Source organism: Onychostoma macrolepis, chromosome 23, assembly GCF_012432095.1.
Source record: "Onychostoma macrolepis isolate SWU-2019 chromosome 23, ASM1243209v1, whole genome shotgun sequence".
In the NCBI taxonomy this organism is placed as follows: domain Eukaryota; kingdom Metazoa; phylum Chordata; class Actinopteri; order Cypriniformes; family Cyprinidae; genus Onychostoma; species Onychostoma macrolepis.
Window position 1 is genome coordinate 21596977 of NC_081177.1, and position 279806 is coordinate 21876782.

Sequence of the window (279806 nt, forward strand, 5' to 3'; positions counted from 1 at the left end):
AAATTATAGATTTTTCTTTTATGCCAAAAATCATTAGGATATTAAGTAAAGATCATGTTCCATGAAGATATTTTGTAAATTTCTTACCGTAAACGTATCAAAATCTTATTTTTGATTAGTAATATGCATTGCTAAGAACTTCATTTGGAAGACTTTTAAGGCGATTTTCTTAATATTTTGATTTTTTTGCACCCTCAGATTCCATATTTTCAAATAGTTGTATCTATCGATATAAATGTATATATATATATTAGAGATGTTCCGATACCCTTTTTCCCTTCCCGATACCGACTCCGATACCTAGGCTCAGGGTATCGGCCGATACTGAGTACTGATCCGATACCTGGGTGTGTATCTGGTTATACAGCTGTATGTACTACTAGATCTGTATAGATACAATTATTTTATGGTGTGCTTCACCATAGATAGATAGATAGATAGATAGTCTGGCGAGTAAACAAAAAAATATAATATATAATGTTTGGAAAATGGCATTCCATTTTTAAAATCTATTTAAATATCTAAAAGTACACTCTTAACATCAGTCAGTGAAGCATTATAAATGTATTATGATAATCGAGTATTATTTAATGATATAACTTTAGCAATTAGAATTAAAACTTGGTAACCATGAATACAGTCATTTTAACTGAACTGGTGGTGGTGCTTTTTTGGTCATTCAGTGTTTCTCTAAAAAATGGGGGGGGAACTATCAATAATACTGATAAGATAATAATCATACTATGAATTCTACTAAGAACAATATAAAACGCACTAAGGATTAACGAGCTGCTGGATTCATGAATATTAATCACGTTGTCTGCGTTCGCTTGAACTGATTTGCTGAAATCAAAACAGGGACGATTATAGGTGAGCGCCAGCCAATGAGATTGTCGTTTGCGCATTAGCTCCGCCTACTACCGGAGAACCCGGCAGTTCTTAAAAGATGAAGAATTCCAAAGGAACTCCGTTATTCTGACAGGAAAATACAACAAAGAATATCGTTTACATACCAAGCAGAATTGACGCGCTACATAAGACTCTCTCTCTCTCTCTCTCTCTTTGCATGTGAGGAAAAAAAGCAAAGCGACGGCGAAAAGCAAAGCTCACACTAGAGCTTACGGTACGTCAAATACAGGTGCGCTGCGCATTCATTCAGATGAACTGAAAAATAGCCCAGATCGCTTGATGGAGAGTGAAACTCTGAAGCGCTTGGTCAGAGTGTTCAGCGGTGACAATATATCTGTGCTAAACTTATACATAGCCTCCAACTCACACACTGGCGAGTATAATCTGAGCATTTATTAGCCAGTGGCTAATATTATACACTATTTAGTCGCCCAGGGTGAAGATTTAGTCGCATATGCGAGTGATTTACTGGCAATGTGCTACCACGTTTGTATTTATTCTTTGCTGCTCTAAATAGTGGTTGCTTGTGCACAACTTCCTGTGTTTGCATTCTGAGCAGCGAAGAAGAATTGATTTCGATTTGCAGCGTTAAGCAAAGCTAGCGGGCATAACTATAGATCTTGTTTAAGAATGGTATCGGATCGGTACATGGATTCAATTACTCGCCGATACCGATGCCAGATTTTTTGTGGTATCGGTGGAATTTCCGATACTAGTATCGAATCGAACAACCCTAATATATATATATATATATATATATATATATATATATATATACAGATATACTATATATATAATAGATTTAACTTTATTTATTATTTACATAATTTATTTTTACTGGAAAAAAGATAAAAATGCTGATGAAGAAAATTAATTTTAATAATTAATAATGTAGGGTTGAAAAAAACCCTACAGCATTCCAACCCACCACCACACACCCATATGATTTAAGATTAAGTTAACAGATTTACTCAGTCAACTGATTTATAATATTTGCTAATATATTGCTGAGATGAGCACAGACATGCTGCCTGTAAAAGTTGAAGCCTTTATCACTTTGCATGGCCAAACGCGAGCGAGTGTGGTTTTGCAGCCATGTTTTACTTACATATTCACTCTGTAATATGATCTAGTTATAGTGGGCGGAGAGTGTTTGTCGGTGTATGTGTGTGCCAGGCAGCTCTGAAAGCACACATCCGTATCAGTGTGAGGTCTGTATACACAACTCACAAGACAAAAGTCATGTGTATCTGACTGAGCGCTCAACTGTCTGCCTGCGTGTTGGCACAGTTTTAATGCACTAGTGTTGAGTGAGTTGTAGCAGAACGGTTTGTCTGGTTGGATGTCGACTGATATGCATTGAAAAGCAGTTTGGCTTAGTGTTTTATCCCTCCTAAAAACTATTAGTGAAACATCTGAAGAATTTAAAGCTCACCTGTAAAGAAAAATACAAACACTTGCTGTTTCCTCTCATTGTCTTTGCAGCTCCAGGGTCGTCTAACATGATTAACGGCCACAACATTTCCTAAGGCTATGTATAGTCATTTAGTATAACTGTGCAGATGACAAAAACAAAAGGAACGCTTGGGGTCATTTCTCACACATTCTAATGCATCACTAATGTAGTAATTGTCAGATAGCGAACACCTCAGAGAGACTCTGTAGCTGGAGGATTTTATGACATTTCTGGTGTAGATTAGTAGCTTGTGGTTGGGAGTGAGTCAGTCTGTACTGAAGTGCACACGCATGTGGTTTCCGCACAGCCTATCACATTTGCATCTGCTGATCTTGCTTCAATTAAATGTTCTCTTTGGGGAATGTAATCCTCATAGCGAATGCAGAACATAGTTGCTTTCCTCTTTATAAACAGGAGGGATTGAGGTCAAGAGGTTAGTCAACAAAATCAGTTAAGCAACGCATCCTTTAGCATTGTTAAAATCTGAATGTCTCAATCCTGCAAAGAACCCATCCTGCAGTGTTCGTGCTGTGAACATGAATGAAACCTCAAATCAGGTTGTGTATGTAGAGAAGCATCACTTTTAAATAAACCAGTAAACTGTGAAGCACTGAGAAACTGCATAACAATATGTGAAAAAAAACAAAAACACTCAGGATACCTTAATAGCAACATACAGAAAAAACTTCTGATTATCTTAGCAACTGCATAGCAACATGAAAAATGTTTCAGAATATACCTTAGCAACTGCATAGTAATATGACAAACTGTTCGGAACACCTTAGCAACTACACAGCAACATGAAACAACATCTCCGAATACATTAGCAACTGCATAGCAACATGCAGAAAAACACTCTGAATATCTTGGCAACTGCATAGCAACATGAAAAACTACTCAGAACACCATAGCAACTGCATACTGTAGCAACATACAGAAAAAACACTCTGAATATCTTAGCAACTGCATAGCAACATGAAGAACTACTCAGAACACCTTAGCAACTGCATAGCAACAGAGAAATAAACACTCTAAATACCTCAGCAACTGCATAGAAAAATACAGAAAAAAACACTAAATATCTTAGCAACTGCATAGCAACATGAAAAACTGCCATGAACATCTAGCAACTGCATAACAATATGAGAAACGAAACACTCAGAAAGCCTAGCAACTGCATAGCAACGTGAAAATTACTCTGAACACCTAGCAACTGCATAACAATGCCAAAAACACCCTAAACACCTTAACAACTACATAGAAATACATCTCAGAATACCTTAGTAACTGCATAGCAACGTGCAGAAAAACACTCTGAATACCTCAGCAACTGCATAGCAAAGTGAAAAAACTACTTAGAACACCTAGCAACTGCATAGCAACATGGAAAAAAAAACACTCAGAACACATAGCAACTGCATAACAATGCCAAAACACCTAAACACCTTAACAACTACATGAAATACATCTCAGAATACCTTAGTAACTGCATAGCAACATGCAGAAAAACACTCTGAATATCTTAGCAACTGCATAGCAACATGAAGAACTACTCAGAACACCTTAGCAACTGCATAGCAACAGAGAAATAAACACTCTAAATACCTCAGCAACTGCATAGAAAAATACAGAAAAAAACACTAAATATCTTAGCAACTGCATAGCAACATGAAAAACTGCCATGAACATCTAGCAACTGCATAACAATATGAGAAACGAAACACTCAGAAAGCCTAGCAACTGCATAGCAACGTGAAAATTACTCTGAACACCTAGCAACTGCATAACAATGCCAAAAACACCCTAAACACCTTAACAACTACATAGAAATACATCTCAGAATACCTTAGTAACTGCATAGCAACGTGCAGAAAAACACTCTGAATACCTCAGCAACTGCATAGCAAAGTGAAAAAACTACTTAGAACACCTAGCAACTGCATAGCAACATGGAAAAAAAACACTCAGAACACATAGCAACTGCATAACAATGCCAAAAACACCCTAAACACCTTAACAACTACATAGAAATACATCTCAGAATACCTTAGTAACTGCATAGCAACATGCAGAAAAACACTCTGAATACCTCAGCAACTGCATAGCAACGTGAAAAAACTACTTAGAACACCTAGCAACTGCATAGCAACATGGAAAAAAAACACTCAGAACACCTAGCAACTGCATAACAATGCTACAAACACCCTGAAAACCTCAGCAACTGCATAGAAACATGAAATACATCTCAGAATACCTTAGAAACTGCATAGCAATGTGAAGAAAAACACTCCTAACCACCTAGCAACTGCTTAGCAACGTGAAAAACTACTCTGAACACCTAGCAACTGCATAACAATGGTAAAAACACCCTGAATGCCTCAGCAACTGCATAGCAACATAAAAATACACCCTGAACACCATAGCAACTATATAGCAATGTTCAGAAAAACCCTCTGAATATCTTAGCTTACACAGAACCCCTAATGTGCTTAGTTAGCAACACCTAGCAACTGCATAGCAACATGCAGAAAGAACACTCTGAACACCAATGGCATAGCAATGCCCTGGTAACCACAGACAGCACTCTACATGGGTAAACAGCACTCACTTTTTCTTCATCAAAAGTACAACTCCAGTATAAAATGTGAACTGCAGTAGCATCAAAATCAACCAAACATTTTAGTGGTCTGCGTGAGTCACCAGATCCGATTATAGTGAACAAAAACAAGCCTTTTGTCTCAGACTCAGAAGGAAATGACAGATTTGGAGACGGCATATGCATGATTGGTAACCAGCAGATGTTGGACTGACTTCCCCTTTTTTTTGGTGTTTCCTTAATTTTGGTAACCATGGTGTCCATTTCGCGGTTCCTCTGGCACGAGTCATCTATCTTATCATGAGGGGAATTGAGCAGGGTGTGGGCTCATTGTGAAAGTTGCACGTTTTTTGGCCACAGACTCTTACACAAGTGGAAAGATTGGTCCAGAGCCAACTTTACGAAAAACCGGGATGGTCCAAAGGAAAACTTTGCCCCTTTTCCCCTGTTTTCTTGTGTTAATATTTTCCTCCTGTTTTGGACGTTGCCAACGACTTGTTTTTTCATCCCCCCTCTGCAGTAGAGCTGTCCGGTAACAGCGAAGGTCTTTGTGAGCAAGTCTGCGCATGATTGGTCATTTGTGGAAGTGTGTGAAACGGCAGCAGGTATGATGGCAGAGGATTGGAATGCTCTGGACAGGGCAAAAGAGTGGAGGAGTGGAGACGGAAAGAGGGAGGAGGGAGGAGGAAAGAGGGAGGGTTTGGGTGGGAAGCAATTGGGTAAATCTAGAAGAAAATGAAGGGATTTGATAGGAATCATGGGTGCTGGAAAATATACGGCACACCTCGAAATGAGTTTTAAACTGCTTTTTTTTTTTTTTGAGAGAGAGAAAGAGAAGCTTTTGGCTTTATTTCACCACAGGAACTGAGGTCTGAAAATGAATATGCTTGATATGTGGTTTTGTCAGTTCTGCTTTAGGACCTAGATTTTACACCAGGCATCCAGTGGGGACCATATTTAAAGAGATTGTTCACCCAAAAATGAAAATTCTGTCATTTACTCACCTTCATGTTGTTACAAACCTGTATGACTTTCTTTCTTCTGTGAAACATGAAAGAAGATATTTTGAAGAATGTTGGTAACCAAACAGGGTAACATTGTAGTGTAGGGACCAATTCTCTCGATTAACTAGTTGCTTATTAGCATACATTTTCCATAAATATTGGCTGTTTGGTTAGCACTTATAAAACACATATTAATGTATTATTATGCATGACCATACTCAACAAATACTTACTAACTATTAATAAGCAACAAATTACGAGTTTATTAAGGCAAAAGTCATAGTTAATGGTTAGTTAAAAGTGAGAATTTAAGGTGGCCCAGTAGTGCACAACACAACGAAATCTCCACAACACAACGGAAACAAGCCACAACACAACAAAATTAGCACAACACAACAGAAACAAGCCACAACACAACGGAAACAAGTCACAGCACAACGAAATTAGCACAACACAATGAAATTAGTACAACACAACGGAAACAAGTCGCAACACAACGGAAACAAGCACAACACAATGAAATTAGTACAACACAACGGAAACAAGTCGTAACACAATGGAAACAAGCCACAACACAACGAAATTAGCACAACACAACGGAAACAAGTCGCAACACAACAGAAACAAGTCGCAACACAACGGAAACAAGTCACAACACAATGGAAATAAGGTCACAACACAACGGAAACAAGCCACAAATCATGAAATTAGCTCAACACAATGGAAACAAGCTGCAACTCAACGAAATTAGCACAACACAATGAAATTAGTCCTATGTATTGCGTGGTGGTGATTTTGTTGTGTTTTTGAGATTTCATTGTGTTGTGGAGATTTCGTTGTGTTTTGGAGATTTTGTTGTGTTGTGGAGATTTCGTCGTATTGGGCCACCGTAGAATTGTTCCCCAAATTAAAGTGTGACTCCAAACTGTTTTGGGGCCTATTGACTTCCATTATATTTTTTGTCCATTCAATTCTTCAAAATATCTTCTTATATGTTTTGCATATCTAAGGTTTTGTAACGAAATTAGAGTAATATATGACAGAATTGTCATTTTTGGTTGAACTATATCTGTAATGTAGTCTCCTACATTCCTTTTCAAGGATGACAGCATTTCACGCAATGTCCTTGTTGGCATCTGCTTAATTTGACTAGCTTTTACTGAGTGACCAATTGAGTTTGTGCCAAATACCAGTTGGCCACAGGGCCTTTGACGTCAAAAACAAAAGATATGTTAAGCATCTTCTCCACCCTTTTAAAAAGTTCATGATCTTATTTTTGTTATCCGAACTATGCATGATTAAATAATTATCTGCAGTTGATCAGAACAAATCTACGATCCATTTTTGGGTTGTGGTCCATCAGTGTAAACCACTGTGCTTGATTATACAGTAATGTCATCTGTGTTTGGAAAAGAGAGGAGATGGAAACCCTCAACTTATATACATTCTAACATATGGAAATGGTTAAAATTAGTGCGCTTTGGATGGTAAGTATTAGTCATAGTCAAGGGGTGTCGAGCAGATAATCATTGGGTTGCCAAATCCAGATGGTATATTCCACCTTTTTTTTTTTTTTTGCTTCTTAATCTCTATTTATACCTCTTTTTTAGGGATTGCATAACAAGCATTTTCTTTTCTGATTCGTCACCTAAAATCTTGCCAACCCCCTGATGAAATATCATCATGAAAACATAATATAATATAATAATTCAGCAAGGATGCTTTAAATTGATCATTAGGGATAGTACAATACATTGTGACAAATTATTTCTATTTCAAATAAATGCTTTCCTTTTGAACCCTCTATTCATTAAAAAAAGTAACACAATTTCCATGAAAATATCAAGCAACACAACTGTTTTCAATACTGATAATAAGCATATTAGAATTTTTTTACAAATTAAAAAAAAACAAAAAAACAAAACAGCTACAAATACACTGATGATACTACCCCCACTTCAAATGTCTGAGACATTGTTTACCCTTATACATCTGTCATTATTAATGTACCTGCATTATTAATAAAGCTGAATGCGCTTGGATCCGTGCTGTTGCACCACACCTTTTAATGACACCTATGAACTTCATCCAGTGATAACAGCTCAATTCAAGCCTCATTTCTATTCATACCATGCCAAAACCACAATTCAGACAGCTGCGCCTCTGCTCTAATGACGACCGGACAGACAGTGTTAATGAAACACTATTCCTGGCCCAGGTCTCTAATGCTGATAGTATTTACTCTAGTTTTACTCCCGAGGGATCCGCCCAAGCAGAGGACACATGACGGAGCGTTTGATTATGTCGCGTGACTTGGGAACCATTTGCGAATTAGCTTTGTTTTGTTTACGTGAGGCATCTGTGAGTCAGAGAAGATAATATTGTCGGGCCAAAGAGGGGAAGTGACAGGTCGAGGGGGAGATTTTACTAAATATGTTGGCGTCCTTGAATCCCCCACAGGAGACTGGGTAAGAAATGGGAAGGGGAGAGACTGGATTACACAAGACAGAATGAAAAAGTGCAACAATGTGTGAAAGACCTCGAGTGCATGAGAGCAAAAATCCGATAAGCAGGAAGAGACATTTCAATCGCAATTTGTTTGTTTGTTTTAAGGCCAGGATGGAAAAAAAAGACAGTGAAAAGGAGGGAGAGAAAGAGGAATGCAGATGGAAGTGGGTTGAGGCTGCAGAACTGTTATTTCCTCCGCAGTGAGTGTGCATTGTTCCGATAACAGCTGTCTGGAGCGTTTGGGCCAGCATGGAGGATTGCCTTTCCTGCTGTCCCCTCCCTAACTTTCCCCGGTTGTTTTGGAAACCACACATGGTTTGTTAGGTATGCAGGGGGGATGTGATATGGGAGGCTTGATTTCACTCATCTTTGGTCTGTACTGATGTCACAACAATGAGGCGTCACCATGATGAAAATTATCTCACTGTGATATTGTGGACAAAAGAAGGGCAGAGGTGAAAGAGAAGTGAAGAGTATGAAAAAAGTACAAGAAGACGCCAAACCTGTTGCAATTACCTGTAGCTCACCTGCAAACTGTACTTCTGCCCTCTACTGTACTAAATGGGAAGTGTAATTAATTGCCACCAGAGGGCAATCACATGATTATTTACAGTGATAATGCATGTGTACATGAATGCACAAGCATAATAACTTGATAAAGGATTGCAGCCAATCAAAACATCAGCAAAACACATTTAAAATACTCATGATTTGGTTTGAGTATTGGTTTATGTTCTAATATATCAATACATGCTGATTAGAGGTCTACCAATATTGGATTTTGCTGATATAATGTGTTTAAAACAAGGCAAGAGATAGATTATTGCTGATATTAGTAAAATCGATATATTGAATTGGGTTAAATTATGTTCATCGTCTTTCCTTCCTGTGACAGGGCGGCCCATAGAGAAGCTACAAGCGTTTACATTTACAAGGGAGATAAAATATGCACACTTCCAACCATCTACAGCATATTACAATAAAAACACTATAAAGTGAACACTGTCAAACTGTAATTCATTTCAAGTAGATCATTAACAACCGCTTGGCATAAATGCACAGTAATCATTGATTGCAAACTGCTCTGAAACCGAAAGCCTGTAGAACGTGCCACGGGGTCGCGTTTCGACTTAATTCAAGCACTTCCTTTTATTTGTAATAATAATAGGCTGTATTGTGATTTTTGTCCCCAAAATTTAAGACCTCAAAATATTAAGACTTTTGTTATGCCATTAAAGATATTTAAAGGGATAGTTCACCTAAAAATGAAAATTATGCAATTAATTACTCACCCTCATGTCGTTCCAAACTTCTAAGACCTTCAGAACACAAATGAAGATATTTTTGATGAGCTTTCTGACCTTGCATAGACAGCAATGCAACTACCACGTTTAAGGCCCAGAAAGGTAGTAAGGAGATCGTTTAAATAGTCCATATGAGATCAGTGGTTCGACCGTAATTTTATGAAGCTATGAGAAAAACAAAAATAACGATTTTATTCAACGATCGTGGTACTCTCATGAATGGCAGTGGACTGACCCAGAAGAGAAGAAATTGGTGAATAAAGTTGTTATTTTTGTTTTCTTTTTACACAAAAAGTATTTTGTAGCTTCATAACATTAAGATAGAACCACTGATGTCACATGAACTATTTTAATGATATCCTTACGTGGTAGTTGTGTTGCTGTCTATGCAGCGTCAGAAAGCTCATCAAAAATATCTGCATTTGTGTTCCGAAGATGAACGAAGGTCTTACGGATTTGGAACGACATGAGAGTAAGTAATTTTCATTTTTGGGTGAACTGTACCTTTAAGACTTTTTGTGACCCCCCAAAATTAGAAAAAAAACAGAAAATCCCCACATAACACTAACACCTCTCAAAGTTCTTGTTCTTCTGTTAACGCATAAAATAACACAAAAATGATTAATTCCCAAGATAAATGTATTAAGTTAACTTCCACTTGACAAACAATGAAATTAAGTAAATTAAGTGATAAAAAGCAGTAAAAAGAATTTGAGTTTGAATACTGCAGTTTCTGTAGATCTAGAGCATGGCATCAGGTTGCAGTACTTCTTTTTGCTCCTAACTGAAATGTATATTTAACAATATAGGGTTAAAAGTCTACAAAATACTACTGTGTAATCAATGACGGGAAGATATTAGTCATACAGTGGAGTGACTGAGGATCACAGTCCAAAATAGAGTGAAAGATGGAGCAACTAATGACCCTGTTTTGTTTTATCCACCAATCATCACCTGTTCATAATGTCTGCTGACCAATCGAGTATTGGGTAACCAGGGTTGTTTTAGAGGTCACTGTGAAAAATTTGAAGTAGTGACTCATTTTGTTTGCAAATGAAGCAGTTCAACTGAAATAGTTTTTCACTGTGAGCACTTTAGTCTGCCATTCCCAGAACGCTCTTGTGATCTCTGGGTCACTGACTGATTGAGCATTGCCAAAAGCGCACTCTGGATTTTGTTTTACTTGGATGAAGCATGACAAGGATCCTTTGGCCCTTGTCATAAAATGTTCATTCACTGGTTTATTTCCAGTCCTTGGAATGGGGAGAGACAATAATTAAACTGTCGTTTTGAGACATAAAACAAGAATAAACGAAGCAATTCCAAGAGGGTCCTCGCACCTCGGTGCTCGGGCCCTAATTAGGGCTCTCAAGCACCAACTGGGCATAGACACGAAGAACAGCTTGATTAAATTACAGTCAGTAATGACTTTCACTGTTTGGAGAAAATATACTGCATGCAAAACAGTGGCAACATCGGTCAACAAAAAAATGGATCAGCAAAACTTCTGCCAAGAGTGTGTGTGTCAATTCAGGGAAATTCCTCTGAACTATCAATCAAAAGAGGAAAGGGAGGAGATTAAACAGGTTCATAAATATATACAATATAGAGTATATATAAATTCTTACAAAAAAGTACTGTGGAGGTTCATGGTAAAGTCATGGTATCAGATGGTAATACTATGGAAGGAAAGGAAGAAATGTTATTGTTATATTATATTATATGATTAATTATATAAAGCACATTCAGTTATATAATTAACATAATTTAGTATTTATTCTAACTTTTACATGCATTCTTAAAAAAAAAAAAATTATATAACTAGATAAAAAAGTGTGTTGAGAGAAAGTTAGAAAAAGTTAGAAAAGTTTAAAAAAGTTTAATGGTTTGCAGTCTGAAATAGTTTGAATTTTAAAGTAGTTTTAAAAGCTTAAAGGCAATACAGTCTGTCAGAGATGATGATTAGCAAGTTACTAGCATGTCACTAGCATGTTTCTAGCATGATTAGCATGTTATTAGCAAGACTAGCAAATGATTAGCATGTTGCTAGCATTGACTAGTAAGTGACTAGCATATCGTTAGCATGATTAGCAAGTTACTGGCATATCGCTAGCATGTTTCTAGCATGATTACCAAGTGACTAGCATGTTGCTAGCATGTTTCTAGCATTGATTAACATGTGACTAGCATGGCGCTAGCATGATTAGCATGTTACTAGCATGTTGCTAACATGATTAGCAAGTTACTAGCATTTCGCTAGCATGATTAGCAAGTGACTAACATGTTGCTAGCATGTTTCTAGCATGATTAGTATGTTGCTAGCATGACAAACAGGTTGCTAGCATGATTAGCCTAGTGACTAGCATGTTTATAGCATGATTAGCATGCTAGTAGCATGACAAGCATGTTTCTAGCATGATTAGCCTAGTGACTAGCATGTTTATAGCATGATTAGCATGCTAGTAGCATGTTGATAGCATGATTAGCAAGTTAATAGCATGTTTATAGCATGATTAGCAAGTTACTAGCATGTTTCTAAGATGGATTAGCATGTTTCTAGCATGATTAGCATTTCAGAAGAAGAAAAAGTTTAAATAGCATTTCAGTAAGATGGCTTTCTCAAGCCAACTTAATGCAATAATCATTTTTATATGAATTTTATAAAATGATAATAGACTATTTTAATATTTTGTCTATTTTTAGGTTTTTATTATTTCTTACTTTTACATGCACTCTTAAAAATAAAGAACCTTTCATTGAACAGTTCTAAAAGAACATTCTCTTTTTCCACTGTAAAAAATACTGTATGTGATGAAACGATTGCACTGATGTTAAAAAGTTCTTCATGGAACCAAAAATGGCAATAAATAACGTTTATTTTTAGGAGTATAGTGTTATGGCTGCCAAATTTACAGTAAATTTTCCTAAAACATATTTTGCTTAGCCATGGTTTATTTGAATGTTTGATTGTTTGGGCCTGTATTGGGAAGAACATTAGAGACTGGACCCTCTAGGAGCTTTAATTGAATACTCCTGTTTTATATTTTCTCTCAGGCCACTGCCAAGTCATGTAAGAAGAACCTCATGTTCCAACATCCTTCTGTCAACAGAAAAATGAAATACTCAAATAAACACACACAGTGGGACCGACCAAATGTGAACAAGATAGGGAAATAGACCCAGAAGGGGTGTACAGGCAGGAGTGCGGTTTAAAGCCTGTTAGTTTTAGCATAAGCTTGGATAAGAATCCCTACCCATGATTCTCTGCTGTTATCTATTCTCTCATATTAGCTTGCGCACATTCAGGCGCATTCCAGGGGCGAGCAAAGTGGCATAAAGACAGCGGGAGGGATTTGAGAGAATGAGTGGGAGGCTTTGGGTTCTCTATCCTAACACAATCCAGCCCTGTTGCTTGTCAGGAACTGCCTCTCCCAGGTCAGAGGTCACCGCTGCTGAGAGAGCAAGTCTGGAAGTCTTGGTTGTGTCTTTGATCACTACTGATGCAGATTGAACACCCACCTCCTCAAAAAACCTAACAAAACACTGATAACAAAACCTGAACAAACATGTTTGAAATAACGGCTGGATTTACACAAAACATTCTCATGTTTTAATTTTGTTGATGCAAAAGTGGACAATCAAGCTTGAAAATCCCGTGAATCAGCAGGGTTTCACACACAGATGATGTTAAGCAGCCTGTGAAATCACATTTGGAGCTTTGTGGCTTTTGGCCAATGTCTGTTAGCTCATCTAAACAGCTTAATCAGGTGTAGGACAGTAGAGATTTCTGTTAACCTTGCAGTTTCACCCCAATGTAGTGATCACGGCTCACACGTCAGGGTGTTGGCTCACACGGCATAGCGGTCTTTGTGGTGTCACAAGGTCAAATTCCTGAGGATCTCCTCTGTGAAACCACTTGGACGAATGGCAAAACGTGTATTAAATGGAAAATACGCCCATGTGCTCCAAAACAAATGCTAAAGAGACAGAGGTGTGCTTTTCAGAAGTGTATTCATGCATTGTAATGTATTACGATATTAAGCTGCACAGACCACAAAGTGCTCATTCACTTTGGGTGGACGAATTCATCCTCATATACAAATACTGATCCTAAGTGTTTTAATACTAGTAAATTTATTATTTTATTTTATTACTTTACTATTTTCTTATTTATTTTAAAGTCCATCCATTAACATTTATTTTTAATTATTGAACATAAAAATAAATCAGCTTCCAAGTAAGCAAAAAAGTACTTTAAACAAACCATGTAACACAGGGACAGAATTACATATTTCATATGAGTTGGAAAGCTCTCGAATTTCATCAAAAATATCTTAATTTGTGTTCCAAAGATAAACGAAGGTCTTACGAGTTTGGAACCACATGAGGGTGAGTAATTAATGACAGAATTTTCATTTTTGGGTAAACTATATAAAGTTCAGTTGTCAATAAATATTAATTAAATATATAATATCAACTTTTAAATGCTATAATTACTCATTTTATCTAATATGCTTTCCTTGTAAGCATTATTATATGCAGTACTGGCATTGATGGATTTTTGTATACGATCAAAAAGAAAAGAAATGGCATCGCCCCTCCCTATCACTGACCCCAAAGCCTTCAAGCCTTCAAGGCTCAGTCTGGATTGTCTTTTGCTGAGGTGGAACTTCCTGTAGAGCAGGACAAAAACATTAACAGGAACCCAATTTCAGAGGTTACCCCCTATCTTCCTGTATTTATGAAAAAGTCAACAAGCACACACACATGGAGAACCAGAGGCAGAATGAAACCTTGGCCTTCTGGCTTGAATAATAAAACGGTGATTGAGAGTGAATGAAGAAATACAATACAACTACTACAGCCTGGAACCTAATACTACATCCACAGCCAAACACACATTGATCTAAAGTGCTGTACCATGAGTCATGTGCAATTTTCAGCTCATTCCTGACAACTAATACCTGAGACGTACACTGCTGATACATGGTCTTCACACTGTCTGCCCACTTTCATACTACTGTGCCACTCTCCACAAACATATGAGGTATTTCTCTGACCAGAGAAAGAGCCATGAGCAATGGAGGCAGAGGAGAGAGGTCATGGGGGTTGCCAGATCAAAGCCAAGTCCTCCATAATGGCTGGTTTCAAATGGTCTCCTCCATGTTGCATCTCTATTTGTGTTTGAGAGAGAATTTGAGGCTGGGCGTTGTTTTGATGTGTTTCACAAGGACACAGTCTAAAAGCATTACCGTGAGACAATTACTTTGCTATTTAAAATAGCTTGTAGCAATAAGTTCTTCGTTAGTAATTGCATAACCTAGCATGAATTAATAAAAATTGTTGTTAATGTTTGTTTATGAAAAATACACTTGTTAATTGTTTGTTCATGCTAGTTTGTCATTGACTAATATTACCAGATATAACTTTTGATTTTAAAAATGTTTTATTATATGCTGAAATGAACAGATATTGATAAATACTGCAGAAATATTGCTAATTTTGAGTTGTTTTTAACTAATGTAGTTAACTAATATTAACAAATAAAACCTTATTAATATCTCAAGTCATGCAACTTTAATATTTTTATATGCAATTCATGATTTTCACCTGATGTGAAAAACAAACAAACAAACAAAAACATTTACTAATAACTAAGTATATTGTAGACACTTGTGCGTGGGCTCGTTTGCTAGTAAACTACACCATAGTAACTGCAATGTGCTTAAAACCCATTAGAACATATTTGCAACCATACTGCAATACCCTGGCAACCAACCAGAACACTGTAGCATTGTGGCAGTGTAAAAATCTCGTGTGCTACATAAAATGTAGCAGGAATATTTCAGAAGTGGCGAAAGCAGCACAATGCGTGTCTGTTATCACTGTCTGGAACCAAACGATGAATCATTCCAGTAAAATAAAAAAGGAGTCTCCCATGCCCTGCTGCTGTGAAACATCATTATTCAGTGGTCTCTCCAAGAATGCTGGCTAATAAGTCTGTGGGGTCCCGGCCAGATAAATGCAACATTGAATCATCTGACAGGATTTTTATGACCTTATAAAAAGGGAAGAATCCAGACATGGTGAAGATGCCACTGTTCACCTAAATGTCACAGCCGTGCACGAAAAGTCTTTTCTAGTGTGCTTCTAATTCATCATTCAACACAAAGGCTGAAAATATTCTCTCACTCATAAGTCAACACATCTTTCCATGCCTCCACACACACATAGTCTTCCCGTCTTCCCTAATTTAAGAGCTACTGAGTGTGAGTGAACTGGGCCTTTGAGAAGAACACAGTGGTTCTTTTCATTCAGTGAGTGTTTAGCACCTCCCTTCATCCGTTCGGTCTATTGTAAAAGCTCGGTCTCAGTACGCTGGACATTGTAAATGAGCCGGCGCCTCTGCGCTGCTGTTCCAGAAGACGTGCAGCTGTAGGGCCAACAACGTTGTGAAATATGGTGTGTAAAATTCACAAGAACTCGGCAAGAGCTGCTGGGGTGGCGTGGTAAAAAAAAAAAAAGAAAAAAAAAAGCAGTATGAAGGGGAAAGTTGTTTCCTGCTGCCTTGGGAATGTATTCTTGGAGCTTGTTTTACGTAAGAGGGGGAATTCTTCACACTAATTTCTGTGTGATTTTCCATGCCTGAATTTGCACTTTGAACAAATTGCCTTATTAAACTTCTGTATGTAAAGCGCTGCATACAGTCAATGGATGTATGATTTCCACTTGGTGGGTGATAAAAGTGGTGAAAAAAAACCCTACAGGCGAAGGGGAAATCTGATGCATATCTATGGACGGGAATATCATAAACACTTTGAATTGGGATCTTTGGACTTTGAACGTGTTTGCCTGACGAAGGTTATTTTTTTATAATTATTAAATAAAGGGAATAACAGTGTGCAGATCTTTTTTCCACTTTTTTGATCTTTGGACTTTAGCCAGTAAACAACAACCTAGAACACCCTAGCAACTGTATATCAATAAACACTGAGAGGAAATGCAAAGCAACAGCCGTAGAAAAGCCACAGCAACAGCATTAATGTTGACACCACGTGTCAACATTAATGCTGATAACGATAACCATAAAGAAAACTACTAGCGCACAATACTATTCTATTTATTATAAGCTCATGCCACAGTTTTTTTTGTCTGCCAATTTACAGTAAATGCTTGAGGTCTTTAAAGTCAGATGGATTCTGATTGGCTGTTAATATTTTAATCCTAAATTGAAATTGATCATTCAAATATTATAGTTCAGGTTTTTGTTATAGTTATCGTTCTTGGTTTTGCATTCCATCTATTATAATCAAATTTTTTTAAAAAAAAAAAAAAGAAGTTCAGTGTTTAAAAACTCATCTCTAGATCTTGTTTTTAAATTTTTATTTCAATAACACTGCCCAAAAACACATTCTATGTGAATGAACCTTTAAGGTGCCGTTACATTTACCATTTTTCAGAGAATTTTCATAGAAAAATTCTGTCATTTCAGCAGGAATCCACGCAACCTGTAAAGTGGGCAAAATATTTCCTCATGCTGGATTTCACAGAAAGTTCAAGTTTCACCAACAGAAAGGTGCTTGCTTCAAAAACATGACTTATGTTTCATCTACACTATTGACAAATGATGACCTTTTTTGTTTATGAAATTTCCCTGAAACTTTACTAATGTGGCTGCACCTTAGGGTTTGTATACACAGAACTAAACTATTTATTGTACATACAAACAGATCATCAAATTTTTATGTGTGCAAATGGGGACGTGCATGCATTTTTGCACGTTATCTAACATGCTCCAAGTGCAAAAGGATTTTCTGTGAGACACAGGAGGATGACTGAGCCACACACAAAGCATTTCCCCTCACTCTCCTCCCAAATCTGATCCTACTGAGAAGCAGAACAAAGAGTTGGAGGAATGTACTGTGCAGGAATCAATGCATCTTAGTCACACTGTCAGACATCCAGTAAGTGCCCCCACCCTTCTTACTCCACCTTTCCCACCACCTCCCCTTCTTTTGATCAGTCTGCATCCCCCATGTCTGACTGACTGCTGTCTGTTCTGCTGTGCTGTTTCACATCTGAGGAATGCGTCAGACACCTGCCATGTGTTTTATCAGGTGCCGTCACATCTGGAACATTCCGTGTATCTTGTGGTTTTTTGTCCACGCCTGAATGTGTATAAAATAAAGCTCTGGTGACGGCAAACTGCATCTCGTACTTTGTGGCATTTGTAGTTTAAGGAAAGAAACACAAGGAAAAGCACAAGGAAAGATTTCAGGCTTCAGGTTGCAAGATTGTTGCAGAACAAAACAAAACATAATGGTACTTGCCGCCATTAGAATCATAGAGGAAAGCTGGTTCAAATAAAATTAAATATAAAAAATAAAATAAGATAAAAATATTTATACTGATAAGCAGACAAAATTGTTTTAAAAATAAGATATGCCACACCTACCGGATTCAGCCTGACTCACTGTGTGACACTTCATGACTATGTCAATGTTACAGGCAAACTATTTTTTGAGTATGCTGATAAGGTACTGGAAAAAACTATTTGGTTAGCGCCACACCCTCTGTGTGCACTGCGCAAATCATCTGCCTAGACAGGAAAAAATTATCTGATTTCATGTTAAAATTATCATGTTTTTTCAAACAACCAGCCTGGATGATGGTACATATTGCTCATAAATGGTTATGACTGTGGTTGGAGTTTTTTTTATGCACTGCTGGCATCAGAAATGCATGAAAACCGGCACTGAGCCCAGTATATTTCACATGCAGATGCTTTGAGGACTGAACTGTCTTCTGACCATCGTATGACTTATGAACCTAGTCTAAACCTCCACCATGATGCCATCCAACCAAACACTATCTGCTGAACATGCAACTCCTTTGCTCTGGATGACAACAGGCTTTCTTTAATCTAACCACTGCAAGGTCTTTCACATAATTTTGGAGCTTGGGGCTGAGAAAACATCTCACAAATTTGATAAACAACTACAAAAGTCTTTATTTAAGCAACTAATTTTGATGATAAACTTCTGGACCAAAATGACTGATTCATTAGTTCACAGGCATGTTTATACAATCCATGCATGACACTCAGTCCCACCAACCTGCCATTTGTTCCTGTGATGACATAGCTGAATTTTCAGCATCATTACTCCCGTCATCAGTGTCACATGATCCTTCAGAAATCATTCTGATATACTGATTTACTGCTCAAGAAGCAGTTTTGGTAACACTTTCTATGAAGCCCGCATTTATAATACATTATAAGGGTATTCTTAAGGCATTATAATGAATGCATAATGCATTATAAAAAAAACTTATGTTATATCAACTCATGAATAATCATAACAACAATTATAATACTTACTTATGTGGTTATAAGTTTAAGAGTATGATTATTTATAACACACAATGAATACCATATTAAATCTACTTCATTTACAGTATAATGGACTGTATCATATCTTGACATTGTTTATTTAAGATCTGCACAGTATCTTACTACAGCTTGTGAGTGGTTAGATGTTGAGTGTTATTTGAGTGTTTCATGTGGAGCTAATGTTAATTAATTGATGTGAGCTTAATACTCCAACTGAAAAAATGCAATGTTTTATATTACATTTGATTTTGATGGTCCCCTTAATCAATCGACTATAAGCAACTTTGCAACTACATGTCAACTAACTCTTATTAGAGCACTGTAAAACCGAACAGTGAAATGAATGAAATGAAATGAGTTACTTTCACTCAAATAATAATGAAAGTTCATAAGACTTAATTGAAATAAGTTCTGTAAACTCAAAATGTTGTTGTAGTAAGGTGAACTTAAAATAATTGCATTTTCTAGTTCCCAGCATGCTTTGCATCAGATAACAAGGAAAATAAATGCAGAAATTAAGTGTTATTTTGTGTGTTCTTGCACAAGATTAACATAGAGAGACACAAGTTAGTACTTAAATGTTGTGTTATGTTAAGATAACAGATTTCTGTTATGTTGGTAGTGTTACCATTGTGGTGAAGAGTAGAGCCTGTGGTTAGGTTGAGGATGGATAGCAAAATTGAAAGAATATATATAATGCATGTTGTTTGACTATTTGCATGCAAGTGTGTCGTGAGTCTTTTAGATAACTACATTAGCATGTGCCAGTGTGCTGTTGCAAACTAGCACTTAACTATAAAGATCTGAATGAACGTGCTGTTTATGGAAGCAAGTTTTATATAATTATCATTGTGATGAGTGGGTGGGATCACGGAAGTGAGGCAGTTTATCTGTTGGTTGACCATCAAAATAAAGTGTTAGCATATTATTTACAGTAGCAGACTAATACTCTAATGACCGCTAGTTGATATGTAGTTGCAGAGTTACTTATCAACAGCTGTCTAAAGGGTACCAAACTAAAATAAATAATCAAACTGATATCATAATAAAAATAGTTCAAAGCAAATGTGTCATATTACACATTCATCTGATCTGATATATGATCTTATGGCTGTTTGAGAAAAAAAAAAAGTAAAGTAAAGTAGCATAAGAAAAATGGCAAGATATGAGACTTATAATACATTACAACTATGAGAAATATAATCCATTGTAAAAGTGGATGCAACGTGTTCATTGTGATATAAATCATCATACTCTTAAAAGCTATAACCACAAATAAGTAAATATTATAATATATTAAAACTGTTCTTGTGAATATTCATGAGATGATACAACATATTATAAGGTTTTTTATAATGCATTATGCATTCATTATAATGCCTTAATAATACCCTTATAATGTATTATAAATACGGGCTTCATAGAAAGCGTTACCTCATTTTTTATTATTATAGATGAAAACAGTTGTGCTGCTTAATATTTTTGTGGAAACTGTGATACATTTTTCAGGAAGCTTTGATGAATAGAGTTGAATGTTCAACAGCATTGACTTGAAACAGAAATCTTTTGTAACATTATAAATATATTTACTGTCACTTTTGATCAATTGAATGCATCCTTGCTGAATAAAAGTGTTATTTTCTCTCTCTTTTGTAACAGTAGTGTATTACAAAGTTGTATTGGTTTTGTGAATCTGGATGAGTTCTCAAGGGATTGGAGAAGCAGCAGTTACTAGATGTCCTTTGTGTTGTGATTGAAAGGATTAGATAAACAAGTTTTTTCATTCAAAACGCCATTATGAATACAAGACAGTTCATTCAAACAAACTCCAGGCAAGATATTTCAGATGATGATAACTCAACAGATTATATCTGACAGCATCCAAGTCAACCAATAAACCAATAAATAGGCCAGATCCGCCTGCTCAGTGTTTAAAAGGCACTTTCTTGACCTATACTTAGTACGACATACAATGCAGCACATAACGAAATGACATCAGTAGCATCAGTTTTTATTTGAATTGAGTTTGCTTTGTTGAGTTATGTAAATGAATAGTAATCCCTGTATTTACCCATGGGTGCTATGTCAACGAATGTACATACACACAATGAGCACATTTCAAACATGCCCATATACGGCATTCATGCTTTCACCTGATAGTAAAATGACTCAGTTTTATCAGTTTTATCCCGCTATGACCCAACCCCTCCCCCTCCCCGCCCATATTAGATTATGCAATGTGACCGGCATTTAAAATTGATTTCCTTATGATTACCTTGACAACTGTAATGAGCAAACAGATCACTTATATTATCTTTTTAAGAATTATGAAGTCTTTCAAAATTTTGTATAGCATGAACTGAGAGAGAATGTGCATGCATGTTTGTTTTTGAAAATGTTCTTTTTTTTGGGAGGACACACCTTAAATCCAAGATGAGTTATGACTGGACCACCCGCTTGTTTTGTCATGCCTCCATCATAATTTAAAAGCAATAATCTCACAATCTCCAATGGGTGGAGTGTGGAGGATCTGGCAACCCACAGCACTGATTACATTATGTTTTGGAAAAATTATTAAAAGCTTTTAGAATGATCACACACACCTGAATAGGAAAGAGAGCAACAATGCCTTTACATTTATTTAATGGTTGTACGTTGTTAAATATTGGTAACATTTTACAATAAGGTTCCATTTGTTCAGATTAGTCAACTATATTAGTTAACATGAAATAACAATGAAATATGCTTCTAAAGCATTTATTATTCTTAGAAGATGTTAATTTCTACATTCACCAATACATTGTTGAAATCAAAAGTTGTATATATGTTAATATTATTTATTGGACCAGAGCTATCATGAACTAACAATGAACAGTTGTAATTTAAAAACTAAAGATTAATAAATACTTTAACAAATTTATAGTATTTAATGTTAGTTAATGCATGAATTACCATTAACTAATGGGATCTTACTGTAAAATGTTACCTAAATATTTTAAAAAGTCACTACATTATGTTTAAAATTATAAATAATTCCATTAGAGTAACATACAAGAATAATCTGAATGCAAGTACTCAGAAAAAATAAATAAATAAATAAACTAAACTTCATAAAATAGCACTACTTCATTCATTATTGAGGTTATAGCTTTTTTAAAAACTGATACAGCAAAAATAATAATTTTCTGTATAAATAAATAGACAACGGCAAACTGAGAGCCTGTGATTGTGAAATGGGCTCAACAACATTGATCTGCATTCTTTCACATCAAATTCCTCCTGTGCCCTTCCAGCCTCAAACAAACACATTCCGACACAATGGATAAGGGAGGATCGCCACAGAACACATACACAGCCAAAGACTCTCACAATCTAGCTTTGCTTTATTCAGACGGGCCTGGGACAGTTTTAGGACTGTTTGAGGCAGTTTTAGGGCTGTTTATGAGATCCTAAAATTTCCACAGAATGAATTTATCGGAAAATGCTTTTCAAAAAACAAAAGGTCTGTTTGTCCTGTGTTTGAAAACACACATAAAAGCCTTTATACCACTGACATATTTTCGAGCAGTTTAAATCTCTTGTGTATTTCCAAAGTTAGCAATTTCTTTCTGTCTAAATAAACTAAAATGCAACCTACAAACCCAAAGGAAATCTTTTGGGAATGTGGGCACAGTATCAGCTTTCTCTTCTGAAGTTCATCTTTGTGAAGCTTATTTCAAACAGGTATGGATCTAATCCAATGTGTGAATGGTTTTAAAACTACAGGGGGGTCCAGATAGGTTTCAGTGATTAGCTCATTTCTTTGTCCGTACATGTGTGTGTACTCAGGAGCCAGACTAATTGTTCCTTTGTTCACACATCCTTTTGTAGGCGTGGCAGTCAGGAAAATCCTTTCGGTGATCGGATATCACAACTAGAAAATCGTGATAGGCTAATCTTTTCTCTGTTCATTTTTTCCAGTTTTTCCAGTGCACTGGTTAAGTGAAAAAGATGAGAAAGATAGCCAGCTGCAACATGAAACTCTTTCCTCATTTACAGTAAAAAGAAATTTAAAAAAATGAATCGACAAATTGCATAATGTAATGATTTCTCAATATGAGTGTCTAACAAGTTTGGGTTCTCTGGAGGAGTTACTCAATAGCACCAGCAAATTATCTACTACATATATATATATATATATATATATATATTCTAATAGGAAAATAAAATTTACTTCTAAACAGAAGTTGTGTGACTAAGCGGTAACACTGTCAACATTAGTTAATGTATTAGGTATCACAAACTAACAATTTGCACATTTTTGCAGCATTTATTAATCTAGGTTAATGTTAATTTAGAAATAAAATTGTTCGTTGTTAATTTAGGTTCTTTCATAATACATTAAGTAATATTCATGTATACAACTTAAAGCAAAAAATGTAGTATATTTATAAATTAACATTGACCTAAAATCATAAAAGCTTTAAAGTATTGTGCGTTGTTATTTTATGTTAACTATAGGATTTCTTAATGCTGATGTATAAAACCTTATTGTAATGTTAAAAGTTGTAATATTGTAATGCTAAGTTGTTCTTTTTAGTTTAACAGATCTTTATCATATGTGTTTCATGCTCATATTACATCTTAAAATGTTAATAATAAGGAATAATAAGAAATCCAGATGTCAAGAACATTTTTGTCTAATTTCAGAGAGGAAAAACGGAGCCACTTGTAATAACAAACTTCTTAAAGGAATTCAGTCACAAAACCCACAGAACCACACTCTAGACATGGAGGAATGTGATTGGCTGAAGGGAGGGGCTTGGGGGCGGGAGTTCTAGGAACAGTTTGTTCATAAAGCCTGAGAGTGTCCCTCATGCCCTGTGCACTCTTCTGGCTGTGTTACTGAGCTCTACCTCTCTCCAGGCCTTCAATCACTCATCTGTTCATTCACTTCAGCGACCATGAGTTTGAGAACAAGCTACAGCGTGCGTTCCTCCACCTCCCAGGTGCCGATGTCCCAGATGTCCATCAAGCGTACCACCAACGTGCCGACTTACCGGGCTGCGAGCATCTATGGTGGAGCCGGAGGTCAAGGAACCCGAATCTCTTCTGCCTCCTACTCAGGTGTCCGCAGTGGAATTGGACTTCCCTCTATGTCCAGCTCCATCCATGTGAGTGCCACTGGATCCACAGGTGAGATCATGGGCAATGAGAAGATGGCCATGCAGAACTTGAATGACCGTCTGGCCTCCTACCTGGAGAAAGTGAGGACCCTGGAGCAGGCCAACAGCAAGCTGGAGCTGAAGATCCGCGAGGCCCTGGAGAAGAAAGGTCCTGATATGCACGACTTCAGCCGCTTCCAGCCCATCATTGACGATCTGCGCAAGAAGGTGAGTTTGAATGGCTTTGAATGGGAGAAGGCTAGAGAAAATTTACAGCATCTATAAAGAACTTAATGTGACAGTCTAATTGTGCTGCTTTGTGTTTATTAACAGTCTACTGGACATTTATTGGGTTTCAGGACAGAAACTTTGTAATTTAAAGCTTAAAGAACTGAATGCGAGTTTACTGATGGCCAGCACTGATAGGCAGAGAACCAAAAAGTAAACTATGGGTGAAACTAAATTCAGAGGGAAGGCATGGGGGAGGGAGGCTCAGTCTCTGCGGGACGGCAGGCGTAACTTCTGCCTACAGCCGGTTTTCCGGTGAATAAGCATTTCCGTCCTGTATTTATTCTTGACCTGTTACACATCCAGATGCTTGTTTATTCCCTGTGTATGGAAACTCTGGGATCTGAGATGTTTTAGCGTCTGTCTGTGTCATAAGGGAAATGGAAAAGTGGAGAGAGTTCAGACAGTGCAAAATGCGACCAGCTGTGAGACTTTGGCAGAGATATTCCTAGCTTCATTCATAGCTACTTGTATAGTGCTATTCTACATTTTCTTGAAAAGAAGTTCATAAAGCAGATAAAATACTGATTAGCGTCAGTTTCACACCAACTGTATCTTGAAGCTGAACTATAAAGCTAATATGTCACTGATAACTAGGCAGTGTTATCAAAATGATTGATTTATCATTCATCAGTGACTATGCAGTAAAGTGACAGGTAGATTCAATTAAAAGAATGGTGTGAATGAAAAGAAATTTACAGTTTAAAAGTTCAGTAAATTATAAAATATATATATATATATATAATAAACTATAACTTGTTTATTTTACAATTGTTAGTACAGATACATAGCCAACAACCATTAGCATATGGAAAATATGTTACTATTTGTCCCAGCCCTTTTCAATGATGCCAGGATATGCTGGCTTGCAAACATGGAAAGCATTTACAAAACAAAGCACATTGGGATAAAAAAACAGGAAATCCAGCTCAAACCCTGTTCTTCCCGCTATACAGCTTAATTTACAACCATCAAACAGACACCAGCTGCTTTTCCAACATGGCTGTTGGTTAATGATTATCTAACAGACTGTGAAATGAACTTTGTCCTCCAGTAGGTCTTATCTAAGCAAACTAAGACATTAGAGCAGAAGATGCTACTGCAGTTTGGTACACAGTGGCCATGTGACTTACACATTATATATCACACTAGAACAATTGTAAAACAGTTAGGTGAGGTTTTGTGTGTCATAATTGCACATTATATTGTTCAATGGTGAATTCTTGATTTCTGTTTTTGTTGTAGATCTTTGATGCCACCGCAAATAATGCCCGTCTAGTGCTCCAGATTGATAATGCCCGTCTGGCAGCTGATGACTTCAGAGTCAAGTAAGTAACAAAACTGTGAACTATAACAAATATTTTGACCTCATGGGAAATTTCCTGGTTTCCTAGAAGAGCGACCCATTGATCTTTGTTGTGTCTGCAGGTATGAATCTGAGCTGTCCATCCGCCAAGGTGTGGAGGCTGACATTGCCGGCCTGAGAAAGGTCATTGATGACACCAACCTGAACCGCATGAACCTTGAAAGCGAGATTGAGGCCCTCAAGGAAGAGCTCATCTTCCTTAAGAAGAACCATGACAATGTGAGTACACATCTTGCACATTTGGACATTAGCACATCTGGAAATATTTGTCTACCTCATAACCCATTATGGGTGTTGCTTTAAGGCTTATTTTATGGTCTCTCCACCCAACAGGAGGTAATTGAGCTTCGTAACCAGATTTCCCAGTCAGGAGTGCAGGTGGATGTTGATGCTCCTAAAGGACATGATCTGGCCCAGATCATGGAGGAGATTAGAGCCAAGTACGAGAAGATGGCCCTGAAGAACCAGGAGGAGCTGAAGGCCTGGCACGAATCTCAGGTATATTCCAAAAGACAATCATTTTCTTGAAATCGAGTCTTGTTAATGTCACATGTCAATACCACTGTTTTGGGGCTAATGTGAAATTTTATGCTCTCTCCAGATCACAGAGATTCAGGTACAAGTCACACAGAACACAGAGGCCCTCCAGGGTGCACGTACAGAAGTCAACGAACTTCGCAGACAAATTCAGACACTGGAGATCGAGCTGGAGTCACAGAAGAACCTGGTGAGTTAGTTTTCTTGTAGCCATTGCTATTTCCCATCATGTCTTTCTAATCCTTTTATTAAATTAGCTGTATTATTTCAAGTATCACATCTTGATTTTGTCTCAGTGAAGTTTGCTCAAACGTTTGGGTTCTCTTTGTTTCATTTTTCAGAAAGGATCACTGGAGGCCACTCTGCGGGACACAGAAATGCGCTACAACATGGAGATCGAGAGCCTTAACGCCGCCCTCCTGCAACTGGAGGCTGAGCTCACACAATTGCGCAACAACATCCAGCACCAGACGCAGGAGTACGAGGCTCTGCTGAACATCAAGATGAAGCTGGAGGCAGAAATTGCCACCTACAGGAGACTTCTGGACGGCGGAGACTTCAAGTAAGTTTTTTTCTAAAGCATATCAAGATTTTTCACAGCAGTCCACCATTTGTTTAGACATGTAATGTGGTTTTAAAACTTTGTGGCTAGGTTTGCTAGGAGTATTTGTTTTGTATGGTGGGTAATAGGTATGTTTTCTCATGCAGGCTCCAGGATGCTCTTGAAGAGCAAAAGAAGGTAAAAGTGATGACTGTCACACAGACGCTGGTGGATGGGAAGGTGGTGTCTTCAAGCACAGAAACCAAGGAGAGGAAACTTTGAACATCAAATTTCAAATCAACCTCCACAACACACCAGAAAAACCCCATGGGCCAATGATAAAATGATCTAAAGACATGTTGGACTTAACACATTAGATATTTATTTAGTCCAAAGTGCCTTATTGTAAGTGTCTCAGAGCATATATGCAATGAGATTTAACTAGTACATTTCAACACTAACTTAAAAATTGTAACAAAATTTAACATTTTAATGACTAAAGCCACAAAAACGGAAGGTCAAAGAACACTATTGAAGCTTTATTACATATTTTTGTAATGACAATGATTGTTTATGATCATTAATTGTCCCATTTTGTTTTTATGTTGTGTTGTTGTCATCATGTCTTGTCTTTTCAAATAAAAGACACTTATCAAATCTTTGCATTCTTTCCTTTGTTATGACAATTCCATGTCATGGGATTTAAGAATATCTATCTATCTATCTATCTATGGGTAGTTGACAAATAGCCAGTAAAAAATGCTTTTTTTGTAAAAGACCATTTTTGAAGAAGAAATGCATATATTTATGTAGTGTGAAGTCTGGTCTTTGAGAAAATATAAAGGGTCCTTAACTACATTTTTACTGAACTGTACCATAAATTTGTCCAATGGTGTGACTGTCATGGTGCGCACACACACAAGGGAAGCGAGGAGAAGAGGATAAACTCAAATACAGTCTTTAATAAACTCAAACAGGGCAAGACAAGGCAGGGCTTACACACAGGAACACCGGGAGTAACGAGTAGACCAAAACTAATTGAACAGACAGGAACTAATATACACAAGATAATTAATACACAGCTGAACAGAATCTAAACAATCAAACTAAATTAGGACAGGAACAGGAAGGACCAAATAAGGGCATAGAGGGGGAAACACACAAGACACGACTGACATAACTACCCCCTCCCGGAAGGCGGGGTGGGCGCTCTGGAGGATGGGACGGGGGCCTCCAGGACGGAACAGACAGTTCGGGGCACCACGGCGGATCAGTGTACTAAGGTGACCATGGCAGGTGGTCTTTGTGGCCGTGGCCTCGGATTTTTTTGGGGGGGTGGTTGGGTAATAGGTCCTACTACATCACAGGGTGTGCTCAGGAACCGCTTCCATTTCCGCAACAGGAGAGGCAGACGAGTCTCCATGGACAAGACAAGACAAGACTGGATAAAAACTGTTCCTGTGGACACAACAAGACTTTAAAACGACTTGACTCTGGTCAGGGGCTGGAGCTGGATGACGGATGAGTGGCCGGCAGGCTTGGGTTAGCCATACCCAGCGGGCTTGAGCGATTGGCGGCCCGTGAACTTGACTTTGGAGCAGCCGGCGGGCTTGGATTAGCCGCAGCTGGAGGGCTGGACAGATGAGCGGCTGGTAAACTTGACTGACGAGCAGCCGGTGGACTCGCAACACTCACGGCAATCCCACCAAACTCCCACGCATCATCTGTGGGCTATGGCAGAAGGACGAGCGGCAACTTCCATGCCACAGGGGAAAACAAACAGGACTAAAAAAAAAATTTTGGTCTGGTCTTCCACGGTACACACACACGAGGGAAGCAAGGAGACGAGGATGAACTCAAAATACAGTCTTTAATCCAAATTAAACAGGGCAAGACTGACAGTGACAAAAAAAAAAAAAAACTCTTAATAAAATATAAATTGCATGAGAGAGATCTTCATTGTTAGACACTTATTTTCATATAGTGTTATTTATTTAATATGAAATTATAATTTGCATAATTTTTTCCCATGACTTGGACAATTTCAAGACAAACTTTGACAACAAGACAACTTTGCTGTCAACTGTTCAAAACATAGGACATTATGTCACACTAAAGGACAGAAATGGTAGTTATTAAAGTATTTCTATTTAATTTTGAATATGTCAAATGAGAAAGAAAGTTTAATTTGGATACAAACAATATCAACATTTTTTTTTAAACAAAGCAAAATAATTTTCATCAACAAAATTCAGTCTCGTAGTCTATCAGTATGTTACTGAAATTCTTCTAGCCCCCATGCTGCATGTGCGGCACAGCTAAATATGATTGATATTTATGATACAGATAAATATTATTGATATATGATTGAAACTATATTCATTAAGATGTGAATGTTTTTTTAAAAACTATATAGCTACTCTTTTTAAGGCATCATTTTATTGTATTGACTTTCTGCATCGTTTTCTTAGGATCTCCTCCCTTCTGGTGGATCCCTGAGTTTAACATGCAGTTTTTAATTAAAAAATATATAATTTAGGGGTGTCACACCAAAGGACAACAAAACGTAACACTTTTGTAGTGGTTCCAAAAAAGTTCAATATTCGAACAATTCTGAGACAAAAATTGACCATCTGCTCATGTCATGGGCTTCACAGGAGGCTTCAGTAACACAACCATGAATGGGGTCCTTCAACTAATTAAATGTTTTCTCTGGAATTGGCTGATTTAAAATCAGTATGGTTTCAAATCAGAGGACATGGTTTTCAGAGACAAAATGTATCAAGTTCCTACACTCTCAGAAATATATGGATGAAAAAAAAAATGGTTGCCATTTTAAAATAAAATAGAATAGTCTACTAAAATAGACACATGTCCAATTATGCCGGAGGTATTTATTAACATTTTTATGCTTTTCTTTTTAATTTATAAAAGTTGTAATTTATTGAAACATGCTTGAGACAGTCACACCATAGGACAATTTTGACATTTGGCTCAAAAAACAAAAAACAAAAAATTCAAATAACACTGCAACTTTAATAATAACAGTTCAATGTACGACAAAGAAATGTTTAATGATTTATAGCATTTTAAATAACGAAAATAATTATATAAACTTTTTTTCTTGTGGGACAGTGAAATATATATATATATATATATGCGTGTATGTGTGTGTCACAGATCTAGCCAGAGACAACAGGTAAGTAATAATCAAATTTATTAACAGGATCAGTGAAGCAGATCGTGAGGAGCAATGGCAGGTGAGAAGGTAGACCAGACAATAAGTGACAGAGGAGCGTGACTGAGAACAGGTGTGAGCCGGGGAGGATTATGGGACATGGAGTCCAGAGCTGGTGACTGGTGACAGAGACTCCCTGACATTACCTCCCCCTCCTGGAAGGCGCGTGCCGCACCCTAACATATCCACCGGGGAGGGGAGGGGGGGGGGCGTCCTGGAGGCGGCTGGTCCAAGACAGAAACACGGGAAGCCTCCAGGGAGGATCAGGGAGCTCAGGGAACCATGGAGGGACAGGCAGTCCAAGGAGCCATGGTGGATCTGGGGATTTGGGAGGCCATGGCGGAATCAGCAGTCCAGGGGACCATGGCTGAATAGGGAGCTTGGGGCGGCATGGCGGGACAGGCAGTTCAGAGGGCCAGGGTGGCACAGGGAGCTCGGGAGGCCATGGTGGAGCAGGGAGCTCAGGAGGCCATGGCAGGAGAGACTCCGTGGCCTTGAACTCGACCCATGGCTCGGCCACTATGACTGGAGTCCTACTACCCCCCCCCAAAAAAAAAAGTTTGGGGGTTGGACGCGGGAACCGGATGGCACTCTGGAGGAGCGGGCTGCTAACAGTCTGTGAATTGGACTGCCGGCGGGCATGATGTTGTGGCGGCCAGCGGGCTTGAGTCAACGCCTGCTTGACTGGGGAATGGCTGGACGGTGGGCTTGAGTCAGCAGCGGCTGGCGATTCAGGGCTTACGGTCCGATCCACATGGCAGTCAGTAGCCTCACCTAAAGTATAGGATGAAGTACTTAGCCACAGTGCATATTCAATATAGCTCTCCAAGGAACAGATGGTATCGGACGCTGGCATCTGTTGATAGATAAGATCATCCAACCCACCCCAGAAGATTGTCTTCAAAGTTCTTTCATTCAATGATACCCTATAGTAAAGGTCAATAAATTCCTAGACAATCCTCAATTGGACAGCCATCTTGGAAAACTGTGAGGTAATGACCACGGACTCTTAACCCCCGAATCTGTGGTGGTATCACGGAATCGCCGAAAATTCCGTGATGGGCTCACAGAAGTGATATCAATGTAAGTCAGTGACAGGCATCAGCCGTGAACCACGCACGGATTCACTGGTTACACCAGCGCTGCATCGGACCACGTAAAAAGAGTGACTCCGATGCAGTTATATTTGTATATAAATTTATACTTTCACTGGAGCACCTAACCCACCCCTACCCACTTCTGAACAATATAAAACACACACAGGCAAATATAAGTGCAGTCACGGGTATTTATTGCAAAAACTGTCCATAAACAAGCAGTATAAAAGCATTACAAACAAGTCGTGTTGCATTCCAAGTATTCTGAAGCCATACGAAGTCTTTATGCGAAGAAGAGAGTAAAAACACAAGGTTTTAATCGCTGAAAATGATCCCGCTCCGTTAACGCGCTCACATCTCATCCAAAAAGATACTCCCGGGCCGTAGCATGACGCAATCAGTCACGAGACATACAAGAGCCAATAGCCTGTCACAACAGCATGACGCAATCGATCACGAGACACGCAAGAGCCAATGGTATTTCACAACTAAAGCTGACGTAAAGCTTCTTCTGGCGGCATTTTTTGAATTTACGCACAGAGACTGCAGCACATAGCGGACGGAGACGGCGATCGCGTCTATTCCTCTCACAAATCAATCGTTTCGCCTCGGAAGACTTGGAATATTAATACTTTTTGAATAAATTATGACGGTAGTTGTGTCTGTCTGTTATATCTTGTGTTTTATTTACAAATGGTAGGTTTATGGGCAGGGGTTGGGTTACGTGCTCATAAATGTGTAAATAATGTAATATAAATAAAACTGTTTTGACTGTTTACATTGAAAAATCAAACCCCAACACATATATGCAATAATGGCAATGTTATTACCCAATATATAATTTGCAACCTGGTCTCACAGAATTCCGTGTAATGGATCCGTGCGTGGTTCATGGCTGATGCCTGTCACTGACTTACATTGATATCACTTCCGTGAGCCCATCACGGAATTTTCGGCGATTCTGTGATACCACCACAGATTCGGAGTTAAGGGTCCGTGGTCATTACACGGAATTCTGTGAGATCAGGTTGGTTAGAAGATAGGAAGTCCATGGTATAGTTGTGATCGGCCGGTCTTCTTTCACAGATCTAGCAAGAGACAACAGGTAAGTAATAATCAGATAGGTTTATTAACAGCATCAGCGATGCAGATCGTGAGGAGCAATGGCAGGTGAGAATCAAGCACAATGAACAGTCCAATGGGTCTTAGCTGTCTACTGAGATGTGGTGTCTTTGCACGTTCGTCAAAGATCGGGGACCAGGAACTGAGGAGAGTATTGTCGGAGAATCTACGCACGCAGAGTGCAAAGAGTCTGGTAAGTTCATGGATGTGAACAGTAGACCAGATAATGAGTGACTGAGAGGAGCATGCTCAAATAGGTGACTTGATTGAAGACAGCAGGTGCGGGTGATTAGAACTCCAGGTGATGGTGATCTTGACTGAGAACAGGTGGATTCTGGGACATGAAGTCAAGAGCTGGTGACTGAGACTCCCTGACAATGTGTGTGTGCATGTTAATAAAATATGTAATTGGTGGTTATGTGAACATTAGATAAGAAATACTACAGAACTAAATGTGGCTTGAGTCTTCACAAAAAACAAGAAAGGAAGACAACCACATTTGTAACTGACAATGAAACATTGTAATTAAAAGGAAGGTTGATGTGACACAGTGCTAAACATGCCTCTTTCCCAACTTTTTTGGAGTGTGTTGCAGCCGTCACAAACAACATTTGTTCATATTTACAAAATACATTTATGTCGGTCAGTGAAAACTTTGGAAATCTTTTCTTTGTATTTTTGTCAATTAAATAAAAGTAAAAGAGAATTAACAAATCACAGATTCTTGATTTTATTGCATTTTACAAAACATCCCAACTTCTCTGGAATTGGGGTTGTAAATAATATCAGTTGTGATAAGACCTTTTGCTGTGGAAGTCGGCATCTTTGATATTTATTTCAGCCACTGTGATTTGTGAGAGTCATTCAAAGCTATCGTGAGAACAGAAAAAGAGGCTAGACTTTGGTAAATTATTCTTGCAGACAGCATTCAAGGAGAACCTGTACGATGTTGTATGAACATAAGAATTTTATACAGGTTCTCCATGTTAGGACTTATCTGAAATAAGATCTTTCCCAATTTAAATGGATTCTAAAAGACATATTGCTCAAAAAGTACCAAGTGAGGTCAGGTGAGTAGGACATTTTCTTCTGTCTGCAGAAGACAAAAGAAGATACTTTAAAGAATGTTTCAAATGTGTTTTGTCCACACATTGAATGTCCAAAATAGTCCAAAATAGGACAGTTTAGTCCAAAGTTCCTTATAGCTCACAAATATTACAGGGCCCAAAATATAACCCTGTGGACCCTCAGATTGAACTGACTTTCATTCTACGGACAAAATAAACAAACAAACACTCTAGCATTTTTCTAAATATCTTATTTTGTGTCCTACATAAAGAAATCCATACAAGTTTCATAACCCAGTTAATACTACCATAACACTAAGCAGTGGGTGGGGTGGAAGTCCAGAGTCTAAATATAATAGAAATGTGTCTACTACTTGTGAACTGCAAAACCATAAAAAAATCTCATACCTCTCAGAACCAGCAGTTGCATCTGGTCTCATTTTCATTTAAGATCTCTTCTCTGCAGAAAATTGAGCAAAATGCAAAACTTCAGTGTTCAGAACAAAAGAATATATAGAATGTCCTCAGAGGATCTCAGCATGTTAAGACCCACATTTTACTCTTGGAGAAGTACTGGGAATAATGGTTCTTATTCTAAGGACATCTTTGGATCTACTACTGTACAAATGGGGACTGTTGGAAATGCTGGAAATGAAAAGGTTACCATGCAAATCCTGAATGAACGTCTCGCTTCCTACCTGGAGAAAGTTAGGAGCTTGGAGAAGGCCAACAGTGAGCTGGAGGTGAAAATCCGCCAGGTTCTGGAGAAAAAAGGTCCAGACACTAAGGACTACAGTCACTACCAAGCCACCCTTGATAAATTACGCAAAGAGGTATTTTCTGTCCATTGGAATACTAGTTTCTAACAATTTTATCCTGTGTACTAAATTATTGTCCAATGACATCCACAACATTTTTTCATAGATGTGTAGCACCTGCTACCCTTAAATTATGTTTTTGCTTTCATTTTAATTAGACATTAATGCTTGCACATTACGATAGTGTGAATTGGGTGTAATGCACAGGTTGCAAGTTCAGTTCAAAGTAAGGATGACTCAAAAACTGGACTTTGAACATGCCCTTGAGTAAGGCATGTAATCAATCCTTGAGAAGCGGCTTCTTTATAGTGCACTTAGATAAAGAACTAACAATAGACTTTATTGTATCTTTTTTGGTTATGTCCATTTAGATCCTGGAGATGGTAATGCGCAATGCAAATATGAGTCTTCAAATTGACAATGCCAAGTTGGCTGTCGATGACTACAGGGTAAAGTAAGTTGGTTTTAAAGACTCAATGAAATCAATGTATGTTTTGTGGGATTTATTCCATGTCTATTACCTTTGAGCCAATCTATATGTAAAGAACAATAATTCCAATTAATGTAATGTGTCTATAGATATGAAAATGAGCTACAGCTAAGACAGTATGTTGAAGCAGACATAAATGCATTGAGAAAGATGCTGGATGACACCAATGTGGCACGACTGCATCTGGAAAATGATGTTGAAGGATTGAAAGTGGAGCTTATCGAGTTAAAGAAACAACATCAACTGGTAAATCTATTTGATAATACTACACATAAATAAAAATGTACATTAAATTACAATAGATCAGAGTGCAGTAGTTCACAAACAGGAGAGTACCCAAGATATAACCCTGTGGAACCTCAAATCTCACAATTTTTAGGAAGTGTCAGAACTACATAGTCAAATCAACCAGTCAGGAGTGCAGGTGGATGTTGATGCTCCCAAGGGACAGGACCTGGCAAAGATCATGGAGGAGATGAGAGCCAATTATGAAAAGATCGTCCTAAAGAACCAGGAGGAACTGAAAACTTGGCATGAATCAAAAGTGGGGCATAATTTCTCTTTGCAAATTTTACACATTATTTATATTCTAAAGAGAGTATTACATTTCTTTCTTTTTTTGCACAGATCACCGTTGTACAGGTTCAAGTGACCGAGAACGCGGAAGCATTGAAAGAAGCCAAAACACAAGTCAGCATGAGCCGCAGGCAGATGCAGCTTTTGGAAACAGAGCTGCAGTCTCTGATTGGAAATGTAAGAGATTCTGCCCAGACACCTTGATGCAGCGCTCCACTTTTGAACATTTCTCAAGAGCATTTATTTATTTATTCTTGACATTTCTTACAGAGAGCATCTATGGAAGAAGCCCTTAATGAAACAAATTTGCGATATGGGATGCAGGTGGAGCAATACAATGGCATAATTTTGCTGAGAGAATCTGATCTTAAACAGCTGCGTGCCGACATTCAAAGTCAGACACTGGAGTATCAGGCCCTGTTCAACATCAAGATGGAGCTTGAAGCTGAGATAGCCACCTACAGGAGACTACTGGATGGAGAAGAATGAAAGTGAGCTTTATACTTTTTGTATCATACATTTTGAACATGCCTGTTTGTTCTTTAGAAAACTTGATGTTGATGTTAATAAAATATTTTACAGATTAGAGAAAGAACCCATCAGGACAACATTACAGACTGTCACCCAGACACTAGTGGATGGAAAAATTGTGTCCTCCAGCTCAAGTACTATCAAAAAGTGATATAAACAAACATGAGATCATTACTGTTCATGAAAGACAACAGCACAAGCCAATATCTCAAAAACCACTATGAATATTTAGATACTTAGTAGTATTTTCTTTGAATCAGAATATGAACACGTTGTTGGAAAGCACCGCTCTCTTAATTCAACCCATACAGTGTATCTGTACTCAAACTTTGTTTTTTCAGCAGTGTCAAAGTTTCGTTTTCATGTTATGACAAACTGGACCCTTAGGATCTAATAAGCATTTTCAACATGTCATCACAGTAAAAGAAAACAGTAAGTAGTGTCTGATTTCACAAAAACATTCCAACAGTCATTCATAATGGAAGAGCAAAATGAAAACAAATTTAAGGTCTTATTTTGTACTTCAAATTAACAACAAACAATCATCCTACCAACAATAAATATATAAACTTAGCTCCCTTGTCCTGACAGGTCTACTTTTTGTGGTTGATTACACTAATCTTTTTTCCTAGTAAAGTGTTAAAAGAAATGAGTGATTACCCTTATCTTTTTGGAGTGAACACCTGACAAGTTATCTTTCCTGGAAATCTGTGTAAGTGAGAAATTGAAAGCTGTCAAACTAAACAATGTTCATCCTTGGAACCTATCAGCATTTTGCCTCCAAAGCATGATGGGTCAGATTTCTCAGGGAGGGATTTAGAAGAAACACAGAAAACAATTGTGATGTGTTTAGCATTTAGGCCTGAAGGCTCATCCATTGGCATCTTAATCTCCCAGTCTCACAGACCATCTATAGTTTTTTAAAAAGTATTTTTTAGTTAGCAGGGTATTACCAATATGTGTGGTACTAGTAACCAAGACTTCATGCCGTGTTTTCTTATTTTTAAGTTAAATATCCACTTATCTACAACTTTTTTGGACATTTTAGTATCAGTTTTATACGGATATATGGAGGCGAACCCCATGAACTGATTTGAAAATGAAAAGACCTAGTGGCACTGAACAGGGACTAAGTATAGAATGTTCCACTGTGGGCCTGTAAAAGCGGGAATTTGCGGCTAACTGTGAAGCACTGTTTCCACTCAAATCCGCCTTCGTCACGGCTGGAGAAGCCTATTCAGAGGAAAAGGCGGTTGGTTTGCAGATGACGATGTCAATGCAGACATTTGTGGATGGAAAAGTGTAGCTGGACTGCAAAATTAGGCCTAAAGGGCCTAGATGAAGTTTCTGTGGAGTTATAAAGTATACAAGAGTTTCTTCAAATTTGCATCAGTAGAGCATTAAAAAAGCTGTCTAAGCCTTTGAATCAAAGGCTTGAGTTCTAAAAATATTCAGCTTATTTACATGCACAGTCTGAAGTAATTCTTTGTACATCAATGCACTTCTTTTGAATGCCTTATTAAGTAGATGAAAGAAAAAGACTTTGCTAAGGTCACATGCTATGACAAGAATCCCACTTTGTGCTGCCCACTCAAACTCATTTTTATTCTGTCCAGACAGTTACACAAAACGCTTTTGTTGCCACTGTATTTCAGCAAAACAGCAATTGAACAATACAGAATGTAATCTAAGCCAGTACAGTCACTGTATAGACGTATACTTGAGTGTGTTAAAATCTTGGTACCAACTCCGTACAGTCTCATGACTTTGCATTTTTTTCCTTTTGCATTAGTCATTTTAATTGGACATCCTCCGTTTTCCCATAATTCTGGGAAGGTCCTGCATTCTTTCTGAACAGTGACTCACTACTGCACATCAATATTTGTTTTTTATGCTTCCCAGGGCGCTTGGAATGCACGTAAATGCCCTTGAATGGGTATTTTCTATTTCCTTTACGCCCCCTTAGATTTTCAAAGTGGTCACTGCATAAATTAGCTATTGGAGATTTGTGCTACAAATTAACTGGATAGTTTACATTTTTATAGAAACAGTGGGGCTTGGCCATGTAAAACTAGGCAATGTCCTTACTTTCTGGTTGCTTACTGGTAATGTTGTTCAAACATTTTGCTGTATTGTTGCTAATACATTCAGTTGGTTGCTTTTTACATTCAGTTGGTTGTTTTGGGTGGTTGCAAGCTGGTTTCTTACTATCCCAAGTTAAAAGTACCCACATTCGTGTCTCTATGTTATTTAGTCCCTAAAAATGGTTCTGGTGCTTCATTAAGTATAATTCAATGAGATTGTTTTTCACTTGTTTTATTACCCTTCCAAGCATCACTAATTAAAGATTTGATTTCACAAGACCAGTTATGAGATATAACTCAGCTCACACAGCCTGTCGCTTAAGTTTCGACAGTCTCCCAAATTTGACTTTCCTTCAAATGTACTTGTACCTAGAAGAGGCTCCTGTCAAAAGAAGGAAACAACAGCAGGATAGGGAAAGAGTTCAGAGAGCAGAAACAATAAAGAGAGAGAGAGAGAGTGATATGATCCTTTGAATCCCACATAACTCCCATTCCTCATGTCTGCTCTCCTCGGACAGGAGATTACCTCCAGATATCCCTCACAGGTGCGGCTTTCATAAAACCTGAGCCACACTCCCCCTTCCTGAACATGCGCTTACTTTTGTGTAATCGAGTGGGCATTACCCCATTCTTCCTCTAAAGCAGATTTTGTTGATATAGCAATGTTTAAACTATTCTTAAAGATGCTAAGTACAGCTATACAATGATACCCAATGGCACATTTGCTTATACTTTATCTGTTTAATTGTCAAAATGGTTTGAAACTTAATTTGTTAGTGTCTCAGAACAAAAATGCCAAATTATAAATAGTTATAAAGTGCAGTTATTCAGAAATTTTCTTGACCATTCTTGCATTTAATGTGAGTTTGGTCTAAAAGCAGCACTAATCTATTGCATCCCAAACACAGTATTCACATAGTAGTTTTGGTACATCAGTGTTTATGTAACTGAGCAAGACCTTCAATCTTCCAGAAATTTCTCTCAGCCAGTCGTATGATAAGTATCAGGTCTGGGTAGCTCGAAATCTCCAAAAAGTATTTAAGAAAAAAAGAAGTAAGGTAAGAAAAAAAACAAAAAACTGTTGATGAAAGACCACAAGATGGCCGTTAGACTTTCCCATGTGCGTTTAAGATTCAGAGTATAATGTGGCAAACAGCATGCAGCCAACCATCTTGGCAACCTCCGTTTTTAATTTAGGGGGAAAACCCAACGGAATTTTAACCAGCATAACCATGGCAACCAAAAACAAATCAAAACCAGACTGTGGTGACATGGAAACAAAATTCTGGCCAACGTATATAGGGGAATACGAGTCAGCTAGTTTAGAAAGATTGAGCTCATTCAGAGAGCTATATATAAAACGGCAGTGGGAGGAGCCCTTCAGCCAAAATTACACATCATTCGAATTACACTTCATTTTCTTGAGATTATTATACAGCATTTCAGTAACCACACACGAGGGAGTTTACAACTTGCAGTAACTATAAAATCAAATTTCCTAGTTGACAGCTGTAAAACAAAATCACTGGGATAAACAGATGTCGGCTCTTGAATTGTATTCTTGGTTATAAGCTGAATTATCAAAAGAACACAAAATACTTTGGCTTACGAAGAAATGGAAATAGAAATAAATACACTGAAAAAACCTCTCTCTCTCAAAAAAAAAAGGAAATATCACAGAATATTACAAAGAAGTGAAAAGTAACAATTTAAATTTAAAAATATATATTTTAATGATTCTTGATGAGTCTTTTCAATTATAAATGTTATAACTAAACATATTACTATTTTTATTTCTACTTTTATTAATACTAAATACTTGCACATACATGCACACAGACAACAAGGGTTACTTCAAACTTTCCTGCCCCCTATTAAGAGCCTCTGTGGTGGAATGCACTGTTACCTCTGATAAATCGATGTTGTAACTTTATAGTTTGTTTTACCATTGCTTCTAACAATGGAAAAAAGGGCCGAGATGGGTTTTTTTCCACAGAAGACTTACTTTGAATGGGTGTGGGGAAGTCCCAGGTGCATTAATAAAAGGGCTTCAGAAAAACAGGGTTAATGAGAGGTCACTGTGAAATCAGTGTCTCAAGTGACCAGTTTGACCAGCTTCCTGTTGTTGTCATATACAGCTGCATCGCTTTAAAATAATTTAGAAAAGCGCTGAACAAATAATGCTCATTTGAAGAGAACTGAATGGACCATCCACATGTCTAAAGTACCCCAATTTAAGCTGCACAGTCTACCAACACGCCCTAAACAAAAACAGATCTTTCTTAATGTTTTGTACAGCCCAGGAAATCTCAAAATAACTAGTGGTGTTTCCTAAGGCATGCAACACTGTTTATTATAGCTCGTACTTAGGGGTTAGGAGATTTAACACTTAATTTATTTCAGAAGACATCTGACAAGCTGTCATACATTAGTCAAATGTCAAAATTTTCCTTCTTCCTGATCTTTGTGACTTACATAAAATACCACCATGTAATATGACTCATCTTTCAATCTAAAGTTTTAAAAAGCATTAAGATTATAGCATTGCAGTACACTACAAATATGATGGTGGATGATCATATTTTAGCTGCCCATATTGATGGCGTGGTGACAGAGTTGAACTACTGACTCTGTTTAACTTACGTCATTCAAATCCATCACCCATCAAAATAAAAGCTGCTTTCTTTGAATGGTTACAGAAATTTACCTTGTGAACTTCAACTCACCTTTATATATCGGCACTCTATGACATAACTAAGCATGCAAGATTAGATCAGTGGTTGATCATATTTTAATGACCGATTCTTAACCTTGCTGTGCTGAAAATAGTTTTGGCAGTGTACATAATGTTTATGAGGTTAGATCAAATGAGGTCTATGATCAATGAGTTCCAAGAAGAAATACAAAACTTGTGCTAACTGAAAGAAAACAAGTTAAGATTTAATACAATATAATTATATAGCAAGAAATGTATTATATTTTTTGTAGTCTGGTAACAAACACTCTTAAAAATAAAGCTTCCAAAAGGGTGTTTTTGCAGTGATGCAATAGAAGAATCATTTTTGGTTCCCCAAAGAACCTTTCAGTGAACAGTTCCTAAAAGAACCATTTTGAATAACATTTTAGAAATCTAAATAACCTTTTTTTTTACTATAAAGAACCTTAACTGCATTTGAAAGGTTCCATAGATGTTTAAGGTTGTTTATAGAAACATTGGAGAATAAATAACCTTTATTTTCAAGAGTGAAGTTGGGAAAAATCCCCCAAGTTTTATAGCCTGTGTGAGCAACGTCAGAACGTTTTAGTCCAGTATGATATATGATTTTCGGTAAAAAGAAAATCCTGTCTGGGTGAAAATGACGGGAACACAACCAGGATAATTTTCCCAAAACAGATTCTCCAGAACTTTCTCCATTTGTATTCCACAGACTGAAATATCAGCCTGGTTTTGGAACGAGAACGACATGAGCAAACAACGACTGGGTTAATTATTCCAATAACATTTACATTTGGCCCCCTTCCAGTCTTAAATATTTGGTGATGTCCTTGGTGTTAATGATAAGTAGCTGTCATTGGGAGTTCCTCATATTTCTTCAAGTGTGTTTGTGTCTCACAAGTGTCCATTACCCCACAGTGACCTCTTTTACAAATACTTGACCCATGATAGCGGTGTTGAAACTGGGTGTTGATAAGCTGTCAGCACATCCTCACTTCCATTCCAGGCCATTATCATTTACTATTGTAAATATTTATATCTATTTATCTATCTTTTTTTTATGCATATGTATCTCTCTCTTTCTCATTGGCTGCCTATTATGGAAAACTTCAATGTTTATCTTCATTAAAAAAGAGATTGTGTTATCTTTGTAGACTTGACCAGGGTCATCAAGATAAACTAGAGTTACATTATGAAACCAAAAAAGCAGTGTTGTAGTTTAATTAAAATCAGCTCTGTCAGAGGGGTTATAAAAAGATGTTCAGACTACACTTTAATTAGAAAATAACCTCTGGAAAGCTTTACAGCAGCCTTGTGACACAAATAACAAGAGGATGTAACAAGCAGAAGCTGTGTTGGAGGTTTATTTCAGAAGTTTTCTGCTTGGCCCAGATCTAAAATTCCAGCCGAATGGAGGCGCTAGCCAAACAGCACAAGGTTGAGGGTCAAACAGTTATGATGATTCGATGTGAACAACTTCATAGTCTTCACTGGCCTCTGATCTTGTCTAGCACAGATATGACCAAAAAAGGGATTTTGGTGCTACTGCAAATCTCTCTGCTCCGCCTACAGCACTCTGAGGCAAAATGAAATAACTTACTCCTTATGGGGCACAGGGGAAGAATGCTGCAAATACAGATTGGTATTATTACAAATACTGAGGAGAGCACAAATTCCCAGAGAGAGACCATCTAAGTCCTGAAGAAAAGACAGGAGGGTCTCTCCCTGTTTGGCCTGGCATGATTATGTACAAGACTCCCTCAGTCTTATCTGCACAGGCATTCTGGGATGTGCAGTATGATAGGAGGAATCATTATTAAAGCAAAGATATTGGCAAGTCTCATAGGTTTTATTACCAAAGGCTACATTTAAACAGTGGGGATATATATATACATACAGTGCCTTGTGAAAAGTATTCATACCCCTTGATTTTTTTTTTTTTTCACGTTTTGTTATGTTGCTACCTTTTGTTAAATTGCTTTAAATAACTTTTTTCCTTTGCAAATTTAGTTAAAATAAAAATTAAAAATTAAATGATTCTGTTGCATAAGTATTCAAACCCTTATCTGGGACAGTTGAACTTTAGCTCAGTAGCATTCATATTGCTTGTAGTGGTTAACCTGTGGCAAATTCAATTGAATGGGTGTGATTTGGAAAGGCGTACGTCTTAATTAAATGTCTAACAGCTGAAAATGCATATCAGAGCAAAAACCAAACCTTGAGGTCAAATGAACTGCCTGTAGAGCTCAGAAACAGGTTTGTGTCAAGCCACACATCTGGGAAAGAGTTCTGAAAAAAAATTCTGCTTCATTGAAGGTTCACAGAAGCATGTAGCCTTTATGTATCCATAATGGAAGCTTCCTAGAGCTGGCCTCCTGGCCAAACTGAGCAACTGATGGAGAAGGGCCTTGTCTAGACTGGTGATCAAGAAGCTGATGGTCACTCTAGTTGAGATCCATGATCATATATGCAGATGAGAGAAACCTACAGAAGGACAAACAACACTGTGACACTCCACCGATCTGTGCTTTATATAGGTGTGGCCAGACTTCTCCTCAGTGAAGAGGACACACAAAAACCCACTTGGAATTTGCAAAAAAGCACCTAAAGGACTCTCAGACTGTGAGAAACAAGATTCTCTGGTCTGATGAACCTTAAATCCAAGCATCATGTTTGAAGGAATCCAGCTCTGCTCATGACCTGCAGAGTACCATACGAAAAGTAAAGTGTGGAGGTAGCAGCCTCCTGTTGTGAGCTGTTTTTCAGCAGCAGGGACTGAGGGACTCGTCAGAGTAAGAAAAGCTCAATGCACCAAAATATTGAGATAGCCTTAATAAAACCTAGTCCAGAGCATTCAGAACCTCAGATTGGGCAGCTGCAACATAACAAAACGTGAACTAAACGAAGAGGTATGAATACTTTCGCAAGGCACTGTATATGTTTTACATAATATAATATATGTATATAATAATTTTATTTATCTATATTTCCTTATATATGTATACCTATATATATATATATATATATATATATATATATATATATATTTACTTACAGTATATACAGTATTTATATATTCTATATATACTATATTAAAAATATAATGTAGAAATATAGAAAATAATATAATAAAGTTTTTATAAATTTGGGGTCAGAATAATGATTTAAAAGAAATTTATATATTTAAGGATGCATTAATATTATCAAAAGTAATCGTAAAGACTAAAAAAAAATCTATTTATTTATTTAAAATAATGTATTCCATTTAAAATAAATGCTGAGGAATTTTCTATTGATCATTGAATCCTGCAAAATATATCATGATTTTCACAAAATATTAAGCAGATTTTTTTTTTACATTGATAATAATAAGAAATGTTTCTTGAGCAGTAAATCAGCATACTTGAATGATTTCTGAAGGATCATGTGACACTGAAGACTGGAGTAATGATGCTGAAAATTCAGCTTTGCATCACAGGAAAAATATTTATTTAATGTATTTATTGTATTCTTCTTCTTCTTTAATAATGAAATAATATTTCACAGTATGTTTGTTTTACTGAATTTTTGGATCAAATAAATAGCGCATTTATCTTCTTTCAAAAACATAAAAAAATAACCAAAACATTTTGAATGGTCAATATAAATATATTACACAAACATATTTTTGTCTCTTCAAGAAGTGAACTGCCATTATTGTGCAAAACATCAAACCCAGGTTGCTTAAAATGATTGTCCCTATAATAAGCGTATTGCATGTTGTTTTGGGCAATGTGTTGCTAAATATTTACTTACTGAATATTATGATCATGATGACACTCTTCTGTAAGTACAGTGTGTCTGCTTACAAGCCGTCTAGCCGAATGACATAGCTGGGCTGGTATGTCTCAGGTGAAATACTATAAACCCTAAGATATACTCATTACATTCATTCACACTGAGCTACATTCAGCTGGGAGGGCTTTTTTGTTGGCGGGTGGAGGCCTTGATGTGTCTGTCACCATCAAGGACATATAAATCTCAGTGCGATTGCGTGTATGATTGCATCAAACTCAGCTTTCAAAATCAGATACAGAAGGAAGAAACTCACAGCCAGGTGGCTTTGCCTTCAGTTAATGTGTGTCGTGGTCAATGGGAATGTGCAAATGTGTAACTTTTTAGGAGACAGAGGCATCTGTGCTAATGTTTACATATCAGCACTTTGGTTGTGTAAAAGTCCATCGAACCATCAGGAGTAATTTGGTAAACATCTGAGTTTTGATAATATCAAGTCGGCAAATACATGTCTCATTAACCAAATAATGCTCGACATTTCTCTTTCATCTGTTGCATAACAGGACTAAGGTAAGAGAGCCTTTCCCATGAAGAAATAATGCAGGCTGAAGATAATGAGAGAATTTATGTGAAAAATAAATCTGACCGCAAAAATGTGACAGAGAACACTGATAAAGATAAGAAAACCTATCTCATTAAAAAGTTAAGATTACTGTAACCTAAAAGCATTTTTCTCTTTTCAGAAGATACGCATTCGTGCTTTCTCTCAGTTTTGTCAGTCTTTTGGCCTGTTGTCAAAGAGTTAGGGTGAAGGTTGGGAAAGAAAAAATGGTGTGCCAATTTCGGTGCTCTGCGAAGTAGCGGTTCGCATGAAAGAATTAGAAAGCAGGTTGTGACGTGTTATCTTAAACATCTGTTAATGTTAAACAAACCATCTCGGGGCACTGTCTTGGTTAATAAATCATTGCAAGTCTAGTGCTAAACTACACTTTTCCATCAGGGAGCTCTCCATGCAAGGTCAGATTTAAAAAATGACACTAAACAGTTTGATTACAGCTTGTATTTATCAAATAAAGGAGGCAGAAGCCACTTTCAAGATCAGGGTGTATGCGCATAAAGCAGTTTAACCCTTGTGCTGTGATGAAAAACTAATTTAGTCAGTTTGGGTCACTCAAAAACTGAGGTGCATATAAGCTCAGATCATGAGGCCTATGATCAATCAGTTCCACAAAAAACAAACAAAAAAACCCCCACAAATACCTATTCTAATTTAAAGAAATCAACATGATAAAAAAGATTAATCCAAAATTTGGTAATAATATAGCATAATGAGAGATGTATAAGCAGTTTTTCAAACTTTAATCATTTTTGACCAACACCAAGTCTAACAAAGTGGGGGACAAAAATCCTTAAAAGTACAAAAATTATACTTTTTTTTTTTTTTTTTTCATATAATTTGTGAGAAAAGTACGTTTTAGTACAATTCGATAACATTAAATAGCATTTTCGGAATAAAGAGCGGGACAAAATTACCACAACAAAACATGAGGGTTAAAGTTAATTCAAGTCATTCAAAAAACAAATTGTGGCATAATGTTGATTCTCACAAAACAAAACAAAACAAAATAAAATAAAATAAAAATTGCAGAAACTTGTGGTTGACTTGTCCTTCCTTTTCGGGGGAAAGTAAATAAATTAAATGAATGAATTCATTATTAAAATACGACAATGAAAGTGAATGGGGCCAATTTTTTATATTTTAAACACAAATTCTTCTTTTACATAATGTGTATTATTTGAGCTGTAATTTTTATGTCTGTTTTAGGTTTTTAGCAAAAAAAACAAACAAAAATTTTGTCATAGCAAAAATGTTGAATTATATATAAATTGAATAATAACTTTTCAAACTACCATCCTATCAACATGCATATTGTTTATGTCTTGTGGCTATACTTTTGAATATAATATATTTTAACGTTTTACAGTACAACCATTTTGGCTGTTATAAAAGGAAGAATAAATTGGATTTTTGTGGTTATCAACATTATGCTGCAAATGCTGTCGATTGATCTTAACATGAATATTCCTTTAAGCGTATTCTCCGTGTGGTTTTCAGCTGTCAGATGAGGTGCCAAGTCAATTATACGTGCATATAACTGATTCCGTTTGTATTCAGTAAACACCCATTAACCAAACATAAATCATTCAAATTGATAGCCTGAGCTGGATTTACAATAATGGGACTTTTGAGGTTGACGTCTTTCTTGTGAACAAAAGATTTTTTATGTGTTTCAATGAGATCATGCAAGTAGTATTTTGAAGTATGCTATGTCAACATCCGATATCATGACATCATTGGTTTGTTCAAATCTGTCGGGCGGTAGACATGATTCACTGACTATTGAGACACGATTACGTAAATTGTTGCATTGGGAAGATCTTCAGTTTAACGTTATTTGGAGAGCTACAGTCGTCCTACTTTTGTGAATAAGGGTGTGAAGTGTGATCTCACCAAATACATCCATGCTTGTGTCATGACAGCGGTGTCGGTGGCGTGTCGAAATTTGTCCCGCCATCATTACTGCAGAAACGTTCACTTATGATAAGGATTCAATGGGTAGCTGATGCATAGTGATAATATATTTATATATATATATATATATATATTTAAATCAACATCATTATTTTAAGTTAAACTTTATAAAAAGAGCAAACAACAGCACGCACATCTATCTCAAATGGGTGCTCGACTAAAAAACAAGTAGAAGCATATTGAAAATGCAAAGTCGGCAACACCTAAGCTCCAAAAATATCAAAGAAAAATTTATTAATTAAAAAAATTCACATAAGGTGTAACGTTTCGAGCACACAGGCTCTTCATCAGACAAGTTAAACTTTATAGAAATGTATAAACGAAAGTTTGTGTTTTAGATCCTAACTGGTGACCATGACCTTTGAGTTTTTGACCACTTTAAGGATCTCCTTGTCTTCACTAGTCAAGTGGTGCTATACTGAGAATTTCTAGTTTTAAGTATAAATATTACACATACTCTCATTTAATATAAACCTTATGCATAATAAATATGAAAAAAAAAAAAAAATCACAGAATAAATTAAATGTTGCATAACTACCCCAATATATTCTCACAGGGCATTTCTGTGAAATAAAAATACAAATAAATAAATTAAGCTCAACACATAACCTTGAAAGCAAAAGTAAATTTCATACCTCTCCTAAAACTTTGTTCCAGAAAGCAAAGCTTAGAAATACACCCCTCCTAAGAGTGAAAGCGGAATGGGAAAGACCCTCTTTAAACTTGACAATAAACAGTCAGAAATCATACTGTATATACTGACAGCGAGGCCGGACACTGCGCATTATGTTTGCAGAGTTAGACAGGAGCTGTTAGGCCGTATGTGTGTGAGAGATGTATGAGATAGAGACGTATGTCTAACTGAGTTGACTTTCAACTTTTATAATGTTGACACAACATCACAAAGGCAAATAGCAGAGCATGGGAAAAGGCCTTGATGGAAAATAAAGCATTATCTGGAGGTGAAAGACATTTCTTCAGCTTGCCAGTGTAGGAAGTTTTTACAGAACAAAAAACTATCACACTACTGTTTAATTTGAGGTTTTTGAAATAAGTCTCTTATGCTCACCAAAGCTTCATCGGCTTTATATTAAAAAAAAAAAAACAGTACAATATTGTTACTCACATAGTATTACAATTTGAAAAAACTGTTTTCTATTTGAATATATTATAAAATGTAATTTATTTAGCATCTTTACTCCAGTCTTCAGTGTCACATGAGCCTTCAGAAGTCATCCTTCAAAACATTTCTTATTATTATCAGTTAAAAACAGTTGTGCTGCTTAATATTTTATGGACAGCATGATATATTTTTGTCAGGATTCTTTGATGAATAGAATGCTCAGAAGAACAGCATTTATTTGAAATAGAAATCTTCTGTAAAATTATAAATGTTTCTACTGTCACTTCTGACGAATTAAATACACCCTTGTTGAATAAAATATGAATTTATTTCAAAATACAGTAATAAATGTTACTGATCTCAAACTTTTGAATGGTTGTGTTTATCAAGAACAGATGGAGAAGTGAATAACGCCACTCGAGGCAAACTCATAAATCACTTATGCCATTAAAAAGAAAGTTTGGATCATTTATAATGTAACTACATTTATCAACTGGTAAGGCAGAGTAATGGTGAATCACGATTTATGTGAAGAGGGGGCATATGAAATTGCAGATTTACGTGCTGACAGATGAGCTCATTTTACAATTTTAGGGGGTCAAAGATAAAAGACGGGGTCTGATTTATGTCATATCTTTGTCTTTCCATCTAAATCATCACTGTGTGAATATATCACTTCACTCATTGCTTCATAAATGAAAATCTGGCATTGAAAGCACATATGTGTGTATACATACATATATGTGTAGGTGAGTTGTAAACTGTTATGTAACTGACAGCTAAGGAGATCTTATTTCACTTTCAAGATTTAAACTTTGTCAAACAATTTTGGTAAAGTCACTTGCACATGTGAATGATCAATAAAGATAACAAACACTCATACCAGGGTTATAACAGTTAACTAAAACCATTAGAAAACAGTGACAAATATCACAAATCATTACCATCATCACTTACAGACATGCATGAATCTGGCTGTGTTGGAGTCATTTACGTTTATCATCCTCCAATACTAGAGGTTTTGTGTCGTTCTGCTACTGTAAAAAAAAAATAGCATGCAAGTAAAAGGACCCTAAAGAGGGAGTAATATACTGATGCTGAAGCATGCTTTTCCTTATGGAAGCCAAACAGACTCGCAGCTGTTTATACACACCGAAGTCACCAACCAGGTGAGACACACCTCACTTTTGTCAGACTGCTCAAAGGCTTCTGTTTATTCATCCGCCACAGCAAAACATGAGCATTAATGACGAGGCTGTGATAGACAGGACTTTTATGCTCTGATCTGTAGAAAGCTTGTCATCTGTTCTAAAGGATCCGGTCTATAGTTCCCATCATCAGTGCTGATAAAGCACTCAGGTGGGCAAACAAACCCCAGAGAGTCAACAGTCGACTGACTCACCAGAACACAACCTGACAACCAAACATCCAACACAGCAGGTTGTGTTTTAATAGGAACAAGTTTGCACTTTTTTTTCCAGATTTTCCATGCCTCAGCAACTCAAGGATCACTAGGCTTGTTCTTTTGAATTATATTATGCATTTAGCACAACAAAAAAATATACAACTAATAATAATATTACAACTAATAATTTCTACATTGTGATGCACCGAAATTTTGGCAAACAAAAATACTCAGGTGAAGTGTGCGTATATATATATATATAAATATATAAGCGAACAAGCTCCAGCTGAAATACATTAGGAGGGCCAAAATTATTGACTGAAATAATGAAGTTTAAGGCAAGACACTAAGGGCAAAAACATTGGTTTTCATTCCCTCGTCAATTTTTGACCAGATTCTGGGTTATTTGGCTTTTTATAGGTATTGTATCAGACTAGTGGAAAGAAAACATCTAAGATACACACTTTAAAGTGTTTATTTTATTACGCTTTATCTGTAGATTTCAACTGCAATACTGTAAATGAAGTTTTCTCAAAATGAGTCAGAAATTTTTTTTCTGTTTTTTTTTTTGCAGAGGGGTTTGTGCATATATAATTTTATTTTCTGATTTATGAAGTAATAAAAACAGATGTCCAAAATATCAAAAAAAAAACCCTCTGATATGTCAACAAAATAAACAAGACTTTTGAACATGGCTTTAATATTGAGATTTCTGTTCTGGAAACATTTATGCATATATAAATGATATATGTGTGTAATATATATACAGTGGGTACGGAAAGTATTCAGACCCCCTTAAATTTTTCACTCTTTGTTATATTGCAGCCATTTGCTAAAATCATTTAAGTTCATTTTTTCCTCATTAATGTACACACAGCACCCCATATTGACAGAAAAACACAGAATTGTTGACATTTTTGCAGATTTATTAAAAAAGAAAAACTGAAATATCACATGGTCCTAAGTATTCAGACCCTTTGCTGTGACACTCATATATTTAACTCAGGTGCTGTCCATTTCTTCTGATCATCCTTGAGATGGTTCTACACCTTCATTTGAGTCCAGCTGTGTTTGATTATACTGAATGGACTTGATTAGGAAAGCCACACACCTGTCTATATAAGACCTTACAGCTCACAGTGCATGTCAGAGCAAATGAGAATCATGAGGTCAAAGGAACTGCCTGAAGAGCTCAGAGACAGAATTGTGGCAAGGCACAGATCTGGCCAAGGTTACAAAAAAATGTACCTTAAATGGAAGACGCTTGGGACGACCAGAACCCTTCCTAGAGCTGGCCGTCCGGCCAAACTGAGCTATCGGGGGAGAAGAGCCTTGGTGAGAGAGGTAAAGAAGAACCCAAAGATCACTGTGGCTGAGCTCCAGAGATGCAGTCGGGAGATGGGAGAAAGTTGTAGAAAGTCAACCATCACTGCAGCCCTCCACCAGTCGGGGCTTTATGGCAGAGTGGCCCGACGGAAGAAAGCCCGCATAGAGTTTGCTAAAAAACACCTGAAGGACTCCAAGATGGTGAGAAATAAGATTCTCTGGTCTGATGAGACCAAGATAGAACTTTTTGGCCTTAATTCTAAGCGGTATGTGTGGAGAAAACCAGGCACTGCTCATCACCTGTCCAATACAGTCCCAACAGTGAAGCATGGTGGTGGCAGCATCATGCTGTGGGGGTGTTTTTCAGCTGCAGGGACAGGACGACTGGTTGCAATCGAGGGAAAGATGAATGCGGCCAAGTACAGGGATATCCTGGACGAAAACCTTCTCCAGAGTGCTCAGGACCTCGGACTGGGCCGAAGGTTTACCTTCCAACAAGACAATGACCCTAAGCACACAGCTAAAATAACGAAGGAGTGGCTTCACAACAACTCTGTGACTGTTCTTGAATGGCCCAGCCAGAGCCCTGACTTAAACCCAATTGAGCATCTCTGGAGAGACCTAAAAATGGTTGTCCACCAACGTTTACCATCCAACCTGACAGAATTGGAGAGGATCTGCAAGGAGGAATGGCAGAGGATCCCCAAATCCAGGTGTGAAAACTTGTTGCATCTTTCCCAAAAAGACTCATGGCTGTATTAGATCAAAAGAGTGCTTCTACTAAATACTGAGCAAAGGGTCTGAATACTTAGGACCATGTGATATTTCATTTTTTTTTTTTTTATAAATCTGCAAAAATGTCAACAATTCTGTGTTTTGTCAATATGGGGTGCTGTGTGTACATTAATGAGGAAAATTTTTTTACTTAAATGATTTTAGCAAATGGCTGCAATATAACAAAGAGTGAAAAATTTAAGAGGGTCTGAATACTTTCCGTACCCACTGTATGTGTATATATATACACACACGCCTGTATATCTGGACCCTGGACCACAAAACCAGTCTTAAGTCGCTGGGGTATATTTGTAGCAATAGCCAAAAATACATTGTATGGGTCAAAATGATAAATTTTTCTTTTATGCCAAAAATCATTAGGATATTAAGTAAAGATCATGTTCCCTGAAGATATTTTGTACATTTCCTACCGTAAATATATAAAAACTTAATTTTTGATTAGTCACATGCATTGCTAAGGACTTCATTTGGACAACTTTAAAGGCAATTTTCTCAGTATTTAGATTTTTTTGCACCCTCAGATTCCAGATTTTCAAATAGTTGTATCTCAGCCAAATATTATCCTATGCTAACAAACCATACATCAGGCATCATCAAATCTGGCCCACTCCTGCAGAGTTTAGCTCTAACCCTAATCAAACACACCTGAGCATGCTAATCAGAGTCTTCAAGATCATTAGAAAATCACAGGTAGGTGAGTTTGATCAGGGTTGGAGCTAAACTCTGCAGCAGATTGGCCCTCCAGGGAAAGATTTGAGGAACCATGCCATACATCAATAAAAAGCTTATTTATTCAGCTTGTGATGCATAAATCTCAGTTTCAAAAAATTGACCCTTATGACTGGTTTTGTGGTCCAGGGTCACATATATGGTGAAATCCATTAGTTAATTTTGTTACCCAGTTCACAACACAAATAAAATACAACAAGTAAGCATGACTGAAAATGCTAGAGTAGCAATATGTATAAAATTTGTTTGGCTGGAATATTGAGAAGCGGTTTATTGGCAAAGAACTGCTTTGTTACCCACTGAAAAAAAAAAAGTGGTGTAGAAACAATTTTTAGTCAGAAATTACTAGTAAATTCCATAAACAATTACCAAGAAATGGCAAGTAACATTGAATTAAATGTGAAATTTTGAAGTAGAAAAAACTGATATAGATTTTTCTAGTAAAACGTCCTTTAATAATCTTTGTTTTATTTACAGCTTCAAAAAATCATTTTATACAGCGCAGCATAAAGAGTTCAACAACACTCATAACTTTATTTTTGGTTTCAGTTTTCATCTAAGTGAAAGTTAATTCCAGTTTAGAGTTTTGGTAAGAAATTCTTTTGTGTGCTCCACTAATGATGTGAGAGGAACCAAATGAGATGAGGCAGCCGCAGCACTGCGGTCGATATGGAAATGACCACTGAATTTGCATAGCTGCAGCTCTCCAAACGGCATATAATCACGCAGAGAGAGTGATCACATCGATGCCTCTCTTATCCGAAAAAACCCCTCTTCCTGGCAACGCAGTGACATCAGAACAAACATCAAATCAAAACAAAAACCTGAAACTCTTATCGCCCAGAACTAAACCAAAAGTTGTAAGAATGGAAGCGAAACCACCCAGCAGCCAATCATAGTACACTATCACTTCTGAAATCAATGATTCTGCAAGCACATGTGACGCAGCTGGTGTGTAGTGTGAGGGGAGAATTCCTGTTGCCAAAACAAAGACTGAGCTGTTTGGTCACTATCTTAGACACGGCCACTGAGGTTATGCACTGAAAAAAGATGCATGCATAAGATGTGGGCGTCACCTTTGCCTCCCACCGTCTCATCTCTGTTGAACTGTGGGATGTTCTCTGAAACTTGGCACGCTCCCAATCCTCCCACGTGCTCTGGCCTTGCCCTTCAGTGACCTATCTGACAAACAGAAGTTGTATCTATGGTTACCGCACTGAAGTTTGGGTCAAAACAAACCGATAAAAAAGGAAAAAGCCTTACAGTCATGCCTGATGTTCCCTCGCTTATTTCTACTCTCGAATGAGGCATGGTGTCATGTGGCATCAGCTTCCTGTTGCAATAATTATGAAATATGAGTTGAATTGATTATTTTTTCCATGATCTTAAAGATTTTTGAGTTGGTGAAAGGATGAGAGAAGATGTTTGGTGTCATGATATAAAACCGTGTTGATTTAACACTACCACAGGCACTTATTTGTTTTTTTCACTCACTTGAGCATCTGGTTTACACTTCAACCATGAAACTATGTGCGTCACATGTGCTTTATAGCATCAGATTTCTGCAAAGCACAAATGAGTTTTGGTGTGGGTTTATACTTTTTCTTTTCTGTCAGTGCCAACACTGCCACCCTGTGTTTTAAGCAGACATAAAATGCAGTTTTATGTGACATGCCACTAAAATCATTTAAAATGAACTTTTCTTAAAGGGAGAGTTCACCCAAAAATGAAAATTCTGTCATTTACTCAACCTTATATCATCCAAACCTGTAGGAGTTTCTTTCTTCTGTTGAACATAAAAGATGATATTTTGAGGAATGCCGGTAATCAAACAGTTGTTGGTCCCCATTGACGTCCATAGTTTTTCTTTCCCTGCTATGAAAGTCAATGGGGACCAACAACTGTTTGGTTTTTCAAAATTCCTCCAAATATCTTCAACATAAGAAAGAAACTTATACAGGTTTGGAACGGCATGATTCTTTCAATAATTATTACGCCATATATCCTAATATTAATTGAGAGACTACATGGATTGTGTATTTGAACTGCCAAAAAGCTAAAGAGAAAGATAAGAAACTTGACAAAAAACATTAGACACCTTCACTGTTGTATACAATATGAACAGCAGCCTTCACCCTATAAACAAAATAACTTGCATCGGTCATTAACAAAAGTAAACACAGTTTAACACAGCAATTGCCAAACTTTTTGTCAGCTGTAAAATATTTTAAATGTTTACTTGAAATACCCCCTGAGGTTTTAAGTTCATATTTCAATAACTGAACAAGTCTCAGATTTCTGATGTTGGTTAATGGTCACATAACATAGAGGTAAACAAATATAATATTTCATCCTTTTAGCAAGTGTTTTATTTATTTATTTTAATCATTTAATCAAACCCCACTATGGGAAACCCTGCCCACTTGCTGGTTTAACAGCTTAGTAGTTTATTAACCTTCAAATATGAATATGTATGAACCAGACGTTTATAAATATTTAAATGCACTTGAATTAATGATCTAAAATTATATGGTATTAAAGTAATTTAAGTTATCATAAACATAACTTCCATAAATAGGAAATAAAACTTACATTTATACAGGCCGCATGGTGTATTTTTAAGTCTTACTTCAGGTAAAGACCTTGCTCAAAAAATATTATTATTTTTTTTACACAGCTAGCCGTTGATTATCCCTTACTTAATAAATGAACATTTATTAAGTTACTTTCAGTAAGGTTATCAAGTCAGATTTGGTTGTAAAAACAATTGAAAAGTAGCCAAGTTGCAGTTGTTCTCTCCAGTTTAAAGAAAAAAAGCTTGAGCAAGTAGGCTAAATATTAGAGGATGACAGAATGCTAACATGATTTGAAGCTGCCCTCTGCTGGTCAAAACACAACAAAATACCAGTATGCTGTTGATACGACAAGACTAAACTGAACCCTAACCATAAAGACTACATTACCCAAACCGCCGCGAGCGCAGCGCTGGGTGCGTGAGGACGTCACGCAGCAAGCCACGCCCCCATCCGGGGATATGACACGCACTCCTTCTCCAGCATGGCGGCTGCAGGTGAGGGTTTTATAGATTTGTGCCTGGGCCGGTTGGGAAATTTCTGGTGCGACATGTCGTTTGCGTCAGGGGAATTTCATTCAGTGGCAGATAAAGTGTGTCGCACCCGTGATGGGCTTGATTTAGCGGCGAGGGCTGAATATGAAACCTTGATCTTGAGTTGTTGAGGGACGCTGCGTAGAAACTGCACCAGCAGCTGTGTGCAATGCACAAGAACATACTGATCAGCTTATTTACTTTCTATTCCGACAATACGGAATCGCTGTTTACATGTTACAAGCGCGATTTTACTCTGCGCGTTCCTCTGACAGAAAATGAAGCACAATGCAGCCAAGCCCGTGTCGGTATGCTTGCTGTTTTGTGTTGTTGTCATTGCATTGTAACTGTTTAGTTTTCCACATATAAATGCAGTATTGCTTTGCTTTGTTTACAAAACACGACCGAAATAAACTGGCTCGAGCGCATATATGCGTGAATACTTGTGTAAGCGCAGGCGCAGAGTTGAGGGAGGGGCTGCTGTAACTTCACACGTTCCCCTTGCACTTTCCCGCGTTTATCTTACAAAATACATCACCTTGTATGAGCATAAATAGATAACATATTTTGGTGCTAAGTGCATGTCCCTTGTTTAATTGCAAACTTAACCAAGGCGTTGATAAAGCAACAATTATGTTAGGGCGGCTCTCATTGGCCTTCTGCACTGTCCCGGGACAAACGCTCAGTACAACTCCATTAGAGATATTCTGCACTGTCCCGGGACAAGCAGTTGTCCTTACCGTTTCGTAATGGACGTTCTGTGTTGATTTATTAGAGGGGTAAATATACTAAATGGTACTAATTCCAACTTTATGTAAAAAGAAAATGTTATTTTTTACATTGTTTTAATTTGTTCTTTTATTTTTTACTTTAATGCTATTATTTGCTTGTTTATTTTACTTTATTATTATTATTATTTACTTATTAATATGTTATTAGTAGTAGTAGTAGAAGTATTTTATTTTCTATTTTTTCAGATCTTTACTTTATATTATTATCGTTTGTTTATTTACTTTTTTGCTCTTTATTACTATTAGTATTATTATTATTAGTAGTAGTATATTTTCTTTTTTTAATTAATTAATAATCATTAATTTAACTAATAATAATATTTTTTTAAATATTAATTTTTTCACACATTTCTTATTTTTGTTTGTGACCGTTACCATGATTTTGTATGGTACACAGTTGAGCAGATATTTGTAGAAATTCTTTTTGCATTATGTCGTTTCATGACCTCAAGCACAAGGCTTGCATTGTCAAATGAAGCCCTTAACTGTCAGCCATGTTACCGTATTGATGGCATATATTTAAAAAAAAAAAATTGACATTTAGGATAAGGAACAATGACATTATTTTTTTCTGATAGTATTTTAAAATCGTACAGAACGAAGAACTCTCATATGCATTCATATGTGAATCTAAGGACCCTATCTGGTGCAGAAAAATGGTAGCTCTAATAGAGCAAATTCCCATGCAGCAGTCCTAAGAGAAAATGGCACAAAACCACATTTATACACATCTTGTCAAGCCTTAAACCTCTTTTAGGATTCAGTTGTTTTGACTATATAGTGTAATATAGTATAATCATCATTCAGGAGGGAGTTTGACTCTTCCTTCTACTTTCACAGGTCACTGCCACTCTAAAGCCAGTGTGCCTGAGTCATTGCACATACATTGAACTTTAGGATAATGTTGTCAGAACTAGGGGACTTTGTTTTGGTTTTGCAGCGGGGTGTCGTAGCCCTACAGTAAACACAGATTCATTTGCACATAGCTGGAATGTCCTGACAGTGCAGTTTGTCACAAAGAGCTCAGAAGTGTGTAGTAGCTCACAACAATACCTCTCTCCACGTGTTAACCGCAGCGGTCCACAACAGATGAGAGTCAGTCTGGCATGGAAATAGATATTCTTGTTTTCCAAATGCAGCAGTTTGTCTATGCAAATGATGTAGGACCGGTTAGTCTACATTTACTGAATTATATTAAATGCAAAGCAAGTACACTAACTTGCGTATTGTTGGAACTTCTGCTTTGTCATCCAGTTGCATAGCAGACTTTTATATTTACAATCCATTTGTTCTCATCGATGATGCTTCATTGTGGTGTTTGAGCTTAATGGTTAAGCACTGGAGACTTTTCATGGTGTTTTCAATGTGCACTTATTGTTTATTTTTTTAATTATAAATTTTTTTTTGACAGGTAAAAAGAATAAGAAAAAGGGTAAGACCCTTACCCTGACTGACTTTTTAGCGGAGGACAGCGGGGGAAATGCTCCGCCGAGTTATGCGCCCACAAAGCCCACAAGCTGGGCCGACGAAACCGATGACCTGGAGGGAGATGGTGAGATTCAGATATGGGACATCTAACACATTTGAATTGTAGATGTTTTGCTTTCAAAATGCTTTTACAATCTTTTTCATATTTCGGTAACTTCTGTTTGATTTCAGAATTGCACAGATAACGTATAAAGCACAATTTATTTCCCACATGTATTCAGAGGCTGTTTAAAATTATATACATATACACTGAACAAAATTATAAACGCAACACTTTTGTTTTTGCCCCCATTTTTCATGAGCTGAACTCAAAAGATCTAAGACTTTTTCTATGTACACAAAAGGCCTATTTCTCTCAAATATTGTTCACAAATCTGTCTAAATCTGTGTTAGTGAGCACTTCTCCTTTGCTGAGATACTCCATCCACCTCACAGGTGTGGCATATCAAGATGCTGATTAAACAGCATGATTATTGCACAGGTGTGCCTTAGGCTGGCCACAATAAGAGGCCACTCTAAAACGTGCAGTTTTATCACACAGTACAGTCACAAGTTTTGAGGGAGCGTGCAAAGAGCTTTTGCCCGTGAATTGAATGTTCATTTCTCTACCATAAACAGTCTGCAAAGGCGTTTCAGAGAATTTGGCAGTACATCCAACTGGCCTTACAACCGCAGACCACGTGTAACCACACCAGCCCAGGACCTCCACATCCAGCATCTTCACCAAGATCGTCTGAGACCAGCCACCCGGACAGCTGCTGCAACAATCGGTTTGCATAACCAAAGAATTTCTGCACAAACTGTCAGAAACCGTCTCGGGGAAGCTCATCGTCCTCATCGGGGTCTTGACCTGACTGCAGTTCGTCGTCGTAACCAACTTGAGTTGGCAAATGCTCACATTCGATGGCGTCTGGCACTTTGGAGAGGTGTTCTCTTCACGGCTGAATCCCGGTTTTCGCTGTACAGGGCAGATGGCAGACAGCGTGTATGGCGTCGTGTGGGTGAGCGGTTTGCTGATGTCAATGTTGTGGATTGAGTTGCCCATGGTGGCGGTGGGGTTATGGTATGGGCAGGCGTATGTTATGGACAACGAACACAGGTGCATTTTATTGATGGCATTTTGAATGCACAGAGAGACCGTGACGAGATCCTGAGGCCCATTGTTGTGCCATTCATCCACGACCATCACCTCATGTTGCAGCATGATAATGCACGGCCCCATGTTGCAAGGATCTGTACACAATTCCTGCAAGCTGAAAACATCCCAGTTCTTGCATGGCCAGCATACTCACTGGACATGTCACCCATTGAGCATGTTTTGGATGCTCTGGATCCGCGTATACGACAGTGTGTTCCAGTTCCTGCCAATATACAGCAACTTTGCGGAGTGGACCAACATTCCACAGGCCACAATCAACAACCTGATCAACTCTATGCGAAGGAGATGTGTTGCATTGCGTGAGGCAAATAGTGGTCACACCAGATACTGACTGGGTTTCGGACCCCCCTGGACCTCCCCAATACAGTAAAACTGCACATTTTAGAGTGGCCTCTTATTGTGGCCAGCCTAAGGTAGAGGTCTGCGCGGGACTAAAAACTGTTTTTTTTGTCCCGCTCCCGCCAGGTTTTATTCCGCATCCACCCGATCCTGCTATATTTTCGCTCTTTGTTCACCCGCTGTCCGCTTAGAATAATTTTCTTCCCGACCTGACCGTTCCCGCTAAATTTAAATTTCGTTTCTAGAATCTCACATTTAAATGTCCACTACTGAAAGAGAGAGAGATAACAAATAAAATTGTAGGTTTTTACAAAATTTTTATTTATTTGTATTCGTATTGTCAAGATGCTTTTAACATTTAGCTGTCAACACAATAGAACAATATGTTGCAGGAAAAAAAAATGTAGGTACAAAAATTGTAGCCTATTTGTTATTTTTATTCAAAATACAAATGTAACATTTTTCTGTAAACACAGTTTTATTCAAAATACAAATGTAACATTTTTCTGTAAACAGTTTTATTCAAAATACAAATGTAACATTTTTCTGTAAACACAGTAGGAAAAGTGTTGCTGAGAGAGAGAAAAAAAGACATTCATTTAAAATTATAAGCAAAAGAACAAAACCGTTGGCTTGTAGCCATTGCGAAATTAAATAACTTTTTTACCTAACAATTAAACAAAAAATGTCCCGACTTCGATTTCAACGTCTCTCCTACAAAAGAAAATATAGGCCTATAAATACATATACATACAATAATATCTAATAATAAATTGAATGACATTAATGAAATGAACGAAAACCGTTTACTTACTTGCAAAATCACCCTTTTCCAAATTATTTTAAATATCCATGCAGGAAAAGAATGTCACTGACTGACGACGGTTTCAGTACCGAAAGTCTCTCCTCCAGAATCCGACCACAAAGGCTGAATGCTCTCGGAAGGTGCACTCGTGGCTGGGATGCAGAGGATATATCTTGCAAGGTTGCTCAGTGCAGGGAACTGGGAAATATGTGAATTCCACCATTGCAAAACACTTTGTTGACTTGATAGTTCAAGTTTCATGGTCCTGTACTCCTGAATCTGAACATCTAGTGAATTTGATCCACATGATTCCACATCATCCTCCCAATCTGAAAATTTATGGAGAACAGTAGGCCTTTTGGCAGGTGTTGGCTCAACATCCTCATAATGTGTATCAAACTTTAAATCTTCGATCATCTCCTTGACTCCCTGTATCACCTCCTGTCGCCCTCTTTCATCCAACATTTTCAAACCTCGCAGATTTGGTGTCAGAAAGGTTGCTATTTTATAAAGCATGTGAACCGAATGTGGGGAAGTGCTGTCTGTTGACAGTAATTCTTTCAGCCGTGTCACACAGACGGTTGCAATTTCAGAGAGCAGAGGGTCTTTTGTGGCTGATGTACAGTGCTCAATTAATCGCACAGACCACGGAAGAACCAGTGAGGCACTTGGAGCTGTGTTGTCGGTTTCCCAATGATACTAGTAACTTAAGCGTGCTGGCGCTGATGCGTCCGATCTTGTCATAATTATTGCTCTCAGTCAGCACAGATGCGATGTCTTCGTACTGTTCCAAAACAGAATTCAGCATGTCAAAATTAGAGTTCCACCGGGTCTCTAAGGATTGTTTCAGTGACTTTTTTAGCTTGCCCTGCTGTCCTGAGTGTTTGAAATATGTGACCAACTTTTTAACATCAGTTAGAAGCCCAGCGTTCTCTGGAGACATTTCCATTACGGCAGGACCAAACGCACTGGACAGAGTCACGTTTAGTATGTGCGCCGTGCAGTTTAGCCTCGTGTATCCTCGTAAGGCACTGATCATGTTGGCTCCACGATCTGTGACAAAAACTATCTTTCTGCCCATTTCTGTCGCATCAATGCCAAACACTCTGAGATTCTGCAGCAGGTGCCTTCGAATGTTTTCACCCGTCTTTGAGGTGTTTGGGCCAAAAGGGGCAGCAAAAAGGACTCTTGAATGTAGCTCAGATTGCTCATTAACGTAATGGATGGTTGCCGACAAAAAGGACGTTTTACGATATGTTTCTGTCCATATGTCTGCTGTAACTGCGCATCCGAACTTCGATATTGTTGCAGTGATTTCGTCCACAACATGTCTACGCAGACTCTGAGCCCTCATTTCAACATTTCTTGACACCGTTGTTGGATGTGGTAGTATCTCACTGACATCGAATTTTCCTATTTTTGCTGCTGTGTCAACCAAATGTTGGGCCAGCTGTGTGAAGCCTTTTCCGGAGACAGTATCATACGGTCGAATGTCTTGGCAAACAAATTCAACACATTTTTCTGTGGTCTCTTTTTTAAACTGCTCTGGCACCGGCCTAGCCTTAGTAAATGTCAGTTTGGTTTGCCCCTTTGTGATGAGGCATGAGTGCCGCCTTAAACCCGAGGTTCCAGTCTTGTGACTGCTGAACGGTAAAACTTTTAGGCATTTATCACATCGCGCAAAGGGTAATTTTTTTCCATCTGCGTCTATGACACACGAAAAAGACTCCCATACATCAGACTTGCCTGACGTGGGTTTCTTAACAGTAAACTGACCATTTTCCAGTCCATGCTGAACATCCTTTAAGGACAGCGCATCCACACTTTGCTCTGCCATCCTTATTCGGTACAGCCCGCTCCGAGGACCGTTATGCAAATGCTGCGCGCACAGACCTTGTAAATAAAATGCATGATGCAGAAAGCTGGTCCATGCGTGCAGCGTGTGCATAATAGTCCTGAGAGTTGTCAATGAGTAAAGGCAGAGATGCTGTTCTGAAATGAGTCGGGAAGGGGATATTTTTAGACCGCCCGCTCCCGTTCATATTATACTGGAGTTACCGACCGCTACCGAGCTTTATTTGGAATGCAGACCTCTAGCCTAAGGCTCACCTGTGCAATAATCATGCTGTTTAATCAGCATCTTGATATGCCACACCTGTGAGGTGGATGGAGTATCTCGGCAAAGGAGAAGTGCTCACTAACACAGATTTAGACAGATTTGTTAACAATATTTGAGAGAAATAGGCCTTTTGTGTACATAGAAAAAGTCTTAGAGATTTGAGTTCAGCTCATGAAAAATGGGGGCAAAAACAAAAGTATTGCGTTTATAATTTTGTTCAGTGTATATATTATATATATATAAAAAATTGTGCTTTCAAAACTCCACTTCACTTCAGCGCCAGGCGCTAGTCAAACGAGTGTGGAAATGGTACAGGTGACGAGGAGCTTCAGTAGAACATCAGTGAACTGTGGTCAGATGAGTAGTTGTCAGGCCCTATGTCAATAAAAACGAAATCTTACTGTCCTGTCTGCCGTTATACTGTGCTCGTAGTGCATGCTCTTTAATTGCACGTACAAATGCAGCGGTGCACGCTTTAGCCTGTATCATTTCATATTAAAGCGCGACTGAAACTACCAGCATGCATGTCAAATCCGTGTCACGTTCAGCAGCTGCTGTGATGTCTTTTCATCAAAGAACAAAAGAAAAAGAGGAAATCAATAACTTTTGTAGATTTAAGGATTCATCTATATTTAATTTAGAATTAAATAGATAACATAACAAATGTTTAAACTGAGAAATTTTACAAATCTCATCATCTACAGTACATAACATCATCAAAAGATTCAGAGAAACTGGAGAAATCTCTGTGCGTAAGGGACAAGGCCGAAGACCTTTGTTGGATGCCTGTGGTCTTCGGCCCTCAGACGACACTGCATCACTCATCGGCATGATTCTGTCATTGACATTACTAAATGGGCCCAGGAATACTTCCAGAAACCACTGTCGGTAAACACAATCCGCCGTGCCATCTGCAGATGCCAATTAAAGCTCTATCATGCAAAAAGGAAGCCATATGTGAACATGGTCCAGAAGTGCTGTCGTGTCCTGTGGGCCAAGGCTCATTTAAAATGGACTGTTTCAAAGTGGAAAAGTGTTCTATGGTCAGATGAGTCCAAATTTGATATTCTTGTTGGAAATCACAGATGCCATCCTCCGGGCTAAAGAGGAGGGAGACCTTCCAGCGTGTTATCAGTGTTCAGTTCAAAAGCCAGCATCTCTGATGGTATGGTGGTATGGTGCATAAGTGCATACGTACGGGCAGCTTGCATGTTTTGGAAGGCACTATAAATGCTGAAAGGTAAATAAAGGTTTTATAGCAACATATGCTCCCCTCCCTTTCAGGGAAGGCCTTGTGTATTTCAGCAGGACAATGCAAAACCACATACTGCAGCTGTTACAACAGCATGGCAGATCTTTCACCTATAGAGAACATTTGGTGCATTATTAAACGAAAAATACGTCAAAGACGACCACAAACTCTTCAGCAGCTGGAAACCTATATCAGGCAAGAATGGGACCAAATTCCAACACCAAAACTCCAGAAACTCATAACCTCGATGCCCAGATGTCTTCAAACTGTTTTGAAAATAAGAGGAGATGCAACACCATGGTAAACATGCCCCATCCCAACTATTTTGAGACCTGTAGCAGGCATCAAATTTGAAATGAGCTCGTTTTGTGCATAAAATTGTACAATTTCTCAGTTTAAACATTTGTTATGTTATCTATGTTCTATTGTGAATAAAATATTGGCTCATGTGATTTGAAATTCTTTTAGTTTTCATTTTATGTGATGCTGACATGGTTATGGTCAGTGATGTTGGCACAGATTTTGTGTAATAAACAATTCTTTGTGACTGTATAGTTCTCAAGTTGGAAAAGACGTTTAGTTCCCACTTTAAGTGAACCTTAGTTCCTAGGACATCTACAAGATGGATTAAAATGCTGATAATGACAAGATGACAGTATGACTGAAATGTTAAAGTGTAAAAAAAATAAAAACACGTCTATTCTGTAGCACCTAAATAAATATTTGGAACAATGGTTCCTTTTTTTGTCTGGAGCTCTGTATATGCATTCCTGGTTTTGATTCTCCTTTTTGAATGACAAATAAAGACTATTGTTATCTGCTGATATAGATAGTTTCACCACTATTTCTTTGATGTTGGTTTGGTGTTTCACAAACTTTAGGGAAATGCACATGCTTAAAAAAAGGAATAAAAATAGATGTATATCTGTTATTGGGGTGAAAAGTTTTCATTTTCAGTTAAGTGTAAAAGTCTTAGTTATTTAAGACAAAACTTTAAGTTTTGTTATTGTATCTTTTTGTATAGGTTAAATTTAGTATTGACATTTATGAAAAAATCGTAGGTAAAATAAGGAAGGAACAGTTCACAAGAAAATTCTGTTATTACAACACACATGACGTTCCAGACTTTCTAAGTTTTTCTTCTGTGAACAACTAAATGATTTGTTTTGCCCAATTTTCATGCTGCATTTTTCCATTCAATAAAGGCATCAAGTGACTACTGGCTGTGACGGTCAAATAAAGCCCCTGGACCTTATGACTTATTCCAATTGTTAGTAATGATATTTATAATTTGATAAGATTCCTGTCCACTGTAGCTGTCAAATGTCATTTCCATTTCTGCTCATTCAATACAAGAAGCAGCAGTGGCAAACCTGGCACTATGCCTCTTAATATTTCATATTTTGTAGGATTATTTGAATGAATTCCAGTCTGTTCCTCAGACAAAGCTATCGTATGTGTTCAGAAGACTTGGCATATAATGCATGTGTCATTTGGATTATTATTATGGTGCTTTTTTTGGAACTTGACATCCGTGGTCAGTGTTACTTGTATTGTACGGGAAAGAGCAGCTTTTTTCACCGAAGAAAGAAAGTCATTTGGTTTTAGATTGACATGAGGGAAAATTATAAGAGAGTTTACATTTTGGAATGAACTGTCCCTAATCAAGCTTCTCTTCTTTTATAGTTACTACATCCTGGCACACAGAAGATGACGTGTATCGTGCACCGCCCATAGATCGGTCCATTCTACCGACGGCTCCACGTGCCGCCCGTGAGCCCAACATCGACCGCTCCCGTCTTCCCCGCAGCCCCCCCTACACCGCCTTCCTGGGCAACCTCCCCTACGACGTCACTGAGGACTCCATCAAAAACTTCTTCCGTGGACTCAGTGTGAGTTTCTTCTCTTCCTGTGAGCCTGCAGAAGGAATGTTCACGTGAATTCTCACATGCATTGTATTTTGTAAACATGGATTCTGCCAAACAGCATCTGCTGGGGTTTTCAGACTTGTGCTGTTATGCATGTCTCACAACACCTTGTGGTAAATAGTGCATGAAGAAGAAAATTATTTTTCAAGATGTTTTCAGAGCACAGCTGAGTTTCATCGGAAGGGGGAAAAACCCTGAAACTTCATTTTTAGGTCTTAATTTTGGTGGTGATGTTTCACATGCCATTACAAGTTCAGCAGTACAAAATACAAATGAGAGTATTGTATAATCATTTCTAGTGCTGGGCAACGATTAATCTAGATTAATCTCATCCAAAATAAAAGTTTTTGTGTACATAATATATGTGTGTGTGTTGTGTGTGTTGTGTATGTTTATTATGTATATATAAATACACACCCATGTATGTATATATTTAAGAAAAATGTGTTATGTTTATATATTAAATATATTTATATATCATATAAATTATATTAATATAAATATATACATGTAAATACATGTAAATATTTTCAAAATATATACTGTATGTGTGTGTCTTTATATACACATAATAAATATTCACAGTACACACAGATATGTTATATAAACAAAAACTTTTATTTTGGATGAGATTAATCTAGATTAATCGTTGCCCGGCACTAATCATTTCATATGAAAACACTCTAGAATTCATTTTTAAACAACTTTAATTTTTATTGACTTTTTTTTTTTTTTTTTTACCACATTAGTTAAGTGTCAGTTCTATAGTGGTTAAAGTTTCTATTTTTATTTTTATTTTTTATTCAATATTGGATTGTGTATCATTTCTTTTGTTACTTACACTACCATTGGAAATATTTTTTGTAAGAAATTAATACTTTAATATTTGATATTAATATATTCAGCTGAGGTGCATTAAATTGATTAAAAGTAATAAGAGTAAAAACGTTCATGATGGCATTAAAGGCTAGAGTAGTGACTGCTAAATATTCAGCTTTGCTATTACAGGAATAAATTACATTTTAAGGAATATTAAAATAAAAATAGTTGGCAACACTTTATTTTAAGATGTCCTTGTTACGCACTTTATATATACTTTCTATTATAACAACAATGAATTATGCATAATTACATGCAAGTAACCTTAAGCCAAACCCTAATCCTAACCATATGGTAAGTACATTAGGTACATTAATTCATATTATTTAGTACTTAAATGTATAATTACACTGTTGCAAGGACACCTTAAAATAAAGTGTAACCAAGTAGTTATTTAAAGTTGTAATAATATTGCACAGTATTACTCTTTTATCTGTTTTTGATCAAATAAATGCAGCCTTGGTTATCTATCTATCTATCTATCTAATGTTCTGCCAATCAATTAAAGAAAATGCAGACTGTTTAAATCGGCATAAACCCTAAAAACCAGATTTCTCTGCAAATTTGTATTCTGTTCCAAAACAGCTAGATGGTGCAGAACTGATGTAATGCAATTGATCAAAATGCAGGGGCCTTGAGACGCAACTTTATTTTATTCATTTACCATTTTTAAATTAGTTTCAAATTTCCATTTTAAAAAATGCAAGGTGTACCGCAAGATGCTTGAAAAACAGACAGACACAATGCCACATTAAATAACACTGCCAACGGAACAGGAAGAATTGCAGCACCGTTTTCTAGCCCATAGCGTCAAGCATGAGAAATATGAACAACTGTAATTATATCTCTTTTATTCATACAGATCAGTGCAGTTCGCCTCCCAAGGGAGCCCAGTAACCCAGAACGGCTGAAAGGCTTCGGCTACGCAGAGTTTGATGACGTGGACTCTCTGTTGCGTGCACTCAGTCTCAATGAAGAGGTGAGATCCCATTGTCAGTCATGTTAGAATTTATTTTTTATTGTTGTCTGTATGTCTGTCAATAACACATACAGACCTGTGTGCTTCTGAATTATAGAACTCATTGTTGGTGTTGTTGTAGTTTCATTTTGGCCACATGGTGGCGCAAGTTATCTGTTACACTTGTCCAAAATGAAGATACAAGCTCTCAGCTCTGTAATTAACCCTTCCTCTTACTCTCTTTCTAGAACCTTGGAAACCGTAGGATCCGTGTAGACATCGCTGACCAGTCCAATGAGAAAGGTGCGGTTCTGAGAAACCGATCTGTTCATATGCAGCATAATGCATTTGTAAATCTGTATTATTGGAGGAAAGAAAATGTATTTCCATATTCACTATCATTTTTGATTTTTCCTGATTAGAGAGAGATGACCGCTCTGTATCCGGGCGGGATCGCAACCGTAGTGAGCGAGACATGGGCCCAGACAAGACTGATTCTGACTGGCGTGCAAGGCCTAAATCTGACTCTGATGACGGTCCACGCAAGGACGAAGCCTTTGGAGAGCGTAAGCAATTATTTCATTTGACAAATATTTGTTGGAGGAAACTACTTTGAAGCTCTAGTTTGACAAAGTTTGACTTGTTAAAGTAGTTGAGCTACTGTAAAGCTTTGGAAAAGTAGTAAGCCACATAACAAGCTACTGAACGTATCTATTATAAGATTATTATGTTGTATTGTTGTGCATGCTATTACATAATTGGTTATTGGTCAGCATTGAAGAGGGAGTAAATTCAAAAAATTTTAATATTTTTGAAATACAATATTTTATATTCCAGATGTTGCAACAGAAAATTGTGTGATTTAAGGTTTGTTTTTTACCATCCTTCTTAGGATCCCGAGATCGTTATGAATCAGACCGTTACCGTGATGGCCAGCGGTGGGACAATGACCGCTACGATGGAGGAAGAGACAGATACCGGGAACGTTATGATGACAGAGAGCGCAGAGACTATGACAGAGGTATATAACACCTTCATACATTATTATTCTGCACAAATCTGACAAATCACTTTGACTTGCAGAAATATGGCAGCAGAAAATTTGTCAGGTTGAGAGTGTTTGGGTATTTTATTTTATTTTTTTACTGTCAGTTGCAAATTCAACCAGCAATCTTGCGAATGGAAATTGAATGTTTTATTTTCAGATATGCACTTTTGTTCAAAAACAGTGTTCTGTTCAGTCCAGTAAGGTTTTTTTTTTATGTTTTTAAATGAATCTCATGTTCACAAAGACTTCGTTTATTTGATTAAATATGCAGCAAAAACAGTAATATTGTGAAGAATTATTACAAGTTAAAATAACTGGGTTCTGTTTGGCTATATTTTAAAATGTAGTTTATTCTTGTGATGTAAAGCTGAATTTTCAGCATTAATACTCCAGTCGTCAGTGTCACATGGTCCTTCAGAAATCAATTTAATATGCTGATTTGCTGCTTAAGAAACATTTTATCATTTATGTAAACAGTTGTGCTGTTGACTAATGTTTTCGTGGAAACTGATTTTTTATAATTCTTTGATGAATAGAAAGAAAACAAAATCCTACTGAGCTCAAACTTCTAAATAGTTTATTTGAATAAGTTCTGAGTAAATATTATGTAAAATTTGCATTTATTTTTTTATATGATTAAATATATCAATTATTTACTTATGTCAGGGATTCTCTGAGAGAAGACTCAAATGCAGAATGAGTGTTAACAGGTTCTTTCTTAACCTAGTGTTACCTAACCTTATTTCAGGTTATGATTCTCGCAGTGGGGGTCGTCGACCATTTGGAAGTGGCTTTCGGCGTGACTATGATGACCGACGGGACGACGGACGGGGCAGCGGGGACCGCTATGGGGACCGCTATGGTGATCGTGAAGAGAGATACGAGAGACGGGATGAGAGGCGCGAGGACAGAGGTGGGACAGTGCATTTAATTTATCTGGGTCACTCCAGGAACCAAACCTAAGGAAGTCTTGAATCAGATCATCTGAGCAGACTGGACTGTGTCTGTGTTTAGGTCCCATTCAGAGGCCTAAACTGAACCTGAAGCCCCGCAGTGTTCCCAAAGAGGAAGACCAGAGCAGTGGCCCTTCAGCCTCATCGGGACGAGCTGCTTCCATCTTCGGAGGAGCCAAACCGGTGGACACGGCAGCTAAAGAGAGAGAGGTGGAGGAGAGGCTAAAGAAAGAGCAGGAGAGACTGCAGAGGCAGCTGGAGGAGGACAAGAACAGAGGACCTGAACGCAAACCCAGAGAGAGGTATAGTACATTTTTACTAAATGTTGAATATTGTAGTTAAAGGGATAGTTCACCAAAAAATGAAAATTCTATCATCATTTACTCACCTTCGTGTTGTTTTTGAACGTTAAAGAAGATATTTTGAAGAATGTAGGTAACAAGTTTTGGTTTCCATTGACTTCCATTTTAAGGAATAAAACAAAATAAAAAATACAATGGAAGTCAACAGGGACTAAAACTGTTTTCCTACCAGGATTATTCAAAATACTCTTTCACAGAAGAAGGAAAATCATACAGGTTTGGATTGACATGAGGCTGAATAAATGATGACAGAATTTCCATTTTTGGGTGAACTATCACTTAAAGCACAAAGATATAAAAATTATTATTATATATACAGTATATATATTTTTTTAATGTATCACTTTTGTTCATAGCTAGAAGGTGAACTATTCATAACCTTTGTTAAACTGGAACTACACTTATATAAATATGAACAAATTTAAATAAAAATGAATTAATATAAATTGCATCAATGAACTGTAGCTCGAAGTACTTTTCTCATGAATATTAATGACTGCAATGTTTATTCAAATTAATTAACTCAGAATACATAATTTGCTTGCATGTTAGTATGTGACCCTGGACGACAAAACCAGTCTTAAGTGTCAATTTTTCAAAATTGAGATGTATACATCATCTGAAAGCTGAATAAATAAGCATTCCATTGATGTTTGGTTTGTTAGGATCGGACAATATTTTTCTGAGATACAACTATTTGAAAATCTGGAATCTGAGGGTGCAAAAAAATCAAAATATTGAGAAAATCGCCTTTAAAGTTGTCCAAATGAAGTTCTTAGCAATGCATATTACTAATCAAAAATTACGTTTTGATACATTAACGGTAAGAAATTTACAAAATATCTTCATGGAACATGATCTTTACTTAGTATCCTAATGACTATTGCTACAAATATACCCCAGCGATTTAAGACTGGTTTTGTGGTCCAGGGTCGCATATGGTTTTGTCAGTGGATGATTCATAATTCCATCACCCACTAAAAAAATTGTCATGATGATATAAACTATTTTCATTTGTCTAAATGCCTAGTTCTGTTATGAAAATCTAGGTGGCGCAGACTGATGGTTCTTAACGTAACTGATTATATTCACAGCATTAAATGACTTGGCACACTGATTGGTTCATGTTGCATACGCAGCCAATTAGCTTGCGGCTTTACATTTAAGTAGCTGGTTAACATTCACATGAGCATTTCAGAGTTCCTCTGAAACCCTCCACCTCCCCAGCTCCACCTGTATAAATCTGCTATGGGTTATTTTATATGCTATTTGTGCAGCAGCATTATGTCTTAAATACTCAGCACCATATCGCCGTATGCATTGGCAGTAGCAAGTTCCTGTACTTGCTTGCAGCAGTAATAATCTACAACTACAGCAGTAAGCAGAAGCAGTTCAGCAGCAGCGTAGCAGATCTATCCAGCCAAGACCAAATACATCAGCATTGCTAAAATCTTCAAAGGGTTGTCATGATAGAATTATAATTAGTTAATATTTTCACTCTCATTTTCTAAAACACTCAGGCATCCCAGCTGGCGCAGTGAGGACCAAGCAACCGAACGCTCACGAACAGGAAGTGAGTCATCACAAACTGGAAGCACATCAAGCAGGGGTAAGTGATGACTAATAGGGATGTGACGAGATCTCGTGGAGTGTGAGATGTTGATGAATCAGAGGATCGACCATCATCACGCTTCTGATGTGAACGCTGTCAGACTAAACACGCGCTGCTCACACTCCACTGACGCTTACGATGTGAAACAGGTGTTAAAGATGTTCAAATCTGCATTCATGCTGCTGCTGATCCAGAAAGAGCTACACAAACAGCCACACATCATTATTTCTGTGTTACAGACATTTAAATAACAGAAGTACTGGGATAAAAGTTTATAGTTTGGGTATAAACACTTATTGTCTACAGTAGCGATCAAAACGAAAGTATCTTAACACTTGTATTGTAACGCTTATCTTCTGCCAGGAGGTGGCGACAACCCGTTTAAAAAATGTATTTGACATGGAATCATTCATTCAGGAGATTCCAGTAGTGAAACAAGTCTTTATGAAGCGAGACACTGACTCCTTCATTGAATTTTTAAAAACAATTTTGTTCAAATGAATATATATATATTTTTAGTCTAAAAATCTCGTCTCGTTCTCGTGAACCCAGTCTCGTGTCTCGTCTCGTCTCGTGGGATAAGTGTCTCATCACACCCCTACTGACCAGTTCTTATTATGCACAGGTCTGACATAAACAAAACATTAACAGAGACTGTTTTATAGGTACTGATCATAAGACATGTAAATAATCTGTCATCAAACTAACTGTCGCTATATGCAATGATTTATTAAAAAGAAACCCTCAGATTCCAATCCTTCTCTCTTAACAGCGCCGAGGCGTCGGGAGAGTGAGCGCTCTGTAGAAAATGAGGTTTTCAGCAGCCGTGACGAGGATTCATCCTTGCATGGAAACCAGACTACTACTTCCAAGCAGGAGGGGCTGTCGCTGAAAGTTGTCCCAGCACCGCCACCTAAGGAGAACGCTTGGGCGAAGAGGAGCGCCATGAGTACAGGATCCAGCGAGAGTGATAGTAAACCTGCCGTCTCTCCCAGCAGCAGCGCTCCACCCAAAAGGTTTCTATCTGGATTGATATGTTATTTATAGATAGCAAAAATGTTTAGAATTATTTCAGTATAATATGTAAAATATCATATAATTAGTACGTATATACTCTACGTAAAAAGTTTGGGGACTGTAAGGTTTTTTTTTGTGTTTGACTTGGTGTTAAAAAGCTAAAGTAAAAACAGCTACACTTAACGGTACTTTAAGTACTGAGTAATATTTATTAACTACATGCACTTACTATATGATTAAGGTTAGGATGCGGATTTGGTTTAGGGTTAGTTGCATTATGCATCATTTATTGCTATTACTGTAGTAAGTACATGTAACATTGTAACAAGGAAACCGTAAAATAAAGTGTTACCATAAAAGCATTAACATTGTGAAATATTATTGCAATTAAAAATAAATGTTTCCTCTTTAATTATACTTTAAAATGTCATTCCATATTCCTGTGATGCAAAATATTTTCAGCATCATTACTCCAGGCTTCAGTGTCACATGATCCTTCAGAAATCATTATAATCTGCTGATTTGCTGCTCAAGAAATATTTCTTAATATTATCAATAATGAAAACCGTTGAGCTGCTTAATATTTGTGTTGAAACTGATACTTTTAGGATTCTTTGAACAAAGTTTGAAGAACAGCATTTATTTTAAAGAAGTTTTTTGTTTTTCCTAACAATTATAATTGTCTTTACTGTCACTTTTGATTCATTTAATACATAATATTAATAATAAAATACAAATTTCTTAAGAAAAAAAAACTTTCTGACCCCAAACTTTTGAAAGTTTGTGTGTGTGTATATATATATATATATATATATATATATAGAGAGAGAGAGAGAGAGAGAGAGAGAGTGCGCTCTTTAGAATTATTCTGACTTCAGTATTTTTGATGTACTTTATTTTTCAGTGCAACAAGCACAGCTGATGCTCCTCAAAGAAATAAAGGTAAGATTATAGGTGTTCAAATCCAGTGAGACATGAAAAGCAATAATGGTGGAAGATGTAAAAGAAGAAGACTGTGCATATACTCTTTTTTTCACACACAAGTCACAACTGGAAACCCCTTAAAATGTCATAGTGGATTGACAACAAGGGATCATTGTCTTTTGCAGTTGTCAGGCAAGAGAAAATGTCCAGTAGCCTCTCTTCCTAAAAAAAACCTCTTCCAAATGTTTAGTTAAGAAGCTGTAAACTGCTCAAAGATTTTACAGAAGCACACAGCCTAATGCAGCTCCTTTATTAGTAGAGCTGTCCATAGTGTCCTCTGCTGAACAGTGGGCTCTCCTTACAGATGAAAACAAAGCAGATGGGGTGCGCCGGGACCGGGGCCCCTCTCGGGGGCGTGGTGGGGCCTCGGCCTCTGGAGCAGGCAGGGGGCGTGGAGAAGCAGCCAGCCGAGACCGAAGGAAGGAGACAGGAGACAGGTTAGCTGTTCTCTGGCACCCCTACTGCTCAAAAGCGTAGAGATCTTTCTTCCTTCTGGAAGGAAATATTTAGATGCTCTTTAGGTTCTTATTAGATTTTGTAGTATTTTTGAATTATGAAGGTGGTGGTTGGACAAATGTGTTACTTTTCTAGTTTGGCCTGTAGAACACTGTGTCCATTCGCATCTTTCCAGTTTCTTTCCAAAAAATGTTGTTTTACTCTTTTTTTTTTTTCAGTCAGTTGAATTATAATTCAGTGACTCGCTCATAAAATCAATTACTTTTGATGAGAAAGAGTCACTTTAGAAATCCACTAACACACAGATTGACAATCTGCCTGGATCAAGAAAAGTGGAGTGATACAAACAGTGAAAAGTCAGTTTGACCAATTATACAGTGTTTAATGACTGAAACTAATTGTTGTGTAAAACAACAGTTTAAACATGGTTCAGCTCAACAGTAATAGCAAATATCTCTGGGCAAGATGCATTTGGCCTCAGGAACAAGTGTATGGCTCCGGAGCAGGGACTTCATCTCATTTCAACATCAAATAGAAGGAGTTTTTACAAACTGGATTTTACAATATCAATTTAGGGCTGTGCGATTTAATCAAATTTTATTTTAGATTTCAATTTTGGCTTCCAACAACTATTAAAACAGGATAAAAACCATTATTGTGCCATGTTCCATTTTGCAATGATGCTCTGGCTTTGTCTTCAGAGCTCATTTCTTTCCTTTACAATGTTTTTTTCCCCCTGCTTCTTAAAATCCCAAACTAATTGTCCATGTCAGCCAAATCTTGTAACTTGACTGCTGTAAAATGCAGTCTAGTGCGAGTCGTCCTTGATATTAGAGTTATTAAAAATTCATTAAGAGATTTCTCAATGTTTTCTAGGTGACTGTGTACGCTCTGAGTCGAATAGCAAAGTATACACTATACCAGTCAAAAGTTTTTGAACAGTAAGATTTCTTCTTCTGCTCACCAAGCCTGCATTTATTTGATCCAAAATACAGCAAAAGCAGTAATATTGTGAACTATTTTTACTATTTAAAATATCTGCTTTCTATTAAAATATATTTTAAAATGTAATTTATTCCTGTGATCAAAGCTAAATTTTCAGCATCATTACTCCAGTCCCCAGTGTCACATGATCCTTCAGAAATCATTCTGATATGCTGATTTGCAGTTCAAGAAACATTTTTAATTTTTTTTAATTATTATCAATATTTAAAACAGTTGAGAACATTTTTCAGGATTCTTTGATGAATAGAAAGATCCAAAGATCAGCATTTATCTGAAATAAAAAGCATTTGTATCATTATACACTGGACCATTCAAAAGCTTGGTGCAAGGATGCTTTAATTTGATCAAAAGTGTTGATAAAGATATTTATAATCTTACAAAATAATTGTATTTCAGATAAATGCTTTTCGTCTGAACTTTCTATTCATCAAAGAAACCTAGAACAATTATACCCAGCTGTTTTCGACATTATAATAAAAATAAATGTTTTTGGAGCAGCAAATCAGCATATTAGAATGATTTCTGAAGGATCGTGTGACTGGAGTAATTATGCTAAAAATTTAGCTTTGAAATCATAGGAATAAATTACATGTTAAAATATATTAAAATAGAAAAGTTATTTTAAATAGTAAACAATATTTCAAAATGTTATTGTTTTTGCTGTACTTTAAGATCAAATAAATGCAGGCTTGGTGAGCAGAAGAGACTTCTTTAAAAAACATAAAAAATCTTACGGTTCAAAAAATTTTTTACTGGTAGTGTATATTGACCAAAATAGTTGTGCTTATGATTTTGCCATAATCAAGCAGCCCTATATTGATTGTAATATTGCCAATAGGATGTTTTCCCCTTGGGGTCTACGTCCCTGCTCCTGAGTGTTTTTCTGAATGAGTGTAGACGTTCTTGTGAGACTCTGTCTCACTGTGTTGTGCGTTACTTGTAGAAAGGACGCGAGAAGAGAGCGAGATCTCAGACCAGCACCAGAGCCAAAGACATTTGAGGAGCCTCCCAGCCCTGTGAGTGACAGAGCTAACACTCTCTCTGGGTGTGATCCCCATGATCCCCGCTCCCTCTACTTTTACTTCTGGCTTTCTTTGCTCTCCAATCCTTTAATGAAAGTTTTCTCTAGTGCCTTTTTTAGATGCTTCATTCGCTGTAATTGAAATTACAATGTTGGTCACAGACTGTAATTGTGGGCCTCTTTTGGATGATATGTGACTTGAAAAATGTAAATATTTATTTGAGTCTAGACACATAATTTGGATCCTAGCATTGAATTATAGCTATAGTGTACAACGGAAAAGAGAATACCGACACAAACCTCCCCAGTACATGCTTGTATGTGAAAACCTTACATTTGACACCCTCTTCCAAGCTTGTTAGTGCAATGGCACATCAACCAGCCATCTCATAAAGATGATTAAATTATAGATGCAAATCATTTTCCATGCTTAATTAGAATTTTCTGAATGTGTGTCGCATCTGTAAATCCTCAATATCAGTTACACAGGAATTTCCTGTGGTCTGTTGCATCATTTGCAGCAGCTTCTGGAAAAAAAAAAAATGTAATTGAGATCCACTCGGGTTCGTTTGCACACTGGAGTCCATCTGGATTTTCACCGTGTCAGAACTTTTCAAACAAACACATGGAGTTGGAACTCCATTTGGAAGGGGTTTTCATGGTAAGCGAAATGAACCAAATTAATGGACCTGATGGAGCAGATCTTAAAATACACCAGGTGTTAAAGGGCCAGTGTTTCAGCCCAGTTAACTGGTGAACAGTGTCTTGAGGACGTTTACACTGTCTAGCCTCCTGGCAGTCCTGGATTTATCAAGTATAACATGGAATAACAAGTTAGAGGTTAAAATTTGGACTAGCCCCATATAGATAAGAGGTGCTGTTTACCCCTGGTATTAAAGGGTTACTCCACCCCAAAATGAAAATTTTGTCATTAATCACTTACCCCCATCTTGTTCCAAACCCGTAAAAGCTTGTTCGTCTTCGGAACACAATTTAAGATATTTTGGATGAAAACCGGGAGGCTTGTGACTGTCCCATTGACTGTCAAACAATTAACACTGTCAAGGCCCAGAAAAGTATGAAAAACATCGTCAGAATAGTCCATCTGCCATCAGTGGTTCAAGCGTAACGTTATGAAGCTACGAGAATACTTTTTGTATGCAAAGAAAACAAAAATAATGACTTTATTCAACAATTCGTCTCCTCCGTGTCACCGTAGCGCCACTTTGGAGAATATCTGCTGAACGCAAACTGTGCACATACGTCTTCTATGTTCTTTACACTTTGATTTGAACGAAAACAGCGTATCCTTGTGGCGCGGTTCAATTCGATATCACCATGCATCACATCCTCATTTTTCAATTTTACATGGCATTGCACATGGCTACATTTTCATATAAATTTTATATCAAATTTATTTTGTGCAATATTTATATAATTTTTTTAAATTAATTTACATAAGCAGGCTACTTTTTAATATAATTACCTATTTAAAATAAGTGTTCTTTAAGTATCCGAAAGTTTACCGACAGTCATAGTTGTGGGTTTTTCTTTTTTCCTCAGCATTATTGCCCTTTGATTATTACTGATACTGGCAGCTTTAACAGGCTGCATTCACACTAATGCACAGATCTAATTCGACATATCAAATGTTTTGTCCTGCTCTGAAAACATAACTGACTGTGTTTACATCAATTTCGTATAAAAGTATTCGGAGATGCAAGTGCATTTTGAAGTGCTTCAGGACAATACATAAAGTGCACCTGAAAGTCTGTCAGTACACATCTAATATGTACTGCATTCCAAACGGCATAAATTAAAGCATATCTAAAGTGAAAAAAAAATAACAGCGGCTGGAAGCACACACTGTCCAGCAATACGTACGTGTCTCACAGCGCATATCCTATGCAGTGAAGCTGCCGCGATTGTCTCATAGGCGGGGAAAAAAACAAGCTCAGAATCTATTCTGAAAAGTTTAGAATCGTTGAAGAGAGAATCGCGATGCATTGGAGAATCGATTTTTTTTTTTCCACCCCTACTGTGTATATTTATTATGTACTGTATATATAAATACACACACATACATGTATATATTAAGGAAAACATTTTATATTTATATATAAAATATTTATATATAATATGAATTATATACAAGTATAAATATATATACATACAATTTTTTTTTTTTTTTTTAAATATATACATGTGTATATATACATAACAAATATACAGTACACACACATAGTATGTAAACAAACTTTTATTTTGAATGCGATTAATCGTTTTGCAGCCCTAAACTACATTTAAATTAATTATTTGATACAATACACTTACTGTGTACATATGTTTTTACATTGGGTTACACTTTATATTAGGTGGCCTTAACTGCTATGTACTTACATCAAAAAATAAGTACAATGTATACTTATTGTGTTCATATTGTACTGCAAAACACTTCCGCTGCTATTGAGGTGGGATACGGGTAAGGTTAGGGACAGGTTTGGTGTTATGGGTAGGTTTAAGGGTGTAATTCTAAATGTAATTACAGAAATTAATTACAAATGTAATTACATAGGTGTTTTTAAAAATATAAGTACAATGTAAAAACATGTATGTTCACAATAAGTGCATTGTACCAAATGATTAATTTAAATTTAAGTACACAGTAGCTAAGACTAATATAAAGTGGGACCTTACATTGTACTGATATTTAAAAATAGCTTCCTGTAATTACATCTGTATTTAATTTCTGTAGTTGTATCTATAATTACAGTGTTGACCCTACACCTTAATCCACCCTTAAGCCTAACTATACCACCAAATCTGTCCCTAACCTTACCCGTATCCCATCTCAATAGCAGCAGAAGTGATTTGCACTACAACATGAACACAAGAACTATTATTGATGTAAGTACATAATAGTTAAAGACACCTAATATAAAGTTGGACCCATTTTTTTTTTTTCAAAAGGAATTGCTCTGAAAGGCACTAAAACACAAATTCGTATTGTAGAAAAGAAAAATTCCATATGGCTTGCATATCCTTTTAAATGCTGATTACTTCCAATTACACTTGTTGCACCAATTATAGGCACAAACCATAACTAACATAAGTTTGATTCCTTAAAGCTCAATTTCTCACATCCGCTAACCAAAGTAAGAGCAGTCAAAACCACAGTTCAAATGAAAATCACCTGATTTTGAGACCGTAAAGCACATATGAACCTCAAATACCAGCAGTGTTTTGGTTACGTCTCACTATCCCCTTTTTGTTTCAACAGAAATTCAGTTCAGCCAGTAAATACGCGGCCTTGCTGATGGACGGGGAGCAGGGAGATGAAGAGGAGGGCGGAGATTAGGAGGTGGACAGACTGCACGGACGACGGTCTAAATTGAATTACAAATTAAACCTACAGCTTTTGTTTCATGCAGCACTGAAGGACCCAGATATGAGCCCTTTGAGAGCAAAAACCCATTTTTAGAGCAACCCCTTCCTCTTCAGGACTGAACCGAAAACCTAGTGGGAAAACACAGGACTCGTTTTAAAGTGATGAATGCTTATGACTAATACATTTTTGGGGGGGATTACAATACTCATGAAAGGGATCCTGCTCTTGTATACATTATAAGTTGAGTGCATTTTTCGTTAGCTTGATTGCACAATGAGTGGTGGGAGAGTGTAGAATCGGGGGAAAAGTGCCACAAGATGAATGTTTTCCCGGAACGTTAGGGCTTTCTGAAAGAACGAAAGATCTCTGGTCAAGTAAAGGGGTCCGTGACCTGCATTGTTCACCCATTGGTTATAAATCTCACAACCTTGGTTTTATGTCTTAAACTGGCATTGGCCGACAGGTCTGATGATTTGTATTCAGGGATAACAGGTGCTGAATAACGGCCAGCAACGGATCAGAATCTGTTAGTTTTGGGTTGATATTTCTCTGCGCTGCTTTAAGCAGGAGTCTCCCATTTTCTCACTTATCCTTTTGAGGACTTTTTTAAGCCACTCCTTTGGACTGATGTGCAATAGGAATTGACGTATTCCTCTGAATCTCAATGTTTCTACAAAAGAGACTGCTGCAGCTTTGGGTTGAGCCTATATCTTAAAGGTAGTGACATGAATTGCTTATTGATTTAAACTGTGTACCATCTAAAAAAAAAAAAATCAATAAAAGACTACATTGAGTCAGTAATGCTTTGGAGGATATTGTGAATTAAATTGTATCTCAGAATATTTTTATAAATAACTGTTTGTGCGTGTATATATATGGCCGATATTAAGAATATATAGTATATTAAATAAAAATAAAATGGATATTAATGGATATTTGCTAAATACTATATTTAAAGTGTTTAAGATCAACTTAAAGTGTGCATTACATACACTACTGTTTGTAATGTTTTTAAAAAAGCCTCTTATGCTCACCACGACTACATTTATTTGATCAAAAATGCAGTAAAAACAGTAATGTTGTGAAATATTCTTGCAATTTAAAGTCACCGTTTTCTATTTGAATGTATTTTAAAATGTAATTTATTCCTGTGATGGTAAAGCTGAATTTTCAGCATCATTAGTCTAGTCTTCAGTGTCTCATGATTCTTTAGAAATAATTATAATATGCCGATTTGCTGCTCAGAAAATGTTTATTATTAGTAGAATCTCTAGGGTCCAAAAATTTAGCTCTGGGTTAAATATTTGTGACAAATATTGATGGCATTTGAAGAATATTCCTTGTGTATCACCCAGACTTAAAAATGAAGTGTATTTCTACTAATTTGGCACTTAGGGAGTATCCATTTTTGACCCTTAATGCAAGCTCTCCCCCTCAAGCTCTATGTCTCCTGGACCATTGGTATTCTTTGAGGTCAAAGGTCAGCAGTCATTCAGTCTGACTTTGGCCTGCCACTATGTTCAAAGGATCCAGAGCCTTGATACTGCAAGGCATGACGGCTGCAACAAAACTAGCACTTGGTGTTTGTGTGCATATCCTGGATATAAGCTTGGAGGGCTGGAGTTTCTGACAATTCTCATTTCCCACGAAAATTCCAGTGGAACAAGGTTTCATTAATCCTGGCATTATGGGGATGTTATTAAAGAGGGAAAAGGATGTAAAAATGAACAGTTCGCCCTGAAGCATAACTGAGTACTTCTTTCAGAATAGCTTGGTAGGTTGGTGCATTTTTACACTGGCTAATTACTTAAAGTCAAATTACTAACTGAAGGGAGTTAAAACAGGAAGCAAGTTATGCTAAAAGAATGTTTTTGGACAGATTGCTTCTCGGAACCGTTCGACGTCACGCATCAAACTATGATAAATACTACTCCACTCATGCTGTGCGTCCCTTTAACACCCCCTTCATCCTGTGACCTTCTGCTGGACGGAGGCCAAAGAATGTGCCCTTCACCCCGGCCTTTCAGGCCTCATTAACTGAGCCCAGGCCCCAAAGGGTCGTCTCTGTTCCTAGTACAGGAAGCAGACAGGGCCGTGGGATGCGGACGGGAGAACAGGAACCCCATGTTCTCAGAACATCTGCGCATGTGGTGTATCTCTGACATTTTCTCAGCATCTTTGGGTTTCTGCCTTTCATATCATTCTATTCTGATCTGTGAAGTTCTCATGTGGTGAACATCCGCCTGGTTCTCTTTCAGTAGCTGTGTTTATTGGGCCGCATTGAAGTCAGCATGAAATTACAATTAAACCTAATGCATGTTTCTGGTCTTATTGCGATTGTTCTTCTGTGTACATTTATTCCAGAGATAAAAACTTTTTAAAATACTTTTTTAATATTCATCGACTCGTACTTCTGATTCTAGACATGTGCAGATACTGCCACAGGATGTTTGTAGTGGCATCTCAACATCTGCGCATTTCTTGTAAACCACTATTTATAGCTAAATGCCGCACATTTTCCTTTTGTACCCTTGAGTCGGAGCACAACGCAGCTTTTGTATTCTGCTTTAGTGACACGGTATTGACGACTTATTTTTTTCCCTTTCCTTTCTGGCACTCAGGTCTGTTTTCCAGCCATTTTAAATTCAGTCAAGTTCCCTCGAACCACAAGACCATATCTTTAAATGCTAAAAGAAGATTGCTCTTTCAGTCTGTTTGTAGCCTAGCATTTGTTTATTCACTGATCTTACACTAGAGTACTGGAAGCACTAGGGAGCATTATTGCAATTTGTATATTTGTTATAATGACCAGAACTGCAAAGTTTTAGTCTGATTGCTCTTGTCACCCCAGGTTAATCAGGTGAAGTTGGTCACCATACATATGGAAACTATTTTTGTGGCCACAAAATTGGCAACAGCGCATAGCCTAATGCAGAAACCAAGTAGTTGCAAACACTTCTGTAGCCAAGATATATCTTTAAAATATATTGTCCTTGGCAGAGCTACTTCAAACTGAAGGTAAACAAACAACTGGTGAAGTAACATAAAATAAAATGTACTTCTGTTGCATTTGAGACCGTGTTATTGTTGTGTGGTCAAATGCCTGACGAGTTTTGCTTTATTTGGCATTGGTGTGTGGTGCAACATTTCTTAGAACTTGGCAAGATTTCCCAGTCTTCCCTGTTTATGAAAAAGTGACTATAAATTATGGTCCTCGAGATCTCGCACCCACCCCGCTTTGAGCACAATTGGTTTCATTCTCAGTCAGCATGCTCAAGAGTGTCGAGGTCTAAAAATAAAGAAGTAACCCAAGCCCTGGAAGATTGCAGGACAGTATGTGAAAACTGACCACTTGTTTAGGAGGAGACTGTGAAATACGCTGTGGTAAACTTGGAAATTTTCTTGTAAACTCCGAGGGTGTTGAGGTCATGGCTTTGTATAAACAATAGGTGGCCTTTTCAGTCTCTCACACACCCTCTGTAGGTGGGATGTGTTGTGAGATCATCCACATCTAGTGGATCAGTTCAAGTATTGCAGCACATGCTGAGGGTTAAATGACGGCTTTAGAAGTTAAAAAACTATTGCAAGCACCTTGGGGTTTTACTTCCTCTAAAGAGTTCTAAGGATATGATTGAGGACCACTGTCCCACAGAGTTTAGCCACAATTCAAATTAAACACACTTGAACCAGCTAATCAAGGTCTTCGGAATTCCTAGAAACTTCCTAGCAAGTGTATTGTTGCTGGTTGAAGTTAAAGGATTAGTTCACTTCCAGAATTAAAATTTCCTGATACTTTTCTCTCCCTGGTTTTCAACAATGTTCGCCAGCACTGCACCTGTTGCATGTTAATCACTTAATCAAACACTCCTGATTTAGCTCATGAGACTCCAATACCTGGAGTGTCAGGCAAAGGAGTGCAGTGTTGGGGGGGCTCCAGGAACTTGGTTGAGAACCACTGCCCTAGAACACCTAGAATCGTCTAAAACATCCTAGCAACTGCATACAGTAGAAATGCATTGAACAACTATTTTCAAGACTTCAGGTATCGTAGGGAGTTTTGAACAGGCAAGGACCAGTTGTGCTTTCTTGGGATATGTACCAATATTTAATACATAGATTGCATGTTGTAAGCTCTTTGACAGGAGGACTATGGGCTGTGCTGTTTGTTTGCTTTAACCATTTCAGTTCATTAGTTTTTGTATGCAATTGCTTGTAGTATCTTTGCTTAGGCCAATGCAGAATAAAAATGCTGTCTCGAGTGTTCACTTAGATTCTCATCTTCCCCTGTCTGTCTATTTATCTTTCCTTTTCTGGACCGTGCAGTCTTTGTTTTCTTGTTCTATTTTAAGCAGTCTCTTCAGCTTTTCTCATACAACTCCTTATACTTCTTCCTTTTTTTTTTTTTTTTGCAGCAATCAGAATAATAAAAAAGGTTCGAAAGTCCAGTCAGACATTTGTAGACTCCTATTTAAATCCTTTCTTTTCCACTCAGTTCATAATTAATCTGGTCAGTGTGTTGTCTCTCTGTTCTCTGTTTCCTTGCTTGAAAAGCCCCACACCATTAACAGATAGTGAGAATTATGTCTGCCGAGGCCTCTGCCAGGAGGATGTTCCCTGCCAAAAAGTGCTCGGCAGCTGTTGGCAGCTGGCTGTTTTTTAGATTATAGCATTTTGGAGCATTTTCCTGCTGCGATCACTTCAGGTGTTGAAAGATGCGTCTCACTGAGAGCTGTATGTTAGGCTCATCGACTTCATGAGGTGCCAGAATCTGTTTATCAGACAAACACATTTCATTAGGATCAGTCCATAGATCATTCAGTTCTCTATTTGCGTATGGTGATGTATTACTCTTAAAAATGCCTGGCTTTGCTTTTTTTCTTTTATATATCCGTTAGTTTTCCTTGCACTTAGTTTAATGGAAAAAGTGCTTGCATGGCCATAGTTTTGTCTGAGCTTATCTTGATGAAATGAGAGTGTGCGAATTTAAAGGTGAAATGTGCAATTTTAATCTGTTTCAGTTGTTTGTATGAGCTGGCACATATAGCAACATTGGTACAATATTTCAGTTAAAGTCATACAGGTTTGGAACGACGAGGTAATAAATCATAGAATTTTAAATTTATTTCTTTAAGATTACATCTTTCAGTCAGGTTAAAATTTCATTTGGATCAAGTCCTAACAGATTTCTAGGCTGCATGTAAACATGCTACATGACTGATCTGTTAATGTTATTTTCCAGAATTTTCAATTGATGATATTTCCAGGCAGGTCTCTTGGGGACCTGTAAAGTCACAACAACATGGTTGTACCTGATAAAGTGGTTAAAGGGACATTGGTGTTCAGAGAGTTGGTCTAAGTGTGCATTCGGAGAAATAGAGAGAACAGGAAAAGAGGAGGGAGGGAAACAAAAGGGGCCGAGGAGGCATGAGTGGAATTTGCCTTAAAAGGGGTACGATTTAATAGTCCCACAGGCCACCATGTCACCCCAACCCCCTCCTCTCCTCTCCATCTTCATCTCTTATCGTACTTCAAGAAAAGAAAAAATGTCCTCTGGAAAACTGAAAACACGCAGCTAAAAAATTGTCTTAGAGAGGCAGAGATAGAGAGTTTGACTCTGGGAGGCCTTGTCAGGGTAAATCGGCTCCGAAGGGCTGATTCTGTTCACACGGGTTCTCAGTTACACAGCCTAAGCCCAGCAGCTACACATCAACACTGCCAACTCGCATACCAGCTCAGCCTGAAACCCTGCAGAGCTGCGGCCTCCCTCGCTTCCCAGCAATGGTTGTTGTGGTCTGATACGCCATTTCATTTCCTGGTGGATAGTGGTGGTTTCAGCTGGCCTGCTTCACGAGAATGCTGGGAAAATATGCGAGGAAAAATGAGTAAATGGATGAGTGGAATCCAGAGATATTTAGCATGATATTAGCATGAGAAACTCCTTTGAGGTCTGAAGATCGGTAAGAGTTGCATGTTCCTCATTGTTGCCCCTGGAGATTATTTGTCTATTTATTTATCTTCATTTTAAAGCCATACTTTGGTCCTGATTTTATCAAGAAATCACATTTACATGATGTGGAGAAAACTGGTGGAGAAAACATTTTCAGATTCAAGTGTTTTTTAGCACTCATATGTAGTTAATTGGGTGTTATCAGCTGATAACTAGAGCATTTTGGGAGGTTACTAGGGTGTTGCTAAGTGATCATTTGGGTGTTTTGGGTGAATGATAATGTGTTGCTAAGTGATTACTCGGGTATCATGGGTAGATGATTAGGTGTTGCTAAGCGATTACTCGGGTATCATGGGTAGATGATAAGGTGTTGCTAAGGATTACTTGGGTGTTTTGGGTGGATTGTATGGGGTGTTGCTAAGTGATCATTTGGGTGTTTTGGGTGAATGATAATGTGTTGCTAAGTGATTACTCGGGTATCATGGGTAGATGATTAGGTGTTGCTAGCGATTACTCGGGTATCATGGGTAGATGATAAGATGTTGCTAAGTGATTACTTGGGTGTTTTGGGTGGATTGTATGGGGTGTTGCTAAGTGATCATTTGGGTGTTTTGGGTGAATGATAATGTGTTGCTAAGTGATTACTCGGGTATCATGGGTAGATGATTAGGTGTTGCTAAGCGATTACTCGGGTATCATGGGTAGATGATAAGGTGTTGCTAAGTGATTACTTGGGTGTTTTGGGTGGATTGTATGGGGTGTTGCTAAGTGATCATTTGGGTGTTTTGGGTGAATGATAATGTGTTGCTAAGTGATTACTCGGGTATCATGGGTAGATGATTAGGTGTTGCTAGCGATTACTCGGGTATCATGGGTAGATGATAAGGTGTTGCTAAGTGATTACTTGGGTGTTTTGGGTGGATTGTATGGGGTGTTGCAAAGTGATTACCTGGATGTTTTGGGTGGATGATAAGGTGTTGCTAAGGGATTACCTGGGTGTCATGTGTGGATGATAGGGTGTTGTTAAGTGATTACCTGGGTGTTTTGAGTGGATTGTATGGGTGTTGCTAAGTGATTACTCGGGTATCATGGGTAGATGATAAGGTGTTGCTAAGTGATTACTTGGGTGTCGTGTGGATGATAGGGTGTTGTTAAGTGATTACCTGGGTGTTTTGGGTGGATTGTATGGATGTTGCTAAGTGATTACTCGGGTATCAAGGATAGATGATAAGGTGTTGCTAAGGGATTACTTGGGTGTTTTGGGTGGATGATAGGGTGCTGCTAAGTGATTACCTGGATGTCATGGGTAGATGATAAGGTGTTGCTAAGGGATTACCTGGGTGTCATGTCTGGATGATAGGGTGTTGCTAAGTGATTACCTGGGTGTCCTGGGAGGATGATAGGATGGTTGCAAGTTGTTAGGTGATTGCTAGGGTTTTCAAAGTCTCTATAACATTATGCTATCTATATATGGCTTTAATGTACATCTATGGGACTTTTTCCCCATCTTATTGTCCACCTGATGAAATTCATAAATCTTTTTCTTTAGAAAAGTACTAGCACACCTTTTTCCCACAACCTGCATGATTTAAGGCATCATTTGATGTTCTCCTAACACTAAAAATAAGCAATTAAGTAAAAAATGCATAGCATAATCTCAGTTAAGAAGGTAAAAAAGAAGTCAGCATATGTCTGTTTACAGTCTGAAAGACAGAGAACTTGAGCACAATGGTGTGTGTGTTTCTGGGAAAAGTAGGGGGTGGGGGCTGATATACTCTGGATGTTGGCTTGTGAGTTGTGTACATTTGGCTGACCGTGCGCGTGCTGCTTTCAGAGTGCTAATAGACTTTTGATTTAATGGGCATATTCTCACCTTTGTTTACATATGTGTGCTCACGAGAGACAGATGAGTGTGAACTGGCGAACATGTGTGTGTGTTTGAATGAAAGCCAGGAAAAGGGGAAGGGCCTCGAGTGAGCGGACAAAAACAGCTGCTCTTGTGTGCTCGGGAAACCTCATCCAGTGAGAGCGAGTGTGGAGAGACGGACCAGCAGGGTCCAGATCTCTATATGGGTTGTGCCCTGAGTGCGGATAGCTGTGGGGACGAGCCAGATCCGGTACCAGTGAGAGGGTCTTTAAGGAGGGAGAGAGCAAAATCCAGGGGAAACATGAGGCTGACCAAGGTGGGTACTTCCAGAATTCACTTACAGGTGAAGAGTTCCGAGAACATGTTTACTTGTGTGCCTCAGTGTCGAAAGATTAAGACTCTGTTTGTGGTGAAACCCATGTGAGGAGCTGGGGTCAGTTAGAAGTTACGCAAGTTGTTGTTATGAGTGAAGTTATTCTTTTGTAGTGCAGGACAGCACCAGATAGGATGCATTTGCAATTAGCCTACGTATATGTTGTGCACTTACATGCTTGGTACATATAGAGGGTCTAGAACTGTTTTATTCTTGGTTTGTTTTTTCATGTGTTTATCATGTTATTGAAAAAAAGATTTGTACACATTTTGGAACTTGCTTAGGTATTATTGGGGGTCGCTAGGGTATTTTGCGTGGTTGCTAGGGTATTCTCAGTGGCTAATAAGATGATCTGAGTGGTTGTTAATGTATTCTGTGTGGTTGCTATGCTATTTGTAATTGTTCTTTGAAAGACAGTGTCTGTTCCCTATTATTTATTTCTAATTTTAGCAAAATATATTTTTTGCAAATTTTGTGATATGTCTCTTGGTCAAGTTCTCCGAAAACTGGTGAGTCTTCAGCTGACCATATGTTTTTATTAATCATTTTTTGATTGCTATGGTACTTTTGATGGTTCCTCTTGTACATACTTGCTAGGGTGTTCTAGAGTTTTACTTGGGTATTCTGGTGGTTGCTACGGTGTTCTGCATGGTTGTTAAGGTATTCTATGTAACCCCAAGGCAAAATAGCCCACCTCTAAATGTCTGAATTTTTCTATGCTGGATATGACTTAGATCCCTCCTTTGGTTTATAATAAGTCTATGGGATGTTTTTCACCCATTTTATTGTACACAATGTGAAAATCGGTAAAACTTTATTTTAAGAACCAATTCTCACTATTAGCATGCATATTATAACATGCAATACTAGCATATTGGCTGTTTATTAGTATTTACAAAGCACATATTAATGCCTTATTCTGCATGACCATCCCTTTATCTTACCCCATACCTAAACTTAACAACTACCTTATTAATAAGCAGCAAACTAGGAGTTTATTGAGACAAAAGTTGTAGTTAATAGTGAGAACTAGACCTTAAAATAAAAAAAATTCAAAATCTGGTCCCTTAGAAAAGAAATATCTCACCTTTCCTCAAAAAGCAGCATGATTTGATGTATCATTCATATCCGTAACACAAACAGAATGTGGGATGAGTTACATGCTAGAGCTAAATACTTCGGATTAGGGGTTTGTTCAGATCTTTTGTGAGGATGAGCGTGTGTGTTCTGGAGTAACAATGTCTCCCTGATTGTTGACACTGACAAAGAAGGGATGGAAAACTTGAGGAGGGCTTGATTGTGTGTTTACATGCCTGAGAGTGAAAGTCTATAATGGTCTGGTCCCCGAGGCTCGTTCACGTGTAGTGCAGCGTGGGAACTTCGAGCCCTCTGTATGACGTCACAAAGTTGTAGCTGATCATGTGAAGCAGGCCTGGGAATCATTATATGTCTCTCTCAGCAGTTATTCAGCCATGCCACTTTAATATTTCGCCGCAGGTCCGTCATCTGTGGCCAAACACACACACATTTTAGTCTTGTCAGTATGGGACTGTAAAAGAGTCCATCCACTGTCCCGTTGATATTTTAATAGCAAACTTGCATAAGGCTGTGGTTTATTTTGAATGCTTCCTCCTACTATTGTAACCATAATGTTTGTTTTTACAGACATTTTTCATTTTAATACCAGGCTAGTTACTTTTCTTTTGCTGTGGTTGCAGAGTTTAATGGTAATACTCCTAAATCAGTGTATGATCATGTCACGTATAGGAGGATTTTGGTCTGCTGATGAGACTATAATGAAACACTGTGTTATGCAAGCATATAACTCTTTTATGATGCTATCTAACTAAGCAATCTGACATTTAGCTGATGCTTTCTAAGCCCCAGTGGAGCAACCAAAGTTTTGGTGTCTTAGTCAAGGGCTTCATAGATCAACCCTCGCAGGATCTGAACCTACGACCCTTCACATCCTTAACCACTAAGCTGCACCGATGCATTACTTACTCTTCACACCAAATCAATCATTGTGTCCTTTCATTACAGATTGCATTATTCATTGCTCTTGGCTATTTATTGTTTTTTGTAATTTAACAAAGAGAGGCTTTAGCCTGTCAGAATCTTGTCCTCTCTGAGCTGCTATTGTCTTAGTGTGACGAATACCAAGGCTTCATTCCAGTCTCTGTCTTATCAGTCTGTGAGGTCTCCAGGCTGTCTTACGTTCTGTGTCATTCTTCTTGGTCTCTGAGGGAGAGCTATACTTCTGGATGCTCACTTTGACCTGGAACAGAACTTGGGTTTGGTGAATATGAACTTTGGTCTAGGACTTGCACCTAAAGCCATATTTTATTTTATTTTATTTTATTTTATTTTATTTTATTTTATTTTATTTTATTTTATTTTATTTTATTTTATTTTATTTTATTTTATTTTATTTTATTTTATTTTATTTTATTTTATTTTATTTTATTTTATTTTATTTTATTTTATTTATTTTTTATTTATTTTTATTTTATTTTATTTTATTTTATTTTATTTTATTTTATTTTATTTTATTTTATTTTATTTTATTTTATTTTATTTTATTTTATTTTATTTATTTTTATTTATTTTTTATTTATTTTAATTTTGTTTTGTTTTGTTTTTCGTCTTTTGTTTTATTATTCTTAATTTTGTTTTGTTTTATTTTGTTTCTTTGAATTTTTTTATTGTCTGTTGTTTTTTCTTGTTTTTTGTTTGTTTTATTTATTGTCGTGTTTTATTTATAGTTATTTTAATTTTGTTTTTGTTTAATTTTATCTTGTTTTGTTTCATTTTATTTGTTTTATTTTGTCTTTTTGTTTTGTTTTCAAAATGTTTTTTGTTTGTTGTTCAAAAGTTGTGACAGGCTCCTTTGAGCAAAATTTACCAAACCCTTGATTAATCAAATATTTTTTAGTGATGAATTTCTATTAAGAGCATTATTTCAGTCCATTGCTAGTTCTAATTAATATCCAGCAAACTGCTGTGCATTATGTGCATTTGAGTTTCCATTTTTCTCTGCAATCTAAAATCACAGTTGTTCACAAACTACGCACTTTGTTTATCTTCGCTCTTTGGGAATTATGGTATATTCCTAGAATATCCATGGAATGACAGAAACTTTAACAAGTGCTAGTTTACTGCAGCCATAATCCACAGGCATCCACTATAAACACCGCACAGGAAAATGCCTGGTCAATGTATAAATAGGCTCTGTTTTTCCCAGGAACACACACTCATGCATGCTGCTGGTATAAAGCACATACAGGGACATAAACATGTTTTCATTTCTTCCACCGATCCCAACATGCACATAAATATTAAAACATCAACACAAACATACCAAAACTTTTACATTTCTGAGCAATCTTAATTACAATTTAGGCAACTGAAACCACCCAGAACACCGGGGTGTAGTAACTGCATAACAAGTTTTGCTCACATTGGATACATTGGAATTCTGGATCACATTCCCTTATTCTCATTTGAAATCAAGCTCTGTAAAGCTGTATTACACATACCTACAGCATGTAACTATCTGAGTATTCTCAGGAGGACATGGTCAGACATCAGGGTGTTACTCTGACAGAATGAGGATGTGTGTGTAGTGAGAGAACATGAGAAAAATCTTGTGTGCAATGAGGAATGTGAACTGGAAACACTTGAAAGGAAAAGGAAAGCCATCCCTGTCCTTTTAGTGCCACTTCATCAAAGCCCCAGTGTTCTGGGGTCATAAAAACAAATTTTGTCTGAAATCTCTTTGCTCTCTGTTTGCTTTCCTTCACCATTCGGAATACCGCCCTGACATCTGCCCGCTGCAGTTTGTGCAGTGCTGTAAATGTTTTGGGAGCGAGTTGGGAAATGGGCAGAGAATGAGAAGAGGGATATGATTCAGCGTTTCATAAAACACATAACAATCACTTTAAATATTCTGTGTTTCTTCTGCCTTACAGTCATTTTTGTATAAAAATTTCAGCTTTTTTTATGGTAAAAAAAAATGTAAATTATTTTTTAATAGTTTTAAAATGCCTTCATGCATAAATGTTGTTTTATATTTGTCTCATACCCAGACTTCTTAAAATGTTTAAAATATTAATATTGTAAAAATTGTAATATGAAATATTAAAATCCATTCTAAAATATTACATTTTAACACCATTTTTTAAATAATGAAAACAGAGTGAACTAATACTTATATTTAGAATTTATTTTGTTATTATTTATTCCCTCTGTTCACTTTTCATCATAATTTTGACAATTACTGTTTTATCAAAGGTTAATATACTCATTTATAGACAAAAGTGCCAGTGAAGAACTTGAGATGAAATATTAGACATGATGATGTTAAAGAAAAAGAAAATCAGGATAAACATTTTATTGTGTGTCATTGCCAGTCAAGCACTGTTGTCAAATAAAAAAAAGTGTATTTTATGTTTTGGTTTTTTTCACAAGAATTGCTATCTGTTAGCAAGACACAGGAGTCTGTATTTTATTTGAAAGATGTAAAAAATGTCATTTCCACGACATAAGTCTATTAATCACAAGACATGATTTGAGATGTGATGGAAATGACACTGTGGTGAAAATGATTATGGCTTTCATAAAAATAACAAAAATGACAGCATTTATGTTCATTTTATTAAACAATTAAGTGTTTTAGCAAGTTTGTTTTCTAAAAGTCCACAAAAGTGGACCCATTCCTGTGTCTTCAGATTTTGTCTTTCTCTGTCTTTTCCTCATCTCTAGCACGCCCCTTTCTTTGAATCCCCCCCCCCTCCATCCCCTCCTCACCATCCTGCCTCAGTCTCCTCCCTTTCTCTACTCTATCTCCATCATCTATTTCTCTCCCTCCACAGCTGTATTTAATCAGCGCTTGGCTCTTTTGTACGCAATCATTCCTGCGCTCACCCCTCCCTCCATTTCCTCTTTCTGCATGTTCTCATCTCTCTCTTTCTTTCTCTCTCAGCATCCTCTTTTTCAAATAATGTTTGTGTTCTCCCTCAAACATTCCACCCAAAACTGTTGGTCAACATTACATCAGCACACGGCAAATTTGTGTTTCCAAAGCATGCATTCATTTGAAAAGGGCCTAAGATGTAAAAGTGTATGTGTTGACTTGGCCACAGGTGTTTCTAAATATCCGGGACTTCCTGTTTTGTTATTCTGAGTGATTTTAGGTGTTGCGGTAACACAGGTCTCCTCTGTGCGGCAGAAACGTGGCTCCATTGACACACGGTTCCACCTCCACAGCTGGGGGGGCTGTCTGTGAGTAATGATCCTGCTCCATTTCTCCACAGCCAACTCTCTTCCAGTTGCACCTTTTTTCACTCTTCCTTCTCACTTTTTGTCCACAAAAGTTTGGGGTCTTTCGTGCTTACTAAGGCTTCATTTATTTGATAAAAAATACAGTAAAACAGGAATACTGTGAAATAATATTACAATTTAAAATAGCTGTTTTCTATTTGAATATATCCTGTGATGCAAAGCTGAATTGTAGGCTTCATTACTCTAGTTTTTAGTGTCACATGATCCTTCAGAAATCATTCTAATATGCTGTATGATGATTTCATGTTCAAAAAACACTTATTATTACAATTAGTGTTGAAAACAGTTGTGCTGCTTAATATTTTGTGGAAACTGAGACTTTTTTCATGATGAATAAAAAGAACAGCATTTATTCAAAAACATTTTTTGGGTTTTTTTTTTTAATAATATAAATGTCTTTATTGTCACCTTTGATCAATTTAATATTTGTATTTATGTATAGATTTTATTGTTTTACCCCTGACAAATATTTCAGTATTTTAAAATCGTAATTTAAATTATTTAAAATGACATTTTGACATTAAAACTTATTATTAAAGCTGAGTGAAATGACTGCAAAAATAATTTGTATGATCATATAATTTGTTTTAACTATTTAGAATTAATTAATCTCTTGTTGACATTTTCATTTTAACATCATAACATCAAAGTTAGTTACTTCTTTACTAAGGAGAAAACCGTGCCAATGAAGAGCTTGATGATAAATATGAGAAAAATAAGTTAATATCACCTGAAAACTGAATTTCCTCTGCGTCAGTTTCATGTAAGCTCTATAATGATTCAGCGTTTCATTAAAAAACACATACAAATCAGAGTAAATATTGGATGTTTCTTCTATTACAGGCATTTTTATAAAACCAGTTGATTTTAAGTGAAAGATTTCAGCTTTTTTTGTAAGGAAATGACAGTTACAATTCCTTGAATTTAATATGAGTTGTACATTTTTACATTTATTTATTACTACTTTTCAAATGTGCATAGATTTTATTGTTTTACCTTTGTTACAAACGTCTTCCAGTATTTTTTAAATTGTTAAATCATTCAAACCATTTGGAAATAATATACTGATAATATATAATAGATGTCAATATATTTCCCCTAATTATCATCTGTCATGTGAAAAGCATACGTCTGATTAAAGTAATATCACCTCTCCTCCACATGCCGCATGATTTGAGGCATCTCTCATGTCCATAGCACCAACATATGGGATGAGTTACTTGCCAAAAAGTAATGTGCTGTGGGTTTGTTTAAATCCCAAACCTTGGAACAGGGAGAGATGGAAAAGAGAGAGCAGGTATATAGGAAATGCAGAAAAATGCAGTTCTATTTTTAATTATTAAACATGAGTTCTAGACAAAGAAGTCTCTCTCCGCTGGTTCTGTAAACAGTATAAATTTGTATGCACATGGTTTGGTGAGTGGGACGGGACGTGCTTCTCTAATGTTCACAGTCGGCCTGCTGGAGGGCCCCTCTCTCCCCAACCATGTGCCTTCCACATCCTGTCTGCACACACTCTCCCATGGCCTGTGTGTCCTACACACGTCTCTCTTTACCCTTTCTCAACAAGCCTTACTCTCTCACTCTCCTTAATTGGATTGTATAATTTCCCCTCCCCACCTGATACTCATGCTTTCTCTGTCCTTTTCTCTTTCTTTCCCTCTCCCTTCCCTCTCCTTCCCATATTGTTCCCCATGTAGGCTACTTTGTTTTCTTGCATTTCATCTCTACATTGATTAACTTCAAACACCTCTTATCTTCTTGTTTTATGTTTTGTGATATGGCAGTATATCTAGAAGTAGTCTAATAAAAAGTCAAAACATATTTATAACCACATAATCATTCTTCTATAAGTACCCTGGTTTTGTCTTCCAACGTCTGTTTTTAAACAGCACAGTACATCTCAGTATAATCAACAAAAATAGTTTAAAAATTGTTTTTCTCTAAAACACATTGGCCACAATTAACGGCACCCTTTTATTCAATATTTTTTGTATTTTCTCCTATAATGCCTGAGGAGGTTAGAGAACACCTGACAAGAGATCAGAGACCATTCCTTCATCCAGAATCACTCCAGACCCTTTAGATTCCCAGCTCCATGTTGGTGCTTCTTCTCTTCAGTTCACCACTCATTTTCTACAGGGTTCAGGTCAGAGGACTGGAATGGCCAGCAGAAGCTTGGTTTTGTGTCAGGTCTGTGTTTGGATTATTGTACGGTTGGAAGATCCAAACATGGCCCATTATAAGATTTCTATACAGAGTCGGTCACTTATTGATTTTTTTATCTGTTGTTATTCCAGTCCATGATGCCATGCGTCTAAACAAGATGTCCAGGACCTCCAGCAGAAATATAGACCCACAACATCAAAAATACAGCAGTATATTTCATTGTACACATGGGGTACTTTTTATCCCCGTGTTCACCAAACCCATCTTGAGTGTTTGCTGCTAAAAAGCTCATTTTTTAGTTTCATCGGACCATAGAAGCCAGTCCCATTTGAAGTTCCAGTCGTGTCTGATAACTGAATATGCTGGAGTTTGTTTTTTGATGAGCGAGGAGAATTTTTCTTGAAACCATCCCAAACAACATGTGCTGATGTAGGTGCTGTTTGACAATTTGTTTTAAGGTTTTCTGACCCCGAGACTCAACTATTTTCTGCAATTCTCCAGCTGTGGTTCATGGAGAGTCTTTGGCCACTCAAACTCTCCTTCTCACCGTGCATTAGGATGATATAGACACACGTCCTCTTCCAGACAGTTTCGTAACATTTTATGTTGATTGGAAATTCTTAATTGTTGCCCTGATGGTGGAAATGGAAATTTTCACTGCTCTAGCTCTTTTCTTAAAGCCACTTCACTAATTTGTGAAGCTCAATTATCTTTTGCTGCACATCAGAAATCTATTCTTTTGGTTTTTCTCATTGTGAGGGATGATTAAGGGAATTTGGGCTTTGTTTTCCCTCCTATTTATATTTCTGTGAAACAGGAAGCCATGGCTGGATAATTTCATGTTCATAATCACCCTGGAGTGCTCAAAATTGTGAATATGAATGGGAATATACTTCAGAGATATTTTACTCATAAGAATTTCTAGGGGTGCCAGTAATTGTGTCCAACGTGTATTTGAGAAAAACATTTATTTCATAATATTTCCCCCCATTTTAAATTCTTATTATCCAATGAAAGGTTAGATTTTTGTGAATTTTTTTTTAATAAAAGATCAAAAGGATTAACAATGCAGATTAATTTTCACAGCCTTCTTTGATCATACCGATTTTTTTAATATTTTTTTTATTATATATATATATATATATATATATATATAATTCCACATTTTATTCCGTTTCCAATTCAGACATTTCACAAACATTCACTTACATTCAATAATACATTGCTTTGATTTATATGCATTTGGATGTTTAACATATCAGTCGTAATGTTTTCTGTGTTTCTTGTGTTTATACGGAACTTATTTCATGAAAGCATTAATCACTGCCACATATCACAAGGTGTTTGTATGGGGCTTCATTGCTTGAAGCCACATTTACTTGGCTGTGCAATTCCACAGAGCACATTTCTGTTTATTCTGCTCGTGGACAGATGGACTGCATTCATCACTAAGATTTGTGGCCATTCATTTTAATCATGTAGTGTTTGAAAATGTTTCTTAATTGGCGAAAACAAAACCCAATGAGGAACAAATTTGTCCGTTTCAACATTAAGTCTGGGGTGTTTGATATAAGGCCTAGCTGAAGGTGCTTTATCATTTTTTTTATTGTGTTTGGAACTTGCATCTTTTCAAAAATGTATCAAAAGCGACATTTAGGACGTTTAAATAATACTTAGTGAGCTTTGCTTGTGAAATGTCTTGTGAACGCGCCTGCAGATGTAACTCCACATATGACCAGTTGATGTCACTATTGTGCTTTCAATAGTTCTTTCAAAGTTCCACTTTTTGGCGGACAAATATGCATTACACTGATTTTCAAACTATTTTCTGGCTTATTATTTATTATTGTAGAGACAGTAAGAATAAATTGATCATTAAAAATAAATAAAATCTGTCTAATGCATATAAGAAACAAGATAATGTATTACTTAATTCCATAATTAACTAAACTTGTTTTGCGAAGTTTAATGCCCGTGTTAGTTTCCTGCTGAATAAGAGATAATAATAAATGTAACATAATATATGATATGGCAGGTAGATGATAAAATTAACTCTTAATTAAACATGTAAATATTCTAAGCAAAATGAGCTAAATATCTAAACGCATATGGTTTTGAAAGTGATGCTACAGTGAAAGATATGTTATAGACCAGCGCTACATTCATAAAGGCAGGCGCTTCTAATTTGCGTTCCATCCAATCAGCTATCGATTCTTCAGGATGCCGCCAATCAGAAAAGTTTGCTTCCAGTAACAACATTCCACAGTGTTCTTTTCCCTCTGTAGCTCCTCCCACTGCCAGACTATGAGTTTAGTGAGAGTAAAGAAAACAACTCCATCAGTAGTCGAGTGCCACTCCATTGACTCATTGGGAATGTAGCCCATGAAATCTTTAAGGAAACCTTTTTTAGCTGGAATATTCTCCAAAAACATGAGCAAGGTAAAGTATTTTCATTCAGTATGGATCTAAGATTACATGTCCTGAATGTAAAGAAATGGACATAAAAATGAGCTGTGATTAGATCTCTTTAGTGTTAATGTATTGAAATTATTTACATTAAATGCTATTGCATGTATGTTATGCAAATAATATGTTAGGCGCAACATTGATCTGATATGTTGTTTTCCTCTCTTATGTATTAGAGCATCCTATAGGTGAGTGCTTGTGAGAAAAAATATTCTAGTTTGTGTTTATAACTGTAAATATTACATGTTAACTGTAAATATGATACAGTAGTTTTGTATCTGATCTGAGCTTTACAGCACACTGTTGTCTTACATGGTAAATAAATACTCTTGTATAAGATGTATGTGCTTTTAAATGGAAATCGCTGGTATTGCTGCTGCTGTGTCAGTGTCCACGCTTTCCATGTTCATGAATAATGTCAGATGCATAACAGCAGCATGAGCGAAGTCTCGTTCTCTTTCTGTAGGGACAGTGATTACACGCCTTGCATAACCACAAATGAAAACCTCATAAACTCTTAAAAGTTTTATCACTCTGCTAATTAAGTCTGGCAAGAACTAATTTGAAACCAGCGTTTGAGTGTGTATGTTTGTTGCGTTATGTCGTCGATGAAAGTCTAAGGAAGTGCGTACCTTGGTTTTTCCCACTCTTTGCCAGGGGTGAAACTGCGCTGAAAACTGGAGCAGAAAGAAAGTCATCATATGACTTCACGAGCTGGTAACTAATAGTTACTGCGTCATCATGCATTAAACGCCTCACTAGAGACAACGGCTGTGTCTCAAAGCATAGTGAGCTTACTACCTAGACAGCGTTTTTTGGGGGAACGATTAAGAGAATCTATTACTATTACTATTACCTGTACTATTAATTTTTTTTAAGTCAATTATAGTAAGGTAAAGGAATGTTCGCCTCTCACATTCTTTCAACATGGCAGTGGCCAAAAAAAATATATATATATATATATATATATTTAAATATACACAATTATTAAAATTAAATACATTTTCAAATTAATTTGTTATTATTTTAACACTGTCATGAATGTGTTAAATTAAAAAAAATAATAATACCAAGCAAGTGTTATTGCTATTGAAAACATTATAATGGTTTATTGCCATGGTAATATCATGCATTTTGGATATGCATTACAGGTATGTTAGTATTATTGTGTGTTTTGAAGCAGCTACATGAAAATCAGTGTGCTGTCATTATTATTGTGAGAAGAAAGATAATGCAAAATGCAATGCAAAAGAAGAGTCTAATAAGAGGATATAATGCTGCAAGTCAGTAGATTTGGTGTGAGATCGTCAATGAAGGATGTTCTTCTGCTGTACAGCTCTGAATACAGCTAAACAGCCATTAAAAATGACCACAATTTGAAGAATGTAAAAGAAGCTTTAATTTTCAATAGGCTGGTTGCTTGTTGATATGATTTGCCACCTACATTATAATTACTTCACTCTCTGTTTCTCTCTCTCATGCACTTTCTATGAGCTGTCACCAGTGTTGGGTGTAACGCGTTACTGTAATTAAATTACTTATCCACTGAAAAAGTAAAGTAAGGGATTACTGTTAATTTTTAGGTAATTTAATTACAGTTACTTATAAAGTACTTGCGTTACATACACTAAATAATTTAAACAGTTCTAAAATCAATGTTGAATTTGAAATCTAAATTCACCATCTAAAGATAAAACTGAATGCAGCGGCGTTAACCCTCCGCGCGCCGGTTCATTTACTTTCAGATTTCCCTGATTCACAGAGAAACCTTAAATACTCAGATACATATAAGTAGGGTTGCCAACCGTCTCGTATTAGCCGAGACCGTGCTGCCGAGACTGAGAGCGGCTCGGTGTTTAGTGTCCCGCAGCAGCAGCGAGAGCAAGTGACTTCAGCGCAAATGCACGCAATAGGCTGAAGCTTGCCGCAAAGCCCCAGCAAACATGACCATGAATGTGTCCGCAGGAAATAGTAAGGACCTATTTAAATTATTTACTAATAAACTAATGTTTTCTGAGTCCGTGTCGCAAGGATGAAGTTGCTGATCCTGACTCGCAGTCTCCTTATTATATAGGCGCCTTTAGAGAGAAATGCATCTTTATTGATTATGATTAAGATTATAATAAGAGTTTTTGCTTTCGTTTTCATTTTTATTTCGTTACGTGATAATTTAAAGCTTTCTATAGATATATTTATCATGTCTGTGAGGTATTCGCTCAGCTTCGGTTCAAGATGAGACGGCAGAAAGCGCATCATGTATGTTTTCTTTGTTTAATAAAAGCACAACGTTTTGTTGATATTGTGAGTGCACACAAATAAAAGTAGACCCTTTACAGTTCCGAATGATGTATTACTCTTACGTTTATTGGAAAAAAATAAAATAAAATGACGGCGTAGGCTATTTTAAGTTGTTTCCACCGAAAAAAATAAAAATGCAAGTGATTTCCTTGGTGCCTCCATGTCCTGCAGAGCGCGCTTTAGCTTCCACTCTCCGCACAAATTTGGATATGTTAGCGCACATTAGCGCAGGTTTAACGTTTAAACATTGTTATATGCTTGAACTGTTTTAGTATATCTATAGATTTTATTTTAGGCAAGTCGTGATGATTTGAGAAGGCTAAATTGATCAAACATAGGCTATGATCAGCTCACTGTCTGCCGCTGGCCGCTTGGTCGTTATACATGATCTATATTTACGAACAAAAATACTCCAAACGTTTTTCTAAATTAAGTTAATAAAAAAAAAAAAAATAAATAAAAAGAAACGAAATATAATAATTTTGCCATTACATACAAAACTGAACTATTTTAATAGCTGAAACAGTAGTATAAGCTGTTTTGGGAGAAGGGGAGAAAAAAGACGGGCTCGGGTCGGTAATTCTGATAAGCTGTCGGACACGGGCCGGACCAGGGCCTAAATTTGAGGCCCATGCAGAGCTCTACTCGCACTATCGCCAATTCCGTCCGTGTTTTGACTTCAGTAAATCAGTTTTGGTGAATACAAACAAAGTGATTATTTTTCATGAGTCCAACATCTCGCCGTGCAAGAGACGTGGTCAGAAAGACGTCTTTCACTATTGTAATGCTGTTAAATAGAGAAAAACATTTTATATTTAAGTAGGCTAACTAATAGCATAATTCTTAACCTTATTCTTGAAACACAAAATGACCAATAAAAAGGTGTCAAGCACCAAAACCAGCCCATATAAATCCATATGCTGTCTTTAATTGAAAAATATGCATTGTGTGTGTGCGTGTGTGTATACACGGTCACTCACCCAACGCAAACGCCCACACCTAGATAGATAAAAAATAAAAAAAATCAAGATTCATCTAATTTTCATCATTTTTGAAAGAAGACCTGCTATGAGGAATTTACCTCATAAGAACAGCGCGATCTGACACGGCTTTATTCAGCAGAGAAGATCATTTCTGTCATTTATTCTTACCTACATTAGTTAACGTGTTATTTTTACATAAACCTGTATGGATTTTACTAGTTGGGCTTTTCCTGAACATCTTACCAAACTTAAATGTATTGTTTAACTTTTAAGCTTTTTTGTTATTCAGATATTTTCAGAGTATTTATATTTGTTAACCAAAGATGGTTAACATTTTTTATAAAAATGTTTTAGTATTAAAGTTGTGTTAAAGCTAAAAGGCTAAACTATTCTATGTTTGACTCAAATTGAAAGAATAAACAGTTTAATTTCTATTAAGGTTTATAGGGATTTTAAGATGTAGCCTAATTGGCGATTTGAATAATTAAGTTACTTATTGAGTAACTAAGTTACTTTTCAGACAGAGTAATCAGTAAAGTAATTTAAATACAATATTGATGATGTAATTAGTAACTGTAATTAATTACTTTTTGAAAGTAACTTACCCAACACTGCTGTCACTTAATATCAGACCTCACATGGACTATTTCAGCTTAGTGCATCCACCTGAATACACAAAACGGATGTAACGCAAACCTTATTATATCACACTGGTCTGCTTGAAGAGAATCATACCGTTTAACTTATAGAAAAGCCCACGGAAAGAGTTATAGATGTGTAAGAGAGCAGTACAATAGAAGTGCTACTTAGCAACACACTGTAATAATTCATGCTGTTGATTTTAGAGCAGTAAAAAAGTTGCAAGTAATTACTATGTGATATAAGCCATAATCAGGGGGATTTCTTTACAAGCATATTGAGCCATTTATGTATAGTCATAAAATGAGTGTGGTCACTGATTAGTGTGTTTTACTTGGTTCTTTCTGAAGTTTCAAGTTTCATATTGAAATGCTCAATCATAACAGTCTGAAACCAACCTCCACCGTTAGATTATTGTGTGCGAACGTTTACTGACATGAAGGTTCACGTAAAAGTCACACCACAGGAATTCCTGATGAGTAATCAGACATACATGTGCGTGATTTTATTTTATCTTTATATTTTGTATCGGACGGCCTTAAAGTCTCTTGACTTTCCCTTGGCTTTCTCTTGGGTTATATTTAGTAACAACAACATTGTGCGGTAGAGTAAGTTCTTGATAACAGTCTGACACTAATATACTGCTGTGTGATTTAGTGTGTGACGGGCTTACAGGAGGAAGTGCAAATAATAACTCACACAATAGGATGTGCAGATTAGTCCGTCATTTCCTGAGGATGCAGGGCTGTAACCATCATGGAACGGGACGCGTCCCGTATTCAATATATTTGATTTTTGATGACCAGTTCTAGTAGTTGAATAGTTTTCATGCTCATTATGAATACAAATAGTTTGTGAATGTTGCGTGTGTTGTGTTGATCATTGTGGGTTTGTTTGTCATGGAGACATATTTGATTAGCGCAGGAAGTATGTAATGGCGCTACGCTGACTTCATCACTGGAACAGGCAGTCTCTGTTCTTCCAGTGCCTGTCCCACCCTGCACACACACACTCACTTATAAACACACACTCGTATTCACACACACGACTCCCTTGCTCTCCCTTTACCACCCCTCAGTGAGGAAAAAGGCCTGTAACACTTTTTTATACTCCCCAGCTGAGATACTCATTCTTTATTAACCCTAAATGTTTGGTGCGTTCAGCAGGATGCTGTGCTGCAGATGTGAATGAGGCCTAAAACTATGAGGCTTGATGGAAAGAGATGTGCTTTTACTTTTCTAAGCGATCTGACTTTTTTCAGGTATTAAAACATGCATGGGACCCATTGAAAAAGAATATGAATTGACTAAGGACGATTATTTTATAGAGATTTGTTTTTTTGTGACTTGAGCTAGTAAGTTATCACTTAACAAACACCCATAACGCTTTATATTAATGCTCTAGCAACATTTTTATTTTTTTTAATCTGTAAAGTACATTAGGGTGTTTTGTTTTCTATTTTATGTATTTTTATGCATTTTAGTGTCGTGTGTTACCATGATGGTCTTTTGTCTTTGTATGACCCTGAAACGTCTATATATTAGTTTGTTTTCCATATTTTAATGGATATGCCTCTTGTGATAAACCTATTATTTGGCTTTCTGTTTTATCACCTGTATTATTTTTGTGGTTATCAATACATTTTGAGGCACAAAGTGGATTTTGATAATTCAAGCGGGTTGGTATACAGTTTTAAGTTGCAAAATATACAGGTACCAATGTGCCATTCTGTAATAGCTGAAACTTTGTTACATTGTCATTTCTGGCAGCCACAGCTGTGCTTTTTAGCATAAATTGAACAGGATATTTTTGACAGTGTAGTAATTGCATAGCAACTGTCCTCTAGTATTGCGGCTGTGCGTTTTGCACAGACAGAAAATGTAAAAATCTAGTGGCTTTCAATCTGCAATGAAAATAAAATGGCAGGTTTTTATGGCCATTGCATCGAACGCCACTATAAACACCTCTTCTGAATTCTTTGGGCAGGAAAGCTAATTCCTCTGGCATTAAAAGCACTTTTTCAGCAAGTGTAGGTTATCGCAGCAGTTAATCCGGTGCTCACATATTCCCTTATTGGCTCATCACATGAGGACAGTTCAGATCTCCGTTCCCTTCATCCAGCCCCACTGATGTTTATTCTTCTGAATAGTCTGTTAGATTTGTTTTTTCTTGAATTGTTGTTTGTGCCAGCTTGCCGAAGTTTCTTTGTCTCTATGATTTGAAATCGTAATTGGTAGCATCTGTTGGTGGACCACCATCGTTGCAGGCACGATTTTGTGATTGATAAGGTGGTTATTCGCAGATGCTTTTTGTTTATTGCGACTTACGGGAGACGGATGGCAGGGACTGTCTGCTTGGGGCACCCTGGACATTAATGCCATACTGATTTGGAGAACATTTGTGGCTAAGGCAGGATGGAGATTTGAGCAGTTCTCCAGTTTGTGGGCTGGATTTATACCTTTGAGGCCCAGATTCTAGAAGCTCCACCACCAAATCTGCAGTGGTTTCTCTTTCTAGAGTCTGATCTTCCAACTACAGGGACAAATGGATGTGAGTCTCAGTGGCACATTTTGATTAGTCTAATGGTCAGTGATGTGATTCTTATTTGTTATATGAATTAAAAAATGAAAAAAATCAGTTCCTACATACAGTGACTTGAATACCATCTCATATGATTGGCATATGTTTCTTTTTATTTATATTTTGGGGAGGAGCATACAACCCGAATTCCGGAAATGTTGGGACGTTTTTTAAATTTGAATAAAATGAAAACTAAAAGACTTTCAAATCACATGAGCCAATATTTTATTCACAATAGAACATAGAGAACATAACATATGTTTAAACGGAGAAACTTTACACTTTTATCCACTAAATGAGCTCATTTCAAATTTGATGCCTGCTACAGGTCTCAAAATAGTTGTCACGGGGGAAACAAAGGGCTGAAAAAGGAAGACATTTTGAAAAGATTCAGCTGGGAGAACATCTAGCAACTAATTAAGTTAATTGACATCATGTCTGTAACATGATTAGCTATAAAAGGGATGTCTTAGAGAGGCAGAGTCTCTCAGAAGTAAAGATGGGCAGAGGCTCTCCAATCTGTGAAAGAGTGTGTAAAAAGATTGTGGAATACTTTAAAAACAATGTTCCTCGACGTCAAATTGCAAAGGCTTTAAAAATCTTATCATCTACATAACATCATCAAAAGATTCAAAGAAACTGGAGAAATCTCTGTGCGTAAAGGACAAGGCCAAAGACCTTTGTTGGATGCCCGTGCTTTTCGGGTCCTCAGACGACACTGCATCACTCATCGGCATGATTCTGTCATTGACATTACTAAATGGGCCCAGGAATACTTCCAGAAACCACTGTCGGTAAACACAATCCGCCGTGCCATCTGCAGATGCCAACTAAAGCTCTATCATGCAAAAAGGAAGCCATATGTGAACATGGTCCAGAAGTGCTGTCATGTCCTGTGGGCCAAGGCTCATTTAAAATGGACTGTTTCAAAGTGAAAAAGTGTTCTATGGTCAGACGAGTCCAAATTTGACATTCTTGTTGGAAATCACAGACTCTGTGTCCTCCAGGCTAAAGAGGAGGGAGACTTTCCAGCGTGTTATCAGCGTTCAGTTCAAAAGCCAGCATCTCTGATGGTATGGGGGTGCATAAGTGCATACGTACGGGCAGCTTGCTTGTTTTGGAAGGCACTATGAATGCTGAAAGGTGAATAAAGGTTTTAGAGCAACATATGCTCATTAAACTAAAAATACGTCAAAGACGACCACGAACTCTTCAGCAGCTGGAAACCTATATCAGGCAAGAATGGGACCAAATTCCAACACCAAAACTCCAGAAACTCATAACCTCGATGCCCAGACAAACTGTTTTGAAAAGAAGAGGAGATGCTACACCATGGTAAATACGCCCCCGTCCCAACTATTTTGAGACCTGTAGCAGGCATCAAATTTTTAATGAGCTCATTTTGTGCATAAAATTGTAATTTCTCCGTTTAAACATTTGTTATGTTATCTATGTTCTATTGTGAATAAAATATTGGCTCATGTGATTTGAAATTCTTTTAGTTTTAATTTTGTTCAACGTCCCAACATTTCCGGAATTCGGGTTGTAAAATTATAAATGATATCAAATAATAATGGAGAGATTATACAATTAAGACAAGAAGAGATATCTTAAAGAGGACATTTATGCGTCAAGGTCAAAATGTCATGTCAGATATTTTTATATTTTTATGGCAAGGCAAAGTTTGCCAAATGTAATGTGGTGTGATTATGTAACCCAAAATATGACAAATTATGAATTTATATATTTAAATTATATATTTATTATACATTTAATTTAATTTATATAATTTAAGTTATCAGATATTTTTTACTTAAATATATGTTTTAAAAATATTAGAAGATTTAAGGTGTAAGAAGCAGTAAAAATAAACATTTAAATTCATAAAATAAAATAAAATATAAAAACCTATGTTATTTCATCTAGTTGTCAAGGCAACATTTCAAATTTTCATTTAGTTTAATTTGGTGTACTAAAATAACAAAACTGAAATAATAATTAATAAAAACTATGTAGACATAAAAAACTACTAAAACACACAAAACAAAATTAAACAAATTAAAACAAATTGAAAGTATAAAATAAACACTGATTCAAAATATTTATAAAACTATAACAATTGTTTAGAAGAATATATAATTGCATGTATAATTATATCACATGATATTTGTTACTTTAACTTTTTTTTTTTTTTTTTAATTGAAACCTTTCTTGAAAATGTTATAAATGTTTTTCAAAACCATATGAAACAAACATGAATACAAAGAGTATATTTCTATCAACTTGGCACGTGTTGTATTTTTCATTTTCCTGGACACTCTTATATGTCATTGACTCCTGAATGTCAATCGGTGTTTATGTTCTTGTTGGGCTTCCATTCATAGTTTGCATATACTGAGTTGGGCTGGAACACAAAGTTCAGTTCATTGCAGGATATTGCACACAATGTGAGGATCTGTTAAAGCTGGAGCTATTTATGGAAGAGAAGAAAGTGCAGAGGTGAAGAATCATGGGAAAATTGGTACGTGGGTGTGCGTTTCTCCCAAAATACGGACTTGCCTGTCGCTTTCTGTCATTTCTGTCTGTTTATATCCAGATTGTCTGTTCAATTCCTCTTCTGTTCTTTCATTTGAGTTTGAAAAGGAGGGTTTTCTCTCTCTCAAAGGCTGTCCTTTTTGCTGGAGAGCTTTGGCATGCTGTTCTGGATGGCTAAAATTAAGTGAACAGTCCCTCCTTGTCTCTGCTCCGTGCCCCGGGGGCTGTCCCTACCCTGACTAGCCACTCTTGGCACACTGTCGGCCGGGCAGTAGGTTAGTCTGTTGACGGGTGTTGCAGTCACACCTCAGAGAGCGCCAGACCTGTGAGACTTGATCTTGCACACTCGGTTAAAGGGGGTGGGGTTACTTAGTGCAGGTAATGGAGCGCTGATTATTTCTTCATTTGGGTCCTTGACCCTTGTGGACTTTAGCAGTGGAAAGGTAAGCTTTATAGTGTACGTTCTATGCTCACCTAATTAGGGTGCAGAGAAAGGTCACTTTTATGCTTAATAGGGCTAAATTACAAAAACACTGACTTGCAGGCCAGAATTAGAGGACAAGTACATTTGGGTTCTGTCAGGTGGCTTTAATGGTTTCTTTTTAAGCTTTTCAAGTGTAATTATGCGAGTTGAAGGACCTTAAACTTTTAGTTTAATATAACCGTAGTACAATTAATTAGACAAAATACTGTAGACCAGTGAATATGTTCAATGGTATACTAATAAATAAATCAAACAAATGGGACTTTTAAAGCAACTTTTGCCAGAGTAATGTGTTATATTTGTATTATCTGAATTTGGGGATTTAAAAAAAAATTATTTTAGCAAATATCAATATATGTGATTAATTGCTTTTTTCTATTGATTGTTTACCAGAATATGTAACTAAAAATTTTTGACGGCCCTAATTTGGGTCATGCCTTTTCATTATTATTTCTTAAAAAAAAAAAAAAAAAAAAAAAATATATATATATATACACATATATATACATATATGTAAATTATTACACATCAGTTATTACATCACTTAACAAAACTGCTTTACTGATTTATTAATATTTGAAAAATATCTGACATAAAAAAAGCCATTAAATGTAATAAAAATGTCACTAAAAGAACCATTAAATTGAAACTTTTCTTGAAAATAATATACTGTAAAAGTTTCTCAAAAACCATGTGAAACCAGCATGAATACAGAGTACATCTGGGAGCTTGGCACATGTGTGTTTATTTTCTTTATCGTGGACACTTTTATACGTCATTGACCCTTGGCTAAAGTTAAGGAAAATTAATAGAGTGAACATGGGAAAAACTTGAAGCTGAAATTAGAAGAAAGAAAGGAAATCCAAGCATTAAGGAGCTGTAAAAGAAAAGGGAAAAGCAGCTGATGATTTTCATTTGGGTGGGCAAACTGAACTCCTGGAGCAGCCAAGCAAATCAATGTGATCTGGCCGAGATCTCTGAGAGGGATAACATGAGACGATCTTGTTTGATTAATCCAGAAAGAGGGCTTTCTTAGTAACCGTGGATGTTTAAATGGGACGCTTTAATGCATAACACATAACGTTTGTCATGGGGCACTTTTACAGGGCATTTGCTAAAGTCTGAAGCAGCTGATCCTGATGTTTGTTCATAGTGAATGAAAGAGTTTCTCTTATTAAGAAATTATGGTCAGCTAAGATTTCTCAACCACCTTCGTCATACTGAAGAAGACTTGTGCCACAGTACAGCCAAAGAACAAATGGTTATGAATGATGAGAGCACAGGCTGTACTGACACCACTTACAAATGTTCCTTTGCTTCTCAGTTGCTTTTGCTTCAGGACCCAGATTTTACATTGGACATCAAGTGATGTTCCAAAGCAGCTACCTTTTAACCAATTATTTATTATAACATTTAAAAAAATGTCTTTAACATCAAACAGGATCATTATTAAGAACTATATAGGTGCAGTATGCTAATGAAATAAAGTGTTTTAGTGCATTTCTGTGTGGTTGCTAGGTTCTGAAAGTGTAGAATATGATAGTTGTTAGGGTGTTGCTATGTGGTTATGATGTGCTGGGTGGTTGCTAGGGTTATGTGGGTAGCGGAGTATTCTGGGTGGTTGCTAGGGTGTTGCTATGTGTTATGATGTTCTGGGTGGTTGCAAGGGTGTTACTATGTGTTATGATGTTCTGTGAGGTTGCTAGGGTGTTACTATGTGCTATGATGTTCTGGGTGGTTGCTAGGGTGTTACTATGTGTTATGATGTTCTGTGAGGTTGCTAGGGTGTTACTATGTGCTATGATGTTCTGGGTGGTTGCTAGGGTGTTACTATGTGTTATGATGTTCTGGAAGGTTGCTAGGGTGCTACTAGATGTTCTGGGTGGTTGCTAGGGTGTTACTATGTGTTATGATGTTCTGAGTGGTTGCTAGAATTCTTATTTGGGTAGTTGAGTATTTTGGATGGTTGCTAGCGCGTTATATGTTGTTATTAAATTTTGGGTTGTTGGTAGAGTGTTGCCATGGGGGTGGCAGCATGTTCTAGGTGGTTTCTTGCTTAGAGCTCACCTGTTTCATTTGTTTAATCATCCAGAGGCCAATTTAATTAGTAATTAGTACTTCTAACTGTTTTATATATTAAACATTAAAAAAAAAAAAAAGATTCTTCACCTTCACAAGTATTGTGTTCTGTAGGAATATATTCATTGGAGATGCCCATTGTAGCTGAAGACAATGGTTGTGGAGTGAGGGACTCCAGTGGCTGTATGTGATGGTGCCAGCTTATTGAAGCTGTGGCTATGGCACCTAACGGGCACACGCTGCATTTCTCACCAGCTGTCCAAACAGGGTCGATCGAGAGAGAGAGAGAGAGAGAGCGAGAGAGAGAGACAGTGGAAAAGAGTGCTAAAACCCACTACCTCTCTGCCAAATGGAAAAACGCATATCCAAACACAAAGCTGCATTATGCTGCTCTGCTGTGGGACGTCATACAGAGTTAAAACCAAACCAAACCAAACCCAGTGTACTAACATGCTGCATGATGAGTTGTCCTGTCTGTTAGTCTTGAACCTAATCAGAAGTGATAACATACAAATTAGTATTTGAGGAGGATATGTGGTTGTCAGGTATTTCGTAGTCAAGCACTACACAGTGGGCTTGCTATGTAGAGTTGTTTGTGTGAACCAAAGCGTCCTCATCAAGTTTCTGACCGCAAGATGTGCCACTTTCAGATAAAAGGATTTGTCGGGTTTTTGTTTTTGTTCTCAGCATTGAAAAATGAGCTGCTGTACATGGAAAGAGAGACAGAGGCCTGACATCCAGAGGAGAGTTCAGGTCAGTGAAGGGAATTGAGCAGAAGACCTGAACGCAAGAGAAGATTTAATTAGAGAAATGTTGAACTAATGGCAAAATGACAGGATTACAGACGGTGATTGAGAGAGAAGCATGAGTTTAGCGTCAAATACAAAGCCTTTTTTGAAATGTGTTTGTCTTTTCCAGGCAGGGAAGGGTGAGCCCCACGTCTTTAAAGAAAAGACCTTCAAAAAGAAGCGGCAGTGTGGGGTGTGCAGGCAGAGCGTGGAGAATTTGGGCTCTTTTTGTCGAGGTGAGTAACATCTGACCATTTCAGCCTTTATCTCAGGTTTTTTTTTACATTTGTGATGCCAAGGACCCACAAATATGATGTTCCCCTTTATGTATATGTTTATGTCTAAAAAAATATATGTCTCGCAATTTATACTGAGAAGAAGCATGCTTCTATAAAGAAAGCATGTTGATTATGAAATTAGATAATTTACTTTAATATTACTGTACTAAAGAAAAATCAATTCAAAGTATCTTTAAATTAAGTATAATACTGAAGAGAAATTACCAAATTTTAAAATTTACAATTTATTTGTATTTGTATTTTTTCATGCTGAATCCCAATCCAGTTATGCAGTTAACTTTGACAGCTCTAAAAAACGTCATATCTTTCCATGCCAATGATGTTATGGTAATTATTAAACTATAAGAAATAATTTTCAGTAATGGAAATAAAGCGGGAATACTGCTAATAAGTAAATTACATAAAAATTTAATAAATACGTTTGTTGAAGTACTAAAATTACTTGAGACAAAACTGAGATAAAAATATATCTATATAGAAATATTAAAATTAAATAAAAAATTTATAAACAAAAAAAGCACATGACAATTACTAAAAATAAAATGAAAATGGAAAATATAGAAATAAAAGCTTATTCAAAATATTAAGAACTACTAAATTTGTATTTAAATAATACTAACATAACATTATTCTATGGACTTCTAGACTTTTACCAATTGTATTTTTTTTCTGAAGTAGTTTTTCTAAACTTTGATTTATAATTTTTAATAATCATTATTAAAAGAAGAAACATTTTAGATGCTATCTTAATACTATTCATCCCTGATACAAACTCACATAAATTATTAAATGATGTCGCATCTTATTGTTCCCAAGGGGATTCCCTAAGATTACCTGTATGCCACTACAGCCTTATGAAACTATGTCAGACTTATTCAGTATTCCTCCCTGACCAACACATTTCCCTCTTTTTACCGCCCACAGTCTGCAAAACAGCCACTCATAAGAAATGCGAAGCCAAGGTAAGAACATTTCTCATCAGGTCATAATGTATTTATCAATGTCTCTTTCACTCCCTCTTCAGATTAACATGGGCGTATAAAATGGGAGTTTATGTATTTAAAGGCTAGCTCTCTCTCTGTGTTTCCTGCACTGAAGGCCTCCCTGTGTTGGGGCGGCAGTGTTGGCAGCCGCACCCCAGCACCACACAGCCGTAGTGAAAGACTCATTGATAAGACCAATGGATGCCAGTGCTGGCACACCCATATCAGGCATGGCTCCACAGGAGCACCCAGGGATCTAGAGTCCCAAGCCACGCTGTAAAGCTATTTGCTTTATTCATAGTTGCTGACCTTGTATAGAGTAACTACTGTGATACCAAGGTTTATATAACCTTATTCGTCACTCCTTGGCACTGGCGAAAGTTTGGTCAATGTGCAAAGAAACAGTGAGTGGTTTAACATGCCACATGGTTATTCAATCAGCAAATCGCAACCCACTGAAACGCTCTTTACAACACAGAGAGCTGGCAGTTTGTCTAGAGCTGTATCATGCTTGGAGTTGAGCTCACTTGCTGAATAGGATCATTTTCAGGCATGAGTTCCTATAATGACTAGGTTAAACGATTATGTGCATTTCATGAATGCATTTCAGTGACTGTGTGGAATCAGGGTTCAGAATGTACATTTTACCAGACAGAATTCACTTTCTGAAAAAAAAAAACTGGCTTGCCATAAATATTTATTTTTAATTTTAAAAAAAATCGAAATATCTGTTTTTTGTAGCTTTAAAAGTTGATTAGTTGATTTTCATTGCAGATTGCAAAGATCAATTCAACTCATTTTAATTGTGTGGTACAACTGTAATTCTGGGCTGGTAACTGAAAGGTTGTAAGTTTGAATCCCAAAACAGTAATCCGTTTGATGATTACTATTGTTTTTCATAATTTCAGCTAAGTCAAGTCATAAAATGATTTTCATGAATTATTGAATTTTAAGAATCAAGGCAGAAGCATCAAAGTGTAAATGGTGTAAACCGAAAGGTTGTAGGTTCGAATCCCACAACAGGCTATCACAGTTCTGGGTGAGATCTGTTACTGCATCACATCTTATTATGTATTTGTCCCACTGCTTAATCTGTGGATTGATGAATGGTTAACTGATCATTTGTCATGATTCATGCATAAACAGACTTTTCTTCAGATATCTACAGTTTGGATATACAGTAGCAACTTATTTTCCCAGAATCCTGCTTTCTGATTTTCCAGGGTACTACATGTGTTTTGTTACCCATCTAAAGCAATCTTTTGATTAGTCTGGTTTTATATGTTCAGTGAAAAGTTCCTGTACCAGTCATGACCATTCAAAACCCTCGATGTTGGCTGTGATAGTCATCAGCGTTGCCATATTGAAGAGTGGCCACCCTCTCTAGAGAACATGACATTTAAAAAAAAAAAAAAAAAAAAAACCTTATCGGCTCTCTAGAGCGTCAACCAGCCTTCCCGCTCTTAGCACCTCGCAAGACAGAACAAAGACAAATTTCAAGAACACTTAAGCCCTCTTAGGTCGGAGTGCCATGGCATCGGTCCAAGTCACGGGTTCAAGGAGGGTCCGGCAAACTCTTGCTCCATATTAAAGTGCTATCACAAAAATGTTACACAGCTTTGAGTTAAGAAAAAAAAAAAAGAAAAAAAACACTGAGCACTCCTGCAACACAAATCTCACATTTTAAATGATTACACACTGTATTTGACCCTAAACAGTACTTCATTTCAGAGTATAACCTGCAGATGTTTTATTCAGCGCAGCAGAAATCAGTATAAGCCCTTCTCCTCTGCTCTTTAATATAGAAAATCCACTCAAACACCATTCAGCTGTTTGACGTTGCTCTCTTAAGCTTTCGTCCCCTCCCTGGGCTCTGTTGCATTATTAGATGTGAATGGTTTTTTATTCACCTCCTCATAGCACTGGCTTTATTGGATTTTACACAGATTTAGAGCTGCACACTTAGATGGCTTCATCTGTGAATTGAATGGGAATATCCATATGGTGAAAACTAGCAGTTCTGTTAGAAATTCAGAAATGTGGACTATAGAAAATAGGAGAGGAGCCAAATACTTTATAGAGAAAGCACTCTCAGACATGAATGGCTAGTTGACTTCAGGAGCCATTAGGGAGTTATTAAACTCCTACTTTAATCGTAGAAGTCCTTATAGAGTTCCCTATGAAGAACAGTTTGAGATGTGATGCCATTTTTACCTGTTAATTGCAGTTTCTCAATAAACAGTGTTGTAGTTTGTTGCTTGGGTAAAATAGGGATTGGTCAGGGCGGTCATCCACCTACCAACTTGTTCATTATTCATTTTGTAATTTTTATTTTATCATAAATATTTCTTGAAAACCTCTGTCATGACTCAAGCATCTTCTAACAACACGTACATGGAAAATATACCATCATACATTTGCATTATATGCTTTTTTTTTTGGTTCAGAACTTCAAGAGATGACACTTATATGGAATATTACTCAAATAAAGCCACCAGCATGAACATACATTAGGAACAATATCACAACAAGTCAACAAATCTGTGAGAAATTAAGATTCACAATGATTGAGACTGGTGCTTATATGAATCTATGAGTGATACAATGACCTGCACTGATCCAACTAATATACAAGGAAAAAACAGTTAAATAATCCCAATAATTTTAATAAAATAAAATAAAATTAATAGAGATAAAAAAAAAAGATATATTTAACTATCTTATTTAAAGTTGTCTGTTTTATGTGAATTTTTTTTAAAAGTGGGCCCATTTTTTAAACCCACAAACAATTATCTACCAACTTATCTAAATATCCCAGCGCTCCCCAGTACAACAGCTGGCAGCAGATGGTGTTTATCTGGACTGACTCATTGCTCTTTTGATTTAAGACGTATTCTATTTATATCCGTCATTATTTGGGTGAACTATTCACTTGAGTCATACAGTAGAGATGAGCTGGCTCTGTCTGGCCTGTAACCAATAAAAACATAGTTTAACCACCTCTAGTCTAGCCTACAGTGACGGTGACCAAAAGTCTCAGTTCCTCACTGATCTGTTAATGTTTTGTTTTTTTACTTTTACCCACTTACATGGAAATACCCCAGTTCATTTTTCCCGAAATGCATTTCCTGAAAACAAAGATGACAGGGAATTATTGTCAGTACCGCTCTCTTTGTTTGGTTGTGTGTCTGTCTGGTGTGATGCAACCTCGTCTACAGCCTTAAACCACAGGAAATAACCTCCAGCCTACTAACAAGCGATTGACTCATCTTTAACTTGCTTTTAGCATTTAAGATGAACCTTAGCTGTCATTGAGTCAAGTTGACCATGCATGACAAATCACAGTTCACCAGTCACAATTTGCTGTTTCCTGTTCAGATCACAACTGTGGAGGATGCCATTAAGTTTTAGACTAAAAGTTTGAAATTTAAGTTGGAAAATGTATTTCAGCAGGCTCAAAATAATCCACAATGGGAAAAGGGACAACCTTCATTCAATACCGAAAAACACTGATAAAAATATTAGAAAAGATGGTTTTGTTCCTAATGGAGTTTGACGGCTTTAACTGACACTGTAAAAAGTGATAAGTTGACTTAACTTAAAAAAATTGACAATTCACTTAACTTACCATATTTTTTTAAATTATCATTTCCTCAATTATTTTAAGTTAAGTCAACTTATCACTTTTTACAGTGTAGTAACATGCTAACAAAAACAAATGATAGTCGAGTTTCCCAATGCAGAGCACCAGTAGTGTGGTAAGTGAAGCTGCTGTGTATGCAGAGCGTTCCAAATCCCTCACTTTTGAGTGTCCATGACAGTTAGTATGCTGTCTTAGCACATAAAGTCAAAACTTGACTGTATTTTTGTTTTTTTCCCATGCATCCTGTGAGTGGTAGGATCTTATCTATGTGCCAGAGTGGAAAATTCAGTCGATGGAGAAAAAGAGACGGTGGGGGAAAAAGATTTAAGGGGCCAGAGAGGGGAAAAAACGAGAGGAATAGATGGCAGAGTAGACCGTCAGATGGAGGAAGAATCATTTCCGCCACTTTTCCAGGCAAAAGGGATCCTGTTTCCCATGGTACCGGTGGCTGAAGTGGGATATGAACTGGTATAAATGAGGGAAGTGAATGGGTGGGCTCTTCCAGTAAACCTTTCATTTCATCACCCCTCTTTATGAGCTCATCAATGCCATGTGTTTCCCAAGCCTCCCTCAGGCCAGTGTGTGTGTGTGTGTGTGTGTGTGTATATATGAAACCAACTATGTGTGTCTCAGCTTTGTCCAAATCAGTGCTAGTTTCGTTTTGCATCATTTAGAGGTTGGCATTCTAACTCAGAAGTCTGGATTACATCCGACTCTTAATGTTGGGTAACAAGGAGAGATATATGCCGAAAAACCAGAGCTAAAAGGGTATAAAACATGAAGGAATCAACCACGGATGCAGTCTTGGGCACTGTGTCATGCCATTTAAGCAAAACATTAAATTATTCTGTCGTCCACTTGTGAGACTTCAGATCAGTTTTCTTTATTGAAGAACTGAAACATGACTCCAATAGCAACCTGAAGAGCAAAGGTTGACCTGAGGCTACAGCTGAGGTGTTGGCAGATGCTGTTTGAACAGATACACATAGAGGATGATACACACTGATGATTCATTATGCAAATATCAAGCTGACATTGTGCACAGTATGTTAAACACAATTTCAGTTTTTGTCACATTCATTACAATATTGCATTACATTGATACATTAGACCCATCTATAGATGTATCTATCTATATATAGATCTATCTATCTATCTATCTATCTATCTATCTATCTATCTATCTGTCTATCTGTCTATCTATCTATCCATCTATCCATCTATCTATATTGGTACAAGTGGCTAAGCAATGTAGACAGTGTCTTAAATTGAGAGGAGATCCCTGTTAACTGCATGCATTTCTACACTGCCTATAGATTAATTAATATAGCATAGAAGCTTATCTAAATATATTTCGAATGAATTATTATAGGACATGAAAATATTATAGGACATGAAAAGATAAGCTTATTGTCATTGACTTGTACTATTTCTGAGGGAACCAATTAAATTAGTGTTTCTTATTCTCCCCAAAAAAGAAGAAAACAAAACAAAGTCAAGCTGCCATGAGTTTCCCATTGCATTTTGTCATCAGTGTAATTGGCACCATGTGGAAACTATCTGTATGCATAACTTTCAAGTGAAGAAAGATGTCTATAACATCAGTACATTCTCCAATATGTCCACGTCTTTGTATTTATAGCGTCCATAAAGGATTGTATAAACACATGAGATCAGAACAACTGCGGCATGTCGTTGTCTAATTACAGAAGCCATGTTAGCAGAGGTGGGATTTTTCCATTGCTGATAGCTGCTGATTGTGTTCTGTTAATTGTTTAGATTTGTTTCCATTTTAGGGAATGTATTTACTTCTGTTTATTCATATCTTATCTTTTTGATTGGTTGCTTCACTCTAGAGATTTGTGACTCTTGCTTAGTTTGGCAATAAGACAATAGAAGGGGTGATATAATACTGAAACTCCTGTTAGAGAGACCAGGAGAAAGATAGTGAATTAATTAGAGGATGATTACAGCTCTGGTCTGTGTATACACATGTTGTCCGCTGGAGTTTGGAGAATATCTCAGTTATGGTTCTCCATGTAGGGAATCAATCCAAATAAAAAGATGTAATCACGTTGTGTGTGAAAGCAGACCTCTGTGTATTCCCAGCCTCTCCTGTGGGATCTGCTCAAAGCTGTGTGTGTGTGTTAACGTCCTCACAGCTGCTCGAGGCTTGAGATCATGTTAACACACACTAATTCACAGTGAATTAAGGAATAACGAATGGTTTGACATCTGTCTCATGCTAATGTCTAATAGTTAATAAACTGGTTTGGTTGCAACATACTTTTGTATTACCTTTTTTTTTTGCACAAATATGTATTGTATGACCCTTTTTTTATTTTCTGCAAGTTATTTAGATGCTTCTGTATTATAATCTACAAAAGAGCAATTATTCCTATATTTCTGCCCCCTGTTGGTATACATCCATACTGGCTACGTTTTGTTTGATTCTGATGCTCCATTAGGGTTAATTATGACTCACATATGTATAAAAATATTATTTTATATTATATTTTAATTATATTAATAGTAAATATTATTATTATTATTATTATTATTATATAAATTACCCTTTATCAAAAATGTAAAAATAATTAAGTACTATATTTTTTTGATTTTCTAGATATTTAATTTTCTATTATTATTATTATTATTATTATTATTATTATATTGTATAAATTACCCTGTTATTGTTATGAATTCATTAAATAAATAAATAAATTATTATTATTAATTATTTTTATTTTATAGATATTTTATTATTATTGTTATATTAGCATATATTATTATACAATTCATTTTATTATTATTGTAAATAAAATATCTGGAAAATAATTTATAATACTATTATTTAATAATAATGTTTTATTATTATTATTATTATTATTATTGTTATCAATTTATAACAATAAAATGGTGACTTCTAAAATAATAATAATAATAATAATTAGTATTGTTGTTTTTGACATTTGATCACTGTCAAGATTAATTAACTATAATATATCGATTAATTAATATATCATTATTATTTTCACATTACAGTAATTGTTTGCATTACAGTAATGGGAATAGTTCTTTCATAAAAGAAAAAAAAAAAAAGAAATATGAACTTCTTTTTTTAAATATGGCCTGGATGTTGACATGTTTTTTGAGATGTACACTCCCTACTGAAGAATTTATTAAAAGAATAGTTTACCCAAAAATTTTAAATTTGTCATCATTTGCTCACCCTCATCTCGTTCCAAACCTGTAGGAGTTTCTCTCTTATGTTGAACATAAAAGAGGATATTTTGAAGAATGCTGGTAATCAAACAGTTGATGGTTCCATTGACTTCCATAGTTTTTCTTTCCCTACTACTCAAAATTCTTCAAAATATCTTCTTTTGTGTTCAACATAAGATAGAAACTTATACAGGTTTGGAATGAAATGAGTAAATGATGACAAAACTTTCATTTTTGGGTGAACTGTTCATCTGTAGTGAAGAAAGTGTGTAAAGCCAGTATCTGCTTCTCCTGAGACCCCTGTATTCTTCTCGGACTAATTGCAGTAATTGCACTGTTTACAGCCGAGCCCACGGTCCAGCCTCACTCTCCTCCCACGCTTCCTCCACCGCTCTGACATCCCTCCATCTCTCTCCCCCTCCTTCCTCTATTTCCTCTGCTCTCATGTTCATCTCCACCCTTCTTGTATTCCTGCACTGGTTTCAGTATGACTGCTTGTTACATATCCTTCTCTAGCCATCCTCTGATCTGCACTTCCTCTCTCTAGCCTCGTTTTTATCTCTGCGTACATCTCCAGACCCCAACACACATGTACATGCACACAGAGCAGTAAGGAACATTTCCTCTCTGCCTCCGAGGAACTCTTAAAAAAGCCTCACACCTCTATGAACAGGAAATGAGTGCAGAGCGGATGAAGCAGCTGCTACTGAGATGACAGTATCAAAGTCAAGACGTCAGGAGAAATCAGTCCAGTAACTTCCTAGATCCTGAGCCTAAAAAATATAAAACCCTGTTAAAACTACTGCATATACACTACTGTTCAAAAGTTTGGAGTTGGTAAATGTTTTTGGTCAAATGGCTGATAAAATGTTTTTAAAAGATGCTTTTTTTATGCTCACCAAGGCTGCATTTATTTAAGAATAAATACAGTAAAAACAGTAATACTGTGTATTATTATTAAAATAAAATTATTATAAAAAATTATAAAATAATAATATTTAAAATAACTGTTTTCTATTTGAATATATTTTAAAATGTAATTTATTCCTGTGATCAAAGCTGAATTTTCAGCATCATTACTCCAGTCTTTAGTGTCACACGATCCTTCAGAAATCATTCTAATATGCTGATTTGCTGCTCTAGAAACATTTCTTATTAATATTAATGAAAACAGTTTTGTTGATTAATATTTTTGGAAAGTGTGATACAGGATCGTTTTTTTCAGGATTGTTTGATTAATAGAAAGTTCAAAACTGAATCATTTGTACCATTGTACACGTCTTTACTGTCACTTTTGATCAGTTTAATGTGTCATTGCTGAATAAAAGTAATATTTTCTTAAAAAAAAAAACTTTTGAATGGTAGTGTACGCACAAAAATGAAGTCCAATTTGTATAATATTTGGTCTAAATTAATTGAATTATAAAATGCTAAAAGCTTAAATAAAACATTTTAAATGCAAAGTGTATTTGTATATTACAATATTAAAATGTATCATGAAAAATGGATTTAAAGTTATATAACCACATCTTGAACATTGGGGGGGGGGGCACTTTTTAACAGTATAAAGGAATTAAGTGAAGGAAATGCTATAGGTCTAATTCTAGTATGGAAGTAATTGATATTTGCATATCATTTTTTTTTTAAATATGTGCATATTCACTCTTATTTGTTGGCCTAATATGCAGAAAATGCAAAATGTTTCTTGTCTTGTAACATTCAGTTAGGAAATGCAGGAATCACATATATTAAACAGTACCATATTTTCAATTTCTTTTTTTTTCTTTTAGGATATTAAATTTGGGCGGGGAGTATATATTAGTATATATATTAGTATGATTAACTTTAAGTGAGTGCTGAATGATGGCATTTTTACATCTAAATGTAAAAATAGCAGAAAGGAGCACAATTAAATACCGACCAATACCGATACATTAAAGAATCATCAGTATCAGCAAATTATTGATCTTGTACCGTTATATTTTGTGCATACCTTTTTAAACATATAGGTTGCTGTGTGACCATAAACAGCATCTCTTACTCCAAACGTGATGTCAGTAATGAGCTCAGCCATGTTTCATTTGGAGCTTTGATTCGGTGGACTCACTCTAGAGTCAAAACACATCCCTGTCGCATAAATAACCTTCCTTACTACGGCTGTGGTATTACATTTGGCACGTGTACTCGCTTGTGGACCGCTCCTCACCCTTAACGTCCCATTACACGTGGGAACATGTTCCTCTGGGCTCACAGCAGAACACAGGGGCACAGAACAGGGGGCTGCTGTTACTTCAGAGACAGATGGAGGGAGGGAAATAAGGACAGGGGTTGGGGAAGAAAGAATAGTGGATAAAAAAACGGGATGAAAGAGCTGCTGCAGGAGTCGTGCGTAAGATTTGGCCCTACAGATGGAATTCAGAGTTTGTTCTGGCTGCAGGCCGGCCGGTCTGAGGGAGGTGGAGCGGATTGGCATTTTGTTAAATGAGGAAAAAATGAAAAGCGGAAAGTGTGGATTGGATAAGGAGAAAGAAAGTCAGAGCGAGTGATAGAGGGAGAGAAAGAAGGTTACATACAGGAAGAAACAAAGGAGTGCTGGCGTGGAGGGGAGGAAAAAGATTAGCGAGAAGTATTTTGGATTCAGAAACGCTCAGGTTTGTGCGGCAACAAAAATTTACCATGGTAACCATAGTTTCCACCAAAATAGCATAGTCGCTACACTTATTAGTGGTTGTTGCTCATACTTCGGGATCTGAACAAACCCATAATCCTGTGTATTAAACTTTGGCGCGTAGCTCGTCCAGCACTTTTTGTGCTATGGACATGAGTATACCTCAAATATTGTTTGGAAGACATGTGATATTACTTTTCTCAGCAGATAGAGAGTTGGACAATGAAACGGCTGAAAAATATCCCATAAGCACACATGTCTATACTTGGGTGGAGGCCTCTTTTGATGGGAACTGTAATGAACCACCAAGAACATCCAAACCACCACCTACAGCAATATCATGCTAAAAAATAATCAGAACACCTTAGTGACCCACTGGCAGTTTTGTATAGGCAAATTACACATTTCCTTAAGAAAATTAAAGGGCACCTATTATGTTAAAGTCACTTTAACATGTTGTTTGAACATAAATGTTTGTTGGAAGTGTGTTATACAACCACCCTATAATGATAAAAATCCACCCGCTCCTTTTTTTTAATCCCCATAAATCATAAGCAATGTGTCAGAACAAGCCGATCACAGAGTCCATAAAGTATGACGTCACATTTTACAAGCCCCGCCCCCACAACTGTTGACGGACACTGCTGTATTAGCAGAGACCCCGCCCTGAGTGAGCCGCGCACAATCCGGCATGTTTATCTACACGCTGGAGAATTTAAAAGCAGCATTCAAGTAAGAAATGTCTTCTTATGACAGCTATATAAGTTGTTCAGTCCAGAGCAGTGAGTAATTTTTATTTTGTGCTTTCATTTTATCGTTGGGGTCATATTAACAGCGTAAACAGCAGTAGGTATCGATACTGTTTATTACTCTGCTGTCAATTAAATGGGTCATTGGATGCCCATTTTCCACAAGTTGATATGATTCTTTAGGGTCTTAATGAAAAGTCAATAACATACTTTGGTTAAATTTTATTACTGGTAGTGTAAAACAACACCCTTTTTACCCTGTCAAAAACGGCTCTTTTCAGATCAAGCCGTATTGTTGCATTCCGCTTTAAATGCAAATGAGCTCTGCTGACCCCGCCCCTCTCTTACGAGCAGCTCTCTGAGAGACGGTAAACTTTAGTCGCATTCATCGTGAAGCTTGCTAAATAGCACGTTATTAGGAAAGGCGACTTGCAAAGTTTCATTAAAAAAAACCTTATACTCACTTGTTCTGTAGGTGAAGCTGGATCACGAATGATTTGCGCGAACATAGATGCATTTAGGCAGATTGGGGGACGCATTCCTTTGAAAAACAAACGTAATCCACTGCGTCTTCAGCGGCTCAGATGTCGGGAGTAAATGACGAATGCTATGTTCATTATTACATCCAACAAAAAAACACCTCAATCGCTTAGGAGTCATTCTTGTCTACCCCTGCTCCAGCTTTGAAACAATGGCGGACTGAGGACAGCTCACTCAGGGCAGGTCTAAGGTAGGACGCTGGTGTCAATCAACAATCGTGGGAGCGGCATCATCCGTGTGACGTCACACAGACAAGAACCTGAGATCTGATTAATTTGAGAAAGGGGTAAAGATTTTAGTAGATTAAAAGAAAACCACTGGGTGGATTTTTATCATTATAGGGTGGTTGTGTACACACACTGTCAACACACATTTATGTTTAAACAATTAGTAAAAGTGCATGTCGCATCCGATGACCCCTTTAATACACAGATCTAATATAAACATGTGATTTCTTTCCCAGCTGTTTACCTTCACAGACATGCACAACTGTGTTTTTGTAACTTATGTGTGCTTTTCACATAAACTTGAGTGTATTAGACAGTTTAAGCGCAATAAGACATAAAAGAGAAGTTTGTTTAGTACGCACATGACGTGAGACAGCCGCTTTTCTGTGCATATGCTGGTAACATGGTATTAGCCACATATGTCAAATAATAATTAAGAATAATACAATTTGAAAAATAATGACATTGTATAAAGGAGATTAAAGGTGATTTAATGTATTATTATTTCTTAGTAGTAACTATAAACACTAATGGATGCTTCTTTCACAATATAGAATAAGTAAGTTTTTTAAAAAGAAATTAATACTTTTATTAAACAAGTGATATTTATAAAGACATTTATGACAAGTGACAAGACATTTGTAAATTCTGTTCCTTTAAACTTTCTATTCATTAAAAAACCTTGAAAAAATGTCAATTTCCACAAATTATTAAGCAGCATAACTGTTTTCTGCATTGATAATAATAATAATAATAATAATAATAATAATAAATGTTTCTTGAGCAGCAGATCTGCATATTAGACTGATTTGTAAAGGATCATGTGACACTGAAGACTGGAGTAATGGCTGTACATTACATATCAATAAATAAAATATATTAAACTCATATTTGACATTATAATCATATCTCAAAATAATACTGTTTTACTGTATTTGTAATTAAGTAAATGCAGCCTTGTTGAGCATAAGAGATTTCTTAAAAAACTTACCAAGCATAAACTTTTGAACAAAACTGTATTGTGGTGGAAACTGTGGAACATTTGAAGCAAGTGAAGACCAAACTACAGTTATAGAGGAAGAGAAAAGGTGAATGAGTGGTTCATGAAAACATGAACAGGATGAATGAGGAAATGTTTATGGAATGATTGACATGCAGAGGAAAAAAGGAATGAAAGCAGGGGGGAAATTTACCAGAGGAAGCAGGAAAATGTTCTCAGGGTATTAAAAAAAAGAAAGAGTGAGAGGGGCATTGAAGAAGAAACATCTGTTCATAGCGACAGAGCGTAAGAGTGTGTGAGGGTCAGTAATTGGCTCTCAGCGGCTGATGTCTTTCACACAGATGCAGTGATATCTTTTACACCTGGTAAAGATAGTTATACTGTGGTTCACTTAACACTTATCTTCCCTTACAGTGTTACAGGCAAGTTGTGCAGCCCTCTGTCTGCGGGAAGAAATAGAGAGATTTCTTGTCTTTGTATACCATGGGGAAGATGTTCTATTCCAGTGAAGTGAAATATTATCTTTGAGTTCTGTCCACTCTGCGTTTTGAGACATAATCATTCGCTTTCTTCAAATGTGACGGCAGCTTTTTAGCCAAGAAAAAAGGAAACTTGATATTATAATGGGATCCCACCTAGCAACACACAAAACATCCATGTGAACAAACACAACCTATTGGTGTAGTGTACTGTTTGCTGCGCAGTATGCACTGGATACTGCTTAAAAATGGTTGTTTTACATTTTGAATTAAATTCTGTGAAATCGTTTATAATGAGTCAAGGAAGAAATCAATATATCAGATGCATTTATCAAACTGATGCATCAGATGCATTCATCAAACTGGAAATAGAGGGTCAAGTTTAATGCAAAGTTTAACATTATGTTCAGAAGTTTGAGGTCAATAAGATTTTATTTTGAATAAATTAATACTTTTATTCAGCAAGGATGCATTGACCAAAAGTTACAAAAGATTTCTGTTTCAAATAAATGCTGTTCTTTTGAACTTTCCTCAGTCAATCGTAAAAAACTATATCATGGTGTAAAAATCTGGTAACATATATTATGTCATAATTTACCATTTTAAAATTACACTGTATAAAGGAGATAAAGGAAAATTAATTATAATTTCTTTGATGCCAGTAAGGTTTTATTTTAAATAAATTAATACTTTTATTCAGCAAGGATGCTTTTGTAATCCTGAAAAAATCAAATTTAAAAAAAAAAAAAAAAAATTAAGCAGCACAATTATTTTCAACATTGATAGTAATAAGTGTTTCTTGAGCAGCAAATCAACATATTAAAATGATTTCTGAAGGATCATGTGACACTGAAGACTAGAGTAATGATGCTGAAAATTCAGCTTTACCATCACAGGAATAATTTACATTTTTAAATATATAAAAAAAAAAAAAAAAAGTACTATTTTTACTGTATTTTTGAGCAAATAAGTGCAGCCTTGGTGAGCATAAGCAACTGTATAATAATAATGTAATGTAATATTTTATACAACCTTTTACAGTACATACAAATAATACTGTGATTACCATGTAATTATAATGCACTCTGAATATGTTGTATATTGTGTATTGCACGTTTTAGCGAATGTAGTTGGTCATCCAGGTGTTCCATTCATAAACTCACACGCTATAAAAAGTAGTGTGCTATTCTGAACTCACTCATAGACTCACTGAACTATGTATGTGAGCTACTAAAGCAAATTCTGAGAATTTGGTTGGACAAAATTGAGGACACGCCCATGAGTGCAGGACGAGTCATCAGTACTTTTAGACCATTTCTTGGTCAAATTTAAATCCCCATATTAGCTTAAAGTTAACTTTTGGGCCATGCTAGCATATAGCTATGTTAGCATATACTGTAGATAGCCTCAATGCTAACTGACATGCTAAAAGCCACAAAACTCCCAGTGTTGGCATATATTTGGAGGCACAAATACCAAACACCCAAGTCCCTCCATCCTCCAGAGCCTCATAAGTTATGTTTCATTGTCTTGTTGAACAAAAACATACAGTCTTTTAATAGCTCTCTATCTCACTCCCTAGACTCACACACACACACACACACACACACACACACACACACAGGCAGTCGTAGGTCAAGGCCTAGTGTAGCGTCTATGCGCTTCTCCCTGCCTCAGCCCTTTTCCTGTGGCCAAACAAACAGGGCAGGACTGGGCAGGGGATCGGATGTGTGGGGAGGGGAGGGGGCGCTTCATGTTACGTAAGCATGAATGTCATCGCACACACACACACACACACACATGTTTTCCTGCCTGTAAGCACGCTAATGACGCCTCCGCCCCCTTTAGCCTGTATGACAAAACATGTAGATATGTAAACATGTCTGTTTGAATGGGTGAGGGTTGTCCGTCATATACATACTGTCCCACAATTTATGTTGTTGTGTCTTGTTGTTTTGTACGAGATCATGCGAGAGGAATGTGCATACTAATGTGTTCGGTTACTGCCCTTCACCCACAATCCCTTGCATCTCACTTTTTCTCCAGTCTCAGTGTTATCAGCAGATAGTTTGCTTATCTGTTGCTTTGGGGAAGCATTTCCTTCTCCCCATCCCAACAGATCCCTCTTCACCACTCCCTTCCCCTCGTCCTGGGACGGAGCGGGGAGCGACGAAGGGGTTTTGAGCGAATGTGTCTGTGTTGGATGGTGGAGGTGATGCTGAACTTGAGTCATGGTTCTTTTCTCTGTTTCAGATCAACACAGCCTGCATCCCAGCGCAGCCCTCCGAACTGGTAAGACTTTGTTTATCTGTTTCTTTCCTTCCTTTTTTTCTGTTGTATTTTCACTCAGCGCATCTCAGCATTTATGATTTTTGTTCTTCTTACATTTATACCAGCGGGATCTCTTTGCCTCTCATTGGTTCACTCATTGATTACTTCCTTGTTCATTTACTTATTAATTTATTCACTTTTTCTCTTGCTTTTTCATTCACATTGCCATTCACTCACTAGCTAGTGGTAAAAAATGACATTATTGGCATATTTTATGTTTGAAAATCCTGTAAAGCTTTAATCAAAACATTTATTACACTGCTGTTCAAAAGTTTGGGGTCGGTATGATTTTTTTATGTTTAATATTTTAATATACTGATTTTCTGATCAAGAAACATTTATTGATTATTATCAATGTTGAGAACAGTTGTTCTGCTAAATATTTTTGTGAAACTGATACATTTTTAATAGATATCTTGTAACATCATATATGTCTTTACTGTTACTTTTGATCAAATGAATGCATCCTTTTTACTTTAAAGAATACATATCTTAAACTTTACCCCAAACTTTTGAACATTAGTATATTCATCATTAGCTGAATTAGAGAGTGTCTCAAAACCTACTGAAATTTTTTTGAACATAGTGATGGCCTATGATGGCCAAAAATGTTTAGATAGAGAACTTTAACATTCATGAGTGAATGTGTAATTCTTTAGGTTGTTAGTCAGTTTTATTCTTTCATTTAGTTTAGTTGTGTTTTTGTAATCAGGGGTGTCATGTATGTTTTTGAGGGCTCACCAGTGGCACTGCTGGTTCAGTTAAGACACACACTGTATGATGCTTCCGGAAGTAAAGATGATATAATAGGACACATTTTTTTATGCTGTTACTCTGTTTATGTTGCTTTATCTGTGTTCTCATCTGCTGCAGCGAAGGGGAACATCCTCCTCTAGACACATTCAGCATCTGGTAAGAACTTTGTCCTCTCTTTCATTATCTCTCTCACTAACTGGCACATGGATCTTCCTCAAGATCAGGAATTTCTGGTCAGCCCCTTTGACCTAAATATTTATTGAAATTGAAAGTACCCCCTAAGATTTTAATTTAACTTCTTCAGTTCAGGCCAGTAGGAACTTGCACCAAGTAATTGTAGTTGCAAGAGTTATCAATTAGGATGTAAATCAAGACAAAAACCAAAAGTGGCACTGCAATTTAATTTATTTTATTTTATTTTTTAATTAATTAATTTATTTTTTTTATTTTATTTTATTGAAGTTGAAAGCTGTGTCGTCAAAAGTCATCGAGTCAGTATTTCATTTTCTGTATCCAGGAATAGGCATGATCTTTCTGTGGTTCTGACATTTAATCAGAACCATTAGACATCACTCCGAAGAATAAGAAGGTCTATTCTTCATTTTCGGCCTCAGACAGTGCTTCAGTTTTTGCAGTGGCATTTATCTGTTTATATATTATCACACATATGTGTCTCCTTAAGAGTAGAACAGAAATTAAGAACAAACATTTCTGAAATAAACCAAAAAGACAATCTTTTGTACCAAGAGTTGGCACTGTCAGCTAGACAAAAGTTTAGAGTTTATTGTGTCCAAACACAATGGTATAATCTTATTTGGTCTTTTTCCAGGGCTCAACCAAGTCTCTGACCTACACCAAACAGAGAAACACTCTCCCGAGGTATGTTTGTCTGAAAAGAGTCTTCAAATCGTGAAGTTCAGCGATCGCTGCAGGAGTGGTTGAGCATGCTTGAGTTCTGAGACTTTATTTCCTCAGCTAATCTCTGCTTATCTCAGATAAATTACCTCATCTCAGCAGGGTTTTATTCCCTTTGGATTTGATGTGAAAAGTCAAAAATCCCTTTTGGCCGCAGTGTGGTGAGGAGCAGAGAGCTAATATGTGTGGTTAGTTCAGCTGTACACCACTGACAGCTCAGCTGTGTCCAATCAAACTCTAGCTATCCAATAAAATATAATTTACTGGACTTTCACATGATTTTCATGATGATTTTAGCAGTTTTGTTTTGGAGAAGCTTTGATTTTTTTTATTTTTTTTTTTTTTTATTAGGCATTCACCAACATTGAATTCTGGTCAATGTGATAATTATAAATGCTAAATGTTAAATGTCAGATGTTAAAATTCTCTATTATTTTACGTGGGACAAAAAATGAAAATAAAAAACTTAACAAAATTATATATTTTTAATGCTAATTTAAGTGAATTTGGGCATCCCAACATAATAATGTGCAGTATAAAAAAATATTAATATAATTGCTGAATATTACGTTCAACAATTTAAAATGATAAATGTTAAATGCCAAATATAAAAATTCTATATGATTTTATATGGGGATAAATGTAAATTAAAAATCGATCTATAAAATCTATTTTTGAAATGCTAATTTAAGTGAATTTAGGCATCACAACATTATAATTTGCAGTATACAAAATTAATATTTGTTTTGATATTTGCTAAAGATTACATTTAGTAGTGATAAGCCAATAATTAGTTTAATTTTAAATGATAAATGTTGAATATTAAAATTCTGTATTATTTTATGTGGGACAAAAAACATAAAAATAGATATCTATATTTTTAAAGCTAATTTAAATGAATTTAGGCATCCCAACATTGTAATGCACAGTATAACAAAATTATATTTGTTTTGATATTTATTTTTGATATTTTAAAGATAAACTTTCAGTGAGCATTAGATAATGGAAAATTTATTTAAAATATAAAAATGAAGGAAATAAGCACAGTAAGCCTTTTTCTCAGCAGTTTTCCAGCCGTCCCTTCTGGTAGCTGTTTTCTTTCTGGTCAGATCAATTCCAGATGATTAATTATCTGGGCTAAAAGCTGGTGGTCTTTGTAGACCATCTTGGTCAATCCAAGGGGTGTTGGTAGATCATCTTTGACTGGCAACAAACCAGCAGCTACTGTATATTCCAAAAATCAGCTTAACCACCTTAAAATTGAATTTCATTTTATGTCTGTTAGCTTTTCAAGTCATTTGACAGAATATTTAAGCTGGTTTCCCCCTCTCTCTCAGGAGCTTCAGTGTGGACCGGGTGATGGACAGAGTGATGGAGAGGAACTATGATTTCGACCTCACATACATCACGGAGAGGATCATCTCTGTCTTTTTCCCTCCTCTGCTGGAAGAACAGCGGTACCGCCTCAACCTCAGGGAGGTGGCAGCCATGCTCAAATCCAAACACCAGGACAAGTTTCTGGTAAGTGACTCAGCATGTATTTACTGTATCTAAGGGAAGTTTACTTATGTCATTGTAATAGAGGCATTTTCACCGTTCCGGTCCATGTTCCTCCCACAGTTATTCAATCTGTCTGAGCGGAGGCATGACATCACCCGTTTAAACCCAAAGGTAGGGACTGACTTTGTGTTTATGTTGCTAGTTGCTTAACGGCTGAACTTTTAAAAACCCGATTACACCACCCGAGATTAAAAAGTCTCTCTCTCTCTCAGGTTCATGACTTCGGCTGGCCAGATATGCACGCTCCTCCTCTGGATAAGATCTGTGCCATGTGCAAAGCCATGGAGAACTGGCTGAACTCCGACCCCCAGCATGTGGTCGTTCTGCACTGTAAGGTCAGAGGTCATTGTAGTCTTTGGACAGTTCATGTCAGGGTCACAGGGTACTAAAGGGTGCTGACGTGACCCTTAAGGACCACCCTGTGGAGTGTCGCCACAGATGATAACATGAAGACAGACCTTAGAGGATGTCTTGATTTGACAAGCTTTTAGTTTTATGCGAGATGTTTAAAACAGCAACGAAAAAGCAAAGAGTAAGAGCTGAGAAAGCACTATAATACATGTTGAATTGTTTTGGATCTTTAGCAGGACCCAAAATCTGGAATTTAAATCTAGTTTAAATCTAGTTTAAGAAATGATCAGATGGTCAGATGTTCTTCCACTGAAGCTCAAGTTGGATTATCATTGTCGGTTTTTACACAAACTTGCTGTCAAGCAAAAGGGGAACATGCCAAAATATATACAGTAAGCAACCACCCTTAACACCCTAGCAGCTGCTTGAAAACAAGCTAAAAACTGTTTATTGTGAAAAGCATGTCCATTTTTCAAAATAGATTTCACTCGGGATGTTATGATGTTAGGATTTGTATTATTATTTTATTACATTTTATTTATTTGTTTATTTGGGATTTGTTTTATAATTTCAGTTTAGTTTTGTAATTTGACATTTTAATTTCACAAAGAAATGTGCAGCATTTTGTCTAAGAAATAATAATTTGTCTTAAATCTCATTTTGTTCAAAAAATCATGAGAAAATCACATTGTGAAATCAGTATTGTGAATCGTATCACATCGCATCGTTACATGCCTAGCTTTCACTCAAATTGTTTGGCTTTTCAAAACCTGACTGTCCGAATGTCTTCTTCATTTGGAATTGAAGTGCAAATCATATCTGTAATCAGTTGTATTGAGTAGTATTGTTTTTTTTTTCAGGGCAACAAAGGAAAGACAGGTGTTATTATCGCGGCCTACATGCATTACAGCAAGATATCAGCAGGGTAAGTTCAGGGGAAACAGACTTTATACAAATGACTTTAAATACATTTATTTAATCTTAATTAAAATATTCTTAAATAATATAATTAAAATAATCTAACTGAATTTAAATGCTAAAAAATGTCATGAAAAAATGTAAATGGCAATCATATTTATTTTTTATTTTTTCCCCTCAACAACTTTTGTTTTTATAGAAGAACACAGAGTTCTTGAAACTTCTGTTATATAAATTGTATTGTGGCTGGTATATGTAATATATCTCCTGGTTTGTGTTAATGAAAAAGTTTAAAAACAAGGCTTTTTGTCATGTAATTACAGCAGAAATACTGAAAGAAATATTTTAGTCATTATGGGGAGCTTTCTGGTTAATTAACACGTCTTTGATGTGATTTTTTATTTTTTTTTTCTTATGTCTTCGACTGCATTTGTGCACTCAGGGCAGATCAGGCCCTCAGCACATTGGCAATGAGGAAGTTTTGTGAAGATAAAGTGTCGTCCTCTCTCCAACCCTCTCAGAACAGGTGCATCCCTTTTGATTAACTGATCTTTGTGCTTTTACATACTGTACTTTTTTGCATTAACACTGATGTCTCTGCAGGTATATCTATTACTTTGGAGGGCTGCTCTCAGGGGCCATCAAAATGAACAGCAGTCCGCTCTTCCTCCATCAGGTCCTCATTCCTACCATCCCCAACTTCCAGGAAGATGGAGGTGAGTGAATATTTTCATGACTTCATCAATCCCTGACTTCATTCATGCATAAGCCCTCGATGAGGTTACTGAGGTAATATGTGTCTGTGTGAGCACATATGTATTCATTAATCAAACCTCCTTCACATTCGCACACATTTCAAGTTTGTTTTTAATCTTTTGCAGTGGAGGAGAGAGAGAGAGACAGGGAGTTCACCAATTCCTCCTTCATATCTCACTTTTTCCTCACTCTCTTGACAGGTTTCTTCCCTTTCCTGAAGATCTATCAGTCCATGCAGCTTGTCTACACTTCTGGCATCTAGTGAGTGAGGATCTATTGGAGACATTTACATAATTTAAAGCATAATTAGAGGTGTTTGCTAGGACAGGCACCACTGTGCCGTTTAATACAGTTCTAATTATTACCTAGCATTACCTTCATATCTTCTTCAGGAATTAAATAAATTATAAATCTAGTTTAAAGAGTATTTTTGCAAACTGTGTATGTTTTTTTTATAGTGATCTGCAGGGCTCTGGGAGCAGACGGCTGATTGTTACTATTGAGCCTGCACTGCTGCTGAAAGGAGACATAATGGTATGTGGGGCTGTTTTTTTTTTTATCTGACCCTGATATATTACAACTGTCAAAACCATAGGCATTTCCATTACTTTAATCTCTTTCTCTCACTCTGTCACTTTTATGGTCTATATTTCTGTCTTTCCTGTAGGTAAAGTGTTATCACAGGCAGGTTCAGTCTGCTGAGAGGGACTCTGTGTTTCGACTGCAGTTTCATACGTGCACCATTCATGGAGCTCAGCTCTGGTTCGGCAAAGGGGAACTGGATGAAGCTTGTTCAGGTACATTCTTAATGGATCAAGCCAAGAATCATATGCCAAGCTCATATATTTTTACAATAAAACCAGAGCCGCCTGTCCAACTCTGACCGCCTTGAGCTGAAATGGCCTTGGGATATCAGCTGAGCTTGGTTTTTACGATGTGCTTTTTTATTTCGGTGGTCTGTGTTCTTTTAGCTGTGCCGTAAATTATCACCCTCGTTCCCTTTGGGTAACACCTGCACACCACAGCTGCGTAATTGAGATGAGATACAGATTTTCACGTGACAATAGATTCTCTATGGGCTTACATGTAAGCATGGGAGGCAACTTCAATTGCTTGTAAAACTCTGGGAAAATTCCTAGATATTAATCATCGTTATAATCAAAAACATATTTATGAAGTGTCTTGTAGAGAGGATATTATATACAAGGACCATTATTAATGACAAATATTATTAGCTGGAAAGGGTCTTCTGTTTTCCTAATGATTTACAATCTCTATTCCCACCGTTTCCTGTAGATGACAGATTTCCCTCTGATGCCACAGTGGAATTTGTGTTTTCGTCTGGGCCTGAGAAAATCAAAGGTAACATCAAAACCTTAATCAAACTGCAGATTAAGTTCTTACTAACTGTTTGCAGTTTAAGGGACCATGAAATTGTTTGATGAACACAATTTTCTTTCCTTAGCTGATGAACAACATTTGCCATTGAAACAGTGGGGTGCTACCATATCATGTGGTCTTTAACTGTGTCATAATGCAGATGTACTTGGTTGTAATTGTATTGTGTGTGTGTGTGTGTGTTTGATTCAGGGAGGGTGAGCCAGAGGAATGATCCAGCTGTCAGCGTGGACTATAACACAAATGATCCGGTGGTGCGCTGGGACTCTTATGAGAACTTCAATCAGAGACATCAGGACAGCCTAGAGGGTACAACCATTCATTCATACAACCACATACTGGTTCAAGCCTTCAAAGGGAACATACTGTATTATTTTAAACAGGACTTTCCTTTTTATTTTGAAATAAAAGTTTGATACTACTTTCTGCAATGTTTACAACATCTTGCCAGATCAGATTATTGAAACTAAGAGGCAAAAACGAGATTCAGAAATAACCATGGGACCATCACAACCACGAACACATTAACAAATGGTCAGGTTTACACATTGACAACTTGACAGAGGTGTTTTTTTTTTTTTTATCATAACCAGTGTTTGGTCAACAGCATACGAGTATATGTCACATGTTATTTAATAAGACTGCTGTTTGCATTTTGAATTTTCACCATGATACATGAGTTACTTTTCAAGTAAATAAAGTATTATGTCCTGTAATGTTGTAAAAAAAAACAAAAAAAAAAAAAACTCTGTCATGATATATGTAACTTGTAAAAGGAAAAGAATGTGAATCTGATATTTTAAATGGTCTTCAGGGAAATATAAAAGGGCAAAATATGGACCTCTACATTCTTTCGTGCACTAAACATTGATTAAAAAACAACTCTCATACATCCCTCCAGATATTGCGCACACACGTGGGCCTCTAGATGGCAGCCTGTACGCTCAGGTAAAAAAGCGTCGCGCTGCAGGCTCCACCTCCACCTCCCTGCCATCCACCAATGGGAGCCCTGCAAGGAGCCCTGCAAGGAGCTCTGAGGAGCGTCCAAGTCAGCTTCTGTCTGTTAGCACTGATTCTGGACACTCATCTGTCCCACCTGACCGGCTCGATGAGCCGACTCGACAGGCCCCGCCTACTCAGCAAGAGAGGGAGGAGCTTGAGCGCCTCCTGGGTGGGATTGAAGGCGATGGAGGGAGGGATCGTGACCGAGAAACAGCCATTTTGGATGATGGTGATTCCTTGCCTCCTGAAAGGACTGGGTCACTGAGGTTAGGCCGTTCATGCTCATGTCGGGTGGGCTACCGATCTCAGCGTTGTGCTGAGCCTGGATGCGATGGACTCCACCACTTATCCAATGGGTACTGCCTTGATCGTCCCACCACCACTAATGGACACACAGGGGCTCCTTCTCCAGGGATGCCATCTGTCATAGGGCTTTGCCAACACCACAGTGCCCATCCTCACCAATCCCTGCCGCCACCAGATCTGCTCTGGGACCGTCAACAGGGTCCACAGCACTACCTTCATCGCACTTGCTCAGAGGGGCCATCACGCCACCTGTGTCCATATCCATCCCAAGAGATCAGCCCCCATCCACATAGTCTGTCTCCCCGACTGCTCTGTAGGGCGGAAGAGTACATTGCATACCCCCACCACCACCACAACCATCCACACCACCCAAAACCCAGCGGCCCCTACCACGATGTCATGATGATTGATGGCCTAGTGACACCCGGCTGCCCCTGTCGGGACTGCTGTCTGCGGCGAGAAGATTTCCACACCCTCCGTTTGGACAGAGAGGAGGGAATACACTGGGAGAGGGAGGCAGAGCTTCACCGGGATACTGGGTTAAGACGGGGCCGAGAGGCTGATATGCAAAGAGGGGCAGAGATATGGGACCGGGAGGCAGGGCTACGAAGGGGCAGAGAAATGTCTCTACACTGGGACAGAGACCGAGAGGCAGAACTACAGTGGGAGAGAGAACGAGAGGCAGAATACTGGCACAGGAGGGCTACAGTATCCCCCTATGGGCCTCATGGACATGAATTACCAGCATTTAACTTCGATCCACTTCCCGCAGGCCATCCTGCATACCCCGAACCCTCCCGGTCCCATTCTCACGCCCATCTGGATCTCAAATACAGTAGCAGTTCCAGTGGATACCAGACACCACACCAAACGTGCCCCTGCTCCCCCTACCAGCCGTCACCTTCAGAGAGTCGTGGCTATGCCTCAGGTTACCAGTCTGAGTCCACGTCCCCTCTTCCACCTCCCTCCGCCTCCTGCTCTGGCCCAGTGCACCATGCCAGCGGGCCTACAGATAACCAAACAGACTCCCACCCTCAGCAGTACACCTCTGATACAAATACAGGTGAGAAATGACTTGACCAATACAATTAAAATCTTTTATTACAGTGTATTGGATTGTCTTTAAATTTGAAGTTTTTACAAATAAGTTTTCATTATCTTATATTAAAGAAATGTGTATGCCCTTCATCTGCATTGTTTCATCTGTGCATAATCAAATCTGTTCATCAGTCTGTATGCTAACCCTATCAGATTGCCCTGGTGCAGATAGCATAGGCTGGCGTAGTCACATTACCCATGGTTCCTTGCGGCGGACACATCGAGATCCACATGCCCCATGTTCAACACCCTCTGATATTTCAGGACCTCCAACACCAGTTCACACAAGCAGCCCCTTGCGAACCCAGGAGAGGTAACTGCATTTAAAAGTTGATGTGGGGTTACTCCAGAGTTTAGCTCTGACCCTAATCCAACACACCTAAACCACCTGAACCTTAATCTCCAACCCTTCAAACAAAACTTAACCAGCTAATTAAGGTGGTCAGGGTTACCTGAAAATAACAGCTGGTGTGTTGGTGTGGGGTTGTAGATCTGTAGTCAGGTAGCCCCCAGGAGCACAGTTGGCTACTCCTACAGTAGATTAAAATTTTACCTGCTGACTTAATTTAACGGTGTTGATTTCTTCCATTTTCCGTCCTAGCCTGAGTGTCCGTGAGCATGAGTCAAGAGAGGTGAACAGTGAAAGCAGTTCAGCCCACTCCCACAACAGGACGCACCCACCTGCCCCACAGTCCAACAGTACCAGTCCGGGGTGTCGGCAAACTGCACTTTCTTCCAGTCAAGAGATTCCTGAGATACACCCCTTTCCTGCCACACCCACCACTGCCCAACAACTCTCTGCCCATTCCTCGCCAACAACACCTTCCACCCCACAAATCTCAGCAGAACACCCCACCTCTTTAACACCTTCATCAAAATCCACCCAATCACAAACAAACAGCTCACCTACTGCTGCTACAGTGCCACCCACACGGGAAATGGTACTACAATCAACTGAGACTGTTAAACCAGCACTCTCACGAGGTCCATCTTCTCCCATCCCGTCCGAGTCCATCCCAGCTCACTCACAGAGCAATGGAGTATCACCATCTCCTGAACCAGACACCCCTTCTGCTTCTTCTGCCCCTGCGTCCCCTCAGCTGCCCACTGGCGAACACGAGAGCTCTTCTTCCCCTGAACCCCCAGTGCCTGGTTTTGCGACACTGGGTAGGAAGCTGATGTTGGGCTCTGAAACCTCACTTCCTACTGGACACAGTATGGATGGCAGTCCCAGCTCCACTCCCACCTTTCCCATCTCTCCAGCCTGCTGCACCCCATCTCCTCCACCAGGCTCCTACTCAGGGTGCCTAGCCGCCTCCGTCCCACAGCCTCCCCTCCCTGAGAAACGCCGCCCATCCGGCCTGCCAGGATCACCCAACGGGAGGTCTGGAACGCTGAGGGCGTCCATGAGTCATCAGCCCTCTGTCCAACACCACGTTACATTCTCACCTTCAGTAGGAGAGCTGACTGTGCCTGCTGGACAGGGAGAAGTTGGTGTGGAGGGTGAGATGGGCAGCCGTGTCAGTGTGAAATTTGTGCAGGACAGCTCTCGATTTTGGTATAAACCTGGCATCTCCAGAGAGCAAGGTGAGACAACCACTGTTGTCTTATAATTTAACTATATAAAACTAAATGCAGTTTAGAGATGCCTTCATGGCCAGCTGCTAATAAGAACAATCTACATTTGTAAAACAAAAGTGCAGTATACTGTATAAGATGTGGCTTTTGAGTTGCCTTCCAAAAATATCCCAAAAATGAATTAGTATCGAATCAAAATTGAAATCAGGACATGTCTATCAATAAATACCCAGCACTATTGCTGATTGCTATTGATCTTTGCATAAACAGTTTTGCTTGTGCAAACGCAACCATGTCTTATTAGGGATCCTTGCACTTTTCATAACCCTTAGTATGAGCAATACTAATGATGCTTACTTTTGTGCTGTAGTGTTTTTGCACATGCTGCAACAGATTGTTGTTCCATATGCTTGGATCTTTTTTTAAATAGCGATGTCTCATTAAACTGTCCTGTCTCTGTTCAACAGCTATAGCAGCACTGAAGGAAAGAGAACCAGGGGCCTTCCTCATCCGAGACAGTAACTCTTTCCAGGGGGCTTACGGTCTGGCCCTAAAAGTTGCCAGCCCACCCCCCAACGTCAATAACCATAGCAGCAAAGGTACGCCACATGTGCAGGCATTTCCTCACACAAACATTTATCTTGCTTCAGTGTTGCTCCCAAAGCTCTGTCTGCACAGGAAACACACGACTGCACCTGAAGTACTCTAGCAGAGCTAAACATCACAAGAATTTAGAGCAAAAGCTGAAGTGTGTTATTTCTGGACCAAACAGAATTAAAAAATAATGACGATTGTCTTTGATTGGAAAAACAAAGTGGTTGATAGGGTTGTGCTCTATTCAGATTTGAACTGAGAATGCCATTGCCAATTTGAATTGAGGTGGCAAACATAAAGTAGAAGTGCAATTCAAATTTAAATGCAAGTAGAATTAAAATGAATTCAGTGAAATGATTGTGACTAATTTTTAGGTACAAAAGCAAAGTCGCGACAAACTTTGAATTATAGCTTTTCATTGTCTTGGATATTTTATTGTCATAATACTGGACCAAGTGTTTATTTTTGTACAGTTCAACTAAATATTTAATTGAGAAAGCATTGAGAACTGTTTTGAAAATGTTTTGTGTGACTTTTGCCTTTAAACAGTGATATATGTTTATCTAAATGTCCATTAATCACAACTGAAGTGCAATATTTCGAAAGGTTGTCATGATTTGGCATACAACGAATATTAGCATCATAGTCTGCATAAAATTTCCTGTCTGTTAGCAGGAGGAGACCCTCTGGAACAGCTGGTTCGACACTTCCTGATTGAGACAGGACCTCGAGGAGTGAAGATTAAGGGCTGTCAAAATGAGCCCTACTTTGGTGAGCAGTTCAGGAATCCTCTATAAAAGTCTACGGGTTGGCTCGCCAAAAACTGATTAAGATTAGTCCTGGTTCAGCTTAAAGGGATAATTCACCCAGAAATGATAATTCTGTCATTTACTCACCGTCATGTCCTTCCAAACCTGACATTTTATTATGATGTTAGAAAGTTCTTGTGGTCCCAAACCTGATCTGGAAGACCAATTTCTGATTACAAAGTTGGAGTTAATAGAACAGCCAGCCTGAAAAAATCTGTATGAAAGTTGAGCTCAGGTTAGTGTGAAAGTAAGTTAGCACTTTCCTGAGATATCTGAGGGGGGGATCAGTTTGCTCAATGCATGCAAGGTATTCAGACAGCAATACTGTCCAATATCCATGATATCTCCGTCATGTACTCTAGCAGAGCGCTAAATATGCCAAATAGTTCAGAACGCTGTTTCATAAAAAGAGCGAACGGACAACCTTGAGTTGTAGAAGTAGAGATAAAGCTCATATCTTTGTTGTAGCGTTTGTTTTTCTATATTAGAAAGCCCAATCGGTTTTTTTTTTATGCTTGTGATTAGTTGCCGTCTGGCTACATCCTGGTGCTTTTGCAATCTGGCACATCAGTTTTAAAAGTAAATAAAGTTGAAGTGTTATGAAAGCTAAGTATTGAGGTCCTCGGTGTGTGTTTTGTCATTGGTAGGGAGTCTTTCAGCACTGGTGTATCAGCATTCCATTACACCTATCTCTCTGCCCTGTGCCCTCCGCATCCCAGAGAAAGGTAAACAAAACGCCACACGTCAACACCATGCTGAGATATCACTGAATGATGAAAGCACAGACACAACATACACTCATTGTGGGGTTAGAGTTTATGAGGAGTTGTAAGGCGAGAAAAGAATGCTTTAAAACAAAAAAGCCAGAGAAAGTATTTTTATTAAACTACAATACAGCATTTTCCACTGTATTCTGTACTATATATTCTTACTACATACTAAAATCAGTACATTTTTTTCTTTAATTTATTGATTTTACTTCCTTGTGACTGTATTCAATTACACTTTGCCAGATAATTCAATAATCACACTGAAAATTAGATTGATTCAAACTGCCAAATCTTTTTTTTTTTTTGACTGATTCATCAGAAGAACCACTCACACACAAGAATCATGTTTGCGAATCAGATAACACTAGTTGGACTGTATATTTTTGCATGAGGCCAGCAAAGACAATGTAGATAATTTGTAAGTTACAGATAATATACATAATGTGTCATCTTTTTTGTCTTATTTATTCTGTATTGTATTATTTTGCAGTAGCAGTTATTTTTAGACAGACAGCTGAACTAAACAAATATTTATTTTGGCATGGATCTGCATGTATAATGTGCAGTATTATACATAGACTAAATGGTAGTGAATGTATAATATTTTATAATACACAATATTATACCTACACTGCCATTTAGCACTGTATATTATACATACAACTCCAAAATGTTATATACAGCTGTATATTATACATACAGCTCCATTTTTTTAAAAGAAAATTATTACTTTAATACAGCAAAGATGATCAGAAGTGATAGTTAATACATTTATTTTATAAAGATATTTTATATTTGAACTTTCTGTTCCTCAAAGTAACCTGAAAAATACATCAGTTTCCACAAAAGTATTGAACAGCACAACTGTTTTCAAAATTGATGATAATAATAATAAATGTTTCTTGAGCAGCAAATCAGCATGTTAGAATGATTTCTGAAGGATCTTGTGACACTGAGGACTGCAGTTATGATGCTGAAAATTCAGCTTTGCATCACAGAAATAAATGACATTTTAAAATATATTAAAAAAGAAAACAGATATAATTTGTAAAAATATTTCACAATATTACTGTTTCACTGTTTCATTAAAAAATCCCACACTTTTAACCATAGAGTAAACAGATATGATCACAAGATTTGTTTTTAAGCAACTGCCAGTGTTTGAATCTCAGAGACTGGTCTATAAATCATGATGTCACGCTCTCAGACCCAATAGGTGAATTCGTGGAGGTTCAGCCAGTCAGTAACATGAGTACAGCTGCAGACCTTCTGAAACAGGGAGCAGGTGAGTGTGAGCCAGCACATCTGTCCTCATGTGTTACTTCTTACTGTAACGTCTATAACCTCTGACATCTCTCCTTAGCCTGCAATGTGCTGTACCTGAACTCAGTTGAGACCGAGTCTCTCACGGGACCCCAGGCTATCGCTAAAGCCACAGGGGCCACAATGTTACGCAGCCCTCGGCCCTCTGCGACAGTGGTCCACTTTAAGGTGTCAGCCCAGGGCATTACACTGACAGACAGTCAGCGCAGGTACGCCCACTAGTTCCTTTTTGAAAGTATAACCATATCATTTTTCAGTTTTCTCTGAGCAATAGAAATGTGAGGACAGACTGTTACTGTCATACTGAGTTTGACTGAGTATGACAGTATGAGTATGACATACTGAGTTTGACTATGAGAGGTTGGGGTTTTCAGGGTGTTTTTCAGGAGACATTATCCAATCAACAGCGTGACTTTCAGCAATGTGGACCCACAAGACAGGAGGTGAGATTGCGGTGGCAAAAATGCTGGTGCACAAGGATTGGTTTACAAGTGTGCTTTATATATCTACTCTACAAGTTTTCTCAAATGTGATTATTTGTTATTACACTATTTTATATTAGTGTGTTGTACAACAGTATGCAAAGTTTGCAGTGCATTCCACATCCAATGCATTTACAAATCATTAAACCGTTAATGCAAATATACAAAGGAAAATGTGGATATGGGAGGATTTTTTTCTTTTTTTCTTTATTTTGTTTAGCTTTCGATATAGGAGAGTTTTTTTTTTTTTTTTTTTTTAATTTTATCTTATTTTTTGTTTTGTGTCATGTTTTTTTGGTCGGTTTATTTTGTTCTTTGCTTTATTTTGCTTCTTTTGTTGTTGATATGAGGATTTTTTCTACATTTATTTATATATATATTTTTATAAGACATTTATATGTTTTGTTTTCCTTTGTTTTCTTTTGTTTTAGTTTTTTTACATTTTGTATTTTTTTTATCTTTTGTTTTGATGTTTTCTTTTCTTTTCTTTTCTTTTCTTAATAATTGCATGCCTAGAACTAGTAGTAGCTCTAAATTTTAATCAGGTAGTGCATGACTCTATGTGGGCTGCTCTGTCTGTGTGTGCAGTTTTTTTTTTACTCATTTACGTGAGTATATTTCCCATTTTATGTAAAACACAAGCTTTGGGGCTTTGAAATACAAACCCACCCTGTGCAGACAGAACATTTTTCTTTTCTTAAACCATCGCTTTGAACCCTGTAAATTGTTTGGGCTCTGTGAATTTTTTTTTTTTTTATTGTAAATGCTCTTTCATGGCACACAGCTACCAGTCTTGCATCTGAAGTATTTGAGGCAATAACATTAAACCAGATGTTACAGGAAAGAGCATTTTTCATTTGCATGAGCCCCCCAAAAAATGCATGGGCCTTTGAGCAAACCTAAAGGAATAGTTCACCCAAAAATGAAAATTTACTGAAAATGTACTCACCCTCAGGCCAACCAATATGTGATATGAGTTTGTTTCTTCATGGGAATAGATCTTTATAGAAATTTTGCATTACTTCTCTTGGTCCTCTGCAGTGAATGGGTGCCGTCAGAATGAGAGTCCAAACAGCTGATAAAAACATAATCCACACAGCCCCAGTCTATCATTGTGATTAAAAAAAATTGTAAGAAACAAATCCATCAAGACGTTTTTAAATTTAAACCTTCACTTCTGACCAAAATATGAGTTCATAATCCAAATAACCCTTCCTCCAGTGAAAATGTCTCATCAAAATCCACCTACATAATTGGGCGTATTTCTCTCTTGATTCAGACAATACAATTTTTTCACTGGCCAAAGCAATATTATAGATAGAGTACTCATATTTTACCCAGAAGCAATGGTTTGAAGTTGTTTTATTCTAATTATGGATGTATTACAAAAATCGTGTTGTTTTTTGGTGAACTATTCCTTTAAAAACAGCTTCTCAGTTACAATTTACAAAATATGATTTGACCTAGACCTCCAAAATGAAGCCCCAAAGCATTGTGGGTTACATCCAAAGCTTACTCTACACAAGTAAATGAAATCAAAATCTAGCTACATGAGCTCGATTTCACATTGCAATAGGAAATGTATCAGAACTGAATTTACATGCAGCACAAATATATTACAACCACAAGATTACACTAAATATACACAGTACTCGTGTAGAGTTTGTGTTTCTCCTCAAATTGAGAGCATGTTCATGTGTGGCTGCAGCGTCCCGTGCGTGAGAGTGTTGTGTGTGTGTGTGTGTGTGTGTGTGTGTGTGTGTGAGAGAGTCTGTTCCTCAGTCTTGTCTCTGTCTCCCTCTTGCTGCCGTAGGTGGACTAACTCAGACAGCACGACCTCTAAGTAAGTCTAAATGATATGTGTGTCGTCTGGACTGTTCAGACAGCTTGTTTCCTCTGTGTTGCTCCTGATAGGAAACTGATTATGTGCTTATGTGCATGTTAATTTACTCTTATATTACCATAGTACCGATCATTCTGTCTGTCCTTTCACTCCTCATTTGAATTGCAAGTCTGATTGAAATTTTATCCCCAGTCCCTCATTCGCACATCTCTTTGTCTCCTCTCAGAGTATTTGGTTTTGTTGCCAAGAAGCCCGGCAGCGTGGCGGAGAATGTGTGCCATCTTTTTGCAGAGCTGGATCCTGAACAGCCCGCGACTGCCATCGTCAACTTCATTAACAAAGTAATGCTGGCACCACAGAGACGCTAGGGCCCCGGGGACGAGGAGGATGGTTTATCTTCACGTACACTGTCGCACATCACAAGACTGTAATGTTGCACCTTCTGTCAAGTTTAAGACTTTTCGGCAAAGACAAGGGCTTTACTGTTGACTAACATGATGCCAAAATACATTAAAACCAAAATATACTACAGAATGTAACCAAACTAAAGCCAGCAGTCTGTTGTGGTTTTGCCTTTGTAGAGCTGTTTCGGTGTTCATGGGATTGTAAATGACTTTTTGAAATGCAATCACTAAGATTGTTAAACAACCCTGGCAGCAGGGGTTTTCAAAAATATAAAGCACTGTTATTGACCCATGAATAAAATAAATCTGTTATATGCACTCAAACTTCTGAATTGCACAGATAACAGTCTCCGCAGTATGACAATCATCAGTTTGGAAATATTGATGTCAATTTGGTTTTTGAGTTTTGACGTACGCTAAATTATGGTCGAAAATGTTTATTTTTTTTAAAAGCCAAATTTCAGTGTTTTTTGTCCTTTTAACTGGAAAGGAGTTGCCATGGTTTCTATTGGAAACTTAATTCAGCCACAATAATAAATGTATAAATGAGTAAAGGTAATTGCGACTTATATCACAATTTAAACGTTTATATCTCACTATTCTGAGTTTCTATCTTGTAATTCTGACTTTTTTCTTGTAATTCTGTTTATATCTCACCATTGAGTTTCTATCTTGTAATTCTGTTTCTCTCTCACAATTTTGAGTTTCTATCTTGTAATTCTGACTTTTATGTCTCACTATTCTGAGTTTACATCTTGCGATTCTGACTTTATTTCTCAGAATTGAGAGAAAAAGTCCAAATTGCATGAAAAACTCTCACTTTTTAATCCTTTGGTGGAACAAGCTTCCATAGTTTCTGACTCTGGCCCGGTGTCTGCGAATGATAGTGAAAGTTACTGAGCGTTTGAGACGGAGAAACAGATGGAGGACCAGACATGGCGTAGTCGTGACGCTGAGCAGCTGTTGTGCTCTGCTGGAGTTCCAGTATTAGGAAGATTTAAGTGTCATGTAGTATGATGTCATAATGGAAGGCTGACGGTCATGTGATTATTAACCAGAGAGAATTTGGTTACCTTTAGTGTAGGAAGGAACTTTTTGTCCCCATTTGTTGTGTATTTCATGCACTGTTCATAAATAGAATATGAAATAAGGCAGACAGTGGTTCATAACCATCCACATCATATACAACCCATAGCTTTGTCAACTGACCGTCACGCATCATGCTGTACCATTGCCTACCATATTGTGTAGTAGAACATTATATTGGAATGTAACCAGTCTTTAAACTGATTGGACGGGTGGACGTTTCCACCTTCATTCTTTGCGTAATGATTTAACGATCTCCAGAAGCTGTTTATAACCAAAGACGTGGCCATGTACTCAATCAGTTACTTTAAGCTGTGCCATTTGTTTTACTTAACTTTATCAACAAGTTATTTCTGTTTTTGACAGATAGTAAGACACGTCTACGACAACTTTAATATATTGTATTCTGTATTTTCTTATTGATCTTTTTATGTAGTAATATATTTTAACACATGCAGCTGACTTGGAAAGTGAAAAAAAAAAAAAAAGACTACATGGAAGGATTTTGATAAGAAAAGTTTTTTTTTATTACCATATGTTATTTTTTCAGTGTATGCACAAGTGAAAAATATAATAAATGTAAAGTCATGGTACCAAATCTGAATTCATGATGTGAATTATTGTGCACTATTCTATTAATTTACCACCATCATCATGTATTATACTTTAAATCAGAGAGAGACGTGTGTGTGTGTGTGTTATACACATATTCATACACCTCAAATTGGATTAGTCTAAAGTTTATTAACTTCATTTTGTACCCTTTTGTTGTGCATTTAATGCACTGTTCATAAATCTAAAAGTGAATTTATACATTTAGAATTATTTATAATATGGAATAAGCTGACACCATATAATTTTTTCACATTTTCATACAAGAATTTATTAATCATAAGGCCATTTATTCAGAAGTATTGAACAAACTGACATTGTTGATTTGAAACAGATGTCATCTATTTCTTTTGGACATGTGTAACAAGTTACTCAGTCAACATTTATGCATTATTTCCTTGTCATCTACTTTTTTCTGTGGTACAATTACTAGTTGTCAGATCAAATGATTAGTTACAAAATGCTCAAAATGTCATGAGTTTGACATTAAACGCATCCTATACTCATCGAGTGAAGACTTAGTCTTGGCCATATCAAAAGGGACAATGTAAACAGGGCACACAACATTAAAACATCTTTCACAATCTTTGGTAACTGTTGATTCTTTCTACAACAGTGAAAAACTCGTCAAAAAAAAACAAAAAACGTTTGGTTCAGCTTTACTAGAAACCGAATGATTGGGACCGTTGTGAATTTCCTTTGCAAAAATGTTTTGGATAATGAAAATACAGTAACCTTCTGTACACACTAAGTGAAAAACAAATCAAAAAACTACAATTGAAAAAACATTCATCATCAAGTGCTGGTTATAAAACGTTCCCCTTTGGTTTTGTTTTTATCTTGAAAAAACAGAGGTAAAAAAGATAAAGACATTCACAATTTCGTTTTCCATTCTACCAATAAGCAGCCCGAAATTTAAGGCCACACGTTACCGGGGCCGTCGTCAGGTCCTCTATGTTACAGCCTCACTGGGCCGCCCATCGAAATATCATCAGCGCCCCGTGAACTTAAGCGACGGCCCTGATGGCGTCTAACCCTACAGTATTTGAGGCAGAGGTGATTCAAACTTGCATCAACAACAAAGCGCTTTTCATTCAGCATTCACAGCTGCAGTGAATAGATTTTGCGGAAAGCTAAATATCTCATCATAGACAGCTTAAAAATTCATTTTCCTCAGTTGACAGGGAAACCATCTTCCCTTTCAGGTAAGCGGTTGATGGAGTTCAGGTGCCGTAGTGTTTAATCTACAAACCGAAGATGACATGTAGTCTACAGCGCCCTCTTTTGTCCTCTGCAAGCTGATGGGCGACCTTTTCAAACACAGAGGAGCCCTTTAGTACCAGTGAGGTCAAACCACTGCATACAACAGAAACAGGTACATCGAAACAATAAATAAATGGTTGTTCTCAAAAGGAAAAGTTGCAGCTGTCAGGTTTGTGAGTCTGATGGAGGAGGGCCGACGGTTGGGCGAGGATCTCAGCAGTGGAATGAGTGAGGTGACGAGGAGAACCCTGGCTGGCAGGCCGAGTCGTGCTCGTGGTGGTTGGTGTCTGGACTGTGCTGGTCTTCTGTCTCTGGAGACATGGAGCCATTGTAGTCCTCGGCCTCCATCTGCTCCTCTTTGATTTGAGACTGATGCCTGTGAACACAGACCGCTCACGTCAGCCAGCCATCACTTCTGATGAATGACTATGCTATTTTTAATTTTGTCTTTTAATCGGAATATCAACATTTGTGAGATTATGATAGTCAAAACAGTTTTGAGGTTGACTGATCTAATTTTGTCTCTGGAAAATGGTGATCTATCCCATTGTTATATTGAATTACCTTAATGTTTTTAGATTTGAACAATTCTCACACAAAAAATTTTCAGATGTTTCCAAACTGTAAAATGCTAAAGTAAAAAGAGTAGTGAAGTGTTACAAAAACATTTTTAAAGAAAAGAAACAAAGAAAATCTTGATGTTTCAAATGTTGCTCAGATTTTTACATGCTTTAATATTGTCACAGGCCCTGAGCTAAAATATATGGCCATTTTTAAGCAGCTTATCTTTAAATTAAGCATCAGAAGTGAAACAGAATTATGAATTTCTTTTTGCTTGAAGTTTCTAAACTTAAAAATTTAACTTTGAAGTAAAGTTAAAGGTTAAAAGCTTTTAGTAACTTTAAACTTAACACATATAATATATTTCATGCATTATATATATATATATATATATATACACACACACACACACACATATATATATAGAGAGAGAGAGAGCAAGTTTTTATACTATATAAAAGGCATTTATTATAATTTATTTTCTCTTAAGTATTAGATTAATGTTTTTATATTTGTGAAGCAGTTATTTCAGTATCACTGAGATACTATTTTAGTGTTTACTAGTATTTTGAGTCAGATTTTATTTTTTATATTTTCCTTTTTCATTTCAAATGTAACATTTTAGTGATTTTGTTGTGTTTTATTTTTAGTAGTTTTTATTTTTCTCTTATCTATCTTTATAGTTCTTATTAATTTTATTTAAAAGGTTTTATTAAATGTTTAATTTCAGTTAATCATAATGAAAATGCTCATTTTATGGTTTTAATTTTAGTTTACTATAATCCTGTCAGTTATTTAAATGTTTTATTTTGATGTAAAAAGGTAAAATTAGACCTTCAGGATAAGATGATGAAGTTGTTATTCAATATTTCCATAAATTAGACTAACATTTCAGACATTTAAATACATACAGGCTAATTGGGTGAAAATATTTTGCATTCATAGTGTTGCCATTACGACATATCTTCATTTAAAATATGGGCAACTTAAGTATATTAATTTGCCTGTATGTAAGTCACAGAATAAATTTAACCTTTCAGATGGGATTCTACTTTCTTTGTCACTGGTCATTGAATTATTCAAATAAGTTGTCAAACAATTTTAAATATTTGATTTAGTATTCTACATTGACACTTTATATATAAAAATTATATTTGTGCCATCTTTCCCTGTTTTTTTTTTTGTCCAATGACTACTAATTTAGCAAATGTTTCTAATTTATTTCCCCTAATAACACACTGGCTGATGCATCATCATCCTGCACATGCTAAACTGCACATTTGAAAAGTAAATGCACTCTGAAGGAGGGCATCTTCCTCTACTCAAAATAACTTCAATGCCTTTTCTAATCTTTGAATAAGCCAGTCAGCGGCTGAGAGATGTTCTCAGGGTTTATGTGAGTGTTGTCAGACAGGCAGGAGAGTGGACTCACAGTGTGGGCACAGGAGAGAGCTCCAGGCTGGAGTCACTGTGGGAGCCCTCGTCATGATCGTGAGAACTCATGTCCTCATGCAGCGCGCCGGCCAGAGCCTTCAGACTCGCCACTCCCATGGACGCTGAGCCATACAGGGGCAGACTGCTGTCCACCATCGCTGCCTGAGGAGAAACGATGTTTTAAGAACAAGGAAAATAACACTGATATTACAAACAAGTTAAATACTCTACCATTCCAAGTATGGAGTATGGATGCATTAAATTGATCAAAAGTGACAGTAAAGACAAGCATATTAGAATGATTTCTGAAGGATTCTCTGACACTGAAGACTGGAGTAATGACGCTGAAAATTCAGCTTTGCGTCACAGGAATAAATGACATTTTAGAATATATAAAAAATCTTACCAACCTCAAACTATTAAAACGGTAGCTTATGTATGAATGACTCCATACCTGCAGAGAAGACAGGGTGGGATTCTGACCCAGACTGGACTGGATGTTCTTCACCAGAGGTGATCTGAAGAAACAGACATCAATGTCATTAGCAACAATGACTTCAGAGGAATCCGTGCCAATGAAATCTTTGCAATGAGATGTGCAATTACCCAGTGATCTTCTGAGGCCTTCTTTTCTGAAACTCCAGCTCGTCCACAGTCCAAACGGCCCCCTTCACATTCTCGACTCGTACGAAACACTTGTGAAGACTGAGGTTGTGGCGAACTGCATTCTGAGATCACACAATAAATTAACAAACGGATCAAAGGCACAGGAAATCATTCAAGACTGTATCTTTTCAGTTACCTTCCACGTTGCTGCATTGCGTCTGAAATATGCGAATGTTCGAGTGAACCAGTTGTAGATTTCATTTAGTGTTAGCTGCTTTTCAGGAGACTCCAAAATGGCCTATAAATTAAAAAGGGCAACATGTATCTCATATGGTAGCGGATGAAAAATACAAATCAACATCTAATTAAAAATCATCAGAAATCCTGTTTGACGGCCGTCTCATCAGAAATGATGGGTTCTTACCTGCCTGATCAAAGCTGCATATGTAAATGGAGGCCTGACCTCAGCACTCAGGTAGAACTCCTTATTCTGCACAATATCTGAGACACAGGAGAAGGGTCACAGTTACACTTCCATTTTTCAAAGCAATTTTATCTTACTTTCCATGTATGCAAACGTAATTCTCACAGAAAGAAAGAAAGAAAAGAAGAAAAGAAAAAGAAAAAGAAAGAAAGAAAGGCTTGTGCAAAAGTTTATAATTTTATAGGTTGGAAACATCTGAACAAATTAAAAACAATAGTAATAAGGTGTCACAAAATATTACAAAAATAAAAATAAAATTTAGACGTTTCAACTGTAGTTCAGATTTTGCATGCCATAATATTTTCACTGACCCCGGCAGTTTATCCTTAAATTAAGCATCTGAAGTGAAACAGATTTTTATGAAACAGTTTTTTGTTGTAAGTTTCTAAACTTAAAATTTAAGTTTGAAGTAGCAACTTTCTAAGTAGTAACTTTAAGCGTAACGCATAAATAAATATACAGTATATTCCATGCATTTTATATATAGATAGATAAAAAAAACCTATTAAAAAAGTTGAAAAATTCTTCCAAAGAGAGTAAAAAGTCAATATTGAAATTAATTTGCTCTGTATCCAAACAAAAAAAAGAAAATGTATATTATTTTTTGCACTTTGTAGTAATAAAAAGAAGTGATCAGTGCATTTTTAAAATCTGCATGTTACAGTTGTGCAGGGCCTATCCTTTTCTGCATACACAGCAAATACATTTTTGAATAGAAATTTTACTCTTTTTGGGAAAATATTTTTATGACTTGAAATCATGTTACATGTGGACTGAAGAAAGAGCAGGATCCTCCTTTTCTTAAAGTTGAAATAACCCTACTGGACAGGTGACAGTTCCACTGGCCCACATTTCTTTTACACTGATTTAGGGCCATTCTTATTGTAGAGCCCTGATTACTGCTCTACACTGACTGTGGGTCAGAGGTCACGGATCTCACCTTGGTCCATGACTACGTTGTATTTGTCAGAGTAGCGTTTGCGGATGGGTCCCATGCTGTGCAGGCTGGTGGGTATGATGACGGAGGGCATCTGGGGGAGTGATGTGAGGGGTGTAGACGGGGCTGTGGCACTCTGGGAAAGACTCATAGAGGGAGTGGTTTTGGGAATGGTTGCCTTGGCAAGCGTGAGGTTAGACACCAGATTCACCTAACAACAACAACAAAAAAGTTGACTATTTCACCAGCAATCTTAAGTTTATCTTCAGAACTACACAAATGTGTTTAATCAAACCGAGTAAATGGCAAATAAAATGACATACTGGCTGAGGGGCAGGTCTGGGCTCAGTAGACTTGACATGAAGGTGGGCCATCATGGCCTGAAGGCGTTCTTTGTCTTTGGCGAGCTGTTTGACAAACACAAACACAACAGATGTAACACTGAGTTTTCTGTTGTCTAGCGTTCACATGGTTTTTCTTTATGTGTACAATCAGAACAGGAAAAGATTAGAGCTCAGATTAGAGCAGGATGTTCAACTACATGCAAAGCAGAAAACAAACATTTCTTCAGTGTAATCAGAATTAAATGCACCATATCAAAAACCAGTTCCGTTTGGAGCAAAAGCAATTGTGTTGAGTGTTTGTAAAGCCTTACCTGCAGTTCCAGCTGCTGAACCACCTGCATCTGAACTCTGCACTGCGCTGTGCTCTTGTCATCCAGAGCATGTTCACTGTTCAAATGCCTGAAAAACACAACACACATATGCAGATGTTCAGTATAAGGACAGTCATTAAGACACATCTTTCATTTTTTTTTCTCTTGCACTCTGAATCACCACTGTGTATGAAATGTGCTATATAAATAAACTTGTCTTGTCTTGCCCAAAGTTGACTAAGAAAATAAGTCTAGCTTCATTTGCCAACCCAAATTTTTATCAGGAGAATACTACAACATTACAGTTATATAGTTTGATTCAAATCATTTGAACTGTTTGATGAACTGGCCAAAAAAAACAACAACAAAAAAAGTGATTATTGCATTTTTGTTTAATTTGGATGTTGGTAAGATTTTTAAGTTTTTGAAAATCACTTATTTTCACTAAGGCTGCATTTAACAAAAATACAGTAAAAAATTGTGAAATATTATTACAATTTAAAATAACTTTTTAATACACTTTAAGCTGACCTTTCAGTTTTTAGTGTCACAAGAGCCTTCAGAAATCGTTCTAATATGCTGATTTTCTGGTAAAGAAATATTTACAAATGTTGAAATGTTTTTATGTTTAAGTATTATTTGTAGAAACCATGATACATCTTGTTCAAGATTTTTTTTTTTTTAATGAAAATAGTTCAAAAGAACAGCATTTCATGGAAATAAAACTCAGTTGTAATATTACAAATGCCATTACTGTCAGTTTTGATCAAGCCTGTAATACATCATTGCTGAATTAAAGTATTGATTTCTTTAAAAAAAGTCTTCTAAACTTTTATAGTGTTTTATATGTTTTTAGTGTTTTTTTTTATACATTACTAATAACAGTAAATGTACAGGATGCAAAATTGCTATTGAGAAGTAGAGGGCGCTCTGTTCAAAGAAAATCTGTGCAAGGCTTTCATCCAACCAACTTCCTCAAACAATTCCTCCTCTAACAAAAATATATAAACAAAAATAAATTTCTTTAACACTCCAACCCATAACTTGCTTTTGAGAACATATACCCATGAAATAGTCTTCTTGACAATACAGTATTGAATTTACTATAGAATAAAGAGAGGGAGATTCTGACATTCTGAAAATACTACAGTAATGCAATTTTTCGTGATTACAGCATCATATCTGTGAATGAAGAATGCTTATTAAGAAGGCTAAGCACCTCATTCTCAGGTACGGCACGTCAATCTCAAAATGATGTGATAGTTTGGAACATGTTTTTAATAGTGCAACTCTGCCTGAGCTGAGGAACAAAGGCAGTGTTGTGGCAATAGACAGGGCGGGGCCTCGGACTGGGAGCAGGGGTCAGGGTCAGTGGAAGGGGCACAGATAAACATCCTCCTGTTGTTTGTTTTGGGAGGGATGGCCAGGATCACCATGGGTACTCTGTTTATCAGTGCACTGAGCTCAACCCTGAGGGGCCCCATGGCTGCATCGCCACAGGGGAGAGAGAGAGAGAGAGAGAGAAAGAAAGAGGGAAAGAGAGAAGGAAACGGAAAGAAAATAAAGAAATATGGGCGGAATATACATATATACAAGTAAATGGAGGTTAGCGACAGTGGAAGGAGTGAATAAGGAAAAAAAACATGAAACAAGTCAACAGAGTACAAGGGAAAGAACCACATAAAATGAGCTGTAAAAGGCAGCAAGCACACTCAGAAATGATAATTAGATTACAGCCGCATACAGCTCCTCCTCACAGATCTGCAAACAGGACAAACAGCATAATAAAACGCAGAGGATGAGAGCTGTTGACTCACTTGAGGAATGACTGGAAGTCTCCAAACACAGCATCGCAGCCCGGCCACTTGCATACGCCGTGGCTGTATAAAGGATGGGCGCTCTGGGAATGACTCTCTTGAGAACTGAAGCAAAAACAGACACAATAAATGCAGAATCTGAAGCGTGCTTGGGTACCTGTTAAGTACTTTTTAAAGGTTAATAGTACAGGATTGCACTGGACAATGCCACTGTCGTTTACTATGTTGTGACACTGTGCAACTATGTGACTCATAGGGCTCTGCTCCTTCCATTTCAACCCAAATCACACTACTACACTTTCATTTGTTCTTGAGCAATGTCTGAAATATTTGGGACATGCCAAGATTATGTCAAGAAGTTGTGCATCTCACAAAGCCTGCCTAGAACGTTTGTCATCTTTCACCTCAAAATCAAAAGAATAAAATAATAAATTACACCATTTAAGCCAACATTGACAAAGAAATGTTCTTTTCGCATCAATCCTTCAATACAGCAATCAGAATTTTTAGGTATTTTCATTCATTTCATTCATATTTCCTACAGTTACTTTAAAAGAAAGACGAAAATTAGTATAAATTCTGAAACCAGAGTTTCTTGCTGTGGTCAGAGACGCTTCTAAGAGTAAGGTATGGAAAAAACAGACGAGGCAAACTGCAAGAAAGACTGCACCTGATACTGCAGATTCATGCTTTCCGCTGAGAGTCTTTCCACTCGACAAGCTTGTTTTCAATCACAATATTTCGATATTGTGATGCATCTTGTAGCGAGGCATGAATCACAGTGTGTGCAGTATCGTTAAATAACTAGTCATGTGCAGATCTATTGTTTGCATTATGAATTTTCCCCCCCCCCTCAGATTTATCATTATTAATGCAGCGCCAATTACTATAATGTTATAAAAATAATGATAAATAAACTTGGACATAGTAGTATTTGTTGTAAAGCTGTTTATTTTCACTACCTTTTTGGAGTCGGCAATATTTAATGTTTTTCAAAGAAGCCTCTTATGCTCACCAAGGTTGCATTTATTTGATCAAAACAGTTAGAAAAATGTGTCTTATAAAACGTAATTTATTCTTGTGACTTCAGTGTCTTCAGTCTTCAGTGTCACAATCCTTTTAACATTCTAATACACAGATTTCTTATCAATGCTAAATCAATTGTGCTGCTTAATATTTTTGTGGAAACCTTGATAAATTCTTTCAAAAGGATTCTCTGCTGCACATAAAATTTCAAAAGAACAGCATTTATTTGAAATAGAAATCTTTTGTAACATTACAAATATACAGTATTCACCGTCACTTTTGATCTGTCCTTGCTGAATGAAAGTATTTATTTCTGACCCTGAACCTTCGAACTGTAAAAGCTCTATTTTTTGGCTCAGAATCAGCTGACAAACTAGCTGGACATGTTTAGGACTTTGTATCAAACAGTGGACTGTTTGAGAAAGTGATTTATTTTTGTATTTTAAAAATGCCAAGAATGCTTTATTTGTTTGGGATCAAGCGAGGATGTGTCCTTTGACCCACGACCTTCTCCTTTTCTCGCCTAAGAGAGCCCTGTGTGTCTCTGCCAGCGGATTCCTTCCCTTACACCAAAACAAAGAGAAAGCGTCTACAGCGGGCATCTTTTCTCTCTCTGTGCTTGAACACAACCCCAACCTAGGCAGATGACTCACACTTGACAAATTAAAACAGACTTTGTTATTTCCATCCTTATAACACACTGAACAATCAAAGAAGCTAGCAAGCAGACACAATAAAACAAATATGAGCAATGAACTGTTTGTTCTTGCAGATGGGGCTCTGCAGATCCCAGCCCAATGTCAAATGCTCGCCTCTCAGGAATAAGCACTCAACATTACAGTAGTATACATATCAAAATGGTGCATGGCAGATTTTAAAGGATTGATTACATTTCATCCCTTGCTCCATCAGCAGGAAAGTGTGTTTGCATGTCACTCAGTAAGCCAGAAGGAGAGACGGATAGACAATGCCCGCATGTTGTGGTCTTCTAGAAGGGGTGAAGGGTTTGTTCTCTGGTGCCAGCGGCTGCACTTAAGGTTTTAGTTGCAGGCGTCTCTCTGGCGGGCAGGAGTTTACATGACACATGAAACTGACCACACAGTCCTTGAGCTCTCACCCTCCACCAATATCATGCAAACAATCACAGGCGGGCCATAAGAGGGCTCTGCTGACAATACAGACCACATCAATGCAACACTAGGACACAATGGCACCGACTGTAATCTGAGCATTTACTGTTAACAGGGTAGTGTGGTGTAGCGATTAAGACTCAGGGCTGGGGATCCAGAAGGTTGCTGGTTCTTAACCCCAATTTCTCCACTTCACGCACTTTCGGAAACAAGTTCAAGCATGTCTACATGCAGCAACATATTATATAGGCAATGTTCACACAGTGAGGGTTTAAAGACTGACAACAGTCAAGTGCTTCTGACAAACAAGCTCCCGAAACATATAGACAAACAGGTTTAGACCTCGACAAACATGGAGATGGAGGTGTGTTTGTTCATGTGTGTATATGAAGAAAAGCCCACGGGGAACGCATTGACACTTGACTGTCACCTTTCACACAGCCACAAAGACAAATGCCTTTAAAGACACCTGACATTTGTAAATAGTATTCTTTCAATACGACATACTGTATTAGGAACCTCCCACAACCTGACTGGTTCGACTAGTCATCAAATACTAAATTTCACTGAGATAAATACTGTCAAAAATAATTAATCTCATCATTTAAATACAATTTTGTCACCAATATATGTAATAATTATTATATAGATTTTAATACATTTTAAATTTAATTTATTGCTGTGATGCAAACCTGAATTTTCAGCAGCAATTTTCATGCTTCAGAAATCATTCTAATATGCTGATTTGTTTCTCAAGAAACATTTCTTATAATCAATGTTGAAAACACAGTTGTGCTACTAAATATTTCTGTGGAAACACTGATCAATTTCTGAACAAAGTTCAAAAGAAGAGCATTATTTGAAACAGAAATATTTTGTAACATGTATTTGCAGTCTTTTTTTATTAATTTAATGTTTCCTTGCTGAATAAAATAGTTTCACAACAACAGCAACGGCTTGAATTATTTCTAATCGGTTAAGGTAGCATTTTGGCTGTACCTTGAGGTCTTATTGGTTGGTATGCTGTAAAACTATGGCTCTGAATGTCTGCAGTGATGCCTAGATTCACTATGATAATGAAAATACAGCTAGTGTAACATGTGCAGTGTCGATCTGTAATATAAAGTAATAATGAGAACACTACTGAAACAGAATGTGGTAAATTCTTTGTGCTTTACTTGCTGGTGTTTCAGCGTGTCGTTACAGGAAGAGTGCATTAACAACTAGAGTTACACATTGTGACTAGCACGGTCAAGTTAACTGGCATTTTCATTTTTTTTTTTTTTTTTTTTTTTGCAGATTCACAAAGTAATGTGTATTTTGTGTACACATCTGATTAATCTAATATAGGATATGTTTGGTGAGTTAATTAACTTGCTACCAAATAGCTTCAGTTTCCTTTTGTTCATTCACAATTGAGCGCTCAATTTTAACATTTGGTGCAAGAGAGCATCAAGTGCAAATATTAACGTATTAAGTATTCTTAAAGGGGTGGTTGACTGCGATTTCACTTTTTTAATGTTAGGTAGTGTGTAATGTTGCTGTTTGAGCATAAACATTATCTGTAAAGTTACGACGGAGAAAGTTCAATGCAAATGGAGACATGTCTTTAAAAATTATGACAGTTTAATGCCTACAAACCGGCTCGCTAATCAGGCGCTGTTAGACAGGCTTTTCAGTGTGCGCACTTCAGGTGTACAGGCTCAGAAAAAGCGCACGTCAGAACAGCGCGTGAATGAAACGTTCAACTGGCAAGGCTTTAAAACGCATGCAAATTTACTACATAGACTCTATCTGTCCCCTTTAAAATGGTTCTATATGCATGCGTCACCTTCCCCAAATTGCAATTTATGTCCTCGGTACATATTTACATTTTGTTTGGGAATGCTCTGCACTTTCTCCTTTCTGGTCTCAGCTTGCTCATGACATATTCCTATTAGAAAAGGATGTGGATCTTTTCTTCTTCAATGATTTTTCTGAATTGGCTCTGTCTCCGCAACAGAGAAACTTACTTTTAGCTGCTCTTACTGCTGCAAAGAAAATGTTAGTAAGTCGCTGGGTTCCTCCCCATTCAACGACCAGATGTGTATGGGGCTTATCTTTGCTGGACATTGTTTCTATGGAACTATCTACAGCTCGTATTCATGGAGCAAAGACAAAAATTTTGAAGACCTGGAGTGCCACTTTTGACATTGTTAAATCTTTTGGTTTCTTCTTTTTGATGTACGATTTACTTTTATTTATTTATTTATTTTTGTTTTGTTTTTTCTCTTGTGATTTAAATATTACACTTTGTACTTTTCTCCACTGCAACGTTTTGTATTTTCCTCAGCACAGTGTGGGTCTGAGTTAACACTGAATGTATAGGCGTTGTACAGTATATTGAGACGGAAGCGCCAGAAATGCAACTGATAGAATGTGCGCTGTAGCACGATACTACTATATTTCTTCAAAAGCTGATCGTGCAGACATTTTTATCGTCCACGATCAAAAATCATCATATTGCACACCCCTATGTGCACATAAAAATCTATTCATATATGAATCACGATTCTGTCTTGTAACGATTCTAATGGATTCACAAGTTGCAAAATCAATGTTCTAAAGTAGCGGTTCTTAATCATATTCCTCGCATCCCCCTGCTCTGCACACGTTCTGCATCTCTCTCTCTCATTCAGATCATCAGCTCAGCGCCAACAATGAACTGTTCCAATTATACACTTATTTTTCACATAGCAATGAGAAGCGTTATACATGGACGGGATAGAACTGTACATTAAAAGCTAACATACGCAGTAGCATTTACAAATAACAGCGTATCCAAAAGTATGAGACAACAACAAACAAACATACCATTAAGAGCCGTGCTTGCACAGGTTCTGCACGATCCTCTTCACTAATATTCTCTGCATCTCAATCAGTCTCAAATTGATAAGCAATATATACGACGCCATTGTTTACAATACAACTGGAGCACATGCGCTGAGGTGAGGGGCGTGACGTTTAGACACGCATTAGAGGCGGTTTAGCGAATCACAACACACTGGACCAGCTAACCAATCTGAGCCCATTGTGTATTTCTGAGGGAGGGGCTTCATAAAACCAGGAAATCATCGGAGCATTTATCAGAGAAGGGACAGAGCGGTGTAGAATAAAGGTAAATTATGTGAAAAATGAGTTTTTTTAAAAAAAACGAAGCATGAACATGTTAGACTGCACTCCTTAAACACAATCAAGCCTAGAAAAAAAAGAGTCAACCACCCCTTAAAGAACAACACAAACATGATTTTAAACCTAAATAAATGGCACATGCTCGAATGCAATAAAATATTGCCTCAAGAAAAAAAAAAAAAAAGTTCAATGATGAAGTACCTGTCTCTCCGGCTGGGCCGGTGCACATGGTGTCCATTAGTGCTGGAGTGGTGGTTGAGGATCTGAGTTTTGGGAGGAGAAGGGGATTTGTCTCCTCTACTCTTCTCCTCTTGTCGTGCATCTGCCGTCTCTTTCCACAGCTGCTGAATCTCGGCAGGGATCAAGCCTGTGAGTGAGACACTGCCTTCATTAGATCACTAGAAAACTAATAAGACCTCTATTAGGGATGCATGATATTGGATTTTTGCCAATATCCGATATTTTTCAACTCATTTTGGCCGATACCGATGCTGATACCGATATATTTCCTTTTGTTTGGAAACAACGAGTCTCTCCTGTGCAGAAATTATAAGCAAAATATTTTTAATTTTGGTTAGTTTTTAACAAGAACTTATTTATTAGAATGAAATAAAAAAAATCATGTTTTTTTCAACAGTACATTGAAGCTTTGAAAATAAGTATAAATAAACTATATCTATCGCTGCAATTCCCCCCCACAGAAAGATGCAGTGTTAACATTTTATTTTAAGATTTAACATTTGTAGATAGTCTAAAACAAGAGTTGTAAAAATTCTGAAAATCTTTTAGAGCTCATGATTCGTTTAAAAAATAAAACATATTACACATTAATGAATAAATCAATATATATAAAATTATTTAATTTACAAGTGTCAAGCTTCTGACTATTAAATTGAAACTTTGCTTCAAGAATGAGCCACACTGCTGACCTGATCTAATCACTAGCACACCCTGAGCACATGTGAGTTAACCCATTCCTCTTATCAGCAAGACATATCTGCACAATTTTTCATATCAGGCCGATGCCGATTTTTACATTTAAAGCCATTATCGGCCGATTCCGATATCAGTCCGATAATATCGTGCATCCCTAACCTCTATATCTATGATTCCGTTTTTCCATTCAATCACCCATTAAACTCCGAAAGTGACTACTGTATTTCAAATAATCTCTGCTGCTCAAGAAACATTTAATAATCTCAACGTTGAAAACAGTTGTGCTATATCTTTGTAGAAACCATGATATATTTAAGTATTTATAACGTCAAAGTCATATTTCCATTTCATCTCTATTTATATACTGGGTTTCACAATACACATAACTTCACAGTAAGTTATATTGTCTAGGGATGCACCGGTTGACCGGCCATAAATCGGAACCGGCCGGTTTTTGCTTATAATGTGCGATCGGCAACCGGACGTTTTTTTGTCTTTTTTCCGGTTGATTTTTCCGGAAGTGTGCCCGCGTGCACAGACTACATTTGTAGGCCTAATCATTCGCGAACATGTAATTTGTGTGGAAGTATTTCGAAATCTGTGCGCAGGACGTGAAGATTGCAATCTGCAATGTCTGCAAAGGACAAGTTAATCGCGGATAAATAAGAGCCGCTTTCCTGCACTCGCTGAAGTTGCGCGAGCGTACCTGTCCGCGCCCTGCACAAGCATAGACAGTGAACATTTGTTCAGCTCAGCTTCTCACGTGTTGGATGAGAAACGAAACAGACTAACTTGTGACAAAGCTGAAATGCTTGTTTTTGTAAAGAAGAACTCTTATACACTTTTGAAAAGCCAGAAGTAAACATCGGTTCTGTAAGATATAGGATGATTAGGCCTATTTTTATTTTACCTTAAAATTACATTGACTTAATTTGATTTAAAAGCACCTGCTGTAGCATCTTTGTTTTACTCATTGCACTAAACATTATTTGATTTAACATTTTGGAATAATATATTCATATAGCCAACTTTGTTTTATTTAGTTTCACTGGTAAATACCTTTTTTCTTTATACCAAATTTAAAAATGAAAACAAATGCTGAATGCTGATTAAGTAACATCTTTGTTTGAAGTGTTGAATGTGTTTTGATTGTGCTGTTTGGATTGTGGAACTATGCAGTTGTTACCTTTTAAAATTACATGGTTACAGTTAATGTATTCATTTAAGGCCAGTTTATAGATTCAACCCAATTTAAAATCAAAAGCTAAATGCTTTTGTCAGTACCTGTGTTTGTATTTAATGTAACCTACTTACTGTGCAGTTACTGCTGTTAATTTCAGATGGTTACAGTTATTTTCAATAGCCAAAACCCAGTTTGGCCTGTTAAATAGCCTACCAAATAAACATCTTGTTTATGTATACTTTCATTCTATCTTGTTTGTTGCTTTGATTAAAAAAAAAAATTAATCGGAATCGGCCGGTTTGCTTGTAAAAAAATCGGTATCGGAATCGGCCATGAAAAATCAGAAGTTAAATTTACTTTATTTGTATTTTGCAGGTTTGCACGAATATTTTTAAAGTAAAATTTAAATGCGTAAGTATTAAGTAAATTTAACATGGCCAGGTAGAGTTTGATGAGTAACTTCTACTTAATTATTTTAAGTTTACCCTCCAATACTCAAGTACAAGCTACGCAATATCGCATTCATTATCGAAGGCGATTCATCTGCTTGTCAGTGAACTACGGCTTTGTGTATTAAATGCCGCTCCATTTGAAAACAGGTGATGGAGATTTACAGCTAATCAAGGAACCGGCTTTACTGACGAGATGCGCATGCATATCGCATGCGATATATTGCCCAGCCCTATTTGGGAAAATTAACCGAAATGAGCATCCCTAGTGAGGGGTTCTTACCTTGGGCCAGTGTACCGGTGAGAGCCGACGGGATAGACAACAGGCCCTGTCTTTGCAGGTTGAGCAGGTGCTGCTGTTGAACGGAGAGTAACTGCTGCTGTATAGCCATCTGCTGGCCCATCATCTGCTGTTAGAAATACAGAGACCAACACTTGACACTCCCAGTACAGTCACCGCCTGTGTCTTCATTCACTCATAGCATCGTCGCACAGTCGGCACTTTCACTCAAGTGAGTAAAGCTGCAGACACCACAGCCGGTGTCTTCACTCGCTCACAGTACAGTCGCACAAAGCCAATAAGAGACAGAAATGTGGCAAGTGGAAATCTGGCACAGATTGCAATAAATGACTCTGATGGTCCTCTGGGGTATATTGTGATGCTGTTACCTCTTTACTGGGTTTCCCAGCATGCTGTTGCTGCAGGAGCTGCAGGTGGAGTTCCTCTTGCTGTTTCTTATAGAACTCCTGAAGCTGTTGCTGAGAAAACATTAACACCAAAAACAAGTCACGTATCAATCCAAGGTATTTTACACACTAGTGAGTGACTAATATATTGACCAGGTTGATTAAAGGGGTCATATGATGTTGCTAAAAAGAACATTATTTTGTGTATTTGGTGTAATGCAATGTGTTTACTTGGTTCAAGGTTCAAAAAAACACATTTTCCACATACAGTACATTATTGTTGCTCCTCTATGCCGATTTTTACAAAGCTCATCGGTCTGAGAAGCGAGGTGTGCTCTGATTGGCCAGCTATCCAGTGCGTTGTAATTGGCTGAATACCTCAAGCGTGTGACGGAAATGTTACGCCCCTTACCATGTTGTGATATTGTGTCCCAGCGCAACGAGACAAAAACAATAAAACTCACTATAAACGAGGCATTTGTTGCATTCAATGGAGGACATAATTTCTGATTATAATGACTCATACGGTCTTTTTAGGCGTTGCGCCACGTAAACATAACACCATGTCTGCATTTGTGATCGTAGAAACGCCAAACAAGCACTACTCTACACTGCTCAAAACTCGCGCTTTGAATAGTCAGTAGCAAATTCTTTAAACATTGAAACGTACTTACAGGCTGTGAGTCAGAAGTGCCAGACTGTCCTTGCAAAGTTGGAATTGCCCCACTTTATAGAAACAGTCTTTGTGCACAGCTGGCATTGTAGGCTACTCTCCCAGGTTCAGGAAATAGTCCTCTGTAAAATGCGCTGCACACACTCTAATATTTGCGTTGTACTGTTCTGGAACAGTGTTGTAAATACAACTTAACCACTGATTTCTAGTTCACAATGAAACACAGCGTCCCCAGTACATGGCGCCGGCGGCAGCAACAATACTACAGTGAGAATAAAAATCATGCCCTCTTTCTTTGCATATACATTTGGGCGGTGTTATGCAAATCTTCCCACACAGTGATGTAGACGTGGGGGCGTGTTTGAACGAGCCGTTTTAGGAAGGCGTGGACAAGTCTTAACTTTTATAAAGAATATCTCTTTGGGTTTGAGACTTTAATCTTTGCAACTTTACAGATCTTATATATGCACAAACAGCTTGTAACACTCCAAAGACAAAGGAAAACATGAATCGCATCATATGACCCCTTTAATAATCTGAAATCTGGTCATTTTGAGATCATTTTAAGACATTTTTAGCTTAAATGGGTGGGGAGTTGAGGACCAAACCCCTGAGTCTTTTTTAGTAACTAACTACACTAAATGATTTTTTTTGTTGTTGCGGTACTGCAAAGATGCACCACACTGTGTGTGTGTGTGTGTGTGTGTGTGTGTGTGTGTATACCTGCTGTAACATGAGGGCCTGTTGTTGCTGCAGTAACAGTTGGAGCTGCTGGGGGCTCAGAACCTGCTGCTGAAGGATCTGCTGCATCTGCTGAGGGGTGATGGCCTGAGGAGTTATCATCCCCACTGATACAGCCACCTAGAGATACACACATACAACAGCTTCATTATTTATCATGCAGTAGCTGTTTATTAGACTTATCCTGATACCAAAAATGTAGTAGCCGATACCAATAACGGTGAACTTTCAGGACTGTCATGATACCGTAACAAAATCTAATATGCTTTTATTACATTGTAAAATAATAATTAAAATATTTATTAAATAAAAAAAACACTGATGCAAGCTTTTCTAATTAAACTGTCTGTAATAAAGATGAATAAACAAAGTGCTGGCAGAGCTATCAAAATCAAATATTCAACATTTACAAATTAAAAACTAAACCAAAAAGTAATCAAATGTGAAAAACTACTAAAATTATTGCTGTAGTCTTTATTATTAGTGATAATATCACTAATTCAGCACTGTCAGAATTTAACCGAGAAGCAGGTCTGTGATTAAAATTCGCTGTGCATTTTCTTCCCGCTAGGCTTAAATGTTGTGTTAATTTGTTTTTAAAATGACTCAAAGTTTATCTAGCCGAATGCAGCGAATAGTTGCCTCTTATTATTCAATATCTACAGTAATTAATATTAACAACATAATATACAGCAGCAGGTCAATTAGGATGCACTTTCACTGTAAGCTATAAAGCACACATCCAATATTTTGACAAACACCCAATGTTTTGCAACAATCATTTATATTCACTTAATACAAAACTGACTGTGCATTCACTAATAACAAGACACACATTTTAATCATTCGTACACACAACCAGATCATCACAAGGTATGGGTGTGCATCCGGAAATAGTTAGATAGAGTGTAAGTATTGCATTAAGTCAGACACTGTTTGAAGATTTCTTTTTTTAGATGCCTTTATCTTTTTATTTGAAGTGCTGATTTGGTACCAAAGTCACTGACTGCATTTATAAAACTGATAAAATATGGACAATGTGTCAAGCTGCAGGATGACGATACATTTAATAGCCTCTTCAAAATGGTTTTGATTGATTTCATCAAGTTGACCAAGACTTGAAACATTTCATCTGCGCACCTTGTTAAGGTAAAAAAAAAAAAAAAAAGGAAAAAAAAAAAAAAAATCACATCACCAACTCCAAGAACAAAGGGCTTTCCACAAACCCAATTTCAATCTTCTTCCCCAAGGATAGTAAACACTTTGAAAACAAGTGAACAGCTAAAAAGAGATACCAGAGTAGGACTATGCCAGACCTCTTTGTATATTTTATTGTTTAGACATTCAGGGAATAGTTTCCAAGTCCTCTGGGCCTCAACGGTCAACATCAACAAGACCAAGTAAACAAATACACAAACAATTTTGAAAACCACAAAGTCCTCAATAAAATGCAAGGACAAACCCCTCTGTCTACAACTGGAAAAACGTCCCTCACAAGCATTCATTTCAGTTATCTCCATTTAATTTGCCCATAAACCGAGGCAAACAACCAGTCAAGATTAAAAAGACAAATACATTATTCATTTGTTGACAGCAGCTCAAACACTGACATTAAAAATGCTACCAACGAAAACAGACAAACAAAAATACCCACAACAGAGGCGAGTGTTTTAAATGTAAATGCACTGGATTCACAATGAGTTAGCCCATGCTTCACTTGGCCTCAAGCAATTACCACATCTCAAGCCAAACACACACACACACACACTCGCGCGCGCGCACACACACACACACACACACACACACACACTCGCTGCTTTTAAGATGTTTACAATAAACATAAACAGAATAATTAAAGTCACATTTACGGATTCGTATAAATAATACATACTGGGGTACACAGCAACTGTAAAAACAAAACTGGAGATTGCATTTTAATTAAGTCTGTGAAACACAAACAAACACAAATTTCCAGTAAAGAAGTCTGTGTTCAGACTCATATAAACATACTGCTGGACTGAGATACTGCAACTATGAGAGAACAATAACAGCTGACTGTTGTACTCACAAGATTTCCCATACAGTGTGTGCGCGCATGCATGTAGAAGGCTGTTCAAGGCCCTAAATCCGGAAAATTGAAGAAATAGTTCACCCAAAAATGTAAAATCCAGACATTATTTACTTTTATAACCTTTTCTTTGGTGGAACACAAAAGGAGATATTTAGCAGAATGTTTATGCTGCTCTTTTCCTAATTGGCACTGTATTACTACACTGACCTCAGATTCTCATATTCACAGGTGATTGGGAACTGTAAGGAATTGAAATGACACTTGTTCTATAATGAATAATTCTATTAAATAATACATAATTATATTTATTTCCAAATATTTTCTCCTCAAAAGTACTAAAATACCTTCAGTGGTATTACATACAAAAATAAAATGCATACAGTGCTGGGTAGTAACTGATTACATGTAATCTGGATTACGTAATCAGGTTCCAAAAATAATGTACTTGTAATTAGAGCATATTACATTTTAAAATGCTCATAATCAGATTACAGTTACTTTATGGATTACATGTAGTGCTGTCAAATGATTAATCTCATTAAAAATAAAAGTTTTTGTTTACATAACGTGTGTGTTGTGTATATTTATTATGAATATATAAAGACACACACACACATACAGCACATATTTTGAAAATATTTACATAAATAAATATAAATAAATATATATATATATATATATATATATATATATATATATATATATATATATATATATATATATATATATATATATATATATATATATATATATATATATATATATATATATATATATATATATATATATATATATATATAAACAAAATTTTTCTTAAATATATACATGCATGTCTGTGTATTTATATACTTAAATATACACAGTACACACACACACAGACGCATATATATTATGTAAACAAAAACGTTTATTTTGGATGCGATTAATCATTTGACAGCACTAATTACATGATTACATATTCACACTGTGGCAGTAAATTATTCATACTTTGATTCCCCGCAATTCTTAATTTTTTTCAACTCATCAACAAACAACTTAAACCCACTGTAGTTCTTACATTAAACCCAGTTTGGGAAACCCTGTTGTAATAGACAGTGGCAGCTTTAACAGGCTGCATTCAGACTAATGCACAGATCTATTTCGATATATCAGATGTTTTGTCCTGCTCTCAAAAACATAACTGACCGTGTGTACATCAATTTCGTATAAAAGTATTCGAAAATGTGTATTTAACAAGTGTATTTAACCGCAGCCGAGCTTCAGGACAAACAAACACAAAGTGCACGTGAAAGTCTGTCAGTGCGCGAGTTTCGCTCATCTAATAGTACTGCATTCCAAACAGTATAAATAAATGAAAGCATATCTAAAGTAAAACACAGCGGGTGGAAGCACACACTGTCAAGCAATGTGCACGTGTCTCACAGTGCAAATTCTGTGCAATGAAGCCTGCCCATTGCTCTAGCGCGCACATATGCGGGGGGAAAAAAAAACAAAAAACCTCAGAATCGATTCTGAATATTTCAGAATCGTTGAAGAGAGAATCACAATGCATGAGAGAATCTATTTTTTTTTCTCCCACCCCTAATACGTACTGTAGCCTTTGTATTGCAATATATTGTGGCACATTATACTGTTACACCCCTAGTTTACAGACTTTTTAATGCAGCACAAAGGTGACATAAAATGTAATGCAAAAACTGTAAAACAAACTCTAAAAATAATTTCAGTATTTATAAAAGCTAAATATTACTTTTGGTAATATATTTTACTTAATTATAACTATTCATCCATTTAAAAAAACTGTTTTAGAATGTATCTTTAATTACATGTTGTCATAAGAACAACCAGTATGATTTTGCCTCATGAAAAACACAAAACCCAGTAGGCCCTAGAAGCTCTTGGTTCAGTTAGAGTCAAACATGAATAAAATTAATGACTTGCGGTTCAGTAAGCGAGTCAGATTAATTCAGTAACTGCTGCAACTGATTCATGATTGCTTTCCTGGTTGGCCGTGTGCTGCTTGCAACAACAACAACAAAAAAAAGTGTTTATTTTTATTGTTTATTGTTGTTATTGTAATATTTCATATTGCTAACTCACTGAAATATGGTTTCTTCTGTCATGGTACTTTGGATTCAGCGGCGGCCCACTGCCAGCCTTGCAAATTGGTGCAGGAAATGCAGTGTTCCCACTTCATCAGCAGAAGAATACACTTCTAAGAAGCTAAGAGGCAGTACATATGCTGTATACATGCTGCATGCCTATATGCTGTATACATGACCACACATCACAGGAAAAGATTTTCCATAAAAATAACTTCTTGAAGAAATAGAAACAGTATATTTTACAAATTAACACAAACAGATATTCAGAAGTACTGCACTTAAAAAAAAAAAAAAAAAAAAACAGCCCATCAACAAATGAAACATTTGCTTGTGAAAAAGCTCCAAAAAGTCACTACTATGCCTTCGAGCCTCAACACATAAATATTTTAAATGTCAAAGCCTGAGAAGAACATAAGCATGCCAGCAAATTAATGTAAATATTCTCTCTCAGGGGCACAGTAAGCACTGATGAGTGTTGTCTCCATGACAACAGACAAGTCCAAACATTGTTTTGTTGTTGTTATTGTTCTTGCCAGTGTGTCAGAGAACCAACTCCCCATGAGTGAGTACATGTCAACAAGCGATCGCTTCTGAAAACACAAGCCATAAATCAACAGGCTTCAGCAGCCCAAAAACAAATAGAGCCTGTTGTTATTCCCCTTCAATACCTTGAACAATTTTGGTGTGGTTCCCCGCCCAAAGTAAAAATAACATTCTTTCCTGCACTGTGCATCTGGGTAAATATAAATTGCAAAGGCAAGGGGAAAAAAAAAAAAAAACAAGAGGGGAAAAAGGCTCAGTTCTGTGAACACAGCCTTTAAAAAGACAAAGAGAAGTAATTCAGGGAATAAAATTACAGCTCAAAGACAGTGAGTCACAGAAATAAGGTTCCAGTGACCATTCAAAGCTTTCAGCCCTTTGTCAGATCGGATACCACAGACCCTAGTGGTCATTCACTTCATTAATCACTCCCTCTTAAGATAGAAAATAAAGAGAGTCTGGAACAATTCTGAAACACAATACCCTTTCTACAATGTCAGCAACAAAAAAAACCTCAATTAAAAATGAATCTTTAACAAATTAACAACCCAGTGCATTTTAAATTTATGATCTCCAAGTTAAAGCATAAAGAAAATTACAGCAATTTACACGAAAAATGCAATAAAAGTTTTAAATAAAAGCACAGTGGGGAAACAGAAAATAATCTCCTAAAACTCAAACAGACATCCAAAACCTGAACAAACTAAAGCAAACATTATATCTTTTGCCCTTTCCATCTCAGTACTCACAGACCTTGATAACTCCATGGGCGGCAGGAACAGAGAGCTCCGCAGAATGTTTGAAGACTAGAGAGAACACCAGTATCCTCCTACTGTTCTTTCAACTACCCAACCCCGATGACCAACCCACTACCTCCAATAATGCGCTCACTAGGATCCCAAACCTAATGTAACCATCCAGTCACATGGCTCGGGCTACTAATCCCGCCCCTTGCACTTGCCATAGTGGCATGTTGATTTGAAATATTGACTATCTGAACCCTCATTTCACCACTTGCATGCACATTCACACAAGACGCATGTACAAAGCATTCAAGTCATGATGAATAAATAAAGGCAGCTGTGCACTGGGTAGCGTATATTGTGTTTGTTTGCAGCTAAAGCTCTACAGCTGTCTATTTCTCTTCAGTAATATAGCCTTATCTGTTAACTGACATGACAGAAAATACTTTTACAATAGGCTACACACACAATAAAAGTGAACTTATACTCTTCCATCGTAACAATGTGTAATAATAAAACACACCCTGATTGCCCCATCTCTTTATGATCTGTTGAAGGCAGCATAAACAAGTCGGTTTGTGTAATAGTGTAAACAACATGGTTCTCTGGAGGTGTGTGTGTGTGCTGTGGGTGGAGGAGGGTACGGCTCTACCTGTGCGTCTGCCTCTTTTTCTGTGCTCTTGGGGGACTTCTCACCACTCGGTTGCTGTTGCTGCTGCTGATGTTGTTGTTGTTGAGCAACTTGTAGCACCTGAAGATGCCAAAAAAACAATAACAAGTTTCTGATTGGCTTCTGAGCTGCTTTGCTCTCCCAGGACTATTCACATTGTTTTCAGGAACACAGATGCAAAGGCAACATATTTTGTAATCAAGATTGGTTGATAAAGTGAAAGGTTTTTTTTTTTTTTTTGGTGAAACTGAAAAAGAAAAGGAAATTCACCAAAAATGGAAATTGTCATTATTTACTGACTCTCGTGTCAATCCAAACCTGTATGACTTTCTTTTTCTGCGGAACACAAAAACACTACTATACCAAATTTTTCCACTAATGCTTTTTCATTAATGTTTAAAATTAATGCTTTTGTTCAGTAAGGATACATTAAACTGATTCAAAGTGACAGTAAAGATGTTTAAAGACAGATTTTATTCAAATTATTTTTTGATTATTTTTATTCAAAGAATCCTATTTTAAAAAGTATAACTATTTCCACAAAAAATTTAAAAGCTTCACAACTGTTTTTAACACTGATAACAATAATCAGCATATTGAAATTTCTGAAGGATCATGTGACTCTGAAGACTAATGCTAAAAATAAAAAACACCTTTAACATCATAAGAATAAATTACATTTTAAAATATATTAATATACACAAGATAATTATCTTTAATTCCACAATAGTACTGTTTTACTGTATTTTGATAAAATAAATCAAATTGCAGACAGCTTTGGTTACCTAAAAAAAATAAAAAATAAAAAAACATACAGGAGGTTTGGATAATTAGATGGTGAGTAAATGATGAAAGACTTTTGATTTTTAGGTTAATTATCCCTTTAAGATCAACTCCACTGGATATATCCAAGCAAATGACGTTATGGGATTGATTTGGGTTTGATAAAAACAATCACAGCCATGAAGTCACTTGACAAGTCCTCACAGAACAAATGAAGTGATGATTGTGCAACTTTTTTTTTATTTAATAATAACCTGTGAAAATCCTGCTATGATAGTCCCACACTGCCGGTACATAAAGTGCAGAGGATTCAACCTTTGGCTCTATTAACAGCCACAGTCCCTTGGTGATTGGATCCTATCACACATTCCTCTGAAGACTATCACATGGTAACATTTGAAAAAACATTAGCATAAGTCTTTGCATGAGACAATCTAAACCTACTCTTTATTTAAAACAGAACACTAGACACCTTCTGAAATGGAAAAAAAAAAAAAAAACACAGTTGTCAGGAGGAAACAGCCACAAAGTAAATACCCCAGCTGTGCCAAAGCAATGAGAGGTCTCCAAGAGCTGTTGAAAGGACGTCTCTCTCGCTCTCTGATGCTTTTGTCTTATTTTCCATTGTGAGGCTCTCCAGATAGAAATCAAGGAAAGAGAAATGCAAATAGTGCAAGCAAACAATATCCACAGCGGTGGGACCATCCTCTCGGATCTGACCTCTTACACCTCTGAAGGGTCAAACATCTGGCCCTGTGGAACTCCCCTTCTCGAAAAGAAGGGTGGAGAGACGAGCAAACGGATATGGGAGACTTCAATAGAGAAGCGTGAATAGAAAAGGGAAAGCAGACAGATCATGACACAGTAATCCTTGGGAGATGAAAACAACATGGGAAAGCATTTACAGGAGCGTTTTAGAGCCTTCTCTCATTGTTTTAATACAGGACGGTGCCCTGAACCCACAGCTGTCTGGCCGATATTCCAGAGGTGACATCATACATCTGGAATCTGAACATGGGGCATCGGGGCAATGTGTGGGTCTCTCTCAACATTGCTGTCACAATTGTAGCATGTGCATTCATTTTACGCACACACATATGCAGATAAACGCATGCATAAAGATTTTTTGTGACAACAGGACTATTTCTGAGAGAAAGAACTATAATTACAGAGCCCCAGATTCACATAACACACATCAATGATTTAAACGAAGACGGGTGTGTCATACAGTTGCTCAATTTTTCTAATAAGCCACAAGGCTATTGTGTAACAAATGTTGACATACCAATAAAAAAAAACCTTCATTACTTTGAGAATGCGTTTCCTGGAACATTTTCAACACGTCAGTCTCATGTACCAGCACAGATTTCACAATTCACTTCCGATTTCACTGCAAATTCGATTCAAACCTATATAAACCTCTTTGTGAGTTGACACACTCAAAAATAAAACAAACTAACATTTTCTCACACACACATGTTGTTCTGAACCTATATGACTTCCTTTGAAACACTACTTTTAATAATTTCCCATTCCACTGAACTACATAAATCAACATTATAGCAAATTCACCATTACGGCTTTATACAATATTTACCATATTTGATGAGCTGTATGTGTGCACAATGATCACCGTTTATGCTTGAATAAAAGCCTAAATGAATTCATATAAAGTCTCTACAAAAGACTTGGATTACACTGCATGATTCATATGGATGACTTTTAAGATGTCCTTTTGATTACACAGACTTTCAATGAAGGAACCAAAAAATGAGAGAATATTAAAAATAACTTCATTTGCATTCCCAAGATGGGTTTGGAATGACAGGAGGGTGAGTAAATTATGACAATTTCCATTTTTATGTGAACTAACATACAAAGTACGTATTACACAACAGTAGGAGACGACAGTACATCTATTCTTTATAACTCTGTTAAGCTGGTTTAGTGATATGAATCACACATTAAAGGTAGAGGGTCATATGTTCGTGTCCCATATAAGTACTAATGCAAAATTATTTAACATATTAAGATTATTATTAAACAAATCAAGTATGAATTGGTTACAATTTATTTTGTTGACTTGATGAACCTGTAACTGTACAGGGCTGCATGGCTGTAGAACCATTGCCACTAATGGTCTCGACAATCAACTTGGCTCACAACGGTTTTGGGAAATGCAGCTCAGTGCTACTGACACTGAACTTTGGCTTCTGAAATTTTAGTAGTCTCAACGCAAAAACAGAAACAGAACAATGACAAGAGACCATCAGCCAACATATTTTATGTTAAAGTTCTTACCTGTGTTTGAAGGGTTTGGGCTGTGGCTGACGGGGATGAAGATGTTTCTCTGGTTACTCTCTTCTCGCTCTCTGAGCTCTGACCTTCCTGCCCAGCTGGACTGCTATTGGTTGTTTGATCGGTCTTGGACTCCTGCATGTCGATATGACAACCTGAAATACAGGAGGGGGAAAAATAAGACCGCTGCCAGCAAAACAAATTACTTTTGACACAGAAGTGCATGCTTTAGAAAGCCTTTTCCTTTCTTTTCTTGCTCCCCCCACGTAAGCCCACAGACTAGATCATGACAAAACATGCGTGCCAGCAGAGTTGACATCACAACACAAACATTTGTGTTTGTACTGTTCACAAATATGATAGCTGCATTATAAACAAACAGTTCTGAGAATAAACCATTTGATGCCAACGGACATGTTAATGCCAATAACAGACAATCACTCTCTAGAGACAAATCTTATATAAGACAAATCAGAAATTTTCTTCTATGCACCTTGTCTTTGTAAGGGGCCTTTTGAAACCAGATAAATATCTGTTTTGCTCTTGAACAATCAATATCCCGTGTCTTCCTCAAATTCGACAAACATCTGTGTGAAACAGCCTGATCACATCAGAGTGTTTACAAAAAACTGACACGAACAAAGACAACATTCCTCACAGCCTGATACAATCAGCAAAGAGAAAGGCCAGAGTACTAACTGTACTTCACTTTCAGTATCAGAGATGCTGATGCTGGTTTAGTAATTAGAATGTGTTAATGAATACATAATTAATAGCGCCTGCTGATTCGCACTGCAAATTCTGTAAGGGATTTTTCTATGCCAGATCAAGTATGCTGTCATGGTTTTACAGCTTAAAAACTTGAGGCTCATGGCGTGAGACCCTAAAAAAAAAAAAAAACATGATGCAGCAGCCAAAGACGCCAGTTTAGGAGGCTACATTGACCAACAATTAAAACATTATTGCAGATGAAACGCAAGAACACATTATAACATGAAGGCCCCAAAATGATTAATTGCGATTAATCAGATTCAAAATAAGTCTGTTTACATACTATATGTGTGTACTGTATATGTATTATTAGTGCTGTCAAACGATTAATCGTAATTAATCGCATCCAAAATAAAAGTATGTTTACATAATATACGAGTGTGTACTGTGTATATTTATTATGTATATACAGTCATGTCCAAAAATATTTGCACTCTTGGTAAATATGATCAAAGGAGGCTGTGAAAATTAATCTGCATTGTTAATCCTTTTGATGTTTTATTTAAAAAAAACAAAAAAAAAACAACACAATCTAACCTTTCATAGGATAATACAAATTTTAAATGGGGGTAAATGTCATTATGAAATAAATGTTTTTCTCTAATACACATTGGCCACAATTAATGGCACCCTTTTATTCAATACTTTTTGAAACCTCTATTTGCCAGTTTAACAGCTCTAGATGTTCTCCTATAATGCCTGAGGAGGTTAGAGAACACCTGACAAGAGATCAGAGACCATTCCTTCATCCAGAATCACTCCAGACCCTTTAGATTCCCAGCTCCATGCTGGTGCTTCTCCTCTTCAGTTCACCCAATCAGTTTCTACAGGGTTCAGGTCAGAGGACTGGAATGGCCAGCAGAAGCTTGGTTTTGTGCTCAGTGACCCATTGTTGTGTTGTTTTTGAGGTTTGTGTTTGGATTATTGTACGGTTGGAAGATCCAAACATGGCACATAATAAGACTAACAGAGTCGGTCACTTATTGATTTTTTTATCTGTTGGTATTTGATAGAATCCATGATGCCATGTGTCTAAACAAGATGTCCAGGACCTCCAACAGAAATACTGTATAGGCCCACAACATCAAAAATACAGCAGTATATTTCATTGTACACATGGGGTACTTTTTATCCCTGTGTTCACCAAACCCATCTTGAGTGTTTGCTGCTAAAAAGCTCATTTTTTAATTTCATCGGACCATAGAAGCCAGTCCCATTTGAAGTTCCAGTCGTGTCTGATAACTGAATATGCTGGAGATTGTTTTTGGATGAGCGAGGAGAATTTTTCTTGAAACCCTCCCAAACAACAGTTTTTATATACATACATCCTAGGGATGTAACAATGTGGTGATGTAGGTGCTGTTTGACAATTACTTTTTAATGTTTTCTGACCCCAAGACTCAACTATATTCTGCAATTCTCCAGCTGTGGTCCTTGGAGAGTCTTTGGCCACTCAAACTCTCCTTCTCACCGTGCATTAGGACAATATAGACACACGTCCTCTTCCATGCAGTTTCGTAACATTTTATGTTGATTGGAAATTCTTAATTATTGCCCTGATGGTGGAAATGGGAATTTTCACTGCTCTAGCTCTTTTCTTAAAGCCACTTCACTAATTTGTGAAACTCAATTATCTTTTGTTGCACATCAGAAATCTATTCTTTGGTTTTTCTCATTGTGAGGGATGATTAAGGGAATTTGGGCTTTGTTTTCCCTCCTGTTTATATTTGTGTGAAACAGAAAGCCATGGCTGGATAATGTCATGTTCATAATCACCCTGGAGTGCTCAAAATTGTGAATATGAATGGGAATATACTTCAGAGATATTTTACTCATAAGAATTTCTAGGGGTGCCAATAATTGTGTCCAACATGTATTTGAGAAAAACATTTATTTCATAATATTTCCCCCCATTTTAAATTCTTATTATCCAATGAAAGGTTAGATTTTTGTGAATTTTAAATAAAAGATCAAAAGGATTAACAATGCAGATTAATTTTCACAGCCGCCTTTGATCATATTTACCAAGGGTGCTGATATTTTTGGCCATGACAGTAAATATAAAAACATTCATGTATATATTTGAGAAAAATGTTATGTAAATATATTTATATATAATATAAAATAAATAAATATATAAAATAAATAAATAAATAAATATATAAAATAAATAAATAAATAAATAAATAAATATATATATATATATATATATATATATATATATATATATATATATATATATATATATATATATATATATATATATATATATATATATATATATATATATATACACACACACTGTATGTGTGTGTGTGTATTTATAAATACAGTGCACAGCATAAATGAGTACACCCCTCTGAATAAATATTAAGATGTATTTTCTTAATGATCACTAACAAAATTTTTAAATTATACTTAGTAAAAACAAAATCTATTCCAATATTTTCAGTAAGATAAGTAAATTAGCCAATTTTGTTTAAATGAAGGATTGCAGAAATGAGTACACCCTAGATTTAATTCAGCAAATGTATAATATTCTAGTACTTAGCATGTCCTCCAGAACTTAAGTATACTGCTCTGACCCTCTTGGCACCGAGTATACAAGTTCATGACAAATTTTCACATCTGTCCCGTTTAACTCCTGGAGGACGACCTGCTTAAATGCTCTGGTCTTGAATGAATATCTCCATTGTCATGCTGAAAAAATGCCCAACAATGTAGGGAATGAGGGGAGGGTGGCATCTTTCAAGTTTTTGTATTCCATCACACAGTGGTGTGTGAATTCATGACAGTGTTGATAAAGCACAACTCCCTCACACCTTCAGCACTCCGGTTTTTTCTGTGTTCCGTTTTTTCCTCCAGCATAAAAACATTCCTTTAATTTATATTTTAATGAATAAAAATTAAACAAATCTTATTTTTTGGAAAATAAAGGGGATTTAATATTGATAATAACATTGAAAACATTATTATTCCTTAAAGATAAGGTTTTAATAGTTTTAGTAGTAGCTGCCGCCTATTACGTACATTCTACTGAACAATAGCAATATATTTCTGCCCAATGTCTTCAAGTGAAACCAAACCTTTATTTTGACGGGTTGCCGTGAATACCTTTACATTTCTGTGTGTATATGATATAAGGATAGTTTTTCTCAAATGAAACGATCAAATGCTCATGAAGTGACTCTCGGAGCAGTTCTGGAGATGTTGTTCATGTATTTATGTTCTCGTTTAGTGAGGCGGCAGACGTTAATATCACCGCAAGCGTCATGCGGGCTTCTGTATGAGTAGTGAACAAACCCCCGCGTCTGCGCCATACATTAACACAGAGACAGGCAGAAGTCATATTTAAATAGTCGTTTTGCGGCTTAATATTTACAAATAGAAGTGGGAGTGTGCTCTCATCTGTGTGCGCTTACCTTTGTGTGTGTGTGTGCGCGAACCGGGGCGGAACTCCGCTGTGCGCGATACAGAGAGCGTGACCATGTAACGTAGAGACAGAAATGACATGCCGTCGTGTAAATAAGATAAATAACATAAGGCTATTTAGTTTGTTTAATAAAAGAACAAGGTATATACCTGTTCTATAGGGAAGGTAACATTGAATGACTTCTTTTGTGGTTTGGCGCTATAGAGAAAATAAAATGAAATAAAATTAACTTGACCTTCAAGGGGGCGGGGCGGGCCACCCCCTTAAAATAATGGTAGGGGAAAGAGTTCTCTCCAAAGTGGTTCCACTGCTGCCAGCATTAAGTCTGAGTATGATTCAGTGGGCTATATAACACTTTTAATTGTCAGGAAATTACTTGTCTTTAAAAGTTTTGGTTCAATAGACTCACCTGTTGATCAAAAATAACCTTAAACCTATACACTTTTTTTAATTTATTTTTAATTTAGTAACTTTCAGGAGGGTGTACTCATTTTTGCAACAACATTTTATCACTTTGATAAGAAAATCTTATTTTGCTGAATAATTTTGACATTGTTCTTTGGTAATTGATCAAGCAGGCTTGATGGAAAATTATATCTCCAAAGAACCCTAACATGTCATCTAAGTAAAGAGTAATTGCTGAATTTAAGTTTTAGAGGGGGTGTACTCATTTATGCTGTGCACTGTACATAATAAATAAACCGTAAACACACATTATGTAAACAAAAACTTTTATTTTGGATGAGATTAATCATTTCACAGCACTAATACATCACGTGTGCATATATTTAAAAAAAAAAAAAAAAAAATGTATTTATATATTTAATATAAATATAAATAGTTTATATTTAAATCTAAAAAATTGTTCTTAATATATACGCGTTTAAATATACATAAATATACACAGTACACACATATAGTATGTAAACAAACTTATTTTGAATGAGATTAATCGCGATTAGTAAATTTTTCAGCCCTACATAAAACAAACAATATAGTTACAATAAACAATATATATTTGACAATATAGCATTCTAAAGCCGCTTTTTGTATTTGAATATGTCTTTGAGTGCTTTCTCAGCAAATACTGATAAACAAAAAACAAAGTTGGAGCATGCCTGTTTCAGAAAACACAGTTGTAAGAGGCAGGTTCTTATGAATATTGGTATAACCTGTCTGCCTGCCTTCCACGAAGCTTAAAATAAACCATTTAAGACAATACAGCTGCGTGGGCTGTGTGTACAGTTGAAAAACGATGACATGTTTACAGTTCTCTTTTTATCCCATCCTCATGATGGCAAGAAACCACTTATTTCAAGATGAACTGGTCACACGAAAACTCAAGAGTTACATAAGGATATAGATCTTAACTTCATAAAACTCATTTTTAAGTCCCAAGCGCTTCATATAGCTCTCCCTTGTCTGGCTGAACATTTTCTCTGGTTCTTACATAGTTAAACACTCTCCCAACACAAGGAAGCAGGGGCCGATATTTGTTAAATAACCGATTGCCACCATGACTACAGTAAACACTGGGGCCCTAGGTTTGGTGTTTATTAACAAACACATCTTCCTTCTGGAGCAATTTAACATTAACCAGGTGGTACAATCTGCAGATCTGGCAGGTGCCATAATACACAGGGAGGGCCTTATGTAAACAGCTGAGAAGGGCGGGGGAACGGCTCGAAAAGCAACACAGCTAGAGTAAACAGCAAAGAAAATCTCTAGACAAACAAGCAACCCCTCTCCTGACATGAATGTGAACCAGAACAGAGCTCGTGGGATTTGAGTGCTTGTTATTTAGTGCTGCTAACACAGCCATAGCCTGTTTCGGCTGGCAGAGACACTGAGTTGTACTTTCACTGAGAACGAAGGACAAAATCTTAGATTGGTGTGGGGTTGTATACATGCTGTTGAAGTCCATGAAAAAAATAGCAAGGAAGATATGGACCAAATATGGAATGGGTAAACCTCTCCAATCATTGAGTTCTCATAAAACTCACCCTTTTCTTACAACTGACTGCAAGCTCACATGAAGATCTGCCTCTATACAATCAACAATCGATGGACAGAACCAAGCCCCCGCCCTACATTTTTTAAAAATTTTCGCCAATCCATTTCACTCAGATCACAACATGGAATCAAAAAAAGATCTGCTACTTCTTCCATTTCATCATGACTTTGATCAAGTCATTAAGTGCCATTCTTCCATGGCAATAAGCTGAATAGTTGGCGTCTATGGATGGATGCTGCACAATGACAGCAGCTAGGTGAACAGATGTTTCACTTCATAGTTGAATGCTGAACTGACCAATCAACATCCAGGACCAGAACTACTATCTGTTTATATAAGAAAAAATGTGCACTTTCAGAATATGCAAGCAAGGATAAAATGGCACAGAGGAGGAAATCTGGAGCGAAACTGCATCCAACATAGATTGCACAAATATCCAACTGAGAAAACATTTGTGCGCATGAAAAAAATGACAAATATGTACTAAAACATACACTGTACATAATGAGAGCATTACATTGTAATGCAACCTGTCCACAAATGTGAGGGAAAAACAGGCCTACATATGAATCATGCATAAATCTGTGAGTTACACCGTGTCATTCTGTCATAGGCTGAAACCAGGCATGTTTGCTGTAAATAGATGTGTTAGAAACAACTACAAAATGCCAATCTGAACCAGTATTGGCCTGTTTGACTGTTTAAAAGAAACGCTAATGCAAGTTTGTTTGGGTTAAACGTTCTTACATTGTCAGAAACATGAAAGGGAACAAAAGCTTGTCAACAGTGTAACTGCTGAAGAATGTTTTGTGCGTGTTTATTTGACATACACTGGCATCGGTCTATTTGCACAGATGATAGGCCTTCATCTCATGAACGTTTCTCTGCATTCCTAATGCCTCATTTTCCCATAGACACAAACTTTAGCCAACAAGCAACACAAACATGAGGATTTTAGGGGAGAGGTGAAGCCTCTGAGGACTTCAACTGTCAGGAAAGGAAACATACACCAACCTGAAGGAATGCCTTTGAAGTCTCAATGAGGAGATATTGATACATAACACAAAGAAGGAAGAAAGCAGTCATAAACGCACACTCTTGAGCTCTAAAGGTGCTTAATGTGATGCAGCTCTTAAACTGAGTTAGAGTAATAAAATTAGCAAGAACATCAACAAAAAAAAAAAAAGGTTGTTTGTTGTGTAATTATGACTAGGTCTGAGGATGGTGGGGTTTATCACCCATAATGCAACTGAACATTCAAACTGGACAATTAATATGCCCAGGCACGGCTGTCTAATGTTGTTTACTTCTAGGTATTGATCGTATATTAATCAATTCACTAGACCAAGTAATGATATAAAGAAAACATATTCATCAGACTCAGTCTATCTATTAATTCTCCATAATAGCACATATCTGTGTGTTTTTCACCTCAGCTATGGAAAATAAAAACCAGTTCATTAATAGCAGCCTCGGGGTATTCTGTTACAGAAATTTACACTGAACATGAAACAAGTCAAATAAAAAAAAACTTGTGCGCAGTCTAGGAATGAATCACTAGATAAATAAATATTTTAAAAAGCAATATGTGGAGGAAAGAGAGCTCCTCCTATAGAAGGAAAGAAATTATGTTTGGCTAGTTAAATACATTCGGCTAATAATTCACAATATGATATTTTTACTTCTTCCATCAGATGAGGCATGATTGACACCACACCATCTTACTGACTGGACTGTTATATCCACTGTTATATGCTCTGAATAAAAGGAAAGGAACACTATTGAAGTAACAAACTTTACAGGGCGCAAGTCTATACACAATCTTTACAAATTATTTCTCCTCAAATGTCATTTCACAGATCTTTGTAAACAACAATGCATTTCAACTTGCACTTACAGTCATGGCCAAAAATATCAGCACCCTTGGTAAATATGACCAAAGGAGGCTGTGAAAATTAGTCTGCATTGTTAATACTTTTGATCTTTTATTTAAAAAATTCACAAAAATCGAACCTTTCATTGGATAAGAATTTAAAACGGGGGAAAATATCATTATGAAATAAATGTTTTTCTTTAATACACGTTGGCCACAATTAACGGCACCCTTTTATTCAATACTTTTTGAAACCTCCATTTGCCAGTTTAACAGCTCTAAATATAATGCCTGATAAGATTAGAGAACACCTGACAAGAGATCAGAGACCATTCCTTCATCCAGAATCACTCCAGACCCTTTAGATTCCCAGCTCCATGTTGGTGCTTCTTCTCTTCAGTTCACTCACTCATTTTCTATAGGGTTCAGGTCAGAGGACTGGAATGGCCACAGCAGAGGTTTTGTGCCCAGTGACCCATTTTTGTGTTGTTTTTGAGGTGCTGGAGTTTGTTTTTGGATGAGCGAGGAGAATTTTTCTTGAAATCCTCCCAAACAACATGTGGTGATGTAGGTGCTGTTTGACAATTTTTTTTTTTTAAAAGGTTTTCTGACCCCGAGACTCAACTATTTTCTGCAATTCTCCAGCTGTGGTCCTTGGAGAGTCTTTGGCCACTCAAACTCCCCTTCTCACCATGCATTAGGACGATATAGACACACGTCCTTTTCCAGACAGTTTCATAACATTTTATGTTGATTGGAAATTCTTAATTATTGCCCTGATGGTGGAAATGGGAATTTTCACTGCTCTAGCTCTTTTCTTAAAGCCACTTCACTAATTTGTGAAGCTCAATTATCTTTTGCTGCACATCAGAAATCTATTCTTTGGTTTTTCTCATTGTGAGGGATGATTAAGGGAATTTGGGCTTTGCTTTCCCTCCTATTTATATTTGTGTGAAACAGAAAGCCATGGCTGGGCAATTTCTTGTTCATAATCACCCTGGAGTGCTCAAAATTGTGAATATGAATGGGAATATACTTCAGAGATATTTTACTCATAAGAATTTCTAGGGGTACAAATAATTGTGTCCAATGTGTATTAGCGAAAAACATTTATTTCATAATGATATTTCCCCCCATTTTAAATTCTTATTATCCAATGAAAGATCATATTTACCAAGGGTGCCGATATTTTTGGCATGTCCTGCCAGCAACAACCTGTTTTTAGGAGATGATGATACTTCGTAGCTTTGCAATGATGTTGGATGCCCCAGAGGTTGAGAACTCTATGACTCAGTGATGAAGTGTTCGAGGGCAGAAATCACTGGCTGAAATAGTGACAACTTCTCTGATGACATGTTTTGACTGTCTGTCTACTTCATGCTTTAAAATTGCTTGAATGTTTAAATTGGCAAGGCTTAAAAACACATACAAATAATAAACTTTTGACACAGATTTATCACTGGACGGGTCGGGCCACTAACAATTCTGTCAACTGTCCCTAGCATTGTTCACGCTGGCCCTGGGCTATTGGGCAGTCCTTATTAGCTATGTTTCCATCCAAAGATGCGAATTTAACTTGTGCGCAAAACTGGAATATCGCATAAAACATTTGCGAATAAAGCACTGTTTCCATCCAATGAGTCAAAGAGAACAAATTCGTCACTTCCTGATAAACAGGCATAAATATCACTAAGAAAAGTAGGAGAAGCCACTGAATATAGTAATTTTCATATTACTTACACCTCATAGCGATCAGATGAAACACAAATGTGGTCATTGCTTTCGGAGGCGGATGCTGTTGCTTGAGAATGCAGTCGTATAAGACAGTTATACAGAAATACTGTGATGACAGACATTGCTCAGGCATTTCAGAACGACCAAAACAACATTTCAGATGCTGTGAATGAGATCGGTCCGCTGGTTAGTCAAATTATACCGTCCCATCGTGCAAAATCACATTACTTTTTTTGATTCGCATGGTGAAATTTATTCGGTAAATGCGTTTCCATCGTAGTTTATGCACATTTTTTCTTATCGGATAAAAAGTTTATCCTACTCAGTTGAGCGCACAAGTTTTTTTATGCACATTTTTAGAATTTATGCACATCTTGCTGTGTCCATCGATATTCAGAAATGCACATAAACATAGGTGGATGGAAACAGCTATTGTTAAACCCTGTAGAGTAGCAATATGTAAAATGTGAAATATTAAAAATGTGCATCTATCCTAAACTTTACTACAGCTGGCAAAAATGTGAAATATTAAAAATGTGTATCTTTCCAAAACTTTACTACAAACGGCTTAATTTATCACCTGAGAACACAACTCCCTAAACATCACAGACATTTCAAGTACCCAATTACCCAAATGTAATTACGGAAAAAAAAATTTGTTTTGCTTTTTGGTTAAATGGAAACCTTCATTTTGGTTGCAGTAAAAAATAAAAATAAAAATAGGTGAATCACTAATTAATGGGATAGTCCTCACAAAAATGAACATTTTGTTAACATTTGCTGCTGTCCTTCATGTCATAACAACTGGTGCACCCCAAATAATTGATTTTAAAGAATTTTTTATTTTTTCCCCCCTCCAAACAATAATAACAGTAGGGTCTAGTGTTGTATTGGACCCCTTTAACCTTCACTGACTTTTGTTGTATGAACAAAAACAGTTTCTTCAAAATATCTTCTTTTGTCCTCCACTGTTAAAAAAAAAAAAAAAAAAAAAACAGTTATACTGGTTTGGAACAACTTGAGGGTGAATAAATGATGACAAAATATGGTTTTGGTTAAACCGTCACTTTAAGACAAGCTAGTAAGAAACATACAAGATGACTCAAGCAAGTTCCTGCTATAGCAGAACTACCTGAGTGTTTCACATTACATCCTTATTCCATGATGTTTATGAAGCAATCAATCATTTACCTGTAACCTGTACAGACTTATTTTTGAAGGCTAAATTCTAACACTCATGAGAGTTGTGGTTTATGGCAATTGTGTAAAACGGTCTCACTTCATTCAAGGCACTTTAATACTGCTGGACCGGTCTAAGACTGATTATTGAACATGCAGACAGCTAAAAATCAGTAGCATGAGTTCATTCAACCAGGTTCTGACAGCCAGACGAGGCGGTTGGGAGCAGTTGGCAGAAAGAAGGAACTAATGGCACTTTGTAGTAGGCTATAGCATGGTGTCTGGATGCATGGATCTATTTTTAGAGAGGTTTCTGAGATAATGGAAGAGGCAGCCCTCATAGAATATCACATTTCATAGCCTGGCTACGAACACATGACAAATTACGCAGATACACAAAACCACACTGTACAGATACAAGCCAAGGAAAAGATAGGCAGGCTGCATCAGTGAAATTACAGGGCCAGACAATATTATCTTGAAAATGTGTGACAGGCTTCGCACAGAGAGCAGTTTGCTATAGTGCCTGCTTTTCATTCAGGTGTACTACTATGTAAATACACTTTACTGAGATGGAAATGATGTGGTTTCCACATAGAGACTGAACATGAGAGCGGTGAAGGCTTGTCAAACATTAGACTTTGAGTTGATTCAAACTTTTTAAACTTCATTAACAGTGTGTGCAGATTACGAACAAAAGTCAAGGCTGAAACTTTTTCTGAAGGACAAAAAGATAAGGACAGTAGTTTGGTGAAGTTATCGTTTAATACATTGTATTGCTTTTTTTGTTTTATTTGCTTTTTAAATTTATTTATATAAGAAAATGCCTTAGACAAACTGTGCATAAGGAGACCTCTGCTTGATTTCTGAACAGCATTCAAGAACAAATCCTCCAGGACACCCAAGAATGAACAATATTACAAAACTCTGGCCAATAACAAATAAGCCAATAACCATTTCATATTATGGCCTATAATGGAATTTGTTTTTTTAATTTAATACTTTTCAGCAAATACAAATTAAATTGAATTGATCAAAAGTGACAGTAAAGACATTTATAATGTTACAAATAATGTTTTATTATATTTTGGATTGAATAACTGCAGCCTTGGTGAGCACAAGACAGTAAGACACCATTCAAAAACAAAAAAAAATCCTGCCGTTTACAATTTTTGAACAGTAGCATAAATTAAAATTTATAGACTGAACAACTTAACTCGTTTGTTAATGATACAATTGAATTTAGGAATCACAACATTATGAAGAAAATTATATTAATTTTGAGACTCGCTAAAGATGCTACAGTATTTCCAATTAGTCACCATCAACCTCAAGCAAAAAAAACTCATATAAATGAATATTCTTATATGAAGCATATGCTTCAAACTCTCCAGGATGGCAAGATAGCACAACCACACTTTACTGTTCCGGAAGATTTGAATAGGTGTGCGAGTCAGTTGAGATAGGGCAGCAGAATTATTCCCCATTTCCATATAGATTACACCAATAGACAGCATGGTGTGACAAGCAATTCTTTCACAACTCTTCAGCAACACCTTCCCAGTCCACAAAGTAAACTTATTTACCAGAAACTGATTACTATGCACACACACATTATGCGCTATTAGTTTCGTTTACTTCAAAAATTAACCCACACAGAGGACTAGACTTATTGACTCTGCCAAATGTTAACAGGAAAAGGTAGTGACTGAACAACACTAACCAAGAACAAACCTGAGACCTTGTCCATCAAGCAACCAGCCATTACGCTCACCACAACAAACTCTGCTCAGTGTTAGCGCACTCATCTGAAACCCCTTCACCTGAGGGGAAACCCTTGGTGAAGCCAGAACATAAGGGGAAACGGAATCTAAAACTCCCACCTAAAAAGGAAATATCTATCACGTTCATCTACACATCCACGCCTAGGAGCGCCACACGTGCCGCTTCCTCGGAAAGAACAAACCGCATTACACTTACTCCTACATTCTCTCATGCTTGTGGCACTCCCTTCAACTATCACATCATTCCTCTCAAGAGTGCAATATAGCAATTTATGTACTAGACTGTTGTTTATTAGGCAGTCGGCCATCACAGCAGGACGTCTGAGTATGATATGCCATAAAGGTGTTTATCTAGACATGTCAAGAAAACTGTAAATCATTAATGGGATTATGACAGTGACACTACCGGTTCCTGACTTATTCACGGTGTAGCAGGAGGTGGGGGACGTTATGTCATTAAGAAATAAGGCATCACTTTTGCGCAAGTCATTAAAGCTGTTATTACGCAAGCGGGACAAAATCTGTCAGTCGTCGCATTATTCAGTCAGACATAAAAGTGACAGAGAGAAACAGGCTACAGGCAGCTTATGAACACTATTTGAAGGACAATAACTCTTTATCAATAACACAGTTGTGAAACACAAGATAGGCCATCACAGGTTTGTTAACAATATGACGAAGCTCCATGATACAGAAAAACGCCTGAAGGAGTAAGATCTGAAAGAAGAATGTTCTAATGCAGGGTTTCCCAAACGGGGGTTCATGAGTTGGAAGCTAATATTAATTCAATCTAGGGCTGCACGATAAATCGAAATGAAATCACAAATCACGATAAGGCAGAAGCTGCGATTGTCATGCGTATCTTTCAGTAAAGCATGGTTCAGTGATCAGTAGTAAATCTCCATCCGAAGGCGCTCTCACGCGGAAACTCAAAATACGTCCCGCAGACGAAATCCAAGAGATCCCTATAGCGGTAGCTGAATAAACAGAAGATTTAACTGCTTTCCTTGATTCAACGTGACTAATAAACACAGGACTACAACAATATATGATTTATCGGAGTTCTTATTATAATTTATTATAATAAAGTATATAATAATGCAATGCTAATCGACATAGTATTCTAAGCAGTGGTAAAGTCTATGAAATTTGTTGCGCGCCTTATTCCGTTTAAGAAGCCACATCATCTCACAGAAAGATTTATTTCAAACACTCAACTGACGTTATGAAGTGAGTTTGGAGTAAAATCATGTTATAAAATGTGGTATTTTCATGTGCTTTCAGATGGAGCAGCATTTACTACACAGAGCTGTAGTTCACTGAGAAGCTACGCAAACGGCTGTCATTAATGCAGGACGATATCTTCGATTTCGCTCCGAAATTGTCTGCGATAATGAAGGCGATACTGCGTAGCTTGTCAGTGAACTACGGCTCTGTGTAGTAAATGCTGCTCCATCTGAAAGCACGTGATGGAGATTTACTACTAATCACAGAACCGGCTTTACTAACAAGATGATCATGACTATCGCATTTGATTAATCGCACAAATTCAATCAAATATAACATTAAAATAAACAAGTGGGGTTGCACAATTAATAAATCTGAAACAGCCATCGATCTTATCAAATTGCAATTTTCAAATCAAAGACTGCTATTTAATTGAAGTAGAAGTTTCAGAGTGAAGATTGGCACTGTGTTCATTTGTACGTGTGCAGCTCATAATGCCATATTTTCAGAGCTGGAAATGGGGATACATTTGGAAAAATCAATGTGCACTAGGTTCACTTTACTTTTTATAAATTCACAAGCAGAACTGCCAACAGTTTTGTGGACAGACGTTTACAGAATGCCAATATTAAACCACAATAAAAGCTTGAAGATTTGACATGTTAAAAGCTTGAGAGTTTGAACATCTTAAAGTGAATAAGACAAATATCTGTATTGTAACTTGTGGTGTTAGCTTGTTCTTGTAAAGAGTGAACCTAAGTAAGTGTGGGTGATCTGACGAATTTGTATCATGATCAATCTTGAAGACATCCACTATCTACTTCTCAAACAAATTGTAGAGACTGAACAAAAATCTTGACTGAACCATTTTTGTAGCTGTAATGAAAATCAGTTTATATTTCATTCATACATGGTTGTATTATACATTGAATTACTTAAATTTATTCAAGTTCTTTTTTCAGATATATACATATAACGTGCACATACACCTCTCTCTAAACGAAAGTTACTAAAGAAAATATAATAGTTTATCTGTTTACTTGCATATCATGTGACTATTAACTGACATCAGAAATGTGTGGACATGCAAATGTGTCATTAAATTATTGAAATATTAACTTATTAATCTCAGAGGAGTACTTCAGGTAAATATTTTAGGTGTAAAGAATTCGGCATACAATTTTTTTTTTAATATAATTTGGGAACCCTCTGTACTAACAAATTAAATCCTCTTTAACGCTCTACTGAAATTGTTTTCCAGTTGTGCTGAACGGACAGATCTTCACAATGGACCGTAAAGTGAGGGAACCAGATCCTGAAGGCAGGTAACACCTGGTTTAAGAACAGACAACTGAAGTAAAAAAAAATTAAGTAAAAAGACTGGGATGACTGTACAGAGCTGCAACAAATGATTAACTGAATTGTAAACGCTCAGAGGCAAAAAGGAGAAATGAAACCTGTCAAGGGGCGTAGCTTTTTTGTGTTTGTTGTAGTTTCAACAACTTCAAAATCAAACAATGAAACTGAAGGAGAAGTTTTTTTTTTATTTTTTTTAACTCTTTGGTATACTCATGAAGAATTATGAAACTCAGCAAACCAAGTAGACTAAAAATACTGGCTGTGAAAACCTAGAGATCTACCAGCCTACCTAGGCAGCACTATAGGTGCCCTAAAATAAGTCTAGGCAGGTACTTCACTCAGCTATGAGACACAACCAATGTAACACGCCTCTATGGGAGGATGCATGTGAGTCCCTGTTTAAACCTGCTGACCAAAATCAAACCACCCAGTTAGGATTAACACTCAATTGAATGAGATTTGACTAATGCCCACTGACAAACATTGTAATACGGGCTGCATAATTATAGTGTGGAGGGGGAATTTTTTTTTTTAATTAGTAAAGATTATATGTTCAAAAAGAAAATAACTGATTTAAACAAATTACTACATTTTTATTTTAAGCCTAAATGTATAATGATTGGGTAACTGAAAAATTTAAGTTACTTGACTAACTTCCAAAGATAAAAAATATGTATGTGTATATATATTTTGCATGATCAACAGTCCAATAATGTATGTATTTGTAGATTGAATGTATGCATGTATGTATATGTACAGTATGCATGCATCTTTTAGTACATGCTGTGTTGTTAATATTTGTTTTGTAATCGTAACAGCTTAATAATAAAAATAAAAAACAAAAAACTGTTGAGATTTGGAGGTTAGATGTGATTTACGACCTACTGCGTGCAGTGTCTTGAACTGAAGTTACTCAGGCTGTTTTTGTTCTCCACATGAACTGAACCAAAGGCACATGTTAGCCAGCTAACACTCCCATAAGGGGTTTAAATGGGATGCTGCGACAATTACTAAGTGTACCGAAAGCCACCGACTTTGTCCAAGGCAAATTACCTGTTATAAAACACTAAATATATGGCGATAAAAGTGTGGAGAGCTTTGAATTAGCTGCTCCTCCTGTCTGCTCCCCAGCGCTGCCGTTAGTTCTGATAAGGCTAATAACTAGCAAATCAACCTCGCAATGTAAATTACGAATAAACACAGTGAAGGAAACTTGATAAGAAGAATAAACTTACCGGGGATGAAGTGGTTTCTCAACGGACAGAAATGAAAACTTTAACAGCGACCCTGGAACGAACTTTTGCGAGCTGGAAAGCGCAGTGTGTCGGTCTCCCATGAAGCTCGCGCACCCGCGCGCTGGCTGCCACACCGCCGCGTGCTGCACAATGTAAACAAGTGTATTCTTCCGCAGTGCGCGTCCCAGGGACTACTTCACGCACCACGCGACTGGGTTTTGCACGTAATGGTACGGTCCCGTACCGTTTACAGCGAGCGTCGAATTATACACGATAAACACGATTAACTGGGTAGATTTAGTGTGTGAGCCGTGTCAAACCCGAGTTTTTGAGGTGAGTTTGAGAGCAGAGTAGCTGTTGGGGCGTGACGTCACGTCCACCTGCTGAGGGCTGTGCGTCGTCGCTCAAGAAGCGAGGAATAAATAATGTTGCGCGCTAGACTGGATATGATTCATTCCATGAAGCATTAATCGGTAACATATAAACACGAACTAGCGGGAACTATATGTGGAGCTAAACTGGTGAAATGTGAATTAAATAAAAGGTATTGGAGATGCAGACAAGTGTAGACATTAAAAATTGCGTTTAAAGGGTGTGCACCGCCACCTAGTGGTTACTACATTAGTATTTTATACATCGTAAACGCATGCATTTTTGTTGAAATAAGTGCAGTAGTCATATTTCGAATTCTGCTTTGTATTTATTCAATATTTCAAAACCTATAAGCAAAAGAAAGGAAAAAATTAATAACATAATTGATTAAATACATAGAGATAAACAAAACATTCTGTGAGTGAAACCCTGGGAGAACACAAGGCACCATTCCAAAAGATTGACAATCAGTTTGAGGTTTCAGATCCTGATTGGGAGCCTGGAAAACCGACACAAATGCTCCAAAAAATAAACTCAAAAATCCATGTCAGTACTCGCATCTCATTGAGAGATCGGTGTTAGGTAGGAAAAGGCTGAAATATGAAAAGGTCAGCTGCATGTACAGGATATTTTGCACATCCCTGCCCACATGAAGGACAAAATCATAATTGTGCTTTTTAGTGCATTAAGGGACCTGGTTCATGATGCAGGTCTTTTGGGGCTTGAAGTTTTACGACTTGACAAACCTAAATAAAAAAATCGTCACACAGCAGAAAGAGAGCTAGTGAAAAAGACATCAGTAAAGACAGACGTGAGAAACACGGTTTTAACTCTCTCTATGTGAGTTCAGAAGGACTCAGACACGTGTAGATCACAGACGATGATGACTTATAACACAGGAAAACAGAAAGGAAATCTCTTTGGTACTGAAAAACTAAAAAATATATGCTCTGATGATTACACAGGTCATTTTCAGTTTCATAATTAGACAATATCTATACTAGCTCCCCTCGACTCACAAGTCATCCAACATAAGCATCCATCCAAACACAATAAAACAAACTACAATGATAAGCACTCTGAAACAAGACACAGTGTGATTATAGTGAATAAAAAGGCAGTTAGAAGCAAATGCATAAGTTAAAATAAAAAAAAATAAAAAATTGACAATGATTTCAGACAATGAAAATATTAAGCATTTGGACAAAGACGAGACACTAAGCACCTACAGCAACACATAGAACAAAATGCAGGATATCAACCACGAGGCAGTAAACAAAAAAGAAAAGAGAAGTTCAACAGTGCTATGACGCCATTCTAAAACAGCTTTTCATTTACATAAAATACTACAGGAGGAGGTCTGGATACAGCTTTCTAAATCATAAAAGCAAAGCCGTTCGCAAGATGCAAGAATTTACCCTCATGTGATTAATACAGAATTATTTGAATTTACTTAAATATCAAGTTTAGGGTGCAAACGTGGAATTGCATATGCATTTTGCTGTATACTTACGGTTAGAACCAAAGCTGTTACACCCACTTACATTTGCTCTGAAATCAGTAATAACCTCCAAGCCAAAGAGTTTTTTTCCAAAGACAAATGTGCAATACTTTTGCATAAAAGAGTTCCCAGAAGCAGATTAAGCTTAGCCTTAGACCTTTTTTTAGTCTAAGGATACGCCTAATGTGTGTCTAAGGAAAAACAGCCCTAAAGAGTTTGATCCTAATGGATTTCTAACACAACGAGTATATATTTTGACAAGCAGCAACTGTCACTGGACTGCACATTTTATCAATAAACCTAGAAATTGTGGCGGTGGTGCGGGTGATGACAATTGGCAACATTGCTCTGTCATGATGATTTATATTACATGTGCTACTGGCTATGTGAGCTTTATTGATATTGCCTAAATATCTGTTATGAGAAAACTCCTTACGAAAAGCATGGAGGGATCATCTGCAACGCTTACAACTTAAAAACAGGGCTGTAACATTCCCTATGTGATATGAAACAACCGCAAAACCCAAGAGTTCTGTTCGCCCAGGAGGGATTCTTTTTCCGTTTTCAGTCCATTTTCTAGGATCAGTCCAAAAACAGGGAAAACTGTGGTGAATGTGCAAAGCTTGCTAATGTCTTGAGCGACCACCTTCAAATGCATGGTGCTCCTCGTGTGCTGAAAAACAAAATTGAATCGGTCAATAACAATTCTATGATGCTTCTGCACTTAAAATGTGTTAATTAACTTAACCAAATCTAGAAATACAATTAATTTAATTGAAAAATGTATAAGATTGTATCAAGCCATCATAGGAGTTCTCATGCAACTATTGTTACAACAATAAACAGTCCGAGCTCTCAGCATGGACAGCGTGGCATGCAGTGAGAAGAATGTAAACCACTGACACTTACGTTTATAAAATACTGCTTTAAAAGATATCTGTGGAAGAAGTTCATAGATTCTTCCTAAAACGTTTGCCTCATTGGCAAAAGAGGCATTTCCATTCCAGACCTGAACCACATCTTCTCGTTCTCTCACGCTGACACTTACTCCTACCACCTCATCCTCTAAAAGACAAACAAATATTGAATTAGTCATTTAAATATTATCAATAAAATACACATTATTTAAATAATTTAATTAAACATATTTCTACACTCACCTGATGCACAGTAATCTGTGAACTGTTCACCAATTGTAGCCAATAGCAGCTCCTTCCACACAGCTAACTGGTAGAAAAAAAGGATATGGACAAATTATATTTTAGCAGCGATAACACACACCAGAATGTGTGAAAATGCTCAATTTGTGTATGTATTTAACATATTTACATTATGCAGTCAGTCTACAAGTCGAAGTGTAGCAGACTTACTGTGCTCTCTTTTGGCACTTTCATTTTCCAAACACCTCCCTTGGCATTGCTTTCCTCTTCCCTGTGTAGACAGAAAAATATTTTTAAACAAAATGGTTTATATAAATTCTCCCAAAGGCATTTCCCAAGCTAAGGACAGATATACATTCCAGTTTGTAGTCATAAGATTTAGCTTTTAAAGGAAGTGTCTTATGCTCACAAAGGCTGCATTTATTTGATCAGAAACACAGTAAAATCCGTACTATTGTGAAATATTATTACAATTTAAAATAACTGCTTTCTATTTTAATATATTTTAAAATGCAGAAAAAAAATAATAATTTTCAGCATCATTACTCCAGTCATCATTCTAATATGCCTATTTGCTGCTCAAGAAACATTTTTATTAAATAAAACAGATTCGTTCAGGATTTTTTGACGAATACAAAAGAGCAGCATTTATTTGAAATAGAAGTTTTGTAACATAAATGTCTTTACTGCCACTTTTGATTCAATGCATTGTTGCTGATAACAAGTATTAATTTCTTTAAACAAAAAGATAAAAAAGAAGTTTTATCGTGAATTGGCTGAAGACTCACCATAGTGGCCTTCTTTCTCCTCGCATTAAGTGGTAGCTACACCTCAGAGGGAGGCAGGACACAGGAGGGATGTTGTTGTACACACTCCAGAAACTCTTTATGTTATGAAAAATAGGAGATGCATAATATGTCAGCAACAATTTTTTTTTTTCAGGTTGATCAGGCAAAACATACAAATATAAAATTACAAAATTACTTCTAATAAGAGTGCAACACCTACCTGTACAGTGTGGACAGTGTATATCTTTTTGAGATTTGATTCACACTCTGCTGCCGTTGTACCTGGTAATGACCTTGAAGATATAAAGAATTAAAAAGAATTACAAATTGCACACTAATAAATAGCTTTAAAAGAATAATTCACTTAAAAAGAAAAATTCTGTCATCATTTACTTGCCCTCATGTCATTCCAAACCTGTATGACTCTCCCTCTTCTGAGGAACAAAGGTGAATTTCTTAGTAATATAATCCAAAGAGTGGCCAAGATAATGAAAGTGAATGTGAACCGTTGCTGTAAAGCTTCAAAAGTGCTGTGCTTTTTGTCATTTTGAAGCTTGAAAGCTTCATATTGTGTGTTAAAAGCAATCGAGACATTTTTTCAGAAATTCACCCTTTGTGTTCTACGGGCAAAGGAATATCATACAATTCTGCAATGACATGAGGGTGACAAGAAGACATTTTTGCACTACACTAAGCTTGGCACATCATCCATATCTGTGTCATAAACCATAAGGGTGTAATCTTGTCTTATGTCAAGTGCAATTCAGTGCTTGTGATCGTGCCATGAGACACAAGCATTTCACAATCGTTATGGCAACCAAATGTCAGCCTGATGGTAAACAGGACTTCAACCCTTTGAAAATCATTGTCAAAAAAACTGCAGAGAGAATTAAGGAAGAGAAGCTTAAGGAAAAAGTAGCCTGTGTGAAATTAGATATAGCTTATTAATATCAGTTCATTGGTTATATATCAGATTTAAAATCGCATGCAAATGAACAATCAACTTAGATGTGGTCATTTCACAATTTCAAAACTTATTCTGCACTAACAGTGTCCTACATTTTAAAAACACCAACAACAACTTAAATGGTCTCCTGACAAAGCCTTGTGGTACACCCTCACCATATATTACTCTGTTGATTTACAGAGCTTCAAAAAGAACATGAAATCTGATATTAAATAACAACCATGACCTACAGGTGACTCGACCTACTTTACTAAGTTATTATATGAGCTCTGCATTATGACACTCTTAAAGCTTACAAACACTTAATACAGGCGCCCAAACCATCTATTAGTGTTAGCTGTGCTCGTTTAGAAACTGAAAATAGTAAGTTTAGCTATAAAAAGAGAAATACCAATCTTGGGCCTTTGTTGGCAGGCTTGTGGATATAGAAAGTCGAATCCTTAATAACAGTAATACACCAACATCAGCCTACCGATCCAGCCAGAAGGTCCACGGAGAGTGCAGCGGCAGCGAGGTGCCATCCTCGATGTGGTTTGTGATGTTTTCCAGCTCTCTCTCGTCGATGTGGATGTCGTTTTCTGTAGAGTTCACAGGGCTGCTTTGTGTCGCCGTGTTCAGCTGCAGGTTTGGGGCTGCAGGAACCGCCATTTCTGCTTTTTTTTACCGCTAATCGATGTGTGAGAGTTTTGCTGGGAGATCTATAATAATCTCCACATCCACCGATGGGCAGATTATTGATGCTGACTCATTTGCCGCTCGGCCGGCTGGACTTGCCGCGTCACCGACACAACAACAACAACTGAGTCTGACTGGAGACGGTGAAGTCAGACGCTGCGCCCCTGGCTCAACCGCACTTCAAAATAAAAGCGTTCAGACGTATTTTAAAATAAGTGGCATTGATTTCAAAGGTTTAAGCGTTTCATCAGGCAAACTCCTGCTGGAAAGCAGTCCTAAACTGACAGCTGTTTTCTAGCTGCTCCATTTGCTGGTAGACCATTTTGTACCGGCGTCAAACCGTGTTCATATTGTTAACAAAAACTTGAAATAAAAGCCAAAATAAAATAAAATATGAATATTAGATGAAACACTTGAAGTGACAATTGAAAATAACTTCAAATTAGATTACATAAAACAGTGAATGATTTTAATGCCTTAGCAATGAAGTTTAAATTAGACTGAAATAAATTAAAATGAGTGCTGTCAAACGATTAATTGCATCCAAAATAAAAGTATTCGTTTACATATATGTATGTGCACTGTGTATATATTGTTATTTGTATATATAAACACACACATGCATGTATATATTTCAGAAAAATGTTATGTTTATATATATATATATATATCTTTATAATATAAATTACATGAATATAAATATAGACATGTAAATACATGTAAATATTTTCAAAATACTGTATGCGTGTGCTTTTATGTATATATATATATATATATTTACATAATAAATATAGAGAGTACACACACATATTATGTAAACAAAAACTTTTATTTTGGATGCGATTAATCGTGATTAATCGTTTGACAGCACTAATTAAAATCAAACAGAAATACGTAGTCTATTAAAAACCTTAAAATGTCAAAAGTGCATAAAATTCCCAAAATAAAATTAAAATAAAGCTAAATAGAAATGTAAGAAACGGCAAAAGCACAAAATTACTACCATTAAAATAAAGCTAAATAGAAACATGTTAAAAAAAATAATAATACAAAAGCACATAATTACTCAAACTAATTTATATTAATAACTATTTTGATTACTAAAATAGTTATGTTTTGAATTTGCTTTAGAATTAAAAAATAAAAATTCAAAAGTTTTTAATTTTAGTATATTATAGTATAAGATTATGATTAGGGTTAGATTAGGGAGGTAAAGGTGATATTTGGAGCATGGTAACAGCTAATGACCAGTTCAGACCAACTAGAAACCAGCTGCTATGTGCTAAAACCAGAGGATGGATAGGACATGTTACTGCATCAACATCCTTTGTTTGCCCTCTGATTTAAGGGTTAAGGGGTTGAGACCTACAAAATTTCATTGATGTTCCAGTAAGTAATGGAACAACAAGAGATGTTGATCTAAGAATATGTCTTATCTAAATCACACGGGGAAGGTTTGCTAAGATTGTGGTAGATTCAATGGATATCTAATAAACAATTAATGAACATGTAAAAGAGCTTGCGATTATATGCACCCGTTTTAAAGTCAAGATGAAGCAGAAGTAGCAACAGACCTCTTCTTCCATATTGCAATGTATAGGAGTTTAACAAATTATCAAAACAGACAAAAAATGTTTGGGAGGGGCTTAGCATCAGGTGATTGGATGTTGACATGTCGATGCAGTTGAGCATGAGCTTGCAGTGGCAGGACTAAATGAAGAAGTCCTGCATACGTCACCAGAGAGAAGTCTGTTGTTTTCTGTGGAAGGTCCAGTTATGATATTGTGATTAAACCCCATGAGGTCAAAAAATAAAAAAAAGCATATGCATGGATGAATTGTTCACAATAAGACCAACAGCATGCATTCAGAAAACAGATTTTCACTTCATATACATTGGTTACTACACAAGAATAAACTGCTTGTAGAAAATCTAAATTATCACATCAAAGTCCCCAAGATGCTTTGAGACCATAATGAGTTTCAGAAGGATTTTATTAGCTTCATAAGCTTCTAGATTTTTAACAAAGGTCAGAATGAATGTGTAAACCTGTGCAAATCGTCTTTATGGGCGAGAAGCAGCCAATTTTTACAACACAATGCTATATTGGGAGTATTTTCCAAATTTTTAGTAGAGATCTTGGTAAACCGTAAATATACTGTATGAAATCTCACAAATAGATAAGCTGCTTCATATTCCAACAACTGCCGGTTTCTCTCTCCACCCGTTCGTTGCCATGAAGTTGAATAATAGACAGTACTGTGAATCTCGATATAATTTTACAAGAAATATGCAAAGGTTTAAAGTCTAAAAACAGAGCAAGATAAAGAACAATATTCTAAATACTCTCTTATCATCTTGTGAACCACAAAACATGTCTACATGGTACACAGTATGGATTTCAAAGTTGGCCTTGTATTTATAATACTGTAAACTCACATCACAGTTTGTGTTTCCACCATGTAAACACACAAGAGTTTGTCATATGAAATAATAAGGGAACAAATCTCTCTGTACACGGTGGTCTAGCGTGATCTTATTGACGAGAACTCGCTTTCTACAAACAGCCGCAGCAACAGATCATTGACTCGGAGCTGTCTGAGAGATGGAGGAATGAGCTCAGATACTGTACATTTAGCATAAACGATTCTACGTTCTAAACACAAAGTCAAAACAGCCGTCTGCACGATTTAATGACAATGAACAATAATAATGCAAACTTGGGAGCGCTGATTTCCGTGGTGCACAAACATGGATTATATCTGGAAGGAGTAGGGCACAGAATATACAGTGGGTCTCGGCGTGACAGTGACTCACGTGAACATCAACACATCAATCTACAAGGTGCTCCACGAGGGTTTTCGACAGGTACACTTCTGCCGATGTGTCAAGATGGACATTGTCTTAATGGATTGGAAAGATCCCTCTTCCATGTACAGTTACGAGTGTGGCTGTAGGAGCTCTGGGCCTCGCCAAGTGAAAATCGCAGTGTGTGAATCTCTTCCCCTTCACATGGTCTCATTGTGGCCAGAAGAATGGTCTCTTCTGGGGGTGGAGGCGCGGGACGACCCCTTGTCCGTGCTCTCTGAGCTGGAGCTCAGGTGCTGCTGCTCAGAGCCAGCGCTGGAGGTGACAGTGGAGGAGGAGGTGGAGGAGGAGCGAGTCTTCTCCTTAAAGTCTGTGATGATGACAGTCACATTGCCCACCGTTATAGCGAGCTGCTGAGCCGAGCTCCTGTCCACGTTCTTCAGTTTAGGTCTGAAGTGTAACAGAGGAATGGAGAAAGAAGGAATTACACATCAACTTTATTACTGCAGCGTTCAGTTCAGTCCCTCCATTGAAAGTTCATACAACCGAAACTTTCACATCATAAAGTACAAAAAGACATTGTGTCTCTTCAATTCATATGGATTACTTTTACAAATCGCTTTATATCATTTTATGTGACACACTTATTCACATAAAAACACTGATTAACACACATACATAGAGCACATCGTTTATGGTAAACTAAAGCTCAAATGTGCGAGAACCAATCAGGTTTGTTCTTCATATACAGTTGAGCTTCTGTAAATGCTTGATGTGTTTTATGTATGTGCAATGATCTTTTTTTTTTTGGTCTTATGTCTTTTGAACCATCACATTAGAATGAACATTCAATGGAGGAACAGAAAATTCTCAGAATTCATCAAAAAATATCCTCATTTGTGTTTTAAAGATGAACAAAAGCAAACATTTTTGTAGCCAACCATTAATTTACTCTGCAAACAAAAGTGTCTTTTAATAACAGAATAACGAGAGTACTAAGCTTCATGTGATGACATCCATTATAAATGGTGGGCTCTCGTGTACAATAAAATAGCTTTTTCTAGGCCTCTAATATGACTATATGAGTCTTTACCTTATATAAGTGCATACTTTCATACGCTTTTGTCAGAACTACGTTTCACTTCATTAGGAATAAACTACTGAGTGTATCTTTAAATGTTTCATTCAGCCCAAAGTTCTGAATACAATAATCCAGTTTTAGCTGTCTACATTGCAGCAAGTTAAAGAGCCCATGGATTATGCAACTAAAAAGACTATTAGCCACTCACTGGATTTCCTCTTAACTCAAAGCAGTAACGGTATAAATTGAAAATGTCATTAGTAGAATACTCTAATGCAGGTAAAAGCCTGCCTTAAAATCACAATGTAACATAAGTGGCAACAGATATTTTTACGTATTGTGATGTACATCCAAATGTAATGGATTATTGAAAAAATAAAAATGTAGGGCAGGGACTTGGTTCTATCCACTAATTGTTGACAATGCAGAAATATCTGAATGCAAACTTGCAGAAGTCTCCCATTTTAAAGAAAAAAATTCAATCAATCACAACAAGATCATTAAGATGCATTTAGAAAACAGATAAAAACTGTAGAATAGCAGATCAGTTCTGAACTTACCGTGAAATTATAGATTTGTTATTCTTCGTGACAGACTTGCCAGCCTTCATGCCGTTACTTTCCCCAGCTGGACCTTTCTGAATGAGTTTGGGCCTGTAAATGTTGATTCAATATGCCATTAGTAACTATCACCATAAAACTTTCCCCACACTTTATGGACTTAAAAGGAACACTCCACTATTTTTGAAAATAGGCTCATTTTCCAACTCCCCAAGAGTTAAACAGTTGAGTTTTACCGTTTTCGAATCCATTCAGCCGATCTCCGGGTCTGGCGGTAGCACTTTTAGCTGCAGCTTAGAATAGATCACAATAGGAAAAATATCGAAACTCTTTGGTCATTTTTGAGCGAGGTGCTAACGGTCTAATCAGATTCAATGATCTATGCTATGCTGCAGCTAAAAGTGCTACCGCCAGACCCAGAGATCAACTGTTTAACTCTTGGGGAGTTGGAAAATGAGCCTATTTTCAAAAATAGTGGTGTGTTCCTTTAATCATTCATGTGTAAATGTATTTTTATAGCAATTCTCCACTGGTGTTTTAACATTTAGATTTATTCATTTAGCAGAAGCTTTCATCCAAAGCGATTTAGAAATTAGGAAAATGCTTTTCTCATTGAAGATTAGCAAATGAAACATCACCAGTTGAGTTATTAATTTAATAAATTATCCAATAAATGAATACTTTTGTGTGTGATACTTGAATTTCTCCTGTTCTAATCAGCTCTGAATAGAAATAACCGAATAAAACCTTTATAGAGTGCAACAGTGGCCATCTACTTCTCAGTGGCCTTGGTTCCAGAACTAACTTTCCCATTCATTTTTCTCATAAGGATATTAAAAATGTTTGTTAAAAAATTCTAAGCCATGAACCAAACCAACCAGCTGCAAAGTGAGTGAAAAATTACAAACAAAGTATATATAAAAAAAAAAAAAAAAATAGTACAAAAAGACAAAGGTACAAGACTGTGTACTTAATGGCTTTAATGAGGGAAAGAACTACAATCCCATGAAGCATTGCAAATAAAAATCAAATTTAAAAATGGAGAAACTATTAACTTGCTGTTGCTAATAGCAAATATTTTAGTAGTTAGAGAGCAAAGGGGGCATACCAACTATTATGTGATTTGCAGTGCTTCACATAATTTGACGTGACTTGCTAATTTTAATTCTCTGGTTGGTGAAGAGTCACTTGAACAATCATGGGTAAAGTAGTTTTTCACCAGAATTTTCAATGTTAAACAAGATAACTTTAAAAAATAAGTTGAAATAATGTGGATTGATGGCTTCAACAAAAGCACATACCATCTATTATCAAACTCGCAGCTCACAGCTGGTTTGTCTTTATAGGTTTATAAATCACAGTTAAAAATCAGTTCCCCTGTGGAGAAAATTGATGGGATTTTTAATTCCAGAACCCCACTGTTATAAAGTAAAAATACATGCATTAACAGAATAAAAAGAATCTGGCATAATGAATTAATTGCATGCACTTGTTAACTTTGACAGCCATAATAACATCTGATTAGATCAAACTAAAAGTAAAAAGACTACTTGCAGAGCATGGCTGCATAAAAACACTCACTTCATCTTCTTAGCAGTGGGTTTTTTACTGGGCGTGAGGCTTTTAGGTCTCTCTTTGTGTTTCTCCATCATGGCTCTCTCTATTTTTCCTTTTTTGAGTTCCTCTCTCTCTGCACCCATCCTCTCTGCCGGCTGCATCCCAGAGCCTGCCGTGTGCGGATGATCTTTATCCATGTGCTCTCTGTGAGGCTGAAGTTTGTCCAGCATTGCTCTGTCCGTGTGCTCTGTGTCTGTTCTGTTGTGCTGCTGCTGCTGCTGCTGCTGCTGCTGCTGCTGCTGCTGCTGCTGCTGCTGCTGCTGAAGCTGATGCTGCTGCTGCGGATGCTGCTGCTGCTGCTGATGCTGCTGCTGCGGATGCTGCTGCTGCTGAAGGTCTGGGGTCAGTCCTGTTCTCTCAGGCCTCCGGTCTGTATGGAGCGGTTGCGGTTTGTCTAGACCACGCTCCTGTCTCCGATCCTTGTGAGAATGTCCACGGTCCAGCTGACCTCCGTCCAGACCTAATCTTTCGGGATGGTCGGAGTCAGGGTGGAGACTGCTGAGTCTATCCGAGTCGGAGTTGTCCATGTCGAAGTGGTCGTCGTCAGGCAGGTCTGTCCTTTCCCTTCTTTCTTTCTTGGCTGGGGGTGGGGCGGCGTACTGTTGAGCGACCTGCTGTGCCACGAGTTGAGAGTTTATCCTAGGTTTTCTGGAAAAGAAAACGTCACCAGAAATCAAGTGCTTTGTCAGTAATACTATTACTGTCAGAGGACCTCAGAGGATGCCAACCATCAAACAACATACAGAATTACCAAATTTTGCCATAAGTTAGACATATTAAGTTTCTACAATATATAAATATATGGTAGAAACATAATTTCCTGTAAAACTGCTTTGCAACGATTTGTATCATAAAAAGCACTATACAAATGAACTTGAATTGAATTGAATTAATACCGATGCCAATTGATAGAGTGCAATATTTGAAATTCTTGCACTGCTGTGCTGCACTCCAATATGTAGTGCTCTGTTTGTTGTTAGGACGACAAAAGGTTTAAAAGTTACATTTTTAGGCTGGTCTGCCTCAAGGGTCTAACAGAGCTCAATGTCAAAATGATTAAGATGGCCAATCAAAGTAGGTGCAAAGTGTTGAAAGAGCAGAGTAAGATGGTTGTAGCAAAACTTTTAATTTTGACAACTGTTTTACTATAAAAATGTTGAATGACCGACAGAAAAATACAGGCTGTTCTGAAAATATGGTATAATTTACGCGATTCATGTAATTTTTAACTGAATACGATGAGACATGAAACATTTGGACATGTTTTTTGACATATTAGGCATACAAAAGTGCATCAGTTTAAAGTTTTATCTGCATACATTTCAAAATGATTACTTGCCAACTAGAATCACATTTAGTCATTTAGCAGACGCTTTTATCCAAAGCGACTTACAAATGAGGACAATAGAAGCAATCAAAACCAACAAAAGAGCAATATGCAAGTGCTATGACAAGTCTCAGTTAGCATAACGCAGTACACGTAGCAAGGTTTTTTTTTTAATTATATAATAAATTAAAAGGAAACATAGTATACAAAAAGAATAGAGAAGCTATTTTATTTATTTTTTTAAAGAAAACAAGCAGTTAGTAAATGAATAGAGTGCAAGTCTAAAAGGGGCAATTTTTTTTTTTTTAAAGAATAGAATTAGAATAGAGAGTGCTAGATTAGAAATGTTATTAATTTCCTTCACTGTACTATTTCTTATTTAAAAAAGGTTATGGCCTTGGAGTGCAGGGCAACAGATGACCAAAAAAAAAAAATGCCGTTTTAAAATATGACACCAAAAGACCTTCACACAAGACCATTTGAAATAGTCAAAAAAGATTTTGAAATAGAAAAGAAATATTAAACAAAACCTTGTGTCCCACTTTGCCAGCTTTTGCCCTAATATATGCTCAGTGCACTTTGGACACATCTACTAATTCTTTATTAAAATTAAATTTACATATTAATGTTGATAGTAAATATTATTAAAACTATGAAATTACACAAATGTATTAGAATTATAGAATGATTTCTGAAAATCATGTGACACTGAAGACTGGAGTAATGATGCAAAAAATATAATGATGCTTTGCATCACAGGAATAAATTACATTTTATGTAATATATGCAATATATTACCATAGAAAACAGCCATTTTAAATTATAATAGTATTTCAAAACATGACTATTTTTACTGTATTTTGATCAAATAAATGCTAACGATCACATAAATAAATTCAGTAGGCACAAGAGACCGCTTTCAAAAACACGAAGAAAAAAAAAATTCCCTGTCTTAAACTTTTAACCTGGCTGTAGTGTATTACATGGGGTATTATTAAAATATTTAAAAAATGCGTATTGGCCCTTTTTAAAGGCTGTCATTATATATGAACTGATGCAAGGGGGAACAACTTCTTCTAGCAGTTTGGAAAAATGCTGTGCTTATTGACCAATGCAGATACTTTCCAAATGGCAATTACTCGGATGATACATTAGGCCCATCAATAATTCAAACACATGAAGTTCATGTATCAATGTCCTCAATACTTTTTTCATACTGGCATAGCAGAAAGCATTGAGAGATGCTCAATGAGCGAGGGAAGTATTCTGGGTTTAAAACATTATCTCTCTGAGTCAATTTCAGTTGGAGAATCACAGTAAATACATGTGGATCAGAGTTAATAACACCCTGCTGACAGTTCAGGTCTTTGATTGGCGGCTCTCTATGATGTTCTAATTACATTACCTGTTCCAGATTTAACCTCATACTGACAGCACATAATCACCATCCCCTAATCTTATTAAAGAACAAAGTTGTGTTAATTCAGCTAAATAAATACAAATTAACATTCTCTTTGCTGCAACATCATAAACACAAATCTTTTCTTACAACACCTAGACTGGAAACATTACATTGTTTTGCACCAATTAACTGTGATTATGGAGTATTACCACAGTTTTGAGTTATGCAAAAATCCTCTCTGACAAGTGGAAAAACTAATTTGATATTTTCTGCATTATTATAAGTGTGTGGTCCACTTCACAGCATGAGAATGGCTTAAAAGCGAGAGAGAGAAAGGGTTTCTGTGCCGGTTTGTTTGTGTGTCTGTGTGTGGTACCCTGCTGATTCCCTCAGCTGTTGCTACTCTGGTGTGCAAGAGTGGCCAGACACAGACGACACTCACTCAAGTCAGCAGAAGCACACATCAGAACAGCGTAATAAACCCGGCCTCATCAAACAACCTCTCTATGAGAGAGCAGGGACTGATCCTGTTGCTTTAACAAAGCCAGAAAATCAACATTCAAGCATGCAATTTATGTCGAGAGAAGATGCCTGCGTACTTCACACCGTACACAATACATGAAAAGACTGTCACTTTGGCAGAGATATGAACACCTGCGATAAAGCCAGTGAGCACTCGCCACATTCATCCCACTAGAATATTTGGCTGAAAACATAAAAGGATATGGCGTTTCTTTCATGATCTGTCAATTTTAAGAGCAAACCATTTGAAAAAAAAAAAAATGAAAGATGAAACACTTTGCATATACATTGGAGTCCAAACGCCTGAGACCACCGGCAAATTTTTTTTTTTTAATTTTCACAATTTAACAAAAATATCAAGTATAAAAGTTTAATTTTTTAATTAATTTATTTTTTAATAGCCATTTTAAAATTCCTCAAAAAGCATCTGATGTTTGGTGGAAACATCTGATATTTTATACAGAGTTCAATGCCACAAATTTGCTTATTTGATTAGTGACCTAGAATTGTGTCAGAAATATCCCAGCTGTATCCCATAATCCACTTTTGGGAAATCTTAAGCAGCTAAAATAATTATACACTACCATCTGTGCTTTGCTTATATATATGATCTTTGATTTGACAGACAGATCCCTTTGCTCATCTAATCCACTTAAATATAATTTCAGAGACTATGGCTGCATGCCATAGGCGCCAATAATACCCTAAACTCTAGCACATAACATGATCAATAAGATAACATCAGTGCATTAGTGACCACAGCAATACATCAAGCCATGTGTTTCATATTTTGCACGGTACTGAACAAACAGCACAGCGTGCATAACACCGCACTAGCAAATCTGAGATGTTTAGGATTTCCTATAGGATCACATAATGGGGCCCTGCGCACAGACCAGGATACCTCCACAGCAGCCGGATCCTGCCGCCTGTCCTACAGTGTCATTGAAATTCTACAGGAATCATATGACGTCAGTATGGATAAAGACACAATCCACAGCAAAGAGACAAAATATCAATGTTGACATCTTCACTGCATGCATGTGCATTGTGTTTGTGATGGTTATGAATGCATAGCTCCCTCTTATAAGCTGCAGTGTCACTTTACCTTGTAGATGTACCTTTCCGCACATCACATATACTGCATTTGAATGCCTCTGCACTGTTTTTGAAGGTGCAGACGCTACAGTCCCAAAATCCGTTGTCTGCAGAGGGCTTGGCTTGTCTTTTTGGCCTGCAAGATTTAAAGGGAGAATTGGTTAGGGTATTTAAATAGCATGCTGCACCCTAATTAGTGCAAAGTGTCATCATGTGCACTAATTCTACGTGCTGTATTCAGACGCCCGTCCTCCACAACCACACTATTACACTCGCAATCTGACGATTTTGCATGCCTAAAGGGCAAACTGGCTTTATCTGTTGAAAAAAGGCGAAGAGAGAAGAAGAGAGGAGGCGTTTCCTAAATTCCCTTTGTCTAAAGCTGTATACCGGGAGTCAGGCAAGGCTCCGTATCCGCCATGGCTGCGCTTTTTTCCGTTAAATCCGACCAGGAAAAATAAGTAGACTTCAACCGCATTACGCGGCTATTCGCCAGTGTACACAAACGCGCAAGATGCTTTATGAAAAGACAGAACGAATGAGATGTTTCTATACCTGGATGGGCTTTTCTTGTCGCCCATAATGGGAGAAACACCGTCTTCCAGAGGAGGGGGCTTCTGTAATGTACAGTGTGAGCTCCAGACAGAGCCGCTGCTGCTGTTATCGCACACTTGCACTCGCTGACCGCTGCAGCGCGAGGCGTCGGTCCGTCACGTGACCTCGCCCTGAGCCAATCACAACTCGCGCACATTTAAAAGTCTAAAATGTTTTATACAGAAATGAGCTCGTTTGAAACTGTGACCACTGCAAATGGCATACCTTTACTGTAACCTGTGAAGAAAAATAGCAACAATTATAAATAAATAAATAAATGATGGCATGCTTCATAGGATGAGTCCAAATAAATTGAGACTACACTGAAAATGAAATCTAATTAAATCATGGAAATAAACAGAAGTTGAAAACATCTCTGAAAAAAAGAAAGGTTTTGACATAAATTGAAAAACAAATATCAAACGAGTAAATATGTTGTGACTCCTTTGCACAAAAGGTCAGATGTTCTTGCTTCCACTGAAACACAAGAAAATCTGACAGCAAAGTCCACAAATCAGACACACACACACACTTCATCGTAGCCCGGAGATAATTCAGATCTCGTTTAACGTTACAGTTTTAAAAAAGACACGCAAGTTTAATGGCACTTAATATGTGTATAAGTTGTATTTGTGGAATCACAAAGGAACAAATTATAGAAAGACTTTTAAATTAAGGTTAGCGATAATTGAGAGGAGAAGTCATTTATTTATTTATTTATTTACTTATTTATTTATTATAGCGCTTTATTTTTCTTGCATACACTGCCTCCCTCTGGTTAGCTTTTAATTTACAGTGCCTTGCAAATATATTCAGACATATTTAAACTTATTCCATTTTATTGAATTACATATCCGTTCATGTTTACAACCCTGCTCTTCATCTTCCTGTAGTTAAGTTCTGAGTTTTAAAATTCCTTTGTTATTATTCCGTTATGGTATTGATAAGTGCTATTTCAATGCAACCCCATAAGCGAGACATAAAGCATCAGAACCAACCAGAACTGTGCTATTATGCGTTTTCTGGATTGAAAAATCACTGCCTCTGCCTAAACAACTAAATATTAGTGTACATACATGTTACAAGTTCCACTTGTAATTTTACTTTCAGCTTTTTTCTTCATTTATTTATTTTTTATTTTTTAGTAGATAGAAACACAAATGTTACAGACTGATATATAAACAAACAAACCAGATTGTTTCTCTCTCCTGTATGCAGAATGAAGTTATCAACACGGAGACTCTGCGCATGCGCCACAGCAGCAGGCAGGCAGGTAGTGACGTCACCGGCGCCATATTAAAGATTTGCTGCTGTTTTCTCCGTGTCGCTGTTGCCATCTTTCTGTTTCCAGCTGGACTCAGAGAGACCAGAGAGTAGCAAACATACCTCCACAATGGAAATCGACACACTTCTGGGAGCATTTAGAGGTACCGCAGGCACCACCTGACCAATAACGGTTAACAGAAAAGGTTTGGTAAATTCGTTAGCTTGTAAGCTAAGCTAGGAAATCAAACTAGCAGCCGATGCTAGGTGCTGATCCAGCGGGGGAAACCATTAAATATCACGAGTAATCGATATCGATTGGTTCTCAACAGTACACAGAAAATGTGTTTGAGTTGAGTTTGTTGATGTACCCGGTCGGAAGTTGATAAAGTGCTCTGCAACCCAGCAACAGATAGAAAGCCGGTTAGCTCTGAGCTACACTGCTGTTGGTATGTGAGCACTCAATACACTGGCTTAGTCGCTTATTTAACGTTACTGTCAAAAACTTCTTACTTGCATTAACTTAGCTGCATAGTCAGCAAAAAAAAGTTTCTCGGGCGCTTATTTGTGTGGCATAACTTTGTAGTAGAGTGTGAGTGGGTTATATAATAATTACAGAAGAGCCAAAGTTGCTGACTGAGTGATGCCTTGAAACTGTCATAGATCATTGATGCTGACTTTGTTTACAAACTCAAGATATTAGATTGTATACAAATGTTTTTTAAATATTCATAATCCAGTTTACCTCCATGATCGTATTGTAAATTCTCCAATTCAAGCACCATGTCTGTAGAAATTTCAGTTTCAAAGTGCTCCATTGGCATTCTTCATACAATATTGCTGAAGCATGAATGCTCACTATAAGCAACAACAAAATAAAGTAAGGTATCAGTAAAATTATTAGACAGAATATGCAATAGAATAAAATAATTTATATTAGAAGCATTATTATTTATTTTGTTGTTCACTGTAGATTTCGAGAAGAAAGGAGAAAAGGAAACCTGCCCCATTTTGGATCAGTTTCTATCGCATGTTGCAAAAACAGGAGAGACCATGTAAGTTCAGTTCTCGCACACACAGATTCTACAGATGATGTTGTAAAGAGAATATTGCTTTTATAGACACTTTTTTTCCCAAGGACACTAGCCTGGTTTAAACCTCTAAATAAAAAAAGGTAATTGTGACACTTCATCACATAATTCTGACTTTATGCCTCACAATTCTGAGTTTGTATATTGCAGTTTTTGAGTTTATCTCATGAATAAGGCCTTTTAACATCTCACAATTCTGATTTTTTTCTTCTCATAATTGAAAGGGTCTGCGTGGATCATAAAATGTATTCTTTGAATAAAATGTTTATTTCATGAATGTAATATTTGATTTTGTGCATTAATATGAACGTGAATTAAATGTGCAAAAGCATTTTCTGATCCAAACAGACCTATTTATCCACAAAATAATCACGCTTTAATAGAGAGAAACTGAAAATTCCAACTCGGAAATTGTAAAATTGTAACTCGGAAGTTAGAATTGTGTGATTACAAGTCATGAGTGAGTACCTTTTTTTCCTCTCCCCTTAGGCAAAAATGGGCTTCTTCAAACAACAAATCAAAATTGGCAGTTCTAATTTTTTAAAGAAATATTGCAGGGTTTATTCTAAATGATTAAGCTGTGCATTCTTTATTTTTTATTTAATGTGCCCTTTTTATTTATTTATTTTTTTCATCAAACACAGTGTTTCCCCTGCTATTATATTAGGGGTGCCCCCACAGCAGGGGTCATTTAAAGTTACCTTTTCTGTAGAACAGGTCTATACTAAATAGCCTTATGTTATTTATCTTATTTACACGGCAGCATATCATTTCTGTCTCTGTTACATGCTCTCTGTATCACACACGGTGGAGTTCCGCCCCAATGCGCGCACACACACAAACGTGCCCTCCCACTAGTATTTGTAAAAATTAAGCCGCAAAACAACTATTTAAATATGAATTCTGTGTGTCTCGTTGTTAATGAATGGCGCAGACACGCAATTTTGTTTACTACTTATACTGACGCTTCCGGTGATTTCAGCATCTGTCTCACTAAATGAGAACATAAATACATGAACAACATCTCTAGAACTGCTCTGAGAGTCACTTCATTAGCATTTGACCATTTCATTTGAGTAGAGCTATCCTCATATCATATACACACAGAAATGTAAAGGTATTCACACTGACCCGTCAAAATAAAAGTTCGGTTTAACTTGAAGACATTGCAGCAGAAATATTACTATTGTTCAGTAGAATGTACGTAATAGGCTACTACTACTAATAAAATTTTTAAAACCTTAATTTTAAGTAATAATCAAAATATTTCTTCAATGTTTTAATTGTAATATTATATAATAAAATTATTTTAATTTTCATTAATTAAAAGATAAATTAAATGTTTTATGCCTTAAAAATGTAAATACACAACAGAATTTCTGAGGGAAAAAATTATAAGGCTATTGTAAGAAGAAATGAAACTTGTTTTTATGCTTTCAAATGATTAGACGTGCTAAAACACAGAATTTGGTAACAATAAAACTAGGGGTGTCAACGTTAACGCATGCGATTTAATAAAAAAATTTCGTGTTAATATTTTTTTAACGCAAATTAATCATTTGATAAGGTTTGACCCCAACTTCTTCCCGTCATAGCAGCGCGGAAGGTTGTCTATCATTAATGCGTGATGAGGGTACAGCGAGCCATTGTTGCCAGGGTAACGACACAAGTGGGCTATTTTGAAAATACTGTCGCAGGAAAAAATTACAGAGTCGTAGGTTGTGGTTATTTGAGCTACTTTATAATGTAGCCCAAAGTGTATATAGACAAATAAAAATTAAAATAGATCCTTTTACTAATGTGTATTATACATGGAATGTATCCCTGGCAACTTAAGAACGGAGAGGCAGTAGCATCACAAACAACGTGAGTTTCAGTCAGAGCACATGTTAAGGCTTTTACACAGCAGAAATAAACATGACAACAGACACTATAGATTATATAAGATAATAAACACACGATTATGATAGAATATGGTTTGTATGTGATTTTCTTGAGTGAATGTGTAAGTCTGAAATTCTAATTTGTGCAGCGATTTAAAAGGCTATAAATAGCATATTTTAACAACAGTAAACGACCAAATGGGGACAATAATAATCCCTCCCCTTCATCAACCTGTCACTCACATGAGGTCACAGCATCACAATGTGCTTTTAGAGTAAATTATTACAATAAAAAGTAAATGTGAAGTTTCCGATTTTTCTTCTATCTTCATTTAAATCATTGCTTTCTACATCATCAGGATTCAGTGGTCTCAGTTTAAAGGTTACTTCCTCTTTAAACTGGAGAAAGTGATGGATGATTTTAAGGCCTCATGTCCAGAGCAACGGGGAGCTGCCAATCCAAACGTTGAGTACATTCCCTTTGATGAGATGAAGCAGAGGATTCTTAAAATTGTCAATGGATACAACGGGTAAGGGATGACATGCATATTCCACAGTTGTTCCATAGTCTCTTTTTAAAAACATTTCAATTAAATTGATTTTTTTTTTTTTTTCCAGGATTCCTTTCACTATTCAGCGTCTTTGTGAGCTTCTTACTGAGCCAAAAAGAAACTACACGGGAACAGACAAGTTCCTCAGGGGTGTGGAGAAGGTATGTTGCGTTCAAGGAAATAAACAAACAAAACTTTGGGAATGAATTTTATTTGTGCCTTGTTTTCTGAAAGTCTTAAAGCAGATTAACTCTCTCCGCTCAGTTTAAATGAAATATTTTTCATTTTCAGAATGTGATGGTGGTCAGTTGTGTGTATCCTACCTCAGAGTGAGTTCAACTCTTTCCTGTTCTGTTTGACTGTTTGTGAGTGGGCAGCTTTCAGTGATGCTTGTAATGTTCACAAACGGTTCTGCTGTTCTTTAATGCATCTTTTATTTTTACAGGAAAAAAGGATCAGGTTGTGTGAACAGAATGAATGGTGTCATGTTCCCTGGCAACACTTCAGCGTTTCCAGATAGGTGAGTTTATCACTTTAACCAGCATTATGGAAACTTTGATATCAATTCAGTTTGAAATGTTAGCGCTCACTGTAAAGAGAGGCTTGTTGAACTTAATTTTACTGTCTGATGGCTTGATGTGTCTTTGATTGTCTGTGATAGAAATGTGAATGGTCCAGGAACACACAGGCCACTGAATAGACCAAAACTCTCCCTGTCCAGCAGTGTAGCTACCAACGGCCTTCCTGACAGCACAGAAAGCAAAGAACAAGTGTCAGAGCAATCCGACAGAACAGTCAAGTAAGTTCAAAATGCCAGGATGTGATACTCTTGTTCAGTAGATGTAGACCTATTGTTGATAAATGATTAATGATTTTTATTTTGTTTTTGTATTTCTTGTATTTTTGGAAGAACTCATTAGGCTTGTTAAAGTTACAGCTGTTATTTTACATATTTAGGTAACACTTTACAATAAGGTGTCGTTAGTTAATATTAGGGATGTGACGAGATCCGATGTGTCTCGCGAGATCCGATGCGTCTCGTGAGAACGTGACGATATCCTCGCAAAATATTTTGCAATGTTTACACTAGAGCTGCACCATTAATTGTTAAGAATTGGACTTGCGATTGTGATTCAAACACCCATGCAATCATATTCCTGAATGACAATGATTCAGCTATGTCTATTAAGACCGTTTCACATCGCGAGTGTCAGTGGAGCGTGAGATGTTGATTAATCGGAGGGTGAATGCTGTGAGACTAAACGCGCTGCTTACGCTCCACTGACGCTTACGATGTGAAACAGGTGTTAAAGATGTTCAAATCTGCATTCATGCTGCTGCTGATCCAGAAAGAGCAACACAAACAGTCTTTTCAACCACACATCATTATTTCTGTGTTACAGACATTTAAATAACAGAAGTACTGGGATAAAAGTTTATAGTTTGGGTATAAACGCTTATTGTCTACAGTAGCGATCAAAACGAAAGTTTCTTAGCACTTGCTAATATCTTCCGCCAGGAGGTGGCGACAACCCGTTTAAAAAATGTGTTTGACATTGAATCATTCATTCAGGAGATTCCAGTAGAGAAAGAAGTCTTTATGAAGCGAGACACTGACTCCTTCATTGAATTTTTTTTATTTTTTATTTTGTTCAAATGAATGTTTTTTTTTTTTAAAGACTTAAGCAATGAACATTTTGTCAGAACAACTAGTAAATTACGTTATTTTGTGAGAGAATCGTGATCTCCAATTTATAAAAAAAAAAAAATTGTGATTCTCAGTTTATCCAGAATCGTGCAGCTCTAGTTTACATGTTGTTTATTACTGCATATAATTCATTAAAATAGAAGTTTAATTTCATAAAGTATGTTGATTTCAAAATGCACACGTTTTTTGCATTTTGTTTTTAGTTGAATAAAAACTATTTTCCCTATATATTTCATCATTGAGGATTTAAAAAATAAAAAGTCTAAAAATCTCGTCTCGTTCTCGTGAACCCAGTCTCGTGTCTCGTCTCGTGGGATAAGTGTCTCGTCACACCCCTAGTTAATATTAGTTAATGGAATGACTAACACGAGCAAACAATGAACAATACATTTATTACACTATTTATTGATCGTTGTGAATGTTGGTATCGGATCGATACTAGCCTGATTAGATCGATACTTTAGGTTAATTTTCTCTCCTCTACACTTAATATATTGCTTAATACATTCAACAAAGAATAGACATGTCTGTGTGTTTATGTACCGCTCTTTTCATGTTTCGTATGCAAACATTACTGCTCCTCCCCTGCTTTAGTGTTTTGTTATGCCATTACGTGACTCAGCGGCTCCAAACTTAAGCGGATATTATTGGCTACAGCGAGAGATGGAACGGTAGAAATTTGCTGCTGTGGCAACAGCACCAAACTTATTCACCTTTTTCAATGTGGAAATAAGCTTTTTTTCGTAGACTGAATGTGCGAGACTTCCACTTCATTAGGCATGGTAGGGAAATCATGAGAAAAATAACGCAATAAACGGTAAAATTGTTTGTGCTATCCACCGTGTGTGTTTATAATTAAGACGATTCATTTTAAATAATATGGTAAGAAATGCCAGTTTGCAATACCAAGAAAGCAGCAAAACAAGCTATTTTGTACAGTTAAAAATAGCTGGAAGTGGATGAGACTGGAAGCCAGACCGATTAATTTTACCGAATTTGGCCTTTTTATACAGTATTACTGTCTTCAACCATTAAGCCACGTTGTTGTTGTCTTGTTTTTTTTTCTTTATAAAGGTTTTCTATCAGAGGAAAACACTTAACATGCGTGCACTTTGCGTTCATATCCTGGGCTGCTTGCCTGCATATAGTTTGCATCATCAGTATACTGACTTGGCCTTTCAATATTACTTACTTAATGCATTAGGCCACGTTATGTTTTTTTTTTTCTTTATAACTCTTCTATGGGAGGAAAATGCTTTACACGAAACTTTACGCATTGCTTTCATATTCTGGGCTCCTCTGCTTGCAAACTCCTTTCAGAAAGGCAAATAATATCCACATAGCTTTAAGGTGAATGTAATGTTTTAGTCATATCAACATAAGTTATTGTTAATTTTCAAAGTGTAATTGGTCATTTAAATGTATGTTATTAAAAAGGAAAAAGTATCGGTATGAGTATCGGCGATACTTTCCCTGTATTTACTTGGTATCGGATCGATACCAACATTTGCAGTATCGCACACCCTTATATATATATATATATATATATATATATATATATATATATATATATATATATATATATATATATATATATATATATATGTGTGTGTATATATGTGTGTGTGTGTGTATATGTATGTATGTATGCATGTATGTATATGTTTGTTTGTTTGCATAAATTGCAGTAAATTCAGTTTATAAGTGATTTAACTTTTTCCACACATTTCATAGTTTCTCATTTCATTTAAGCTCCTCATTGACACTGTTGTCTCATTAGTAAAGAAGTACTTTAGCTTTTGAGGGGGGAAAAAAACAGACCATTTTTCTGTGGGACAATCATTTTTTATTGATAATTTTCACATAATGACTATTAAAATGGTTTATTTCACTTTGTTTAGAATATAATGAATAAAAATTAATTGTTTTTGAAGGATTTTCATAGTTTGATCAAAGTGTGTTACAATCAAATCTATACTTAAAAGGCATTTGAAAGTAACAAAAATAAATGAAGGCATAATAAAGATTCCAAGACCGTTTTAATGTCCCCTTCATATAACAAAAAGCTGAAACCAAAAACCTATAACTTCAATTATAAATAGATGACTTCAAAACTTGGCATGAAAGCCACAAAACTCAAATTATGATTTCATGGACTGCAGAAGTGTGTATTCAGAGTTAAAAACTGTTTTTGTCTTTTTATTTTTTTTTTTATTTTTTTTTAAGTGAGCCTTCAGCATCAGAAGCAGAAGGTTCACACGGTGGTCCAGTGAAGTGTAAACATCGTGAAGATGACGATGCTACAAACACTGAGACTCATGAAGCAAAGAGACTCAAGTTCGAAGAGGAGGAAGATGACAATGAGGAAGGAATAGAGAAAGAGCTGGATGAAAAGCAGTCGCCCTGCACATCGGTAGCAGAGAGCTCATCGGATGTACCGCAGTCCTCATCAGACGTCACTGCGGAGGTGAAGGATAATAAACCTGACGACATCGTCACTGAAGACCAAGGTACAGTGCACTGACTACCAGCAGAACTATGTTGAGTGTGTATTGGCATACACGTAAAGAGATATTGCTTCAAACATCCTGTATGGACTGAGATTGTGAATATCAGATCAATTTTAATTGAAGCATCTGGACCTTGCCCATTCATTGAAGGTTATCTCTGTTGTCTGGGACTCTCAACTGCTTGTCCCAGGCTGTCCAAACCTGAGTCTCATCCCCCCCAAAGGTCTTTTTAATATTGTATTATGTAACTCAGATCCACAACGCATTTGTTTTATCAACATGAGTACTAGAGGCAGCTGTTTACCACGGTAGCCAGGCAACCGTTCAGGGGAACATGCCAAAAATGGAAAGTGCTGTTTGGTTCTTTTTTTTCCCCACTCGTGTTTTTGTTCCTTTGCTGGCAAAAATTAATCCTAACATGCACGGCAAAGGCAATTTCTGCAGACATGAGCAGCAATGAAAAATGCATTATACTGTAATAGGCTTCCATGTAATAAACCAGATTACTTTCATGCCATTTGCTAACCGTCCTGGAGTTCACATAAACCCTGTCCCACAATCCCATTTTGAAGTTTTGGTGCACAGCCTCATTCAGAAAATGTACTCGTCCCCCTTTGCCAGTCAGTCTGATGCAGTTTTAGCTTGTCTCAATGCAGGCTATATCTGCAGGCCTTTAGTGCTTTTTTTTTATGTCTAGTCGTTGTTTACTTTGGAGGTCTAAAAGCAGTGACGTCCCCACTATCTGATAGCTGATGAAGCCAACTGGATGAGCAGTGAATGTCTTTAACAAATAAAGAGATGCTTGTAATAAATGCTAATGGTCAGAAGTTTGGACACAACTTGGTGGTTAATATTTTACTTTTTTATTTTTGGGGGTTTCTGTGGAACTTTGGTTTTGTAAAGATGTCTCATTCAGTCAAGTGTGTCCAAATTTTGAACTTTTATTTATTTTTTTACATATTGTACATTCCTCAATGTACAAGGAACGTGGGTGACTGAGAATCATAACAGACCATAGGATTTGGGTTCAATCAGTGTAAAATAAGCCACTAATATTCATTTTTCTTGTTTTATTTCAACCAGTTTGGTCATGTGAGTAACTGCTGTTGTAATATTTTTATATTTTTGCATAGCAGCAGCTGTTTGCATATTTACGTTTTCTGCTCCTCTCTCTGCAGAACCCTCGAGTACACAGTCAGAGGTCGTAGAAAACGGGGTTGACAAATCCACTTCGGATGATTCACCCGACCCTTCCCACAATCAGGCGACTGGCAGCGAATCAGATCTACCAGAACAGCGGTCGGAAAGGGAAGAGAGCGCTGAGGCTCAGGAAACGGACGAGAGAAATGACCCAGTCAGCAGTAGTAGCAGCAGCAGCAGCAGCAGCAGCAATAACAGCAGTGACGAGGGAGTGTCCAGTGCAGAGACTCCATCTGCATGTCCCAGCAGTTCCACAGAGCTGGCGGCAGAGGGCAGTGCCACTGCAGAAATCAGTTCAGACAGCTCAGAGACTGCAGATGACACCATGGAGCAAGACTGAAGTTTGGCCGCACATTGATTTTTACACTCTACTGTACAAAACCCCAAAAATCACTTATCCTGCGAGTTTAGCAGATCCTTTATAGACCAGGAGAGGAGGGCATTGTGATGACCTCTCGTCCTTATGACCCTTATTCGGGCATCTTCTCTTAATATGGGCTCTTCTCTGAAGAACAACTAAAAAAAAACTGGAAGCTCATCTTTCTGGTGGATGAGCAGAGCGTTTGCCATTGAGTAACTCGAATGCCTTGTGTCCATGGCGGTTTTCTGTAATTCTGTTCTAATCATGGGCGTCCATCAACTCCACATCAACACGTTCTAAAGCTGTTGGGTAAAACACCTTTTATTTCACGTCAGATCTCTCTCCTGCTCTACTAAAAGTGAAAACTTGGCAAATCTTTGGTTTGTGTGAATGTGTGCATATGTTTGTGGGGTGAGGGGTGTGTGTGCACTTCCTTTAGTTTAGTCCAGTCAACGGATGATCTCAGGATTCCCGTTGACCGGCAGGCCAGTGTCTAAACATTCCAGGAGAACACCCCTCTCCCCTCATATTGCCTTCTGCATTCATCTGCTGGCTTGTGGCACAAAGTGCTCAATAGCAGCATTAGACCGATTTCCTTTCTTTGCTATTATTCTTTGATTTTTAGGTTCTTTTGATTTTAACTGCCTTCCCAGCATAGCACCGACATGTATTAATCCACTGATGCTGGTAAATAGATTCTAAAATGGACTAATGTGATTTTCCATGCACTAGATGCTCGAGTGCTGTTGGTTGCAATGTGTAACTTAATATAGTGAGCCTGTGTTTTCGACTGACATATTATGCTTAACCACTATTGAGCCATGCTTATTTGTTATAAGATTTTCATTTTGTTTCATCAAACAATGGCAAACAGTTGTATAAAGGTTCAAATGAGCAACACTGTCAACACCAACATCTCTTAAACTGTACTTTTCATGCTTCCTACAGACATGTATACAGGCTGTTCTACCCATACCTATTTCCACAGCTCCTTTTTGATATGTAGAATTTTTAAATTAGATTTTGTAGATTATAAGTGTTCACTGCTTTTGTGAAAAGTGAAAATTGTATGATCTCCATGTGAACTGAATGCTTGGGCTTTCAACAGTATTTCTGAAGAGCAATAAATGTTCACATTAAAAGCAGTGATATGCTTAATCTGTGACAACCAGAGACATTTCTAACACATCTGAATAAAACTCTTTGGAATATCAGGTCATAGACACAATTCATTTTCACCACAATGTTTAAGTGAATCCTAATAGCCATCACATTTAATAAGTGAGTGATATGCAAGTAATGGGGAATAACTGCAAATAAGAGCTAGAATTTCACATAAAATAGATTCGCATCTGTTCTTACATTAAACTATGATGAGTCATTCAATAAAATATTTCAGTACAAACTGCAACGTTAGTGCACCCTCAAGTTCTATGAAGTATTAAGATAGGATACCTGTAGTTTGTTTGAATTCATCACGGTTCTGTACTAAAACTACTGTGTCTCACAAATCTCTTTCATACTTAAGTCCCTAAATGACTCGCCTCTTGAAATGAGGCAAGATTTCCCGCACCAACCCTCACATAATTTTACACAGTAAACTAGTAAAGTGCCCTAAACCACGCAATCCCTTATACTGTAGTCACAGAAAGAAAGGAATTATATAGTCTTGCACCATCTGTGGACATTGTGCCATGTGTCAGCAACTCCTGAATGGTCATCCAATTGTCAAATATTCTCTTGTTCCTCCTCTTCATCATCTTTTTACGGCTAAGCTGGATAATATCAGGCTCCTTCTTGTCGTCCAGTGCTCCTGCTTGTTCTTTGCTCTCTAGGCAGCACTGCTTCATGAGTTCCCGCCGCTGACGCTGTTCTTTGGCACGTGCCGCATGCTGTTTGCGCTCCTCCTTGTTCCAGTATCTACCCAGTTTTAGTTCGCTTGCTGCGTCGTCATCTGTAGTTGCGCTGCAGCGCTCTTCTCGAATGCGCAAAGCTCGCTCCTTCAGAAGCTGGTCCCTGATGGGCCTTTTGGTGATGTACCTTGTTCCATCGCTACGGATCTTTACCTTCCATCCCGTCTTGGGCCTGGACTCAGTGGGGTTGGTTTCTGCGTTCTTGCACAGGCTGGTTAAGCTGACTTGACTCTGGGCATATTCCACAGCTGACTTCTGCTGGATAAGTTGCATGTAGCTTTGGTAATGTTGTGCATGGGCTGGGATGTAGGCGCTCTTGTATGAGGAATGACGCAAGGATGTCAAAAAACTCTTCCTTGGGTTCTTTTTCTTACTCTGCTTTCTTTTCCCCTGATTTGTAACCTCTGCATCTCCAGGTAAACTCTTGGTAGGGCTGATCTCCTGAATGGGAGAGAGGTTATGTTTGGAGCATGCTGTTGTTGAGTTGCGTCTATGCATGGGAGAACCTTTACCCTTGTCTCCAGCAACCATCCTTTGGGATTCAAGAGAATCTGGTTCCAGAGTAGGATGTAAACTCCAGCAGCTCTCTCCAGTGTTGTAAGCACTAGTGGAGCCTTCGTTGTCCACTTGGTTATTGATGAGGTCCTGATGGACTTGCTCAAAAAAGTGCTTGGCACTAGGTTTTTTGGCTTGCTGATCACCACCTTCAGCCTGAAGCCTGTGTGCTTGTATGATACTCAGGCATTCCAGCTCAATGTTCAGCAACTCCTCGTTAAGCATCTGAATCTCCTGATCATCACAGTCTACATTAACCCCCTTTCCATACAGTGTGGCATCATGCTCCAGAAATCCCTGAAGACTGTTACCATTCACCAGAGATTTCAATTCAAGCAGTTTCCGGAAACGTTCAAATGCCGTGCCAGGTATACCAAGGAAGTTTCCACTATCTCCATTGTCAACCGAAAGGAAGGAGTCATTGCTTAAGTGCATGTCTCCACTTTCAACAGTGTCCTGATTATAGTTGTACTTCTTGTGGCTTTCTGGGAGAGTGTCACAGAGGGAATTCAGGTCATCCCCCAAGTTGTCCTGCTCTGAGCTTTCATCATTACGAGTGCTTTCATCAGTGCGGCCTACGCCGCTGTCTTTCTCATGCTGGTTGGATAGTAAAGTAGCCGTATCTGTAGTGCCTCCATCTTCTTCATTTGTGCTCTGTTAAAGAGAGTGGGAAGAACTTTTAATAGCTTGCAAATCACTTTAATAGTGAGGATAGCACCTTTAATTGGATGAAGCGAGCAATTCACTGTTGACTTGACCCTTATTAACTTACCTGCTGCAGCATACTTGTAGTGAACTCCTTGACCTTGTGATGTTTCTGCTCCGGTGTGCCCATGTGCAAGTCATCTACTAAGATGTTCCTATCCTCCTCCAACCAGCCAACATCCTGCAACCCATACCGAAATGCAATGTCATTCTTTTACTTTAATCATGGATGTCCAAACCTGCTGCAGGAAGGCCACCTTCATGCACAATTTTGGTCCAGTTAGTTGAGGTGTTTAAATTGGGTTTGAGCTTAGCTCCGCAGAAAAGTGGTCCTATAGAAGCAGGACTGGAAACCCCTGAGATAAATCAAATGTAATTGACCAAAATCTTTATCTGCAAGTGCACAGAACAGTTAACAGACCTGACTTTCTGGTCGAGCCACTAGGAAGGTTACATTCCTGCTCTCCACCTTGGTCAGAAGTTTCACTGCCTCCTCGTGGCTCTGGATGTCCATTCCATTGATCTTTAACACATGAAGAATTAATAAAATAAGCTTTGTTTTATTCTTGAGCCAAAATATTCAAAACAATCCCAATGTAATAAATTCTACCTGTATAATCTGGTCTCCTTCCTGGATTCTGCCATCTTTTGCTGCAATTCCTTCTGGATCAATCTAAGCAGGGTAAGAACAGTGTATTTAGCCTTAACTGTGAATACACTGGAGCACCTAAAGCTACACTAAGCAGGTACTGAACCAAAGATGTAATTGTTGGAAAAACTGCCTGACCAATTACTGTCCTGAGAAACCGCAGAACCCTACCTCGCTAATATAAATGGCAGACTTCTCGTCATCCATCGTGTAACATAACTTCAGGCCAAGCTTATCCTGAGTGGTTTTCCTCTGCAGATCCACCTCCTGTTAAAACACAGGTAATTGATTTTGATGACAAAGATTTAACATTTTAGTCATTATTAACATAAGATATAAGCCAAAGCCAGTCTGAGAATTTGTAGTGCTTGCTGCACTTATATAGAAGATGATTCATTTGCGTGGTAAATCCATGTGTAATTAAAGTGGTCTTGGCAAAATATTAGCGGGTATATGAAATCAAAATTAAAATGACCTCAGAAGACGCACAGATTCAACAAGATTTAAACGTGCATTGCTCAGTAGAGCGAGTGAATACAGTCTATGCAAACACAATACCTCATATTCCAGTCCTCTACTCTCATTGTCTTTCTGTACACCGTCATGGAAGTCTGAGGGGTAAGGTGAGTCACATCTTGCCATTTGATACCTTCAATGAAAAATTAGCATTAACTGAAGCCTCACTGACAGAATATTTCCTTTTAAAATGAACACTTCTGGTAAGATTCTTTGTTTTGATACAGCTGGTGAAAGAAACACTGATTAGCACTTACTGTGAAGGTGAATGGAAACTGTCCAGCAAAGCCATATGTGGTGTTGAAGGTGATGGTGACTTGGCCAAAGTCTCTATATGTTTCGAAGTTTTCAGCGTAATGTTGGTCTGAGTACTGTTGTCCATTCCTCGGGCTGGTTTAAGAGTCTTGCAAGTCTTGTGTTCTGTCCTGCGCAGTACCTGAACCTCAATAGGGTCTTTGGCAGTTTGGAAAGCCTCTACTGCTTGGTCATGGGTGGTAACAGAAAGGCTTCTTCCATTTACCTACAGAATAAAGATTTTGAATAAAATCAGACACGTGGGACAAGGTTTTCAGAATAATAATACATAGTATTCAATGTTCTTTAACCCTGGCAAAAAGTCCACATTAACTACTAACAATACTATATTGGAACCTTGTAATAAGTGATATTGTAACTTCTTTTGGGGGTCAGTTTTTGTCTAAACTCAGACAAGAAAGAAACATCTCAGATTCTGAACAAGTTCACAGACATTTAAATTGACATGACATGTGGCCAAGTATGGTGACCCGTACTCTAAATTTGTGCACACACACACTCACACTGAACACACACCCAGAGCTGTGAGCAGCAGGTGCCCGGGGAGCAATTGGGTGTTCGGTGCCTTGTTCAAGGGCACCTCAGTTGTAGGTATTGAAGTTGGAAGAGAGTGCTGTACATTCACTCCCCCCCCGACCTACAATTCCTGCCGGTACTAAGAATCAAACCTGTTGACCTTTTTGTTAAAAATCCATGACTGCCTCCTAATGATGAACAGAAATGGAATAATGTGTCCCTGAACAAATGCTAATATCAAAAGTCACAGAGAGTATCTTGTGTGCCCACCAGCTGCTTTAAGTACTTCAGTGCATCTCATCCTCATGGACTGAACCAGATTTGCTAGTTCTTGCTGTAAAATGTTACTCCACTCTTCCACCAAGCCACAAGTTCTCAAACATGGGGGGACACATGTGTCCTTCACATGTGCCCTTCGTGTGGAACTGTAGAACGAGGCGTCGTTGCAAATGACTTACAAACAGTGCATTTTATTGCTCTGGCCACATCTGCAATAATTGTTTATGGTTCATTGAACAAGCATGAAAAACACTGTTTAAACCCTTTCCAGTGAATATTTGAAAAGTGTATTTGGATTTTACAATTATATTTAAAATACAGTGTCCTAAATAAGGGGTGTTTCCTTTTTTGCTGAAATTTATATGTATAAAAAATTAATCCAAAGTACATCAGTATGCATTTTCCTTGGGATTCAAACCCATAACCTTGACATTGCTTTTACATGCTCTACTAGTCGAGAAGACTTTGCATTCTATACGAGATCTGTTTTTGCAAGGTTCACTTCACATTATACAGTGGTCTTCAACAGGCTGTAGATCTACATAACGTGCAGAGCAAAACTCTTCTATATACTTCTATGAAATGCAAACCAATTTTGAAAATACACTTAAAATGTCACTTTAATTGTATGCATTGTCATCCCAATTTTGCAATGTATACCCAACTTGAGTGCCATGTGTGGCTGGCTGTATATTAACCTTAAAACCAAATCTGAGGTCAAAATCCAAAAACATGCTGATTTCTGAGGAGGATTCAGGATTCCAGGTAATGCATATCAGGTGGGACAGCTGAGGATTGTTTTACACAACAAACTTTTTTTTCTTTTCTTTTTTTTAAATCATGTATAATAAAAATCCTCTGGTACAAATCTGAATATAAAAACTATAAACAAACGCAAACAGGCGTATGGTACAGAAAGACAAAGCAGGTCTAATGCCATCCATTCTGCTCTGTTAATGCAGTTACTAGGCTTATAAATATTTCTAGCTGACTGGAGTGAGAAAAATATATAGACACATAAGAACAGAACCTGCAAGATACAAGTTAATGATTTGGTAACCAAGAGCAAAAGACTCAAGGCAAATGTTGTCATATGAAACACTGACTTTTTGACCTAAAAACTGTTAATTTGGCTAAACATTGCAAAGCCGTTCCTCAGTGTGCAAGGACAAATTCACAGAGATATTTATGACCGGAAGCTCGGTTTTAACATTATCACACAGTTAGTGAGATTTCATTCATTGATTGAAGTCCAACAGGGTGTGTAAAAGCTTTTGAATTGCACGAGGAAATGGCTATGTGCCAGTAAGCTAATGGGAGAGAACTTCATTTATCAAAGCGCTGTAAGACTCAAATCTCAAAGCTAATGTCCTCAGGGACCTCGACTCAATCTGCTGTCTGTTCTGGAATCTTGCAGTGGCAATAACACACATGGGAACTTTGTCAGTATGCCCATTCATGTGTGAGCTGACAAACTACTTTAAATTCACTCACTCACACTGTTTCTCTTACGCCTTTTGGCACACAGGGCAGAAAACTCACTGCATATACTTGAGTTTAATTCAACAAGACATCCTTTGCCTGACTACAGCCACTTTTAAAGTTGCATTAAAGCAAGACACATTCTGTATGTAGTGGTTCAGCTAGTTTGATAGCCGATTAACCTGTTGATCTTTTTTTGATTGATGAATTAATCAAATTTTCATCTTTTCTTTGAAAAGCATGACATTCTGTATTTTGCCTACTTCTCTCTTTCATACAATGTATAAAATGTAGGCTGTAAGTTTTTACTTAGAAGCCGCCAGCAAATTGCAGAAGTCATTACAAAGAAACAGCAAGTAACACATTGAATAAAACATCACATTTTTAAGTAGAAAGCCTGAAATAATATTTTCTTGTCAAATGTACTCAAATAACCCTTGTTTTATTTTTACACGGGACTACACACCCAAATTACTTACCACACAAAAAAGTTTTAAAAATCAAACACTGAAATGTAGTGTTAATGTAGCGTAGTTTCTGCTAGGTGATGCACTAAAATATAAAATATAGTTTTATTGGATTGAAGTTAATAAGCATATTTATTTCTCAGTTCTAACTATGCATAAAAATATGGCTTGTTGCATTTTAATACTTGCATTTAGCCTCAATTTTCCTTTTTCAGCCTCTTTTAAAGAGTTCAGTTCACACTTTCAGCCATACAGGAGGTCATCTGGAGGTTAAATTACAGTGGGAGCTAATTACTCGAGGATTGTGGGAACGTCACTGATCTATATTAAACCAAACCACATAAACAAACAAACACACACACATTCATTAAGTATTTTGATGAGATGCCAAACATTTCTCTTCAGTAGAGTGTGACCCTCTCATGACCCTGTCAAATGTACACAGTCTCCAAAACACATTCCTTCCTTTAGCAAAATAACCTTTCGCAACCTTTTTAGCATGCAAAACAACCACCAGAGACAAACCGCGTAAACCTCAAAGGCATTCGAAATGTGTTCATTCAGTGGTCTTAATCAAATTATGATTAATTCAATAAAAAATGAATGGCATTTCTTAATCAGTTTGAATTTAATCAGACTACGAAGCCGTTACTCCCAGCGTATGTTAATGAGGAATAAACAAACCAAAATGACTCTGACAAGTCAACCAAAACACAACATAGCTTCACAACTATGCTTTTTTTTTTTACCTGACATGTGCTTTGTAGTAGTTTGTAGTGCTCATCTGACCGCTGTATAGTACAGAGACTGCAGCCCATGGTGAAAACACATCAGCAAACAGTACACCGGCTCCAAAACGTGATCACAAAAGAGACTGAAGCTCACAGACACAACAACTCCAGCGTGAGCCTGTGTTTGTGTCTGTAAGCCACGCATGTGAGAGCATGTTCCCTCCTCCCATTCACTGCAGCCATCTCCCCCTCTCATTAAAGGAAAGTGTTGTCTATATCCTCAACTATGTTGTTTTGATGATCATAAAAACAATTCAAACCCATAATCAACAATCCACCACATTACCGAAGATTATAATAACCACGTTCCTGTTTCGAGGCTGTTTCGTAATGTGCGGAAACAAGTCGTGAAAATGTTTTGTTGGGGGCCAATTAGAAAACTCACTTCTCCAATTACTGGCACGAGCACGTCGATAGGAAAATTCTTGCAGTAAAATGAGCAGCTTTTGTTATGTCAGAGCACTCAGCAGCGGTACGAGCACAACTGGAGGGTATTGTTGTTTGTTATTCCTCCGAAAGTACACGAATGCTCAGCCTGTGGGCTCCAGCCTGTGATGAAATGTGGCATGTCACAGACAGGGTAAAGGTTACTGAGGAACATCATGCGGATCACAATACTGCAGAAATGAGCAGGACTTGAATGGTTCATGGTATGAGAAATCAAAATTTCCTTTTCTTATATTAGAGTTATTGTAGTATGCCAACAACCGTAATTGTAAGTTTCAGAACTCTACAAGAACATACTGATGAGCTACTACTGATGAAATTACATTGAGTAAGATTTTTTGGAAATAGATATTATTACTTCTATACAGCAAGGAGGCATTAAACTGATCAAAAGTGACAGAAATGTGTAATGTTACACAAGATTTCTATTTAAATTTAATGCTGCTTTTGAACTTTCTATTTAGCAAAAAAAATCTTGAAAACAAATGATCACCGTTTCCAAAAAAATATTAAGCAGCACAACTGTTTTCAACACTGATGGTAATAAGAAATGTTTCTTGAGCAGCAAATCAGCATATTATAATGATTTCTGAAGGATCATGTGACACTGAAGACTGGAGTAGGCCTAATGATGCTGAAAATTCAGCTTTGCATCACAAGAATAAATTACATTTGAAAATATATCAAAATAAAAAAAAATAGAAAACATTTTTTAATTATTATAATTATTATATTTCACAACATTGCTGTGGTATTGCTGAAATATAGTCAGCATAAGAGGCTTTCAAATACATTAAAAATCATATTGATTTTAAACGTTTAGTGTAAAATAATTATATTTTAATATATAAATGTAAATTAAGTATTTTTATTTTTACAAAATTGATTCAGTTGCCGCTCTGACTGATTCAGTGAGTTCATTTAGGGTGCATTTACATTTGTGTTTTTAAAAAGTTTCGCGTACAGACAACAATGTTGTCAAAACTATTTCCATTAACACAGAAAAATGTTGAAAAACGCTGTATTATGCATGCCAGGCCAGTAGTTGGCGATATTACTTTGTGAAGAAACACTATACATCTATACACGTACTTATTTAAAAAAATATATATTTTTTTAAAACTTATAAAGTGAACACGTATTACGCATATGCATGATATCACCGTTTTCACAAATTCGCATTTTCATACAAAGAGATGATAACAGTATCTTTTTCAATGAATGACCACAATGCAGACGTTCTCCATTTTTAGTTGAAACTGGTGTTGCGTAATTTTTAGTGAAGGCTTCATCTGACTAATTCCACTTCATCCAGTCGTCTTGAATGATTCATTAGAAGATCCAGCTCAGAAGAGTCATTTGAATTAGACTTCACTGGTGGCTCTGTATGTTTGTTTTTGAGTGCAGCCTGCAAGAACAAATCAACATAAAGATGTGTTTTTGTGAATTATTGAAGATTCAGTGATTTAGCAACTAGTTGGAGCTGTGGCTTAGTGCTTAGCCCACATGCTCTGACACATTGAGCTCTGGTGATCATGTGGGTGATGTGAGTTTGAATCTAACATGTGATCCTGTAACCCTCCTCATCATTTCCTGTCCTATCTCCATTATGCTACAAATAAAAAGGGTGAAAATACACATTTACATATGAAAATACCAAGTTAAGCTTGGTGAAAGGGAAGAAAACTAACAGTATGGCAGACGCTGTGTAATCTTGGTGGCTGTCAGCCATGCAAACACACATGACAACCAGACACATGGTGTTCTCTGGGGGAAGAAAACGCAACATTCAGTCCTTCCAGATCAGTAACTGCATGCAGTATGTATTGGGCACATACATAATATGTATGCAAACAGTGAGGAAGCACATGGTAAAAGCAGCGGTAAAGGGTTGAAAGTCCCTTTACACTTATGTGTACTGATATCCAGATATCATTAAGGTGTTCCTCAGGGTCTATATAATCCCCTCATATGGCTCAGTGCTCCATCAGGCTAATGAAAATCTCTGCTCGAGGTTGTGTATCACTGAGCTGCAGTGTCTGCCGCAGTGCATACAGCCAACTTAAAGGTGAAGTGTGGGTTTTCATTTTCTTAACCAATGGCGTTAGTCATTATTTTTGCAATTACGTTAGCAAAGTGGTGCAGAAATTAAACACTCCAGTTCTAAAAATAATTTAGTTGCAGCAACCTCCAGTGTGGAATCGATATTATACATTTGTCATGAAATTTGCAGCACTGGTGCATAATTGAACCAATTCATTACAGAAACAGAGTTTTATCAGTTCTGTGCTTTATAGAGATTCTTAACGTCTTTGGACAGCTGTGCTGTAGTTCATTGTGGTCATATCTTCTATTTTTGCCTGTAAACTGAGCAGATATGATTCAGTTTGTGGAAGAACACAGAGTCAGGACTGAGTCACCTTTTGTGACTATGCGGAGAGAAGCTCCATCTCTTTTGAACATCTCAGGAAAACCATGACTCACTCTTCTGTTCTATTCTGCTGTTCTATTCTAAACCATCTGGACAGTTACATGAAAGTGTTACAAACCCTATTCTATTCTATTAGGCCCCAGATAATCATACACTACCATTCAAAATTGTACTAGTGTGAAAGATTATTACAACTTTAAAATTTAAATAAAATTTTAAATAACCTAATATTCTTATGATGGTAAAGCTGACTTCAGCATCACATGATCCTTCAGAAATCATTCTAATATGCTGATTTGGTGCTCAACCCATTTTTTGTTTTATATTTTTGTGGAAACCACCATACATTTTTGTTCAGGACGCTTTGATAAATAGAAATTTCAAAAGAACAATATTTATTTGAAATATAATTTTTTTGTAACATTATGTCTTTACTCTTACTTTAAAAAAAAAAAAAATCTAATTAATGCACTATAGCTAAATAAAACGATTAGTTTCTTTAAAAAATCTTACTGACTCCAAACTTTTGAACTGTAAAACTTTATATTAGTTTCATAAATGACTTTATTAAACACACCTGCTATTGGCCATTTTATGCAAACAATAATGAATAACTCAAGGCTCATTATTATTATCCATGTAGCTTGCCTGTATTTAAAACAGTAGCACATGGCACTAGTTTTGATTCCTAGAGAATGCATGTTGTGTCATTTTACCATGTCTTTTCACTCTTAAAGTGCCCCTATTATGGATTTTTGAAAATGACCTTTCTTGCAGTGTGTAACACAGCTCTAAGTGAATGAAAACATCCTGCAAAGTTTTAAATCTGAAAGTGCACCGTGTATAAAGTTATTGTCTCTCAAAAGAAAGAGTCGACTCTGAATCATTGAAACGAGTCGTTTTTAAAACGAATGTTGACGTTAGCATATTGCCCGCCCACTTGTTGGTCTTTTAGGGTTGGTCTGAATGAAAATGCAAATTCATTTTTTGCCACTAGGTGCCGCTTTTGGAGGTAAAATAGCGGTTTCCCCGGTAACACTGTACACAAATCAGCACTGCACTCACAAATGCTGCTTTATCAGGCATTACAGGCATGATGAAATGAAAATGAGAACAATCGGACCAATCACCGCAGATTAGCATCATGCAAAGGAGGGGTTTGGAAAAATGAATCGTTGAGCGAATCGTTTGGGAGTCGTTGAGAAAGTAAGGTAATGAAAGTGTTATTTGACCTTGCAGGCATACCAACCTGTTGTTGGGGACTCCCAAAACCAAAATATGAACCTTTCATTACCCATAATAGGGGCACTTTAACTGTGGTAAAATCATTGTAACACTCATGCTTTCGTGGTATATTGCATTTATTCTAATGAATCATTCAGTGAATCAGTTAATCCTTTGCTTGCAAAGTAGCTGTACTCTCCACAATCACTTTCTACCTCATCATGAGGTACTCTTTCGACACATCAACACAATTATCATAATAACACAGTCGCACTGCACTCACTCAGGATTTCCACAGAAGACAAACCTGTAAACCTGTTTTCAACATCCTGACATGAAAACACTTGCCACACTGACATTTTGTTGTGCACCTTTAGGACAACTTGTACAAAAACAACCAAATAAACCCATTAAACTTCTAGGACCAGGGCTGCAGCTGCTTTTAAACACAGTACGCTACATAGCTACCTTGCAGAATTAAGCATAAATGTTTCTGGAAATAAATCCTGGAGTTTTTTAAATAATGAAAAAAAAAACAACAACAACAAAAAAAAAAAACACCTGTTCAAACGCTGACAGCTGATCCCTTGCTTTTAATACAAACCCCACAGACACAAAAAACAAACAGTCTACTGTATTCGTCTGTCTGGTTTATCAAGGCAACATTTAAATAGTTTTTTTTCTATTAAAGACAGTTTAAATATTTCATTTTTGGGTTAACTGTCCCTTTAAGATTTGGTCAGAATAATAATATTACAATTTTTTATTATATATTCAAAACTACTTATTTTCAAAATTGACTAGTTGGTAACTAAACAGCTGCTGGTAGCCATTGCCTTCCATTGTTTTTTTTTTTTTTTACAATGGAAGTCAATGACTACTAGCAACTGTTTGGTTACCAACATTCTTCAAAATATCTTCTTTTCTATCTCTTTAAGAAAGTTTTGAATAATTAGGGAAGTTTTGGGTTTACCTGAGTGCAATCGGACATGTTTACCCAACCCAAGCTCATTGGAGATACAAACCCATACCTACATTTGTGCAAAACTCCAAAACATACCTATACACTGTAAAAAGTGATAAGTTGACTTAACTTAAAAAAATTGAGGAAACCCGTTGCCTTGAAATTTTTAAGTAAATGATAATTAAAAAAATAAGTTAATTGAATTGTCAAGTTCACTTAACTTTAAAAAAAAAAAATTATTATGTACTTAATTTTAAGGCAATGGGTTTCCTCAATTTTTTTAAGTTAAGTCAACTTTCACTTACAGTGTACATACAATTCACTATGGTAGTAAAACACTAACAACCTTTATTACAGGGGCAGATTACTGATTATTAAAGACTTGGTTCTTTGCACAATATGACCTCAAAACACATTTGCTATAGTGCACAATTTGTAAACTAATATATTTTTACATTTACATCACATTGCAGCTGCATATGTATGGCTTTTCTAATGCAATAAACTTGCTCAGTATCTCACCTGGTACAGTACTGCATTTGAGACACTCAGATACAAGTGATCCTGTGAAACAAGTCACAAAAAAAGCTCTAAGACTTGTAGACATAATCTAAATGGGCATGCTTGCTTCAGCAAATGCATTTCTATCTCATGTTGCTTTTGTTAACACCGTCAGTTAGGTTATGGTAGGGTATAGTGCGATTATTTTCAACGCGGTTAAGCATTTACCTTTTAGCGCTATTCACTGGACGTTTCATTTCCAAACTGATTCAATATTTACAACAACGCAATTAAAAATTGTCAGATTTGCAGGTACTGTACACAGACAGTGTGTGCTTTATGCTCCAGGCATCATTTGTTAACACCAGGTGAATTCACATAATGCTGTAGTTAAACTGGTCTGGTCTGTTTTCTGGCTATTTATATAAGATGACCTTACAAGCTGTGAGAAGGAAAAGAGGTGCTGCTTGTCTTTATTAAGCCATGAAAACATGCCTTTATTACTTGAAAAAACTTGCAGGTAAGCGCTGTAACGGTTTACTTTGCAAAGACATGCCTTTCAGATCAGTGCTCCTAAAATAACACACATTCACAGAATTCAAGAGAAGGTACTTCCTTTGAGACTAATCGCGCTTTCAAGTTTTAAAATGGCCTGAAAGGAACAATGGGAATAAACAATTGTACAAAAGAGCCGCTCAGCCTTCTTTCCACAAGAGAACGGAGGATGCCAAGAAAAGCAAGGCTGAACTTAAGACCAGAGTCCCATTTCACTGGAGGTGAATGCAGAGGAAATTCTGAGTACTTTAACCTGCAGTAAATGGATAAATCTATAGGGGTCTGCATTCACAACTCTTCATACCTCTATCTATTTCTGTGAGAGAAAACAGACTCGTTAGATTTGCGATACATATCAGAAGAGTTGCAAAACACAGTGATTCAATATTTGTTTTAGAACAAGAACGGCTGAAAATAAAAAAATTACAGGTACAACTAAAACTAAACTTTAGAGTTCCATTCCATTCTACTTCCTTAAATACATATTCAAATCACAAATGTGTATTGTGTTCGCCAGCTCAGTCCAGATTCATCAATTGGAATTTCTCAAATTAATTTCACAATGAATTAATACATTTAGAATTCCACATTGTTTGTGTAATCAGTGACATCTGGATTGTTGTATGGTTAGCAAACACTGTTTATAATTCAGAAGTAATGAAGGCATGTGGCATTTGAACTCATGCACACATATTAATGCAAATTAATAATGGCTGGCTGCCCAATACATGATGCTTTTTATTCAAACTCTCTTTGAAATTATCAGGCATAATAGAGATAAATGTCTATAAGTCCATACAAACCATAAATTAATTAATGATAATTAATATTACAACCCGCTGATATTTAGACAATATTTGTGGATTTGGGACTATTTAATTAGCATTAATCACATATATGTCACTTCCTAATTTTTTGTATAAGACACAAATCCATATCAGTCGACCATTATTAATCTTTCAAACGTGTCTTACTCTGTCATAATCTATATTTAATAAAAGCAAAGACTTACATTCTACATGACACATCATGTATTCTGAGCTTCTTTTAGGTTTCTAACAGAATTTTAAGTGTAATACTTTGCTGTGCAGGTCACTGAGGGGATTTCTCACATTTTTCCTTCCCTGAGAGGCACAAGCAGTCAAATCTGTGGAGCACAAGAGCTTCTCTGTTCCAGACTTCTCAAAGTGAGCTTGCCAAGCCTACAGTTCTGGCGCTATAAATGCATGTCTAAAATTACCATCATACCACCAAGTTTTTAAGTATCTAGGTATACAGTTGTGTGGTTATATGCTTAAAGCTGTGTGAATCATCCTAATTCCACTACTATATATTGTACACATACAGAAAAAAATATTTAGGGTGGCGTTTCTGTAAGTATAGGAGACAAACCTGTGAATGTTGGGGTGAGACATGTTATGCAATAATTTCCTTAGTTGTGCACTTTTGATTGAAACAATCCTTTGAATACAGCCCATTTTCACAGTGCTCTTCAAAAACACAAACATACTGGAATTCAACCATTGTTACAGTATAAACCAGGCTTCACAAAATGTACTGTGATTTTTTTTTAAATGTTTTTTTTTTTTTTGTGATTCATTACCAATATCTACCATAGTTACTAAAATGATTGCTAATAACATAAAAAGTTATTTCCATGTTTAATAATCGTCATTTAATTTTCAGTGACTGTTGTGTTTCAGTTTAAGAATTTTATTGCAATAATAACTAGAAATGATTGTATTTTTTGGCAGAAATAATGGTTACCATGGTAAATGTCTCAAGGCAATAAGTTATTTTAAGTTCAATCTGGTTATTACTGATTATGTTTAATCAGTTCCAACATAGACTTTTATCTTCATATCCAGCATCTTTGTGTTCATGTGAAAATGTTTAATTTGAGTTCAAAAGTCGTTTTGTTGAGTCTGTGAAAGAAAGAAGCAATTTCAAATGCTTTAGACATACACAGCAAAGAAATTAACTTACATAGTAATTATGTCATATTTCATGATTTTGTAATTGTGGCTCTCAGATGAACACAAAATGGCCAAGAAAGACTTAAAACCCCCTGATTTACAGGATTCACTCTGGCATTAAACATGATGCCACTCCTAAAACTTTGTGTGTTCACGTCGTCAGTGACATATAATATTTACATCTCTTGCACAAGACAGCATAAACACAACACATGCATAATTTGATGATAAATTACCAGAGGGATGTTTATAGATCTGGTTGAAAGATGATGAATGTTGACTGATGGGAAACTCATCTCCCTGGTATTGTTTATGGTTGTTTTGAGATTACCATATCAAATGAATCATCTAATGCCAATTCGGCTCTTCATTCCATTTTACTGTTTTATGACGTAGTTAAATAGCCAATACATATCTGGTCTTATGCATTTATGAACAACAATGCACATGACCATTGTCAGGTGTGGTGAGATCTGCACTGAAATATGCCTGCTGCCATTACTTCACAGCTCAAATATAACTCAACTTCCAAGTGAGATATAATGCTAAAATCGTAAGATATAAGTCAAATCATGCAATTCAGACTCCAGAGTCTCAGACTTCTTGAGGTTGATTCCAGTGTAAATGCTGATGTTAAATGTGCTGCTGTCAACATTAGAGTGTGAACTAGGTCAAAGCTACTGCATGTCCTCATACAGCCCATCAGAGCATCCACATTTAACATCCTTGTGATGTTTCTAATGATATAACTCCAAAACATGTGTTTGAACTGAACCAATGAATTGCTGTTTGTTCCTTTCTCAGGGTCTAATGAATCTTTTGCTGCAGCTGACTGAGGTTGTACATCAGCTCTCAAGAAAACTATCATGTAATGTGCCTTTGCTGAAACACATTCCTCAAATTAAATTAATCTGATTAGTTTCGCACACACTTAACTATAATTACTGTAAATGTATTGCATGTGAATATGATAAGAACATTTCACAGTCATCATGACTTGATCAGAAATTGCTTTAAAGTACGGACCATATACTTTGAATAATATACCATATACTTTGAATTTTCCTGCAATAAAGCATCAGATGCAGCCACAAGAATTACCATCTGAAAATACAGTAATCTTTAAAGACAAACTAAGATCATAACAATCAGATAAAAAACCCATGATATTTAATATCATGAGCAAACACACTGATGAAAATGTTGACTGACAAACTTTAAATGCTGTTCTTTTAAACTTTCAATTCTAATGTATCACGGTTTCCACAAAAAATATAAAGCAGGAAAACTGTTTTCAACATTGATAATAATCAGAAATGTTTCTTGAGCAGCAAATCAGCATAATATAATGATTTATGAAGGATCATGTGACACTGAAGACTGGAGTAATGATGCTGAAAATTCAATTTTGCATCACAGGAATAAATTACATAAAAAATAGAAAACGGTTACTTTAGATTGTAATAATATTTAACGGTATTACTGTTTATTTAATCAAACGTCTGAACAAAAACAAAAAAGAACAAAAAGAACAGTGTAAAAATCAAAATGAACAATGTGGCAAGACCACTCATGAAATAACAGCAGTGACTGCATTATGCAACATACAAGCTGTACAACACCACAGTTTTTTTAGTCCTAAGGCCCAACTGAGTTTGCATTATCTTCATTCACTGAGCTTGCTTTCGGCTCAGTGACCATTGTCAGAGCCCTGTTTCCTCATTCCTCTAATCTTTCCATGATCCTTTCTGATGTTTTTCTGTGTATCTTTAATCTAATTCACCACGTGTTGTGATTATTCTAAGCAGCAGTTGGAGATTTGAAGTCGAGAAAGGCGGTGTCAGGGTTTAACTCGCATAAACAGCACACCGAGATCAAAGGAGTCTGTCTCAACACTGTTTCTCAAAAGAATAGAGAGAAACTGAGGTAGACCTCTACATAGAGTGCCCAGGTCATAAACGAACATTAGACAATTGCTTAACAAGGGCACATCCTTGTCTCTGTAATGAGGACAGTGTCCTTTTTGTCCCACAGGCTTTTGGTGATGGATCATAATCTGAGTTTTCTGAGAACATACGGCCACAGGAGTGATTTTCTTCTGAATCTCTTTTCTTGAGTAATTTTGTGGTCTGTCAGGTTCAAAGACAAGGCCTAAGTTACAGAGAGCCTGAGAATGGCTCTTTTCTTCCGAAAAACAAAACAAAATCAAGATCTAGAAAGAATTTCTCTTCAAACATATTTCCTATTTCTTCCAAACCGCTCCGACCCGGATCGCTGCCTTCTACCCTAGTTTTCCTGTAGGATGCAACAGACCCCCTAGTGCGAGATGTGAGTTCAAAGCACATTTTATAAACTTTGCAGGCTAAAATATCATTGCTGTCCTGCTGACACTGACCTCCCAGGCTGGTGGTCTTAACCTCTGAATTGGCTCACAGCAATTGTTTTCGCCACACACCGGTGCGCTTAATGAAAGTATCAGTGGAGGAATGCTTTCGTAACCCCACAACCTGAAGGAGGAAAATAATGTGCTTGTAGCTGTCCTGCCCGTGCATATTAACTCAGGAGAAAAACATTCCAATAGTTTGTTTTTCCAGATTTACTGGATGTCGCAAACATGCTTACTGTATATGAATCACCTGGGCATGTCTTTAAGCATATGCAGGAAAGCCTTTAGGTAATCCATCCACAAACACATCGAAATGTCAGTGCAACATGACAGGGCAAGCAGATTTTACTGCTATACCACACAGCTAATAAATAAAGAAACATTAAACAAAGAAATGAACAAACAATTGCTCATCAGAGATCAACAAAAAAAGAGGCTGGCATCAAAGCTCACATTTTTGGATTATGCATTTTTATAGCTTGCAAACTTAAATATTTTGGCCTTATGTGAAATTTGGTCAGAAATTCTTCTGTCAACACTTTAAATTTGTTAGCTAGGTAAAATGAGGTTTTGTCCAGAAGAATTAGCTAGTTTAAAAACTGTTTAAAATTTGTTGAAATTATTGAATTTATGTATGAAAAAAGTATACTAATAAATCATATAAATATTTAATCAAATATGAATATATATAAAATGTTAGAAATATTTATAAAATATAAAAAGTAATATTAAATATAAATATCTAGTTCAGCATTGAAACTCTAGCTGGTCAGGCTGATAGGTCCTTAACATGCATTCCTCTAGCAATCACATCGTTTACTACATGGCACAAGCTGATTGGAGTTGTACTCATATTCTGCAGCCAATGAGATTGCTTTTTTTATACTTTAATAGACTGGTTGAGTGTTCACTGTAAGCTAGTCCTGCTGCGAGTTGCTCTGAAAACTTCCACCTCCCCCAGCTCCACCTGTCTTTTTTTTTTTTTTTTTTTTTGTGTTGGGGCCTATGAAAATGTTGGCAGGACATGCAGGAATATTATTTGTTGAACCTTGCTAATTTTTCTAATTGCTAATATAGTCATGCATAAACAGTACAGAATGAGGTAGTCTAATATCCATAATGATAATGACTATCAATACCCTAAAAGAAAAAAATACCATAAAGAAGAAAGTTGTATTTGACTTTGTGAGCAATATTCCAAATATGTACCACAACAACTTTCAATGAGTAGAACAAAATTCAAGTCACTATTCACTAAAAATCCAAACTCAAGACTTCAAAAAACCTGCAATACACAATAGAAGTCATATTAATTACTAATAATTTATGATTTCTCTTTTTGTGCTTCACAAAAAAATAACAGCATACATCTCTGAACCAATTGTACCTTCTCTGTTTATAAAAGCGAGCCCTGAGACCACCACAAAAGCTGGCATGGCTGACTTCCTCTTTGAAAACCAGCAGTTGTATCATGCATTCTTTGGGGAACAAATTGAGTGTGATGCACAGATTTCAAAAGGCACTGCTGCCATTGTTATGTTCATCACGTCAGACAGACAGCAAAGAGCCCACATGAGACAAAGTGAGTCGAGAAAGAAATCATCATGCTCTGCTCTGCTCATATAAGAGGCCACTCAATGAAAACATGGGTTTTTTTCTTAGAAATTCAACGACAAGCCGATGTTTTAACAGCATTCTGGATGGGCACAGATGTCACATTTTGTAGATATTTACAAGCTACTATATCTTGATGTTGTGTTGTCATTGTTATGTGCCCTTATAGAAAGCATTCTCTTTTATATATGAAACACTTTGTTCCTGTTAGATATGTGAAACAGTACTGCTGGATGAACAGACTAACACCCTTTTTAAAGAAGTCTGCCCAGTGTGAAATCAACCTACAATGGCGCCAACATTGTTAGTCTGACTAGATCTGACAAATCTAACAGACAGACTGTGAAAACATTGGCACCAGTTGAGCAGATCAGACTAGCGGTATGATGTCTATCTCCTTTGGCTTTCATCTGTCTAGTGGTTGTCTTGGTGACCTTTTTCTTCCACAGTGTGGAGCTTGATTGCATCCAGCATTTTGGTCTTCATCCTGTCTAAGAAAAAACTTGCACTACCTACAATTTAAAAACTAATTCTGCATCCATAAAATCAACTGACAAACCTCAATGATCCTGTCATGAACATGCAGTCCGGCCTTGTCAGCTGCTCCATTTTCCACTATCTTGGATACATAGATGCCATCACTGAAATCCCCATGCAGCTCTGGTTCCTTAGATAGAAGCAAATGTTGAAAATTAGACTAGTTCATTCAAATAAAGTTTAGTTGAAATTAGTTTAAATTCAATTTGCATGAAGAAATCAATAAATTGTTAGATATTCTTTCAATTTATGACAGTGTTTCTCAATCATGGGGCCTCAGCAGATTCACAAAGTGGCTGTAGAATGACTTAAAAGCATTTCAAAACACACAAAAAATTAAAAATGTAAAAGTTTGTAAAGTTATGTACAGTACAGTATGTAAAAATATCCTTAATATATTAAAATAATCAAACTAAATTAAAATGCTAAAAAAAACTATCAATAACTAATAACAAAATAACTAATAACAAAAAATCCCAAACTATTGTTTTTATTGAAGAACATAATAATGAATAATGCTAAATGCATAAATGTAACTCTAAACATACAGTTACAACGAAAAGTTTGAAAACAAGCATTGTCATTATTACATGATGATAGCAGAAATACAATATATTAAATACAAAATATATGGATGGGCTTCGAACATAAACCGTTGAAATAATAAATGAAATATTATAATAAAATAAAACTCTTTATTATATATTCAATTGTAATAAAAAATGAAATTAAATAATAAAATCATAAATTGCAATTCAACTAAATTTAAAACAATCATTCAACGGAAGACTTCAATTAGTTCAACAAAACAAGAACAGATATTTTTCTGTTATCTTGTAAGCCCCTTCATGTTGTTTGGCTCCATTTTGAAGACTTAAATTAGAGCATTCTGGGAATTAAATTGAAATGTAAAATGCACTCTCAACTTAATTCTGAATGGAGCATGAGCCTGACTCAAGGGCATGCTGTCTATGCATAAATGTATGTATAACAGATAAACTTGCATTGATAAAAGGTTAACTACGGCTGTCCATTAAGACTGAACAGGTGGTAAACAGCCTGTGGTGATTCTCCACTAGATTAGAGAAGAGAATGCGATGCGAGTGAAAGCCAAACCCACAGCTTGCTCTCTTCTCTCCACTTGGACACAATCTATGTGAGAATTTAATGGCTCCCACGCTCGCATTTCACACAATGTACTCGAGAGAAATGTGTGGAGCTCAAACTGTGCAATCTGCAATTATCTTTTTACACGTGGCTCAGTTGCTTTTGATTTTGTTTTTCTTTCTTACAATGGCGGGGTTGGTTTGAGTTAGGACAGACTGCACAAATGCCTTCTGTGGCTAAAAGACAAACTAACCCATATTTATAAATGTGTTCCATAGTGTTACGTTTTCATTTCTGTCATTTAAATATAGTATATAAACAGGGTGAATTCAGTTTGATTGGGATACTTTTCCCCAGTCATTTTCAACGGCAAAAAGTGTCCCAGTCCACCTGCATTCAAATACAGAACATTTCAGAACTTTCTTTTGCCATTTTCAAAAATTATCAGCGAATAACAACCTAAATTTCAAGCTTTCTCACACAAAGCTATTAAATGGCTTTAAAAGACTTGAAATAAAGGGCCAGTTTTACGTCTTTTGGCGTTAAAATAGTACTGTCAGGTTTTACTAAAGACACGCAGTGATGAATTAGCGCTGAAAAGGCGTGGACACGGTTATTTTTGTGCCTGACCTTATTGAATATGCATTGTAGGAATTTCACTTTCAGACGCAAAATTTATGGGAGGAGATTATTAAAATGAATCACGCAACGAGATTTAGCCAACTAATGTTTGCGCTCGTCAAATTACTGGTATTTGCGCCATTATTATTTATTATTTTTATTTTATTTATTATTATTTTATTATTCAACGCCCTCAAAAAGCATGTCTTAAACTTTGTGCTTGAAATTGAACAGAGAGCGCGTGGTAGAAGGGAGAGGATTTTTTCCAAGCATATTAATTTATTTGCAATGCCAGAAGAACACATTATCCAAACATATCGTAAGCCAAGCCATGTTATTTTTAAAATCGCTTCAGGAAATAAAAGACGACTTGGAACCCTCAATAGGAGTCACGCAATACCAGCTCTATCAAAACTTCTAGCAACCCTTCATTTTTGGCCTCCGGTTCCTTTCAACGCACTCTGGCTTTTTTCTTTATTTTTTCTTTATTTGCGACTACGCTAATTTGCACTGGGCTTGGCATATTGCATTGGTCGATATGTAAATGAGATGTTCCACGCCCATCAGCGCTGTTTTGGAATTGCGTTCTCGTGCTAATTTGCACTGTTTAGTAAAACTGGCCCATAAGGACTACTTTTATGATACTTTTAAGGTGCTTTTCTGCCCTTTTTGGTTCTTGACGATTGAAAAATGTACATTTTTGATCTAAATACATCTTACATGGTATCTTTGAACAGTAAGCTTACATACCCCACACAATCTTCCTCCAATGATACTGAATCCAAGAGACCCTGATGTTCTGTGGAGGGTGACTTTGAGGCTTCTTGTTTCTTCACCCTGGGTTGGAGAGATAGGACAGAAAGAGAGAAACACAAAGGAGAAATGACATATTTCAGATGCTGCAACAGACTGCTACAGCAGGTTTCAACACAGCTTCACTGACCCTACTAACCATCTCTCCCCTAAGAAGCAGGGCTCTCTCCATTAGCTACCTAATGAAACGGCAAAGCCACATGAGATTCAGGGGATTATCATATATCAAGCAGTGGAGACAGATCACAACCCTCAGAGACACCTGGCAAAATCACAGTCAAGGTGCTATAAATGTCTGAAAATAATTTATGAACGCGTGGCCAGGTGTTTACCACACTCACGACAGTGAAATGTGTAGAAGAAAATGCTTTCCTTCAGATCAGGAAAAAAATATAAAGATTTTTTGCTGGTAAAAGAATTTTCGGCCTGTAAATTCACTCGCCATCAGCAGCAGGTGTGGAAGAAGGAAGAAGAAGACTGCAAACGCAATTTCATTGTATTATTTAATAATATTTGTTATGTACAAGGAAAAGGCGAGTAAAGTTAAATCCATATTTGTAATACTGCTCCATGACAGACGTCAAAATCTTTCAGCAGATGGGTTTGATCAGCTGTCATGAGGCAGATGTGGTCGAGTGAAAATCAAGGCAGGGCCTGTGACTTTTCAAGAATGACAGATTTAAGTTAGCCTTAAAATATCTGAACTTAAGTAAGCTGTCTATCAAACAGTCCTAGCAGTGGCATCCCCCGCTGAAACGGCAGCTGCAGGCGGAAATCTGTCACAATGAGTGAGACGAGCATCATGAGCTCTTGATTAGTGTCTGACTCAACCACAGAGAGCGGAGAGAACGAGAAGGGACTCTTTTGTTTACATATTATGTCCTTGAAGTCCACAAGACATGCCTCCTGTCAACTCGATTAGACTTAAATCTTAATTTTGTTGGTTTCACAGACCTTTCAGATTGCTTGAATACGATGGGAGCCGCTGTAATTATGTCAACGCATTTGAACACAGAATGAGGACGTTCAAGTTTTGTTTCTCTTTTTCAGATCTAGATCATTCAAGTGTGAAGGCTTTAAAATGAACTGACAGTGCTGGCTTGGTGGCAGTGAAGTGTTTTTAGTTAAGAGACAGTCTTGAGAGAAATCTCAGAGTGGATCAATCAACAGAAAAATCTTATTATATAAAAGTACTTCATATAAAAAAATCCAGATTCAAACAAACATTCAGTGTATTCCAGCAACTATTTATTTATGATGGGAGATTGGGGCTTATATACTGTATACCAAAGGTTATATACTGTATCAATTATACACTGTTAGAAAAACTGCAAAAAGTTTGCTAGTCATTGGGATAGTCCCTTTGGGATAGTAAAGGGACAACATTTCAGCCTATCTACTCCTAAAAGGTGAATATTAATACCTTGGAGTAGTAATAAAAATATAATTTGCGCACACTCATGTTGTTCGAAACCTCTAGTTTCTTCTGTGTAAAATAAAAGAAGATACTTTGAAGAATGTTGGTAACCAAACAGTTTTGGGTGCCATTGACTTCCAGTGTATGATCAAAAGTATAATGGACGTCAACTGGAACAGAAACCTTTTGGTTACCAACAATCTTCAAAATATCTTCTCTCAAGTTTCACAGAAGAAAATCAGTCACAGAGGTTTGGAAGAGCATGAGGGCGAGTCAATGATAACATCATTTTCATTTTTGGGTGGACTATCCCTTTAAGGCACTACTATGAACCTTTTCACTGTAAGTGACAAGCTGTGCACCCCTAAACATACAGTTTTTGCACTTTTTTTCTGAAAGTGTACAGGTTTTAATAAAAAGTTAAATGTTTGTTTTCTAATTGTATCATACAAGTCGTCACATTTTTGTAATATTTGCTCTTGGGCAAACAAGAGAATACAAAACCACTTGAAGCTAATGTCAACAACACAATGAAAACTATATACAGTGTAAAAAAAATTATTGCCATTTCCATGCCAATGGTTTAACAATTTTTATGTTTACTTTTGTTTTCAAGAGTGGTGTGAAGGATATTAATTAGCCAATTTTATATAACATTGAATATTTCAAAAGAGTTACTCTGCTCAAAGAAATGGACAGCTGGTTCACATTGTCATAACGTGCCACACTACAGTTAAATGAACTTTACCTTATCCACATTTTATCTTTGTTTCCCACAAAACATTCATAGCAGGCCTTGTCAGTAGTATTAATCTGCACTTTTGAGTAAAATGTTTACAACGTGTTACGACAGTATCTTTGTTCCTATCGATTTAACTTGTCACAATGATTTCAGGTCTACTCGAGTTTCCACAGTTTCAAGTTGATCAGTAATTAAATTCAAAGTGAAAAGGTAATTAACTTCGCTCAGGTTGTCACTTTGATTTGACTTACAAATTTAAACTGAAGCTTCCAGTTTTAGAGGGTTGATTTTTGTTACACTGTTCACTCAATTCACAACTCACAGGGCCACAAAACCAGTCATGAGGGTCAATTTTTTGAAATTGAGATTTATACATCTGAATGCTGAATAAATAAGCTTTCCATTGATGTATGGTTTGTTATATTTAGAAATCTGGAATCTGAGGGTGCAAAAAAATCAAAATATTGAGATAACTGCCTATAAAGCTGTCCAAATGAAGTTCTTAGCAATGCATATTACTAATCAAAAATTAAGTTTTGATATATTTACGGTGAGCAATGTACAAAATATCTTCACGGAACATGATCTTTACTTAATATCCTAATGATTTTTGGCATAAAAGACAATTTGATCATTGACGGATTGACTCATACAGTGTATTGTTGGCTATTGCTACAAATATACCCGTGCTACTTAAGAGTGGTTTGTGGTCCAGGGTCACATATACTGACCTTATCGAGGGGCATCCAGCTGTTTGACAGCGCGTCAATCCTGCTCTTGTACTCGGTGATTTTCTTCTGAAAAGTGAGCGCTGTGATGTGCAGCTCGCAGTGGAGCGCGGAGAGTTTGGAGAGGAGAGATCTCTCCCTCTTACTGAAGCTCAGCGACTGGCGCTTCAGCTCCTTCTCCAGACTCAGCACTTTGGTTTGGAGGAGACCGCTGTGTGTCTTGAGAGCTTGGAGACAGCTGTGATCCTCGGCCCTCTCCTTGAGGGTCAGCGCGAGTCCACATCCATCCTTACAGACCTCCACCGCCCTGCGCTCGCATCCCTCCCGCATGTGCGAAGCCACATCCTTCAAGCTGAGCACCGCGTCGCATCCTTCATTCCCGCATCTCACCGGAGAGAATTCGCAGGTCTCCGCGTGCTCTGGCAGATGCTGGAGCTTCATCACCCGGTTGCAGCCTCGTTCACGGTGGTCGCATTTGATGTCCAGCTTGAGAATGAGGTTTTTAAGGGGCAGGACGTGGTTCAGCTCTTTGGTGGAGATCTTCTGGCACTGGACAGGGCAGCTGCTGACTTTGGAGAGCCACTGGAGCGCGCAGGCGGCGCAGAAGACATGTCCGCACGGAGTGCTGAGAGGATCCTCTAAAACTTTCCCACACAGTTTACAGATTAGGTCCGGATCCACGGGACCTTCGAAACGGTCCAGGTCAAAGCCCATAATCTTGACGTGAAGTTCTGTGAAGACTCAGCAACGAGGAGAGAGCTGTCAACCCACGCGCACGAAATGAGCGATTAAACTACCAGTTTCACTCAGGACTAGAGGCGCGAGCTACCGTAAACACTCAACGAGCAGAGCAGCGTGATGAGCGCGCGATTAAAGAATGTAGGTGATGAAGTGAGTGTTGAGTAGTGTCTAAAACTATATTACTGGTAATAAAAAATGGTAATAGGAAAGAAATGGAGAATTCTTGTTCTTCTTATTGATACTTTCTTTGTACTTTCTCACCAAGTCTGCAGTCATTTAATAAAAAAAATAAATACAGTAAAATCATTAATATTGTCAAATATTATTATAATTTAAAATAACAGTTTTTAATATATTTTACTCTAGTCTTGTCCGTATGATCCTTCATACATTTTTCGGTAACACTTTAGAATAGGGAACACTTATTCAGTATTAACTATGACTTTTCCCTCAATAAATTCCTAATTTGCTGCTTATTAATTAGTAAGGTAGTTGTTAAGTTTAGGTATTGGGTAGGATTAGGGATGTAGAATAAGGTCATGTAGAATCATTCGTATGTGCTTAATTAGTGCTAATAACTGGCTAATATTCTTGTAATATGCATGCTAATAAGCAACTAGTTAAGAGACCCTAAAATAAAGTGTTACCAATTTTTCTAATATTCTGATTTTAATTATTATCAAAGTTGAAAACAATTGTGCTGCTTCGTATTTTTTTTGGAAACTGTGATACATTTTTTCAGGATTATGTGATGAATGGAAAGTTCAAATGAAAAAGCATTTATTTAAAATAGAAATCTTTTGTGACATTCATGTCTTTACTGACACTTTAGATCAATCTAATGTGTCCTTGCTAAAAAAAAAAAGAACAAAAAAAAGTATTAATTAAAAAAACTTGAGAAAAAAATTAAGACAGTTTTTGCCTTTGGTATTTTTTTTTCTTTTTAATTTAGTAATTATTTAATACAGTTTATCTCTTTACAATGTTTAATTATTATTTTAATTAAAGGAAATAAAAATCATTACCAACAATAATATAGCAATATTTTTATATATTACACCAATTAGAATGGGGAAAGTTCTTTTGTGTGTGTGTGTGTGTGTGTGTGTGTGTGTGTGTGTGTGTGCACCTACTTAACCATATTTTGGGGACAAATTTGTACCCAAAAGAGAGATAAACCTATAATCTCCAAAAACCTCTCTTTCTCATTTGTAAAACTGGTATAAAAATAAAGTTTTTTTGATATTGTAAAAATGAGGGGTAGGTTTAGGTGTAGGGTTGGTTTAGGGTTTGTACAGTATAAAAACCATTACGCCTATGGAATGTCTCCATTTAGATAGCTAAGTAAACGTGCATGTGCGCATGTGTGTGTGTATTTAAATATGTTTACATTTAATAACATGTTTTTTATCTGACAGACTAGTTCATACATCTTACATTTTTAGGACAATGGTGATATTTCATTAATGTCAGGTTGTCACATTTTATCAGTGCCATGTCGTTATTTTATACAGTTGATTATTAACCATATCTGTTTGTTTTTACATTTATTTATTAGGGGCCAAGCCCAGAATGGGCTGTAGCCCCTATTGTAATTGTATGATTTTATTTTCGTCCAATGGGAGTCTATGGCAGCCCTATGAATGGAACATAGGAAAATGATGAAATTTGGCACACTTGTAGTGATGGCCAAGAATAGTGATCTGACGAACTTTGAGGTCTCTAGGACCAACTCTATAGCGCCACCACCCGTTCAAAAATTCAACATTGAAATGGTATAATAACTCCTGAACCCCTTGCTCTAGAAAAATGAAACTTAGTACACCTGATTACTCTCTGCGTGCTGATCACATTCAATAGCTTACATTAAGACTCCACCCATTACAGTAGTGGCCATTTTAAAAAGTACAGTATTCTTTGTTTTCTCTACTCCTCCTCCAAAATTAATCCAATTCTTCTGAAAATTGGCTCAGATGATCTTTGGACTGAGACGCACAGAAATGACTGAACAGATGTTTTTTATTCATCTTTGTTCAAAAGTTATGATGATGTGAACTTAACAAAGTCGACCCAAAATTGGTTCAGAGGCTGTATCTCGGCCAAACTTTGATCAATCGAAACGAAACTTGGTTCGCTTCATCAACACCATGATCTGAGGGTCCATGCCAAAATAGGGAACAGCGCCACCTATGGGTCGTGACATACCAAAAATTCACATTTTCGCTTATAACTTTTGACCTGTCAGTCAGAAAAATATAATATTTGTGTCTATGGATTCCTTGGGTCATGCCGAATCAAATGATATCAATTTTGCCAGGATTGTCTGAACCACGTGTCCAACATTTTGAAATTTGTCATAAATTGCTATATCTTTTGAACCATTTGACATATCTGCACAAAAATCGGTAGGGATCATGAACACGATGTCCATGAGGTACACCGGAAAAATGACAACAGCGCCACCTAGTGCTCCAGAGCTATAACAATTATTGCAAAAGCACTTTTGAAGCTTTTGAACTTTTGAAAATGTTGTCCAAAATGTGTAATTTTTATGTCGTTTTGTTCCCTGGATTATGCCGATTGTGACGATGTCTCATTTGTCATTTTCCATTAATGTACCTGTCAGCCATATTGAATTAAATGAAAAACAGTTTTATTGCTACTCCTCCTTCAAAATCTGTCCAATTCTTCCCAAACTTGGCTCAGATGATCTTCAGACTGAGCTGCACAGAAATGACTGAACAGATTGTTTTGACCGTCTAGTGAAAAAAAAAAAGTTATTTTGCTGTGAAGTTAACGAGGTCGACCCAAAATTGTTTCAGAGGCTGTATCTCGACCAAAGTCTGATCAATTGACACAAAACTTGGTACGCTTCATCGACACCATGAACTGAGGATATATGCCAAAGTTGGGAACAGCGCCACCTATGGGTCTTGAGATAACAAAAATGCACATATATGCTCATAACTTTTGATTACTTTTGTAGTGATAGCCATGAATAGAGATCTGACCAACTTTGGGGTCTCTAGAACCAACTCTATAGTGCCACCACCAGTTAAAAAATTCAACATTGTAATGGTAATAACTCCTGAACCCCTTTTTCTAGAAAAATGAAACTTAGTACACCTGATTACTCTCTGCGTGCTGATCGCATTCAATAGCTTACATTAAGACTCCACCCATTACAGTAGCGGCCATTTTGAAAAGTACAGTATTCTGTCTTTTCGCTACTCCTCCTTCAAAATTAATCCAATTCTTCCCAAAATTGGCTCAGATGATCTTTGGACTGAGCCGCACAGAAATGACTGAACAGATTTTGTTTATTCATCTTTGTTCAAAAGTTATCATGTTGTGAACTTAACGAGGTTGACCTAAAATTAGTTCAAAGGCTGTATCTCGGCCAAACTTTGATTAATCAAAACGAAACCTGGTACGCTTCGTCAACACCATGATCTGAGGATCCATGCCAAAGTTGGGAACAGCGCCACCTATGGGTCGTGAGATACCAAAAACGCTAATTTTCGCGTATAACTTTTGAACAGTCAATCAGAAAATTATAAACTTGATGTATATGGATTCCTTGGGTCATGCCGAATTTTGGACCTTGTTTCTGTCTAATTTCTTCTTCTTGGCCTATGGGAGTCTATGAAGGAACATAGGAAAATGATGAAATTTGGCACACTTGTAGTGATGGCCAAGAATAGTGATCTGACGAACTTTGGGGTCTCTAGGACCAACTCTATAGCGCCACCACCAGTTCAAAAATTCAACATTGAAATGGTAATAACTCCTGAACCCCTTGCTCTAGAAAAATGAAACTTAGTACACCTGATTACTCTCTGCGTGCTGATCACATTCAATAGCTTACATTAAGACTCCACCCATTACAGTAGTGGCCATTTTAAAAAGTACAGTATTCTTTGTTTTCTACTCCTCCTTCAAAATTAATCCAATTCTTCTGAAAATTGGCTCAGATGATCTTTGGACTGAGCGCACAGAAATGACTGAACAGATTTTTTATTCATCTTTGTTCAAAAGTTATGATGATGTGAACTTAACAAAGTCGACCCAAAATTGGTTCAGAGGCTGTATCTCGGCCAAACTTTGATCAATCGAAACGAAACTTGGTTCGCTTCATCAACACCATGATCTGAGGGTCCATGCCAAAATAGGGAACAGCGCCACCTATGGGTCGTGACATACCAAAAATTCACATTTTCGCTTATAACTTTTGACCTGTCAGTCAGAAAAATATAATATTTGTGTCTATGGATTCCTTGGGTCATGCCGAATCAAATGATATCAATTTTGCCAGGATTGTCTGAACCACGTGTCCAACATTTTGAAATTTGTCATAAATTGCTATATCTTTTGAACCATTTGACATATCTGCACAAAAATCGGTAGGGATCATGAACACGATGTCCATGAGGTACACCGGAAAAATGACAACAGCGCCACCTAGTGCTCCAGAGCTATAACAATTATTGCAAAAGCACTTTTGAAGCTTTTGAACTTTTGAAAATGTTGTCCAAAATGTGTAATTTTTATGTCGTTTTGTTCCCTGGATTATGCCGATTGTGACGATGTCTCATTTGTCATTTTCCATTAATGTACCTGTCAGCCATATTGAATTAAATGAAAAACAGTTTTATTGCTACTCCTCCTTCAAAATCTGTCCAATTCTTCCCAAACTTGGCTCAGATGATCTTCAGACTGAGCTGCACAGAAATGACTGAACAGATTGTTTTGACCGTCTAGTGAAAAAAAAAGTTATTTTGCTGTGAAGTTAACGAGGTCGACCCAAAATTGTTTCAGAGGCTGTATCTCGACCAAAGTCTGATCAATTGACACAAAACTTGGTACGCTTCATCGACACCATGAACTGAGGATATATGCCAAAGTTGGGAACAGCGCCACCTATGGGTCTTGAGATAACAAAAATGCACATATATGCTCATAACTTTTGATTACTTTTGTAGTGATAGCCATGAATAGAGATCTGACCAACTTTGGGGTCTCTAGAACCAACTCTATAGCGCCACCACCAGTTAAAAATTCAACATTGTAATGGTAATAACTCCTGAACCCCTTTTTCTAGAAAAATGAAACTTAGTACACCTGATTACTCTCTGCGTGCTGATCGCATTCAATAGCTTACATTAAGACTCCACCCATTACAGTAGCGGCCATTTTGAAAAGTACAGTATTCTGTCTTTTCGCTACTCCTCCTTCAAAATTAATCCAATTCTTCCCAAAATTGGCTCAGATGATCTTTGGACTGAGCCGCACAGAAATGACTGAACAGATTTTGTTTATTCATCTTTGTTCAAAAGTTATCATGTTGTGAACTTAACGAGGTTGACCTAAAATTAGTTCAAAGGCTGTATCTCGCCAAACTTTGATTAATCAAAGCGAAACCTGGTACGCCGTCAACACCATGATCTGAGGATCCATGCCAAAGTTGGGAACAGCGCCACCTATGGGTCGTGAGATACCAAAAACGCTAATTTTCGCGTATAACTTTTGAACAGTCAATCAGAAAATTATAAACTTGATGTATATGGATTCCTTGGGTCATGCCGAATTTTGGACCTTGTTTCTGTCTAATTTCTTCTTCTTGGCCTATGGGAGTCTATGAAGGGAACATAGGAAAATGATGAAAATTGGCACACTTGTAGTGATGGCCATGATTAGTGATCTGACCGACATTGGGGTCTCTAGGACCAACTCTATAGCGCCACCAGCAGTTCAAAAATTCTCATTCTCACACCTTAACCTGTCCACGGTAAGCTATCACACCGCAGCGACTGAGTGGTGCGCTCTTCTAAGCCACTGGCCCCGAGCCTATCAGGTCATGAGTTCGAATCCAGGGTGGAATGTGGCCAGAAGCGGTGCAGATGTTGCTTTTATTCCAGACGTCGCATCTTCCGTGCGCATTCGTCTTAAATCAGAAACGTGCGCTTGTTCGTTCTCGTCTGAACTTCTGTTCGTTTTTTTTAACTTCTGCGCTTCTGAACCTATCTGCTTTTTCGACGAACATTCTATTTCCGCCGTTGTCGCTCTTCCCGCTCTGCGCCGCGCTACGGGCCGTTCGCGGGCTTGGCCCCGAAATCGCTGCTTGCAGCTATATTTTTTATATGTTTCAGGAATGTTGCAGTTAATATATTTCGACATATAGCACAACTACACGTAAAAAGATAAAGCTACATATACTTTATCTCCCACTGAATAATATAGAGCGTGTTTAAGCCAGCTGGATGTTGGTTTAAGCTGCAAGTTTGTGGCCTGCTCATGTCAAGCATGCACTGCCTCTTATCAGGCCTACATTTCCAAAGCATCAGCTGCTTGATTCCCCTGTGCAGATACAGCAGTGTTAATATATTTCCAGCACGGGGTCAAATGGCAGAAAAAGTGTTGTGAGAGCGGTGGGTTGCAGCCTTATCAAACTCCTGAAGATTGGGAGGTAAATCTTCAGCGTCTTACATGACAGCTGGCTCTTTTGCTGGAGGAAAGGGAAGATGGAAGAGTGCGGAATAATTAAAGGCTATCTGTTAGGCATAGGCTACGAGGAACAATTCATTAACATCTCGTTATTTTTCAGCACCTAATTAAAGGGGAGGTAAAGGGCACTGTTTAAAGGCATGTGTGGGTAAACAGCATTTATCTCAACCTATTAGGTTTATGTGATTCCCAGACAGGCCATTTGACAGTTCGCCTTGTACATAAACGATATTGAGGTCTAAAACACCCGTCTGGATCTAGTTTGCTTGCATTGCTGCAGTGATGTCTTAGGAACGATTTATAAAAGAGACAAGGTTGGGCAAACCAAACTTTTAATGCTCTTAAGAAATAGCCAATGCATCCTGGAGACACAAGCAAAAAGCTGAATGAGTTGTTTAATTATGTGATCATATCTGGTCTGACATTAAAATAAATTAATTGTTAGAAAAAACAATGACCATTTTTTTTCATATTTACTTGATCTAAGCTGGTTAAAAAGCTAGTGTGTACAGACTGCAGATGTTTTGCTTCATTTTCTGATGTTCTTGTCAGCGCTTGTGTTAAATGAAGTTTAGGAAAGATGAAAAATAAACTGACAACAGATCACATCTAACAGCTAATAGTGAAAATAAACAGGCACCGCAAGTCATTGTCTGCATGAAGCCTGCATGACAGGATAGACAAAAATGGAAACATGTAACAACTTAAATTGTCACCTCATTAGTGTGATTAGAAGCCTTAAAGGAATCGTCAACTCAAAAGAAAAAAATCTGTCATTATTTTCTCAAGTTCCCAAAACCCATATGAGCTTCTTTATTCTGTGAAATACAAAATGAGAAGTTTCCAAGAAAGTTCATGCTGCACTTTTCTATACAATAAAAGTGGATGAGGGCCAGGGGCCGTCAAGCTTAAAAAATAACAAAAAAGAAGCATTATATGCTATATTCTAAGTCCTTACAATAGCTTTATGTGAGAAACACAATGAAATTGTTATTCTAAAAAACAATGCACTGCAAAAAGCATTTTCATACTTAGCATTTTAGTTTTGTTTTTCAGTACAAATATCAAAAAATTCTTAAACCAAGATACATTTATTTGTGAAGCAAAATTAATTAATATATTAACTCTTGTTGTCTGAAAAATGTATCAAAATGAAGTGAGTTTATGCCTAAAATACCCACCAATGAAGTAAGAAAAAAATAAATAAATTCTGACCCGATTTCTTGTTTTAAGCACAAATTCACTCAATTCTGACAGTTTTGGTAAAACAAGACTTAATATCTTAAGTCATTCGGCTTCTCCAGTAAAATGTATCTTGATTCAAGAAAGCTTAAATATTTGTTAATATTTGGGAAAAAAGAGAAAAATACTAAGTAAGAAAGTCATTTTTGCTGTACACACTCTTAAAAATAAAGGTGCTTCACTAGGTTCTTCAAGAGATGCCATAGAAGAACCATTTTTGGTTCCACAAAGAACCATTCAGTCTTTCTTACCTTTTTATAATCTGAAGAACCTTCTTTCACAAAGAACATTTTGTGAAACAGAAAGGTTCTTCAGATGTTAAAGGTTCTTTATGGAACCATTTAGACAAAAAGGTTCTTCTACGGCATCGTGAAGCACCTTTATTTTTAAGAGTGCATGTTCAAAATATGAAAAAGAACAGCTTGGACATTCCGAGAATTATCTTAATTTTCTAGAATTTAAATTTCTAAATTTAAAGACAAAAAAAAAAAAACATTGTGTCCTACTCTCTCGGAAGAGCATGCAATGCTGTTCTGTATAATGCCATTATTAATATGACAAATGTAACACATGAATACAGAGCAGTCAAGGAGAGATTCTTGCCACAGGCTAATGTTTGGCAACCTATTTACATCTGCAAGAGGAAACAGCTGCTGAATTATTGTGTGACCTGATGACTCATGTGCTGCTACCACACATTAAATCCTCTGCCTTGAATTACAGCCAAACCAATATATCCATCACATCCACAGGCAGTCACTCACTCATGACCGATGCTTTGTGTGAAACGACAAAGACAGAGAAAGAATACGAATCTGTGTGTGAAAGGAGATTTCCTGATACACACTCTCTCTCTCTCTCTTTCTCTCTCTCTATTTCTGAGCAGATGAAAAACTGCTAACTGCATCTCTGGTTATCTGAAGCGGTGGGCTTGATTTAGGCCTTATAGAGCTTCTAGATCCAATTAGTTCCCTAAAGGCCCATTAGAATGAGTAAATCATGCTAAAAATCTGCAGAGCTCACAGTGCACTTCTTAAATTAACAGTTTCAAATGCTTGAGGATGGTATTTTTTCTCTTATGGCTCTTATCTCGGGTAATTTCTGCTCCTGATTACACAGCAAACTCTGCCGATTAGCTGCACTGGGTGCTTGAATTAAACCGAGATAACCAATTTTCCTGTCTTTCACGAAACACATGCAGAGGTCTCTAAGATACTGCTGATGAGATCATTTCAGTCCACCTCCAGAGCGCGAGCTGTCCTGCAGTAACTGACCTGATACTTCGTGCAATAGCGCCATCTATTGAAGTGGCAACAGTAGGTGTAATTCCCATCACACACTCTGGGTGGCACTGTTTTGCTAAATATCAGCATGAACAACAGTCACCTGTATGCATGCTGCAGAAAATAACATTAGCTTTGTTTTAATCCGACAGCAAATCATTGGCTCACATATCAAAAATCCTCAGGCTTATATGGGAAGCATGAATTCAGTGCCGTCTTTCTCTTTGTACATATGGCAGTGACAGCCTTTGTATAATTCCACTATTATTTATTCAACCAACTGTCCGTCGAACAGTTATGATTAAAATGTCAGCATGCAAAAGTTCTGCTTCAGTGAGATTTAATCTCAGAAATTTTGTTTTCATCTCCACACTTTTGTACCGAATGCAAATGATGCAAATGCTTTCAAAATATTCAGACAAAATCATTTATGTTGCTTTGCAGAACTACATTTAGCTGTGTCAACTGATTTAGCACTCAAAACAGAAACACGATAAGGATTCATATTTTTTTTCTTCATATTTTATTCCCCTATTTTTTTCATAGGCTATTTGCGGTGCAACCTGTTTATTTTAGCATTGCGCATCCTCGTAGGCTATTTATATATTGTCACCAGTAACTTTTCCTGAATTGACTTCTCGGACTATAAAGTTAACAATAAAACGTTCTTCTACCTGGTGTTAGAAAAAGGTTTTTCAAATGTTTAAACGATAAATAGGTTATTTGCTGTCCAAGCTAACAGGGAACATAACTTTCACTTATTTAAAGGTTATGGAAATGTTATTACAAACCATTCTTAAAATAATGTTTACGGAACGTTGTAATAACATTATCGATACGTTCTAGTAACGTCGAAGAAACAAAATTAAAACAATGCTTTCAGAACGTCCTTATGAGGCTATTTGTAGTAGGCTACTTGATACATTTTCTTATAATGCTGAGAGGAAGCATTCTTAAAACAATGTTCTCAGTCCTTTATGATGTTTTCAATATTTGCTGATGTTTTTTAAAGTTAGCAGAAAACCATCACATACCAGTAGACACCATTATAGTTTCCATTAAAACCAATACAATTCCCATTATAACCATTAAAACCATTACATTTTCTATTGTTTTTTTTTCATCATGGATGACACACCCATATGTGATTCGTTTTTTATGAATGTTCTCATAATATCAATAGAAAATGTTCTTTTTAAAGAAAAAATAGATTTATTTTTTTGGCGCATCATGACTAGTGAACCATTATTCTCAGAAGTCCTTTAATCATTAAGGATCAGACAACAGAGAACGTTCTTAGAACGTTTTCAATAGATAAAATGGAACATTGTTCTAACATTCACATAACCAAGAAGACTCATTCTTAATCCATAAGTAAGACGTTTTGAATGTTTAAAAAACATTCAGAAATATTGTTTTCATAATGGTGTCAAAATAAAAAAAAATTCGCATAACCAAGAAAAATGTTCTTTAAATACAAAAAATAGGTGTTTTAAAAGTTGAGAGAACATTCAAGCGTAATGTTCTCATAATGTTTTCAAAATAAAAGAATGGAATGTTCCTCTAACCTTCACATAACCAATAAAAAACATTCTCGATAAATAAAAAAACTGGACATTTTGAACATTTAAAAAACATGCAGAATAACTTCATGGGAATGTTTGCAAATGTTCCTAGAACATGTTTTTGTTAGCTGGGATAATATTCAGTAAATATGCATGCAGTTTTCATTAAAATGTGCTTAGTCTTGTGAAAAGGTCGTGTTGTTTTTGATGAAGCCCCGAGAACTCAGACCAGCTAGCAAAGCATCTCCTCAATGTCTCTTTGCTATCTCATCCCAGTCTCGCTTTGAGAGCACAGCCAGACCTTCAGGCCATGAAAGCTGACATTTTCGCGAGCTATAAATCATGAAGTTTTAGCTTCACCGTAACACACGTTGAAGCAGATTTCAAAAGTGTATTGATTTTTTGGACGATGGCAAAGTACTGTCACACTGTCATCCATTTGAGGTGGGACTGAAGTGTCAGGGTAAGCAGAAACCCCCCCAAAGAGGCGCCATTTCAAGATGAGGCCTCTTGAACTGAAACCCATCATAGCATATTACTTGCTGAGGCTGTAATAGGATTTATCAGTGAGTTCAGTTAACACAGTTCACATCGCACTTTTTACATACAAGACTGCACATGGACACTCAGACACCAAGTGTGATCAAAGTGAGAGCGGCTTCTTAACTGAACCAAATGTGCCTGATGCTCAGCCTAATTCATGGTAGAAAAATATAGCACGCTTAAACCTTCTGTAATTGAGCTGATTAATCAGCCTGGGTTCAAATTTAGCTTCATTAATAAGAACTAATCTCCAAATAAGTACTTGATTAGACTAAAAACCTTCAAAATCCACCAGTTGGCAAAAGAGAGGAGTGACTAACAGCACCAGAGAGGTAATCATATATGCAAGAACTGACTGAAGTGTTGTTAATTAAAACTAAATTGCTTAATATTAATGTTTTAATCAAGGTGTTTTTTATAGGTTGGATTGCAAAACAGATCAGATATTTCCTATTCATCGATTTTGATTGACAGATCACAGCAGAAATTAAAATAATGCCTTTTAAATGATTGAATTTCTAAATTATTTATTAATAATTCTAATTTTTACAGAATTGTATATATTACTGAAATATATACATATTATCTGAGGTTTATCTGGAGAATTTATCCAATTAACTTGTGCTTCAGTAGAAGTAAGAACATCTGACCGCCTATACAATAAGTCACGTATTCAATGTCATAAAGTTACTTATTTGATTAGTGACCTAGAAATATTCTGTGTTCACGCCATGTTGTAATTACCAAGATTACTAGATGGCAACCTGGACAGAGCATTTCATGTCCTTGGACTTGTAATTACGTGTTTCTATGGCAACACTATAAGGCAAAATGAATCTGTGTAATTTGATAGTTATTTAAATCTGTGCTAGTCTAGTTTAAACTATTGTATGTCTATATGTTGTTTATTTTCAGATTATTCTTGTATTGTTAAGACATGAATGATAATCAATTATAGGAATTATTAAACAGAAAAAATACAAAAAAATGACTTATTTACAATTTACTGCTGAAGTGTTTTCACATGATGTTGTGCCGTCAGGTGGTACAAATCAGAGTTTACAAATTGTGATTAAGAGTTTCTACGAGAACATGAATGCTTTTCTTATAGTATTTCCAACATAGCATGATTTTGTGCTGTTATTTTTCCCCCAAAACGTTGTTTGGGTGGTAAACTTTTAAAAATCTTCAAACTTTGTTTATTCTTAACAAAAATTAAAAATTAAAATAATAACAATAAAATCATACAACCTGAATTCCGGAAATGTTGGGAAGTTTTTAAAATTTGAATAAAATGAAAACTAAAAGACTTTCAAATCACATGAGCCAATATGTTATTCACAATAGAACATAGAGAACATAACAAATGTTTAAACTGAGAAATTTTACACTTTTATCCACTAAATGAGCTCATTTCAAATTTGATGCCTGCTACAGGTCTCAAAAAAGTTGGCACGGGGGCAACAAGGGGCTGAAAAAGCAAGAAATTTTGAAAAGATTCAGCCGAAGACCTTTGTTGGATGCCTGTGGTCTTCGGGTCCTCAGACGACACTGCATCACTCATCGGCATGATTCTGTCATTGACATTACTAAATGGGCCCAGGAATACTTCCAGAAACCACTGTCGGTAAACACAATCCGCCGTGCCATCTGCAGATGCCAGATAAACCTCTATCATGCAAAAAGGAAGCCATATGTGAACATGGTCCAGAAGTGCCGTCATGTCCTGTGGGACAAGGCTCATTTAAAATGGACTGTTTCAAAGTGGAAAAGTGTTCTATAGTCAGACGAGTCCAAATTTGACATTCTTGTGAGGAGGGTGACCTTCCAGCGTGTTATCAGCATTCAGTTCATAAGCCAGCATCTCTGATGGTATGGGGGTGCATAAGTGCATACGGTACGGGCAACTTGCATGTTTTGGAAGGCACTATGAATGCTGAAAGGTATATAAAGGTTTTAGAGGAACATATACTCCCCTCCAGACAACGTTTATTTTAGCAGGACAATGCAAAACCACATACTGCAGCAATTACAACAGCATGGCTTCGTAGTAGAAGAGTCCGGGTGCTGAATTGGCCTGCCTGCAGTCCAGATCTTTCACCTATTGAGAACATTAAACGAAAAATACGTCAAAGACAACCACAAACTCTTCTGCAGCTGGAAACCTATATCAGCAAGAATGGCACCAAATTCCAACACCAAAACCTCCAGAAACTCATAACCTCGATGCCCAGATGTCTTCAAACTGTTTTGAAAAGAAGAGGAGATGCTACACCATGGTAAACATACCCCCGTCCCAACTATTTTGAGACCTGTAGCAGGCATCAAATTTGAAATGAGCTCATTTTGTGCATAAAATTGTAAAATTTCTCAGTTTAAACATTTGTTATTTTATCTATGTTCTGTTGTGAATAAAATATTGGCTCATGTGATTTGAAATTCTTTTAGTTTTAATTTATTCAAATAAAAAAAAAAATGTCCCAACATTTCTGGAATTTAGGTTGTACTTTCAGTGTGTAATCTGTACATAGTTTGAGTGTCAGTACATGCACATGTTTCTAGGTTAATGCTAGGTTATAATGATGTGAAATTCTTCTGACTGATGCTTCTTTATTTAGTAGTCAGCTTTGTTGATAGGTGAAAATGAGGTGTAATTTTCTGTCCAGTCATTAACTTACTGTCAAGCTTACATTGGCACCGCAGGAATGAGCCCAGAAACCCTATAATGAAAGGTCTGTAAGACGAATGTCAAGTCTCATGTGACAACCAAGAAAAATCATCAAGAAACATCTAGCCTATACACACACACACACACACACACGACTTGGAAGTGAAGTTTGACATACAGTAGGCCTATATTTATTCTATTTTATTTACTATTCTTATATTTCTCATTCTTATTTTACAATACCGCACCGACAAAAATAGTCCACCAGAAGAGGGAGGGTGGGGGTTCAGGAGGAGGGCGTGGGGCAGAAGAGGGGCAGGCAATGGGAAAGGGGCACAGTTCAATGGGCCAGGGTGGAGTAGATGGAGGAAGTAGCCAGGGAGGAGCCCGGAGCAGGAGGAGCCAAGTGGGGAACCAAAGTCCAGCCAGGAAAGCAGTCGCCAGAGGGAGGATCCATGGTGGAGTTCGGGCAGGCAACACCAGGGGGCCGACTGACAGAGATGACGCAGGGGAGTAGGAGCCCAGGTTGGAGCAGAGCAGCCGCAGAGCCAGGGTTACATCGAAGATCCGGAGGGCCTAGGTGGAGCCAGTGGCTCAGGCGACTGAGGCAGAGGCGGGGATCCGGAATGCCACGGCAGAGCCTGAGTGACAGAGGACGAAGGTGGAGCCGGAGGGATGGAGGAGCCCGACGGAGCCAGAGGGATGGAGGGATGAGGCAGAGCTGGAGGAGTAGAGTCCCGAGGAGTAGGCAGGGGGACGACTGACCAAGGTGGAGCCGGAGGGAAGAGTGAGCCTAGTGGAGCTGGTGGGATGACGGGCCACGGTGGAGACGAGGGAGCCAGGAGCCAAGGTGGAGCCGATGGGTCGGAGGGCCGAGGTGGAGTCCGGGTCTTGAAGGCTGGAGGCAGAGACTGGGGATCCTCCAACCCTGAGGAAGCTGGTGACAGGAAGTCCCGAAGCACAACCGACCCACCGGACATGGCGTGCTGAGGGTGAACTGAAGGTTTTTCTGAGGCAGCAGAGACAGGGCTGATGGACTGGCTGGCTGATACAGAGGAGGAGGGAGTGGGAAGCTGGGTAGGAACCTCCTTGAGATTGCCGTTGAGGAGCTGGCTGAGTAAGGAGAACTGGGCGGGGCTAGCGGGGGCTCTGGAGAGCTGCACGGAACCAGCGGGGGCTCTGGAGACAATGGGGAAGTGGGCGGGACCAACGGGAAAGGGAGAAGCCAGAATTCCTCCTCATTCAAACAGTTCAACAGTTCCAAGTCCAGTTACAGCTCACCCTCAGTGGTGGGGGAGTGGGCAGAGATATCCTCCATTCCCTCGATCTACACAATTATTCCCACGACACACGGTGTTGCCGGCTCACACACCTGGTCAGTTACGTTCTTGAGCCCTGGCTCAGGGGCGATGAGAGGCTCTGTCACTTTAAATGGTGCTGGCTCTTTAATCGCGGCCCGCTCAGGCTCTGCGGCTGCGGTGGGCTCTGGCGAACACTCCGTGCAGCGTGATGGTGAGGGCTGGCTGGGCTCTGGATTGGGAGTGGGTCTGGAGTTGTCCTCGGCAGGGCAGATGGAGAAGAACAGTCCATTATTCTCCAGCACCCACTCCATACAAGCGGCGAAATTCTCCTTGGGACCGTCCTCTGGCAGGCATGCCTTACACCGCTCGCTCAGGCTGGTGATGTAGAAAACACAGAGGGAGCGGTCCGGGAAGTGAGGTCGATAAAGTCCCTGGTGTGGTCTTCCAGCGGACTGTCCTGCTGCTCCAGGCAAAGCCAGGCAAAGCCTCCCATAGAGGGAGGTCCATAGAGTGAGATGAACGAAAACAAAACAAACAGAAAAAACACTGTTAAATATACTCAACTGAGGGTCCGCTATTCTGTTATGTGTGAGCTGGCTAAAGGAAGTGCACGACGAAGGAACAGAGTAAACAGGGTATTTAATCAAGAATCCAGGAGTAAATCCAACACTCAGCAACACAAATCCAAATCAACATCAATAGCGGACAAAGAATCAGCGGAGAACACAGGACTTATAAACAGTGAACGTAATCAGGAAGAATTGAAACAGGTGGGAGTAATTAATCAAAAACCATGGCAACTAATAAGGGAACAAATAAACGAGAACAGAGCAACTAAACCAAAACAGACCATAACCGTGACACAGTGAGAGTAGATAGAGGCATTATATTTTCACTATTTTGGTTTCACCCCCCTCCCCCAACATTGCTGGCTAACTCTGCCCATTGTGAGATTTCATTGGTCCAGTAGTTGGCTTAATATATTTCTGATTGGCTGTTATTTTTTTCTTCTGTAGTGTAGCAGTTTTCTTTCAGTGTGAACAGTTTTCTGCAGTCTGGTTTCTGAGATGTTCAACTTCACTGGGCGGTGCATACAGGAATATTCATGACTTTCTGTTTGGTGTTTAAGCGACTGTAAAAATTAGTGCATGCTCTCTGGGTTACAGAAACTGATTTCAGACAAGTAGGCTAATTACATACCAAACATAATGAAATCAGCATTGAACAAAGCTAATCTAGATTGCAACTGTTCAAATATACACATCAATTTATATATTTTGGCTTGTGTTGTGTATGATTTAATGTTCACAGCCAGTCATTTGCCAGCATTAGGGATTTGCTCCATTCAAGTAAATAAACCAACTGCCATTAAATATTTTGTATGCTTTTGTTTTAACTTGAGAGTCTTTAAAGTGTGCTGTTTAATAACTCTGCCAAAATGCATCTATGGTGACATTATAAAGTTTCTGCTTTGTTTAATCTGTGCCATTTCTTAATCACTTGCTCAGCTGGTAAATAATTTCAAAGAGACTTTAATATTAAATGAAAGATTTTTTCCACCAAAGCAATGCATTTAATGGATCACAATGCATTATATGTTTAGAGATTAAAAAAGTGCAAAAATATGTTTTTTTCTCTTTTTGACCACCTGATGCAATGTGATCAGTGTGACAGTGGATATGGAACTATAAAATGCATTTTGGTCAAGTTACTTGTTTTAGGTCTATTCTATAGCATTAACATATAAATGTAATGTAATGTATTGTACATGTATTTTAAATGTCAAATGCAAATATTAAAGTTACTCAGTGGAGTAGGTGCATTTTGTTGAATAAAGAGAACAGTGGATTCTGTGCTACAGATTTATTCACATGAAATGAAAGAGTTGTTTATGTCTCCATAGGCACATTTTGTCAAAGATATCAAACAATACAGACGTAAATAAATAAAGAAATAAATGGCTGTTGGCTCATTTACTTGGAGCGTATCAACGATACCTCTAGCAAATCAATTGCTGTAATCTTATCACACGTAACACATGACACAATCTATAAATTGTTATAGATTACAGTTTCAATTTAATTGCGTGTCTGGAAACAGTTTTTGTGATCTAATTCTAAAGAGTTTTAATGCTTTAACAGGGAAATTATGAACATTCATGTATGCTTCACCCAGTGCAACTGAATATTTTAGAACACCAGACAAAGTCTCTAATAATTTCTTGTCTCTGGATTGTTGTTGCATCGCCCCTGGTTATGACATCTTGTTACATGTCCTTAGATTTTAGTATTTGATTAATTCAAGGACTCTGAATGCACTCATTACTACCTGCCCAAAATAATTAACTTCTCTTGGAAACACTACAAACTTCTAAATCAATGAAGACTCTCCTAGTCTTTTTAAATTAATATGGCTGATCCAGCTTGCTTCTCCCATCCAGTGTCCTTCTATTGGCCTTCACATAAAACCATCATTTCTGCTTCTGTGCCTGCAGGATAATCAATTATTTACTTCTCATCACCGTCTATTGTCCAAAACTGATCATCGCTATTATAGCATGCTGGGGAAGAAATCTCATTAAACAGTTTTCTCATCAGCAAGAACATCATTCTGTCACCTGTCTGACTGGACCGTGGGCTGCAGGAAATTGGACACATCGCAACATTTTCTCCTAAATATTTGAGACTTCACCTTGCAGAACACCTTAATGGACACAATGGTCCGTCCTTCAGCGGTGAACCTGAGGCAAGGCGGGTCCTTCTGTGCTGCGATGTCTGACTGAGCTAAAAAAAAGCATTTGATTGATCGCCTTGGCTTTTTTTTTTGGTCTGAATACAGTATTTTATTTCAAGCAGACATGCTTTTTTGCTCTGTAATGCCTCCAAACTTGTGTTATCCTGGCTGACTTGCTTCAGTTTAAATCTTGATGTCCATCTCGCAGACCTTGAATTTTCTCAGCGGGCCGTGACGCCATGCTTTAGTTATGAAGCCAATGATAGGGCGAGTGTCTCCTGAATTAAAGGAGCAGTGTTACAGGAGCTATCAGTCCGGAGCTCATTAGAGAGGATGTGATCTGACAGTGTGTGTCAAAGCGTGAACACCGCACACAAATAAAAAGTGAATGTGCTGCCTCAGCAGCCCTCGTGGTCTCTCCTCTCTGAAAGCGGGCTGACTCAGTCAGAGGAAGAGCCATGGGTGGAATTAAAGGCCTTGTATTCATCTTCCAGGCAGGTGGACATAAAGACAAGCAGCCATCCACAGTCCAGCCATTAACCACAGTATACTGTGTGTGTAAAAGGAGTAATTAAGATAAAAGAGATGCTGGAGGTGCTAAAGTTGTCACAGGAGAATCGTTTCTTTTTGCGGAGGCAGAATGTCGTGTAACTAAAGCACATAGGTTTGTGAATTTTGGAGCTATCAAACAATTATCTTACCCATAGGGTAGTGTTTAATAAATTTTAAAGATCTCTCATCTACATTAAATGATTTGTTAGATAGTTCATATTTTATGCTACTTACTGCACAGCAGCACATAACACAAGTCATGCCTTAAGTGTCCGCAACTGCAAAACTGTACAATCATAAATTTAATGCAGAAATGCACAAATGTTGTTGCATTTGCTTTCTGCCTCACATTTAAACTTGTACAACACATGTATTAAAATTACATATTGCATTAAAATACACATACAGAATCACCCAACAAATGGTCCCAAAACGTATTTGGAAACTTAAGCAACAATTAAAATGTACAGTACACATGTATTTCTATCAGAATATAAAACAAGATTATTTAAAATCTTGAAAAAAACAAAAAAAACATAGCAAAAGCACACTTTTGTATTAAAACATTTCACAAAATGAAGCTTGTTAGGTTGCAAAATATGAACCAATATATTACATGTATATATGTACACGACTTAAAATCAGAAACAAAAGCAATTCATCAAAGAGCCAAGAATAATCGTAATATACAATGCAAGGTTTATTAGACAATTAAACTAGGAAGCAAACTAGAAAAGAAATGCTGAAAAGAAATAGAAAAAATGCTGAAAAATATTTCATACAATGAACTACACCAGGGGTTATTCTCCTAAGACACCTGTTGTGCGAACTTGAGGGGAAATCACTTCATACATCCACGAAAAATGACCTTGAGATCATTTAATTAAAAATAATTGAAAAAAAAGGCTCAGAAATTGATGATAGTTCACAGAAAAGCCCTGTCATAATATTTATTTGTTTATTCATTCATTCATTTATCTTGATTTCATTCATTTTTTTATTATTTAACAGAATGAAATTAATGCATTATAATGTTATATAGACTATATTTTTGTTCACACTAGGTTAAGTATTGATAGTATTAACATATACAGCCTAACTGTAACGGTCACCATATTGTATTTTTAAAAATTAATTTAATGTGTGCATTTTATCTTTGTATATATAATTTTGTGAGTGCATATGTGATGTACACTTGAAAATGAATGTATATTTGTTGGAAGTTTTGACATTGCTTTACTGAAAAAGTTGTCAGTTCATGGCCAGAATAAGCTGCAAAGTGGACCAGACTTTACGCCGATACTCAAAAGTCTGGTTCTACAAGACCAGCACTGAACAAACAATAGCCCTGATGTGAGAATAGAGATGATCAGACCTACTTCTGCGGCTTTACAATAGCGCTTACAGTCTGTGACATCTGAATAGTGCTCCTGTGATGCAACAAAAGAGTTTCTAAGCTTCTCCCTTCTCTGCGTCCCACTGCCTGCTCTGAAGTAGTTGTCATCTCTGATTGTACAAATTAACTGCTGCAGCTAAAAATCTGGAACAAAGACTTGAAATGTGGTATACGGAAAGGTGATAAAGCGACAGGCTTGTGGAACAAGATGCTCGGCTCAGATTTAATCCACCAGACAGATCACGCTGCCAGAAAATCACACCTCATAGTGAGAGAGAGAGAGAGAGATTGGTGGCATGTACTAAAAATAACTTGAATACTAAAATGTAGCCTATTTATTTATTAATTTCACTCCCCATTCAAACATCTGTTAGTTTTGCATCAATACACAAAAGCTAAAAAGGAACAGAGAGCGGCAATCAATAGTAATTTAGCGTGGACCTTGAATTTGCCCTCAATTTAATCTGAAAACATTTCAGGATGCAAGTCTGTGAATTTACCGTCGCACGATGAAGTCTATTATTATTCTGAATCACAGGATCAGCATTGCATTCAGACTGAATGTTATATATTATGACTCAAAGATCAATTTTAGTCCCTGCTATAGCGAAACCTCCAGCGGGACATTATCTTAGTATCTGTGGTTGGTGTTAGAATACTGGTCATTTCTCAAGTATGATTATTATCTTCAGCAAAGGGCAAGCGATGAATTTATATATCAAATAGTGTTTTCTTCTGCTGCAGAATCTTGACAGCAAAGTGCTTATCTGAACAAGAACGTTCACCAGTTTGTGAGATATGCATTTTGTGGCAGTAGGGTAATATGTTGTCTGATGATACAAAACATCAATCATGCTCTATAGCCGTGATTTATTGCTTGTGGGAATTTACAGGCATTTATTTCATGTAAAAAAGAAAATGATTTTGTCAAAAACATTTGGATTTAAAATTATACATTTTCTGAAAAAAAACCCCCATCTGAGACTACAACTGAAAAGAAAAAAAATGGCCTTAAATGATTTTCATTCAGTAATTGGTAGTAAATTTAACATAATTACAAAGAAATGGCACGTAACATTGAATTAAACATGAAATTTTGAAGTAGAAAAACTAAAATTGTATTTTCTTGTAAAACATCCAATAATCTTTGTTTTATTTACAATTCAGGCATTTTTAAGTGTGACTTTTGTCACCATTGTACATACAGTAGGCCTAGTCACACAATTTTATATATATTATGGGTAACACTAAGGATGTACAAGTTTCTAATTAGATAATGCATTATATATATATATAATACATATTGTTTAATAATTATTTGTCAGGGATCTGGAAGGAGGACCCAATAGCAGAATGAATGACAAAGGTTTATTAACAAAACAGACTGATACAGGAGGGTAGTGACGTGCACATGTAACAACATCAAAAAACACAATAAACAGAGACAGCTGGGGAGGACCACTGGAACAGTCTCGGACAGCAACTGGCAGATTACAATGGCAGCAAAAGGAGCGGCAAGACCAGGCAGATAGAGAGGACCAAACAAGGCACCATAGAGCAGAGCGCAGATACTTGTTGACTGCCGACTCCGAAGCAGACCAAGTGCCAGGCATGGAGAACCAGTGGCAGGACTCACAGGAACAGGTCAGGACAGGACCTCTAACACAAGAGACAAGACAAGGCTCCACAGGCACACAAATTACTCCAAAGCAGGCAGGGGATAAATAAAGCAAAAGAACTAATAAAAAGGAGGGTAACATAAGAAATCATTACTCATTTAACCAAGACAACTAACTTAAAATATAGCAAACAAATACAAAACAAGATCAAGACAAGAACTGAAATTATTAAAATAAAAGCAAAGACAAACAAAAATGCAAAACAAGGAGCAAGACAAGAACATTAAACCACAAAGGACTAAACAAGACGAGAACACAAGACCAACCAGACAAGGCGACAGAAACACGTACTCAGCCACATCCACAGGCAGAGACAAAGACAAAGACAGTGACAGAGGGGGTGAGAATGACAACGAACCAGCAAAGACAATAGGGCAAGGGGCCCTATAAATAGGGAGGAAAACACACGAGGAACAGGTGAAAGCAATACACTAATAAGGACTCAACAAGGGCTAACAAGAAGGTGTGGTAAAGATGAAACAAGGAGGAGGAGCTAGAGAAGCACATGGCCGACAAAACAAAGCCATGTGCTAACACAAGACAACACACACAAGGCAAACAGAGTGTCAGGGCCGAACCCTGACATTATTTAAAAGTATCGTTCATCATTGATTCAGGTTAATTATTGATGTTCCTAATGTTAACATATACACCCTACACTGTAAAAGAAAAAGAAAAAAGTTGTAAATAAAGCAAATACTGTTTGGTTTTACAAGAAAATACTTTTCAGTTTTTCTACTTCAAATTTTCAAGTTTAATTCAGTGTTACTTGCCATTATTTCATAATTGTTTGTGAAGTTTACTAACAATTTCTAAATGAAAATAGTTTCTATACCATTTTTGGTAACCTTGTTACACGTTACATGTACTTACTAAGCCAAACCCCAATCACTGGATTTTTCATCCCCTAACCATATAGTAAGTACATGTAGTTAATTAATATTACTTAGTACTTAAATGTATAATTACATTGTAAGAAGGACATCTTAAAATAAAGTGTAACCCCATTTTTTTTTTTTTAGTGCAGAGGTTCTTGCACACTAAGTATGAAATTTTCATATGCGGTTTTCCATTTTTTCGCATTCGCCATCTTTTCCTATCAAAATGCTTGCTACGGATGCGTAAACACAGAAAATCAAACCTGGTCCGAATTTTTTTTTTATGGCGGACAAAAGTTTCGGAAGCAGAGTATAAATGTGATTGACACAACTTGAGGTCGTATTTATTTTTAACGTGCAAAAATTTTGGACTCAGTGTGCATTTTCACTCAGAAATTGCTAGTAAATTTTTCAAAGTTGAGATTTGAAATTTTTCAAATCTGAGGGTGCAAAAAAATCTAAATATTGAGAAAATCGCCTTTAAAGTTGTCAAATGAAGTTCTTAGCAATGCATATTACTAATTTGTTAAAGTTTTGATACATTTATGGTAAGAAATTTACAAAATATCTTCATGGAACATGATCTTTACTTAATATCCTAATGATTTTTGGCATAAAAGAAAAATCGATAATTTTGACCCATACAATGTATTTTTGGCTACTGCTACAAATATACCCCAGCGATATTTTGTAAATTTCTTACTGTAAATGTATAAAAACTTCATTTTTGATTAGTAATATGCATTGCTAAGAACTTGATTTGGACAACTTTAAAGGCGATTTTCTCAGTATTTTAATTTTTTTGCACCCTCAGATTCCAGATTTTCAAATAATTGTATTTGTATAATTGTCAAATATTGTCCGATCCTAACAAACCATACATCAATGGAAAGCTTATTTATTCAGAAAATTGACACTTAAAACTGGTTTTGTGGTCCAGGGTCACATATATTTACAAAGATATGACACATAACGTTGAATTTTGCATGAAAGTTTGAGGTAGAAAGACTAAAATAATTATTTGCTTTTATAATGTACTTTTATAATGTTTATTTACAAAACCGTTTTTTATGGTCTACAGAATCATGTAGTTATATAATAATGTACGTAATGTATAATATTACCACAAAATGAGAAAAAATACACAGAAAATGTCAGAAAATCTTAAATACAACAAAAACACCGTTGAGGTGAACATTTTAGAGTTTTTCCAATCATGAGTTACAAGACAGAGTGCATGATCCAGACATTTTAATATGTCTCCGCATTGATTTGGAAGATAAAGAGTGGCTCTTCATTACAAGCTGAGACCCTGAGGGCCCCTGCACTGTTAACTTCAGACGGAGAGAGATATGGATTTCCGTGCCTCTTCTCACCCAGGTCATTCAGCTCAGATATGTTTCAGGTTTAATATGTTCTAGGACCTCCGTTAATGACGTGCCCCAAACCCTGACTAATTCATTTCCTTATCTTGCAGCTGAGCAGGAATGCAGGTTGCGTTCAAATGAAAATGCATTAACTGGCATCATGATGGAACACTGGCCCTGATAAAGTGAGAACATCCCTGTCCAACTACAACACTGACACATTGTCGAATTATCAGCGCTATTTGCCGTGATGCCAAATAAAAATAATTGGTGCGTTGTGAGACAGTGTTATCGTGTAGGATAATTAGTGGTTCTTGCTAAGGCAGACATTTGTATTTGCTCAAATGCACAACAGAATTAATCTTCCCACACCGCTTGCTTTACGAACATGAGTGTTATCTCAGATCATGCGACTTATTGAGGAGAGGAATTGATTTCAGTTCAGTCTGGAATCGAGTCTTGCATTAGCATGTTGCTAAGCTAACGACATTGTACTTTCGTAAGCATAAACACTGACTGACTTTGTCACGTTTGAAGTGTTTCATAGGACTGGGCGGATGCTAAAGAGCTCGTTTGGTGTGATTTGCTTGTTTTTTGATTCTCTGATTCGTGGAGATTTCTTTGCAGAATAACCTACAAAAGACAGATAACTTAGTAGTTCACAGTACATCTTACATTATAGGCTTATTAGTTATTATTAAAAAATAGTTTCCATATGAAGAGAATGAATGAGAAGTTTTACCCACATAAAAATCACAGGTTTAGGTTAGATTCTAGTTTTTTTTTTAACGTCTTCATGTTTGAGGTTTTGAATGCTAATTTCAATAAAGCATATCTAAGCTAACGGCTTTGTAATCTTAATAAGCATAAAAATATATAACACACAATATTAACCTTTTCTAAATAATACAATTATAAAACCATTAAACTATTTACGTAATAAGCATTATTAACTTTTAAGTAATATGCATAAAATATATAGCAAGATTATTTTTGTTATTTTTAAAATAAAATAAAATAAGTTTTAGTAAAATGTCTTGGCAGCTGAAAGTCAACTAAAACTAAAACCGAAATAAAATAAATAAAACCTAAAAAGCAATATTAAAAAAATGACAATAATAATAAAAAAATGACAAAAGTGCATAACAAAATGATTAAAACTTGAAAAACTGAAAATATAAAAATAAAGCTAATTCAAAATATTAATAAAAAAACATAGTAGCATATAAATAATACTAAAATAACACTGATACATAGCACTCAAATATTGGGCAAAATAATACAATTTTATTTTTTTAGGATAATTGTAATTTTATTGTATTGCTAGACTGTTTCTCTTGCCTAATCCATTATAGATTTTCTTTTTTTTTTTTTTTTGCAGCTCAGCACAGTGCAGGGTTGCCTTTTCCACAGAGAGTACAAGCAATTTTGCATGGGTAAACACCACTCACATTTTCGTTTTGTTTGCATTTTAAAATTTGTGTGTTTTTGTGAAAAGTGGGGACATCCCATAGGCGTAATGGTTTTTATACTGTACAAACTGTATGTGCTATTGCCCTACACCAACCCTACACCTAAACCTACCCCTTACAGGAAACTTTCTGCTATATCAGATTTTCAATACACTCCATTCTGTGTGATTTATAAGCATTTTGAAAAGCGGGGAAATGGAGTAATGTCCTGAAAAGTCACCTTCTCCTTGTAATACCTTTGTCATTATACAATTTTATGTCCTCATTTGTCACAAAAACACGCGCGCACACACACACACGCACGCACACAAATTATCCATTGATTTTACAGACATTTCTGTTAACCCTAAAACACAACACAATGCAGTGCAAAAAATTACATGTAAAACACTAGTATTCATATTAATATAATGCAGTACATTGTGCCCTGTTTTTAAAATTTTATTATTATTATTGTTATTTTATTTTAATTTTTTTTGTACCGAAAAACAAAAGAACATTTGGATTCATAAAATACATTTGTGTTATTCCATGATTGCTTGAATATCCTGTGATTGATTTGTTGTGGTAGTGTGAGGGCTTATTCATGTCATGTGGGACAGTACAGACATGCTTAAAATATGCCGCTGGCTAATAGGCAGTGAGTTGTCACAGTCGCTGTCAGACAGTGTAATCATAAAGAGCTCCCTGGTGTTTAAAGAGCATGGAGCTCAGGCCCTGCTTGTTTCTGATTGCATCGGGGCATCACACATTGATTGCATCGACCCCCCCCACTTTCCAGAGAGCCGGATTAGCTGGAAGTCTGCAGTCTAGCGAGGCACCTGATGAAAGAGATGGAGAAATCTCACTTCCCCTCCCTTTCCCATCCTTTTGTTTTTACAGTGAGAGTCATTAGTGCATTACTGGCCAATTGTGTTGCCTCTGAACACGTGCCAGCCCTCTTGCTACTTTAGAGAGATTTTTTGGCATAGTGTGAGCATATTATTTGGAGAGTGCAACAATTTATATTACATTCATCTTGCGCTGTGTGAGAGCCATGAAACTCATCTGATGTCAGCACTCAAAATCAGATGTCAAAATAAGCTAAGAGGAATCTAGAATCTAGAAATGAATTGATCAATAAGCACACTACTGTAATTAAGCCAAATTAAACATGCTGCAGGAATTAAAACCAAATTAAGTGTATTTTGGCTTCAAATATGCTACAAGATTCTGTCCAACCGGAAAATCTGGAATTCAAAATCGAATAAATGAAACAGAACAATTTTCTAAATGTAAAATGAATTTGCAAATAATAAGTGCTGCAAAAACTCTTAAGAATATTTTAACTTTTTACTGAAGCTATTATGCAAATAATATCATTTATGAAAAAAAAAAAAAAGTGTGCTGTCAAAGTTTTGGAACTCTCAACACGTTCACTGCGATGATAAATGATTTAATAATGAATGCAGTCACATTAAAATTCTGTGATCATAATTCCAGAAAATTATGTGTAACAATTGCATATTTCAATTGTCATATTTTATATGCTCACAAATACCTTTAAATCTAACTAATACAACTACAGGCTTGAAAAAATTATTTATTTATTTATTATAATTGTTTAAAAAAATTTTTTTTTTTATATATGCCTTAGGCATCATCAAAAGCCGTGGTGCCATTCATCACATTTGCACTTGTGTGAAATTTCAGTCACAGTTTTGCTGGTTTCATAAAGCGTAATATGTAAAATTCTTGCACTCTCACAAAATTAGAGGCAATTAATCCAAAATACCTCTTGTTCGTGGAAATGGCTGCTATTAAATGCCTGGCTGTGCTCCAGAAGAAAAAAGAAAGATAGAAAACCGTGCATCTCTTCTTTAAATCATAAATGTGTATTTAGCCTTGTTGTTAACATAAAACAAATATTGAAACCTTCTCGGACACCTGTATTTGATATTAAAACTGTGTTTTTGTGTTCAGCACTAAATTTCTTTTCTATTTTGAACAGATACAGATAAAGATGAGACCAGTGCATCCCGGCTGATAGGATACTATAGAATACCACGAAGAAAATTTTTTAATTTTTTTTTTATAGCAAGTGACACTTGCACATGCAAATACCAGGTTGCCGGATGTTGGCTAATGAAAGTAGCTTAACTAGAAGAAAGCATCTACAGCTCACATATTTCATTGTTTTGCCTAAAACCAGAGTTAATTCTCAAACCTCACTATGATATGTAGACGTAGTGTAGCGGTTAAAGATAAGCAGTTGAGTCAGGCGGTGGAGGTCTGAACTGTGAACACTGACTGTGCAGGCAGATAACAAGTTTTAGCAGGGTGCTAAGGCACTTACAACCCTCAAGATGAGAGGAGATACATTCATTAGTCCATGACCTGCAAGGTCCTTCGGTGTCACTATTCCCTCAGATCCAAATCTCACTTTATTGAATTCTTCTCCAAAAAGCAATAAGCAGCATCCTCTTTCAGAGCGGCTGGGGACATGGATGTTAGACAACACGCCAATATTAAAGAATCACAGCTCAGGCAAATGAAATTATGGAGCCTTTTGCCTTCTAAAAGTCACCGCCGACCGAACACCTCAAACACCAAACAGTACAATGACCTCCTCCGTCTCCGATTCAGCTAGTCGATGCTTTTCTTCCTTTTGCTCCACTGGAATTAGAGTTTAATGCTTCTCAAATAGAGGTCTGGAGAGTAAAAACACAGAAGTCACTCATTTAGAAGGACAGTGGGTGAGGAACAGGAGAAGAGCTCCTGGACAAGGATCTTCCTTTAATGACCTGAGCCTTGTTGGCTGTCTTAAGACTGTAGAATCTATTTTGAGAGCAAATGAAGCAATGTTTTTTCTCATCTGGTACTAATCGTTCAGGCTCTGACTAAAAACTAGGGAAACTAACTGATATAGACACTCATGCTTTTCATTTCCCAGGTGCTTTGAATGAGAACAATCAGGGACGGAGTGAGAGTAAAAAGGCCCTGGATTTTCTCCCAAATAAGCCCACCACAACTACAAACAGCCACTACTATCTCACAATATTACAGCAATCCATGTATCACAATTATGGCAAATAACATCACAAAACCCATGGTGACCTTGCTGGAAAAAAACAAACCAAAAAAAAAAAACAATAGAAACCATCAGAAATTCTAATGATTTCCACTACAAATACCATTACAAACATTACAAACCATCAACTTTTAACCATTAAATAATGGTTTCCTGTAGTTTGTTTTTGTAGGATTTAGTGGTTTTAACGAAAGCCACCAATAATAGTTGACCAATTACCAGTAGAGACCAACAGGGTCCATTACATTTCCATTAAAACCAATACAATGTCCATTATAACCAGTAAAACCATTACAAATTCTATTGATGGTTTCTATTGTTTTTTTTTTTTTTTTTTTCAGCAGGGGATTGAAATAAATGTATTATTGTATGAACTAAAATTAAAATATACATAAAAAGAGCAGAACGCAAAAATGTACATGACATAATAATAAACATAAACCTAGAATCTAGAAACCTGAAACAACAGAAGAGAAGTATACTTAAAGATTTGATGGACTTTGAGAAAAGAAGGAATATAGTTTGGTCTGTATGTGCCCATGGAATTGACCCTTCGCTGGGAGTTTTATTAACCAATCATAACCCTGAATCTGCCATTTCGTTGAACAAACAAACCAGACAGGAGAGCACATTTACGTCGGTGGACTTGAACTTGAAAAATGGCGTGCAATTGACATCTTTCCGCGGTTGAAATGATACCTTCTGATGTTCATTCATGTTCATTCAAGTTTCCCGAACTCTCTTGTCAAAAGCAGTGTGTTTTAGACTCCCCCTCCCCATCATCCCACACAGCACACAGCCAAACTTTCACGTTTGAATGCAAGAGAGCATAGTTTGAGGAACTGGTAGATTTCATTCCAAACTTTCTGGGACTGTGCTTATGTGGATGTGTTGTCATGGCAATGATATTTAAATTCCCCAAAGGCAGGTTACTTTTGAGGATCTGGTGCTAACACACATTTGGGAAACCCACACAACACATGTATAATGTGATAATATAACAATAAGCTAACCTTTTTCTTACCACTAATTTATTTTCTGCCAGTTCCTGTGTGTTAACTTTAAAAGTCGTGTCTAATACTGCTCTCAAGGGATGTTTTTATTCTAGTACTACATTCTCCTGAGAGAGGGACTGTATTTTTGTCCTGTTTCTTCAGGAATGACAAAGTGTCCCATGAGTCTTGCTGGATTCTTGTCCAAATATACTCCAGGGCTGCTTTGCTATCTTAGTCAGCTTTAAAGTCAACATGAAATCAAAACGGACCCTATTTAATACACGTTCCTGGTCTTTCTGTGGTTTAATCACTAGTGAAAAAAAGACTTTGTGATCTATCATAATTGTCTGGATCTAATAATACATCAAAAATGTAACATACTGTACATAAAGTGCAATGACTGACATAATCTTTTTTTTTAAATTTGATTGGGGAAATACTGTATATAGAGTACATATAAGCTTAATAGAGTCAAATCCAAAGTTCCTCCGAATTTTCCTTATGCAAACAAAAATCTAACCAAAAAAATCAAACAAATTATAATTCTTTCTGCAGTTATTAACTATATATACATATTTATACATACATATGTACACACCTGCAAATACAATAAACTTAATCCTATACATGTGCATGCCATCTAAGTGTACACTGTACATGCAGACATATGCACATATCCACCCACCCACCTGGCCATTCACCTACCCACCCACTCTCACTCTGTCTGCCTGATATGCACCACATAAGGAGGAATACTAAAAGAAAAACCAGGAGTGGAATGGATCTTAGATCCAATTCAAATTACTTCAACTTCCCTCTCTTCCAAGTCTCCTCTGCCTTCTTCCCCTAAATACCTCATATAGGGTTCCCAAGTTTTAGAAAACTGTTGTCTCTTATCCCTTAGACAGAGCCGTATATGCTCCAAATGTAGTGTATTTGTAAGTTCGTCAAGCCACAGCTGAAAAGGTGGCAGTTTATTTTTCCAGAACGTTAAAATAAGCTTTTTGGCCGTTAAAAGTCTGTAGGAAAGAAATCGTTGTTGAGACTTGGATGGACAGAGCTCATGCCTTGAAACACCAAACACGATTAAAAACTCATCCGGTTCAATATGTTGCCCAGTGATTTCAGAGATGACATCGAAAATCTTGCACCAAAAGCTTTGAAGACTGGGACAGAATGCATAACTGTGAAGCAAGGTCGTATCAGCCGTCCTGCATTTGTCGCATTTTGGAGAGAAATCTGGAAATATTCTAGAAAATTTCATTTTAGAGTAGTGTAGCCTATGCAAGATTTTGAATTGGATGAGGCAGTGTCTGGAGTTTATAGAACATCTATTAATCTCTTCCAGGCTATCCGCCCATAACTCATTGGAAATTTCTGACCCTAATTCTTCCTCCCATAAGCTTTTGACTGAAGATATAGTAGGTAATTGGGAGGCCTGGAGAGTGTTATAGATGCAGGAAATCATTTTTCTTTTACCAAAATAGTCCTTAAGGCAGGTGTCGAGACATGAAGGGCTAATTGTTGTGAACCTGTTTAAGTAAGATTGTACATAGTTCCTGACGTGCAAGAACCTAAAAATTACTTCTGTGAAGTTTGTATTTAAAGGTAGGCCTACCATCACAGATCGCTTACTGTGTGAATTCCTGCATCTCTCCATTGTTGAAAACCTTTATCTAGTATGAAAGGTATAAAAGAGGGGTTGTCAGCTATGAGAATTAGTAAAGGTAACGTCTCCACCCCAAAATGAGTTCTAATTTGTTTCCAAATACGAATAACATTTTCACTGTAAAAAGCGATAAGTTGACTTAACTTAAAAAAATTGAGGAAACCCGTTGCCTTAAAATGATTAAGTACATAATAATTAAAAAAAAAAAAAAAGTTAAGTGAACTTGACAATTCAATTAACTTATTTTTTTAAAATGATCATTTACTTAAGAATTTTAAGGCAACGGGTTTCCTACATTTTTTTAAGTTAAGTCAACATCACTTTTTACAGTGTACTAATGACAGGGTTGATTCTGTACATTTCCTTTTTACAGCTTGTTGGTGAAAGAATCACAGCACTAAGATTGTACGGGGTACATTCATCTTGTTCTAATCTGAGCCAGTCAGGTTGTCCGCTTTTATCATTTAATATTATTGATATAATTCTAAGGTTAGCCGTCCAGTAATAGCAGCGGAAGTCTGGAAAGGCAAGACCCCCTACACTTCTAGGTTTGGAGAGATGTAGTTGTTTAATTCTATGGTTTTTATAATTCTAAATAAAGGGTAATGTAATTGAATCTAGTTGCTTAAAAAAGCACTTGGAAAGAAATAAAGTGGTGTTTTGTAACAGATATAGTAATTGCAGGAGAAAACCATCTTGATGGCATTTATTCTACCTATTAACGAAATAGAAAGAGTCCTCCAGAATTGAATATTTCTTTTCAATTTTTTAAAAGGGGCATAGTTGGCCGTATTCAATCACTTTTAAGATTACAGGGATACTAGACACGGGTTTAGTCACATATAATAAGACATCTTCCACATATAAAGAAATTTTATTTATAGTTGTTTTAGTACGGAGCCCATGAATTCTCTCATCAGAGCGGATGGTTTCCGCTAGAGGCTCAATGACCAGGGCAAAAAGAAGGGGAGAAAGTGGACAACCTTGTCGGGTACCCCTAAATAAAGCAAAAGATGGTGATATACTGTATATACATATTGAACAACCACAATTCATTTTGTGATTCCAGAAGTTTCAAAAACTGTATGACCTTCAATAAAAAACATATTACAATCTAACTCTAAATTGAGAATGCTGTTAGATTATTTTAATCTATCTATCTTCTGCTCAGGTCCATTACACATTATAGCACTTATGAAAACCAGCACACACACTTGAACACACACAGTGTTGCACTACACAGCAGACACATGAAAACTGTGTGTGTTTCACATATAAATGAGATAATGTTGAAGTTACCAGCGTAAGGAAAATATGCATGGCAACGGCTGTATTAAAGCCACGGGTCGTTTAGATTAGGACTCAGGAGATACTTTTAATTGACAAATTTTATCTAATAAGGTTCTGCGCACCGCTGGCTTTCTCCCTTTAAATCACCTCTACCTGAGCCAAGAGATTGTAAAATACTTGCTGGAGATATTGATCTGAAAGATTTACTTAAATGCCAGGTGGATCTAGAGGCCGCTGTCATTGTTAAATTTAGAGAGACTCTTCAATAAACCCTCAAGGCTTTTCTCTCATATAGGCCTTTCTTATGAATTAATTGGATGGAAATAGAAATGCACATGCATATATAATGAGGTCATTTTTAAAAATCGTATTTTGTAATAACATTTAGCATAAAATAGGCCCGTGAAGTTCAATATTTCCCAGTGCTCATAAATGTGTTCATTTTCGAGTAAAGCAAATTAGAAGCAAACAGATTGGCTGAAATGCGAGGCATGTTTTTGGCTGACACACAAAGCTTTTCACTGTGGTTGACAGTGGAGTTTGTTTGTTTGTTTTCCCCGTGACAGCTGTTTCGGACTCGACCACACAGCAATTTATGAGGGCACTATGGACAGTTTATCATAGACAGAGCACAGAGCATACAGCATTCATCACAGGGGGAGCCAGGACATAGCCAGGAGAGCAATTCCAGGGGCTACCGGTTTGCAAGGCACGGCATGAATCACTGCCAAAGCAAAGGCACAGAAAAGGAAAAAAAAAACAAAAAAAAAAACACTTAAAAAAATATAGTTCACCCCAAGATACATAAAAAGTCATGTGGAATGGACTGCAGTAAATCCTTCTGCACATCACAGCTTTAGACACCAATAGAGTCTCCTCAAGAACAGCACAGAGGCACGAGCAGGGATGATTGCAACGCTCAATAAATTTCGGTAATAACACCGAATGCACAATCCGCTCACAGTGGCCATATCCAGCTACATGCAAGCACAATTCAGCCCTAATCCAAAGTAATGGACAGTTTCAGTATCGACTGACAGAGATATATTGAAAAAAATATTTTGGGCGAATTAAAATGTTTTCTTTTTAAATTCTTACTTTGTAATTTCAGTTTTTTTTTTTTCAATCTCTCCTTTAAAAGTTAAAGGGGTCATCGGATGCCCATTTTGCACAAGTTGATATGATTCTTTAGGGTGTTAATGAAAAGTCTGTAACATAGTTTGGTTAAAATTTCTCAATAGTAGTGTAAAAAACACCTTTTTTTCCCCTGTCAAAATCAGCTCTGTTTTCAGCAAGCCATTTTTTAGTCCATGTAGCTTTAAATGCTAATGACTCTGCTGACCCCACCCCTCTCTTCTGTGCGGTGATGAGCAGTACTGTTTACTTTAGCTACGAAACTGGATAACTAGCAGGTTATTAGGAAAGGCGATTTGCAAAGATAAAAAACCCTTATACTCACTTCTTCTGTAGGTGAGGCTGGATCACGAATGATTTGCGCGAACATAAACGCATTTAGGCAGATCGGGGATCGGCGCATTCACTTCAAAGCGAAAGTAATGTTAATCCTCTGCGTCTTCAGCGGCTCAGATGTCGTGAGTAAATGATGACTGCTATATTCATTATTACATCCAACAACAGAACACCTCAATCGCTTAATCTGAGACATCTTGTCTTCCCCTGCACCGGAGTCGACACAATGGCGGTCGGACTGTTTACAGTTTACTCAGTTCACTCAGGTTGGGTCCAGTGTTGCCAGATTGGATGGATGATTTCCAGCCCTAAAGCTCACAAAAACCCGCCCAAAAACTTTAAATGTCAAAATAATGTGACAGAATGTAAATCAAGGGTGATAAGAACCATTTTTAACTCCTTATAATGAAATAATGATGACAAAATAATATAAATATAATGCTAGATAAATTTCCCATGGATCAAATCGGGGCAAATACATTAAAGAGAACTACCAAATATGATTAAAATATGCAAGCAGACACTGATAAAATGGCAATCAAGAAATTAACCGATACCCTCGAAAAACAGTCAACAGTCAGAATTTAAATGCAAAAAAAGTGCCCAATAGTGATCAGAATAAGCAACATAATTATACGTATTTCACACTCCTTCATGCACACACCATGACAGTCAAAACTGTGTCATTCTGTATGATAATCCGAGAATAAAAAAAAATGTAACAACAATAATAATGCTCTTACCTTCATGTCGCTCTATAATTTCACACAGAACTAATCTTTTGTGAAGTTCATATTGAACATAATTATAGAACTTTGCACAGTCAAAACAAGTCCAGCGTCTTTAAAGGATATCCTACCAATCTGGACCGTTTAAAAGATAAAAGACAGGATCGTATAGAATAGATTTTGATTAAATAATTTAACTGTGCTCTGATTTCGGAGTTGCAGTGATATCCTTCGTGTCATCTCCCTCAACGGGTGTAATTCACGTTTTGAGAGTTAAAACACTCTCCACTCTTCACCATCGAACTTATATTTGGCATTATGATCACTTACAGTTATACATTCAAAATCAGATCCGTTGTCGCGCTAAAAACCAGTCACCCATGAATCATCACGTCTGTCTGCTGATCTCTAGTGATTGGCTAAAAGTGCGGCTGTGACGTCAACATCAGCACCAGATACTATTATGCGTGTGCGTTTAGTAACGTTGTGATGACTGATCGGATGCATGCAGTAGTCTATATGCACACTTGGGCTTGTTTGTTAACCAATTAGCCTATACAATTTATATGTTTTGAAAACCGCCAAACTGACCAAAAACCCGCCCAAATTTTGTCTACCCGCCCAAACCAATATTTACCCGCACAATCAAATTCAAAACCGCCCAATTGGCAACACTGGTTGGGTCTAAGTCAATCAACTATCGTGGGAGAGGTCTGAACAGAACTTCTGACAGGAATCTCAGAACAGCCTGATTTGAGAAAGGAGATTTTAAAATAGGGATTTAAAAAAAAAACACTGGGTGGATTTTTAGAATTATAGGATGGATGTTTACACACACTTCCAACACACATTTATGCTCAAACAACTTAAAAAGTGAATTTTGTATCCGATGACCCCTTTAAAAGTTAAGGCCTTCATGACCATATGTGATTATTATTAATAGACTCTTAATATATGTTATAATTTGACCTTTGTGTGACAAGTCAAGATTAGATCAGCTTGTAAAATGTGTTGTTACTCCCCCAAAAATGAAATTTATGAATTAATAATCCTTTGTAAGAATATTTTGCTTTGAAAAAAAAAAAATAAAAAAATAATAATAATAATATATATATATATATATATATAGGGGGTGATAATGAGTACGCTCACTCTATGCTCTTTCTAGGTGAAAGGATAATTATTATTTTAAGTACTTGATTGCTACAACACATGACATTTTAGGCTTATTAAATTTGATAAAAATGGTAAAAGTTTTTCAAAAGTAAAGAAACTGTCATGTTTTTCCTTTTCTTTATTATGTACACTTGTGTTTGTCATTGACCCAAATAACACATCGAATAGGCTATTTTCAGAAGATATTTTCAGTATTTCTGCAGTAATAATGACAAATCTGCCTGTTTTCAAACCTTTTTATTAACAAACTGGGAGTATTGCTATATAAACTTAATGCACCAAATTATTTCAGTTTGGTTAATCAAATGAATTCAGCCCTCCTCCAAAAATGGACAGTTTCAGTATTGACTGATACAGGTAAAGAAGAAATTTATTTTTGGCTGTTGTTTTGTGACCAATTTGGATGCAATTACAAAAAAATCTGTGTTGTTTCTGTTTGTATGGATGTAATGGCTGCCTCTAGGCCAGTAGAAATGAGTCTAGCAAATGTTGAATAAACAAAAACACCATCAAACAAACATCCAACATAACTGTAGCTTACATATTAAAATGTAGATGAGGGGTTGATTTTAAACTACTCTTTTATTTCACTGTTGGTGTTGTCATTTATGAAAATTTTTTATGGGGTTTAAGTAGGATAATGTACAGTCAGCCCATCATAACTGCAAAATAAAGCCCTTCAGGATTGACCTCTATCACTTATTATAGGACTACTCACTAATAAATAATATGCAAAATTGTGCTTTTTCCCATTTGACTGCTCGTGTCTAATAACATTTAATTATACATACAGTGTAAAAAAAAAAAAAAAATTATTGTAAATAAAACAAATATTACTAGAGACAATTTTTTAAGAAAATAATTTTTTAATTTTTATTTTTAATTTTAATTTTTACTTTAATCTACTTGCCATTTCTATGTGAAAATTGTGAAATTTTCTAGAAATTTATGAGTGAAAATTTTCTTTTTTTTCAGTATATATAATGAACATTATTAGGGGCCATTCACACACAACATGTTTTTTTTAAAACACATTCTGAATGACCCCTTATAGCATTTAAATATCTAATAGCATCTTAAATATCGTGTTTGCTGTTTGTTTTACAGTTATCCCTTCTTCCTCTCATCCAGAACCACTAGAATGCATGAAACTCATCAGAAATGACCTGTGTGTGTTTTGTATTTCAGGGTTCAGTTATCCTCTCACATGCCCTATAATCAAAATCAGCTGTTAATTCAGGTCAGAGCAGCGGCGTTATATCAACTGAAACTGGATCAGTGGGTAACAAACTGTCCCATGGCAGCCTGGCTCACTTTACCAAATTTGTAATCATGACAACACAGACATGTACAAGAAAAAATGGTATTAGGCTAATTTCCTAATTGTTTACAAGCCTCCACTGAGACCGAGTACAGCATGGGCACACCAGGTTAAAAAAAAAAGAAAGGTTTAATCCAGTCCGGCTATTGATCTAAAATGAGTGTGGCACCCCTGGGTTAGAGGCTGTCAGTGAACTGCTAAGATGAATAGTGCAGTTTCACTGAAACCTATTAGTCAAGTAACAGGCCTAAACAGCTCATGCATTATTTCTAACTGGTTTAATAGTGGAACAATAGGACAAAGGACAAATTTGCAAGGGCCGAGTTATCTTAATTCAGCTTTTGTGGCAGGTATTTCAATATTAAGCACAGTTAAATAGCTTGTGCAAAACTATTTCCCCTTACAAAAGGGACTAATTATTGAAAGCGTGCACTATTTTGACATTTGTAATGTAATTAGGGTGAAACCCTGCAAATGGTACACTAGGATGAGCTAATAATGCTATAGTTTGTCTGTGGCTTTTGGACTATAAGGTAATGATTTGATTTTGATGTTACAGAAGGCAGTATGATCACATTAGGCACTGGGCAAACTTGGTAAAGCTTAATGTGGAGGAATCATACTTGTGGTATATAAAGGTGCAAAGGTATAAAAAAGTATACAGACTTGCTAGCGCCAATACATCCACAAACATGCTGCTGTGAACATGTAAGAAATACTGCTGCTGCGCATTTAACATATATGAAATTACCCCCATATATAACATACATACACTGTAAAAAATGACTATGATTTCAACGGTAAAAAACTGTGAAAATGCTACAGTAAAAACCTGTTCAATGGTTA

General features: G+C 36.9%; 9 protein-coding genes and 1 long non-coding RNA gene across 26 annotated transcripts; 5 read left to right on the forward strand and 5 right to left on the reverse strand.

The window, feature by feature from the left end:
• Positions 1–24021: 24021 nt before the first annotated feature.
• Positions 24022–27701, forward strand: krt18a.1 (keratin 18a, tandem duplicate 1). Its single transcript, XM_058762378.1, has 7 exons — positions 24022–24540; positions 25846–25928; positions 26029–26185; positions 26300–26464; positions 26568–26693; positions 26845–27065; positions 27212–27701. The coding sequence occupies exons 1-7, from the start codon at positions 24112–24114 to the stop codon at positions 27324–27326; spliced, it is 1296 nt and encodes a 431-aa protein (XP_058618361.1). The 5' UTR covers positions 24022–24111; the 3' UTR covers positions 27327–27701.
• A 6346-nt stretch (positions 27702–34047) lies between these two features.
• Positions 34048–36529, forward strand: krt18a.2 (keratin 18a, tandem duplicate 2). The gene is made up of 7 exons (XM_058762379.1): positions 34048–34401; positions 34758–34840; positions 34966–35122; positions 35256–35420; positions 35504–35629; positions 35723–35943; positions 36035–36529. Exons 1-6 carry the CDS (start codon positions 34048–34050, stop codon positions 35939–35941), a joined length of 1104 nt encoding a protein of 367 aa, XP_058618362.1. The 3' UTR covers positions 35942–35943; positions 36035–36529.
• Positions 36530–53036: 16507 nt separating this feature from the next.
• LOC131531545 (uncharacterized) lies at positions 53037–55365 on the reverse strand. 2 transcript variants are annotated; one of them, XR_009268719.1, is made up of 4 exons: positions 55122–55365; positions 54024–54091; positions 53793–53862; positions 53037–53711 (listed from the first exon to the last, which is right to left on the reverse strand). It is a non-coding gene; the product is annotated as an uncharacterized LOC131531545 (long non-coding RNA). The 2 variants fall into 2 exon arrangements; XR_009268720.1 differs by lacking the exon at positions 54024–54091.
• Positions 55366–55473: 108 nt separating this feature from the next.
• On the forward strand, positions 55474–80127 carry eif4ba (eukaryotic translation initiation factor 4Ba). 5 transcript variants are annotated; one of them, XM_058762369.1, is made up of 15 exons: positions 55474–55599; positions 57838–57978; positions 65275–65480; positions 67258–67374; positions 67602–67656; positions 67776–67919; positions 68246–68374; positions 69150–69314; positions 69416–69656; positions 71237–71325; positions 72101–72344; positions 73250–73287; positions 73634–73766; positions 75734–75806; positions 79092–80117. In XM_058762369.1, exons 1-15 carry the CDS (start codon positions 55587–55589, stop codon positions 79167–79169), a joined length of 1866 nt encoding a protein of 621 aa, XP_058618352.1. In that variant the 5' UTR covers positions 55474–55586; the 3' UTR covers positions 79170–80117. The 5 variants fall into 5 exon arrangements, with proteins under 5 accessions (XP_058618352.1, XP_058618350.1, XP_058618351.1 ...); XM_058762367.1 differs by lacking the exon at positions 55474–55599 and adding an exon at positions 55612–55943 and having other exon boundaries at positions 79092–80123; XM_058762368.1 differs by lacking the exons at positions 55474–55599; positions 75734–75806 and adding an exon at positions 55612–55943 and having other exon boundaries at positions 79092–80127.
• Positions 80128–85667: 5540 nt separating this feature from the next.
• On the forward strand, positions 85668–144545 carry tns2a (tensin 2a). Of its 8 annotated transcripts, none has more exons than XM_058762364.1 (29): positions 87250–87329; positions 109650–109715; positions 109881–109986; positions 110974–111011; positions 125817–125855; positions 126768–126806; positions 127480–127529; positions 128903–129086; positions 129186–129236; positions 129338–129460; positions 130337–130401; positions 130837–130920; positions 130998–131110; positions 131351–131411; positions 131609–131684; positions 131818–131947; positions 132447–132512; positions 132741–132857; positions 133450–134919; positions 135108–135267; positions 135556–136541; positions 137000–137131; positions 137799–137897; positions 138583–138660; positions 139913–139990; positions 140069–140237; positions 140403–140471; positions 142324–142353; positions 142580–144545. In XM_058762364.1, exons 2-29 carry the CDS (start codon positions 109659–109661, stop codon positions 142719–142721), a joined length of 4812 nt encoding a protein of 1603 aa, XP_058618347.1. In that variant the 5' UTR covers positions 87250–87329; positions 109650–109658; the 3' UTR covers positions 142722–144545. The 8 variants fall into 8 exon arrangements, with proteins under 8 accessions (XP_058618343.1, XP_058618349.1, XP_058618341.1 ...); XM_058762365.1 differs by lacking the exon at positions 87250–87329 and adding an exon at positions 96084–97337; XM_058762360.1 differs by lacking the exon at positions 109650–109715 and having other exon boundaries at positions 85668–87329; positions 135123–135267.
• A 152-nt stretch (positions 144546–144697) lies between these two features.
• foxp1a (forkhead box P1a) lies at positions 144698–188428 on the reverse strand. Of its 3 annotated transcripts, none has more exons than XM_058762374.1 (17): positions 188028–188428; positions 171422–171573; positions 168320–168418; positions 162191–162328; positions 160777–160866; positions 160391–160514; positions 157741–157906; positions 152213–152317; positions 150396–150483; positions 150064–150147; positions 149744–149951; positions 148744–148820; positions 148516–148617; positions 148320–148441; positions 148168–148231; positions 147712–147875; positions 144698–146094 (listed from the first exon to the last, which is right to left on the reverse strand). In XM_058762374.1, exons 2-17 carry the CDS (start codon positions 171557–171559, stop codon positions 145932–145934), a joined length of 1932 nt encoding a protein of 643 aa, XP_058618357.1. In that variant the 5' UTR covers positions 171560–171573; positions 188028–188428; the 3' UTR covers positions 144698–145931. The 3 variants fall into 3 exon arrangements, with proteins under 3 accessions (XP_058618357.1, XP_058618356.1, XP_058618358.1); XM_058762373.1 differs by having other exon boundaries at positions 160391–160517; positions 188028–188424; XM_058762375.1 differs by lacking the exons at positions 168320–168418; positions 171422–171573; positions 188028–188428 and adding an exon at positions 164277–164324 and having other exon boundaries at positions 160391–160517.
• Positions 188429–188707: 279 nt separating this feature from the next.
• On the reverse strand, positions 188708–193663 carry eif4e3 (eukaryotic translation initiation factor 4E family member 3). 2 transcript variants are annotated; one of them, XM_058764545.1, is made up of 7 exons: positions 193288–193663; positions 192069–192141; positions 191849–191943; positions 191271–191331; positions 191061–191127; positions 190810–190965; positions 188708–190573 (listed from the first exon to the last, which is right to left on the reverse strand). In XM_058764545.1, exons 1-7 carry the CDS (start codon positions 193461–193463, stop codon positions 190527–190529), a joined length of 675 nt encoding a protein of 224 aa, XP_058620528.1. In that variant the 5' UTR covers positions 193464–193663; the 3' UTR covers positions 188708–190526. The 2 variants fall into 2 exon arrangements, with proteins under 2 accessions (XP_058620528.1, XP_058620529.1); XM_058764546.1 differs by lacking the exon at positions 193288–193663 and adding an exon at positions 193207–193252.
• Positions 193664–194446: 783 nt separating this feature from the next.
• On the reverse strand, positions 194447–204656 carry rybpa (RING1 and YY1 binding protein a). Its single transcript, XM_058763045.1, has 5 exons — positions 204461–204656; positions 203916–204041; positions 199521–200204; positions 197940–198032; positions 194447–196748 (listed from the first exon to the last, which is right to left on the reverse strand). The coding sequence occupies exons 1-5, from the start codon at positions 204484–204486 to the stop codon at positions 196499–196501; spliced, it is 1179 nt and encodes a 392-aa protein (XP_058619028.1). The 5' UTR covers positions 204487–204656; the 3' UTR covers positions 194447–196498.
• Positions 204657–205764: 1108 nt separating this feature from the next.
• ppp4r2a (protein phosphatase 4, regulatory subunit 2a) lies at positions 205765–216208 on the forward strand. Of its 2 annotated transcripts, none has more exons than XM_058763043.1 (9): positions 205765–205926; positions 206736–206817; positions 209096–209266; positions 209355–209448; positions 209579–209616; positions 209733–209807; positions 209949–210086; positions 213222–213505; positions 214684–216208. In XM_058763043.1, the coding sequence occupies exons 1-9, from the start codon at positions 205893–205895 to the stop codon at positions 215043–215045; spliced, it is 1278 nt and encodes a 425-aa protein (XP_058619026.1). In that variant the 5' UTR covers positions 205765–205892; the 3' UTR covers positions 215046–216208. The 2 variants fall into 2 exon arrangements, with proteins under 2 accessions (XP_058619026.1, XP_058619027.1); XM_058763044.1 differs by lacking the exon at positions 205765–205926 and adding an exon at positions 205972–206642.
• A 146-nt stretch (positions 216209–216354) lies between these two features.
• Positions 216355–242187, reverse strand: pdzrn3a (PDZ domain containing RING finger 3a). The gene is made up of 10 exons (XM_058763042.1): positions 241321–242187; positions 238368–238454; positions 235912–236019; positions 219662–219924; positions 219447–219537; positions 219060–219155; positions 218850–218912; positions 218661–218762; positions 218307–218420; positions 216355–218188 (listed from the first exon to the last, which is right to left on the reverse strand). Exons 1-10 carry the CDS (start codon positions 242029–242031, stop codon positions 216698–216700), a joined length of 3126 nt encoding a protein of 1041 aa, XP_058619025.1. The 5' UTR covers positions 242032–242187; the 3' UTR covers positions 216355–216697.
• Between the last annotated feature and the right edge of the window lie 37619 nt (positions 242188–279806).

What these genes read in the sequence shown, in the direction of transcription:
- eif4ba (XM_058762367.1), top strand. Translation starts at nt 55,805, where the DNA reads ATGCACAAGAACATACTGATCAGCTTATTTACTTTCTATTCCGACAAT. An exon ending in TGACCAGTCCAATGAGAAAG is followed by an intron (nt 67,657 to 67,775) that starts GTGCGGTTCTGA and finishes TTTCCTGATTAG; the next exon opens with AGAGAGATGACCGCTCTGTA. An exon ending in GCGCAGAGACTATGACAGAG is followed by an intron (nt 68,375 to 69,149) that starts GTATATAACACC and finishes ACCTTATTTCAG; the next exon opens with GTTATGATTCTCGCAGTGGG.
- foxp1a (XM_058762373.1), bottom strand. Translation starts at nt 171,559, where the DNA reads ATGCAGGAGTCCAAGACCGATCAAACAACCAATAGCAGTCCAGCTGGG. An exon ending in CCCAAACCCTTCAAACACAG is followed by an intron (nt 168,419 to 171,421) that starts GTAAGAACTTTA and finishes TGGCATCTTCAG; the next exon opens with GTGCTACAAGTTGCTCAACA. An exon ending in CTCTCTCCTGTGCCCACACT is followed by an intron (nt 146,095 to 147,711) that starts GTGAGTCCACTC and finishes CTGTGTTCACAG; the next exon opens with GCATCAGTCTCAAATCAAAG.
- pdzrn3a (XM_058763042.1), bottom strand. Translation starts at nt 242,031, where the DNA reads ATGGGCTTTGACCTGGACCGTTTCGAAGGTCCCGTGGATCCGGACCTA. An exon ending in TTGGAGGAAGATTGTGTGGG is followed by an intron (nt 236,020 to 238,367) that starts GTATGTAAGCTT and finishes CTTCTATCTAAG; the next exon opens with GAACCAGAGCTGCATGGGGA. An exon ending in GTAGAGGACTGGAATATGAG is followed by an intron (nt 219,156 to 219,446) that starts GTATTGTGTTTG and finishes GTGTTTTAACAG; the next exon opens with GAGGTGGATCTGCAGAGGAA.
- ppp4r2a (XM_058763043.1), top strand. Translation starts at nt 205,893, where the DNA reads ATGGAAATCGACACACTTCTGGGAGCATTTAGAG. An exon ending in ATTGTCAATGGATACAACGG is followed by an intron (nt 209,267 to 209,354) that starts GTAAGGGATGAC and finishes TTTTTTTTCCAG; the next exon opens with GATTCCTTTCACTATTCAGC. An exon ending in CATCGTCACTGAAGACCAAG is followed by an intron (nt 213,506 to 214,683) that starts GTACAGTGCACT and finishes CTCTCTCTGCAG; the next exon opens with AACCCTCGAGTACACAGTCA.
- rybpa (XM_058763045.1), bottom strand. Translation starts at nt 204,486, where the DNA reads ATGGGCGACAAGAAAAGCCCATCCAG. An exon ending in CCCACTGCTAAGAAGATGAA is followed by an intron (nt 198,033 to 199,520) that starts GTGAGTGTTTTT and finishes CAACATTTACAG; the next exon opens with GCCCAAACTCATTCAGAAAG. An exon ending in AACAAATCTATAATTTCACG is followed by an intron (nt 196,749 to 197,939) that starts GTAAGTTCAGAA and finishes GTTACACTTCAG; the next exon opens with ACCTAAACTGAAGAACGTGG.
- eif4e3 (XM_058764545.1), bottom strand. Translation starts at nt 193,463, where the DNA reads ATGGCGGTTCCTGCAGCCCCAAACCTGCAGCTGAACACGGCGACACAA. An exon ending in TGGACCTTCTGGCTGGATCG is followed by an intron (nt 192,142 to 193,287) that starts GTAGGCTGATGT and finishes TATATCTTCAAG; the next exon opens with GTCATTACCAGGTACAACGG. An exon ending in GGAGAAAGAAGGCCACTATG is followed by an intron (nt 191,332 to 191,848) that starts GTGAGTCTTCAG and finishes CTGTCTACACAG; the next exon opens with GGAAGAGGAAAGCAATGCCA.
- krt18a.1 (XM_058762378.1), top strand. Translation starts at nt 24,112, where the DNA reads ATGAGTTTGAGAACAAGCTACAGCGTGCGTTCCTCCACCTCCCAGGTG. An exon ending in AGGCCTGGCACGAATCTCAG is followed by an intron (nt 26,465 to 26,567) that starts GTATATTCCAAA and finishes TGCTCTCTCCAG; the next exon opens with ATCACAGAGATTCAGGTACA. An exon ending in CTGGACGGCGGAGACTTCAA is followed by an intron (nt 27,066 to 27,211) that starts GTAAGTTTTTTT and finishes TTTCTCATGCAG; the next exon opens with GCTCCAGGATGCTCTTGAAG.
- krt18a.2 (XM_058762379.1), top strand. Translation starts at nt 34,048, where the DNA reads ATGCAAAACTTCAGTGTTCAGAACAAAAGAATATATAGAATGTCCTCA. An exon ending in GTCGATGACTACAGGGTAAA is followed by an intron (nt 34,841 to 34,965) that starts GTAAGTTGGTTT and finishes ATGTGTCTATAG; the next exon opens with ATATGAAAATGAGCTACAGC. An exon ending in TAAAGAAACAACATCAACTG is followed by an intron (nt 35,123 to 35,255) that starts GTAAATCTATTT and finishes CACAATTTTTAG; the next exon opens with GAAGTGTCAGAACTACATAG.
- tns2a (XM_058762358.1), top strand. Translation starts at nt 87,216, where the DNA reads ATGGGTTGTGCCCTGAGTGCGGATAGCTGTGGGGACGAGCCAGATCCG. An exon ending in TGGTCGTTCTGCACTGTAAG is followed by an intron (nt 129,461 to 130,336) that starts GTCAGAGGTCAT and finishes TTTTTTTTTCAG; the next exon opens with GGCAACAAAGGAAAGACAGG. An exon ending in CTGACAGACAGTCAGCGCAG is followed by an intron (nt 140,238 to 140,402) that starts GTACGCCCACTA and finishes TGGGGTTTTCAG; the next exon opens with GGTGTTTTTCAGGAGACATT.